The 288,358-nt window shown below is 33.7% G+C and overlaps 1 protein-coding gene across 2 annotated transcripts; it reads right to left on the bottom strand.

Moving 5' to 3' along the window:
* Positions 1–24,017: 24,017 nt before the first annotated feature.
* LOC118203883 (regulator of G protein signaling 6-like) lies at positions 24,018–232,219 on the bottom strand. Of its 2 annotated transcripts, none has more exons than XM_085813717.1 (16): positions 232,061–232,219; positions 188,423–188,893; positions 104,816–104,912; positions 83,684–83,734; positions 82,863–82,969; positions 79,741–79,789; positions 77,405–77,469; positions 77,245–77,321; positions 70,140–70,221; positions 59,876–59,959; positions 59,724–59,785; positions 36,686–36,799; positions 34,658–34,861; positions 32,361–32,579; positions 29,659–29,874; positions 24,018–27,189 (listed from the first exon to the last, which is right to left on the bottom strand). In XM_085813717.1, exons 2-16 carry the CDS (start codon positions 188,486–188,488, stop codon positions 27,018–27,020), a joined length of 1,665 nt encoding a protein of 554 aa, XP_085669843.1. In that variant the 5' UTR covers positions 188,489–188,893; positions 232,061–232,219; the 3' UTR covers positions 24,018–27,017. The 2 variants fall into 2 exon arrangements, with proteins under 2 accessions (XP_085669843.1, XP_085669842.1); XM_085813716.1 differs by having other exon boundaries at positions 82,863–82,990.
* Positions 232,220–288,358: the final 56,139 nt, after the last annotated feature.

Below are 288,358 nucleotides of genomic sequence, written 5' to 3' on the forward strand. Positions count from 1 at the left end.
ACATTCTTGGTAGACGTATGACATGGACATCAGACAAAAAATTCTACATGTAACACAGTACCAGAGTTAAGCTAGGGTTTTTCCTAATTTTGACACGCCGAACTCAAAATATTCGCCATCATTGGATTAAATAATCGAAGTTCAAATGTGAATAGTTGCGTTCACATCAAGATATAAAAGGAAATTAGATTAAATAGGTTTCCAGGTTAAGTACTCTACATCAGCTGTCATGAGAGTTTGCTTAAACTTTGAAAGTAGTCTTCACACTTACGTTAATTTATGTCATTTGTCTGCTGAAAAAGATAATTTAGCAAAACAATAACTGCATTTACTATTGCAGCGATCATGTGACGCGAGAGACTTCGGTGGCTTCGAGTGAGTATCGATAGTTGCTTGCTCGTGTCGCCACCTATTAGCATTCATTAGAAGTGTGGCAGTGCACGAGTTTCTCATGTCCTTCAAGATGGTAGTGACCTTGGGATTCAATCATCCTGGGTCTGTTTAATGCGAGTTGAATTCTCTACCACTAGCGCAAAAAAACACCTCTGCATTAGGTTCAAGAATTCCAACTCTTTCAAGTTTGCAAGCGTTTAGTTGTTCTCGAGATCGCTACACATTTCCCTCTCAACCATTTCTGATACGATATGAAGAAAAGCCCGGTTTGGGGGCGTGATTGTGAGCCCAGTGCGTTGACGTGATTAATCGTCGTGCAGAGGGCGGTGACTGCGTCTCCAGTGTGTTGTTATGCCCATTTGGATTCGTTGATGGATGACTGAGAGGTCTGTTGGCATTTGTGTCGCCGTTTGGTTGAGGTGGAGCGTGTGTGACGTAGTTTGTTATTTGTCCTCAGTTGAGAGAAATGTTTCGAGATCGCTACACTATTTTCGTCAGATTTCTTCACGTCATGCTTATATCATGAAACTTACAAGGATTTGTTCATGCTCATTTCCTACTTGTTCTCTGGCCCAACAGAGCAAATAAGACCACTGAATACTGTTAGTTTGACCGGAACTCATATCCAGGCAAGCAGAGCGGCTGCATGGGTTTGCTTCATAACAAAGCGAAAACCGGCCAATTTCCTTCAGAAAAAACTTCCATAAAAGCTTCACAGCCCTTAGGTAGATAGCACTCACATGCATTGCCTTAATATAAATAACTTATTCTCTTTTGATGATTTAAGTTAAATTTAAAAATTTATACATTTATCACTTAGCTAAGCATGTTTTCATAATATTTTTCTCATTATTATGGCTTATTTCCAACTTTCTGGTTTACATTTCCTACGGATAACTGAAAGAAATTGGCTTTGAGACAACTTTCGAAAAAACATCAAGTTGCACATCTGTCGCCATACAATGCAAACAAAATGTGAATGCAAACAAAGTGTCTGGCGGTGTTAAATTTTCACCCAAAATGTTAAATGAAATTTAATTTGATAAAAATTATTGCTAACATATTTTGAGAGACAGAATAATCCATATTAATAATTTATTCTTCAAAATATCAAGCATTTTGTCCCGCAATGTTTGTTCTCAATTTTCTTCTGCAAGGTATGTTAGTCGGATGTTGAAATATCAGAAAACACTCCTAATCATCTATGTTTCCATGCAATGCATGAAGATAAATTAAATTCAATTAAAAATGGAATTTCATTGAAGCGCAAAAAGGGAAACCAAATAGGAAGCAATAACTTAAATATGCAGAATGAATTTTATAAAACCCTAAATCAGGTAAAAAAATAAAATAAATAAAACTTAATAAAGAAATGATGACATGGTAACTTAATATGCCTTTTCTTCTCTAGGAAGTTCGGTAAAGCCTATGATTAAAACTCTCAAAGGAACGGTTCATAGTTTCATCCCAAAATTTAGGTCAATCAGCCGTAAGAAAAATGTATATGATGCTTCAGTTTGTAACTTCCTTGGAGATAATTACAATATGTTCCAGGGTATAACGCGCACTTTTAATGCAAGGAATAAGACCAAAATTTACGGGCGCCAGATATAAAAATAATAGATTTAAAAATAAGGAAAAGATAAGTATGAAAAATCAGATTTTCTATATGTACCTAAATATTGCTTATTTAAAAGAAATAGCATAACTTGTGAACTTAAAACTTTTCATTATCCAATATAAAGAAAACTTCTTGATATTCGTATTCTGTTACATCTTCGGACACATCATTGAACTGTGTTTCATCTTCACCATCACTCTTATTCTCATCCATAAATAAATAATCATTTTCCGTTCCATCTAAATTGTTAAATATACTATACATTTTAAAATTACTTTTGACTTACGTTGGCTTTAATTTCATTTCAAGCTTTTATTATCCATTGACACACTATTTCTAGACTCGCATGACACATTTGGCCTCCTTTTGCAAATCTTTTTTCACCTTCTAACATCCACGTATTCTACTGTCGTTTTAAAATTTCTTTGAATGGTTTATTGAGACGCATCTAAAGGCTGAACTAATGGCGTTAATCAACCTGGAATAACTGCCATGTCAGAATGGCATGTCTTTCAACTAACTGCTATGTCTTTCAACTATTTCTTCGTATTATCCGTTAGATGGGATCTGAAAATGTCCACAGCTAAAAGACTTTCCGGATTCTTTTAGTCAATAGGACATATTTGCCAAGCATTTCTTGTCCACAGTTTCGTACCGATTTCTTCCATCCATCTTTCTCCGTGAACATGAATGAAAACACCATTTCAGAAATTACATTTCGGGATCGCCTTTCTTTTAAAAATAACTATACATTTTAATATTGTACCGTCCACCAAGCAGGACTACGGTGAGGCGAGATTTTTCATGACCTGTTGTTGTGAATTGTTTTGTTCCCTTCGCAAAAATTTTTTTTATTTCTTATCATACCAAACATAACTGAAGTTTCATCCTTATTTGCAATATATAAGAGTTTTATTTGGGGGGGAGTGAAGGTCAATAACGTACTTCTGGAAACTTACCAATTTTTTCTCCAAATCTTTCGGAAGTTTCCGAAAATTTGTTTCTACTCGAACTAAATTATTCCATGCCATAATTACACCGCCTCAACTCAAAGTTGCTTTAAAAATTTCTTTTTCATTTGCATTCTATTTTGCCCACTTTAAGGCAGATTAAAGTACGCTGTTTCTTGCTACAATTGATACATTCTGGCGATTTTCTTTGACACAGTTAGTAAAACTTTCTTCTAGGATATGCCATTTCATTATTCCTTTACGCAAAGCACATTTATTCGTTGTTCATGTTAATTATTGTAATTTCATTTTTCTTCCACTCACGTATGGAGCTTTCACCAACAACAAACATGCTTGCTGTAGCACGATTTCTATTTTCTTTCGCAAATTGAATCACTTTGCATTTGAAACCAGCATTGTGTTTGTCTCATTTAGCAGGAGCCATGTTTACTATCAAAAGCAACATTAGATCATCTGCATTTTAATTAAAGCAATTGCGATTTACTGAGTCCTTCGATGTTCACTTCAAGATCACGGCTTCAAATGGCTATAGAAAAATAAAATATTTAACTCCTAAATTCCGTGAATTCATTCGGATCTGGAGTGCATTCTTAGCCCAAATTATGTTCCCCTTTTCTCGGAACACTATAACAACATTCTTGTGGACACCTGCCTTGAATATAACCCACCGTCTTTTCAGAATTATTTACTCCCACAAACATTTCTCCACACACATAGTGTTCCTTTTATCGCTTGTCAATTTAGTATAAAATTGATCGTTACTTTCATTAGTATTATTTATACTTCTTGTATATTAAAAAGTGTCGCTTGAAAGTATAGCTGGAATACGCAGTAAACAAAGAAAATTATTTTATTTGAGATAAGAATTTTAAAAGATGTATAGAAAGCTAAGAGTCAATGAAATATTGGAGATACATAGATTCGATGAAATCGGAACTTCTTCTACGATAAAATTATTGTTCTAGATATGATTGAAAATTATCTTTTAGACGTAAAAACAGCTCTAAGTCTTTAGATTATTTTACGTAAATTTAAATATTAGCTGGTGAAGAATTTACTACGTAATACTGTTAATATAAAAATACTAATTATTCTTATCAAAAGAAATATAACAGAATGACGGAATTTTCCTCAGAGATATTCGTACAAGTATTCAAAATATCACGCAATATAATCAGTAGTTATATTTTAAACAACTAAAAACGTTAAAATACAACACAGCGCAAAGCGTTATCTAAAGAGAAAGCTAAGTTTCCCATTTAATCTCAGTTTGCGGGGAACTACAACTTGCAACAGCAGCAACTAATTAAACAACTCACTAAACAACTAAACTGAGACTTGGATCGTAATTTTGCTACAAACCTCAAATACTAAGAGTTTCTACCTTTATACTGAAAATTATAATCATTACTGAACTGAGCCAATGCCAGTGAGGAAAAATTTCGAAGTCCCTATGGTAATCAAACCATCTACCTCCACATCAGAAGAGTAATGAGCAGCAGGACTGAAACCAGAAAATAGGGGAAGGAGGAGAGAAGGAAAGCCTACATGGCTGCTGAGTTCATAGTACAACATGAGATTCTCGTTCCGAGACGGTGAGTGTTGGGAGATCACAGCTGAGTAAAAAAGAGGATGAAGAATCATCGGCAATGGCAAATCTGAGAAGAATAAGAGTGGTAGGGTGAAAGAAAAGAGTGAGAAAGAGCAGGTAACGTACTTTTGGGAGCGGTGCTGGTGACAGGAAAAGAGAGGGTTCCAAGATCATCTCCTGTGGCCCCATCTATCCGCGTGAATGGAAGCTTACCGGAAAGTCGAGATTAGGGTTAGCTGATCAGTGATGGAGTCGCCATCTAGTGGTGGTGTCTGCAGAGATTAATCTTCTTCAGCACATCTGATTATTGTCATCGCTGCCTGGAAACCAAATCTGAGTTTATCGGAGGCACTGCACTGAGACTCTCTTTCTTCGGCCTTAAATAGCTTTTAACTGGCAGCGTGAGATCTTTCTAGTAATTTCTGCTTCTCCAGATTTCTGGAAAGCAAAACGAGTGGAATTACGATTACAGCTAACATAGTATTCAATTTAAATATAAATTACCGAGATAAACATTTTATTAAATGGTAAATGCACATGCTCCTGTATTTTTACTTTTCCGGCACAGCTTTCTGTTAATATTTGTCTCGTGCTGCATTATACGGGAAAATATAGCAATTTCAATTATAATTCTATTAAAAATATCAATCTAAATTCAAAATTCGTAACAATACAATATATTATTTAAACATTGTTTAAAATTATCAGTAATTGAGATCCTAACATTATTGGTGCAGGAAAATTACACAAGCGCAGAGCAACTGTGCTTGAGTAAGTTATAGGAATTGTTTTTGTGTCACCGTATTAAAACACTGGAAGAAACTTAGAGAATTCTGAAACAAAATTTGATTTTCCGTCACCAGTACACAAAGAATCATTATCTCAAATTGCTAAAATGGCACTAAACCAACTTTTCATTCAAAATATATTTACGTTTAGAAGTGGTTATGAGGAGACGAAATCAAAAACTTGAGAAATCTGCGAGTTCTGTGAAGTTGCCAAACATATTTATTAAATGCAGAGATTTAGTCTAATGGTAATCTTGCGCAATTTCAACTTCCTTTCAGGATTACGAATGCTATTCAGGACTGATTTCGAAAGAAACGCTGCGTTCTAGTGTTCGCGTACAGCAAAACAGTTTACACGCTTTGGTAAAAACAACTGAAATTAGAGTATTTTATTAAATGCACTAATTTCAATTGCGCTATTGTACCGACGTCTCTTATAGCAGAAAAATAATTTCTTGTAATCAATTAATTTATTAAACAATTGAATTTAAATATTAAAAATGATGCTTTATATTTTAAAAAAATCAAAAGGCGCAAAAGTATAACTTTTTCATCATAAATATTAAAATTTAAGCCTAAAATAAATATTCAAATAACTATTTTTATTTTTACACTATATACTAAGTTTTAAAAAAAAAAAAAAAAAGCATTATTACGTATTTTGTATTTACTTATCTATTTTTAGTGGAACTGTAATTCAAATTGTTTTTTATCCCCGTGCACAGAACATATTTTAAGAGAAAGCTACGCCGGAAAAGTAAAAATACAGGAGCACGCGCATTTAACATTTAGTAAATAGATGTCTCGTAATTCTACTCTATTGCTTTCCAGAAATCTCGAGAAGACGGAAATTACCAGAACTTCTCGTGCCCGATTAAAAGACTTTAAAGATAGAGACATCTCAGTTCAACTGTTTACTTAGTTGTTGTTTACTTAGCTGCGTAAATTTTGTTGATCTAATCAGCGTTCTCTGCGCTTTGGTTTGCGTTCTATTTAACGTTTCGAAGTTTAAAATATAACTACTGTTGTGATCTTGTACGAATATCTTTGAGGAAAAATTTCAGCATTTGGTTTTATTTCCTGTGATAAGAATAAATTCTATTAATTTCTTATAGGACTTGTGAATTCAATCCATTACGAACCCGTACGCAAGTAACACCTTTTGGTGTCAGAACTGAGATTTTAATGCCAATAACTAGAGTAATGGAGAAAGAGTTAAGGCAGTTGGTGGCAGTTTCTGCAGCATTTGAAGAATTAATGAAAGTGGGCCAAGAAGAGATGAAAGCTTGTGAGGAATCTGTTAAAGCAGAGATGTAAGTCTGCCAACATTCCGTTAGAGATGAAAGCTATTAAAAGGAAATGAAAGCCGGTCAAGATTCCGTTAAAGTAGTAATGAAAGCTGTTAAAGGAGAAATGAAAGTACATCAAGAGGAAATGAAAAGAGAAATTACCTGCATAATAGAAAACAAGTTCGAGGCTATGGAAGGAAGAATAGATACAATTGGAAACAAAGTTAGAGAAATTAAGGGAAGAGTTTCTGCAGCGAAGCAACAAATTAAAGAAAGAGATTTTGCCGTCGAACAACAAATTCATAAAAGGGTTTCGCCAAAGAAGTTGACACTTTAATTGGTAGCCTTGAGCTATATTAATTTAGCCTTAAGCTCTGAAAACTATAAAATTGCAGTGAACATACTAAAAAACGATTTCGCCGAAAATATATTATTATAGACGGGCACAAGTCAAATCATATGACATTGCATCGATGCGTAGACTTTATTCAGTATGCGAGGATTAGAAAATAACGGAATAAATCCTAACAGTTATAGTTGCCTATTGTATCCAGGGTTGTTAAAATCGATACCCAAAGATTTATCATTAGAATTTTCTCGCAGAACACATTCAAAAAATTAAAACGAAATATCTGATTTATTGTAATTTTTGAAGATAGAAATTTAGTGTCGTGAACGTAACAAACAGTTAAGTAGAGACTGTAATTTAAGCACTTCAGATATGCGATTGAAACTAAATTTAATTCTCCACAAAAGCCTAATCAAAAGTATGGAATGCTTAATAAAAACACTCGTAATTACAACGATGGAAAGAGCAAAAAATTAGATACGAAAGCTTCTTCTACTTCTGATTTAGCGTCTACGGGTATTAAAGAAAATTAATAAAGGCATGCGTTTTTTGTCCCATTGTACAGAAACTAACAAATGACGGAAAGATTGAAATAGTACGTAGAAATGGCACTTGTTTTAGGTGTTTACAAAATAAGGGTCCCATCAGTAAATTTTGCGATTATAACATTTTTTGCTCTCGTTGTCAATCTAAGCATTCTACGATTATGTGTAACAGAATTAATTCCAAGAGTGAAAAGAGAATGATCAAAACTGCTCAGGAAGTTGAAAATAAAGTGCTTTCGAATCAGAGCAACCGCTCCAATGTTTGTCTATAAACTTTGGTCGTAAGGGTAGCTGAGAAAACCGGAGTTGGAACTCCTATACCGCCAATGTTAAATTGGCCATTTTCGATGTACCTTTTCTCAAAATCTGCTGTAGATACAAACTTGAAATTTTTTGTCTAATTAAAGTACATCTATCTGATTATACTGAAATGAGATTTTGAATTTTTGAATAATTTATAGAATATTTTATTAGCACTTTTCTCATAAAAAATTTGTGAATTTTTTTTTCTTAGTTTATTACAAAAAGCTCATTTCAGTATATATTAGGAAACATAATAAATAAGCCACAAAACTTTTAGAGACCTGTTAGCAATAGTTCCTGAGAAAAGGTATATCTAGTATAAGAAAACCACCTTTGGAGAAAAACACGTTTTTATGTAAAAATCTTCATTTATAAAAGCATTCGAGGTGCTACTTTGGTAGACGGTAGCACGGATTTTAGCGATTTTTTTTAGGCGAGCGATACGACATATGGTAACCCCTTTGCTGGACAAGTTATTTATGGTAACCGATGTTTGTTGTCATTTTATTTAAAAAAAATAACGCGTTTTATTATGCATATATTCCATGTTTTAAATATTATTTATGGCTTCTAAGTATTACAAATCAATTTAATTTTGTGTTTTTATTTGAAATAAAATTTTATTGTTTATGATATTTTATATAATTCTGTGTTGTGGATGATGTAATCAATGACGTCACCTTACTTTAAAAATAATTGGTTTTAATATCTATAAATTTAATCTAATGTTTTAAACATTATAGCTATTAAATATTAAAATACAACTTAATTTTGCATTTTTTAAACTGATTTTATTATGTATGATTGTTTAAATAATTTTAATTCTATGCATGATGTAATCAGCTCCCTGATTGGTTAGTGAATATTTGTGAATTACCGCGCCATTTTAAAATTTTATTATTCATATCTTGAACTTCCATAGATTTCATAGCGAACGGATATGTCCTTTTCAAAGATTAATGTTGTTATTGGTAAGTACCAAGACTTATTGGTATCGGAATCAAAAAAATTGTTCTTTGAGACCTTATTTTGGCCAACCTGGCTTTCCTAATCAAAGATTTATTTATGAATTGTTAGAAGGGTCAGAGGAAATTTATTTTAAATATTTGGAGGAAACCTCGCTGATTCCTTCTTCAATGAAGTGCGAGAAATGTGGATCACAGATGAAGATCGTTAAAAGAGCCGATTCTGAGGACGGCCGTATATGCTATTGTGACCACAGCGGAAGAAGTAACAGCTGTAACGGTAAAAAAAATATCAGACATTTCTCCTTTTTTACCGGCAGTAAACTTCTAATTGCTGTCATTTTAGCTGTAGTGTACGAAGAGTTCTTATTTACATATATTTTAAAGTAATATTTTAATTCTTTTAAACTTTGGTGTGATGGTTTTTAATTCGATATTCAATTTAAGTAATATTTTAATCCAATTAAACGTTGGCGCAATGTTTTTATAGCGGTGTTTTTATTCTATTTCTTTGTTATATGAAAGTAATATTTTAACCTTACTTTAGTATTTTATACTCGTAGTAAATGTATTTATTTACATTTGCCTGCCATCTTAAAAAACAACAATTTCAACAAAAATTAATCCATTATTTTTAACGATATTTATTTATTATTATTATTATTATTATTATTATTATTATTATTTTTTTTTTTTTTTTTTTTTTTTTTTAAGTTTCGAATACTTTACTATGCATAAAATACGTAAAAACAGCGTTTTTCAAGATGGCTGGCGTTTGTAAAAACCGCGTCAACAATTGCGGCAACGTAAATCGCGAAAAATCCGTGCAACCGTCTACCAAAGTAGCACCGCATTCGATGATAAATTAAAACTAGAATTTTTACAATTCTAATTTTCATAGAGATTAAAGTAAGGTATTTTTAGAAAGCTAAACGTGTAGAGAATTTGAAAATGCAAAAATCCCAAATCACCATTTTTTGAAGATTTTTGGCTTCCAACACCCCTTAAAGGATTATTTAAAACTGCCAATAGATACGGGAAGTCAGAACACGTACATAAGTCAATATGCTGCTAAAACGTTAAGATTAGAGAAGATAGGGACGGACCTAATTAAGCATGGGTTATTTGGAGGTGTAGAAGTTTCTGAAGATCATAACCGTTATCAAATAGATTTAATTAGTTTAGATGGAAAGTACAAGTGTAAAATCGAAACACTAGACCCAAGAAAAATTTATTCGTCATTACCTAAGATCAAAGACGAAAAGTTGATTAAAGTATTAGAAAATCCTTATTAACGAGTTCAAATTGCCAATGCCCCATGGTATGTTCGAAATCGCAGACTACATACTGAACTGAAAACAGATCATATTAGAACTTTTTACTATCGACTAACCAAAACATTTTACGAAGACCTGGAGTCCATTGGTAACCCCGTGATTTAAATGTATGATTATGATGTCAATGATCAATGCAACATCAAGAGGCCTATGGCCATTTTTAGTGATGCTGTTGACTAACTTCTGTATGGCATGTTTTGTGTTGTGCATTAATGTTACTTCTTACCTGTGCTGTATTTGTAAATTATTCTATGGATGTATTCATGTTTTCTTTTAATATTGCACACTGTGTCTTGCACTTACCAATATTTTTGCATTATTTTTTGCTATGTAGTGTTGTTTCTGTTCCTGCTAGTGGCTTTCCTGGACGGCATTTTCTCTATGTGATCATGTACACTCTCGTAGTTCATTATTAATCATCCTAACTTCATTATTAAGCCCATATATATATAAAAAATTCTTATAAAAAATTCTAAAAAAAAATATGTAAAATTAAAAAAAAAAAAGAAAAAAAAAAGAAAGAAAGAAAAAGAAGAAGAAGAAGAAAAGAAAAAAAATGTGTATTAGAAATCTTGGGCATATTTTTAGTTTGCATTCTGTTCGAACTAGCGTATTTTCGATTGGAGGTAGGGTTCTTTGACCCAGGCACGCCGGTGGTACAGGAGACAGGAGACCACTGGGTGAGCAGCTGCGTCGCCATGAAGACTTTCAGCTTTATTGCTCACTCAGTGGAACCACGTTTATTTAAAATTTTATATTACAATAAAAATTTTGATTTTGATATATACATAATTTTGAACTTGACATACACTGACAGAATTCATATAAATATTAACAGAAATTTTGATAGTACGTACGTAGAATATAGAATGCATAATGTAGAATACAAATAAAGATTTAGATACAAAATTTTGGTTATATACATAATAAATAAAATAGGATTTTAATTATTTGTTTAAATGCAATAATAGTTCACAGTTGATAAAGAGTATAATTCATAAATAGTTCACTATTCATAAAAGTTCACAGTTCATAAGTCTGTTAAAGTTTATTTATTTGTTGGAGTTAATAGTTAGTCTGGAGTAAGTTCTGATAAATTTTATAGTTAGTGTGAAGTAAGTTTCATATTTGTTGATTGAAGTTGTGCTGCCTTGAAGTGATGCTAATTATGTAGAAAAAATGCTGATGTGGAATTGTGATGCCTTAATTCATGCTGCCTTTAGATTATCACAATTTTCTATGAGATATTCTATTAAATTACGAAGCTTTTTGCGGAGAGATTTACTTCTGAGTAGTTGTTTGAATGATCCTTGGGCATTTTCACTTGTGAAAGGACGAAAGCGGAGGTCTTTAGTGATTGCACATTCAAACAGGTAAAGATCTGTTGTTCCTCTTGATCCACATATGCAGGTGGTACACCATCACTCGTTGCGTACATGTTATCAACGAGTTTGCTTCAAGAAAATCCTGAAGGGATTCATATGCTTTTAGGAGTGGACACAGCAGTACAGTTATTCACTGAAAGAAATGAACATTTTCCAGAGGATTACGTAGCCTTTGAGACTAAGTTAGGTTGCACTTTAATGGGCAAAATACAAGAGAATGCACATACGTCAACTTCCCTGTCTGTTCTTTCTTTATCCTTACATGTTTCCGATACAAATTTGTCCAATCTTTGGCGTTTAGAGACCCTGGGGATTTCAAGTACGGAAAATTAAACGAAACGTGTATTGGAAGAAGAAACCCGAAAACATTTCTTAGAAGATGTAAAACGAGATAGCTCGGGGAGATATGAAGTAACCCTACCCTTTATTTTAGATAAATCTGTCTTATCCAGTAACCGAACTATGGTAGAAAGTCTTCAAAACTCGAAAGTAAATTAACATAGGCAAAAGAAAAGATTACGAAGAAATATTTGATCATGGGGAAGCGAAAGAAATTACCGAGGTAGTTACTGAAGAAAAAGAGGTGGTGGTGTTGGTGTATTTAATTATGGCAAAGCACACTAGGGCTATCTGCCTAAGGGGAGGGATGCCTTCGTGGAGGACTTTCTAAGGGAAACTGGCTCGTATACACGTTACACATGGGGAAAACCACGAAAACACCCATGCAGCCAGCCGGTTCGCGGGATTCGAACCTCGGACCGAACTACCAGTGTTCAGCGACTTACCGCTCGGCCGCTGGTGGGCCGAAGAAAAAGAGGAAGGAGTACATTAACTTGCTAACGCAGACCTGTAATAAAGAAGTCTAGTGAAACTACAAAAATACGACCTGTTTTTAATGCATCTCCACGTTCTAAGAATTCCCCATCTCTAAATGATATTTTGAGTAAAGAACCAAATTTAACAGAAATTATTCCACGTCTATTAAATCGCTTTCGAAAATATCGCATAGGAGTGTCATCTGACATCGAAAAGGCCTTTTTTCAAATCAAAATAGTAGAAAAGGATTGTAGCGAAGCGGTATCTTAATTTTAAATTAATAAACCTAAGAATACATCACTGCGAGTGGACTGTAAAATTTAACCTTTATTCGCGGTTTGAACTTTCGAACACAACACAGCACAAAGTAAAACGACAGAGTTACAATTAGCGGTTTTAAGAATGCAAGAACAAAATGCGAACTACGCATACAATCTGCGCATTGCGAAATAATATCTAACAGACAGGCAGAGAGCTCTGGTGGCCGAAACATTCCGCCCGGCGTTGAAACATCGTTTCAAACTAAATAGCTTTTACAAAATGAAATTATCATAACAATATTAAATTATGCAAAAATGTATCATTAAAATATTCACAAGAAAACATAATATGAAATTATGCAATGAAACTAAATTGTTCTCAAAACAGATGCACAGAAGCCTTGATACAATTCAGGAACTTATATAGCTAAAGCAAAGTACAAAGTTATAATGCTTTAGGAAAAAAACTTAATCATTGATAGGCAAAACACTAAGTTTGTGAATTGGCCTTTTGAAAACTCCGTTAGCGGTTTTGATCTTCACGATATGCACAATATTATCTGAGCTAGGAAAAAGTTCCAGCACTCTTCCTAATTTCCATCGTAGCGGGGGTAAATTGTCTTCCTTTATGATAACTAAATCATTAACCTTTAAATTAGGTTGCACTTTCAACCATTTTGAACGTCGTTGCAAATTAGAAATGTATTCATTGGACCATCTTTTCCAAAAGCTTTGAAACATTTTCTCAACAAGCTTCCAACGTTGCAATATAGGAATTTTTTGATCGTGTAAACTTTCTTCTGGTAAGGCAGTTAGCGGGGTACCAATTAAAAAATGGCCTGGCGTAAGTGCAGAAAATTCTGATGGATCTTCAGACAGTGGACACAAAGGTCGCGAATTTAAACAAGCTTCAATTTGAGCTAGCAATGTCATAAATTCTTCTTGCGTTAGAAGTTGTTCACCTATGGTTCGCTTGAGATGTAACTTTGTAGATTTGACTGCAGCTTCCCATAATCCTCCAAAATGTGGCGCTGCGGGAGGATTAAATATCCACTTAATACCTTCAGTAGAGCAATATTTATTAACCAATTCATTTTCCTTCAAGGAGTTTATTACTCTTTTCAATTCCTTATCTGCAGCAATAAAATTTGTGCCACAATCGCTATGCACTTCTATCGGTTTTCCTCTTCGAGATACAAAGCGCTTCAAAGCGGCAATAAATGATTCTGATGTAAGATTACCTACTAATTCAATATGTATAGCTCTTGTAGTAAAACACACGAATACACAAATGTAGCATTTCATTGGTTTTACTCCTCGACCTTGCCTGGGCTTCACTTGATATGGCCCGGCGTAGTCAATTCCAACTTTGGAGAAAACCTTTGACGGAACGACTCTAGACGATGATAAATCAGACATTATCTGGGTAGCTGTTTTAGCTCGTACACGATGACATTTCACACATTTCCAAATCTGTTGTCTTACAACTGACCTAGCGTGGATTATCCAATATTCTCTTCTAATTACTGATAGCAATAGCAGGGGGCCAGCATGAAGATGGGATATATGAAAATGATTCACTATAATCTGTGTTATGTGATGTTTCTTGGGCAACAAAATAGGATATTTTCTGTCCTGCGCGATGTTGGATTGTCTTAATCTTCCTCCAACGCATATAAGTCCATTCTTATCGATAACCGGGGTCAAAGAAAGGATCTTACTATTTGAGTTTAACGGTTGATTATTTTTCAGAAGATTATATTCATTAAAAAACTCATCCATTTGAACTACTCTAACAAATGCATTTCTAGCGTATTGCAATTCTTCGGTTTTAAGGTAACCCTTAAGTCTTGTTGCGGTAGATTTAGCTGAATTATTCGCAAACCGAAAACACCAAGCGATGATTCTTTTAAGTTTCAAAAATGATGAAACTTCATTAAGGACTGGAATTTGCGAAGCGACTGTTCCAATTGAACAAGAAATATTTTTCCGTTGTTCCCTTAAAGACTCTTCTGAAAATGGTAAGTTGAAAGAGAACGGAATGTTATTTGAATTAAGCCACTGAGGACCTGTCCACCACAAGTCATGAGTAGAAAGCTCTGAAGGCAAAAAACCTCTTGATGCGCAATCAGCTGGATTCTCCTTTCCTTTTATGTGATTCCAATGCGATGAAGGTAAGACTGATTGAATTTCTGAAACGCGGTTGGCTACAAATGTTTGCCAGCGTGTTGGTTCTGATTGTATCCAGGACAAAACTATCATTGAATCACTCCATGCGTAAATACTGTCAACATGAATTTGCAATGAATTCTGCACAGCTTGAACCAAATGCACTAATAGAACTGCAGAGCAGAGTTCTAAACGAGGAATAGAGATTACTTTCAGGGGAGCTACGCGAGTTTTTGATGTTAGTAGCTGCACCGAAATTGAAGAATGATTTGAAGACTTTAAATAAATCACTGCGGCGTAAGCTTTCTCTGATGCGTCACAGAAACAATGAAGTTCTATATTTGTAGATTTGGGCAATAATACTCTCCTAGGAATATGAATGCATTCAAGATTTGCGATATCTTCACAATAGATTTTCCATCTTTGATTGATTTCATCTGGCAAGGGATCATCCCACGAGATTTGTAATTTCCATATGTCTTGAAGCAAGATTTTTGCTGCAACTATAAAAGGTGCTAAACAACCAAGTGGATCAAAGATTTTCGAAATAGAAGATAAAATTATTCTTTTAGTAGAACATTCTCTGTTTTCGAGATTTCCAAAGTGGCAAGTAAACTCGTCTTGCGTTGGATACCACTCCAAACCCAATAATTTTATTGATTTAGTATCAACTACTGTACATGAAGAATTTGAGTTCCGAGCACTCAAAGCAGTTTCCAACATCGAGCGATCATTTGTACACCATTTATGCAATTGAAAGCCACCTTTTTGTAAAAGTTCTTTCAGTTGTGAAATTAACTCTACTGCGTCTTCTACTGTGTCTGAACCAAATAGGACATCATCAATATAACAATTGTGTAATATTATTTCAGCTGCCTTTGGGAATTTAGTTACTTCGTCAATTGTTAGTTGTTTGAGTACGCGAGTAGCCAGGTATGAAGCGGAAGTAGTGCCGTACGTAACTGTGCACAACCTGTAAGTTTTAATCGGCTTCGATGGATCATCTCTCCAAAATATTTTTTGGTAATCGCGATCTTCATCATGAATTTGAACTTGTCGATACATTTTCAATAAGTCACTAGTAATGGCTATGGGATAGCATCTAAACCTCAAAAGAATAGTAAATAAGTCGTCTTGTACTTTGGGACCATTCATTAGCGTGTCATTAAGCGATATCCCTGATGTAGTTTTGGCACTAGCATTGAAAACGACGCGTAGTTTTGTGGTAAGACTGGATTCTTTTAGCACGTGATGATGAGGTATATAATAATGAAAATTTACTTTATCTGGATTATCATCGGATAATTCTTCCATGTGTCCAAGTGATAAATATTCGGACATGAAGTCTTTATACTGTTGATATACTTCAGGAGTTTTTATTAATTTTTGTTCCAGACTAAGAAACTTGCGAAAGGCTGATGGTCTGGAATTACCCAACTCATTTCTTTTAGGCTTGAATGGCAGTTTTACTGAGTAACGACCCTTTTCACTACGCACGTGATTTTCCACGAAATGATTTTCACACAATCTTTCCTCTTTAGTTAAAGGTTTCGATGTGGGAATTTGTTCCAAATCCCAGAATGATTTAACTAATTCCTCCGTGTTTACGTTTAGCGTATTGACTGAAACCTGCTTACGGTTTGGGAATTCAAAATGTGTAGTTCCAGCAATTATCCATCCTAACTTAGAACAACATGCAAATGGAAGATTTTTGCCCCTTTTAATTACCTCGCCATTTATTAAAGTAAGGAATACGTTAACTCCAAGTAAAATATCAATTTCTCCCGATTCATGAAATGTAGGATCTGCTAAAGTTAAATCCTCGAAACTTTCATATAAATTCAAAGGTAATGTTACACTTGGAATGTTTCCTGTAATTTTGTCTATTATGTAAGCGGATGTTGAAATTCTGTAATTAGTATTAAAATGAGGTGTAAACAACAACTCAACTTCTCCAGTAGTAGTTGTATTGAAAGTACCTAAGCATGACACTAATATCTTCGAATCCTTTATGCTCAATCCTAAATTGATAGCTTTTTTCCGACGAATAAATGATTTTTCACTACCTGAATCTAGTAAACATCTACAATTTATGAATTCCTGGTTTGAGTTTTGAACCTTAATTAAAGCAGTACACAAAAGTACATGACTACGTTTACCATTAGCATGAGCACCAAAATGTTGATTTTCATAGTTGTTTGCACAAACAGTTGGAGAAACCTCACTCAAAGTGTTTTCTGGTTTAATTTGCGATTTCGGAACAAACACTTGTGCTTCCGGTGAAGGGAATCTAGATGCATGTTTTGGTTTGAAATTATTTTCTAAATGCAAAATGCTATGATGATGCTTAAAACAATGCTTGCAGGTGTTTGCACTCTTACACATTTTAACTTTATGGACATTAGACAAGCAATTAAAACAAAGTTTATTAGCCTTAACAAACTCTATTCGTTTTTGCACTGGTAAATTTAAAAAATTAGAACACCTGTATAAAAAATGATCTTCTTTACAAAATAAGCAGGTAGAATTAGAAATCTGAGAAGTATATACACTGGTTTATCTGATTTATGCGTTTTACTAACTAAAGGTTTACTGTTCTGTAATGTTCTAGCGTAATTCTTCAAAAATTCTATCAAGTCATTCAACTTTGGTATTTCATCTTTTTTTAATTGACGCTCCCACCACAACTTTGTCGAAACGTCAAGTTTTTGCAAAATAATATACAACAACAAAGTATCACTAAAATTATCTATCCTTTGATCTAATATTTCCAATGAGCGAGTTATTTCGTTTACGTTATCTACTAAACTTAATATCGAGGATGCAGATTCCTTTTGTATTTGTGAAACGTTAAGAATTCTTTTAATAAAAGCAAATATCTGTTCTCTCTTATTAGAAAATCTCTCTTCTAGTAAATTCCAAGCAATACTGAAATTTTGATCAGCTATGGGAATTGACTGAATAATGCGATAAGCATCATTTTTCAAAGAACTCTTTAAATATTGTAATTTTTGAGCTCCAGAAAGATTTGAATTGTTGCGAACACTAGCGTTAAATAAATCTTTTAAATGTTATCCATTCAGTTAAATTTCCGCTAAATGTGTGTAAAGATAATTTCGGTAACTTTAAACTTTCAGAGATTGATTCAGGTACGACAGGTTTGTCGCCATTTGCATTTACGACCTTGTAAATCTTTAACTTACGAATAATTTTTAAGTGAACCTCCTCAATTTTCTCTAAAATCGACTGTTCTTCCTCAACGAAAGTGTCTATTTTTTCATCATCACAACTTGTATAAATTTCTCTAAATAGAGATTTAAAATCTTCCTTAAAAATTTTACATTTTTCTAAGATTAATTCAGCTTCAGCATTATCTAAGTTATCATAATCTATTCTCTCAATAAATTTAGTTAACTGTGTTTTCAAAATTTTCTTTCGCTTTTTTTCTATATCTGACATTTTGAAAATATTCTAAATTCTCGATTTTACTAATACTTTAAACACAACAATAGTAGCAATAAGGAAATCTCAAATGCAATTAAAATGCGTTAACTATTTCACTCACCTCGAACATTGTATCCATTCCGTAAGTCTTGAGAATTCTAAACCGAAATTTCATTATCAACTCCATTACGGACACGTAGAATTCTTATTCACAAGCGCGGGTTTTTCTCGAAGCTCCGGCGTATGACGACCAAATAATGTAGCTTTGCGGTATCTTAACTTTAAATTAATAAACCTAAGAATACATCACTGCGAGTGGACTGTAAAATTGAACCTTTATTCGCGGTTTGAACTTTCGAACACAACCAAAGTAAAACGACAGAGTTACAATTAGCGGTTTTAAGAATGCAAGAACAAAATGCGAACTACGCATACAATCTGCGCATTGCGAAATAATATCTAACAGACAGGCAGAGAGCTCTGGTGGCCGAAACAAGGATAGAGATTGTTTAAGATTTCTATGGTTCGATAAGCAACATAATTTGAAAATTTAACTGGCATAACCGAGTTGTTTCTGGACTCACATCTATTGCATTTCTGCTAGCCGCAACACTTAATCACCTTTTGACTACAGTCTCAGCAAAGTTTGCAGAATCTTCTAATATTTTGAAGGATTCACTTAACCTAGGTAATTCGTTAATTAGCTTAAATCGTGTAGATGAAGCCGAAAATTTCGTTCAAGAAGCAAAATTGATTTTGGCTTCAGGGCATTTCAATTTAAGACATTGATGATCAAATTTTCGCATCGACATGATTGATGAGATAGAGATTAGGATTAATATAAGATTTAGAAAAGGACAGTTTGAATTGCTAGATCGAAGAAACATTTAATTTAAGAGAAACTATTACCAAAAGAAAAATTTTATCAGCTAACTCAGAAAATTTTTGATTCCATTTGGCTTTACCGGACAGATAACTAATTCCTAAGCTGATTTTGCAAGAAATAAGATCCAGAGGATAAAGTGGGATGAAGATCTTCCTCTACTTCTAAGTGAGCAGTTTGGGACTTAATTGAAAAAAATACCTCTGCTATCTCAGATTCAAATTCCTCGATGGTTAAATATTGATTACGAAAACGAAGATGCCGTAGTACTCCACGTTTTTTTTTTTTTTTTTTTTTTTTTCGGAAGCTAGTAAAACAGTGTATGCCATATGTGCATTTTTAAGAGCTGAAACCACTGAAGGTGTAAAGTTTCAGTTAGTATGTGCAAGAAGTCGAGTAGCCCCAATTAAAGAACTTAACGATTCCACATCTTGAACTTCTTTCGTGTCTGTTAGGTGCGAGGCTCGCAAAATCAATTCTATCAGATTTGAAACTTAAGATTTGTAGAACAACGTTCTGAAGTGATTCTTCTACAGCTTTAGGGTGTATAAGAGAAGATCAAGCATGGGATACGTTTGTTCATGATCGAGTACAGGAAATAAGATCGCTTACCGAATATCTGACTGGAGACATGTATCTGAAAGTTTAAATCCAGCGGATTTCCCATACAGGGGATATACTATTGAGCAATTACAGAAATCGGCATGGTGAGAGGGTCCGTCATGGCTTTACCTACCAGAAGACTAGTGGCCCCATGTAAAAGAAAAGACTAAACAAAGAAAAAAGGAAAACGATTTTGACTCTTCTGGAACATGAAGACGATTTGGACTGGTACTACAAATACTTCTCTTCATATAGAAAAACCGTGAGAATGATCGCTTGCATTTTCAGATTTTATCATAATTTGAAGAATGAAGAGAAAAACGTAACCCCTTATATCTCAGTTGATGAATTTGAGAATGCTGAAAAGATACTTTGTAGATTGGTACAGAAAGAATCATGTACAAGCATAAAAGAGCCCACTATTCTTGCGTTGAGACAAATCGTAGACCGAAATGGAATTTTCAGAGCCAAAACGAACGTCCTACAGCGACAAGATGAAGAAAATTTCCGATTAAATCCTATCATTTATTATCAATTTATTATCATCAAATTAAATCCTATCATTTTCCCTTAAAAACACCCTCTTGTTCAGAGACTAATTTATGAGAAACATCTAGAACTCCAGCATGCTGGTGTCAGCCCTTTAATGACAAATCTTAGAGAAAAATTTTGGATATTAAAATACAGGAAAAGTATTTGAAATATTATCAGGAAATGTGTAAAATGTAAAAGATTTGTTACAAAAAGAGTAGAAGTCCAGCCAGGATTTCCATCCGAAGACAGAGAAGGGGCCGTTTTTGAAGTCGTCGGTGTAGATCTAGCGGGTCCTCTCTATCTCCGTGATGGATCTAAAGCTTGGATATTCTTGTATACGTGTCCCATATAAAGAGCTATTCACCTCGAGCACAGAATCTTTCATCCAATCTTTACATAGATTCATTGCTAGAAGAGGTAGACCTTATGTGATTTATTCCGACAACGGAACTAATTTCGTAGGGACTAACAGTGTTCTTAAGGATGTGAAGCGGAACGTCATATGTTATGTTCAGCTGCTTCTATCCAAAGGATACGATGGAAATTTAACCTCCGAGTACCTTTGGTGGAGAAGCTTGTGCGAATTACGATGTGTTATATACTATATTATGAGACTGAACAAGTGATTAATTAGCGACCTACCACATACGTATCAGAGGGTAATCAAGATCCTTCACCATTGACCCCTATGATGTTCCTCCAGGAATTGCGGTTATCAGGAGTTTCTGATATTGACAGCGTAGATTCCAAAGGACTAAACTGCCGAGCCAAATATCGACAGAGAATAAGGCATGATCTAAGAAACAGATTTCGTAGTGAATATATTGGTTAGTTGAGACAACAGGCGATAAAGAAAGAAAACTTCCAAGAGTTGCAAGTAGGCGATGTCGTTCTGTTGGAAGACAGCCAGAAACGAAGCACTCTTTGGCTTTTAGCCAAGATAATCGAACTTTTCCCCAGTAAAGACGGAAAAGTTAGACCAGCGAGGGTCAAGACGAGAAATCGAAATCTGCTTCGTCCAGTGCCCCGGCTTTTTCCATTGGAGATCTCCATTCTCGAATCTGCTGGTCCTCTGTTCCCCGACAGAACATCTCGACATAGAAACAACCCTACGATTGGTCAGGCTGTTTGCGTTTCATAACCTGCCTCAAGTCCTCGCGTGGTGACCAGAGCTGGACGAGTTGTTGGCCCACCTCATTGTCTGAACCTGTGTGTGTATTGAGTTCCTCCGCACCGTCGGACCTCACTGATGGGAGATGTTACATCTAAACTCTGGACTATCAGCGCCGTTACACCTAAACTCTAGAATAATCAAAAACAAAAACATGATTTGATAGAGAAATAGAACTCTGATTTGCACTAAATAGAACCAGAACAAGAAATATAAAGACTGTATGAAGGAAAACGCGTAATGTTCATGTAAACGTAATCTAATAATTGTATATAAATATAATTTGTTTATATTTCACAGAAGTCTAAGAGTCAGTATTTTGAAGAATCTTTGAATTTAGATATTTCAGCGATCAGAATGGATGTATCCGGAAGATAGAACGTCAGGATATTAGGTCATCCGACTAAGAAAAACTTAGCTTCATTTTATTCCTATGTTTTCTGTGCACATCAAGTTTGCTCCTCCAAATCGGCTCATGATCAAGATCACAAAAGGAACACTCTTGTTTTAGGAGATTATAAGAATTCTATTGTCATTCCTTTCCTTCCATCAATTAGCACCAACTGCACGTATTTTACAGAAATTTAACTTTCGGGTCGTTTATTCTCCTATCAATAAAATTCCGAGTTCCATACTCAAGGACCCCATTCCGGATATGAATTCCTTGGGTATTTACAAGATTCCTTCCCAGCGTGGCTTAATTTACATTAATCCAACTAAGAGATCCTTAAAATTTCGCGTTAAGGAATATGAGGAATATGTTAAAAAAAGAAAACACAGAAGTCGTCTGTTACCCAGTATTGTTGGTCTGAAGATCACATTTTCAATTTTTTTGCAGCCAAAATTATTCAAAACATATCTTCCGTTGGTGAATTAGATTTTTCTAGAGGTGTTTCACATTCAGGAAAATCTTTCTATTCTAGTTAACGACCCTAATTCCAATCTTTCTTTGCCTTCAGCTTTTAAGGAAATTATGTTTTAGTTTTCGTTTCAATAGATGGCGCCAATAGCTTAACTCCTGTCCAGCCATTCTCATCTTATCTAATCACTATATCTTATCTCATTTGCGCTTTAGCAGCTGTCATTTAGTAAAACCATAGAAACTAGTCCTGTGAAAATTTTAAAATATAATGCTGATTTCTGTTATTTTACTTCTAAATTAGTTTTGAAGAAAGTTTCTAAGCGTTTCAAAAGAATCCTCTGAACGCTGAAAAAGTTTAGATCGTTATTTACGAGAATCTGGCAGAATCAGGCTCATAAAAAAATTAAGCATAAACTTCTAAGTTTTACTCTTCTATGCATAAAACTTTAAGAACTAGTTCTTGTACTTTCCTAATATAATTTTACAATGATAAGGCAATTATTTCACATGACAACAGCGAGGACATTATAACTGTTTATTTAAGAATACTGGACAATTTGTTTTCTTTGAAGCAAAAGGCAAAAAAAGTGCAAACAAAATGTTTATATTTCTTTTCCAAATTAAGAAATATTCAAACATAAGCAATAATGTAGCAATTACAAAATAATAAAGCTAAAGTAATTCGGCAGTGACAGTTCTGATGGAGATGTGCTAGCTAACGCTAATGTAAACCCAATGATTTCTTTGCATACATTCTTCCTTTCTGAAAAAAATCATCTTGACTCTTTATCCAAAGAGTATTTCTGTCAGTAATGCTTTTAACTTATTATAATTTTTAAATGTCAGCTGAGAAGAAATTGTCAGTGGTTTCACTTTCTTTCAGAATTAATTACCTATATGAATTCATATAGGTATACAATTTTATATAACTTTATTTTTATTAGATTTTTTTATATTTTCTGTACTAGGAAATTTATCTCATTGAGCTACAAATCTTTACTGATTATATGAGTCCTTTCCACTGCAATGCATCAAATTTCAATTCGTCTCTTAGCTTCTTCTAAAAAAATCGTTATACAGTGGTGAATTTATGTAAAGAACAGGTGAAGAGAAAAAAAAGTGTGCTTGGTGAGGACGAAATCAGCTGATCGAAGTTTATCGATGTCTAACAATGTTTAACGTTTTTACTCAAAACATTATGTAAAGTTTTGGATTCATTTCATCCTGTCCAGCCATTCCCATCTTATCTAATCACTATATCTTATCTCATTTGCGCTTTAGCAGCTGTCATTTAGTAAAACCATCGAAACTAGTCCCGTGAAAATTTGAAAATATAACGCTGATTTTTGTTGTTTTACTTCTAAATTAGTTCATCAGTTGATTAATTTTGTTAACGCTATTGCTCATAACTGTGGAAAGTTTCAGTTATGTTGTAAAATAAAACAATAAAATAATTGACCCACCTTCATTTAATATTATTTAATTTCTTATAATCATAGCGCCACATCTCAAAATGCATATACAGTTTTAAAGCTGGATTTATCATCTACTTTTTAATTCTCTTATTTTCATTAGAAAATTAGCTGTTTTGAAGAAATTATGTTTCAACAAATGGGCACCCTCTCAAATTCAGGGCTGGCTATTCTCTGGACAACTGTAATTTTCTAAAATTTTGGATATCACTATCAAGTGGAAAGTGTAGTGAAATGTCTGTGCAATAAAAAGACAATAAACAAAACACACTTTCAACATTATTATATTTAATATGCATTATACAGCAGAATAAAAACTTTTCTTTAGCATAACTTTGATGTCTGTTTTTTTATTATTATTATTATTTATTTATTGTGAGACTAGAACTCTTAATAACTTGGTTCTCTCATACTGCTCTAAAAATCGAGCGTATAACTTATTTATAGATTACTTATTTGTACCACAAACTAACACAGATAAGCGACAAGCTGCACTCAATAGATATATCTGCTTTTTGATATTTATTTATACACCAGATTATTCTACTAATTGTCAAATGACTGAGTAACTCCAGTTCACAAAGTGATTCATTTCTTAACTGAGAGATCTTGATTATAAAATAGGTCTATAAATATTGCAAATCATGTAGCACAAAGCATAAAAACAGCAGAAAAATTAATAAACTTCCTGCTATAAAAATTCTAGAAAATTATTATGAAATTAATACAAAAGTGTTTAATATCTGAGTACAAAATTTTAAGTTTCCAATCCCAAAAAATGGTTCTTTTTATTTTAATTTAAAATTGGAAACTTCAAAACAGTTTTAATATTTTTATTTTAGTTTTAATAACCACAAATATTCTATTTATATTTATAATCACAAAATTCAAATTATAGTTCATATCACTATCTAATAGTACTACAAAAAGGCTCCAAAATTATAAACTTTAGTTATTGCAATTAATTAATTTTTCACTTGAGAAATTTCTAAATAAAATACGGAATTTATAAGTTTCAAAATTTTCTGAGATTTCAATTATTTTAAATAAAAATAGCACCGGATGTAAATATTTTAAAAATGGCAGAATACAAGATTACATGAGAGATCTCTCTCCACACTTTTTATACAATTTCATATCTGTCTTTTAATCATACACTATTACATGTCTAAATTGCACAACAGCAACATATGTTCTACAGTTAATTTAAAATCTACGGCACAGTCATTGAAATTACAAAGAATATGGGGACAAACACGACACAAAAATTAAAAAATAAACTATTCGATTCCGAGGAAAATTCAACTGCAGTTTTCTCATCTCTGTCCTTGAATGTAGTTCACAGTGGATGTGAAAATCATAATTAATTTTTCCTATGGTGATTTGACATATAAGTATTTCTTACACTGTAATATAATGTCTGGTGTGCTACCAGCCAAGTAAAAGGAGACATTGAATATTAGCATTTAATTCATCCTGAGTACTAAGCAATGAATAGGATGGACTGCATGCAGGTTTTATGATTTTTCACATACATAATGCGAACATGAACCAGTTGCTTTAGAAAATCACCACAAAAGCATCTCTCTGAAGCCAGCTAATGTTCAAGTGTTTTCTTCTTAAAAAATAACCTGCCATAACTTAATCCAGTTTTTGCTTTTTTGCTTACTAAAATTCAACATCAAAAGTAAATATTAATTTTATTGTTTTGCATCTGAATATAGTTTACTCTCCTTTCTGGGGGAAAAATAACACTGTTTCTTAAAAACATTTAAAAATATATGAATATGATTATTCTTAAGAAATATAGTTATGTGTCCCATGTAATTTGCATTTCTGATGCATTCTATAAGTATTTCAGTAATATAAAATCAACTCCCTCTGTCCTAAGCTGCATTCATTATTTTGAATGTCAACAAGCTCTCTCTTCCTTAAGTTATTCAATGTGATAATTCTGCTGGCATTAGCACGTACTTGGGATTGACTAAAAATTACTTAATTTTATACTTAATTATTCTTGAATTATTTATTAATCATTTCTTACAAGTTTTCCACAGTGATTATCTCTGTAATTGCCTAAAGTATGAAAAAAATTCATACATTATGAAATCAATTTCTTATTCGTAAATCTACTTTGTTCTTGGTTATCTTAATTTCAGGGCAACAGTTTAGTTCCTTATATAGTTTTAGAAGATTTTTCTTTTCAGATTATTAAAGCTACAAGGGGAAAAATATATATACACTTATATAGTTAAATAAATTATCAATAATGCCTTTTCTAGAAATCCACAAAAACAAAATCGTACAATATATTCAAATGAATTTTCAGGACAGAGGTAAATTTGAAAATCTAGCAACATTTACAGATAAAATGTGTTTGCAAGAAGTTCTTTGATCTATTTCAATGAAAACATACACCAATATAATGAGATTTTAAACAAAATAATTTATGTAATAACCAACTCACATTATCAATATTTTTTTTAACTTAGATAATTCAATCACAGCTTCCTTAACTGCAATCAATGATTCACAAAGTAAATAATTGATGATTCATATAGTAAACAATTTAAAATTATTAAATCTTAATGAAGATTGCAGAACATGGACTAAACAATTACTTGCTTCTCTCTATAAATATAAATTTCACCTCTACTATTGCATTCCACTGTGAACTACACTGAACCAGGGTAATTTCATTATGTACAGGAAACTAATCTTGATACAGATAAATTGCAAAGATAGTACAGTCCTAACTTTTAATTTCTATTTTTGTGCAACATCCCGATATTTATTCTATATTTATCAACATTAAGGTATCACTGGTTAGGTTCTGCGAAGAAGGTGATTGCCCAATAATAAAATTGTTTCAAATTAAAATAAAATCACTTGTTTATACATAAAGCATAACAAATATATTTGCTATTGAACTATAAAGTAACATATGTAATTTACTATGTATTAATACTTGAAATCATATAATGAATAAATAAACTATTGAATTTCAAACTTAATTTACAACAAAAAAAGTGAATTTGGTACTTTTTACAATATACAAAACGGAACATGTAAAAAATATCACTCAGCTTAAAATTAAATTCGCGAAAATTCTCGCGCTTTGTTAATATAAATTGTAACCCAACTAGTCCTCAGAGTCATAGCCCAAAACTTAACCAATTCATGAATGTATGCCAGCACTAAATTTTAGGCACTGAGTTTACTCACTCAGAATGTTACATTTATATATGGCAACACAAAGAGATGAATCACTTTTCCGTTTCCCATGGGGCAACTATGCTGGTAGGGCGGCAGGGTACAGTGAGTGACACCCCTAATGTTGTTTCTGGTTCTCCTCCACCTGGAGACAGACGGGGTACCTGAAGAGTATTTGGATTGTCCTCCGGTACATTGTCGCGAGAACTCGATGGTGAAGACAACCTGCAACATCCACCAAACTTCATGATTTCAATTTTTAATATGCCTCAAACTAGCACCTTACATACATAAATTAACACATCATATTTTCAAAATAATTAAATTCAAAGATTTCAAACTACCACAATAAATATACAGCTTTTTTTTTTTTTTTTTTTTTTTTAATGTATTTAAATATTACACATTAAGCATAAAAAGAACTTCATTTATTATTCTGTCATAGTATGATACTAATATGTAATTCCCAATTAAACACGCATATATTAAAAAAAAATTATAGAAAAGCAAAATAAATAGCAGACAATGTTTTCTGAACTTAGATTCTCTGTCAAAACTTAGCTTCTATTCTACAATTCAGGGAAAAAATTCATAGTTCTATTGCTCCAGATATGCAGATTACAATCCTTAATACAAATTCTTTTCTTTGTAAATTAACTTAAAATTAAAAATAATTTGATTATTTGGTATACTTATTTTTATATGTATAATTTTTAATATATAATATTTTTGATATTATTTGCCTAAAATTTTCCATTTTATTATTACTATGATTTCTATATTTATATTTATATTTGACCCTTCCCATTCATTGCTTGCTTATTACTTTTTGTTACGTTGTTATCTATAAGTTGAAATTAAGAGTTTAAGTATGTACTTGTTTATTTTTATACTTGTTATTAACATAGAAGCTCATTTGTTACTTATGTGCAATGCTCTCTCTCAGTTAAAGAACTTCTGTAACATCTTGTCATTTTTAATATCTTTTTATATACACATTTATGCATATTAGTGCAAAAGAAAAGTTAAAATCTGAAAACATGGTTAAAAGTAAGAAACAACTAAAGCAATAATATATAAACATAGGAAATGGGGAAATGAATAATTAATACAACCTTAAATGCCCCATACATTTCTTATCTATGTTAAGGTGTGGTTGTGTATTTAATTATGGCAAAGCACACTAGGGCTATCTGTGTAAGGGGAGGGATGCCTTCGTGGAGGACTTTCTAAGGGAAACTGGCTCGTATGCACCTTATCTATATCAAATTAGCTTACATTCTGTTAAATCAATTTACTTTCCTTCTCATATAAAAATAACTTCTCATATAAAAATAAAACTAATTACTTTTGCAATTTCATGCACATTCTTTGGGTTTAGTTTGTTTTTACATTGCTTGTTTGTAGCCATAAAGTCTTTATTTTATGGTTTGCTTTAATAGCAGAAATCTGAATTTCTAAATTCATTTCCTCTTTTTTTATTTATATACTTTTGGAATATTTATATCAAATCCCTTTCTTACAGTTGTTAGCGTATTTTTTTAATATTTTGTGCATACAAGAAAAAGAGTAACTTTACTTTCAGTCATTTATTTTTTCATATATGTAAAATGAATTTTAGAAAATTTTTTTGTAAACTTAAGAGCGATATTTGTACAGATAGTTGCTCAGTTCATCAAGATTAAAGGTTCTAAAATATTTGTGTTTTGAAGAGCAATGACTGAAAAATAAAGTTTAATAAAAATTATCCTTCCAAACCAAATGCAATTTAAATTTAGATTTTTCTGCTTTCATCTTATTTGCAGTATTGTACTAATTTATACATATATATATATATATTAGTACAATACTGAAAATGCCTCAAACATTATATATATATATATATATATAGATGCAGATAGAAGAGGGCTGAACACCAGAAATTCACCATTGGTCATACAGGAATAGTTTCATCCCCCTAACTGTGCAGTTCCACTCTAATTATGAAGGAAAACACTCCAGAGAATGGCTGTAAGAGCCCCAACTCTTCTTTCCCTACCACCAAACTCTCAACTTGCCATGCATTTTCAGTGTCCATTTGCTGAACAGATACTATACACTTACAAACATCGATGCCTTTTCTAGGATTCGAACCCATGCCCATTGATATGATAACCTGCCTCACTATCCAATGTACTGGCTGGGCAACTTCTATAAGCATATTAAACTTGTTATTACATATACAGATACATATTTCAATAAATGCCCAGAAAATATATATTTCTAACTGAATTAAGCTGGAATTGCTCATATTAAAAAAAAAAAAAAATTGGTACAGATTAATATTTTAAGTAATCCCACTCTGTTAATCATAAGAAGCAACAAATGTAATTTTAAGTACTACTGCAAAAATTAAGTAAATAATTCTAAAGTAAATTCATAATCATTTTTTACTGTAAGTCATTGTTCAATAATATTTTACCATTTATTGTAGAACAAGCAAATCGCATCAATAGTTTCTGTCTTTTATTCCTTTCATTAATCTCTTGTTAAAAGAACTGTTACAACTCAATTTAATTTCAATCAGAACAAAGAGATTTTTGACTTTTACTCAGTGGGTATTCTTATAAGTGAATTTAATAATTTAAAAATAACGCGAAACAAATTACACACAAAATGTTACATAATCTTTTATAATCAGTAAGACAAAACAACCTGCTGGAGGCTAAATTTTCCCCGGGAATGCCAAGATCATGGAGATCACTAGTGGAATGGGAATGCCTACTGGACATAGAAGGTTCTTCCATCTCTAAACTATGGCTCATATGGGTCAAGTCAACGGAGCTACCTGACAGGTGGCTAGGATTAGTTCTCCTCTTACCACCAGCACTCACCATCCTTTTCCTGACTCCTGCACCAAAATTGAAGAACCTATGGATATTTGAAACATATTATCAAAATAATCATATATGTTAACCATACACAAATGAGAATCTGAATTAAAGTGGAAAAAACAAAAACTTAAAAAACAAAACAAAATATTCTCTACATGATGTTTTTAGTGTAAATTTTAAAATAATAAAGGTGTTCAGTTTCATAACTTAAGAAAACCCTGGTGTACAGCCCAGCAGTAAAATATTTTGGCAGGACATAGCCTGCCAAGCAGCTTAAACCACTTACATTAAGAGTTCATCCAAGTTCTATTCTCAGCAGTTGAACTGGCTGGCTGTTTGATTATTACACGATTTTCTTCAAGTGTAATGTTAAATAAAGATAATTTTCCTTCTGACAGCCTTCTAAGGCAGGATCCTTCTGCATGGTAGATAGGCCATAAGTTTTGTCTTAAGCAAATAATCCAAATCTAACAATATTCTGACACATAAACGGAGAAATATTCTCCCTCTATATTTTCAACTTCAATAGTTTACATGGTGAAAATATTAAGACTGGTGATTTATGTAATGGAAGAATGGGGAACTTTTTTTTTAATTCTTAAAAGATGAAAAGAAAAAACGTCATTTTAGAATATTGCACACACATTAAACTTTCAAATTCAAGTGTTAAGTTCATCAGATTTCTAGAAAAATTTATATGCTTCATAAAATTTGCATTTCTTTCCTGCACTTTATTAAAAAAAATTATAAACAGAAAAATTCAAGACTAAAAGAGAAATAACTCAATATAAAATTCTAAGCATTTGAAAAATTAAAAGAATAAATCCATTTTCTATATGGTTTCTTATAAATTTCACTATTGAACTTTTCATAGTTTTGAACACTACCCTGATTTAAAGCAAAGCTGCATGAAGAAAATTAGATGAAATCATTAACATAAAAGTTGATAAATTTCTCTAATTTTCTTGATGCAGCTATAAAATTTCAGTATTGATATTATAACAAGGGAGAGAATCAGAAGATAAAACAGCTTTTAAAAAAACATTGCTTCAAAGTTGATTAATTTATAAAGATTTGACAATTCTCAGACCTAAAAAAATAAACTATCTTGAAAATATAAAGAACATTGTTTTATTCAGCTAGTAATAATTGCCTATATCAGCACTGCACAATATAACAGACACTACAAACATGAGATTAATTTGAAATGCAGTTGCTGTGATAGAGAACATTTGTACTTCAGAAAATTATTCAGATTAATTTACACTAAAAATATTTTCAGCAAATTAACTCGAAATTTATGTCTCTTTCCCACCAAGATGATGTGTAACTAATTCAAAACTAAATTAATTTCCGGGGGGTAATAGCAAACACTCATAATGACCACCTTTGAAGGTAACTGTTATTTCTGAAAATATAATTAAACAATGATACCTTCACAGAAGACTAAAACTGAGTAGAATAAGGTTTGCAATATCAGAAAGATTTTGCTGTTGGATTATTTCAGCTATTTCCATTTTTATTAATACTTTTCATATAATTATTAGAAAATTTTGCTGTATTTGTCTGGCAAGCACAATACTTTTGCCAGACATTGCATGGGTCTCAATAACAGAACTAAGTTTTTCTGTCTTTTAATACATTTTTCTACATTTTCTCACATAATTTTGGTAAAACACATTTAAATATTGTATGGAATATTTATTTAGAAGACTGCAAAACATTAAACATTACGCAACTAATTAACCTTGTACTATTTACAGCAGCAACAATTATACTTTTCAAAATAATAACATAAAATTAAAAAGAGCACATTTTAAAATGCCTATATATGAAACCTTTTAGAAATTTCTTATAGTCAAAGGCCAGATATGTAAATTTCTTTCTGGGGAAAAGATTTCACAAATAAGTGAAGTAAATAGATTAATTAATTTTTATAGCATTTACATAAGTATCCTGAAAAAGGTTTAATAAAGAAATTTAACAAGGCATGAATTACAAAACTAATATCATCATTAGATGTTTTCTAAGGGCAAAAATTTGCAATGCTAAATATAGCATGTACAGTATTTTTTATAGAACATTAAAATATAAATAAATATAAACAAGAAAAGATATAAACTAATAAGTTATTGGAAAAGGCTGAGTCTTTTACAGGATCCCTAATTTGAAACAGATGTCAAGCACTGTTGAAAAAACACAAGAGATGTAAAATTTAAATAACACTAATAAAAACAATTAAAAACTAAAGAAGACAATGAAACTAAAGAAGACACAATATGTTTCATTGTGTCTTCTTTAGTGGTACAAATTAATTATGATAATTGTAGAAGGAAAAGGAGAAGCTACAAATTATTAAAAATTTTCATATATATAAAAATTTATATATATATATTATTATTATATATATATACAAATATACAAATATGTATATACATTGTACCACTATTCCTAGCTTAACAAATTACAATCTGATTTTGAATATTTAATACTGAGTAATTTACATGACTAAGAGGCAATTACTTTTTCTTCTGTGCTGGGTGTAGTGAGTTGAGAAGCAAATTCCTGTAATATGGAGAACGCAGAAACCTAGGATACGTATCTTGCTCCATAAGAGAGTATACATGAAGTAGCGCTGCATCAAATGTGTATCGTGATGGTTTCTTCATGGCTTCTTGAACGCACTCCACTGTGCAACTGTCAAGGTTAACTTCACATGGGGCATTTGGGGCTAGAAATTCACTACAATAAGGGGAAAGAAAAAAAAAAAAAAAAAAACAGAATGCTTAAGGCCTGCAAAGATTTAAACTTTAAAATTTCATCCCTTTAAATATTTATTTGAATCTACATACTTCACAAATGGAAAAAAATATTACTTGTACTTTTCACAACACAAATATTACTTGTACTTCTCAACAATTTTTAATTATTGTTTAAATTGAAAATTAGTGAAAAATAGTTTCAGCCAAAAGAAAATCTAATATTCTAAATACTTTCCATTACTACTGAATTGATTCAGCAGTGAAAATGAACCAGATATAAGTATTAATGCATACTATATGTGTATTAAATTCCAAATACAGTTTAAAAATTCATTTTGCACTCTCTTTAAATACGCTTTTAGTTAAATGAACGTCAATATTATATCCTGTTTTTCTCACTGTGAAGGAAACTAGAAGTATGTTAAAATTAAGATTTTGAATAAATATTAATCTGTGCCTTGTTTCTAAAACTTTCATTACAGCTGCAACCTCTAGAATGCGGGGAACCGTAATTACAATACAGAATATAAGTATTTCTCAAAATGGAGAAAGGCCTTGTAAATTCTTAGAAATAAACTATAAGTATATTAGAATCAAGCTTTAAAAAAATACATGTATTAATGTGTGCCTTGTTTTTCAAACCTTTATTACGACTGCAAACCCTTGGAAAGGAGAAAGAAAGCCATTATTACACTGCAGAATAAAAGTATTTTCCAAAATTTGGAAAATTCTGAAAACTGTTACTGAAATTATTTAGAAATATATATATTTCAGTAGGCATAACAGTACTGCAATATGAAAGATTAAACAGGGAACTGAATAAGTACTTCTTTAAAATATATCAATATCTGCTTTTCAGAATTTAAATGTGAATAGTATATATATAGAGAGAGAGAACCCATCTCAGACCTGCTACCATCCATCCCGTTAAAATTTGGATTCAAGTAAATTTTAGCATTTATAATTATTTTTTCCAATTACTTTCATTAAATCTACTAAAATGCAGCAAATTATACTTTAATTTTAATTAAGAATGAGAAATTCCACTGGAAAAAGCAATGAAGATTTACTCAGTAACAATAGATACAAATTATTTAGAAACATGTTAATTGAAAATCCCCCAGCCCAGTGTCAATTTTAGTGTGTCATCTTAAAGCAAAGGATATAAAGTCTAATAAAAAAATACTGCTTTAGAAACATGTTTTAAAATCATATAAAACAGATGATTTAATATTTCATATGATGCCAACCAAAAAGTTTCCTTCAGCGGAAACATCTGCAGGAGAATAAACTGAGATCACTGATCAAAGACAGTGCACATATGGAACTTACCGAGCAAGGAATAATTGGAATCTCCATGAATTAATACATTACATAAATTTTAATACATAAAAAACAGTGAATGAAAAATTAGTCTCTAGTGACTAAATCAAGAAAGCAGAAGAGATGTTGATTATTAGCCATGTATTAATAGCAAATATAACTACAGACTGAAAACTGAGAGTTTTCAAGCATTTTTATAGGTTATAGAAATTAAATATTTATATTTTTCTGTTATTTATCAATAAAATACTTATTGATTCTGTCATTTATGAATAAAATACTTTTTGACAACGAGTTTAAAAGATTTGGTCATTTTGATCATTTCAGTTTTCTTATTATTTACAAACTATTGCAATGACTTGAATTAAATCTGTTCTAAGATAAAGATAAAATGGTACCTTGGCACTCGTTATTAATCGATTCCAGATCACTCGATGCATACTACTTATCATAGATTTTCCAATAAAGATAAAATAATTAATCTGTTTTTAGAAAAAAGTCTGCTATTATTATAATACTGTTTAATATTGATGCAAATGCAGTGTGTGAAATATATACTATACATAAATGCTTCTCTGTTACGCAAATCAAAACAATTTCTCAGCATGTTCTAATGTCTCTGATCTCTATTTGGTAGCTCTTTGCTACATTAGCCAATTTAATGAAGTTGTTGTTAATCCTCCATTTCAACAAGGTGCATTAGTCATAATTCTACTAGAAGAAAAATACACTCACTTGTATATTGCATGAACTTTTTTCTCAATATCTGCTTTGCCTCCTCTTCTTAAAGACTGAACTGCCTTCCAAAACAGAATGTTTTCATGGCTATACTCTGTCCTCAAGTAACGTTCAAACTCTTTGATACCTGTAGGATCATTCAATAAAGCCTCGAGTGATATGGCCCATAACTTCACTCGCTGCTCCGTAGGGACATCTACCCTATGGAATCGGGATGTTACACCACTCGAATTAAGTACATCAGCCATATATCTATCTGTGAAACAATATTTATATTCAAACAAATTTTTAAGGATTTTGGCCTGCTTTTAAAGTAAAATATACGGGGATTATTTCTGCATTAAAAATGCACGTAACTGCAAAAGTGTAAGCAAATTTTCTATTTTAGATTTAATTTCAATAAATAATAATGATGATAATAAGGACACATTTTTTTAAAATAATAAATTCTTCGAGAAAATTACATTTAAATGGGAAAAAATTAGTATTAAATGTTGATGAATAAAACATAAGTATATAATGAATTATAATCTCAACTGGATAACTCAGAAAAGCCTCATAACTCAAAAAAGTAAATATTAAATCAAAAAATTCTCTCCATTTCTTGATATATTAAGTTTTGTTAATTAAAAATAAAGAGCTTTATATTATGAAAAGATTCATAAAACATACTTTAAACAAGCTATAGTTTTAATGGCATTGCTTATATCTGAAAACTTTAAGACCATAAAGTATCAAAATAAGCATAGTACACATATGCATGTGACTTAAAAATCATCCCTGAAATTATTTCCTTTTTCACTATTGCATTATTTCTGAAATTTCCATTAGCCTTTGCAGCAGATCACTTTAAAGAATAATTGAGTTGCAGTTACGTGAATTGCTTGAATAACTCCTATTTCATACCCAAAGCATTCATTTCAGTTGTGAATCTGAGCAAGTGCATATAACAGAATGCATTGTAATTTTTAATGGTCAATCCAAAAGAAATATTTTCTTATTTAGAAGCAACCACCCAAAATTTTAAAAAGTAATCATAAATACTCTAATGTGTTTAATATGATTAATTAAATTGCAGTTTGATCTGTAACACAAATTCCTTGCACATTTTCAAAACAAAATCCAATCAGTATTTTTGTTTTCAATAGTAAAGTATAAAATTCTTTGAAGCACAGGAATTGCTAAGACTCATTTAAACATATGCTCCATATCTGAATTTCGAGAATGACAGCAAAGAAAGTATCTCCTCTGTGTGTAATTTCCCTAAATTTGAAACAAATCATAAAAGTACTTCTTGATATATTCAACTAAATACATGCAACAGTTTTTTTTTCTTTTTTTTTTAAATTTTAAACACATTAAATTTTAAAACATTTCATTTTACAGATGTTTATCTCCTTTTATAAGACTAATTCAGTATCTTCCTTTTCTAAGATTTCTGATTGCTCGATGGCTTTATACGAGTATATTTTGAAAGGATACATAGATTTTGCTATCATCCACTACATGCCCTTTCTCCTTTTTTTCATATGATAATAATGTATAAACATATATTTGATACATTCTCTTAAAAAAATTAATATTCAACTATTGCTCATGCACTGTAATGAATAAATGCAGCTGGCAACACTTCACATAGCATAACTGATAGCTGTTACAGATCCTTACATATATTTCCTTATGTACCACCTTGAGTTAAAACATGGTGGAATGATTAAATCTAACTCAGTATTCCTGGTGTTTACCATGAAAAGAATTAGCTTTAATTCACAACTTACATTAAAGATGCTAAAAATTTTCAAACAAGAGTTCACTGAAGTTGCTTCAAAACAATTAAACAAATTGTAGCAAAAAATAATATAACATAAACCTCACTTAATCTACAATTTAATAATGTACATATTTATATAACAGAATCCATACATATATGAAATAATTTTAGCAACATCAATCAAATGTGTAACTTAAATAAATGAAAGTGGTATTTATGCAGCATCTCTTTCATTCCAATGAAAAATTCCTTACTCTCTGTTGTTAAGTGCCCATAATGTAGTATCATCACTTATCCAAGGATTTGAAGGCAAGACACCAGCAATAAAAGAATCAAATTCGATGTAATCTTGACAATAGCTTATAAGGCTGTAAATAAAGTTAAATATTTATTACAGAAAGCCCAAAGAAGAGGATTGCTGTAAACTTAAAGGAATTATGATGATTTCATCTAAACAATACATATCAAACATATATCACTCATGTCTCAAGAGTTAAATGATTTCACAAAATCAAAATAATAATGATGATAATGATTCATTATTTTTTTAATTCTGACAATAATATCATATTTATGCACCCCTTAGCGTTTCATTCTATCTGAAGATCAGTAATTCCCCTCCCTCCCTCCAAAAAAAAATTACAGCCATAGTTGTTTTTTTTTTTTTTTTTTTTTTTTTTTTTTTTGTGTGTGTGTGTGTGTGGTGGTGGTGGGACTAAAAATGTTCAATAAATTCTTTCAGTAAATCTGTTGTTAAAGGAGAATTCACGAGTTGAGATCCAAGTCGTTAATAATTAAACAGATTTATTATTTTTTAGCCATAACCTCTATTAAAAACTTATTTAATGGCAGATATTTAACAGAGATATCAGTATGTGGATAAAATAGGAGAAATAAACACTTAAATTTATGCAAATATTTATAAGTTTTGTCACCATAATTGATTATAAGGGAGTTTCTGAACCCATGCTCGTTTATTCTAAATCTTAAATATGAAAGTACATAATTTATACAATACATAAAAATCACTTTAATCTCAATAAGACAAATCTATCAAATATGAAACAATTGTACAGGCTGGAATATTTATACATAATACATACACAAAAATAACTATATTCCAATAAACTTTGATATAAAGAAATAAGAAAGAAATAAGAAAGAATAAATAAGAAATAAAGAAAAAAAACTTTCAATATCTGCAAACATTAGAGGCATTATATTAACCATTTGTATCAGCATTTCTTCTTTCCCCCAATGTGAAATAACGCAACATGCAGATATAACTGAACTGATGCTCCCGTCAAGAATAAGATCACTCTTTTACTACATTTCTTAAAGCTGAAGTATAAAATAAACCTGAAATTCACTTCAGACTGAGACATCTATGAAAAAAACTAACTACTGTGGGTAAAATGGCATCAGAAGTGCTAAGGAGGACAATGCATTCAAATAAAGAGCTTTTGTGGCAACAAATGAATTTCCTCAGATTCTTCTCTAACCTCTCTCTTCATAAATGCCTTTTCAACCTTTTTAAAACCTCTGGTATATATATTTTTATATGCAAACAGAAATGTATGAAATGAAGAACCACTATGACAAAGTGCATAACATAGTACCCATTATATTTTAGTAGAGGATAAAATTGTTTTAACATTGTTTCACACTGTTTTCACTGTGCGATTTTTACTACAAAAGCTTTCAAAACTTTACTGAGAAAGAGTCAATGTATTAATACTGCATGCACGCACACACACACACACACAAAAAAATCAAAAACTGCATACTAATTCTGTTATTTGGAAACATAAACATGGGTTCTTCTATGTATAACATGAATATGATTCAGTTTTGTTCAGAAAATCCTCCACAAAAGCTTTTCTCCCCTTACATAGCTCTCATATGATTTGCCGTATTCAAATAACCTAACCTAAACCATAACCTTGCTGGATTCAAAAACCTCTCCTGCAAGAAATGGATCAACCGACACAGGGACTTATTACCTGCCTCATTCCCAGCATGAAATTCATAAATTTTCAATATGAAACTAATAAATTCCCTTATTCCTAATTTCCAGTACGAGTTTATTTGTCTTGGGGGGACAATATACCCTATTAGTCTCCTTTTTACATTTATATTCACATAACTAATCTATAAAATATTACATAAATAAAATACATGCATAATAATATTTTACATAAATAAAATACAGATATAAATATAAAATTTTAAGGAAGGGATACAAAACAACCTCAAGATACGAGCATCTCTATATACGAGAAATTCGAAATACGAGGAATGTATGAGCGAAATATTTGTCTCTAAATATGAGCATTGACTCGAATAACAAGCAAGGAGCCAGGCTGAGGGTATACGTGTTGCGTTTCCCAATACACCTTGACTCAGGGAATCCCCTCATGAGATCACTCAATGTTCTTTGATCTACGTGTTTGTACGCTTGCGAGTTAATTGTTTTTTACATTTAACATGAAAATAATTATTTCACGATGCCTCCCAAGAAGATTGTTCCTAAGATAGTGCTGCAAAGAAAAAGAAGGAAGCCATGGCCATTGAAATTAAGAAAGAAATCATCGATAAACATAAGCATGGTGTAAGAGTGGCAGAATTGGCAGACTTACGGCCGTTCGACATTGACGATCTGCACTATTCTGAAGAAGAAGGAAGAAATTAAGAAACTCGATGTGGCCAAAGTTACTGTTATATCTAAACACCGTCCAAAACTCCCAGAAGATGTTGAAAAGCTGTTGTTGTTGTGGATTAATGAGAAGCAGTTAAAAGGTGATTCGGTGTCAGAAACTATCATTTGCGCTAAGGCTAAGAAACTGTACTTGGACATTCTCCAAATAGCACCAGGTACGTCGACTGAAGATGAGATGGTAATCAGATTTTTGGTGGTGTGGAATCGATTAACTGGGGATTAATTGGATTTATTTTCAATGGGGAAGCTTGTTTCTAGATAAGAGAAATTCGCTATACGTGCTCAGTGCTGGAACAAATTAAACTCGTATCTCAGGTTCCACTGTACAAGTATTCTTGGAACATTTTATTTTATTCTTTATAACAGGGTGGGGAAGACATTACTTTTGGAAATAATCATGCAAGAATTTTAATAAAGGAAAGGAAAATAAATTAATATACTTTTCTTCAAACATTAAATTACACAAATCAAATGAAAACATCAAAATTTGGTAATTTATAGGATATAAATAAAATAAATCTTATTGATTACTGTTTCTGGCAGTCTTAGGATTTAGTTAATTTATTGATCAGTAAATAAAGCAGAGATGATCAAACCTTAAAACTCTTATACGTTCTATTAAATTTATAAAAAAGTTCATATTAAAACTTTAAGATCAAAAGATGACCACTACTTATACATTCTAATATCCTAATTAAGAATACAGAATTTTACAGCATACATCTAAATACTTGTTATCTACTTTATTTATTGATAAAATAACTAAAACTGAACTGAATTACAAATCCTGAATTCAAAATATTTTACTATCAAAACGCTCAATAGCATAAATGTCTAAAGGTAGAAATATTTGTTATTGAAACATCTAAACCTTTTAAAAAAATAAGATACAATTCCCTTCCTATTTCTGTAAATTATACTGTTATATAAAATTTGCCACTATTAGAAGAATATCAGCTCAGTGATCCAGCAAATAAGGCTAAAGGATCAAACATTAGCTTGAACAAAGGTATACCAACATATTTTTCAATATAATAAAATTACATATTACATCTTACAAACTAATTCTGTATCTATGCAATTTCCATGACTGGCTTATCATCAACTTCTAATTCCAAGTGTGTCCATGACACTTAGCTGACAGGACACTTAACCGACACCAGTTAGCCGACATGGACACTTAGCCCACAGGACATTTAGCCGACACGAACACTTAGCCGACAGGTCATTTAACTTACACGGACATTTAGCCGACACAAACAGTTAGCCGACAAGGATACTTAGCTGACAGAATATTTAGCCGGCATGGACATTTGGCCGACACAGAGAGTTAGTCATCAGGACACTTAGCTATGGGACACTTAACTGTCAAGACATTTAGTCAACAGGTTACTAAGTCGACAGTGACATTTAACCGACATGTACCCAAAAATTATTTAAACTATCAATTACAAAATTTCTCGACTACTTCATAAGTTAATAATATTTAAGTCATTTTTTCACCTATCAGTAAAATTCATTTTTCGATTCTTAAAGATCTCATATGTGCTATTAATTATTGTGTTAGTTTAGCATTGTCTGAGATGGATTTTGCTGTTTGGTGTACATTGGCCAAATTGAAAAAGCGCTGAACTTTCTCGTCAGGGAATATGAATTAAATTTCGAGAGGAAAAAAGAATTTTTTTAGCTAAGTATGGTGATCACTTAATTACATTTTAATATGATCTTCAAAAATTATCCATAAAGCTACACCAAAAACAAGAAAGAGAAACAATGAAAGAGGAAAAAAAAATAAAATTAATGAAAAATGAAATGAAAATTTATATATTTTTAACACATATTGTGAAAAGTTATATTTTATAAGAAAACATTAATATAACATATTATATTGAAAATTACACATCGCGACTCTCAAAATATAGTATGCAATATTTTCTATTTACATGACTGATCTAGTTAAATCTAGCATCGATAGATGACACCACATTACGGTGACTTTTATGATGTGACGCTTTGCTCCGCCCTACTTGGTTTGTGGCCTACTCCTTCTGCAGCTTCAGTTATGAATAAAACAAAACCTTAAAGAATATTTTATTTCTAAATTAAACATTATGCACTAGGTTAGGGCTATAAACATTAACCTAAGTAAGTATTTTAAGTGAGAGGCGTGGTCAATAAAATGATACAGAATTTTTATCTCAAGAATGGTGGCATGAACTGCATATTATAGAGGTCACAAATAATTTATACCTTTGCTTGTCTTAAAAATTCACTTTTTTAATTGCTTTTAATAACAAAATAAAATTTATTTGCTAAACTAACCCTCACCATTTATGTTTCTATAAAAAGTATAATTCAAAAATAACAATAATTTTTATTGCATTATTCAGATGTTTCATGACAGGGAAAGGAAATTTCATTAGTGGGAGGAGCCACACGATTTTGTAAGGAAAAGAATGTAACATAATGTGATGAGTAAAATAGTAATGAAACGTAAATTATAGAAATTTGAAAGCATTTGGAAGAGCGAGATTGGAAAATTAATATCATTAAGTAAACAAGAAAAATTATTAATGATGTGAAAGTTGATTAAATGAAGAAGCTTTATGGATACTTTTTGAAGATTCCACATTAAAATGTAATTAAGTGACTGCCGTACTTAGCTAAAAAAATTCTTTTTTCCTTTCAAAATTTCATTCATATCCCCTGACGAGAAATTTCAGTGCTTTTTCAATTTGGCCAATATATACTAAACAGCACGATACATATCAAACGATGCTAAATTAACACAATAATTAAAATCACATATGAGATCTTTAAGAATCAAAAAAGGAATTTTACCGATAGTGAAAATATAACTTAAATATTGAACTTCGAGAAATTTTGTAATTGATAGTTTAAATAATTTTTAGGTACGTGTCGGTTAAATGTCACTGTCGGCTTAATAACCTGTTGACTAAATGTCTTGACAGTTAAGTGTCCCATAGCTAAATGTCCTGATGACTAACTCTCTGTGTCAGCAAAATGTCCTGTCATCTAAGAGTCCCTGTCAGCTAAATGTCCTGTCGGCTAAGTGTCCATGTAGGCTAAATGTCTTGTCAGTTAAGTGTCCCATCGGCTAAGTGTCGTGACCGATTCTAAGTATATGTAAATATGCTATTTTCAATTCATATTCTTAAAATGTTAAATCAAGTTAAAAGTGAAATTAATACCCACTTCAGAAAAAGCATAGTAAATATAAAATAAAGTGTTCTATAGTTCACTTAAAAAAAAAAAAAAAAAAATTTCTTTCTAAAAGCAATTTGTTTGTAAAACCCTTAAAATCTAATAATCAAGTTTAAAATAACTAATACCCACTTCACAAAAAGCATAGTAAATATAAAGTGTTATATATTTCACTTTATAGTGAAATCAAAAATTTCTCTTTCTGAAGAAATTTGCTTGTAAAATCCTTACAATCTAATACGAAGAAAAAAATCTTTAAAAAATCTTGATAGAATTGCCACAGTTTTCTTCAATTCCTTCATATTACATATATGCATCTTATATATAAATAAAACATGCACCTTAACTCTAAATATTCAGTTGCATTTGAAGAGTAAACATTATTCCTGTACAATATAATATGATATTTTTAAATGCAATACGAAAATTATACTGAACATGCAATAAAACACATGTAACTAACCGTAGCGTATTTAAAAATTCTAATGAATAAATTGGTGCTTTTCTTTAATTGATATGTGACTTAATAACTTCTCTTCTTTAAATTCATAATAAATTTGTAGCTAAAATAGCATCATTTATTACAGAGGAAAGTAAACACAACTTACACAACTTTCCTGTATAATACCTATGATTTCTATCTATGGTTTTATGATATTAGTAGCAAATGGAATATGCATACATAAGGGACCTCTTTTTTATTTTATTTATGAAATAAAAGAAACTTGTGTTAATTCTCATGACTAAATTATGAAGGAGAGAGATCAAAAAAGATGAAAGCTACTATTAATCATTTGCATCAAGTTTGCAAAATTTCAGTGACTGTTACGCATTAATGATAATGTAAAATATAGAATTTAAAAGCAAACAAAATATGAAAAGCTTTTATAAATACTTTTTTGCCAAAAAATCATCACATACAAAAAATTGCTATATATATTTATAGATGGCAAAAAAGCAAACTAAGTTTTGCATAGATTTTAAACACCATATCCACTCACATATTTCTTCACCTAGTTTTTTTCAGTATATAATTTGGAAACTTCTGATTTGTGGTAACAACGTAAAATATGTGCATAAATTAGGAAAGTAATCTATGTAAGTTAAAAGAAAAGTATTATTGAAGTTATTTGAAATACATAATATAACAACAATAGTGCATTTTTAAATAGAACATAGACCTAAAGCCGGATATCCAATATTCAAAATCATTTAATAAACAGAGCTTTGCACGACCAAGATTTTTTTTTATAGAAAATTTAGAAATGGAGAATACAATACACTGGGAAAAATAGATGTGTCATAAAAACCTTATTCCTCCCGACTAACTGAGATACCTGTAAATCACTTTCAAACACCTGTTGGCCAGGAAATCACATCACCGTAGCCAATGACAATACACTGATTGACATTAGCCATGACAATTTTGGCCCTTGAGTATTTGTGGAGGTTTAGGGGCACAGCAGGATTTACATGCAAGCTACACAAGCTATAGCTTATCGGCTCCCACTTTCTTGGGGGCCTCCCAAAATATTTAAATATAGTAGAACACACTTACAAAGGGCCCAATATCTCAAATAGCTTAGGGCCTTATCAAGTCTAAATCCAGCTAGTGCTGTTTGGGGGGGGGGGAATATTTTATTATCTGAACCTAAACTACAATAAGTGAAGCCTCAATATTAAATTCAGTTAAATAGCAAATTGTGCTTTTCCTTAACTAATTTTTGATCCATCCCTTTTTTTCCTTCTCTATTGCAGGCTATTATTATTATAGCTCTCTTATCAAATTAAAGTTTCAATTCTCAATTATGTCAAAAAACTTTATAATTCTAGAACTGTAGAAGCAAAAACTGTATAAAGCAAAAGTATATTTAATACTTGCCTTCTACAGCCCTCTAGGGGCAGAAAAGCGGTATTTGTAACAATTTGGGCTTAAAAAGTACAATTTCAAAATTACACTAAACAACCTTATTTTGTAGATTTTCAGTGCTACTGAAGGTGAAATTTTCCAGTTAATTTAATCTGTCAAAATTATAAGAAAGTGATAATAAATGAAAATGATAACAGAAGTTTCCCCATTGAGATGGCAATGTCCCAATCAGCTAACAGACTGTGAAATTTGTGGTATGGTTTTAAAATCCAGAAAATATCACTACTAATAGTGACCAAAGAGACAAAAATATTTTTGAGAATAAAAAGATTTTGATAGACAGTTTAGTGGGAATTCTCGACATGGCAGTTATATGACTAATTGAAGAAGAAATTATGCATAGCTAGATAATTAAAGAGAAAAATTTAGCACCAAAAAATTAATAAATAGAGACAGACATCTTAAAAAACTCCCATTGAAAGTATTGTTTAACAAAACAAATAAATAAATATTGAACTTTTTCTGTAAATTTTGATACTTTTAAAGTCACAAATGGTTATTTCATAAAAACTATTTCATGTTTTTAATTTTATAATGTTGTCTTACTACGTTTAAACTGACCATCTAAAATCTGGAATCATCGAAGTCCCAACAAGTCTGGATTTTGGATATTGTACTGTATGTACTTTTTAATGAGCTAAGTTTATCACTTAAACAGTTTTTTCAAAAATAGCATATGTAACACATTTTTCCCTTCCCAGTTTTCAAGTGGTAAAACTAGTAGAAAAAAGAGGGGAAACTATGTGAAGCAATAAGATAAAACTCTACTAGTTTTGAAGGCAATCAGACACAGGTCCCTTTCCAGGCAGAATTTTATTTTTGCAAAGATGGGAGGATCAATGAGCATTTTAAAGCAACAGATGCAATAAAGCAAAAATGAACATAGTGCTGTCTATAAAGCAAAATGGTAAAGAAAATTCAAAACCTAAAATATTAAAATTTTTAAAGCTTTAGAAAGAACGCAATTACAATTAATGTCATTAAAAATAACATAGATCATAAGTAAAGATTTAACTTTTGTGGACTCAAACAGAACTGACAAAATGTAAGTTCAAAATTATACACAAATAAAACATTTGTCAAAATTATCTAAAGGGATATATATTATTCCACATTTTGTCTCATTTAAAAATACATCTACAGGAAATACAGTACACCTCCAATCAAGGTTGTAGGAAAAAATGTCACCCGGAAAAAAGGGAAACGGAAAGAATATCCCCGGAAAATAAGGAACGAAAAAAATGTCACCCTTCGTTTGCAATGGGAAATATAAGGCATGTTTAGAAAGATCGCCAAGCTGGGTGATAAAAGTTTTATCTCAACAACCGTAACTTCGGATGACCGGAAACATGTGCGAGTAGAAGCAAGATGTGTTGGCTGCTTGTTTCTTCCATGGAGCCTACCTCCATGGTTTCTTCGTTAAGGTTAAAAATAGAGGGTTGTTTATAAAGAGGGAAGCTTTCGCGATGGAAACCAGGGGGGAAGGCGGGTTGTCCAGCGTCGGTCATTGTCAGGTCTTTAGTAATTACTCTCCTGGCACCGCATGTTGTTATAGCCTTAAGCTGCGGTTTAGTGAAACATTTATTGACGCACAACAGAAAACTAATTCATCCAGAGCTTTGGCATAAGAAACAGTTGTAGATGCAATTTCAAGTTACGGTTTGCGATAAGAATAGGACTAAATTTTTTACATAATTAATTTTTGCATAATTTTTTTTTCTCATTTGATTTTAATATTTTAATTAAAAGTAACGCATCTGCACAGGAAACAATTGTTTAATTTTGCACTTAAGTTTGAAAACAAGAATACCACAGTTATTAAAATTAAGAGGTTTACTTCAAAATTATTAGTCCCTGAGGGACTAATGTTTTCATTTTGCGATTTTGCGTCGAATCACTCTGAATGTCCGTTTCACTTTTCAAACTGTTGCCACCAAATATTGTGATAAAACAACGGTACCTAGAGCCATCGAGTTTCAAATGACGTAATCCTACTGCGAATATGGGCAACTGGAAGCCCAAATTTGAAATTTGGAATTTGTTTTATTATCGATTTTATATTTTGTAACGGATTTTTGATTAACAAACGCAAGAATTTCAAAGCGAGCCATGGCAATGCTGTACAGAAAAAACATTTTTATCTCCAGCGCGTGAGCCTGTGAATCGGAAATTCTAAAAATGTGCTCAATTTAAAATTATTTTGCGATACTGCTCTTGAACTGAATTTTATGGTTTAACCCGGCGGAAGGCGCACCGAGAAAAGTTACTAGAGTGGGCGCGTGGGGTATCACATACCCCGATATTTAAAATACGATAAAAATAGTTTTATTTAGTTTTAAAGCTGTTTTTCTTATTCTCGAGTATTATAAATACGAGAAAAATAATTGGGTTTCAAAAAATTAATTTCCAAAATAATCTTAGAGTTAAAATTAAGATAAATGAAAATAATAAAAAATAAACATCATGCCTCTAAGTTTCATTGCATCTCTAATATAGAATGCTTATTTTATTTCTTCACACTTTGAACGAAATAAGTTCACGTGTTCTTGGAACAGAATGTTTTCACATTTTAAAAATTGCATTCACGTTCTTCTGTCCTTGGCGCGAGGGCAAAGAATTTATCTTTCATACTTAGTTGTTTCGAATTTCATGTATTCGTTTTAATTCTTCGTCAAAACTTCTGCTTTTGTTTTGCATGCAGTACGTTAGTTTTTCGGTAAAGTATTAATCTCTGATCTTTGTTCAATACTTTTTTCATTAATTGTAATGCTAAGTCCTTCAAAAACAGACTTCTGTTTCTGGTTGGTGGATTAGCAGTTGAATGTAATATAATTCAAGCATTTATTACAGCAACATTCAGTGCAGGAAAGAAAATTACAATTGGCCACCTCCTTGTTATTCTGGCAATTGAATAATTTTGCTGACATTTCATCCCCCATATCCACTGCTCCTTTAGTCATAATTATAAAAACATATAATTCCTGACGTTTTATTTTCTCCGATAGTATCATCTATAGTATGATCGTTATATAATGTTGAAAGCATAAGAACGGTTTTTGCTTTTTTAGGAACATCAGAAATTAATGTTTTATCTTTTCGAAACCAAAACACTGTAGAAAATATTCCTAGTTTCATCTTCAGTTTACGAAATGAAATCTTCATCGCTTTCAAATCTTTCTAATAAATCTCACAGGCCTTGCATCTCCAATTTATAAGGAGTCATTCTTTTCACCATAATGCATTAGAAAATTACCATTGGAAATTTTTAAGAATTTAATGTCAAGTACTTTAAAATCCCTTGGAAGTAGAAATATTTACTGTTACACTCTAGGAATAAAATCAGAAAAACGCTTACGCGGACAGGCGCGTGGTGTGTGTCATATCCCAGTTCCAACAAAATACCGATAAATCTTTTTCTGAAACACACAGGCAAAGAAAAAGTGGTTCTGAAAGTCAACCACAACTAGAAACTCAGCTGCTGAAAGCAGCACAGAATTTCAGTTTCACAAGTTAGGAATATTCCACTTTTATGTAGGGTTGGGGTATGATACACCCCACGCGCCTTCCCGCGGGTTAAGTGCGAAGAATATGATATTTAATAAATAAAGGTAACACACAAAATGTTAAAAAAAAGGCCCCTTCGGACGTAATTTAAAATCTGAAACCTTTCAGATTTTTTATTTTACTAAAATTTTAAAATCTAAGTAAAATGGTTCCTATAACCACGCGATCTGGATTTAAACATTTAATATGCAATGAAACCTCTTATGGCAACCTCTTCCAAAATAATTTCTCAGAGTAGAAATTAACACTTGTACCGAGCATTATCTCTTTAAGACGACCACTTCCACCAAAGACCAAAATAATTAGAAACGTGGATGATCGTATTAGAGAGGATTTAATGCATTTTACAATGCACCAATGCGTAACCTACTCAGAGCTGCACCATCTAGTAGCCCATAAACGATTGGCGACCATCTCCTTAAGACGATCACTTTCAAAAGTGACAGGCATTTCTATGGGTATAAACAAACGCTTGCACTGAATATCATCTTTCTAGGGTGGTGATCTTCACAGAATACCAAAAATCAACTAGAAACATGGATGGATTAGGACTATTCAATTATGGCAAAGCGCACGAGGGCTATCTACCAAGAGGGATGCCTTCGTGGAGAACTTTCTAAGGGAAACTGGCTCGTATACATATTACACATGGGGAAAACCACGAGAGTGCCCATGCAGCCAGCCCATTCGCTTCGCGGTATTGGAATCTCGAACCAAACTACCAGTGTTCAGCGTCTTTACCGCTCGGCCGTTGATAGGCTGAAATCTGATGGATGGCTGATGGATATCTTAGAAAGGATTTTTACTTATAGTAGTTATATTAATTACAATTACGTGTAAAGCTTATGGAAACTTAAAAGCGGCCGAGCGGTTAAGGTGCTGAATACCCTGGTTGTTAGATCTGGGTTCGATTCCTAGCAAAGCAGCTTTTCGTGGTTTTTCCCCTATATAACGTGGTTACGAGCTAGTTTTCCTTAGGAAGCCCTCCACGAAGGCAACCATTCTCTTAGGCAGATACCTTTCGTGCGCTTTGTTATAGTCAAGTAAATCAAACCAAATTAAAGAAGCTTATTCATTCTACTCTCCAAATTGAGCTCCAAATAAGTCATACGTGGGAGCTTTTCGTATTCATAACGTAAAACGTATCAAAACGGAAAATTAAATAAATTTAATTATTTAAATTGGTTATCTAGAATTCCAGTTTTTAATTTATCTCTTGTTTCCAAAAATCTGAGCATGAATAATTGTGTAATAAAGCATAAACTGATAACTTTGAAATTCAGAGAATAACTTAAATGGCCTTTGACCACTAGCAGGCGAGAGGTAAAAATCGTTGAATATTGGTAGTTCGACTAGCGTTCAAACCATGGCGGATGTGCTGCTTACCAGGAAATTTTCGTGTTTTTCTCCATGTGTAACATAAATACGAGTCAGTTTCTATCCGACGTATGAAATAATTTTTGTCAACTACCCGCTATAAACAGTCCTCCATGAAGGCATCCATATTCACTTCGGCAGATAATCTTATGGTACTTTGCCATAACCTAAATAGTCTGATTTGATGATCATGCTAATTTTTTCTCATACTGAAGCCTGTGATGCTTTAATTAATGTTTTATTTATCATAAACTGTGTTAACTGCTTTAAATTAACCAAATCAGGATTTTTTTGTGTTAGATTTCCTTTTTGAAATTTTTGACATCATTTTAGAAGCCTAAATATGTCAGATCGTTTTAGTAAGACGTATTATTTGTAACTGTTTTACATATAAGTACAGAGAATCTCATGACGGCGAACTCTAAAAGTGTTTCCTACAACATAATAAACAGGCTTTTATACATTTGCCTCTCTAATGCAACCATCTATATAAGTGGCCTAAAAATCGCTTGAAGCGGCCGTTAGCAGTCGCATTAGAAAAGTCTCATTATATTTGCATTTTTGTGGCATTTAATAATTTCATTTACATGTCTGCCTTATAAATTATAATATTGATTTTTCAAGGTCGTGTAACAACTTTCAATATAAATTAGAATAGTAATAATCTTTTACATTCCATTCGGATTATTGTATTCGTATGAAAGCCTTGAATCAATTGTTGATCATTATTTTGTACGTATGCTATTGCAAAAATTTAAAAATTCTTAATTATGATATTTTCCAATATTCGGGCTTTAAATGCCCAAGTTATTTAATTTTATGCCAAGATTTAAACTTTGTGCATTTACAATAAGAAGATCTTAATTCTGGAACTTTTTAACATCTGAGGCTGGTTAAAACTGGTTGAAATGTGTTGCAGTCGCAGTTCGTATGCAAAACCATTCTCGCACTGATTTGTTTTATGCTCAATTTATAGCAATTTCCCTAAGTAATCAAATTTTAGATTTATATAATTTTTTTTTAAAATTGTAAAAATAAACAAAAAGAAAGGAGAACATTTTTCTTTCTTACATTATAATTATTTTCAGTTCATCTTTTATGATAAATAGTGTATTTTCCAATTTTCCTCAACTGTCAAATCTTGTTGTATTTCTAAATATCTTTAGATTATTTACAGTCCCTGCAATTTTAGAGTTTTTATGTTAAACTCTAAACTAGTTATTAAAAGAATTATTAGAAGCATTTGATGTAATTAATGACGCACGTCGCCCATAGATTCGCAAATTTTGAATTTTCAATATTGTTGCAAGCACTTGAGCAGAAAATTCGTCTTTTCTAGCAAATTGCAAATTTTAAAATTCAAAAAATTCAACTCCATCAATCCAATTAAGGCACTGAAGTTATTTAACATTTAAGAACTCTCGGTGATTTAGAACTCCCCGGAATTGGTACTCAAGAAATGATTTCAAAAATGCTCTTCTACATCTATTAATAATTGTTCTATCCCTTGAATAGCTAATATCTACTGCATTTTCTCCTCATTTCTTCTTTGGTGGTTATTTGAATCATGGCAAAGCATAATGTATGTCTAAGAGAAGGGATGCCTTCGTGGAGGACTTAACGAAGTATGAGAAAGTGAAACTTGATTGTATTTACCTTACACATGAAGAAATAACTAAATTATCTTGCAACCAGCTTGTTTGCTGGGATTTGAGCCCCTGTCGAACTATCAGTGTTAAGCGACCGCCAGAGTCGTAGCTAGGGTTTTCAGCGCCCAGGAACAACTGAAGATATCGCGCCCCTTACTGCTTGCCAAGGATGGAAAACATTTAATTCTACAATGTCGTAATATCAGTTTGGCGCCCCGTGGATTCTGCGCCCAGGGACAGATGCTCCTCCTTGCCCCCTTCTAGCTACGGCCCTGGCGACCGCTGGAGCGCTGATGAGCTGCATTATGTATTCTGCTTAAGAATATAGAACACAAATTACTGTCAATTTTATTATATCATCAGTGTTTGGTAACTTTCCCTATGAAAATAAAATTGTTAGAAATATGAGTGAAAAGACATGTAAATATTTTGAATTTGGATTCAATTTAATCCCCTTCATGTAACATATAATGCTGTAATTTACGTGATAGCATTTAAAATTTTTGAATATATTAACACAAAAGGATACGGCAATGCTGTTACGGCATTCGACAAAATAAGTTTCGTTTACGTATATACCAATCTTTGCAGAAGGAAGAAAATTATAGCCAATGCAGAAAATTTCTAAATTCAATTTCGCCAGATAAATTTTACATAAAATGAAAAAACAATTTTCAGTACACATAAATAATTAATTGAATGAATGTAAATTTTTACTGCAGAATACATAAACTTATTTTCAGCTGAATGTAAAACTGTTCCCTCGCAAAATTTATATTATAAGAAAAAGTTAAATGTCTGTTATGTCGAATATTTCTTCACTTAGATTGCAGAGACATTCGATATTTTATGGAAGCAGGAGACTTGAAAAATGAGCAACCACCTCTCCGGGAATCGAACCGCGGATCTCTGGAATATGCGCCCAGCGTGCAGACCACTACACCATGAAAGCACGTCAAGAAGGCTCAAGTCTAAAATTTATGCATATTTAGTATTAATTCTATATTTTGCATATTAACATTTAAAAAAATACCTGACTAAATTACTCCTGGACGGTTGTGTATAAGCCTATGGTTTGTTTGATCAAGTGCGACTCATTTGTAAAGTATTGAATGGTGTACTCGCTTGCAAAACCTTGTGAATTTTGTGTTTCTTGAAAAATCGGCAATACTAAGTATGATTGCTAAATATTACATTCTTTTTAAGGGAACAGTATAGTATAATAAGAAGAATATTTTCTCCTGGGATATACTTTTATCAATGATATGTTACTGCAGCGCAGTTTTGCTAAATTCCTATAAATCAGTTCTAACTAAGACACAATAACACGCCGAATAAATACTAATTCAGAAGTCAAACAACAAAAATCAGCGTTATATTTACAAAATTTTCACAGGACTAGTTTCGATGGTTTTACCGAACCACCATCCTCAGCTGCAAAACCGCAATATTTCTTACCATTTGCGGTTTTGCAGCTGAGGATGGTGGTTCGGTAAAACCATCGAAACTAGTCCTGTGAAAAATTTTGTAAATATAACGCTGATTTTTGTTGTTTGACTTCTGAATCAGTTCTAATTATTCTAAGCTGATTTACTAAGACTTGGAATGATGCTCAAGGCCGGCGCTAGACGTTTTGCCGCACGGTGCCTGCTTTACAACTTCAAAATTCTGCTGCCAAGCTCTTTCCAAAGTTCTAAAAATTTTGCGTTCTCTCAATTCTGCCGCCCGGTGCGGCCGCACCGATTGCATATGCTCTGGCACCGGCCCTGATGATACTAGGAATGACTAGGAAACGATAATACTTATTATCTGAATTGTCATTTCCTCATAAACATGATGCTTATTAAATTACAGACGTTTTAATTAATAACAACCTTTAAAACTGGTTGTTAGTAGCTTTAATTTTGACTCCATACACTTCAACAATTAAAAAAGCCAAAAGATAGGAAGTTTCCTTGTCAGCTCTTTTTGAGTCCTTTTCTAATACTGCTAAAATTCTGCATGATATTTGTTTTAGAACTGCTAACAAAATTTTAAATACAAAAGTTATACTGCAATTTTAAGTCTGAAAAGTAATTAATTCAGACTTGAAAGCTCTTGAAACATAGAACTTGAGCTCAAAACAGTAAGAATAGAATTTTGCATTCATTTTTTTAATTATACGATTGTTGCTTCATTGATAACAATGTTATAAATAGTTCATTTAAAATTACACTACAATTGCTGCATTAGAATCCATATTTCTTACTAATTATTTAAACATGAAAAATGAGAACTATAATGTTTATATGTACTTTTTAATCTCCAAAGTCATAATAAAGTTTTCTCATAAATAGGAAATTGACTGTTTTCAACAGTTTTCACCTCTTCGTCAAGAAACATTTCTTTTACGGTCCTAATTAAAAATTAGAGAACAGCAGAACATAATCTATCTCACGAAATTTGCTAAAACAAATTCTTTCGCATTAATTTTGAATTTTATTTAACTCAAATTTATTCAATACTTCGAGTTCTGGATAATCAAATTAGCGGTATCATTCTAAAGCTGCAAAATGTAATTAAGAAGCTCAGCTTCGTTTTTAATGATTCATTTTACCACGCCACTGGGGAAAAAAAAAAAATATCTGAGTTTTCAGATTTTCAATTACGTCCAAAGGGCGTTTTTTTAATGTTTTGTGTGTTACCTTTATTTATTAAATATCATGTTCTTTGCACTTAAACCATAAAATTCAATTCAATAGCAATGCCGCAGCATATCTTTAGAATTTCCGATACACAATTCCGCGCGCTGGAGACAAAAAGGTTTTTCCCACCCGTAGAGTGTTGCCATTGCTCCCTTTTAAATCGCTGAGATTGTTACTCAAAAATTCGTTAAAGTTTTGCAAAATATAAAATCGATAATAAATTAAATTCCAAATTTCAAATTTGGTCTTCCACATGCCCATATTCGTAGGAGGATTACGTCATTCAAAATTCGATGGCTCTATGTACCGTTGTTTTATCACAATGCGAGAAATATACATACATTTATGCAGATTTTTCATTATTTAAAGGAAAATCTGAAAGCTTTCATATTTCATATTGCGCCCAAAAGGATTTTTTTTAACGTTTTGTGTGGTACCTTTATTTATTAAATACAATGTTCTTCGCACTTTACCATAAAATTCAATTCCACAGCAATATCACAAAATATTTAAAAATCGCAAAATTTAAGAATTTCCAATACACAGTTTCGGGCGCTGGAGATACATTTCTTTTTTCGTACAGTGTTCCCGTTGCACGCTTTTAAATCGATGAGTTTGTTAATTAAAAAATTCGTTAAAGTTTTGCAAAATTGGGAATAGCTAATAAAACAAATTCCAAATTCGGAATTTCAAGTGCTCATGTTTGGTTGGAGTACTACGTTATTCAAAATTGGATGGCTCTAGGTACTGTTGTTTTTTAAAAATGCGAGAAACATTCATGCATTCATGCAGAATCTTCATTATTTAGTTTCTTTAAATATTGTTGCGTGCGTACGGGTTCGTTATGAAATGAATGCACAAGTCCGATGAAAAATGAACAAAAATTTATTATTATCACAACAGAAATGCTTAAATTTTCTCAAATTATCATGCAGTATCACAATATCTCACAGTAGTTATCTTTTAACTACTTAAATGTACAATAGAACGTAATTCAAAACAGCTAAAGAACGCTAATCCGCGAATTCGCTATAATCAACAACGGCAGTTTTCTAAACAACAAACAAACTAAGCAACTACTACAAACTGAGATGTTTTCCTCCTTTTATAAGATTTTAAAAATCACGCGCTAGAATTTTCCAGTACTTTCTGAAAATCAAAAAGAGATATTTATTTATTTAACGCACGCGCTCTTGTATTTTTAATTTTTCCGGCTTAGCTTTCTTTTAATATTCGTCACGCGCTGCACTGCGCGAGAAATAAAACCATTTAATTTATAATTGAACTAACATTAGCTTTTTAAATACCAAATTCGTAACACTGCCCCCTTCCCAAGGACAGCACGTCCCGGGCAGTACAATCCCTGGACAGGAAGCTAAACTTACAACTGTGGCATAAATGCAACTGAGGCATAAACATTACATTACAATATCAAACAATATAAACAATAAATGCAATAACTAACTTAAACAAATCAAATGCTATCAAATACTAAATACAAAACAAATACTAAATACAAATCAAATACTAAATGCAAATCAAATACTAAATAGAAATCAAATACTAAATGCAAATCAAATACTAAATACAAATCAAATCAAATACACATTTATAAACAAAAAGGACCATTGTCTGATACTATTTACAATTATTTACATTACGTACTATGGCCATAGTAATAAGCTAACCTGTCGTAAGAGTTCGAAGACTCACGGATCCGAACCACGACGTCATTCGTGTTCAGCACTGTATATGGACCATCCGAAGGTGACTGTAATTTAGGACTCAGTCCTTTTCATTGAATTGGGTTCCACAACCACACCTTGTCTCCTTTGCTGGATCTCTGTCTAGTAGCTCTTGTGTCGCATCTGATCTTCATTTTCTCCGTCGCCAAGTTGACTCGCTTTCGTGCAGAACGGTGCATCCCCTCAAACCGGGCCTGGGCATCTTGGATGTGTTCCTCAGGCGATGAAAGCGCATCCGTAGGGCGACTAAACAGGCGGTCACAAGGCAGACGAAGGTCTCGACCGAAGAGCTTCTGGGATGGAGAATAGCTGGTAGTCTTGAGTTTCTTTTCGACCCTGGTATGATTTCGGCAGCTTCCCGAGCTCGATCTTTCGGACAAGGCGTCGACATTTCCAGGCGAGGATCCCTTTTGAGGATGGATAATCATGACATCAGATGCTGAAAGCAGCTTATTGTTTTTGAAATCTAAGGAAAAATTGTATTTCCTTAAAAAGTCCAATCTGAGTATGCATGGATCTGTAATATCCGCCACATATGCCGTGTGATGGTAGGCGGCACTTCCAAACGTGATGTTTACGTTTAACTTCCCAGTTATGTCGATCTTGTCACCAGACGCAGTCTGAAGGGTAACACAGGATGGCGTCCAAATAAGTTTATCTTTAAACTGTTCAGCTAAATCTTTCCTAATGATGGTAACATTAGCTCCTGTGTCAATGATCATATTGCAAGGAACTCCATCGATATTCCCATTGATGGACAGTCCGTTATTGTTGCCACTCACTATAGAGATCTTAAGCGCTTTAAAACAGGGTTTTTCATTATATGGCAACCTCCGTTTCTTGATATGGTCATTAATTTGTTTCCTGCGTCGTTGCTCAGAAATTGTCTCAATTTTCGTACCCTGGGGTGTTCTGCAATTCTTTCGTACGTGGCCTTCAGCTCCACAGTTCCAGCACTTTGTTTTCTTGTCAGTCCTTTTCCTTGCCGTGGCATTTAATTGTCTGTTTAAATCGTATGCCTTATTTTCCGTGCTCTGGGGAGTTCTGCAGTTCCTTCGTAGGTGGCCTTCAACACCGCAATTCCAGCACTTTAGGGTCGGTTTTGTTTCACCACTATTCCGTCTTAAAGCATTCACTGGTCTTGTCAACTCATCCGTTTTATTATCCGTGCCCTGGGGTGTTCTGCAATGCCGTCGTAGGTGACCTTCAGAACCACATCTCCAACATCTTACAGCCACTTTGTTCTCACTGCTACTCCGTATCAAAGCATCGACTTGTCTGGATAAATCATCTAAACGAGCCATCAATTGGTCCCCTGGGTCGTGGACTCGCACAGCTCTGACTGGGTAGCTATCCCTAAGAGTTGCTTGCTGGGCTGCCTCAAATTTCATGGCATACACTAAAGCGCTTTTCAGATCTTTAACATCCGCCATTCGCAGTGCTTTCTGTATTTCAGGGTCCCGGATGCCATCGATGAAATATTGCAGGGACAGGATTTCCCTTGTTTCTGTCGGGCACTCCGAAAAGGCGTGATGTGACAGCCTTTCAACATCCGTGGCGAGCTCCTGAAGCGTTTCGGTGAGCTTCTGTTGACGAGATTTTAATTGGAGCCTGCTGTAGTCTTTTAAACATTTCTCGCCGAAGCGCAGCTCCAAAGCGCCGGATAGAGCTTCGAAATCTAGCCTTTGATTTTCGGGAAGCGTCTGCAGGATATCCGCTGCGTCTGCTCTCAGAGAAGCGGCGAGATGACAGGCCTTAGCTTGGGAATCCCATCCATTCGCATCCGCAACGATAGAAAATTGTGTCCTATACACCTGCCAGGAGGTCTTCCCATCATATGTAGATAGTTTCAGAACGGAACGAGCAGGCATCGATAAAAATTTGAAACCTTCAGAATTGTTTCCTACCGTCGCTATGCACTTCTTTAGGCTGTCAACTTCTTTAGCGACGGCCGCAGAAACCCTATCACCAATTTGTTGTTCGACGGCAGAAACTCTCTCTTCTATATGTTCTTTTACAGAAGAAATTCTTTCTTCTACTTGTTCTTTTACCGAAGAAACTCTTTCTTCTATTTGTCCAACTTTAATTTCAACCGCGTCTATTCTGCCTTCCATAGCCTCAAATTTATTTTTATTACGCAGGTAATTTCTCTTTTCATTTCGTCCTGACCTGCTTTCATCTCATTTTTAAGAGATTTCATCTCTTCCTTAACGGATTCCTGGCCCAATTTCATTTGTTCCTGTGCCGTTTTCATTTTTTCCTTGAGGGATTCCTGGCCCAATTTCATTTCTTCTTTAACGGACCTTTGACCAGCATCCATTTTCTCTTTAATTTCTTCTTTAAAAGATGTTTGGCCAGCTTCCATCTTTTCTTGGAAAACAGCAAAAGCAGTAATGAGCTGTCTCAATTGTTCTTCCATCCCTCTTGTTATTGGCATTCAAACCCCACTCCTGACACCAAAAATTGTTGCGTGCGTACGGGTTCATTATGAAATGAATGCACAAGTCCGATGAAATATGAACAAAAATTTATTATTATCACAACAGAAATGCTTAAATTTTCTCAAATTATCATGCAGTATCACAATATCTCACAGTAGTTATCTTTTAACTACTTAAATGTACAATAGAACGTGACTCAAAACAGCTAAAGAACGCTAATCCGCGAATTCGCTATAATCAACAACGTCAGTTTTCTAAACAACAAACAAACTAAGCAACTACTACAAACTGAGATGTTTTCCTCCTTTTATAAGATTTTAAAAATCACGCGCTAGAATTTTCCAGTACTTTCTGGAAATCAAAAAGAGATATTTATTTATTTAACGCACGCGCTCTTGTATTTTTAATTTTTCCGGCTTAGCTTTCTTTTAATATTCGTCACGCGCTGCACTGCGCGAGAAATAAAACCATTTAATTTATAATTGAACTAACATTAGCTTTTTAAATACCAAATTCGTAACAATATAATGCATGGCAATAATATTTTTAGCAACAGTTTGAAAAGTGAATCAACGCAGAAAGTGAAACCACGCAAAATGTCGTTTTGAGACTATGTACCGTTGTTTTATCACAATGCGAGAAATATGCATATATTTATGCAGATTTTGCATTATTTAATTTCTTCGAGTATAATGCAGGACTCTAACATTTGGTGGCAACAGTTTGAAAAGTGATTCGCCGTTTATAGTGATTCAACGCAAAATCGCAAAACGAAAAGAATAGTCCTCCAGGATCTCTTTGGACTTAATGATAAACCGTTAAAGTGGGAAAAAAAATGACACGATAAAATATCTGTCGTTTTATAAATTAACTGATGAAAAACCATTAGTGTTTAGAAAATTATATTTCATATTACGGATAGATTAAATAATAACGGAATGCATAATATAATATTATTGCTAGATTCGTTAAACCGTAATAAAAAATAACAGACTTATACTATGCCAATAGTTCTGTTTAGCAGCTTTCGTGTGCCGTCTTTACTAACAATTCGTCATTTATCAACACTTTAATGTGAACAAGCTGTTAGCTTCCAGTTAGGGATGGATGAAATTTAGTTTAAAGACCGGCAATCATTATTTAACAGAGGAGAAACATTTGCTCCCTGTGAATTCTTTCCTTCCGGGTGAGGTGGGTCGGTTTCTTTAAGGAAACGGGTGAAGCAAATCACGGGGGAGAACATACGATTTTCCCGCAGGCAAGTTGGAAAACCTGCTGTCGAAATGACCTTGCTCAGCTGCAGCCAGCTCAACGTCTTACCCTTAAAACCTCCCTCAAGAGAGCCCGCTATAACCCTGCCCGTTTGGCAGGTTTCCCCATCTCCAATCGGCGACATTATTTGGCGAGATTTTAGAGCTCCTTTTTTTCCGTTCCTTATTTTCCGAGTGACATTTTTTCCGTTCCTTATTTTCCGGGGACATTCTTTCCTTTTCCCTTTTTTCCGGGTGACATTTTTTCCGCACACCCCAATCAAAGCTGGAATTACAGTTTTTATTGTTAAAATCTGGATGTTCACTTTAATTGTATATATATATATATAATTTTGCACTTCACATTTATGAAAGAAAATATTGAAGCATAGGAATTTTATCCCAGAGAGTCACACAAATTTCAACACAGTTTTAAAAAAAAATGAAACCAACTAAAATTATTAGCAATTTAAATTACAGAAAATAAAGGAAAAAGGAACTGTAAAAGTACACACATATAAGATATATAGAGAGATAGATAGATATGTCATATATAATCAAACTACAAATAAAAAAACTGAGATTTGCTTTTACAAAATATTACTGTTGCAAGTAATATTTTAAGCAGAAAATAGCATGCTGAAAAATAGCTTGAGCAATAAAAACAAAAGATTGTAGTTTATATCAAGTTATCAGAAAAAGAAATACCTCTCAGTGATTTGAGAAACCTTGACCACTGGTTTACTAAGACTCTTCTGTAACAAAGCTCTCTAGAGGGGGGAAAAAAAAGTGTTACATTCACAAAAAATTCCTTTGTATAACAATGATTATGGAACATATTTAAATAATACTAGTCTTACTTGACGTTTCAGATCATCAATAGTTTTTTTCTTTACTTTGCGATTTGCTAAAGGTGTTTTTTCGAGGCAGCTTATAGCACCAGGCTAAACAGAGAAATAAACTGTAGTTTATAAAAATGCATGTTAAATAGGGTGACAGTACAGCTTGTTGGACACAGACAGAACATGTATACATAAAAGTAAAATATTGTATTTTTGACATTAGAAATATAACATATTATACCATTAATAATAGAAATTTTTTCCTCAAACTTTTAAACATAATGGAGTGACCACATATATTTCTGCCAGGTTTGACCAACTTTCCTATTTTTATAAATAATTTTATCTCGCATTCAGCTTTCATATTATTAAATATACTGCAAGTAGATGAAATTTTAGAATCTCTGTGACAGTCTGTGAACTACTGCAACTGTTGGGGATCACTATGCTGCTTATTTTAAAATAAAAAGCAAAAGATTGTTTTCAAATTTGGTAATGACAGTATAAATTCTAAAGATGTAACGGTCACCTGTGTTTTTATTATTATTATTCTACTAGCTTCAATTAGCGCCTGCTTTGTAGCTTGAATTCTTATAAAATAAATAATTCTTAGTTTTCTAGCTATTAGTAGCATTGTATTCCTCTTAATTTGTAACATTTGGTCTTCCCTCAAAACACAGAAGAAAGACTCTTACTATTTTGAACAAGCAGAAAGCTGCTTTAAACATAAGCTTACTTCTGTAGAAAATGTTATAAATGCTACAAAGAAAGGATCCACATTAGTTGTTAGCATAAATTTAGGTATTTTGCATAATGAAACTCGAAAGGCATACGAAATGAACGTGCACCAAGATATATATTGGAGAGAGAAAGTAAAGTTCGCCTGCAATGCAGTATATTTGACTTTCACCTTAGCTACGTGCAGTGTATTCGATTTTCACCCTAGCTACTTATATCACGGCCAAAGGTCTAATTCACTTAGTACTTTCTCTTTTCAGGTACGGTGTCAAAGTATGTTCCTGTTTTTTCTTATTGCCTAAATAGGTATGCTTGAAGATGGATGACTTACATTTGTATGTAAGTTATCTCCTTTTCAATAATTCAGTGTTTTAATGTCTGTGAAGATTATTAAATAAAGATTTCGTAGCTAATTTTTTTGACTATGATTCTTTAATGAAAACTGCGCCTGAGGAAACTTATTCATTACACCTTCAGTGCTAATGCACAAACCAAAAGTTGTTTACGATGCTGCTGAAGAATTTATGTGGATAACAGAACCACAGCAAAAACTGGATTTCTTTGTTGCAAATAACTTTTATTTGTGATTATATTTCCCATTTGTATTTTACAACATGTGTGGCAACACGCTTTTTATATTTTACGGTTTTTTTAGTTGTTGTCACTGTTTTACTTTAGCATGTAGAATTTACTGTACTTGTGCCATTTTGTGTTTCAATATATGTTAATTTAGATGAATCTCTGCTTATTTATTTATTTCCATTCCTAACGTTAGACTTCATCAGGTTATGGGCCCAGCATGATATAACTGTGCGAGGAAATTTATGAGTGAAGTGGAGATAAACATTACCGGCAGTTCGTAAGCCTAACACGGCAGTTCTTAAGCCTTACGTGAGTCGGCAAATTAGTTCGCAAAAATGGAAGCTGCAAAGATATTGGTTCAGCCGTTATGCGGAAAAAGTGATTGGCCTATTTGGAAATATAGAGTTAAGTTCGTATTAAATTATCACGAAAACGCTTTAGAAGTCGTGGAAGGAAAACTGAAGAAGCCAGAGGAACCTGATCATGCGGCCGCCGAAGAGATTCGAAAGAGATTTAGAGATGATATGAAGGTTTTTAATAAAGCAAATAATTGCGCTATGATGGTTCTTACGAACTCCATGATTGAAAACACTTTACAAAAGGTAACGAGATTTGACAGCGCAAGAGACATTTGGCTGGAACTTCACAAAGTATTCGAAGATTCGTCCGATAACCAACTTTATAACATATGTTTACAGTTCTTCAAATTCAGTTGGTCAAATGATGATATGGCAGCTCATTTGTCAAAATTGAAAAATCTATGGAATGAACTGAACAGTAGGCTTGAAAATAAGGAAGAAAACAGACTGCCAGAAACGCTGTTGATTTGTAAAATATTGGATACTCTTCCTCCCAGTTATAGTACTTTCAAATCGAGTTGGTTACTTCTTCTTCTTAGTGATGAAAAGAGAACTTTAGATGAATTAACCACACAATTGTGCACCCATGAAAGAGAATTAAGGAAAGATCCAAATTTTTTAGAAACTTTAGATCAGGAAGCATTGATAGCAAATTCGGAATTTAAGCGGAAATCATCTATTAACAAGAAAAACAATGGCAAGTGTAATTATTGCCACCAGAGAGGACATTGGGTCAGAACATGCAAGAAATGGACAGCTGATGGAAAACCGCCGAAACCCAGTCCACATATAGGGCTAAACAAGGGAAGTAAAAACAGTGTTGCTGCAAATATGACACTTCTAGCTGTAGATGATACAATATTTTCTGCAGAAACGAATTCTGATGATTGGTATATTGATAATGGGGCCCCGAAGCATGTCATCAATAACAGGCACTACTTTATAGACTTCAAAAGATTTAAGCTTCCTCATAGCATCACTGTGGCAAATGGAAAGTCATTACCAGCAATTGGAAAAGGCACCATCAAGATAATGACCATTGTAAATGGGATGAATCAAATCAAAAATCTTGAAAATGTCTGGTATGTTCCAGAAATAAGTAAAAATCTATTTTCTGTGTTAGCATCTCAAGATAGAAATCAAAACAGTGTGTTTGAATCAACATTTAAGGACTGCTATTTAAAAATAGATGGTGAAATAGTTCTGCATGGAACAAGAAATGCTGGTGGGGGTCTCTTCAAAGCCGTGATAAAGACCTTAGTTCCTGAATTGACATCAACATGACCGAGAATAATGAATCAACTCTCCAACTTTACCATGAACGATGGAGTCACCAAGATAAAAAGCATGTAAAGGCCATTGTAGAGAAAGAGTTGAATATTAAGATTAAGTCTGATATGAAATTATGTGAAGCTTGTGTATACGGAAAATCCCACCGTTTAAAGTTTGGAACCAGGAAGGGCCATTTGATCAGTCATTTAGGAAATACTGTTACTTTGCAATCTTCAAAGATGCCTACACCAAATTTCGATAGTGTTTTTTTCTTAAAGCACAAATCAGAAGTAAAAGATGTGCTTGAAAATTTCATAGCTCACGCTAAGAACTTAGGGCATACGGTTAAAGAAATACTCAATGACAATGGTGGAGAATTTGACAACCAAGCCGTTCGCAAGATCTTGAACAAGCATGGAATCTCCCAGAGCCTCACAGCTCCATATACACCAGAACAAAATGGCAGTGCTGAACGAGAGAACAGAACAGTCCTAGAAATAGCCAGAACTCTCAAATACTCGAATGAGGAAGTGGACTTTCCAGCTTTCCTATGGGCAGAGTTCGTCAGTACTTCAATCTATATATTGAATAGGACAGGCAAGTCTTCGGTTCCTAATTCAAGCCCTTATGAATTATGGATGGGAAAGAAACTCGGAATAAAGCACATGCGCATCATTGGATCGACTTGCTATACTCATATCCCAGTTCAGAAGAGGAGAAAGGTGGACAAAAGGGCAACTAAAGGGCTATCTCCTTGGGTATGATGGAGATGAAAGGTACCACATTTACATCAAAGAAACCAGTACAGTAATCTGTTCCCGAGATGTCATATTTGAAGAGAAACCTTCCATGACTGGAAACACTATAACATTGCACCCACAAAAAGTTTCTGGAAGAAATTCATCTCAAGATGATGAAGTGGAAAATAAAGTAATAGACGAAGGCCCTCAACAGGAAAAGAAGGAGGTGGAGGATATACCAGAAAAGGAGACTCGACCCAGAAGACAAATTTCAGCGCCTAAGTGGACAAAGGATTATATCGTGGAAAATTCAGAGATTTATGAAGAAAATCCTCCAGAAATAAATGGAATTACAAGTGGAATGCAGTGCAGCTGACAATCTGAGAAACAGAAATATGAAGGCTAAACACCCAAGAAAGCTTTCCAGAATGATCCTGAAACTTTAGAAGAGGCATTAACTAGTCCAGATGCAGAAAAATGGAAGTTAGCCATGGAAGAAGAGTTGGAAAATTTGAAACGAAATGAAACTTGGGACATAGTGCCTAGGCCAGAGGGAAGGAAAGTTGTGAAATGTAAGTGGGTCTTCAAGAGAAAACTTAACAAAGATGGACAAGTGGAAAGATATAAAGCTTTATATCTTTATTTATTATTTATTATACTTTTATTTATTATTCTTTTTAGTGGTTTAGTGGCTCGTGGCTACACCCAAGTCGAAGGAATTGACTACAAAGAGACATTTTCTCCTGTAATAAAAACAAAATCAATTAGAACTTTATTAGCATTCTCAGTTGAGCAAGACTGGCAGGTTCATCAACTCGATATTACTGCAGCCTATTTAAATGGAAGACTGAGTGAGACAATTTTCATGGAACAGCCACCCGTGAGTCTGCATGAGAAAACACACAGAGAAGTTTGCTTGCTAAAAAGAAGCCTTTATGGACTTCATCAGTCTGGGAGAGAATGGAATATGTGCCTCGATAAATTTCTGAAATCAACGAGCCTAACAAGATCCAGAGCAGATCCTTGTGTTTACTTCAATAAAGAAAAGGAATTAATTGTAGGTGTGTATGTGGATGATCTTGTAATGTCCAGCAAAGAATTCATCATTCAGGAATTTAAGGATAATATTGCAGCTACATTTAAAATCAAGGACTTGGGAGAAATACATCACCTTCTTTCAATTAGGATAAGCAGAAGGGAAGATAGCTGTGCGACTCTTGACCAAAGTGTCTATGCCAGTGAACTCTTGGAAACAACCAATATGCAAGATGATGCTAAAGGAGCATCTCACACCATTAGATCCAGGTATGAAATATACAACAGCCACTAAGGATAACATGTTGAATGCTGAAGGAGCATTAAAATATAGGCAGGCAAAAGAATAATTGTAGATAGAAATGCTCAACACGTTATAAACTATCTCAAACTTAGTTGGCTAAAGACTTTCAAGAAGTATTAGACCAGGGATGGCCAACCTGCGGCACGTGAGCCACATTGTGGCATGGCGGAGTTTCAACATTGGCACGCTAAGGCTTATTGAAAAATTAAAAGATCTGAAATAATAATAATACTGTCTGTATGAGCTTCATTGATAGATACTCATATAAACACATTAGAATAAATGTAATAATTAAATTTCTCTGAAAGATGTTAATTGTCGCCCAACTGAAATCCAAATCTTTATTATTGACTTACAGCAACATTCTACACTGGAAAGCAAATATAAGAAACTTATCTCCAGTAGAGTGGTGTATCATCCGAATATCTGGGCCCTACCTCATATCGAAAGATTAAACTTTCCTAGTTATACTGCAATTAACTAGGTATGAAGTTATAATAAGTTGGAAGAAACATGGTTAATGGACTAATTTCAACTGCAAGTGATCCAAATTATATTGAATTTTGGAAATTTGCACAAACAAACAATTTTCCAAATTTACACAATTTTGCTGTCAGACATTGTTGTAGGTTTGGATCAACATAGGTTTGAAAAGAAATGTTGCCTATTATGAACATAATAAATTCAAAATTAGCTGATATGCACCAGAAACACCTAATTTTGTTAGCATCTTCAAGAACTAATCTCAATATAGGTGACTTGGTAATCAAAACCATATATTCAAAAACTGCATTAATTAAGTAATGACTGTTTAATAGTTACTTGGAATTAATTTTTTTTCAAATTATTCATTTTTATTTAATACATAACCCAACTGACTGAACCTTTAAAAATGTTTATTAACAATAAATCCCTAGTTTACACCTTTGTTATTTATTGCATTATTTTTTTTAATGTCCACTACTCAAATTTGCATAAAAAATGTGTTGTTTGAGTACAAATGCCATAATCAGCATATAAATACTATCTTTTTCACCTTTTTATATTTTTTTAGTATGCTGGAAAAGTTGAAAGTAACATGCATAACTTTTTTTTTTTTTCAGATAGTTGCACACTTCCCAAAAGGTTTGGCCACCATGTAAAACAAAAAACACAAGCATTGGAATTATTACATTTTGATAAACATTTGGATATATTGTTAATAAACATTATCATTCAAAAACTTGATCCAAAGTCTAGAACACAATTTGAAATGACTTTCATGTCAAATAACTTACAGAATTTGATGTATTTTGCAGTTTATTGAAAAGAGAAATCAGATGTTAGAAAGCTTATCATGAAGTATGCCATTTAGGCCGACCAGTGGCCGAGTGGTAAAAGATGATGAACACTGGTAGTTCAGTCCCAGGTTCCAGTTCAGGCAAATGGGCTGGCTGCATGGGCATTTTTGGGGTTTTACCCATGTGTAACGTGTATACGAGACAGTTTCCTTTAAAAAGACCTCCCCGGATCATCTCTCTTTTTCTGTGTAGTGCAAAGGGCGAAGCACATAATAAGTAAAAAAAAATGTATGGTCATTTAAGGGCTTAAGCAAATTCAGCTTATCAATAAAAATATCTCTAGTTCATTCAAATAACCTTCAAATAGTGCATTCCATATGCAAAATTTGCATTCAAAGAAATGAATCATAATGAAAGATTTGATGTTATACCCCTCTCGATGCAAAAAGCAGAGACTCCACTTCAATTGCTTATACTCCTCTCAATATCTAAATGTAGGTGAAAGATCACTTGTTTGATTTGTAAACTTAAACTTCATAACTTCTTGCACAGAGAATTGAGTAAAGATTGCCTGCCCACTTTGACTAAATTGGAAACATAAAAGATACAAACACCAAGGTATTGGACTCCCACTCAATTGTTAATAACCACAGTTAAAATAAAAATAGTTTAGCTATGCACTGCTATCACTGATATTCAAGATTTATTTCAACGTAGACATCCCAAGGTTGCAATAACAGCTGAATGTGCTAATTTACTGGAATTAAAAAAGCAAAAGACTTTTTCTCCTATTTCAGGAATTAATGGTTCCATTCCAAATATTAAAACAAAAATAAAAAGGTGAATTATCAAAGGGCAATTATAAATGGAATTTAGATTTTTTCAGTCATACCAAAAATAACCAATATTAGTCCGTCTAAATTAATGAACATTTCAGAAATAAAAATTCTTAACATTGTTTTAGAAGACCTTGAATTTTATAAACCCAAGAAAACGGATGTATTGCTTCAAGCCAAGTTATTTTTTTCAAGTTTATTAAAAGTGGAAAGATTTGCACTGAAGACAACAAATTGTAGCTTCAAAAATCTGTATTTGGTTATGCAGCATCAGGCTCAAGTTAACCTTCCAGTTCAGTAGAAAATATTTTATTTATTGATCGTAGTTACTAAACTGTGAAAGTATACATGTTAAACCAAACTTTTAAGTCTTTTTGTGAGTAGAAAATGTAGAAAGTTCAGCATATTTTATATATATATATATATATATCCTTCTTTTTTCCTAGAAGATGTTCACACTTCTGAGGTAATTAACTGATCGATAGTTGTGTTCTTCACAGAGTTTCACTGACATATACTCCTTTGTCTGAGAATACATTAAGTGAATAGCTATTGTAAATGAGTTATGGTTATCTTCAAACCAATTTCCAAACTACATTCTACCACTTTGCTTTCTGCTTTGTACACTGCATATTCATTTCGTACATCATTTTATAATTTGGTCACTTAAAAAGCATAGCTTCATAGAATGTGAATTTTTTGCATTTTCTATAGTTAGACAAAATACCATATTTTTGAAGAAATGTGACACTTTCTTTTATCAGCTAGCAAATTCTGCAGTCCCATTATGATTCGTTACTACAAAATCAAATGTATTCAATGTAAAAGAAATACTAATCTGAAAAATAACTATGCAGTTTCAAAAGTGTATATCCACATGCGGTGGAAATGCAGATAATTAAAAAATAACAAATTTCTTATGGGTGAAAATAATTTATTTAAATATTTGATACTAATTTATTTTCCCCGTGATACTAAAAACTGGAGGAAATCCCATCAACCTTATGTCATTCATTCCAGTAGAAGTTTGAAACCCCAGATCATTCTTTAGTTAGTTAGATGATCCAAGACTACTTTATATTCAACAATATAATCAACAGATACAAGCTATAAAAAATTTAATTAAATATGAGCTGAAGCTTTGAGATAACAAATTCATTAAAATTTAGGTCATCCATTCTGGTAGCCAGAATTCTTAAACAGTATTTGAAATAGCAACAAATAGTCATCTTACTTGTGAACTAAGCACAATATAGTAAATTCCCTTAAGTATTCATTGACATGGTATCACAGGATCATGTGGGGTTTTCCCCATACTAAACCATTATATTGAAAGCCACTCTTAATGTAATGAAAATGTGCATTGGTATAACAGTCTAGTGATTTTTAAATATACACCAATGACTGTTGCACTATGGAAAGGTAAGTCCAAAGTTATAATTATTCTACCTCCAAAATGCAAAACAAAATAGGCAAATGGCAGTCAACTTAAATTTGTCTTTATAAAAATAAAGCTGCCTTACTGAGTATTATGGTTACATAAAGCCAAACCAAAACCTTATAAAGGTGTGATGTTACACTCATCTTTTGGTGTTAAATTTAAGTATCTGAGGAATTTTTTGTTTGCTAAAAACGATTGATGGGAAGACATGTAAGCGCCAAATCTTTTAATATAATAAAATAATTATTTCAACTGGTTTAGTATCAGTAGTGAAAGTGATCATAAAATATACATAACACAAAATCAGTATGCAAATAAAGATAAGAGTATATAATTTTAAAATCGTATTATTTTTAACAGTGTATTATGATAAATACTACAAAGTAATTATTAGTAAACAAAAGTTTTACACGTACTAAATTATAAAATTTAACTACAGTTTAAAAATAATAATCGCTATCTCAGTAAAACAGATTCTGATTCGGATAAAAACTGTGTATTAATATACAAATATGTGAAGCAGTAATTAGAACCAAGAATTTACATTGACAATGAATTCTTTCATTGGGCATGAAAAGTATTAATTTGTATTTATATGAAAATTTAGAAGTAAACTCGAGATATAAAAACTTAATATAATAAATGTATAAAAAATAAATTATATTTTTTAAATGATGATAGGACAATATTTTGAGAGATACCAATGATAATTTAATAATCTGACTGAAAATCTGGCAAAATTAAATCTTTCATGATATTAGTATGAATATCTATTATTTCCTGGGTACAATTTTATATTGATTAAGCAGTTTACATAAAAAGCTTGGAGCTTAGACAATGGTTTAGTTCCTAGTTAAACTCAGAAATACTTTGTAACTTTTATTTATGCCTAATGACTTTTATTTATTGATAGCACATGTAGTAATTAAATTCATCGCTTTTCCCCATTTCTAATTTTATGAGTCTTGAAAATCAATAATTTTCGGAGTATAATAGAGAAAACAGTACTGAATTCAGAGAAATATGAATACTCATTTAATTTATGCAACATAAAAATTTTCATACATCAATCCAAAGATCCTTCGCTATGTTAATATTTATTCTGAAATTTTATAAACATTTTTAACAGTTAAACTTTAAAATTAAATAGAAAAGTGATTACATAAGCTATTACAAAACTATTTTATAAATAGGCCATTAAAAAAAGTAACATTTAAATTAAATAGAAAAATATCATAGAGGAATTTTATACAATAATATCATACATAATTTCCAGTTTAGATAAAATAGATATAAAGAGAATGATAACACACCTAATTTCCAGTTTAAAGTATATCTAAGCTAGAATGACATTCATTAAAACATACTCAAAATACCTAATTTCTCACTGATGAAAATAATTTATTTAAGTATTTGGTATTGGGTATTTTCCCAAAGACATTAAAAAAGAGGAAGAGATCCAATCAACTTATTGTTCTATATAATCAAAAATTGCTCTTTATATTAACTATATAATCAACAAACACAAGTTACGGATATAGCATATAAAAAATATAATTAAATATGAGCTCAAGCTTTGAGATTACATTATAAAAAAATGTCTTACAATTTACACCAATCATTGAGAAAACTATGCATAAAATATACGGCACTATAGAAAAGAAAAAATTTATACATAAAGAAAGTAAAACATACTGGTGGTCTATGCACTCGCCAATAAGCCTTCTCTTGACTATCTAAAACAATTTTATCCCCCTTCTTCTTGTCTTTAGCTAAACTAAAGGAAAAAGGATTTTGAAAATATTAATTTCTTACAAAAATTTGTATCTGTACACTATTTCATATCTTACGGTACAAAGTAAAGTAAATTTTAATACCATGCATACAAAATTGTACAGTTATATGCAAATCACGCTCATAATTAAAATCAATATTGAGTATGGAGGTCTTGGATATTTTGAATCCAAACAATCTGAATAAATAATTCTTTGCTTGGGTAGTAATTTGTGCATGCTTTATCAGCAACATTGTTCTTACAAATACCTAGAAATGCTAGTAGAAATTTACAGAGAAAGCCATCACAGTCATATATGATGAAGATAAGATATTTCTAAGGAACAATCAAGGCTTGAAATGGAAACAATGGAGGATAAATTTCATAAAAGTTACTATAAATAAAAAATTGAGGTATAAATTAAGGAGAAAAGATACTAAACAAAAATATATTAGCATGACCACATGAAAAAATGGGAGGAGTCAACACAAAACAGCTTTTGCTAATAACAAAAACTGTAGAAAGAAATACAGTAAATATTAATTAAGTTTAAATGTTTTTTGCCATCATACACATAACCACGCTGAATTAGTAAATAAATAATGTGTATATAGTTTAGGGTCTGTTAAGAAACAATTCCACAATTTTTTACTTATTTATTTATTTCTATGACTACGAAAAAGCATATGATGGCTATCTATCCGAAGAATAACTTTCTGAGAAAAATTAGCATTTATTTATATTACACCCAACATATATCATATCCAAGGATTCAAATATGGGTAAAGATACTAGTATTTGGCAGTCTTATCCATTGTGAAATTCCATAAACTGAAGCTGTAAATACATAAAATAATCTAAAATTCATCTGTACAAGAGCTCTTGAAAATGTACCCTACTAAGCTTTTATTAATTGAATTTATGACTTACACATTGCAAAGAATTTTTGCTACATGAATTCATCAAATAAATTTAGAGTTTAGAATAACACCTATATACTCATTTCCCAAACAGATAACTTAAGTTCTGAATTGTTCAAATAGTCTTTAAAAAAATGAGGATTTTTCTTTTTTCTGCTATATTATGATAACTACATACCATCATAAAAACTGCAAGATTAGCAGATAATGTTAACAATGTAATAATGTAAGTTGAACAATGCATGTTGTATATTATGTACGTCGAATGTTCTGATCCATTACGACTGCCAAAAATCATTATAACAAAGTGCAAAACTCATAATTAATTTTAGAATATAGTTAATGCACACATACAACAACGTTAATTCTAGTGTTATGAATTCTGTACTTAGATAATTAATTTTAGTGCAATTATGTGTGAAATTGTTATATTTTGCTGTCTAATGTAACATGAAACAAATTTTAAAAGAAAGCTATGCCTGAAAAGCAAGAATACAGTGTCAAATTACATTTAACATTGAGTAAATGGATATCTCAGTAACATGGCGAGATATCAGCAAGCTGACAAGGATTTTATTGCCAAATCTGGTACGAAATCACTAAAAGTCACCAAATTTGGCAGCATTTTAGTCTGGTCCCTGAATTACTGCAATACGTATTGAAACTGAATAAATGTAATAACCATTATGTTAGCTGTAACCGTAATTCCATACTCTTATTGCTTTTTAGTAATTTCAAGAAGCAGAAGGTATTAGAACTATCTCAGTGGACAGTTAAAAACTATAAAAGCCTGGAGAGAGAACACCTGAGTGTAGTTGCTTAGCTATTATTGTTGTGAGTTGTAATTCTATGCGAACTGAGATATATCCGGGCTAGCTTTCTGTTTAGGTGTGCTTTGCATTGTGTTGTGTTTAATGTTCTTAGCAGTTTGAAGTCTAACTACTGATTATACTGTATGATACTGTGAACACTCGTATGAATATTTCTGTGGAAAATTCCAGAGTTCTGAAATATTTCTTTTGATAAAAATAAAATTTTACTAACTTATTGAACTGATAACTTATTGAATTTATTGAACTTGTGCACCCTATCTATTACTAACCTCTATGCATGCAACACTATCAATCATTCCTACAATAAATTGCACAGCAAATTTTAAGAAGAAATTAGTTCCAGTTTAATTAGGATAGTAAAATATCTACCAGTACAAGGGACTCTATTAAGTAGTTTTCATATGAACCTAGACAAATCACTTACATGCCTGCTATACCTAGTATTCTACTTATCACTTTAATCTTCTGAATCAGAGGAAGTAAATAGTTTGCTCATCTAAGTAGTCTAAATTAATTCATTTTTATAATAATGAGAAGAGTCAAAAAGTTTAAGAAATTGAATGAATAAAGAAAATGTTATTACAGATGCAATGATGCTATCAATTTATATTTAGACATACACTTATTAATGGGTAGTTAAATTAGTATAATCAAGCAATGCAGTAGCAGCATACAGCAAGTGTGAACAAGAAGGTAGATGACTGCTTTTAAGGTTAACATCAAGAGTAAGTATTAGGAGCCTAATTTCTATTAAATTATGATAAAATACATTAAATTACCAGTAGGGCAAGAAGTAACTCACTTATAATTACAAAATGTTCAAGTAAAAATAACATAAAATTTAAATATTTGTAGACCAAATTTTTACTAGAGACAAAATGTATTCTTTGTATGCTCTGACTTTTAATTCTAGTTTAATTACTTTTTTGTATGCCATCCAATCAGTGTTTTTATTAACCATTTAGCAGTTCAAGAAATTAAAAAAGGCTAGTCTCCAAAATATGTGTGTGTGTCTTGTTTTTAATTTATGAAATTGTAAGAAAATTGCACTTATGGATAAACATGTGTAAACAATATAAGAAAATTGCACTTATGGATAAATATGGCTAAACAATCATTTATTCCCAAAAATTATGTATATATATATATATATATATAATCATAAAAATTATCATTACTCCTGTAACTTTTTTCTTGGTATGAATAGTAAACTTATTTTCCATAACCTGACATTTCGTATGTATTACACATCTTGAAATTTCTACATACAAGTTAATATTCCAACTCGGTATGACATATATTAAAACAGGGTACAATACAAAGTCCTACATTATAATCCTGGCAATAATATCCTAATTTTTTTCACAGTGACTGGTACTATTGTCAGAATCATTCATTTTCAGTTCACACAAAAATTTAATAATGTAAATTACATAAAATAAAACTTGAAAGCTTAGTTACTAGTCTTTCATATTTAGCTCCTAAACAAAGCTTCCACAAACTGTAATATATAGAACTCAAACAAAAGTGTACATTTCACAATGAATCAAAACACAAAAAGAAAATAGCCGATGTGTACACCAATTGATTTCCTTGAACAGAATATTAAATCACACACATTTTTCCTGCATTTCATTTAAACTTATATCCTTGAATTTTATTAGAGATATATTTCTCATTCAATTAATTCAGTTCTTATTTTGCAACAAGACAAAAATGCATAAAAACTCAAAATATTTTCATCAAAAATTGAAAGATGTAGAAAAACATAAAACACCAAATACAGTTAAAACAATTTAAAAACATTTTTTACAATTAAAATTACAGTTTCTAAGCAAAAACAAGCAATTCGGCCAGCGGCCAAAAAAGGCAGATTTTTCGGTGCACAAAACTAAAAGTTTCCTTTTGATCTCACTCGGCATAAAGACACTGAAGGTGCAGGAATAATTAATTCACTATTTTGCTAAACTTCAAAGCAAATATGGCTGCTATAGTAAAAAATAAAAATAAAGAAATAGGCTTAGCCACACTTAAACAACTTTTAAATTGTTGATAATTCTACAAATATTGAATGCAGATTAAATAAAGATATAAAAACCTTAACCAAAATTAAAGAACAACATAATTCAATCACTTTTAAAGAAAAAAATGCACAATTCACCAACATATAAGAATTAAAAAAATTAAGCTCATTGAGCCGAGTAACAGAGCAGGTATATGCATATATATATATATATATATATGCATATACCCGCTCTGTTACTTATATATATATATATATATTGGTGTCGCCGATGGCAACCAAAAAGGGTCCTATATACGAAATTTCAATGCTCTGAGGGTACTCGTTTTTGAGTTACGTAGGATACATACATATAGACACCGCTAAAAATCTCTTCTGAATCCATTTTAAAACAGTTTTATAATTTGTTTGGAGAAAGAATTCTCTATTCTGTCCTTACGTAAAAGATGCATGCAAAAACATCATTAAATTGCATTCGATAGCAATCAAAATGGATATTTTTGTTGAAATATGGTACCTAGAATTTTTTGTGATTACAATACTTCCTTTACTTCACAAAAGGAAGTAGAAAAAATACGAAAAAGCTTGTTCTACAGATTACTAATGCCATTTATAAAACAAAAAAAAACTAGAATAAATTATGTAATAATAATAAAAGTGAGCTTTGATAATGTGATGGCCACGCCACATACGGCAAACCACTTAGGCACAAAAAGCGTTGCCCATGTAAGGTACGGCCAAAATTGCTAACTATTTAAAAGAAAGAAAATGAGCTTTGTTGAACAGAGACTATGATTGTCTTTAACATATTAAAAAAATTAGAAAAGTTAGAATAAAAGAGAAATTGGTATGTAGAATATTATTTTGGAATTAAAATTTACTACCTGATAATCTGTAACTGTCCCATCAGAGCCTAATCACATACAGAAATGTTTCTAAAATGCAATATTAATAAATGATGCCATTGCTGCATTATGTCCAACTGAATCAGCTAGTGCAATTTGAATAGCTTTATATTGCAGTGCAATGCTCCTACAATGATCATACTATTACAAATATATATTAATTTTATATAACTAATTCTTCGTTCAATAAGTCATGATGATTATATTTCTACCCTGTGCAGCTATAATTTAGTTATTATATAAGATTTATATAATTGGAATAATAAAAGATACTACAAAATAAGTGGATACTCATAACAACAACCACTCATTATAACAACCATTCCATCATAATGATTGGTAAAAAAGCTTCCAGTTGATTTTAGTACATTAAATCTATATTTGTTATAGTGGAAACTCATTACAGCTTCTTCTTCCTTTAGAATGCTAAAGGTCATTATTAAGAATCTCAAATTAGCAATAAAAGAGACTGCTTCAACATAAGGTACATAGAAACTATGTTTTTTTTTTTTTTTTTTTTTTTTTTTCCAAACTGTACATATTTGTACAGTTTGTATATTTTACATAACTTTACACCCCTATGTTTAGACAGATAATGGGATAGTACACATATTTAAATGATATTTTATATTTCAGAGTACATGGGAAAGAAATACTCTGCCACATATGAATCTTAAATATAAAACAAATAAACGCCTAAAATAAAAAAGGATGAAAATACCTCTGAAAACACTTCATAAACATTGTAAAGTTTCTTACAGCCTTTCATTGCCTCATATTATCACATTAATCGCTCATAAGTAATGGGTCATCCAGAAACTTATGGAATTTTTCAAAGCATATAAGATTTTCATTTTCTTATAATATTTTGTTACTGCTGATAAGGAACCTTAATTGAAGTAAATGTTTAAATAAGATCTTTCCTGCTGGTGCTGCATAATTCTGGCATGTTGTTTTGGCATAATGTTTTCTTCAGTGCAATGCCAAGAATGGAGAACCCAAAAGTTCATTTTCTTCCTATTATGCTTTTTTATTTAAAAAAGAAGAAAATGTGCTAGTCAGAAAATGTGCTTTTAAAAAAGAAGAAAATTTGCATTAAATTTATACTAATATAAAGAAAAAGTGCTGTTTATGATGACACAATTCAAAGATGGTTTCAGTTTTAAGTGAAGAAATTTCAGCCTTGGAGAAGATGCCTGCTATGGATAACCATCCTCTATAATAACAAGAATTATAGAGAATTATTTTAAACAAGAATGTATTAAAAGAAGGCATTGTTATAAATCTAAGTTATATAGTTTCGGCATGCCAATTTTTGCTGAAAAAAAATAATGAAGCTCCTTTCTTGAAATGATTCATTACTGGAGATGAGAAGTGAATGTTATACAATAATACTATTGAAAAAAGACCATGAAATAAGTCTAAAGAACCTCCTTTGGTAACATTGAGAAGACTGATGCATCCATAAAATATAATGTTTTACGTATAGTGAGAATACAAAGGGACTGTGAACTATGAATTGCTGCCAACAAATCAGATAATAAATTTTAAACAATACTGTTCTCAAATGGTAGTTTTAAAAGTATAAATTGAAGCTCAGAATGTTGAATCATCAGGATGATATCTGCCATCATGACAAGGATTGGCCCCACATTTTGACAAATGTCAGACAAAAACTTATTGAATAGAATTGGAATGTTTTAGGTCACACACCATATTCACTAGACTACAACCTCAGATTCTCATCTCTTCAGCTCACTTTGAAATTCTCTGCACATCCTGGTGTTTGCTTGTTTAGAGATTTTCAAACAGCACTTCAATGATTTCTTTACTACTAAACCTAACTAACTTAAAAAAAAAAAGGAATTTTTCAGTTGTCGGACAGATGGCAAAAAGCCATAAGACAAAATGATGCTTATGTGAAATATTTTTATATTTTTTAAATGTTTGATATGTATTAATCATCGAAAACCCATCTAACTTTCCGAAAGATCCAATTTATAGCTCAGATAACTAGCTGTCTAATTGAATTAAAAGGACATGGAGAGGATGATTGTGAATAGCAAACAGCAAATAGGATAGCTTTCTTGAAATCCAGTACATGTTATGTTACCAATATAGCATTAAATTAATCATACATTTCAAGAATTTACCTGTACTAAACTTGAATGTTTAATAACTGTACAGTAGAATAATAGTTCAAAAACATAAATGTAATTATGAAGTAAAATGGAAATTAAAAATTCGACTTCAGCTTCACATTATGTGTCTAACAATGTAAAAAACAAATTACTTTAAATATAAAAGCTACAAGCAAGGCATTTTTCTTAAATTAAAATACTTACTTTACTTGTTCTTCTGCTTGTAGTGTAATAAAATCCCATTTGTGACAGAGCAGTTTCTTCAGGCGAGCCAAGGCCTCCTGAAGTAAAAAGAAAAGTGAAATATAAAGAGATATTACCAAAATATAAAAGGAATATTTTATTACATAGAAACAGTACTAACTTGTTCATATTCTTCCAAACTATGTTTCTGCTTGTTCTTCATAGACCTTTTCAATAAATATATAGCTGCAAACAAATAACACATGGAAATCTGCATTATTGAAAAATAAAACTACACATAAATTAATTCACTGTTCTTAAAAAAAAAAAAAAAAATGCACAAGATTCCCCATAAATCAATATACTTAATGCATAAAATTCATATCTACACACTGTTATATTTAGCATATAAGTATGAATTATAATAATGCATTAACTGATTTAGAAGATTGAGATCAAGTTATTTGTTTAATTTTTCTTTAACTTAAAAAAAAAAAAAATGCTATAAGATCAAATTGATAGCAATTTTTTAGTGTATATCAATAGAAATAATGTATTATTATACAAAATTAAAGTAAAAAATAATGTTAAAATCTAGTCCTTTTTGTATAATTTAGCAAAAGTGTTATCATCAGCTCAATCTGCAAGTAATTTTAAAAGTCTGAATATCAATTTCAAAATAGTAATAAAAAAATCTTTTTTTTTTACAAATAATGTAATCTTTGCATACATTAATTGATTTTTATCCTTCATTAAAATAAATAAATTTCTTAAATAACCTTATGAATGCTTAAAAGGCATGTACAGGTTAGTTAACTAGTTCAAAAAAAAATTTTTTTTTTCAAATTTTACTGTTAAATTTCAAACATAATGCAATTCATCTAGAATTATTTATTTAAGTGTTACAAAAAGGCCTAATAAGAATATCAATATTCAACTGATAAATCAAAATTTCAAAAGAATGATAACAGGTTCTGTGAGAAATAGCATTATTGGAAAAACAATTCTATAAATCACCTTTTATACAAATTAGTTTCACTTTGATTTAAATAAGTAAACCAAAATATATTAGTTTTGACTGACATATTTTAAAATGAGAAAAATATTGAAGGAGAATGTTTCAGAAAAAGAAGCTAAGTATAATTACATATACCTCATTGACAATAAATAATGCAGAAAATTTGTGATAAGACTTTCTGAAGAAAGTAAACTATTTCTCCTTTCCAGACAAATAAGCTACATTAAAACTAGTATCTTCTGTACAAACTAAACATTCCTAAAAATGTATGTTTGAAGTTGGAGAAATATATGAAAAGGTACAATACTCTCTAATCAAAACAACTACAAACTGCTAAGGATTACTATAGCCAGATTCACAATAAAATGCCACAAATTTTAGAGGTTCCCTGAGAGTCGAATATTTTTTGAAGGATTTCTTTCCCATTAATAAGTTAAGAAAAATTGTGCTGAGTACAACCAGTTCTTGAAGAATGAATTGTTATACATAAAATGTTACAGTTTTACACAAAATGCTTCTAAATGTTAACTGATGAAACAAATAATAATGAACACATAATAAATATCAGACAAAAAATATTGAAAAATCATGTATCTAATAATAAAAAGTGTGACATGACATAAATACTTTGTATCAAGAAAAGCAGAGTTTAAAAAGGTACAGTTTCTGCATTTATAAGACTGCTCAAAGGATAAAGTACAAAATTATCAGCGCTTCTTAAGTGTATTTTAAACTGCACTTGAGATTCCAAATACAGTTTAAATAAAGACAATGTCCCTCTGCCATTGTTGCCGATTTATCATTACTTAGAAGAGCCTTTGAATTACTTTGCATCATACTGTTATAGAATGTATGACTTTTCATCCATAAACAACAGCAACTGCTACTATTGCAATTATTCAATCAGTTAATTGGAGATTATATTCCAAATTCCTCATTTTTTTAATATATCCATAATCTGAAAGTGTGAAACACATATAATAGGTCATTTACTATCCTTTACACATGTTTGCACTGAACCTCTTATATCTAGATAACTCCAAAATGCAATACTTTTACTAATAGGAATTAAATATATAAAACTAATAATAAATTATATACATCAGATTATCTCCCAGAAAAATGCTAATTATTCAAAAGAAACCAAATCAGCATTTGCTAGATTAGTTTTTCTTAACATACACCAACAATTTCAAGGCAAAAATACCAGTATCTATTTCTTAACTCCCATTTTAAGATCTAGATAACTAATATACTAAAGAAAGTTAAAATATTTAATTTAAAATATAAAGTTTTAAATTTTACTGTGATAAGGAAAATTTCACTTTTTTTTTAAAATTTATTTATTTATTTATTTTTTTAAGTGAGAGAATCTGATAAAACTTTCGGGGGGGAACTAAGTTCCATCCATAGCTTCAAAATTATGTTATGGAAATACCATCTTGAAATCAACTAAATATATTATATTATAAAAACTATATTATAAAAATTCTCCTTACCATAATCTGTGTTATCAGGCTGATGATGTGATGGCCAGAAATACGGTGCCTAAAGAATTAAATGAGAAGATCATTATATGCTACTTACATTACATTAAGCCAAAAACTATAACTGAGTCAATATAACAAAACAAATTTTAAAATACTCTAAACATGTTTTTCATAATTAAGATACAATATCATGCCGAACAAATATTAATACAGAAGTCAAACAACAAAAATCAGCCTTATATTTTCAAATTTTCACAGGACTAGTTTTGATGTGGTTTTACTGAACCATCATCCTCAGCTGCAAAAGCGCAAATGCTCAGTCCATTTGTGCTTTTGCAGCTGAAGATGATGGTTCAGTAAAACCATCGAATATAGTCCTGTGAAAATTTGAAAATATAACACTGATTTTTGTTGTTTGAGTTCTAAATTAGTAATTGTCGTTTGACTTCTAAATTAATGTTTTTCATAGTTAGATACAGAGTTAAGAAACTATACACAATGCTGGCCATTAAAAATGCTACACTGTAAAGGAAAGTAGTTAGCAGGATCACATTAGTTATACAAATATATAACAGAGAGATGAAATGATTAAAATTTCTGGTACTGTAAAGGTACACGATATGCAGAAATCTAATATCCATCAGTGGCAAAAACAGCAGCTTTTATACAATTGGCCATGGATTCGAACAGACTTTGGATGATATTTTAGGATACTAAAGTCCAGATGTTTTCACTTCTATGTCAAAATTCATCTGTTGTACTGACTAGCAAGTAATGCTTTGCCAGTCCCACTGTAATCATTAACCACATATTCTCAGTCACATATCTGTAGAATGTGCCATATAAAAGAGAAATTGAACATCCTATGACCTGAGAAAACACAAGATGAGAGCAACATGAAGTCTCAAACTACCATGTTAAAAGATGAGGCCTTCCTTAATTAAGAAGATAATAAATCAAAAGAGACTAAATGGGGAAAGCTTACTAAATGTTGCCCTGACATCTATTCAAAGAAAAAACATTTTAGTTGTTAGCCAAAAATTGTTTATATGTATGGAAAGATGAAAGCCGAAAATTCTCATTATCATAAATCAATAAAACTTTACATTTCATATGTATATACATTATCCAGATGTTGTCAAGAGGTGACAGCCAATCATTACATGATAAAAGAATATAGCCTTCTTCTGCTCATCAATGGGAACTTCTGTCGCATGAATTGCAACTAGAACCTGCATCAAAATTTTCAATGAATTATATAAGTTATAATTAAATGATTATGCAATTAAATGTGTAATAATAAGGGATTCATATTTCCTCCCAAATGGAACGGAGAGGGAAGCACTTATTAAGTTCGAAACTTTACATATTTTGTTAAGTTCACTGGTAGACAATTGCTAAGGACGGATGAACACTAGCAGCAATAGCAACCACAGAAGGAACCACAGACAGGAAAATATGAAAATTAGCATAATTGTAGGATACAATAAGACATGTTGTGTGTGTGCAAAATTTGGATTGCTGTTGTTTATCAAATGATAGTGCTGATAAGAGATTTGAAGGGTTTGGATGCCTACTGACTGTTGTTCAAAAGCAAAGCTTAACAGGAATGAATCAATTGACAAACTTGCAATTTTCAGTATGTCTTCCTGACATCACTTAGATGATTTTACACATGGATGATTGGCAAGATCAAAGAAAGACAAAAAATAACAGATGTTGCTAGGGAGTCCGATGTCAGCCACTTTGTTGTTTCAAGGCCTTGGAAATCATTTCAAACATATGGAATGTGTAGCAAACATCAAAGGGTAGGTCAAATTTTCAGTATGATACATGCAGAAAATAGGTATATAGTGCTATCGACAAAAAGGAACTTAAAAACAAATCTCCCGAAAAACTGCAGCCAGATGTTTGTCATGACTAGCACCCGTCCTCCTGTTGCCCACATTACATTGTCAAGACGTCACTATTCCTCCCCCCATTTGCAATAATGTCATCAACATCACAATAGAGAAGACACTGGGCTTCTGTACTATTTTCAGATGAGAGTAGGTTCAGTGTGTCACTGGATTGTAGACAACAGTTGATCTGGCATGAGAATGGTACTGTGCAATGGTCCAGCAAACATACAGGAAAGGGACCAATATGCTACATATAGTGTCATAGTGTGGACTGGGATCATAATCAACAGCTGTAATTTGCTCTATATGCTTCCAGCTGGGACTTTGACTGCCCAATGATACATTAATGATGTTGGCAGCAGAACACGTCCGTGGTGTTGTCAGTGATAAATTTGTTTTCATGGACAGCAATGTAACATGTCATCAAATAGTTGCTGTCCAAGAGTGTCTAGAGTGAGAGAAAGGATATTCAACGCCTTGTATGGCCAGCATGTTCTCCATATCTGAATCTCACTGAAAATGTTTGGGATGCTTTGGGAAGGAGTCTTGCTGGTTTTCCAATAAACAGACTCCCTCATCTATGCACTGACAGAGGAATGGGATAAATTATCCCAATAACTGCTGAATAATGTTGTGCAAAGCATGACACACTGTGTGGTACCTTGCATCATCCTTCATGGTAGCCATATCCCATACAGACATCTTTACTTCAACTGCTTGTGGATGGTAATTGCATTTTTTTCACTTTTCCATATTCATCACAAAATGATCATTTTGTCTGTTGAACACTTTATAATAAATAATTTCAAATTAACAATATAATAAATTACCTTTATGTCTTAATATTCTGGCATTATTTTATTTCACTTGGCATTCAGCCACACTTACTTTTTTACTCACTAAATAACCATTTGTGATTCATTCTTAACAACTGTCCATCTGTGTATTTATGTCGAGATCTATATATGTGCATGATTATTCCTGAATTTCAGTTACTTACACTGTATTATAACAGTTGCTAGATTGATGGCATAATGAAATTTACAATTAATCTAAGTTGAGATTTTTTTTTAGATTAATTTGGTATTCAAAATTATGTATAAAAAAGGTTCGCTCCCCTCCTTTCTGTTACACAGTACAGATATACATCATATTTTTAATATGCATTTCTTTTCAAAAAATTATTCCAAAATTATCAATTTTTCCAATCACACATAAAAAAGAACTTACTTGAAACCTATAGAGAGTACTGTCATCTCGGATGGCTAGAGACCTAGTATCGCCCACTGGGAAAAAGTAACCATGTTGGCACAACAGGTTGGCCAAATGAACCGCTTCTGCCAAAGGACACAAAGAGACTTTAAAGAAATAAATATGTTTGCTCAGTATTGGCAAAAGGAAAATATAAGCAAAAGAAATCTCTTGAGGAAAAATATAACTTAATTAAAACTTGGAAATGTACAAAGTAATAATTCAGATCAGAATGTAAAAATCCAGATGTCAAATTAAATTTTAAAATTTCACTAATCAATTCAAAGAGTATATTTTAAGAATTTATTAGATAAATTGATATTTAACTCATTGCAATTTCAACTATTTGAATATCAATATCTATTTCATTTTTCAAACAGATACTTAGCATACAAACTTTAAAGGGGAAAAGGAAAAGATTAAAAAAAAAAAAAAAAATTAAGCCTCGTGTTGTTAAGTTACTGTACATTAAATATGTTTAAGCTCACTTCTGTTTTTATAATTTTTTTGGAAAATGAATAAACATTAAAGAGTTTATGTAAACTTAATAAACTAACTAACTACTACTTTATGAACTAACACAAAATTAAAAAAAAAAAAAAAAAAAAAAAAGGGCTGTTGTTTTTTAAACAAATATGAAATTTTTAGTGATATGTGTGAAATGTTAACACATGCTCATATATAATGTAACTAATTTTAATTCATAGCTTTATCACAAAGTTCATCAGTAAAAAATCTATCTAATAAGCTTCCTATATACTATGCAAAAGACATGCAAGCAGGTTAAAAACAGTATTTACCCAATTCTTCAATATTCAGATGGTCCATCAGCCATTCTACCAGATCATAGCCTAATAAATAAATAAAATATATAAAAAACAATGAGAAAAATTATTATGATAATTAAAGATGACAAAATTCTATTAAAATTATTAAAAGCGGGAAGTTAACATACAAGCTCATTTAATAATGATGGAAGTTTAATTTTGATCATTCTCTGATGAAAAACATAAATATAAATAATTAGAACACTTTTAAAATGAAGAACATTAGTATTCTTGCATCACAATAGCGCATCTTAAAAGATAATACACAGTACTTTTTATAAAAAGAATTGTAACTAGTTAAAATCAGAATTTTTTATTTTAGAAGTGTTTGGATAATTTTCCTGAAAACCACTTTTATTAGGGAATTTAGTACTGCATTGTTATAGCTATTAAAAACCTTCATTTCATGTTTTTACTGAATGTTGCATTCAGTTTCGCTTCCAGTTTAGTTGATTACAGCAAAACACACTCAGGTTATCTGCCTAAGGGAAGGGATGCCTTCGTGGATGACTTTCTATGGGAAACTGGATCGTATACTCATTACACATGAGAAAAAACATGAAAACATCCATGCAGCTAACCCGTTCACCTGGAAGCAAACCCAGCTCAGAACTGCCACTGTTCAGTGATTTTACCACTCACAGGCTGGTGGGCCGAATGTTATATTTTAAAGCACATTTTTAATAATGCACTTATAGATACTGAAAGTTTCCCTGTTATGCTTTTATTCTTCAAAGTTATATCCAAAAGCATATTTTTAACAATGCAGAAATGAGTTTTTCTTCAGATAGCCACAGAATAGCTAAAATATATGTATAAACAAACGTAAGGCGGGACTTTTAAGTTACAATCAATCAAATGTAAGGACTATTAAGCAATCTTTTCAAATGTTCATTTTCAGGTAATTTTTTTGATGTGGCTATAATTATTATTAGAAAGTTTTGCATCATAGTTTTATGCATATCTACTACAGTCAAAAGTCGTTAATTCGGACACCCATAATCCAGAATGATCTATAATCCGGACCTCAAAGCTACAAACTTTCTGCGCATGCGTCGCATTCACGCATGCGCACAGGCGTTTACGAGAGCGCGTAAGTGTCTGTAAGACGCTTACGGCTGCGAATATGTTTGTGCGCATGCGCGTTTAATGTGTAACGGAGTTATACGCTAAGCTAAAGTTATCTAATTCAGTTAATGTTGCAGATTGCGTTGTTCCTTAATCTTCGAATTGGATCCGGCTTATTATTTTTTGCAGACTGTTAGAGCAATTTTATAAAAGTAAGCTTGAACTTTCGATTATGTCAAATAGAATTTCCGATATATATTTACTACAAAGCGAAAGTATGTTTTGAAATCCGAAATCTGTTTATCAATTTCACGCTGCTCTGCGGCAGAGGGGGGGGGGCAGAAACGTCATTATTAGATTATGATAGATTAGAAAGATTATGTCAAATAGAATTTCCGATATATATTTACTAATATGTAATTTGTATCTACAAAGCGAAAGTATGTTTTGAAATCCGAAATCTGTTTATCAATTTCACGCCGCGGATTGGAAGTTGATCTGTCAGCACTATCCTTATCTTCAGGGCAGATGTTTTTATTTTATTTGGTTTATAATTCCGTACTAAGTGTAGTATTTCATCTCGATGTACTTCGTCTTTGATATGATTTAAATCAAGTTCCTCGTTATTATAATTCGCTTCCGATAGTGAAGAAAGTGACCCAGAGGTTATTGAAAATGAAAACATTTCGATTGACAAATTAGTCGGTATTCTCAACACAGCAATTATAGGATTTGAACAGCGGAACTTTGTAACTAAACAAGAAATTATGTCTGTTTAATAGAATTAAAGAGAAAGTATTATCACATGAAACGAAGCAACTTACATTGAAGAAAATGTTTAATAAAGTAAACAAATAAATATTAAGCTTTTTCTTTTTGTAAATTTTGATACCCTTTAGATCATAATTGTTCTTTATTTCATAAATTACGGTTTCATATTTTTAATTTTGTAATTTCTGCATGCCATCTTACCAGATTTAAACTGATGATCTATAATCCGGAATCGCTGAAGTTCCGACGAGTGCGGATTAACGACTTTTGACTGTACTATTAGTCATTGCTAGTACAGCAAATGTTTTGCTACTTTTCCTTTTACTATTTCAAGTATTTTCAAAAAAAATTTCTGAAACTTTTTTAAGAACTTTTAATGTCTAATCTTTGGAATATGGTAACAGGTAGTTTGGCGACATTTTGGTAAGGCGATAAAGGTTACTAGCTAGGACTTTAGCAGTGTACATGGATATAGTCAAGAGTGTGCGCAATACCATTTTTGTGCACTTCTGTGATGTTTTTTTAAGTGAAAATAGGTCGACGTGTACATGAATGAGACCGTGTGTGTGCAATTCGTAAAAACGCGGCAAGCAGTGGGCGATTCTGCACTTTGTCCCAATTTCGCACCTAATCTTCGTCATGATTAAGCACTTTTGTTCCATAAAAGTTCTAGCATAAGCGTAATTCGGCTAGCAGATTGTTGAAAAGAAATGTTGAGTTTTTTTTTTTTTTTAGCCTTTACTTCGCGAAAACAAAATGGCGACCAAACAAAAACTAGCAGGTTGCTGTAGCAGGGTTGGTCGCCAAAATTTTCGCTAAGTTACCATAATCCAAAGATTAACCCTTTTAATTTAAATAAGATAAACACAACATTTATTTCTTGAAAAGCGTTACAGATACGTTATTTGAAACAAATGCTACGCACCAATTCTGAATCATAGTTAATGATTAGAATTATATTTAATGATAAATATTAGCAATCATTCTCTGCCTGTATTAGTGTTTGTTACACTCTTCTGATATGTAGTCGTATCAGATTCAGATTTCTGCTTTTGAAATACTCTTAACAAATACATTAATTCTGAATCAAATTTTTAAGTAACAAAATTGTTCCATAATAATAACACACAGCGACATTTCAAAGTTCCCGCGCGAAAACGGGGGGCAGTCAGTCCTCATTTACTTGCTACAAAACAAATCATATGTCGCCAACTCTTGAAATACTTTGCCCATATTTTTCAATGTTTTCAGTACAATAGCATATGCGCAATACAAACATTAAGTTCTAACTAAAATTTGCTTACCTGAAGCTGAATAGTTACAGGTTGACTAAATTTATAAATTAATACGGCATTTGGGTTTTCATCCGCAGAGAAACCGTTGGCGCTTCGTGAAAGAACCCGTTGGCGCCGTTGCATTTTTACTCGCCAAGCTTGAGCGGAGACGTAAACGTGATTTTTAGGGCATGTAAATCCAAGTTAGCAGACAAAATAATACATTAAGCATACGGTAGTAAAAATTCACAGATAATAGGCATGTAGATGTCAAACTAACCGGTTAAACGTGATATATGAAAATAAATTTGTATTAAATTCAACTTAGCACAGAAAAGAATATATTAAGCTTAAGACAATATATAAGCATTTATAACGGAAATAAAAATTCATTTAAAAAATATAAATTAGTATTAATATACTGAAATTAACCGCTTAAACGTAATATACGAAAAAGAATTTGTCTTAAATTCCAAGTTAGCACAGAAAACAATATATTCCTTACACCAGCATTGGTTTGCTAATTTTGATGATCATAGGGATGCATCAAACTATTCTGTCATCTTAGATAATCAATAATATTTTTTATTTCAATTTAATCATCTATTTAAGTCACACCTGCCATCCTCTGAAAGGTTTTTGTTAGAAAAGCATTAACAATATATTATCTTGTTAAAATTTTACGCCATAAAAATTTATTCATTCTCATAATTTTAGATGACAGTAACCAATAATAAAAATAAGTTGGGAACCTCATGGTTCTGCGTGCTTACAGCTGTTAATAATTAAAAACACAACGTGAACAGCCGTGTTACAAATTAGCATTCACCCCTCCCGCCATATTTTCTTCCTTTCATCCCGAACCGAAACCCGGCATCTATCTACGAAAACTTCTTTAATTATACGAAAATATTTCTATCTCTTCGTTGTTAAAAAATTCAGAAAGAATAATAATAAATAAGAGAAGAAGAATATAAATCTGCAAATGCGAACAACGACAGTGATAATTCAACAAAATGAACACAAGAGGAATGGTTACAACCTTCGAAGAACAAGCGAATAAGCGACCAGGTTTGAACTATTATCGCCAAAGTTGGCATATTTATATTTACCGGGTTTTCTGCGAAAGTACTTCCCAGCATTTATTTATAGTTTTGAATAAATGAAGCTTTGCTAGTGGCGCCATCTGTTGAAAAGAATATTGCCCGTAACCTATACCAAGGAGATTAGTAAGGATTCTGAAAAGAGCTCTAGTAGAATCATGGAGGTAGGAAGTGAGTCTTACCTCCATGGTTAGAATAGATGGAGGAGTACAAAACACGTAGGTCTCGGAAGGAGTAAGCATGACGTCACATCACGACTAAGCATGGCCGCCGTACAACGCACGGATAGGCTACGAAACGTACTGTTATATAAAACTGCACTGCCTTTGTGAGCAAACATCAAGGTGAAACCTTCAATGCTCTTCAAAGTTTTACCATGTATACATTTGTTTTATAATTATTATTTACACATTTTCAGGTGCCTAGATTTTACTATTTGCAAACCTTGTGATTTTTCTATATACTAAGTAGAAAATCATTTGTATTAAGTATTAAAATTAGAACGGGAAACCTTTAAACATTCAATAATGAACAGCTAATATCTAGACAACACCGATGTAAACAAAAACAACAGAAATCCGTCTGTGGCAGCGGTCATGTTTAAGTCGTGACGTCACAGCGCGATATTTCATGGCGTCATTTTCACTGCACTTTTATAAATGTGGACTAAATTTGAGCCTAGGAACTGTTGCCTGTTAAACGGTATTTAAACATCGGACTAAATGTGCAAAAATGATCAAAAAAGCCGGTATTAGGCTTTTGCCATTTAGCGGTCTGCACACTAGTGTTCTAATTACCGGCACTAGAACATATAAGGAAGATATGTTAGGTGTGAAATCTGCGTGTCCCACTGAAAAACATGTGAAACCTGAATTGCGGTGGCATAAGGGGCGTAGAGCGTATGATCGTTAGGTTTTGGAGTGTGTTTTGTTACAGAATGTGCAAGAATTGTTCATATCACATTCGCCGTCAACAAAGTCTATTACTTTATACCTTCAAAGCCATTTTCACTTCAAACCATGCCTTATAACTATGGTACCGACTGATGGAGAAAAAGGTCGAATATTCTAGGTCTCTAAGACCTTTTAGATTCCACTGTGCGGTGATGAAGATTGATGTTAAGATCGTAAATGAGAGGAGAGTTGCTGCGACCTTGAAGTGCGTATTTTAAAGGAATAGACTACGGCTACGCGTAGCTGAGTGACTAAAGCATCGTAAGAAGGTGCCTCTATCGAAAAGAAAAGCTGACCACGATTCGAAAAACGTATTTTAATGGCTACAGTCAAACTCGAAAACTGTTTACTGTTAACCTGCTAATAACCGGTAAACCTTTCATTACGAATTTCAAAGTAAAAGTTTTGTAAATTGATATCGTTTTACAAATACTAAATAAAATTATACTCATGTTAAAATATTACTTAAGTTTGTCTAAAACAGAGTTTCCTAACCAACGCGAAAGGCATCCTCCATTTTTTGTTTGAGAAGATCTCGTAGAATTTATTTATAGTTAAGATTCAACTTGACATTTATTCTGAACAATTTTCAAATATATTTACTTATATGCCAGTTTCCCAGCATTTTATACTATCGGTTCTTAACTTTTTTCTTCCACGTATATGCTTATCCCTGGGACTATGCAGTATCTTAAGTAATGCATGGCAAAGTAATCAGAACAGGTGGAAATAAAATAATGGAAATTTCAAAATAAATGCTGATAAAAAGCAAAACATTTAGAAAGTTTAAATTTGTCACTAAATACGAGGTAAAGTAATTGCAAGGATTTCCGATATGACCGTTACTAGCCAAAATGTATGCTATGTAGATCTTTCTTTACAGTTATGCTATTCACACAAGTTTGAGCGTGGAGTTTATTTCAAATTAGTTTGCTTTTCGAAGTTGTTAAAAGCAAATTGTTGTTTATATAAAAATAGGTATGTGGTTAAAAGTGGAATTTTGTAGAGAACAGAAATTACTTGTGGATAAAAATTCTTAATCAGCGTCTGCGGCATGAACGTTTTTAGAACTATTTCAGTTATATTTGAAATTCCACTACGATGAATGGCTTCAAGGATTTGCATTACTATGCAATACATTTTGTTTTAAAATAAATTAAGTCACTTTAAAATTACAAAACAATTTCTCATGTACTTTATCATACATGAATAACCAAATGACCGAAATGAACAGTTCAAAGCGTCTGAAAAAAAATAATTTTCAAATAAAAAATTTGAATTTAGAGAATCATTTAGTGAAAAAAACTGAAATATTTGAGACACCTCCAATAATATTTCTAACTTCCAATCATAAAATAAGCTTTTTCTTAACAAGTGAAAGGAAATATAAAATACGACTTAAAAATCGTTCAAACATCACTTTCCAAAACAAAGAAGGACAATAGGATTTCAGTCCTTCCAATGAAGCTTTTTTGAAAGTACCTTAAAAAATGATCATACTCTGAAAAAGAACAACTTAATGATTATATATTTCTGATTTTTTTCACTGCAGTTTACTACTTTTATGGTTTCAAAATAATATCACAGGAAGATAAATGACGAAAATGCTCAAGGATGCTCTGAGAGAGTCTAGGTTCTGGAGTGGAAGTTAGAGATATTCTATAATACAAAGTCTTACTAATGGATACGATAAGGAAAAAAGTTGGGAACTGACAGTATAAAATGCTGATAAACTGGCGTATAAATATATTTGAAAATTGTTAAGAATACACGTCAAGTTGAATCTACCTATAAGTAGATTCTACGAGATCTTCTCAAACAGAAAATGGATGACGCCATTTCCCATTTCGCACATTTTATCGCTTGTGCTTAATTTCAAGCATAAGGTACGCTTATTAGCTTTTGTCTTAGCTTATGAACTCTACTTTAAACAATGGTATTCTAATATTCTTCGTTTAAATGAAAATGTAACTGACATATATAAAATGAAGTATTGATAAAAAAGAACTTCTTTCAAACTAATGTAAGATCTTTATTTTTCTTCAGGTTATCAGCAGATCTTATATGATACTCTACAAACGAAATATACTTTCAATAGAAACACAGTTTGATCACAAAAGAATATACAGCTTCAGCAATCAAGGATCCTTAATAATATCGGCCAATTTGGCGGAAAAGTACGGTCATAACTCCTCCTATCATTAAGGAAAATAAGTTCCTAATGTCAAAAGATTAATCGTCTCCTGCTCCCCCAAAGACCGATCACGTCATGAAGAATTCTATTTAAAGAATATATCGATTCTAGTTACAGAATGCATCCACAGATCATTATCCCTTTCACTCACGTGAATCGTAACTAGGCTTCGAGAGATACATTTGCGTTTAAAAGTTGATCACCACATGAATATAAACCCACTCAGATTAACATTTTAATTAAATAATTCGTAGCCGTGACCTAAGCATTGTGGTGAGCAGCGTTCTATGACCCTCTTTTGCTACGTTTCCGTTCAAATAAAGGTATATATATATTTTTATCTCTCTAATTCAGGAAAAAGATTTCACGCCCCATTTCCTAAATGAGCAATCGCTTTTATTAAAAAACTTCTAATTAATTCCTTACGATACGCTGTAACGGATTTTATGCTGACCACTGCAACATCTTGCAAAGATGAGAATTAAAATCCTGTTCTTAATTATTTGTCTAGAAAAGGAGTTTTGATAATAATAATGTTCCGTTCTTTCTTTTTCTGACACCAGTTGTTGCGTTTTTCTCCTCCCTTCTCGTTCGTACGTACGGGGTTCGTATGGATTTGGAGTGAATAACGACGACACTTGATGAAGTATCGAAACACTCTTTATTTAGCCAATATTGTCAGGATAGCGCCAAAACACGTTTTTACAGTCGTCGATGAACTACTATAAACACGCTGACACGATCAGCGACACAGCTTTCAGGTTATCAGGTTATCAAGATGGAGAAAGCTTCACGGCAAAGCACTGGAGTACAGCTCCCGAATCTGATTGGTCGTTCTCGGAACTCCACGTACCCTCGAGACTCTCCACGCTACAACTCGCGATGCACTCGACGACACACAGAGCACAGCTCCCGAGTCTTCGGTTCAGTCGTTCCCGGAGCTCGACACCCTCTCTCGACGATGCTCTAACTGCGATACACTACGAGACTCTCGGTGCACTCGACGACCCACTCGGCACTTGCTGCCTGGCTGTCAACTCGATGGACTCCGCAGGGATTGACTCGCTAGACGAGACACCAACTCGATGCTAACTAACTCGCACTCCAGACGAGGCACATTGACTCGCCCTCTCGATGAGGCACACTCTCGATACTAACTAACTCGCAATGTATGCGAGGCACACACTCTCGCCCTCTCGACGAGGCACTCTCTCGATACTGACTGCGGACCGGCAGGGTTTATATAGCTTTCGGCTTGTGTTCGAGAACATTCTGGGCTAAACTGGTAAGAATTCGTTCCAAAAGGTTCTCCATCCGTCCATGGCACATCGCCAATTTTGTCGCCAAGTGGGCGATTTCACGCCAAATTTGGCGACCCTGCCGTATCTTGCCATTTTATGGCAACCCTAAAACTGCTTTGCGGGGAAGCCATCTTACCGCGCCTGTGCATTTCGTAACACTAATAATACAGTAATACCACAGAAATCCGCAAACTCGACTCTCGATTATGTGATATTAACAAATTAATTCATTTAATTGACGATTTTTTTTATTGCTACATGATTTCTGCTGGTCAAAAACTACATTATCTTTGAAATAATGTGGTGATTTACTAATAGTAGCCTATAATATTTTATAACGGTGCATAATATGCGGTGCAATTTTCATTGCAATACGTTTTGTGGTCGGTCGCTTAACTTATACCACAATTGGTTCGTCGAGCCGGAGACGAACCAACGTTATTGTACTATTGTAATTTCATTCATGAATGTTTGCAAGTTTTCTATTCTGCTCCAAGTATTTGTAGTGATATACTACTTTTGCAGTTTTATCTCCCCTTTGTCACACTAATTACTACAAATTTGGAGACAGACTTAATTCCTTTTGCGGAAATCTAATTTACCCCTTCCTTCTCAGTAACAATCTGTCTGAAAAAACTCAGGTAATCGCTGTTGATTTTCTTTCGCATTCCTTTCTGCCGTTTGCAGCCTTACTTGAAAGTTTACGGCTACTACAGTTACTACAGTATGTTCAATCATCAGTTTATTATGGGTAGCGTCTCTTAATATATAACCAGGCTCACATGGTGTTGTGTTATTCGTGCACGTGAAAATATCGAACAGGAAGAAAATAAATTAAAATAATAACGGAATTTGAAACTTGATTGCTTAAGAGACTGGATAAAAAGGAAATATCAGTAAATTGGCATGGATTAAGGTATTGAAAGAAATATTATGAGTTGTGAATCATCCTTGTTTCGTAAAACTCGAAATTTTCGGTAACTTGTCCTCCTCTGGTCCGCATTAAGTTGAGTTTGCGAGAATCTGCTTATCTTAGGTTACCTGCATTTATATCACCTGACCTAAACTGTATAAAAATAATACTTAATGATATTCAGGTTCCCGCTTGGAAAGAAACTTTCCTGTGTTGTTTCTATGCATAAAAATCGGTTTGGTGACCGTTTCTATGCACAAAGATTAATGTAGTCCCTATTCTAACCCGATTATAAATTAAATAGCCTTCTACTAAGGTTAGTTTTGGAATCACTAGTAATGCTGAAAGCTCAGCATTACTAGTGATTCCAAAACTAACCTTTAAAGGTCATATCAGCGAGTGATTTGATAAGCTAATTCTAGGCCATAAACTAAAATGTAGGTAAAAGTTACTTTTGTGTGTGTCTTCAAAAACTAGATATCATCGTTTTTTTTTTTTTTTTTTTTTTTTTTTCTTGAAACCTTCAACTAACGGATCAAGGCTTCAAAAGCGTATTGTACTTAATGTTTTCTCGCCAGTTTGAGCACAGATGTAAAGCAGAACGGGGAAATAAAAAAAAAAAAAAAAGAACTTTTAGAAAGACATCAAAATCTTGCACACAGTTATAATCACAAGTGATACGAAGGGTGAAATTAAGCAAAAGGTAATTAAAGATGCCTAGAAGAATATGCGCCTTATTTTCTTCACAGAGATTGAAGTTAATTTTCTTTACATTTTAATAGATGAAGCTGTTGTTATAGGAAGAGAACATAACTAGGAAATCGATTCTAAAATCTAATACTAAACCTATAATAAAAATCATGGCCGTTTCAACAAAAAACACATGGCTAAATCATGCATAAAACAGTACGAAGATTCTATATTGATTAGAAAGATCAGAAAATATAGGAACTGGTAAAAGAATAAAATGTATTTAAGGGAATAACGTAAATTCTCGCTTGTTATGAAGAGCTTTTAAGAGAAAGCAATAGGTATTCGTAGGTTCAGTGTGAGATATCTTTCAGAAATACAGACTTTCTCACCGAAACAGTTATATTGCATCCTTATGAAACTATAAATTTCTTGATCGAAGAGGTAACATTACAACAGGAATTTAGCACATTACGCCTTGGAAAATTCTGGCGTTTTCTGACAAACCGTTGTTTTAAAACGTCTTGGAGAATCTTTAATTCTATTTGAAACAATGCACTGTACGGAACGAATTTTCAATCCTTGTAATAATGATAAGAAAAAACAAATAGAAATTGAATAGTTATCTGACATTAAATACGTGCGTCTTTGTCAAATACCACAATATTCTTATTCATGATATATAAAATAAAATATAGACTTTCTGTTTTCAAGTGTATTCAACTACTATTTAATGGGTAGAAAAGAATGTAATTTTTTTCAACACGTAATGAATTATTACTAAATGGGGAGAAAGAAAGAAGAACCAATATTAACACCTCTAAAACGGGCTATTGTTTTAATATCTATATATCTTGTAAATTTCAAACAGACATCGGAAATGTAACATAATATTATTGCCAGTCGACGATGTGTATGATGTTTTACTTATTTTTGATATTATAAAACTGTCATACAAAGCAACATAAAGTGAATCCTTAAAAATTATTTTATAATCTCCCCCCATACATGTTAATAACATTTAGCACGAAATATTATTTTATATTCCTCAAGTATTATAAATTAAATAGCCTTTTACTCTACAAAGTTTTGTTGCGTTTTTTTCTTCACGGGTTCGTGCAGATTTGGAGAGAATAACGACGACACTTGATGAAGTATCGAAACACACTTTATTGTCCAGTATTGTCAGGACAGCTCCAAAGTCACTATTTACAGTCGTCGATGATTTACTAGAAACACGCTGGCACAATCAGCGACACAGCCTTCACACTATCAGGCTATAACGGTGGAAACAGCTTCACTGCAAAGCTCCCTCTCCCTACTCTGCTCGGTCGTTCTCGGAACTTCACGTACTCTCCAGACTCTCCACGCTACAACTCACGATGCACTCGACGAAACACGAGCACAGCTCCCGACTCATCGGTTCAGTCGTTCCAGGAGCTCAACAGGCTCTCTTGACGATGCACTAACCGCGATGTACTACGAGACTCTTGCGGTGCATTCGACGACACACTCGGCACTCGCTGCCCGGCTGTCAACTCGATCCACTTCGCAGGGACTGACTCGCTAGACGAGAAACACACTCGATGAGAGACGCACACTGACTGACTGTGAAGCAGCAGGGTTTATATAGCTTTCGGCTTGTGTTCGAGAACATTCTGGGCTAAACCTGTAAGAATTTGTTCAAGAAGGTTCTTCATCAGTCCATGGCACATAGGCAATTTTGTTGCCAAATGGGCGATTTCTCGCCAAGTGCAGCAACCCTGCCTCCCATTGCCATTTTATGGTAACCCTAAACTGCTTTGCGGGAAAGCCATCTTACCGCGATTGTACATTTCGCAACAATATCTACGGACTTCATTTTGCTCGATTCGATTTTTCTGTCTCTTTTTGCACAGGTGATAAAAAACAGGAAGTCTGATTTTATGCAATATATATAAAAACTATATGTTCACCGTTTCGAAATAAAATAATTTTGGCGACTTTTGACAATTTTGGAAAGTCGCCAAACTTGGCGACATTTGGGTCCGGTCTCTATACAGGGTGTTTCATAAGTCATGGGACAAACTTTGAGAGGTGGTGAAACGTACTAAAACATGCATTTTTTATAGGAATGTAGGATCTAAAGCGACGGGTTAAGGCAGAAACGCAAAAAAAAAAAAAAAAAAAAACGACACTAGAGGAAAATGTGTTTATGTACAAAATCAAACGCAAAGTGCTTCTTTATAGCAATACAGTATTCATAATAAATGTTCAAAATTGTGATCACCAGCAGTAATATATGCTTGGTAACGTCGCAGAAGGGATTGACGAACATTTTGAAAAACGACAGGCATTTCGCGCACACTTGCAGCTGCAATGGATAGTCGTGCAACGAAGTCCTCCTGTGAGTCAACGGGAGTCTCGTAAATGATGCTCTTCAGATGGCCCCATAAAAATTCTGGCGAACGGGATGGCCATCGAACGGGTCCACCACGGCCAATCCATCGGCCCGGAAATGTCCCATTCAAGTAATTGCGGACCCGCACGTGGTTATGGGCTGGTGTACGATCATGCTGGAACCACATGCGATTACCAACGACAGCCGGAACATCCTGCAGCAATTAGGTCTTGCAGAAAAATATGATAACATAAGCCATTTGTACGTGCAGGTAAGAGGTATGGGCCTATGAGATAGTCGTTAACAATACCCGCCCACACACTCACGGAGAAGCGGATTTGGAATGCATGTGGACGTGTGCCGTGTGGATTATGAGTTGCCCACACGTGTATGTTGTGGCTATTGAAGATGCCGTCCTTTGAGAAAGTTGCCTCGTCCGTGAATAGCAGATCCGATGGGAAATCCGCCTGCGCCGCACACTGCTGCAAGAACCAATGACAGAAATGAACTCGAAGAGGGTAATCTATCTATTGTAAGGCTTGGACTTTCTGCAAATAGTATGGGTGCAAACCATTTTCATGCAATACTCTCCAAACGGTGGAATGACTCAGCTGCAGACGACGTGCTCTTGTACTTGTCTGAGGTAATTCATGCACAAAGTTCAAGATGGATTCTTCAATGCGAGGTTGTCATGCACTTCTTCTGCCATTCCTAGTGTCAGAGGTGGCTTCAAATGACCCGTTTTCACACAGAGACCGATGCAACCACTCGAACATTGTGTGCTTCGGCATACGCCTGTTTGGAAACCGTTCCTGGTACAACCGTAGCGATGCTCTGCCGTTCCCATTAGCAGCACCATACATGAGATGCATGTCAGCTTTTTTCCTGTGCGTAAACTCACCCATCACGCTCGACATCACAGTTGCGAATGATCCTCTGAGGCTCACTACTGCCCTCTACCGCTGCATTGCCAGCCAATCACAGCTGTAGTTCCTATTACTGTTAGTGTTCCCTTTTTTGAACATTTATTGTGAATACTTTAATGCTGCAAAGAAGCACTTTGCGTTGATTTTGTACACAAACACATTTTCCTCTCGTGTCGTTTTTTTTTCGTTCCTGCCTTAACCCGTCACTTTAGACCCTACATTCCCATACCAAAAATGCATGTTTTAGTTCGCTCCACCACCCCTCCAAGTTTGTCCCATGATCTATGAAACACCCTGTATAACTGTAATGCGTATTGCAACTTTATAACTGTAATTGATCTGTATGTAGTATAACCATATCCGGCCTTCATATGTCTTTTTAGCAATTTCGTGAAATGGAAAGTGCTAGAAATATCTCGACGGCCGAGTGAAACTATATAAGCACTACCACACAAGTTTCTCAGTAGTTGTTAGTTGCTAATTCAGCGTGAGTCGGAGGACTGAGATATCTTCATGTTAGCATTGCTCTTTAGATGCACTTTGCATTGCGTAGTGTTTAACGTTTTTAGTAATTTGACGTGTACTATTGATTGTACTTTGTGAGATTGTGAAAAGCCGTACCGGTATATTTGTGGAAAGTTCCAGAACTGTGAAGTGCTTCTTTGGATAAAATAAATTTTATCATGCTATCATCGGTTCTTCAATCTATTACGAACCCGTACGCACGCAACAATATGTTGAACTGCAATGCGAAGCCGTCAGATTTCAGTTTCTTGAAACAATACATCATACGCTTCCTTCATAGAGTTAAGTACAATTTAATATAGACTGAGTTCCATCAAAATTTCATTTTATGTATTAAATTTATTATTCATTATCCTAGAAAGAAGTGGGCGATGTTCATACGGTCTGTAAAACAGTCTGCAGAACAAAAGTAATTAACAGCCCCTAACTTGATGCACGATATGACTAAAGGATTTCTTCCTTTTAATCGGTTAAAGACTTAAATGACAGAATTCAGAGAAAAAACATTTAGTTTATAATCTCTTAAAAGTTACAATAAAGAAAGAAATCTTTATAATCTCTTAAAAGTTACAATAAAGAAAGAAATCTGGAATTCTATCCCTAAAAATATGTTGACATGTTCCATGCATAAGATGAAGCGTGGAAGCATTTTATAAAATAAAATCCACCTAACGTGCTGGCTTTAATTCTTAATCACAAAGGGTTGTACTCAGAGAACGGCCAATATCCAACAGAGAAGATGTTGGCAACATTCAAGAAGTCAATGACCGCCGAGGTCTTTTACTTATTCGTAAAGGGGTTTCTTTGCTTGTTGAATAGAGTATTTTCTTTTTATTTTTATTTTATTTTTTTTTAATTTTTTTTTACGCGTTATGAAAGAAACGATAAGCACCACAGATTTATTTCATCAAAACACATAAATAAGTGCTCGGTTTTTTACCTTCAAGAAAACAGAAGAAAGTTCATTAAAATAGCTTCTCCATAAACCATACGTCAAAACAGTCCTGAAGAGGGAAAGATAAAATAACAACTAAACAACTAAGCAATATACCCAGTACTTACATATGATTTGTGGATTCATTGTTTCCTCAGTTCGTAGCTGCGTATCGCGTATTTCAGTTTGATTCTACTATATTTTTGTATACGAAATTTTGCTTATAATTATTCAAGCAAAATTAAATAATTATAAGCTTATATGCTTATAAATATTTAATTTTTTTGCTATTAAATTAATGAAATTTTTCTATTCAATGTAAATTGTTCTATTATATTAATAAAAACTTTTGAACGATCAAACAGCTCCTGAAAATAAATTTGTTAACACTAACTACATTTATATCACGATAGCTAATATCCGATTTCTGATTGAAGTTAAATCATTTAACTACCAAAAAAATCGATGAAAATTAATAATTAACATAGTGTTCCGTTTGTAAATTTTTTTATATCTTATTAACAAGAATGCAAGTTACCTATAATACGCTTTTATCCAGCTTATTTAACACAAATTTCTTTTTTAGTCCAAAGGGGCTTTGTCCCTGAAAGGCTATGGTTTTCGTTTTGCGATTTTGCATTGGTTCACTATAAATGTCCATTTCACTTTTCAAACTATTGCCACCAAATGTTAGAGTCCTGCATTATATTTGAAGAAATTAAATAATGAAAATTCTGCATATATGCATGTATATTTCTCGCATTGTGATAAAACAACGGTACCTAGAGCCATCGAATTTTGAATGACGTAATCCTACTGTGAATATGCGCACGTGGAAGCCCAAATTTGAAATTTGGAATTTGTTTTATGATCGATTTCATATTTTGTGAAACTTTAACGAATTTTTGATTAACAGAGTATTTTCCCTCAAGGATTTCAAAGCGAGCAACAGCAGCGTTGTACAGAAAAAAACATTTTTATCTCCAGCGCGCGAGACTCTGTATCGGAAATTCTAAAGATATACTCAATTTTAAAACTATTTTGCAATATTGCTCTTGAGCTGAATTTTATGGTTTTAAGTAAAAGAACGTGATATTTAATAAATAAAGGTTACAGACAAAATGTTAAAAAAAACGCCCCTTTGGACGTAATTTAAAATCTAAAAGCTTTCAGCTTTTCTTTTCTTTTTTTAAAATTTTTTATATTTCGTTTCTTGCACATTAATGAACAAACAAGATGAAAGTTACCGCTTTAGTCTATCATAGTTTGTTTCAAAAGTAATTAAATCCCGTTTTTTTTTTTTTTTTGGTATCATATCTGTTTAAGTACGTATAATAATTAAAGATGATTGTTTATATTTGTCTGTTCATTTCCGCTACGCTGCATTATTTTCATCTGGTGAAGAGGATGGGAAGCAAAGGATTAAATACTTCGCACAACGAAAGCATTTTCGTTTTTAACTGAAGTGATCTCAAGGTAAGTTTTTATTCCAGTTATTAATGTCTACTATTGACACGATCGCCGAATATGATATTACAGATTTATGAGACTTGCATATCGAAAACGTGAAGCTTATCTTAGAAGCTAATGGAGTTACGAATGAAAATAAAAAAGTGTGTTATGTTGCTTGCCATTTGTAATAACTAAAACATCAGTGTGCTTGTGTCGCCTCAGAAACCGTCGGAGAAAAATTTGGAAGAAAATAGTGATTATATTTGACCATTTTTCACCAAAACCATCTTAATTTTACTGTAGATTTCAATTTCATTAAAGAATGCAAAGAAAAGGACCAAAATATAAAGAATTATGTAACTGAATGGCGCCATATAGGAGAAGATGGAAAAAGTGCAGGATCATCCACTGCTTGGCGCGTTTTTAAGAATTGCACATAGTCGGTATCCATGACCTATTTTCACTTAAAAAAATATCCCAGAATTGCACACAAATGGCATTGCGCACTCCCTTGACTTTATACATGTACACATTGACCTATTTTCACTTAAAAATCAAAGAAAATTGACAAAAATCCAATTCTTCTTATTCCTGTAAAAAGCGCCAAACAAATAAGTGGGCGATTCTGCACTTTACCCGGGGAAGATTGTTGTTGCTGTGATATTTATTAAATGGGGGTTTTATAAGATCAGTTCATTTGTGGAATATTAAATGATTAATTCAAAGACTTCTTTTGGAATCGAAACTGAATTTAAAAGGTGTAGTATCAAAGGCTTAATTTGTTGAAAAGAGCAGCAAACCAAGCAAAAAATATTCATTTACAGTAGGGGTCTTAAACCCGTGGCCTCTGAAGTCATTTTAATGGCCCTACATTTAAACTTAAAGAAAACTGAAGAATTTTAAGAAATTTTGATTTCAGAAAAATTTGCCTAGTCAGCTTTTTTTTTTTTTTTTTCTTTTAATCATCTTATCTAGTATCCAGGAATTCGTAAACATGCACTCTTTGTGTCTTTTATCTTTGGCAGTACCTACATGTGTGAACAGCTTTTTAGTTAAATGAAAATCCTAAAATCAAAAACAAGAACACGCCAGACAGACAGACATTTGGATCAAACTTACTTTACGAATTGCAACAACTCAGATTTGAATTTTAATCAAGCATAAAACAATGTAAAATTTCACATTAAAACTAGAGTAATTAATATCTCCTGCCATAGAGTAACTAATATCGCCACAGTTTTTTTCCTTTCCTTTCCTTTTTTTTTTAATTGTAAATGCATTTTGTAACATCGTTCTTTACAATCATCTATATACTTTTTTTTCATAGTTAAAAAAGTTCCAAAACATTTTAATTCGATTTCCATTTGACTGTTTGGAACATATATATATGTAACTCTTTTAAGCTTGCAGGTCCTCTCATAAGTACATGTATATTTTGACTAATAAAATATCGCTATTTATTTTTTTTTCTGTACATCGGCATTTCCATTCCATTAATTATTTATTCTCTTTTTTACACCTTAATGTGTTAATACTAGCGGACGCGTCGAGAAATTGGAACAGAGAATTGAGACTAAAGTTTTTGACATGGTTTATTTAATTAATTGAAAATTGTTCGCGTGCAGTTTCAATTGTCTGTTTCGGCGAAACGCGTGATGAAGTTAGCTTAGTTCGAAGTTCATTAAAAATATTTCCCCTGACGTGCCATAGTGAACTTCGAATTGGGCTAACCGACCATTTACCGCTTCTTAATTTTAATTTTATTTTTAACTCGATTAATTAGTTAATACTTTTACTATGTTTTAAATATACTTAATTAGTTTAGCATATAGCTTACTATTATTGTTGATTTTTACTTGTAAATAATCAAATGTTGTATTTTTCTCTTTTAACACATTTCATTGCAACCAATTTTACTTATGTTGAAGTTTTCACGGAACCACAGTATTTAAGCAGCTTTTTAGCGTGCGTACTAGAATTTTTCTTTTAATTTCCTTAATTTTGCAGCACAATGCGCAAAATTTTTGACCACATAGGTCTTTAATCGTATTTTCTTTCTACTTTACTTTAAATTATATATATATACAAATCTGTAACGCTATTTCTTCGCTTAGAATCAATTGTAGTCTTGCAAAACAAACCTCTCTTTTTTATGTAATTTTCTGACTGCACTATTATTTTGATAGACATGTGGCCCGCGGATCTTTGTGAATTTACTGATAAGGCCCTCGGGCGTGAAAGGATGATGAGCCCTATTTTACAGGGTAATTCATGTCCTTTTACAAAAAAAAAAAAAAAAAAAAAAATCTGAAATGTTTCAGATTTTAAATTACGTCCAAAGGGGCGTTTTTTAACATTTTGTGTGTTACCTTTCTTTATTAAATATCATGTTCCTCGCACTTAAACCATAAGATCCAGTGCAACAGCAATATCGCAAAATAGTTCTAAAACGAGCATATCTTTAGAATTTCCGATACAGAGACTCACGCGCTGGAGATAAAAATGTTTTTTCTGCACAACGTTGCCATTGCTCGCTTTGAAATCCTTGAGTTTGTTAATCAAAAATTCGTCAAAGTTTTAAAAAATAGGAAATCGATCATAAAACAAATTTCAAATTTCAAATTTGGTCTTCCATATGCTCATATTCGTTGGAGGATTACGTTATTCAAAATTCGATGACTCTATGTACCGTTGTTTTATCACAATACGAGAAATATACATACATTTATGCAGATTTTTCATTATTTAATTTTTTCAAATATAATGCAGGAGTCTGACATTTTGTGGCAATAGTTTGAAAAGTTAACCGACATTTATGAGTCCGACGCAAAATGCCAAAACGAAACTAATAGTCCTTCGGGATTCAAATCCCTTTGGACTAGGAAAAAAAAAAAAAAAAAAAAAAAAAAACTCAAAATAGTTAAAATACTCCAACTTAGCATTCTAAGGTCAAAACGAAAATTACTGCTAAAGCGAAAATGTGAAATTACTATAATTGGGGGAGGGGTCAGTAGAAGTGTTCAGAGTGTAAATTTCGTAATACTATTTGTCATATGTGTAAACCGAGGGATCACATCATGAAGGTTTGTCGTTCTAAGATAAACACTGACAGATAATCGATTCCTCATAATTGAAAGCACTAAGATCCATATAAAAATTGCAGATTTTAGTGATTTTAGTGATAATGCAGAATATTCTATAATTTCTATCGGTAAATAAAATGTTTTCGTAAAGGCAACAATTTTTATTAAAAGAAACGAGTATTGTCAAATGGTTAATATAAATCACAAGTGTGTATTATTCAGTGCTGCACCAGACAGATGCTAACACAGAGGGGTTGCTGTACCAGAACAGCAAAGCATTTATTCAAGGAAGGTGTGAGAAAGAAAATGCATGAACTTAAGAGAACTTTGAGTGAAATCACCACTGTAAACACTTCGCAGATATTCGTAATTCAGTTTCTAAAAAGGATCAAGAAAAAACACAGCCCCTACTAATTTTATAAACAATTATCACATGCTAACCACTATCCCAAGTGCCCACCTGCGATAGTGGTTAGCGATTCTCGACTCGTACCAGAGGGCTCGGATTCGAACCTCGGTGAAAGCGTGGATGTTTGTAAATGTATAGTGTCAGTGCGGCATGGGAGCACTCAAAATATGTGGCGAGCCAAAAATCATCTCGAGAGGTTGATGGTAGGGGAAGAGGTTTAGGAGACCCTCTGACCCCATCCCCCGCCGGAATGCTTTCTTTCAAAACTGGGGGCATAACTAAGAACCGCATGGAACCCAAGGCAACGACAGACGCAATCTTGCCTCCTTGCCACGGTGAATTTCGTGGGGTTGCTGTGATATGAGACAAGCGAGTTTGTCACAACATATACATCCATGGGTCGTCTCGTGGGGTAACTATACGGGACATAACAACTGGAAAATTCTGTGGTTCGACTCCAGGTTAGCGTATGTTGTGTTTCATTTTGTAAACATATGTAATATTTTAACAAACGCAAATTCAGACAAGCTGCAGTTACACATTTTAATTCGGTAATCAAGAATTAACTAATAACGTAAAAAAAATAACATCTACTTTTCTCAATAAACAGTATGCAAAAAGATAATAAAGGGTAAAATGATTCTAAACACACTGCATAAAACGAAAAGTCAAAAATACGAACGATTTTTTTTAAATTTACGTTTCGATTTTTTCTTATTTGCCATTAAGAAAGTTTTTTTAAAATTTTTTGGATTATTTTAACTTTCAATTCTTATATAATAAGTTAAATATCATTTATTTTATATTATTAAACATCTGGGATACTTTTAAATATTCTTTTATAGACACACGAGACTTTTACAGATGTTTTAGTTATTTTCGTTATAAAATTGATTTTTAAAAATGAGAAAATCGTATTAGTTGTAGAGGAAGCATGCAAGATGAAAAATTAGCAATGCCTTCGCCGGGAATCGAAGCACGGACCTCTGAAATAGCGGCTCAGTGTGCTGATCACTACACCACGAAGGTACGCTAGGAAGGCGGGAGAAATATCTTATATAGTAAAGTAAGGAAAAGCTGACCATAAAATAATTACACAAAATATGCGGGAAAAAATAGAGTTACAAACCCAAGAAAGCGCAGGGAATGGTAGTAAGGAACAGTTTTTGACTTCTTACAGGAACTCCTGTCTCGGGATGTTGCATTTCACAAATCAACTGCTCCATCTACAAAAGAAGGAGGAAAATATTACTATATATTACCGATTATATAATATATACAAGAATTTATCATTACTATTATTACTATTAAGACATTCAACTCACATTAAGTGAAACCATTATTAAACAATAAGTGAAAACTTAATATCTGGCAATTACTATGTTATACCTAACATAGTTTTCTACAATTCTGCCCGAATTTCCCTCTCCTTTTGTATTACTGGGTTTTTGTTACAACTTTGAAAACGAAATAAACAAAAATGAGATTTAATGCTGCATATTACAGTGCAAATAAATGAAGATTTCAATAGGTTAATTAATTATGATAGAACGCTTAAAAGCTATGTTTTTAACGAGAGGCATGCTTTTGTGGAAGACGTTCAGAAGGCAATATTTACAAGTGCAGAAAAATACGAAAGCATTCATTTAGCTATCCCTTTTAACCCTCTCTGACTGCTCAATTTGTGGACCGAAATCGCTTCCATATTTTTTTCATATTTTAAATCTATATATATTGGAGAATTAAAAATGCACTTTTTCTTTCTAGAAAATATTTTTTATATACATTTTTATCATGAAAACTAAGTTGCCAGAAAAACCAATTTCAGATGTTATCAGTAAACCCCCCCTTTTTTTAAAATAAATTTCAGTCGAATCACAGTTAATTTCTATTTATTGCATAACATAAAAAAGTAAAATGTATAAAATTTAAGAAAATAGAAAGCGCTGAGGGAAAAATACCTTACAAATGCAGTTTAGTATGATAGAGTTCAAAACAGGGTTAACGGCAAAGTCAACTTCACAGTTTTTGCACCAGATTCAATAAATCTAATTAATAATCAATCTAATTATTAATATAATTAATAATTCAATAACTAATTAAATAAAATAAACAAGATAATCGCTTTAGCAGCCATTTCTGTTAAAAAAGAAATCTGATGTGTACACCACATGACTTCCTTGTATTGGAAAATTAAATTGGAATATTAAATTATACGCATTGTTTCTTGCGATTCATTTAAACTTATTGGATTGAATTAAATCTACTTCGCCGACAGCACATAAACCACAATAGAATAAATGCATTCTTTAAAATTCACTCTAGTATTTGTTTACCATAGCGACACTCTGGCGCTAGATTCACTTAACATTATTAATAATTATATAACAGTTAACTTATATAATAATTTTATAACGGAAACAAAATTAACTGTTATATAATCCAATAATTATATAACAGTTAGTATATATTTCGTTCATATTATAACTCATAATGCACAAAATTTATATCATTTAAAGAATAGAATTATCTAATCGTTGCCACATGTTCTATTCAAATACTATAATAAAGCTAGAATGATGTATAAAAGAAATTAAGCAAACAAAACAAAAAAGAAACAGTTTTTCACAGACGATTGAGAGACTCATTTAATTAATTCAGTTCTCACTTCGCGAGAAGGCAAAAATACATAAAAACTCAAAATATCTATATTAAAAATTACGAAGTAAATCTCAAACACTTATTTCCTCGAAAAAATTCCAGAAAAAGAATTAAGCATGATTTAATTGGCAATAATAAATGAAGGCGTTATCTTTGTTGTTGCGAAGCTAAGTTTCTCTAGATTGGCAACAAATCCACTAGTCTCCTGTTTCAAATGTAAACATCAATGGCCGCCATTAAAGAAAGCTTAGCGGCAAATAAACAACTTTAAAATTGTTGATAATTTTAAAAATATTGCACACAGATTTACTAAAGGCATAAAATCCTTAACCGGAAGATAAAAACAACATAATACAATCATTTTTAAAGCAAAAAATGTACAATTTACCAATATATAAGAGTAAAGAAACTGAGATCACTGAGCCGGGAGCCGGGTAACAGAGTGGATATATACTCGTACGTTTGGTGCGGCCGATTGCAACCAAAATACGAGGTGCACATCTACATGTTATAGAAGTCCTATATACAAAATTTCAACGTTCTGAGGCTACTCATTTTTGAGTTTTGCGAGATACGTACGTACGCACGTACGTACATACGTTCGTACAGACGCCATGAAAAATTCTCTTCAGAATTAATTTTAAAGCAGTTTTATAATTTTTTTGAAGGAAAAGAGTATTTTATTCTGGCCTTACGTACAGATATCACGCAAAAACATCGTTAAATTGCATTCGATAGCGGTCAAAATGGATATTTTCGTTGAAGTATGCTGCCTGAAACTTTTCGCGATTACAATACTTCCTTTTTACTTCGTACAAGGAAGTAAAAAGCGGCAAAAAGTGAAGTTTGAGCGCTAATACCACGTGATTTCAAATGCCGCAATTTATTAGACAACTAACAATAACTATTGGCCAAAACGTAAACTAAACGCATAATACTGTATGTTTAGTATTTTTTGTTACCAAACGATTTACTACTGTGTCTTTGCAACAATAGATGGCGTTGCTGCCTGATGATTCAATTCTGGTTGCTATGGTAACGAACTTTCAACTCATAATTTATGTGATTTGTATTCTATTCTTTTTTGTTTTATTAATTGCTACTGTGCTTGGAGTGATGTGAGCTGTGTCGTCACGTGGACAGCATTCCTTCTATTTCAAAGAGTTATGTAAAATAAACAAGTGATAATTACACTCCGCTTACCTTTTTTTTGTGAACTTATTTATAACATTCCTGGTCCTAGCGACCGGAGAGAAGAGTTAGCGATCTTTGGATATGATGTGATTTATTCAAATATTAGCAAGTTAAATCACTTTCGATTTTGGTATTAATAAACAGCTTAGTGTTCTTTCGATTCGATTTGTGGAATATTTCCGTGGCATGGTGTAGCGTAGAAACTTCAACATTGGGGTGAGTACGTTCCAATATTTCATCTTTCTTTGCTAGAGTTGTTAGTATAATATTTATTGTTATTCATAATGGCTTATTTGAAACCAGTTTTAACTAAAAAGAAGGTTCTAAAAAGCAATATAACAACGTTTAAAGCCAAGGTAAATTCGAATTTAGAACAAGCAGAAATTTTAGAGGTAAAGTTGTTCGAAACGAAACTAAATGCTTTTAACAGTGAGCTTCGTTCTATTTATGAGGAACTATTTTTTTTGTGTGTCCTCAAAAAGATTGTGATACATTCATGACGGAACAACAAACAATACAAGAAACTTTAGATGCATTATGGATAACTATAAATAAAAGTTACAGAAACTTTCCAGTGACTCTGTTATCGAAACAAGTAGTGTAGCAAAAGTAAATTCGTCTGACGTTCGATTACCAAAATTAGAACTTTCTGCCTTTATAGGGGAAAATATAGAAGAGTGGATTAGTTTCTATGATCTTTTTAAGGCTAGTGTAGATAACAATCCGAATATTTCTAAATGTCAGAAGTTTCAATATTTAAAGGCTTCTTGTAAAAAAAAGGCTCTGTCTATTATTGAGTCAATTCCTATTTCTGATGCTAATTATGATATAGCGTTGCAACTTTTACAGGAACGTTATTCTAATAAAAGAGAATTAACTAATGCATTAATCCGTAAAATGTTTAATTTGCCAAATGTTTCTGATTCAGCTCAAGCTATTTTACATTGTGTTGATGTAGTGAATGAATGTATACGCTCTTTGAGAACTCTTAAGCTAGAAGTTTCTGATCTTTCTGATGTTCTTTTTGTTTATCTGATAACTGAGAAATTAGATAAAAACATAAAATTTTGGTGGGAAAGAACTTTGAAAAAAGATGAATTAGGGTACTTTAGATAATTTACTCGAGTTTCTCAAAGACCACGCTAGAACCCTTCAGAATAGTAGAAACCAATCTAAAGATTTTAGGAAATTTTCTAATTTCAAATTAACTTCTTTAGTGTCGAGTAAAAACAGTTGTATAATGTGCAAGGAAGATCATTGTCTTCACAAATGTAGTAAGTTGTTAAACTTAAGTGTCCAAAAAAGAATCGAATTTGTTAAGAAACACAAACTTTGTTTTAATTGTTTATCTTCTCAGCCTCATTTAGTGAAAAACTGTCGTAGTTTACATAAATGTATGACGTGTAAGTTACCTCATCATACTGTTCTTCATTTTGATCGAAATATCAAAACTAGTGAAAATGAGAAACCAAAACATACGTCCTCACTCTCCCCCAAAGCCGAAGTGTTCTTACCAAAGAATGAAGTCGTTACAAATGCCACAACATGTACAGGACAATTTAGTTATTTTAAAGGTGAATCAAAACGTGTATTACTGTGTACTGCTCTCATTAAAGTTAGTGATTCCAATGGTAAAGCCATCTCTTGCAGGGCTTTACTAGACTGTGGCAGTGAAGCCAGCTTTATAAGTGAAGAGTGTGTCAGTAAACTAAAGTTAGGTAGATTTTAAAAAAAAAAATTGAAGTATCGTGCCTTGGTTCGTTCAACACCGTAACAAGTGGAGAAGTGGAATTAATTTTTACCCCGCACTTTGAGTCAAATTCCAAATTTCGAACATATGCATTCGCGATTCCAAGGATAACTTCCGATGTGCCTAACGTGTCGCTTCCTTCTAAAATTGCGAATCATTTTGACGATCTAGTCTTAGCTGATCCTAAGTTCTATGAAAGAAAACCTATAGATATTTTGTTAGGTGTAAATGTATTTTTTACTATGCTTAAGGGAGACATCATAAAGAGAGGAGAATCATTACTCTTTGCAATTTGTTCTCAATTGGGTTGGATCATTTCTGGGAACACTATTACTGATAATTCGAATCTAACTAACACTTTTACAGTGAATAATCTTCAGTTGAATACAAACGAATTAGTTGAAAGATTTTGGTCTTTAGACTCCATTCCGGAAGTCAAACGTATTTCAAGTGGAGATAAAAAATGTGAAGAGTTCTTTAAAACAACACACTTCCGTGATCAAAATGGTCGTTATGTAGTGAAACTTCCATTTAAAGATATGCATTCAATGTTGGGTAATTCTAAAGATCTTGCTTTACAAAGATTTAAATCTTTAGAGAGAAATCTCTTAAGATCTCCCGATACATATGATATGTATAAACATTTCATGAAGGAATACTTGGATCTCGGGCACATGGAACCAGTCCGTAGTTCAGAGTCCCCAAGTCAGGCATACTATATGCCACATCATGCAGTAATTAAGGAATCTAGCTCTACGAGTAAAATACGTGTGGTATTTAATGCTACTATAAGTCTTCATCAGGACTATCTATTAACGACATATTGATGCAGGTCCCAGAATACAACAAGAGCTGTTTCTAGTTTTGGTCAAATTCAAATCTTACCCAGTAGTTGTCACAGCTGATATCATGAAAATGTTTGACAAATTCTAGTTAATGAAGAGGATAGAAACTTTCAAAGGATATTTTGGCAGGACAGTGATCCTATTCAAGAATTTCGACTTAATACTGTCACATACGGCACTGCCTCGGCTCCATATTTGGCGACTCGTGTTTTATACCAACTTGCCTACGATGAGCACAATAACTATCCTTTAGCTTCGAAGGCTGTACTTCAAAATTTTTTTGTAGATGATTGTTTGGTAGGTGCTCAAAACACTGAAGAGTGCAAAAATCTAGTAAATCAACTCTTGCAAATGTTAGAACGTGGAGGATTTCTTCTGCGTAAATGGTCATCCAATGACTTGTCAGTGTTAGAGAATATACCCCAGGAGTTGAGAAATGATTCTGAGGCTACGAAAATTCAAGGCGATAACTCAATCAAAGTTTTAGGAATTAACTGGAACCCCCGTGAAGACTATTTTAACTTTTCCGTATCTATTTCTGGTGAAAAGCTTAAATACTCAAAAAGAGATATCCTTCCTGATTTAGCGAAAATATTTGACCCATTGGGTTGGCTTGCTCCTTGTATTATTTATGTCAAAATCTTGATACAAGACATGTGATTATTGTGAGATGAACCTGTTAGTGATGAGATTGCTAACAAATGGAAGATTTTCCGAAATGATTTACATCTTATTCAACAATTAAAAATACCGAGATTTGTTTTGATTCCTGATGTGAACTATATTGATATCTGTGTTTTTTGTGATGCCTCCGAGAAAGGCTACTGTGCAGCAATTTATTTACGTTCAGTGTCACGTAATTTGGACATCAAAGTAACACTCTTAACATCAAAAACAAGAGTTGCCCCTCTGAAAGTGCAATCATTACCTCGATTAGAGTTATGCGCCGTAGTTTTGTTAGTAAATTTGCTTAAATAAGTGTTAGAACATTTAGAGTTTCCTATACGTAAAGGTTTGGCCTGGACAGATTCAACTGTTGTACTGTCCTGGATTTCTGCAGAACCATACCGTTGGGTTCCCTTTGTTGCAAACCGCGTTGCTAAAATACAGAATACAATTCCTAATGTAATGTGGAACCATATCAATGGAAAGTGGAACCCAGCTGATTCAGGTACAAGAGGAATGTTTCGAGCAGAATTTCTGAAGTGTGAGCGATGGTTCATTGGACCTACTTGGTTATATTCACAAGATTACGAACCATGTCCTGACAGTGAACATCTTGCTGATGTAGATTATGAAGGAGTTCGTAGAGAAGAAAGAAAAACTTGCATTTCAGTATTTTGTGCGGTAAAGGAAAATGACATTTTTAAACGGTGTTCATCTTGGACAAAATTACGTCGTATAGTTTCATTATGCCTAAGATTTATTTACAACTGTCGAAACTTCTCCGAAAATCGTTTGAGAGGTTTTCTGACAACCGATGAGCTTCGGTTAGCTACAAAAACAGTGATAAAAAACGTCCAAGAATCATATTTTCCTCAAGAGCTCTCTTATTTAAAAACTTCGAGAGAATTAAAAGGTGTGAGCAGCCGAGTAATACAATTAACTCCCTTCCTTGATGAAGAAGGCGTCATTCGAGTAGGTGGTCGCTTAAAAAATGCAAACATTCCTGAAAATAGCAAACATCCTATTTTTCTTCCAAAGGAAGTACATGTCACTAATCTCATCGTAACTCATTACCATGTCAATTATTTGCATGCTAGTCAAGAGTTATTAATAAGCACTTTAAGAATGCAGTTTTGGATTCTTTCAGTGAGAAGCGTAGTGAGAAGGATTATTTACAGATGTATTCCTTGTATTAGAAATCGAGGCAAGACTGTGACCCAGATAATGGGTGATTTACCCTCGCCCAGAGTTCAACCATCAAGACCTTTTGCAGTCACCGGTGTTGATTATGCTGGTCCATATTCTATTAAGTCCCAAGTTGGAAGAAGAACAAAAACTTTCAAGTGTTACATATCCATTTTTGTGTGTTTCTCAACAAAAGCTATACACTTGGAGTTAGTCAGTGATCTATCAACTTCTACGTTTGTAGCAGCTCTAAAAAGATTTATCGCCCGACGAGGCAAACCATCTAAAATTTCGAGTGACTGTGCTACTAACTTCAAAGGTGCTAGTAAGGAACTGAAGGAGATTTATAAAAATGCAGCTCGCATTGAGAAAAGCAGTGAATTATGCGACTACAGTACCTCAGAAGGTATAACTTGGTTATTTAATCCTCCGACATCTCCTCACTACGGTGGCTTGTGGGAATCTAATGAGAAATCCATGAAATTTCATCTTAAACGAGTATTAGGATTCACACTTCTAACTTACGAGGAATTTTTAACAGTGCTTACACAAATGGAAGCGTGTATGAATTCCCGTCCTCTTTGTGCGATGTCTAGTGATCCAAACGACTTTAGTGCATTGACTCCAGGTCATTTTCTGATTGGAGCCCCTTTGCTTGCCATTCCGGAATTTGAGTTGAGTGATGTGAAATCTTCACGACTTAAACGTTGGTCTCTAGTTCAACAGACTGTGAAACATTTTTGGAAACGATGGTGTGCAGAATATTTAACAATACTTCAACAACGTGCTAAGTGGTTTCGTGCGTCTCCCAATCTAAAATGTGGTGATTTATAATTCATCCAGGTAGTGATAAAAAAGTTCGAGTGGCTACAATCCATACAGCCGCTGGTAATTTCAAACGAGCTGTTACTAAATTGTGTCTTATCCCCAATCATGACTAATATGAACTTATGAACTATTGACTTTTTTCATATTATTGAACTTTAATTTTAGTTATATTTTCAATTAATTTCTTTTGTTAATGTTATTGTGTATGCTTTAACTATTTGTCTTTTTTGAACCCTTAGAAGGCTTCAAGGCCGGGGGCTATGTTTAGTATTTTTTGTTACCAAACGATTTACTAGTGTGTCTTTGCAACAATAGATGGCGTTGCTGCCTGATGATTCAGTTCTGGTTGCTATGGTAACGAACTTTCAACTCATAATTTATGTGATTTGTATTCTATTCTTTTTTGTTTTATTAATTGCTACTGTGCTTGGTGTGATGTGAGCTGTGTCGTCACTTGGACGGCATTCCTTCTATTTCAAAGAGTTATGTAAAATAAACAAGTGATAATTACAGTCCGTTTACCTTTTTTTGTGAACTTATTCATAACACTGTATATAATTTATTTCAAAGATTAAACGGAGAAAAAACGGGATTAGCTCCTCAATAAAGAAAGATAGGCATATGCCCGCCTTCCGCGGGCATATGTTTTTCATCGCCTGTCTTCGTTCTTTCCATTTTTTCAATATCTTGTCTGGTCATTTTGGTAGAAACTACAATTATATCCCGTTTTAACAAGAGTTATAAATACGCTTTCACTTATATTTCTAAATTGCTGTTCATATATATATATATTGCATACAGTATGTATATTGTAATTGCATACCAGTCTCAAGAATGATATGATAATTGTGGATTTCCCTTGTTCGAATTGTTTACTCCTTGCACCATTCAAAGAATTTTAAAAATTGTGAGATGCTTCAATGGGTGGAATAAAAAATATATTCCTGATAAGAAGAGTACAGATGTTTTTCTGAAATGAGGAAAGATTTTAAAGTTTTTTTGCAATATTGTAGAGTTTATTCTTTTCAGAAATCGGGAAAACACAGCATCTGAAGGAATATTTTCTGTAATGAATAATTTGTTATTAAAAAACAAATCTACGTTAAGGCTTTAAATATAGCTAGAAAGAAAGTGTCTCCATAGACCGGCGTTTCTTGAACTTAAAATTATAAAATTGAGATTAAAGAACAATAAAATATTGTTTTACGTATTTAACGCAATTTAAAACGACTCATAAAAGAAATTTAAAGAGAAAATATAAAACAAAGAGGTTAAAATCACGCATGTAATAAATTTAGTTGATGTAGCATGTTTCCATATGGCTTATAGTGGGAATTAAAAAGATGTAGTATATACATTTTTCATAGTATTTGCGTTACATTTTTTTTTCAGTGTCACATTAGTATTTTGTTTCGGGGGGGGCTTTTTATTTAGTATTTTTATTATCTCTCTCTCTCTCTCTTTTTTTTTTTTTTTTTTTTTTTTTTTTAATTTTTAAGTATATACGAATTTTTTTTTTTTTTTTTTTTTTTATTAATTAGCGTAATATTTTTAGTCCAAAGGGGCAATTTTCCCAGAAAGACTATTTATTTCGTTTTGGAATTTTGCGTTGATTCACGATAAGCGTTGTTTCCCTTTTCAAATTGTTGCCACCAAATATTATCGCTCTGTATTATATTTAAAGAGATTAAATAATGAAGAATATGCATGAATGTATGTATGTATGTTTCTCGCATTGTGATAAAACAACGGTACCTAGAACCATCAAAATTTGAATAACGTAATCTTCATAGAATATGGGCATGTGGAAGCCCTAATTTGAATTTGAAATCTGTTTTATTATTGATTTCATATTTTGTAACACTTCAAAGAATTTTTTATTAATAAACTAAACGATTTCAAAACGAGCGTTGGCAACCCTGTACCCCCTCCCCCCAAAAAAAAATTATCTCCAGCGTGCGACCATGAAACGTCCCGGTTTGACGTCACGACTTATCATGGCCGCTGCCACATGCGGATTTCTGGCTGGTTTTGTTTACATTCTAATCGGTGTTGTCTACATGTTAGGCATTCATCACTGAACGTTTGTCAGTCTACCGTTCTAATTTCAATACTTAATATAAATAATTTTTTATTTAGCATACAGAAAAATCACACGGATTGCAAATAACTGTTTCAAATTTCATAAAATCTAGGTACATGAAAATGTGTAAATGGTAAAGTCTACAAAATTAGTGGTAGTTTAAGCACATTACACCTAAAGACATTTTTCTGAGCCTATAGACGTTGATATTTTCTCTCAAAGTCAGTGTAATTTTTTTTTAGTAGTATGTTTCGTATAGTCTCATCCGTATGCTGCATGGCGGTTATGATAAGTCCTAACGTTACGCTGTTGAATTTACTTGGCTTAATTTTTGTGAAGTCAAGCTTACTCCATCTATTCTAACCTCCCCAGTTTGTTGATTAAAACTGAAAGATAAATATCTTACATTTTTCTCAGTGGCAACAATCTGGGGTGCTGAAAATAAATTTATTCCGAAGTGTTGCCGATTCTCGCTTTCAAATCTTTGAGTTTGTTAATTAAAAATTTATTAAATTTGAACAAAATATTAAATAAAAAGAATCTGAAAAGTTTCAGATTTTAAATTACGTCCAAGGGGACGTTTTTTTTTTAACGTTTTGTGTGTTACCTTTATTTATTAAATATCACGTTCTTTGCACTTAAACCATAAAATTCAGTTTAATAGCAATGTCGCAAAATATTTTTAAAATGAGCGTATCTTTAGAATTTCCAATACACAGTTCCGCGCGCTGGAGATAAAAAGGTTTTTTTTCCCCCGTTGAGTGTTGCTATTGCTCGCTTTTAAATCGTTAAGTTTGTTACTCAAAAATTCGTTAATGTTTACAAAAATATAAAATCGATCATAAAACAAATTCCACATTTCAAATTTGATATTCCGCATGCCCATATTTGTAGAAGGATTACGTCATTCAAAATTCGATGGCTCTATGTACCGTTGTTTTATCACAATGCGAGAAATATACATACATTTATGCAGATTTTTATTATTTATTTTCTTCAAATATAACGCAGGATTCTAACATTTGGTGGCAACAGTTTGAAAAGTGAAACGGACATTTATAGTGATTCAAAGCAAAATCGCAAAACGAAAGCAGTAGTCCTTCACGGACAAAGCCCCTTTGGACTAATAAAAACCAAATTCATAATTCAAAATCCGGATTTCGAATTGCACATGATCGGGCGGAGGACTACGCGTATTAGAAATCCTGTGGTTCTAGGTGTCGTCCTTTTTTCCACAATGCGAGGAACATACATCATACACATAGTATTTAATTTTTTTTTACTTCTTATATACAGATTCTGCATTATATGATTTTTTACTTCCTTGAATGACGTAAAGGAAGTATTGTAATCGCGAAATATTTCGGTTTTCAGATTTTAATGGAAATATTCATTTTGACTTTTTTTTTTTTTTTTTTTTTTTTGCATGACCTTTGTTTGTAAGGACTATAAAGGACTCTATTCCAAGATGGATTGTAAAACGGTTTCAAAATGGATTTTTCGTGACGTCTGTACATACGTATGTATGTAACGTATGTACGTCCGCATGTATCTAGCATAACTCAGAAACGATTAGCCGTAGAATGTTGAAATTTTGCATATGAGACTGTTATAACACCTAGTTATGCACCTTTGATTTTTTTTCCTTGTATGACATAAAGAAAGTACTGTCGTCGCGAAAAATTTCAGTTTTCAGATTTCAGCGGGCATATTAATTTTGTCCGTTCCCGAATACATTTTCACTAACTCCCTTGTGATGTCTACACTTACGTATGTCGAGTAACTCAAAAACGGTTCTCTGTAAAATATTAAAATTTTGTATTTGGGACTCTTATGGACCTCCCTTTTAGAGTGCAATCGGCAGCGCGGTAAGGGCACATTACTCGAAGTGTTTTTAAACCCAATAAAAGCATGTTACAAATGTAATTCAAAAATTTAGTAATCTTCCAGTGTTTGTTTTTATTTTGTTAGTGGTTACATTTTAATAATTTAAAAATATAGTACTAGATAGATAAAAGACTTAAATTTATTTAAAAAGTAATAAATGAGAATTTTACTCTATCCTAATATTTCAGGTAAGATTGTTCGATTAATTATTGTATTGTTACGTGCTCATGAATTCGTAATGTATTGAATGCACAAAGAACCGATGATAGCTTGATAAAATTTATTTATTTCCAAAACCACTTTATCGGTTTTGAAACTTTTCACACAAAGATATTTGTACAGCTCTTCTCCGTATGTCAACCATTAGTTATAACTTCAAACAACTAAGAACGCTGACGACAAGCAATGCAAAACGCATCTAAAAGTGCAGCTCGCACGCTGATCTTCCAGTATTCCGGACTCAACTGAAAACTGATGCCCTCTCCGGTCTTATATAGTTTTGCCCCGTCCGCAAAAACCTCCAATTTTTCGAAATTGCTGGAAGGCATACACAATTACAGTTACATGTGGCCGAATACAGTTGAAGTTACATAGAGATCGGACAAGTTACGGTTACACAGGTTACAGACCAAAATGTAGCCAAATGGTCTTCAAGCTTCGCGACTTTTGGCGATCTCTCGCCAAATTTGCAACAAAATTAGTCGCGAAAACCGAAAAGCGTGGCACTACCTCGCCAAATTGGTAAGATAGCTATTTACCACAATATTGAATGGACTTCACCTTGTAACCCTATTTTTAAGGCGATGCTTGGCATTCGGATGCCTTTCATGTTACTTATACAATAAATACTAGAATTTACACATGATTTCACTAAAATTATTTACATGTATAAAGTTCGAACAGTATATATATTAATAAAAACTAATATTTTACCAACTGTGTTACAAACCACTTTATTAAAGAACTGGAGGATCGGATCTTTTCAAATGAAATAAGTTTAAATGTTGTGCAGCCAAAAAAAAAAAAAGTTTATAATTTAATAGGTGTACATTGAAGTCATGTTGTGTCGACATCAGATTTTTTTTAATAATAAAGTCATTTTGCTAAGAAAACTGAACACTGATATGATAGAGATATTAGGTATTTTTTGGAAGCAAGAGAGATATATGGTCACTTTACTTAACCTGTTCCGCCAAACTAAGTTAATGGCACTACAGGGTTAGGAAGTCATCCTAGTCATTGCTAGCAATCTGACGGTTAGGCCGCCTTTCTACATTTTACATTAATCTGTAGTTTCTTGGATATAATTATTTTCATTCACTTGCTTCATTATCTCTAAGATGCCCTTGTTACAGTAATAGTCCGTGAACAGTCTATTCACAGGATATGTGATGTAGTCGGAAGGAAAGAACTGCTGTCGAAGGTGCTCTGTCAGAGGGCAGGAGAGCAGGTAATGAAGTGCGTCCGCGTCTTCCCCGCGAAAACCGCAAGAACAGTTGACGTCCCGTCTGAGGAATCGTCTGTAATACGCTGGGAATTTCCCGTGGTTGGTACAGGCTTGGAGGAAGAGTCGGTTGTATTTGAGCCTCTTGAGACAAGGTGCTGGGAAGATGTTGTAAGTAAATCTTCCTGTCTCTTCTTCCTGCCATCGTGATGACCATGTCTCTTGAAATGCTGTCTTGGGGAGCCTTTTTGCAACTTCTGCGGAAAGCGGAACTTCCTTGTCAATTTCTGGTTTGAGAGCTGCAGTCTTAGATAGTTCATCCGCTCGTTCGTCGCCTTTCTGCCCGGTATGTCCTTTTATCCAGTTGATCTTTAAAGGTATGGAAGAGCCTAACGTCAAGAAGATCTCTAAGTGCTGCCGTGTGCGGATGTTTTGGAGGAAAGGAATTCAGCGCATTCAGAACGCTCATGCTATCTGTGAAGAATGAAGCGTGAGCTGCTGGTTGCGTACCTAATCATAGTGCGGCTTCTTTGAGTGCTAGGGACTCGGCTTGGAAGACTGAAGCATGATTGCTTAGACGGAATTGTGCTTGATAAATTTCTTCATTGTTCGAAAAGACCGTGAACGCTGCCCCTACTCGTCCTGAAATTTTTGAACCGTCAGAAAAAAATCTCTCTTTTTTGTCTTGAGGGTGACGATTTGCACCAGGAAAGGATGGGTAAATCTACTGAGTGTAAGTCAGGGGGATCTTGGAAGCTTTCTATGCTGATATAGGATAGATGTAAATCTTCTTTAGTGTGAAGGTCCTCTTTGTAATGTAGAAGTCGATAGATTGATCTTTCTAATTCTGCTTTTAGGTCGAGTGGGAGCGTGCCAGCTAAAACCTGAAGTGCTGCGGTTGACGTGGTGCTATACGCACTGGTGATTTTTAACAGGATTACTCGCTGTATTTGATGTAGTTTTTGACATATTCTTGCTGTGCCATTGATCCAGACTGGGCAGCCGTAGAGGATCATGCGTTCAATTGCATTAAGGTATAGATGTTTTAACAGGCGCCCCTTTTGGCTCCACTTGTCTGTGATTATCCTGTTTAGTTTATTGATGATTCGATGCGTCTTATCTCGGACTTCCGTAAGATGTGATACCCACGTGAGCTTCTTATCAAGCGTTAATCCGAGGTATGTAATGGTATCCTGGCGTCGCAGTGGATGCCCTTCCCACTTTATGCGTGGTGGATTCGCGTTTATTTTTGAACCTTTTGGAAAGACTATCATCTGTGTCTTTTCAATACTGAAACACAGTTTGTTGTCTTGACTCCATTTTGTAAGCAATTTGAGTGCTGCGTCTGCTTTACGCTCTATTGTTTACCTATTGCCTCCGTCTATTATGAGTATAATATCGTCGGCGTAAGCTTGTATCTTGGCATTGTCTCCAAAGTTGATGTTCAGCGCTGAGTCTGCAATTATGTTCCACAGGATATTAGACCCATGTGGGGCTCCTTTGTGGTAATTTCATCGTTATATTTAAGCCGTCTCTTTTGTAGGTCACTTGACGTTCTGTGAGGTAGTTTGTGATCAGTTGGTAAAGATTCTTTGGACATCGCAGGTGTTTTAGTTTTGTTTTGAGTGCAGGCCACCATAGTTTATTGAATGCGGAAGCTACGTCAAGCGATATTATACACATATGAAGGTTATTTTGTCTGTTATTTAAGATGATGTCTTGAACACGGTTGAGGGCGTCGGTGGTGCTCCGCCCTTTAGTAAACCCGAATTGGGCGGGGTTTAGTAGTTTGTTTTTGACCAGGTAATACGTTAATCTCTGCCTAAGCATCTTGTCAATGACCTTGCCCCACGCTGAGAGTAAGCAGATAGGTCTGTAAGAACTGGGCATGGACTTTGGTTTTTCCTCTTCCTGGAACAATACTAGCTCTGCGTTTTTCCATTCCTTTGGAAAATAACCTGATTCAAGGCACTTGTTAAAGAGTGCTAGAATTTGTTTGTCGTCCGGGAGCCTAAGCTCTTCAATGGTTTCAATCGTGAGGCCATCCAGCCCAGGAGCTTTACCTCGGCGTGTTGAGTTTATCGTACGTTGCATTTCTTCGAGTGTGAATGGCTGATCGTCTTCCGAGTTTGGAATCTCGGTTGATTGGGATATCTGCGTGATATGTAGAGTCCTCGTTGGGGTCGTCTTCTGGAAAATGGAACCTCATGATTTCTCTAATTGTATCCTCAGTTGTGCTCGTAATTGTGCAATCTTCTTTTTGAACTGAACCTATCTGTAGTGGATCCATGCTCTTCCCTTTAGCTAGATCGAAGTATGTTCCGAACGGAGAGCTGACAGTGATTTTGTTCCATGTCATGTTCCATGTTTTTTTCTTTTCTTTATACATCTTTTGCCGGTACTGTGCACGTACCCTTTGGTAAAGCAGCCTGTTATGGGTCCTTTCCTCTCCAGTTGTTTTTTTTTTTGGAATCTTTTCCTTGTTACTCTAACCTTTTTCCTCAGAATAGTGAGATCTTTTGTCCACCATGCAGGTGCGCGATCTTGTTTCGAGTTATGTGAGAGAACTGTTCTTTGATAGATCTCGTGAAGACTAGTGGTAACTTCTCTTACGTATTTATCGATTTCTTCGATAGTTGTCAGATTTCTAGGGTCAACTAGAGATTTTGAGACATACCTTTTGAAACTTAGCCAGTCGGTATGTCGTACATTGATTTTCGATCTTCTCCATGTTGGGTAATGAATGCTGGAGACGTCAAAATAGATATTATTATGATCGCTATTGTTTGCTTCATCCGTTACCTTCCAATTATCGATCCGTATTCTGTCTCTACTTATGATAAGTGTGAGGTCAATCCAGCTGTTGCCACTTACTCCTGCGAAGGTTGGCGTATCCCCTATTTCGTTGACAATCGATAGTCCAGTGCTGGCAATGAGTTCGCATAATTTGAGGCCTCGTGTGTCCGTATAATGTGAGCCCCATAGGGGACTTTTGGCATTGAAATCTCCGGTAATTATTGTAGTCATGTTGTTATTGTCTTGCATAAACCTTTCTAGGGTTGTCAGGATTGGTGCAATGTCTTGCGACAGAGGACAGTATACCGTGATTAGTATAAATCTTGAGTCACTGCCTATTGCAAGCGCTATAATCTCCGGAGAGCTGAAAAGATCCAGAACTGGGAGATTTGAGTACGCTATAATCACTGCAGTTTTTGCGTCTGTTCGAGAGTAGAACTTCCTATATTTTGTGGGGAATCCGTACGGTTCAATATACAATACAAATGCATATAACTGTGTACGGTTCCTGGATACATGCTACTTTGAGTTTGTCGTTCTGTTCAAAATTTATCTTTAAGTTGTCTGTTGCACTCCTGGAGTGCTTAAGATTAATCTGGATTATTTGGATACTATCCATAATATGTTCGTTGTTTTAGTCGTTCGAGCTCTTTTAGGTAGCATGGGCATTTCTTATCTCGGCTATCATGTTGGGCATCGAGGGCTGTATTATATCGTTTATTCACCTTTGTGCAGTTGACACAGCTGACTGTTTTTTTGGTTAAAATTGGTCTTCTCGTGGTCTGTGGAGCCGCAACCGGCATAGACTTTATCTTCCTTGCAATATTTCGCTGGGTGGTAATACCCAAGGCATTTGACACATTGCGAAACTTTTATAAACTCCCTTACGTTGTTTCTTGACCATTGTATGTTCAACGTCCTCGTTTTCATAAGGATCTTGAAAGCTACTGGGTCTATAGATAGAACCCAGTGCTGTCCAAAGCGGCCTTCATGGCGAATAGAACCTCTAATTCACTTTCTGCTAGGTCGGTGTTCTGTGTTTTAATGAAGTTTACTATCTCGTCTTTATTAATGGTCTCGTTGACATTGTAGACTATTATTCTGGGGTTACTTTTTCGTGGATGTTTCGTCTCCACTACGTCCTTCAGCTTCCGATTTTCATTTATGGCCTCTTCAAGTATTGCCAGTTCTTCCTTTTTCGTAACTTCTACTAGGAGCCCTCCTTTGTTGACTCTCTTTATATTCTTGACGCCTACCTTGAGTTTCCCTGGATCTATGTACTTCACCAGCTTCTCCTTTACCTCGTCGGATGTACTACCCTCAGTCTTAGGATAGACTAGTAAAACATGCTCTGTCTCTTGCCGTGATCTTGATTGTGATCGTCTAGATCTAGAACTACTTCTGGATGGCCGTCGAGATCTTGCAACTCCTGCATACGACAGCTTTTGAGTGGCGACTATTCCTTGGATGCATGTCTCTATATTCTTAGTTTGTTCAATTTGTCCTTCCAAATTGGCAATTTTGTAACTCTGCCTCGAGACTATTCTTAACATATGGTCAAAGAAACCTCGCATCTTTTTTTTTGCCTTTGTGGAAATGTCGTCTCTATTTAAATATCCAATTAGATTAGTATAGCACTCTGAAGCCTCCTGATACTCTGTACTGGCATCTACCAAAGTTATATCAACGTCTAGATGTCGTGTACTGCTCTGTTTCTGTGTCTTATCTAGTATAGGAGCACTGGCCGACTGCGTCTCATTGTCGGGGCATTGCCCCTTAGGCTCTTTATTTTTTGGACGAACCATCTCACTTTGTGTTTTAAATAGTTCCAAAATAAATTTTTAAGAAAAAATTAAAATTTTCTGACGAAACAATTGAATTAAACAAATTGACCAACGGGCGGGAAGATTTCAATTTTGGTGAACGGGGAAATGACGGTTCCCTCGGCGGACAGAAAGACTTTAGTGGTTGGTGCACCAAATTTCTGGTGTCAGCAGATATCCGCCACACTAAGCCTAACGCTTACTGAGAATTACAAATGCATATAACATTTTTCATACATGTACCAAAGTCACGATTTTCAATAAATAGATTGAGAAACATATATAAATTCCTATTTTATACTCAAAAGTTATTAGCACAGTATATAAAAACCTTGAGAGACAATGCTTACTCAGAATATGCAAATGAAGGCGGCGGACAGCAACAATTTTAAAAGTCTTCCTATCCTCGGAGATTTCTCTTCTTTGCAGAGAAACACCACAAATATCGCAACCGGAACTAGTAATCCATGGAAGAATTACATTTTCATAAACACAAATGGTATAATTACCAAGATTTTAGCACTTTTAACGGAGCACACAAAAACCACAACCAATATAACCGCTGACATGCGCAGAACCCAAGCAAGAGAGATGAAAAATTAGCAACGCCTTCGCCGGGAATCGAATCACGAACCTCTGGATACCGGCCCAGCGTGCAGAACCACTACACGACGAAGGCACGCTAGGAAGGCGGGAGAAATACCTTATATACTCCACCTTTTAAAGGGCGACTGGAGTTTTTACAGGACCCAATCGCAAAATCCTGAGTCAGGAGAATCATCATCCAACACCCTTTTAGTTCGGGCGCCACTGTTGAAACATTAGGATTTTTTGGAAAAGCCGGAGAGATGAAAAATAGCAAACGCCTTCGACGAGAATCGATCCACGGACCTCTGGAATACCGGCCCAGTGTGCTGACCACTATACCAAGAAGGCACTCTAGGCGGGAGAAATTCCTTATAAACTGAAAAAAGACTGAATAAAATGATAAAAAATGTATGGCAAGATTTAACACTGTACAGTTAAAACTCGAGATACGAGTTTAATTTGTTTCAGCATTGAGCTCGCATAGCGAATTTCTCGTATCTAGAAACAAACTTACCCGTTAAAAATAATGGAAATCCAGTTAATCCGTTCCGCACCCCTAAAAATATCAACATAAAAATCAATTTTTCTAATAAATAACACTGGTAAATCATATAACCGTAGTTTACCATTATGATAGCTTCCGACACCGACCTTTTAAGTGCTTCTCGTTAATACACACCAACAACAGCTTCTATAAGTTTTGGACGGTGCTTGCAAGTAACGGTAACTCCTTTGGCTACATCAAGTTTTTTTAATTTCTTCCTTCTTCTTCAAAATAGTGCAGATCGTCGATGTCGAAAGGCGTAAGTCTTCGCCAGTTCCGTCACTCTCACACCACGCTTATGTTTACCTATGATTTCTTTATTTCAACGGCCATAGCTTCCTTATTTTTCTTTGCAGCACTATCTGAGGCAACAATCGGCATCGTGAAATAGTTATTTTCAAGTTAAATGTAATAAACAATTACTCACAAGCGCTTACACACGTAGACCAAAGCACACTGAGTGATCAGATGAGGGGATTCCCCAGGTAGAGCTGGATCGCGAAATGGCGCCACGCATACTAACAGCCTGGCTCGTTGTTCGTTACTCGACTCAATGCTCGTATTTAGAGACAAAATTTTCGCTCATACTTTCCTCGTATCTCGAATAAAGACGTGCTCGTATCTCGAGGTTCCACTGTATTGTGAATTCTAAAAATATTCCGCTTTTAAAAATTTTGCGATTTTGCTGTTGGATTTTCGTGGCATAATTGTGAAAAAAAGTAAGGATTAATAATAAAGTTAGAAAGACAAAAAAAAAAAAAAAAAAAGTATCAACAGGAGTGAGTCCAAGAGCTGCTCGATAAACTGAGAAACTTTAATAAACCCTTTGGTGTGACTTGAAATTTGATATTTGATTCCTTTCAGATTCTTTTCTTTTTTGCTATTTTTAATAGAAAAATAATAATATACGCATAGTTAAAAAAAAAAAAATGCGAGATTACACTAGGACATCACAGGCTTAGTTCCACCCATCTATGCCGTCATTAAGTTCCACTTTCGCTGTGTTGCCTGTGACAGGAATGCTCAACCTGCGGCCCGCTCGGTAAAATTTTGCGGTCTGCTACGGAATTCAGACAATTTATAATTTCATACCTTCTGTTAACATAGCAAAAATTAAGAAATCCATTTTGACGCTTTTAAGTAAAACCAATACGGACGATCATGTTAGCTATAAACAGAAGCACGTTGGAACTACGACGTCAAGACTTCTTCTGACTGGTCAGAAAAGCAGTATCGACAACGCTATAGCGATCACGTGACGATCATGTGTAACATATGTTTATGGGTACGGACAGACTGACTGTTGGGTGCAAAGCTAAAATTGCGCCGGAGCCCGGCTCCGATACTTCTTAACTTTTGAAATATATCGTAATTCTAGCCGGAGCACAATGGAGCCCTCAGTAAGACAACTTCAGCAGCAGCATTTGATTTATACAACTGGAACCACAGTTTCAGCAGAAAATTGCTTTATCTCAAAAATTTTATTTTAATATTAAAATTAAATTAAAAATCTGTTCTAGCTTCTGAATGCATGGCTGTCTTTCCCCGCGGAAATAATATTTAGGCCGATGATGAGGTTTTTAAGAGAAAAAAAAAAGCCCTCACTCACACGTCAAAGGCTTATATCTTCAGGAAGTGCAATGAATTTAACAACAGCAGGTAAATTTTTTGTTTCAACGCCAGTGTCTTTCCGTCGAAAACAGCACCTGCACACTTTTTGAAACGATGTTGTTAAATACAGAGGACAAAAACTGCCACTTATTACTTTTTGTTAACACCTAGCTCTTTGGGAGAGCCGCCCAGTCGGTATAGTGGTCAGGGAAGCTAACTGCGATGCCGAAGGGCCTGGGTTCGAATCCCGGAGAAGCCATGGTTGTAACTGTTCGTCCCTTCATAGGAAAGGCGATGGTGGCCCACCTATTGGGTGACTCCATAATAAAGAGACCTCCACATCTGGCCTTGTATAGATTAATGGACTGGGTTACATTTGTAATTGTTCACAATCTGCCATTGGAAAAAAAAAAAAAAAAAAAAAAAAAAAAGCCCTTTGGGAGAAAATTTTTTCATTCGCACAATTTTTCAATTTTTTCATTCTGCTTGACAGCTAGAATTAATACTGGCAAGTGTCGTGGTTAGAATCTTGGACCCTTCTTTCTTTGTTTCCATGCTCACACATCCTCTGTTAAAAACATCATTTATTCTGTTTCTTTTTTATAGCATCCTCTCTATTCTCATTAGTGAAGCTTAATTGTTTTAATTTTTTTCATTAATGCACTGGAAAGATATTTTTTTTACCCGAGGCAAAGAAGTAAATACGCACCCCTGTATAAACTCAAATAAATTGTATTTCTGTGCTTTTATATTCAATAAAATTCAGTATACTAAATCATACCGCAACCCTTACATTTGTAATTATAACTTTCTAAATTCAGAAAATTAGTAGGTATAATAATTTATAATTTTTTAATCAAAACACTAAAATAGACCTCTTTGATAAACAGAAAATTACACGGAAACAATATAAAAACATATTGCATTAATATCCAAGTGTTCCTTGTAATTTAATTTTCCTCCCTTTTAACGAAGCAAAATCAGCGATAATAGTTTTTAAATTTACTTGATTTTTTAATTTAGTTAGGCCAAAAGAATATTTTGTCTATTTTTAGAAATACTTTTTAAATTTTCAAAGCATTTTTTACCCTGACAATAGTGATGTGAAACGTTAAAAATATTTTGAAAACAATTTCCGAATTCAGATTGAAGTAAACCGTATTCCTGAATTATTAAAAAAAAATCTGATTTTGCTTCAGTCACCAGAATTATTGAAACAGCGTATTTTTTAAAAATAAATAACGCTGATGGAATATATGAGGTATTTATGTTATTTGTATATTTAAAAGCTAAGTCAGAAGCTGGTTCTTATTAAAATAGCTAAGCTCCACTTAGCCCTCGAGTGTTTGCCGGACTCAGCTTAAACAAAGCTAACCTTTAAAATACCTAAATCCAATGGCATTAATTTTTCACCAGTTAGAAACTGAAAATCAGAAGCTATCTCATATAATTATCTATCTTTATTTTAGCTGTGAGATTAACTTATCTATCATTTGCACTGAAAAAAAATATTTTCCTGAAAAATTAATTCTTTTACCAATTGATTTTGATAGTCTGATTTCTTAACCCTTTGTTTCTAACTTTGTAGAGCAATTCGTATTTTTTGAAAGCCGAGAAGATGAAGATACAACGTTGTCCTCTCTCTGGGACTCGAACTCTGGATCTTCCTGGTGCTAGCCGGACGTGCTTCAAATTATACAATGAATGTACGCAATATGAAAGGAGAAAATTCGTTAAACTTCCCTTCATATGCCGTTGATACATTCATCTTTAAAACTAAATTTTCGAACTTCTCAAGAATATTTTTTCTCACTTTTCGTAAAGAGATGACCTCTGTATAATGTTTGTTTATTTCACTATAGCAAACATACAAGAGCCATTTACCTAAGGAGAAAAATGTCTTTATGGAGAACTTCTTAAGAGAAACAGGAGTAATCACCTAATAAATGTTTATCATTAAAAATTTGTAACACCAACTTTTCCCTACCACATTATTTATCATATTTCCTGGAATTTAAATTTAATTTTTCTCCTAGAAACAGGCAATTTTACATTTTTAAGTTATGTTTGGCAGGGCAAAATAAAAGTCTGCAACTTCCGTGTTCTCAACTGCGAAATCATTCAAGTTAACAGAATTTTTACAGTTGTTCCTTTAATTTCTCCAAACGATGTACTTAAAATATACTTCTCTGCCTTTGTATATGTTTTACATTATTATGAGGCAGTTCTGCATCTCCCGTTCTATTGGGCCAATTGATGAAATTCAACTTGCATTTTTCATGTCTCGAAAGCGCGACTTAGGATATATATTAAATTTATGTATAGCATTTTGTTCTAATATAGGTATTTTGATACAAAATCGGACTTTCTTTGAAATGACATGGCACTTGTTTTCCATATTTCGATTCTACGACTGAAATTATGCCTAAATATTAAATTTTGCGAAAATTACGAAGAAATTAAAAAATTTATCTTGGTCCTTTTTTTGCGCCAAGAATAATTTACTTTGCGAAATATTTAACTCATAGTAACCTTTTTTTTTTTTTTTTCGTCTTTTCCATTGACACACGAGCCAAAAAAAAAAAAAAAAAAAAAAAGAGGTCCATCGTTTGTTCTTTCAAATGATTTTTACAAAGTGCGTAAACCACATTTTCGTTATTATCACTTATAATAAATACGCCAAATTTCAAAACGCGCCAAAATGTAAATTCATGTATGCCTTAGGAAATTTTGAATAAAAAACTCTAATATTTTTTGCATGTTTGCTTAGAAATGCATCTAATTTAAGATGGTGGTAAAAATTTTATAGGTTATAATTCAAAATTGTTTTCGAAAAATTTATAAATTTGTTTTTAAAATAACTCATAAAAAACAAGCGAATTTTATTTGAAATGAATCTAAATTTCGAAATGTGAAAGGAAGAATCAAATAAGTTTAATAAAAAAAAGACACATTAATAAATATATTCCAAATTCAATGTGTCAAAATACCTATATTAGAACAATGCTCGACATTGAAAATGCAACACCAAGAAGGAGTGGTCAGAAATTTATGCAAATTTTAGAGTAGACGCACGTCACTGAGTTAAATGAATGATGTGAAATGCGCAGCTCTCCGACACACGTGAAGTAATATATACGGAAAGGAACGTGCAGAATGGGCAATATTAGTGTCTTTATTTCTGCCAGACGAATTATCGAAGAAAGTTGGTTTTTGTCCCGGACGATACGTGTAATAGGAGAGAATGCCAGGCCACCGTCAACGAAGGCACTTCCAGCAGATAGACGATTTTACGAGGGGCATGGTGATCGGACTGAGAAGGGCGGGTTGGTCCTTACGTTAAATCGCAGCTGATACCTACATGGATGCAAGCACGGTGCATCGGCTATGACGATCATGGTTGGAATAAGGAAATGTGGGAAGAAGGAGGGGTGCAGCCAGAGTGACGTCAGCAGGCGTGGATCGACGCATCCGCCGACAAGCTGTGGCGGTCCCCCAAGTCACTTGTACCGGGATTCTGCAGCATGTGCAAGATATCCTGGATGTCCCCGTGTCGACCAGACCCACTTCCCGTCGATTGGTTGAACGTGGCCTGCACTCACGGCGTCCGTTAAGAAGATGCCATTGACCCCACAGTATAGACGCCAACGTTTAGAATGGTGCCGGACTGGAGCGATGTGGATGACAGAATGGCGAAACGTCGTGTTCTCAGATGAGTCGCGCTTCTGTTTATTCAGTGACAGTCGCCGCATACGTGTGTGGCGTCAACGTGGAGACAGATCTAATCCGGAAGTAACTGTGGAACAACGCGCGACAACGTAGCATAATGGTTTGGGGCGCTATAATTCGTATTCAGGGCACTATGACGGAATGTACTGCGGCCGGTGGCAATCCCCTACCTTCAGGGGCTGCCTAATGAAATTTTTCAGCAGGATAACACCCGACCACACAGTGCTCGCGTCTGCCAACATGCTCTGCAAGGCATACAGATGCTTCCCTGGCCACCGTACTCTCTTAATCTGTCACCAATCGAACATGTGTGGGATGTGATTGGACGCCGTTTGCAGACTCTGCCCCTGCCTCGTTCAGAAGACGAACTGTGGCAAATGGTTGAAAGGGAATGAATATAGCCATCCCTCAGGACACCATCCGTACTCTTACTGACTCTATGCCTAGACATGTTACTTCGTGCATCGCTGTCCGCGGTGGTCCTACATCCTACTGAGCCGAGCGACACCAGACCAACAAAATTACTCATATAATTGATAAGCTAATGGACATGGGTCCAGACTTATACCATGTGTAAATATAACTGGTCAGTATGTCAGCGAATTTCAATGTAAATCAGTATCATTCAAGCATAATTAATTTAGGTATGTCTGCGATGTGTGTATATAGTGTGGGCAAGCGTGTCCTAATGTATGTTATTATTATTATTATTATTATTATTATTATTATTATTATTATTATTATCTTTATTGTGCTAGGTGTATACACTAGCTCTGTCTTATTATTCCAAAGCAAATTAAGATAATGTCATGTAGGTATTTAGAAAGTATATGTATGTAACAGTGCTGGATTGCATGTCAGCAAATATGTATTAACAGAAGCATGTAAATAACTACTAATGTATATCTGCCCTTGTTTAGCCATGTACAATGTTATTCTTGAAGATTCAAAATCACTGGACCCGGGCACTTTGGACGGGTGTCTACCCGGTGGCATTTGGTTCGCGGAACTGCCAACCGGATGGTCCAGGCGTTGGGTTTGGGCGCCTTGTGCAAGCCTCCCATGTGGCATCTCTGGCTTTACTCAGTATAAGGGCGGACGTGGCCCTATATGCTAATTAACTTAATAGTAAAGGGGTGGTGGCCACGTCCTCCGTCACTATCACTATCACTACTATCCTACTGAGCCGACGCCGTTCTCGCTCTGTATTCTGACTATCATGTTGAAATAAAGATCACTTATTGCTGCTTGCTGTCCCTGTCTTTTTTCCAAATTTCATCACTTTCTGACTACTCCTTCTTGGTGTTGCATTTTCAATGTCGAGCAGTGTATAAATGTAATAGACATACCAAATCGCGCTTTCGAGGCATGAAAAAAGCAAGATGAATTTCGTCAATCGGCCCAGAAGATCGGGAGATACAGAACTGTCCCATTTTTTTCCACAGTGTACCTAAAGTAAACATCTTCTTATATTAAACTGAAATGCAGTAGTAATTAGTATCTGATGCTAGATGGTACTCTAATTTGTATTAATAATGACTATACATGCCACCTTTCGTCTGACTGTCATATGACGTCTGCTTGCTGTCTTGTGTTGCTAGGAAGACACATCTGTTTTCCAAAAGGTGACAGATTTTCATTGAACAGTATTATATTGTTGGTTTCTTTACTAAACAGTATAATAACAGAGAGCAGTGCAATGTACCAAAACGATACTTAGTTTATTACGCTTTTTGAAATCTATAAGCTGTTCCCACATTGCTTAGTGTCCACACAACCTTGCGGTTCTTGCGCGGATTTTTCGCCAACCGCATCATTTTAAAAGAATTATGGCTCCCATATTAACCCGATTTATTGACTACAGATTTTTTTTTCCTACACAGACTTTAAAAGAAATTTCTAAGCAAATAATCCGCATACACTGAAGAATTTAAAGACAGGCAGTGTTGCGGCGTACATCAATGTACAGAAGTTTCACAAGGAGTCCTCAGACACGGTAAAAAGGGTACGAGCACATCCCCCTGAAGAGATCTGCCTTTTCGAACAAATATTGCAAAAACATGGTTTGGGTGTGATGTTGCATTTGTACGAAGTAAGGCAATGAATATTAGTAATAAGTATTTAATACCTATTAATTTAGCGTTTTAAAGCAGCAAACTATGCTTGCTCACCATGATGTGCACAATATTTTGATCACCTTGTATTCTATTAAATTTCATTACGGATCACACTGTATTATATTTAATTTCATTATATGGGAAGGAATAGCGTGGCATAAAATTGAGGATATTTTTTGTGTCCATAGTTTTTAATTCGAAACAGCAAAGGGAGTTTCATATTTTAACTGAGCTTTTAGCTATCCGAAGAATTATTAGCCTATATTTTCTCAGCTTTACACAGCAATTTCCAAATTTTTATCTAAATAATTTCCATATTAAATATTTTTCGGCAATGCATTTCATATATCAAAAGCACAGAAAGCAAACTATAACTGCGATAAGGAAATTAAATATGCTAATTCAATGCTCTGCAAAACGAAGTACAGCAATTATAACATGCCCTCATGTCTTTCACCTTAAATGCTTAAGCAGCGCAGTTTCTACCTGCATCGATGAAGGTAAATTCCCTCCGACCTTGAGAAACGGACAGGACACTCGGAGCTGTGGGTCGATATCGAGCAGAAACTCCCGTCGTTCATTTTTAAAAGCAACTTTTCTGCGCTTTCTTTCCTTTTCTTTTGCTGTTTCCAAAAAAAGAAGATGCCAAGCCGATTTTCTCCAAACAATCGATTGGTCGAGTCAGATGTAGTTTTAGGGTTCTGAGATTAGTGAAAAAAATGCAATATTTGCTATTTCCAAAGCTCTTCAAGAACAAAGAAGCCTTCAGAAACGGTTCTTTTCCCCGTGATTTACTGTGCATTAAAAAATTCAGTTTCGAGTTTGTTCTTAATGAAAGAATATTAATTTGAAATTACGTCCAGAATAACAACACATGCAAGGCAATTACTCTGAAATACCATTGGGGTACACAAACTATGCTTCTTCAAAATCAAAATATTTGTAGAAAGAAAAATGTACATCAGAAACTGGATAAAATTTAATTAATGAAATGTCACGCAAAAAGCTATGAAATTAATTAATTAAAAAAGAGATAAAATATAAAGAATTTATATCAACCTAAAACGGTGAATTTTTTGACAGGAAGGGATAAAAATAATTAAAACAAAATTGAAATCAAAATAAATTAATAAAAAATTCGCATAATATTAAATAATAATTGAAAATTCTTTGGTCTTTGTCAAGGAGAACCGAAACAATTATTAACAGAGCCATATATCTGGATGAACTACAAATTAATCAAAGAGTTCTTTAAAATTAAAATAATTAAATGAGAATATACAAAATTTAAAGTTTTGAAGAAATTTAATTCTTTTTAAAAACCTTTAATTTAATTTAAATTTAATCCTTTTCAAATTTCAGTGTCTTTAGCGTTATGTAATGATCTGCGTCTTTAGAGTTTTACAAGAATCGTATGACCTGAATTAATTTTGAACTGACGCAATTTATAGCAACTTACTATTTTTTTGCACAGGAAAGGAAAACAACCAAATTAAAACAGATTTTTTTTTTACTTTTAAATCTTATTGTACTTACGTATTTATTTATTGTTTATCTATTATAAATTCTGTAGATACCTGATGATTTTGACATTCACACATAGATGTGACCAAAAGAACACATTAATTTATTCTTGGACATTATCGATACATATCATCAATCGCACATCATCTTCGATGCGATAAGCACACAGTTTTTCGTAGCCTATCACATTTTTTAGACAATGGACGGCACAAGGAACGGAGCGATGCAACAGCAATCTTAGCACAGCTAGACGAAGGCACAAAAGTGATTATATTCAGCAACGGGGTATTTATAGAGCTGATTTCTTTGTTTAAACTTTAAACAGTGACTGAACAAGAATTATCCACAACGCTATTCGTATACATAATTATACAATACGGATAAATTTTAGATGAGATAGAGACTTAGAGGCCGTACCCAAATTAAAATGAAGAATTAAAAGGGTTATTGCTAAATTAAAACACGTAGTCTTCTTTCATATTTTATATCTCATTCATATATGATGTTAGGACAATACGTTAAACTAACTACCGCAGTATGGTTGTATTAATCAACTGATAAATAAGACAATAGTTTAGGGTCCGGTTACGTTACAGAAGTAAATAAATAAATATTTAAAATATTTTGCTATTATTTTAATAAGTACAAATAAATGTCAACATAATACCCAATAAAATATTAAAATCAGCTTAAGTATCTTTGTACCAAATCCGATTTCAATATTTGCATAGTGCGTGAGTTATATATCTATGAAAAAGTCCAAATATGCTTATTGTATATGTACGTACACAGTTCACTGCTCATTCGTTTGCAATTACAATTATTGTAACAAGTAGCATCTATCCTTTTTCATTTATTATACAACTTATTTTATTTTTTCATCAGAATTCCACAAAATGTATTGTGCCTATCAGTATGTAACATGGCTATCATTATACGTCAGTATTTCAAAAAATGAAAAGAAATGCAAGTAAAAAAGAGAGCGAAGATAACACAGCAAAGATCTATTGTTTGAGTATTTGACAACACATGAAGGGGGAAATTACTAAAGATGTAAATAGATATATAATACAGCAGAAAGCAGAAAAAGAAAAGGAAAATAAAGACGGAAACCTAGATCAGCACATACCCCTTCCCCCCCAAAAAAAAAAATACAAAAAGCGAAGGTGAATAATAAAAAATCAAAAATTTTCTTTTAAAATTGTGATTCATATCCATAAGAACAATCTTACATTATACAAGATTCTACATTTAAAAGCAAACCGTTGCGAAACGTCTTTTTAATAAATATAATGAAAGTAATTACTACAGAATCTGAAGAGAAATTTAAAAGTTTGTCAAGAAAAGTAATGCTCTATTGTGTAAAAGCAAATACAATTAAAAGAGAATAGTAAGTGTCAGAGTAAGTATAGATAATGTGCAGTAAATTATTTAAAAATTAGGTACTAAATCTGAAACGTAAAATGCAAAATTTACGTTAATAAATTTAATAACATTTAGGGAAAAAAATAAATGTTTGTAGTTTAACGTCTTTAGGGCATTTTATGATGCTACGCATTTTGCCGCCCGTTGCTATCTCTGCGCGGCCTAAAGTTTGCTGCCCGACACCTCCCTAAATTCTGAAAATTTTGCGCCACTAAATTCCGCTGCTCTGCGCCTTCTCTAAATTCTAAAAATGTTGTCATCCCTAAATTTTAGTGCACGTTACTTCTCTAAATTCTCAAATTTTTTCATCCTGGTGCGACCCTACTTGTTGCACCGTGCCTGGCGCTGGCCCTGTTATTCTCTTGTTATAGATAAAACTAAAGCACATTTCTAACAAAAACAAAACAAAAAAAACAAAAAAAAACAAAAAAAAAAAAAAAAAAAACATCGCTTTACTGTAGTCATATGTAAAGTTAAAATGTTTAAGTATTTATTTTTTTAAATTTAAATGTAGGCATTTTAGTTATTTGTATAATTTGCATATAGTTTTTTTTTTTTTTTTTTTCTTTATTTAACATGCTAACATATGCTCTAACACACAAGAAAAATGGTTGAAGTATTTATTCAATTTTACTAACATGTTAAATTAATTAATTTTTAAATTAGTCGAAATAATAACCTTGTGTTTGGCATAGATTTTAATTAGTACTATCGATTTCCAGTGCGAACAGGTAGAGGTACCTCTACATCAGGAACAAAAGAAATTCTGGAAAGAAGGACTTGACTTCACAATAATAAATTATAGATAGATAGATGATTTTAATGCAATTATATGTGAATTCCTTGTATTTTTCTGTGTAATGTTACTTAAAAAAATCTAGAGAGACAACCTATGCAGGAAAAGTAAGAATACAGAAGCAACTCCATTTAACATTGAGCAAAAAGGTATGTTGGTAATTTGGCGAGAAATCGCCAAAAGATGCCAAACTGGGCGACCATTTGGCAAAATTTTGGTCCGCTCCCTGTGTCATCGTAGTAAGTACTGAAATTTGAATAACTACACACACTGGCCAGTGAATTAGAAACCTTTGAGATTTTCATTTGAATGCGTTCTAGGGATAAAGTATGCAAATTTTTTTTTTTCCGTGGGTTTCAGGTTGTTAGAATTCTAGTATAAGCAAAGACGACAAATAAGTAGTATAAGCAAAGACGATCTTTCACCATTTGAAAAAGAGCTTATTGCTGGAGCCCGTTTAGCAGGGGCCTCAATTCCAAAGACAGCAAATCTCACTTAGTTCTCAAAAGCAGCCATATCAAAAGTTTCCAAAAGTTGGAATCAGAACCCACACTCCTTCTGTAGAAGACGTAACTGCGGTTCGAGCCCAGTTTTCCAAGACAGTGATCGGCGTCGTCTCCCACGAATTGTACCGAAGAACAGGAACTCGACTGTACTTCATCTGACACACATCGTCAACCAAGGATCTTCCCCAACAGATTTCAGCTCGAACCATGTACAGAGAATTACAGACGATAGGAATGCCTATTATCAGATGCCTGTGAGAAAACCACCCATTTCTGCCCGACATGCAAGAATTCGTTTGCAGCGATGTCGGAAAAAAGACACTGGACATCTGAGGCTTGGAAACGGGTACTATGATCGGATGAATCACGCTACATCTTATTTTGCACTGATGGAAGACGTCGAATTTGACGATAATCCCATGAAGCTATGAATTCATATTGCCTTATTCGCATTGTACAAGGGTCTGAGTATCAATATTTGGGACATGTTCTGCTGGCATGGAAGTGCTGCCGTAGTGTTCCTCGAGAATAAACAGTCATGAGATACCTGGCAGATCAAGTGCATCCTGCAATGTTGCATTTTTACTCTGATGATGACGGATACTTCACGATAATGCAACTATACATCGTGCCAGAAGTGTTCAACATTGGTCTGACTTCCAACACCTTCCCTGGCCACAGCATACCTCGTATCTTAACCCCATGTAAAATGTATGGGATATAGTGGAAAGGCGCATCCGGCAGCACTCTCCTCTTCCATCTAATTTATAAGATCTGAAAAGCTGCATAGACAATGCATGATATTTTCTGGGAGTAAATGTACTCCAGAAGCATGTAGACTCGATGCCCAAACGAATCTCAGCAGTTATCCGTGCAAAAGGTGGTCCAATAAAATATTGATCTTGGATTTTTAATTCATTGACCAGTGTGTGTATAATTGATCACTATATTAGTTGCAACAGTAATTCGACCTCATATTGCCTTCAAGTAATTTCGAGAAGCTAAAAGTACTAGAAATAATTCGGCGGCCCGTGAAAACTATGTAAGGGCGGAGAGAATATCTGCTAAACTGTTGTTAGCGGTTAGCTCTGCGTGAATTCCGAGTACTTTCTCAGGTTTAGCTTCGCCTTTTAGCTGCGGTTTCCATTGCGTTGTGTTATAACGCTCTTAGTAACTTGAAGTGTAATTATTGATTGTAATCTGTGGTACTGTAAACACATGTGCGAGTATTTCTGTAGAAAATTACAGAGCTCTGATATATATATATATATATATATTGTGGATAAAATGAGTTATACCAACCTATCGCTGGACCTGAGTGCATTTAGTCTATTGCGAACTCGTACGAATGCAACAATATTTAGAGAAACAGGGGTGCAACCGTCTTTGCTTCGTATAAAGTCTGGTTTAATTTTGGAAATAATCAGTAAAATGCCAAATAAAAAAATAACGGCGTTGGGCTCGTTTTCACTTTGCTCCGCCCTTTGCTTATGGTACACCCTGTTTCCTGACGCATTCCCCCCTTAGCCTTTTAGCGCTAGGTTCTGAAAGTTTCAAAAATATTTGCATTGTTTTCCGTTTCCTCTATTGTACATAGTTTTTACCTCTGAGAGCTAGCTCATTGGTAAATAGTATTCTCTTATTCAGTGTATTCAATTTGTGTTTGCATTCCCTCCATTTTATTTTTCCTTACAATTATTATTTGAAATGCATTTTGTACAGATTCCTTTTAAAGCTACCCGGATGTAGCAGGTATTCTCAAACTTAAGAAACTTTCCAAACATTTGATTTCACCTTGTTTCTGTTACTTACGTTCCACCAGACCGTTCCCTTATCTATTGTTGATATATTCGATCTTTCGAAGTCTGGGTCTTTTGTTTGTCCCTCTTCTCCTTTGTTCCTCTGATGTCACTCTTAGAAACTGGGGTCATGACTCATTCGTGTGGGGTGTCCCTGAAACTTTACAAGGTAATTGAGCCAGTGCGACGTATCCAGCTTTATTATCATTAGATATTGCAAGGTTAATATTACTACGTTTTCTTATTGAAATGTAAATTTCTTTAAAGAAGTAATATTGTGATATTTACGAGTAGTTTAGCCATAACTATTTTTTTATTTGTTATGCTGTTACTGTAACCGCGTTCATCGGAAATTAAATAACTCGCAAAATTTTCCCCTTTCAATTTTCGGACAATAAAATTAGTTAACAAAAGGCGGGGGAAATACGCAAGGAATATGGTAAATGCCATCGTGGTTCCTCCATTCTCTGCAGAATTTTTTGCTACTGACAAAGTGGAATACCTGTTTGCCCTCGAAATCTATAGTTTTAATTAAAATCTATGCCAAACAGAAGGTTGCTGTTTTGCCAGTTCTTTGGCGTGTTCCTCTTCATTAATGCTCATAAAATTGTAAAATTTATCCGTAATGATTAATTTAATGTTTCACTTTTGGTAAAGAGTTATATTTCAAGGGATTTTGTAACTGATTTATCATTTTATTCGTATTTATTATCACAGCTGGAAATAATATTTCATTTGCTGTTGGCGAATAAAGGAGGTACAATGCAACTTAATAAACATTGTTAAAGTACGAAAACATTTGTTCTACATCTTTGATTTCAAAACTTTTATTTTAAAAATTCGCGAATTCTTTACTTTTTTCAGCGCATCTATGATTTTCATTACATATCCTTCTATATCAATCTCTTAATAGTTATTTTTTTCAATAAGCTTCGGAAAATGCAAAACATATGGTAATATTATAATGTAATAAGAGTTTAAATACTTTCAGAGCCAGCGATGTTAAGCGTTTTAATAGATCATTGAAATTTATTTGTTTGAAAACTTGATTTAAGAACTCTGATGGCTGACTATTTCTCCTTAATGTGTCTTAATGTCTCTTCTCTGGAACTTTGCACTCATCTAAACTCGCTAATAGATACGTGATTTCAACTTCGTATTGATGAAATTAGAAGACGGAAGTGGGTATCGCATCAAAAACATCGATCTACATCTAGATTTACTACTTTTGGTAAGGCTTTATTTGGGAATTTAATAGTAGATTTAAAAGTGATTTGGAAATAGAATTTAGTAATGTCAACTTCTCTCATGTTATTTTAACTGATGTTACTCAGAAGGAAAAAAGTATTATATATGATGATGAATGTCCTATGCTAGAACACAAAAAATTATAAAAATACTAAATCTAGCGTGAAAGTATTAGCAATGGCCACCCTAGTCAGTGTACAGCAACGACAGTGTATTAATTCATATTAATGTGTGTGAGTAATCAATTAGGAATGTTAATTGCGTAAAAAGAAGCCAATCTTAGTAGGTTTAAATTATATTCCTTACATTGTAATTAAACATTTGCGGCCACAGATAACTTGGCACGTTAATCGTGCCTGTTCCAGTACATTTATTAACATTTTTGATACTATGGCATCAGAACAGAGCATCGCAGCAGCAATCTAGACAGGGCTAAAGGAATAAGCAAAGTGCTTTGTGTTTCTTATGAAATCTTAATTCAGAAAGGATTAGTTTCAGTTTCAATACATTTTGATTGGGTAATTAATTAATGCTCTAAAATTATTACTGTCTGGCTGAGTTTTAGTTCCATTTACGTCACCAACGTTATGTAAAAGTCATATGATATGGACATACAGAAATGTCACATCACAGAAATGTTATTATAAGCAACTGCTATTTTTAGAACAGAAATGGGGAATACCAAAATTAAAATGAATTAATGGGCTACTTATGAACGGCTTACGACATTAGAAGCACTTTCTGTTAATGCTACAACAAAGCTACGAAAGTTCATAAGCATCATCAGTTGAATATATTACCCGTTATGTAAATTTTTATTAATATTGCTTAAAAAGTGCAACAAAGATTTAAATTATTGAGGGCGTTCATTGTTTTTAATATGTGCACGCTGTTGATGAATTATAAACTGATTTAATCTTCAAATTAAAAATCGTACTTTTTGTCCAAATGGCAGCACTCTAGTTTGGCTTGGTTTATTTAGCTATGGCAAAGCAATCGAGGGCTATATGTCTAAAGGATGCCTTCGTGGAGGGAGAACTTTCTACGAGAAACAGACTCGTAAATACGTTACACATGGTTAAAACCACGAAAATGCCCATGCAGCCAACCCGTTCGCCAGGATTCGAACCCCGGACCACAGCACTCTTAAGAATCAGCTACACGCTATGATTTTGCTGGATTTGATTTTTCTGTCTTACATGAAAATGACGCACTCCACAGGTGATAAAAAAGCAGGAAGTCTGATTTTATGCAATATATGAAAACTATATGTTCGCCGTTTCGAAATAAAATAAATGAATAAAATATTTTCTCCTCTTTTATTTTATTTTCGTAAGTATCGGTACACTAGATTTTGTGATTTTTGCACGATGCAATTTCTGAATTATCATCGATAAAACTCAACCAACAAAAATACGAATATTGCTGTTGGTAAGAGCGGATAATTCAAAAACAAACGCAGTGGAGTTAAAAATCACGTATTTTAACCGAAAACATCAGTATTCAAATTATGGAAAATGAAACGATATTTCTTCAGTGAACATAAGACAAAATCCCAGAAATCTTAGCTAAAACTACTGGAGACGCACTAACAGTAAAATTTATTTCTCCTAAATTCATTACAGGAAAATATTAGGCATCACATCATTACTTTTTCTTTATATATTTCACTATTTTAGCAGCAAAATCTACTATAATGATTTCGTTAAGTACGAATATTCATTAGTGCAACGGATAACAACGGGCGAGAATATATAAAGCTTCGAAATGAATTCCCAATCATTCCTCCATGCACAATAAATTATTTCCCGTCACAGTACATTTACTCAAGAATCATCACGAACACTGCAAGCGAATATAATGATGAAAGCTGATTTAAAATAAACACATTTAAGCAAATTTAAAGGCCCTTTAAAATGCTATCAAAGATTAAATAATTCTATAGAAGTTAAGTATCTTACAGATCTCTGTCGAAAGAGTTCTTTGAAAGATACAATTGGCTACTGAAACAGAAGTGATGCTTATGATTTTTAAGTGGAGGATTTTTTTTTTTTTAAAAATGAGGGGAAGAGGAATTAAAATAACGGTAATATTAATACAAACCCTACAGAAGAACAATTTGTAATTTATATCTAAAACCTTCATCCCATTTAGCATTATTTTTACTTCCTTATACGAAGTAAAGGAAGTATTGTAATCACAAAAAATTCCGTGTATCATATTTTTCATAAATTCCGTGTATCATATATTTCAATGAAAATATCCATTTTGACCGCTATGGAATGCAATTTAACGATGTTCTTGCTTGACATCTGTACGTAAGAACAGAATAAAGGACTCTTTGTCCCCAAATGAATAATAAAACTTATTTATAATGGATTCAGAAGAGATTTTTTTGGTGGCGTCTGTACGTACGTACGTATGTATCTCGCATAACTCAGAAACGAGTAGTCTCAGAACGCTAAAATTTAGCACACAGGACTGCTATAACATGTAGTTATGCACTTCCTATTTTAGTTGCAATCGGCCGCACCAAAATTATATATATATATATATATAAGATAAAATTATATGGATCAGAATAACTAAAAACATTAATTCTTCCTCTTTATTCTAAAATCGTAATAACTTCTCTGCATTGCGTCATTTCTAGATCACTCTATGGCCCGCGCAACTCTGATGACGTAATAATTAAGAACTGAAACTGACCTTGTAAACCAAAACTTTTCTCTTCGCGTGCTTCCATCTTTCATAACTACGCACTTCAGCTTTTGCACTCTACTCTGCTAAGATGTAATTACGCTGGCTTGCTTTCTATCTTAACAATATATAAAAATGTAAATTTGTGTGAAAAGGCATGACTAGTGCCAAGTGATTGTGGCCACAAATATCAATTGGAAATAAAAATGGAATTAAAACTGCCTCGACTGCCAATCTTTAAATACTACGCAATCAAAATTCTTCTTCAATATGGGTCTAATCACGCATCTACAGTGTTCCGTCATTTCCTTTGCTTTTATTATGACAATTAAGCCGGTAAGGATAGTTTCCTGCAGCCTGAAACCTCAATGGAAAATTTAATTCAGCTCTTCAAATCATCGTTTTGTGATAAATCCAAGATAATGTGAAAGAAGTGAATCATCAAGTTTGTTTTTTCAGTGTTTAAAAAATAACAGATCATTCTTCTGCTGTGGTGTTTTGCAAGTACTTCAAAAAAAATAATCACGTTTACAGATTGAAAGTGATCTCTCGATAAATTGAGAAGTTCGAATGCCTAGTGAAAAGGAAATCATCAGTGAATTACCGTTTAGGAATTAAGCATTACAGCGGGTTCAAGGTCGATCTGAGTTAGTGTTTGCAAGTATGTGCGACAGAAAATTATTTGCACTTCTGCTTTTTCAACAGCTCAAAAATTATTACATTCGTGTGAACCTAGCTCAGGAACTAAATTATTTAATGTGCTGCGAATTCTATAGTTTTCATTTCAACATTGGTTAAAATTTCTGCAATTTGTTTTGAGAAAATCTGAAATTCTTGTTCATTAATTTTTCTAATTTTTCATAATTATGTGTGAGCAAATTAAGTAATTCATAGGGAAGGATGTTAAGATAAGTTTTTATGTTTTTGAAATTTTGTTGAGAATTTTGAATACAAATTTTATAATTATTCTAAAAATGAAGTAGGTGTAAAAAATGAGTGAAATTAGTGCAGATAAGTAATATGAAATTATGGTAAATGCATGTTAAGATTTATGGGTTATTGTGTGTTAAGTATAGTATGCTGAGGGTGTACTGGTTCCTTCAACAGAGGCCTGTAATTACCTCTGTACAGTTGTTCCTTTTACCCTCTTCATGCAAGATAATGTTGGAGGCTCTCATTTTATGAATGCATGTAAATTTTTTATATTATTATATTTTTTTATTATGGAATGTGTTAGTGCAGTTCTCAAAGGCCAGTTACCTTAATGGAAGGAACGGAGGCCTTTTCAAGTAACTGTCTAGGCACCCTGGGCCACCAGTGCATAGAACACACTGGTTAGCTCAAGAGGACAGCCCTATTGATGGATATGTTTGTTTAGAAGTATTGCGAGGCTTCCAGTATGGTAAAATCAGGAATTGTAAATGAAAGATGATAACGGTGAAACCATAAATTCTGAAAATATTATTCCTATTATTTATGATGTTAAATTATAATTTATCAGTATAGAAATAAGTATCATAAATATTTATGTGCATTACATTTAACTATAAGTAATGATTGTGTAAAAGTTTATTTTGTGATATTCTGTAATAACAAGAACCTTCCCCGAAGAATTATGATTATGTGAATTCTCAAACAAAAAGACTTTTGGACTGAAATGCTGAAAAATTCAATAGGACTCTAAAAATTAATAATTTATTTTAAAAAATTGATATTTATAAATTATACTTTATAGGAAAAAAAAGTTTATGATTTTTTTTTTTTTTACATTTGCTAGTGCTTTAACTCTTTCTCTTTCAAAAGGCTTCTCTGTCGCTACACCTTTTTCTTTTTGAAGGGGGGAATATGTAAGATAAAATTATATAAATCAGAATAACTAAAAACATTAATTCTTCCTCTTTATTCTAAAATCGTAATAACTTCTGTGCATTGCGTCATTTCTAGATCACTCTATGGCCCGCGCAACTCTGATGACGTAATAATTAAGAACTGAAACTGACCTTGTAAACCAAAACTTTTCTCTTCGCGTACTTCCATCTTTCATAACTACGCACTTCAGCTTCTGCCCTCTACTCTCCTAAGATGTAATTTCGCTGGCTTGCTTTCTATCTTAACAATATATAAAAATGTAAATCTTGTGTGGAAAGGCACGACTAGTGCCAAGTGATTGTGGCCACAAATATCAATTGGAAATAAAAATGGAATTAAAACTGCCTCGACTGCCAAGTTCTTTAAATACTACGCAATCAAAATTCTTCTTCAATATGGATCTAAGCAGGCATCTACAGTGCTCCGTCTTTTCCTGTGCTTTTATTATGACATATATATAGTATATACCACTCTTTTACTCAGCTCATTCAGCTCATTTTTTAAAACTTCTTATATGTTAATAAGTTGTGCACTTTTTGCTTTAAAAATGATTCATTTATGTTATTCGTATATTCCAGTTAAGGTTTTTATGCCTTTCGTTAATATGCATGTAATATTTGTAGAATTATCGACAATTTAAATGCTGTTTAAGTGCGGCTAAGCCTATTTTTTTTACCATAGCAGCCATATTTGTTTACATTTGAAACTTAGCAAAATAGGGAATTAAGACGAATGGGATCAAAAGGAAAATTTAGTTTTGTGCACCGAAAAATCTGACAGCAATTCGGCCAGCAGGCAAGAAAGCAGATTTTTCGGTGCACAAAACTAAATTTTCCTTTTGATCCCATTCGCCTAACAGACACTGAAGGTAAAGAAAGACGTAATTCTCTATTTTGCTAAGAAACTGCAATTTTAATTGTAAATATTGTTTTTTTTAATTGTTTTTATTGCATTTGGTGTTTTTAATGAAGATATTTTGAGGTTTTATGTATTTTGGCCATGCCGCTAAACAAGACCTGAATTAATTGAACGAGAAATTAATATATCTCTAAGGAAATTCGAAGAATAATAAGTTTAAATGAAATGCAGGAAAAAATACGTATAATTTAACATTCAGTACAAGGAATTTAACATTCAGTACAGATTTTTTAAATAATAGTTTTCATAAAATGATCTTGCTCTCTAAAGATTAATGGAGGAAGCAGAAATATCTGCAGTCTGAAAATTTCAGATTACAGTCTAGATGAAATAGAAGTAGCTGCAATTTGAAAATGTCAGATTAAAGTCTAACATTTCGAAAAATTTACAATTAAATTTCAGAAAGTTAATTTTTTTATTACAACTTATTATAATTATAAAATTAAGAAAAAACTGCCCTCTGATTCTGATATGAAGATTTTAATTCAATACCTTGAAAAATAATAAGATAAATAGACAATATAAACTGATTTTCTAGTTTGATTGATGTCTAATAATCCACACATTTAAAAAAATGCTAAAAACGTTTAATATTAATATCTTTTAGATAAATAAAGAAGAGGGGGATCTGCATTCTACAGCAAGTAAAATAGTACAATTTAAATCCCAAATCCGTATATCATTTTTAAAATCAATAAAATTGAGCAATTTTTGATCATTTATTAAAACGATTTTTACTTACAAAGCGGAAAATTTTAAATCATGATCATTCATTAAAATGAAAGAAGTTAAGGAATTAACGAATTAAATTTCTAACACAGCTTTTTTTCCATAAATTTAACAAATTATTTTTAAATTAAGTATCGTAAAATTAACTTTATTAATTCTGTATTTAAAACAATAAATTCTGGTGATTTACTTTGCTTAGAATGCGAAATCAAATAAAATACTTTTATGCAGAGGCGCAAGTTTATGTAACTGTCCTAACTATAATCATTCGAATCTCTTACTTTTAGATGAATACACGCAAAGCCTCGTAAGAAAACTCTCTTCGACAGAACGATTTACGGATGGCGAGTTGCCAAAGAAAGTCATAATTTATACTGACAGATGTATGGCGTAAGAAAAATTTCGAATATTGAAAAACGCGTGCATGAAAGAGAGAAAACATTTGCTTACTAAGGTTGCACGCCAGATGCATTACAAAAACAAGCGAAGTTTGAACTAAAAAAGCACGGATATTTTTTCAGATTTAGCTATGATTGAATGTCCAGTATTTTTCCTCAAATACCCTTGGATATGTAAAAGAATGATGAAACAAATCGATAAATAGCCAATGAGAATGCTTCTGGCACCATTCAAAATTTATAAGAGACTGTAATTCTACTGCAATTTGTAATGCGTATTTTACACTTGCAGATACTGCACTGTCAGACTGTATACCAATGTGCAAGTAGTTTAAATATCTAAAAATGGAACATATAAACTTTATATTACGTAATACTTACAAAATTCAAAAAACAGAACAAGTTTTCCCAAACACATTATTCTGAAATGTAATAATAAACTTATATTAAGAACTGACCCGCATGAACCAAGAATTCTGGTTACTTTAAAAATGCTTCCAATCATGGAGAACTTTTGTACAATCGAACAGAAATATGTTCAATACGCAATTTTTCTATCTATCATGCGTTTTAAATACTACTATTTTAAGTTAGATTCTAAAAGAGTTCATGTACTATTTTCAGCCAAGATAAAAGGTTTTAAGGAACTCGCGCCATCTGTAGAAAGCATCGTTTGTAACAGAATTTTGAAATTTCTATTTTAATTACGTTTCCTACTTGGGAATATGGAGAACGCAAATAATTATCTGCAGAATTTTAAATGGATCAATTTGAAACATTTTAAAATACAAAAACATAGTAAGTTTAAGAAGAATACTTTTATTTGAACGGCACAGAGTTATCTGATAGCAAATTATTCAATGAAATCATACATTTAGAAAATAGCGTAACAACTGAAAAATTTTAAAAATATCCCTTAATAAAACCAAAACTGAGAAAAAAAGATCAAGACTTCTTGTGAAGATGTGGGTACAAAAGCAACAGGAATACTTGTATTTAGGCAACTGAAATCACCCAACCAAACATGGTCACACTGAAATCAATAATTACGAAATGTAAAACAATTGAATTGTGCGTTGAGTTCAACCAGCTGATAAAGGAATATGAATAATTAATTCTTCAGTAAAATATTCAGAGCGGATCACCGCCAGGTAAAACGGCGGGACGGCGGGGAGTTGAGCTTCGAAATAGATACCCCCTCCCCCCGGTTTTCAAAAATTCGTGAGAAGCCATTTCGACCATTCTCATCTTCGTACGACTTTTATTAGCCGAGATATTAATTAAAAGCTCGGAAAAACGGTAATTCTCGCTCTCAATAAAAAATTTCGAAGTTTTACAAAATATGTTTTAAAAAGAGCATTTCCAAACATTAACTATATTATTCCCGATTCCAAAAATTCGTGGAGACAAACTTCGGCCATTGTCATCTTCGAACGACTTTAATCAGCCTAGATATTAATTAAAAACTCCGAAAACTCTAATTTTCGCACTTACTTTTTCGAATAGCAACAGTCTTGCGCGCTAGAAATAAAAATCCTTTATTTCGAAAAGTGTTGCCACTGCTGGCTTTCGAAACATAGACTTTGTTAATAAAAAATTTAAAGTTTTACAAAATATGAAATAAAAATAGCTCTGCCAAACTTCAAACATATTATTTTTTATATATATAAGCGGCTAAAGTGTGTGTCGCCGATAGGTTATTATTGCCACTCGGAAAAATGAGCGCGGAAATGAACGTTTCCGCAGTTTTAAATTAATATCTCGGCCGATTAAAGTCGTACGAAGATGAGAACGGTATCGATGGATTCGGAGAATTTTTTGGAATCCGAGGATACGCGCCTCGAATTTCAACTCGGCGCCGTTCCGTAGATACTAGAGAAAAAAAAAAGAATTTGGCACGTAGCCAAATCCCTGTAATAGGGAAAAACCCAAGAAAGAAAGTGGAAAATGTAGGGAAAAATTAGTTTTTAATTAATATCTCGGCTAATTAAAGTCCCAAGAAGACGCGAATGGTCAAAATGGCGTGCCATGAACTTGCGGAATCCAACGGTGTGCTCCGCTAAGCCCGGGAGCCAGTCGTTTCGGAGGACATGATATTACTTCACCCCATATATATATGCATATATATGCGGCTTAAGTGTCTGTTTGTCGCCGATAGTTTATTGGTTGCTTGCGTAACTGCACTAGCCAATGGGGTGAAATTCCCACGGCGCAGATTTGCCGTTTCAAATGAGACGTAGACAATTTCATGTAAAACTTGCCTTTGGCCAAACGCTTAAGCGTGTTGGCATTTTTTTACCTGAGCCTGCATTTGGACACGGTCAACTTTATGTTGCCTGTTCATGAGTTCGTGAAAGAACGGATGTAAAATTAAAAATAATGGATGGTCCTCTGCAAGGCGAGCTGAAAAATGATGGAAAGATCTACACAAGAAATGTTGTGTACAAAGAGATCTTTGACATGTGAATTAACATTTCATTATTTGAATCACCTTTATTGATTGAGCTAGCGGTGAGCTCTTAAGAAATGTACTGCCAGTGGTTTCCTTCATTGCACTCTACTTTAAGAAATTAACCCATTAACCGCCAAAACTAGAAGGAATGTTCCTTTTCTCATGAAAATAATAACAAATATTAAATTAAGCATTTATAACATAAATTTACATTGAAAATTAAAAAAATGCTCTTACCTGTGGAAAAAGCAAGTGTTGCGTTCGCGCAACGTCAGCGGAATAAGACTACGGATGTTTAGTGAGTAGGATTGTACTCGTGTGACGTTTCTTTTGAGTGGAGCGCAGGATTACTTTTTAGCTGTATAACGTTTTATAAATCTACAAATCACTTTACTTATAATTAATTTAATATTAAAATATACATTGTATTTCTTTTACAAATGCAGATTATTTCATTTGAAAGATTCAAGCATGAAAATCTTGATTACAATCATGATGTAAAGCTACATTATATTCTTTGCATCTATAAACAGTCTGGCTATGGTACTCTTTACAACAAAGTCTTTTGTTATCAACGGACTTTACGATAAAATGTCTACCATCTCTATGCAATGGTTTTTGAATGCTGAATTGATTAGGTCTTCCTGTTGCTGATCTATTTCTTGCTAATTCTACACTCTCAATAGGCGTTTACAAAAGAAATAATGCATTCTCGCGTCTGAAATCTAAAACAGACTTTATATTTCCAGTAGTAAAAAGTGGTGATATTTAGTAAATTTAGATACGGTCTCACCTCATATAATTTATCAGTATTGTCAATTTGACTATTGTCAAACACAAATTCTGCTTCATATTCCTGTACTGCAAACGTGATATCAATTCTCATACAACAGGAACAGAAATGCCCTTATCAAAAGACCAATACATTTTTTCTTGAGGTAAAGAATGATATCCTGTAAGCAATAATATTCCAATAAATTTTCTCATATAGGCTTCAGATGTAATAAATTCTGGGCATATTTTTCCTGAGCGTATATATTTGTCTGTTCAACGAGGAGAGTAAATGTCTAAACCAAAAAGAAAATCGAAAATATGTGCACTAGTTCTACCTTATGTTTTGTCTTTTATAATTTCTCTTCTATCTCTTTCTTTATGTTCTTCCTGAGACATAACTAACAGTTCCTTTTTTATCAATTTCAAGATTTCAGTCTTCTGCTTTTTAAACTTTTTAGTATGACTATAACTGCTTTTAGAAGGCTGAAACTTACTTTTTACGTGAATTTCAACTTCCCCAGCAGTATCATTTGGTAAAATATCATTATCATTATTTAAAACATTGCCTTTCCTTTCTTCTTCGTCAGTAGCCTCTGCAATTTCTGGGGGAACAACAACAATATCAGTTTCATTCTGGTCATTATTAACATTATCATCATTTGTTTCTTCATCAAAAAATCTTTGAACGGCTTCTTATAATGTAAGATACCTCGTTCTAGGCATTTTTAAACAACCAGAACATCGAACACCTGTTTTCCCTTTCTTCCCAACACAAATATAAACATCTGACTGATTTAATGTTCTGATAAACAGTGACCTTGACTAAAATTAGATCACTCATAAGGACGGCGATTCTTTCGTTAAATATTTTCGCAAAAATACCCGGTCGAAAATTTTGCTTAAAGTATGAGATTAATTATTATAAACAAAATGATTGTTGAAGGCAAATATTTTTTTTACAGAAATAATCTTCATAATATTCCCTACACAAAATCATCTGCTGGTATAAAATATCGTAGGTAGTTATATTTATATACGCATTTAGTTTGACCGTTGCGTCAACGCAACACCAGCGGCTAATGGGTTAAGCAAGTAGAAGGGAGAAACCCCGAGGGGCAGTAAGCAAAGGGGCGTCCTCGCCGTCTGCCCTGGGTAATTCAGTTTAAATTAGCAGACTCCTTTGCGAAAATCATTTTAATTACAATTTATAATACCTAGAACAGCGGTCATTTCGTATGACCGCCGGGCTTTCTAGTTATTATATAAGGCTATATTCTGATGTTGAAGAAAGAACATGATTGCATGTGACGTCATTGTAGGTCGAAAACGTTTCATTAATGTCAGCATTTTAAATAAATATCTGCTGTTGGCAACTTTTTTGTTTCAGGTTAGTATAATTGACACGATATATTAATGGCACGTTTATTCTTTTATTGATATTGAGAAAATGTTGTTATATTACATTAAATTTAATTTATGACGTCATAAGTATTAACCTAAAATTTCAAAAGTTTTTGTTTCCTAGTTTGGCAGCAAAACAATTTTGGTCGTTGCTTGGAAGGAATGAACTGATTTCATATAGAAATGTTTCTATATATTTGCTTTTCAGGGTATATAGAATTTATAAATTTTGCTTTGGCTTGCGCGCTAGTATAACAATAAATTTTAAATATATTTTAAAATATAATGGTTTTTAAGACATGCTTATTTTGTGTTTTTGTGAAATTAAATATCAATAATGTAAAAAAAAAGTTAAGTCATTTGTTTGAAATAGCAGTAATATGCATCAAAATTAGAAATTACTTTTTATTTACTTTAAGTAGCTAGAACTGCTTCAGAAAAATCTAGTCACGTTAAATATGCTGCAACAAATTAAAAAACGCATAACTTTTCTCCCCTCACTCTCAGGGTGAAAAAAAATATTTACGTACCTGTTCTAAAAGTGGTAGCCCCCCCCCCCGAAAAAAAAACAGACCATTGGTCCAGAAAACCTGATGAATGTCGGGAAAAAAAACATTTATTGGTAAAGCCCATATGGATTTCCGAAACAAAAGCGATTACGACGGCTTGCCCATGGATACGTACAAGATACGTAACTTTTATGTTTGATGATTTGTAGTCAAGTAAATTCGGAACAAGAGAGAAAATTAAGAATTCTGGTCGGCCTGACCTAACTTCGTTTTCTTTGATCATCAGGATCAAGTAAACATAAAAAGAATTCTGGTCACACTGGCTTAATTTTGTTTCCGCTCATCTTCCGAATCATATAGAGTCTATCTCTCTTGTTCCACATAAACTAGAATAGACCCTATAATGACCTGGCGAATTCTCGCACAGGCGTGAATAAAAACTACTCACTCATACGAAGGGTAAAAGTAACCCTTTATTAATTCAAACTAGTTAACAGAAAGGAAGGGACTTCGAGCGTTACAGAGACACCGTCAACTTGTGTAGAATATAATACAAGTCACACCTGAAATAAATAGTGCAAGATCGCACTGAAGTTACGCTTATGAGGTGGACTCACAGGAATCTAACCGGCGTGATACATATCTGATAAGGCCAAGAGGCTTACTAGCGTGACCACGAAATAACAACGAAACGTGCGCTTGGCTAGCGAAACACGCTCTGAATAAACTGAGATATTCACACGCTGAAATAAGCACTTCATCTAACTTTACATTTACATCCTGGCGAGAGAATGCGAGGGGAAGTTGAGAAGTCTAGAACAGGTATCAAACTTAAAATAAATTTGTTATGCAAAATAAGGAAAACCCTACAATATGTTCTGTAAAATTTGGATTCATTTATATAAAGTGTGATCACTATAATTATATCGTATTAGTTCTGTTGCATACCAGTTCCTCTAGTATCAAAAGATAAATTTTAAAGTATTATTGTGTTCATATCTATCATACATACTAAATGAAATGTTATTATCGTAACTCAGTTAAGCAAATATTGTTAAAATTAAAATGCGGAATTTTGTGGTAGAATCCGCTACTTTGGCAATTTAAATAAATAGTATTTGAATGAATATGTTGTTTTTAGTACAAGTATTTTGTTCTATGCAAGTTTTGATTTGAAGCAGTGAAAATAAATATCAAATATAATGACGAGATAATAAACAACCCCTAATTTTGTTTGAATATGCTGAAACAGGACAAGAGAAGAGCTATATAAATATATTGCTACATTTTTTTCACTAAGGAAAATTACTGAAAATAAGTTAGGGCAGTTTATATTCTGAGAAAGTTTTTGTGTATTTTGTATATTGTCATTAATAAACGGCAGGATTTCAGAAAAATGCAAAGTTTGCGAACTGTTGGTTGCTGTAACAAATGGCAACATACTACGAAGTAAGCGGCGTGAAACTGCGGAGCACCATGAATGGTGAACGGCGGCTACGGTTGTGTGTTTGAGACGATCGACATACTATAGTGGAGCAACTTACCGCCCAAATGAACCCAGGTGGGTTCTTCTGCAGGCTGAGTGGGAAACGACATTTCAGCGAACTTTGCTGCGTTGAACTACACAGTAGATGGATGGTGACAGCACTTAACGCTAACAATTGCTCATCGGCGGAACAGACATCTGCACAGCAGTACCAACATTAGACCTCCACTGACTCGCAAAAAGTTGTCTTTTCCAAAAAATTACATTTTTTGCTTTATCGGATGATTGGGATGTTAGCGCACACGGTAAGAATTATGGCAGAAGAAATACTCTTTAACCATTTGGGAACGAATACAAGCTAAGGAAGGAAATGCCATAGTCTGAGGAATGTGTATGTCGCGTTGAGTCCACTTATCACTGTGAATAGCACTACGGATCACATTGATTATTGCACTGATCTTTTTAAATCACGTATATGTAGATTTTTTATGCTGGCAAAGATCATGTATTCGAGCACGACAATCCGACATGTCACACAGCCAGGATATAGACGTGAATGATTACAAACTAACGAAGACCTTTACCGTACTTCTCTGGTCTCCATATTCCCCAGGATTAAACTTAGTCGACTACGGATTCTCCGCGATTGCACCCTCCAATAGCATCCATCGCTTGCTCTGAGCACTTTTCAGCACCTTGCTGAGTACCTCTCAGCCCGTCTAGCCGCTACCCACGCTGTAGATGGTGGCTATTCTGGATTAACATGTTGTTACATTACTGTGATATGACCTTCGTCGCTGCAAACTTTTGCATTAAAATACGTTCAAGAGATATAATATACTTTTGTTTATTGAAGTGTTTTAAATAAAATTCAAATGCAATTTACTTAGCTTACAGTTAAAAAGATTGTTGCACATTCGGTTTAGAAGTTAAGTACGCTGATTTTTTTTTAAATAATTATTTACTTATATACTTTATCAAACGATACGGAATAATGTTTTTATTAAAATATAGTTTTTAACTTAAATATTGATAACTTAAATTTTTATTAAAATATAGATCTAATAAACGGGCTTTTTTAACGTAAAGTTTCCCTGCGGACAATATAGTGGTTAGCGGAAAGCTGACTGCTAGTTCGAACCTCTCGCGAAAAGCTTCGTTGTTATGTTTGTTCTCCTTCCTTCTCGAGTATATAACATCAGTCTATTCCCTTTGGTGCACCCTGGGAAACGATCTCAGTGATAAAACGGATAAATAGTTGATAAATTTGCCCATTTTTGATAAATGGTTCAAAACCAAGTGTCCGGGAATTTTTGGTGATGCACGAAAGAAATTTGTTAACTTAGAAGGTTTCCCTTCCCTTTAAGTCACTAGCTGGACTTGGTATTTGAGACTTTACTTGATATTCCAAATATCTCGTATTTGGACTCGCATAGCTCTGACTGGGTAGCGGTCTCGACGGGTGGCTTGCTGGGCTGCCTCAAATTTCATGGCGTACACTAAAGCGCTTTTCAAATCTTTAACATCCGCCATTCGCAGTGCTTTCTGTATTTCAGGGTCCTAGATGCGATTGATGAAATATTGAAGCGACATGATTTCTCTTGTTTCTGTCGGGCACTCCGAAAAGGCGTGATGTGACAGCCTTTCAACATCCGTGGCGAGCTTCTGAAGTGTTTCGGTGGTCTTCTGCTGACGTGATTTTAATTGAAGCCTGCTGTAGTCTTTTAAACACTTCTCCCCAAAGCGCAGCTCCAATGCGCCGGATAGAGCTTCAAAGTGTAATCTCTGGTTTTCAGGAAGAGTCTGCAGGATATCCGCTGCGTCTGCTCTCAGAAAAGCGGCGAGATGACAGCCCTTATTAGCTTGGCAATCCCATCCATTCGCATCCGCAACTATAGAAAGCTGTGTCTTATACTCTTGCCAAGAGGTCTTCCCATCATATGTAGATAACTTCAGAGAGGGACGAGCAGGCATGGGTAAAAATTTAAAACCATCACTATTGTTCCCTGCCGTCGATCCACTTCTTTGGCTACTGCAGAAACCCTATCATCAATTTGTTGTTCGATTTGGTGTTGGACGGGTCAAACTCTTCCTTCAATTCGTTCTTCCACAGCTGAAACTCTCCTTTCTATATGTTCTGTTACAGAAGAAACTCTTTCTTCTATTTTTTCTTTCACCGAAGAAACTCTTTCTTCAATTTGATCTTTTACGGAAGAAACTTTTTCTTCAATTTGTCCAACTTTATTTTCAACTGTGTCAATTCTGCCTTCCATAGCTTCAAATTTATTTTCTATTATGCAGGTAATTTCTCTTTTCTCTTATTATGCAGGTAATTTCTCTTTTCTCTTATTATGCAGGTAATTTCTCTTCTTGACCTGTTTCAATCTTTTGTTGTCCTGCTTCAATCTTTTCCTGACTAGATTTAATTTCTTCTTTAACAGAGTTGACGGGCCCTTCCATCATTTCTTGGAAAGCAGCAAATGCAGTCATCATTTTCCTGAATTGTTCTTCCATCGCTCTTATAATTGGCATTCAAAATCCCACTCCTGACACCAAAAATTGTTGCGTGCGTACGGGTTCGTTACGAAATGAATGCACAAGTCCGATGAAAAATGAACAAAAATTTATTATTATCACAAAATGCTTAAATTCCCTCAGATATTCTTTCAGTATTACAAATATCTCACAGTAGTTATCTTTTAACTACTCAACCGTTCAACAGAAGTTAATTAAAAACAGCTGTTTAGTATTTTTTGTTACCAAACGAATTACTAGTGTGTCTTTGCAACAATAGATAGCACTGCTGGCTGATGATTCAATTCTGGTTGCTATGGTAACGAACTTTCAACTTATAACTTATGTGATTTGTATTCTATTCCTCTTCTTTTTTTTTTTTTAATTGCTACTGTGCTAAGAGTGAAGTGTGCTGTGTCGTCAGGTAGACGGCATTCCTTCTATTTGAAAGTGTTATGTAAAATAAACAAGTGATATTACAGCCCGCTTAACCTATTTTTGTGAACTTATTCTTAACATTCCTGGCCCGTAGCGACCTGAGAGAAGAATTAGCGAGCTTTGGATATGATGTGATTTATTCAAATATTAGCAAGTTAAATCACTTTCGATTTTTTTTTTAATTTAAAGAAAAAGAAATCCTCGTGCACCACAAAGTATCGCACGAGACTTACAAATCGTAAGTGAAAAAGGCAGAATAGTAAGTAATATCATCAGTTTTCAACAATACAATGAAATCATAACAAGGAAAAAAAACACAAGTAAATACAAAAGTATAAAAATGTATAAAGAAATCATTAACAGTGTTTAAAATAAAAGTCAACAAAATCATTGAAAGCTCGGTAGGCCAAAATCGAGGATACAAAATCATAACATTTCGGTGGCCAATGAATTCCAATGAATTTCAATCTACATTTCAAAAGATTTCTTGCTTTATCAAGTAGTGGGCAATCAAAAAGCAGGTGGAAAACACTCTGCTCAACGCTAAGATTGCAATTACACAAATTGGAAGATATCAGCTTAAATTGTTCAAGATAAACATTAAACTTACCATGTCCAGACAAAAATTGCGTAACTTTAAAATTGAGCAACAAGTCCTACTTTTCAGTCTTTCAAAAATAGTTGGGAAGAATGCTTTTGTAACAGATCCCTTATCAGAAGAGATATAATAACACTTCCACCGCTCAATCGTTTTAGCTTTGAATGTTTTTTTTAAATAAGATTTTGGAATATTTACATCAACGTTAATATCATTTTTAGTTGCATTCTTAGCAGCTCTCTCGTTTCCATAATTACCCGAATGACCACGGACAAATGTAAAAAACACTGAAATACCCCTCTTCTCCAGATCTCCGAGAGACTGCTGTATATTGACAATAATATCATTACTTAAAGAGGTATTTTTAAGAGATTCCAGGGAAGAGAGTGAATCCGTACAGATTAAGTAGCTGGAACCACTTCCATTCTGGCTAATTATTCACTTGATTGCAAAATTAATACACAGAAGTTCAGAAATATATACAGTACATTCATTTCTAATGCGAAATTGGTGACACTCAATTTCAATATCATCTTCAAAAATAACATAAGCAAAACCAACTTTATCATCAATCCTACTACCATCCGTATACAGCACAAATGAGAATGAATTAACATCAGTGTCCGTACTATCCAGAATCTGTACTGGTTGTCTTACAGAAGGATGTGGTAGAACAGACAAGGGCAATAAACGATCAAAGTGAGAATTGGAGTAATTTGCAAGACTATTCTTATAATCTATAAAAGTCAGAATAAACAAATCCAGTGGTGGAAATCCGGCAAGAGAGAAAACAGCATTGTAACTAATAGTTCAGTAACCGCTTATAACTCGCAGCAAAATTCGTCTTTGAACTCGAAGCAGGCGTTTAGAGTTAATTTTCTTTTTTAGAGATAATCCCCAAGCTCTACATCCATATGAAATAAGGGGTACGATGCCTTGTTTATAAATAATTGCGCTAACATTCGATTTAACACCAAAACTATTACAAGCAATTCGATTCAGCCCACGCTGAAGTCTCTCACATTTATTAGAAATGTAGGAAATATGCTTTTTTCCAGTTAAATTTGCTGTCCAAAAAACACCTAGATATTTAATTTCATTCACCCTCTCAAGGGGATTGTCATTTAAAAGCAATTGATATCCTTCATAAGTAGTATTTTTTCTATCAATAAACATGGCCTTGGATTTTGCATGGTTAAACTTTAACTTAAAATCTATTGACCAATGATAAATGAAATCTATAACATCTTGGGCGAGACGAAAAGCTTTTTGCATTTCTTTTCCTTGAATACAGATCAACAAATCATCTGCAAAGGCAATGACTTCACAACTGAAGAGATCAGAAAGTTTCTGTAAGAGATCATTCATAATAATAATCCAAAGCTTGGGACCGGAAACAGAACCTTGTGGACAACCTCTTTGAGGTCGGCGAACACTTGAGGTGCCACCCAAAGAAAGCTCGACCGTCCTGTCTTTCAGCAAATCAGAAACAACATTAAACACATTTTGAGGTATCTTCATTTCTTTTAGTAAATTGAGAATAGCAGACCACCATGCATTATCAAAAGCTCCTTCAATATCAAGAAAAATTAAAATAGTGTACAAACCTCTCATCTTACCCCTCTGTACAATGTTGCTAAGACGCAGAAGTGCATCCTCAGCACATTTTTGAGCAATGAAACCATATTGGTCAGCACTAAGAATATTTTCTTTATGTAGATGCCAAGTAATTCTGTTAGTAATTAGTTTTTCAAAACATTTACCTAAAGAAGAAAGAAGACAGATACACCTAAGATTATTCACATGTGGAACAGTGATACTGTGGTATCACTGTTCCACATGTGTGGTGTGAACAGTGGGTATCACAATAACAAGGGCGTTCTTCCAAGTTCGTGGAAAAGCACCAAGATTCAAACATATATTAAATAATCTATGAAAAACTGCAGGAAAAAGACGATGGAAGTATCTTATGGTTTCATTGGGAATAGAGTCCGGGCCAGGAGACCTGCCAAGCCCTAAATTACGAATTACATCATCAACCTCGGCCTGCGAAAAAGGAGGATCAATCTGAGACGCATAACTACTGCGAGCAGATGAGCGCCACTGAATATGAAAGTCATTATCAAGTCTCACACAATCAGGAGGAAAAGCTTTATCAAGAATAGCATCGATAGTTTCCTCCAAGGAAGACGTAAAGTTACCGCTTGAAAGCCGAAGGCCCGAGATCTCAATCTTCCTCATAAAATTTTCTTTAATACCATAAGTGTAAATTTTTTTCCACACATTCTCATTATTGATATCGGAAAGAAACTTCCTCCAAGACTAATTTGGCCTCAATAAGCATTTCATTGTATTTTTTCCTTAAATCAAGGTATTTCCGCTTATACAAGTCCCTTATATCATTGCTAGTAGTCCTCTGGAACCTCCGTCTAGCCGCGTTGACTCTCTTTCTCATAATGGAAATTTCCAATGACCACCAAGGTACTTTTCGCCTACCAGTCCTTCTAGTAGGCATAGATTTAATACATGCCCGAAAAATAACTGAAGTCACAAAATCTACAATCACATTAAGTGAGTCAGTGCTCGAGCAAGAATCCAAACCATTAATGATCAAAGAAATATACTGTGAACAATATTTTTCAAAATATCCCCAATTTGCTTTTTTTGTATTAAACAAAATTCTACTGACAGCAATTAAAGAAGCATCAGAAACAGATAAGTCGAATTCAATCATTGCATGATCTGACAATGATTCACAGTCCGAGAGACACCAGCGGGTAACATTTGCTAGCAAATCAGCTCCCATAATTGTGACATCTATATAGCTTGATCCCTGTTCCGAACAAAAGGTAGGACCACAGTCCTCATTGATCACATATAAGTTATAGGAGCTGACAAAATCTCCAAGCTTGTTTCATCGAGCATCACTGTAGGGACTAAACCACAGTTCAGACTTACTATTGGAATCCATACCCCAAATAAGCTTTTCAAGATCCTTAGCCTGGAAGACCCGACTTATTTTATGCAAATCAAATTCAATACATCGGGAGGGCTCAAAGTAGTATGAAAATAGAAAATATTTAGTATCTTTAAAAATAATATCAAGAGTCACCATATTATAATCCAAGAATCTCAAATCCAAAAAAGTAGGTAGAAATCCGGCTCGAACAACAATAGCAGCCTTTATGACCTCCGAGTTAAAATCATAGTATAACCTAAAGGAACTCGGAAAGCCAGGCATAAGACCATGATAAGAGTAAGGTTCTTGAATAAAAGCAACAGAAACAGTGTTTACCTCCATATTCGAAACAAGTTGCTGAGTAGCAGCCTTACATCTATGTAAATTAATTTGAACAAATTTTAAAATAAAATTATGATTATCCATAATTTGTTCTTGCTATATTTTGACTTCTTATAAATTCATGACAAGAGCAACTTTCAGAAAAAGGCAAATGGCTTACATTTAATTTTTTTTCTCATCTTTTATTTTTTGATTGCGTCTAATGCAATTGATACAGACTTTCAAATTCTTATGTGGGCAATTTTTACTTTCATGTTCACGTGCACAGAAATAACAAGCACGTAGATTTTTACAATGTTCAGCACAGTGATTATATCCTAAACAATTAAAACACCGATTAATCACGACAAAATCATCCACCGTACAGATGCTCCAAGAAATTTTTAATCTACATTCCTGTAAAATACCTCTACGCATGTCTGGATGCACCTCAACAACTAAATGTCTAGTATTTTGAAATTTCCTTAACGTAAATCGAATTCGAGATTCACTCCATTTATTTTCAGAGACGATAACATCTGGATTTTGATTTTTTAAAACATCGAGAACATCCTCATCTCTTATCTCATTAGGGACATTTTTTATTAAGATCGTAGGATTCCTTCGTTTGGAAGGAAAGGTAGTTAATTCCGGTGATTTTACTTGAATTTCAGTTTGTATCCTTTTTAAATCATTTTCAGAGGGGCATTCTATCAATACCTTACCATTTCCAATATTTTTTAGATTCAGAATACCCACTTTTTTCTCTACAGGATTAATTTGTAATTTAAGAATCTTCTTAATATCCTCTGACGAACGATTTTCCGAAGAAATGACAAGACCACAACTTAAAGAATTTTGTTTTGCATTCTCCACAGGAGATGGCAGCACAGCACTAGCATACGTTGGTTTTACGAAAATGTCTTTAAGACTTTCCCTACAAGCTTCACGGTAACCCAACGACTTAATACGTTCAAAATTCTTAGTAATCAAACACTTTAACTCACACATTGCATGCCCTGCCTCTTCACGAATATTCTGGTTCATATTACACTTTGACTCAATAGCCGTTTCAAGTTTATCATAGCAACATTTAAGCGCACTATAAAACACATCATCGTCTTCGTCCATCTTGGCATTCTTCTACTTTGTAGCACTACTCAAAGAAGTAAACAAATCGTTAAGCTAGGGTTAACTATACCGAAATCTTGCAAGAGCCATAATATTAACAATACTTCTTTTAACTTGAAACAAATTGCACAAATATAAAGCAGAGCACTTGCACAAATAAAATTGTACACAATAAATAGTTTACACACATTAATTATCGCAAAATAAAGATGAAAATCAGAGCTCAAGATAACACACACAGCAATGGCGCGAGCATTCGCAGTTCTCCCTTCCATCACTTTCGATTTGTGGATTAATAATCAGCTTAGTGTACTTTAGATTCGATTTGTGGCATCTGTGGTGAAATCAGTTTCGATTTGTGGAATATTCCCGTGGCATGGTGTAGCGTAGTAACCTCAACATTGGGGTGAGTACGTTCCAATATTTCATCTTCTTTTGCTAGAGTTGTTAGTACTCGTATAATATTTATTGTTATTCATAATGGCTGATTTGAAACCAGTTTTAACTAAAAAGAAGGTTCTAAAAAGCAAAATAACAACGTTTAAAGGCAAGGTAAATTCGAATTTAGAACAAGCAGAAATTTTAGAGGTAAAGTTGTTCGAAACGAAACTAAATGCTTTAACAGTGAGCTTCGTTCTATTTATGAGCAAATATTTTTGTTGTGTCCTGAAAAAGATTGTGATACATTCATTACGGAACAAAAAACAATACAAGGAACTTTAGATGAATTATGGATAACTATAAATAAAAAGTTACAGAAACTTTCCAGTGACTCTGTTTTCGAAACAAGTAGTGTAGCAAAAGTAAATTCGTCTGACGTTCGATTACCAAAATTAGAACTTTCTACTTTACAGAGGAAAATATAGATGAGTGGATTAGTTTCTATGATCTTTTTAAGGATAGTGTAGATAACAACCCGAATATTTCTAAATGTCAGAAGTTTCAATATTTAAAGGTTTCTTGTAAAAAAAAAGGCTCTGTCTATTATTGAGTCAATTCCTATTTCTGATGCTAATTATGGTATAGCATAGCAACTTTTACAGGAACGTTATTCTAATAAAAGAGAATTAACTAATGCATTAATCCGTAAAATGTTTAATTTGCCAAATGTTTCTGATTCAGCTCAAGCTATTTTACATGGTGTTGATGTAATGAATGAATGTGTACGCTCTTTGAGAACTCTTAAGCTAGAAGTTTCTGATCTTTCTGATGTTCTTTTTGTTTATCTGATAACTGAGAAATTAGATAAAAACATAAAATTTTGGTGGGAAAGAACTTTGAAAAAAGATGAATTAGGTACTTTAGATAATTTACTCGAGTTTCTAAAAGACCACGCTAGAACCCTTCAAAATAGTAGAAACCAATCTAAAGATTTTAGGAAATTTTCTAATTCCAAAGTAACTTCTTTAGTGTCGAGTAAAAACAGTTGTATAATGTGCAAGGAAGATCATTCTCTTCACAAATGTGGTAAGTTTTTAAACTTAAGTGTCCAAAAAAGAATCGAATTTGTTAAGAAACACAAACTTTGTTTTAATTGTTTATCTTCTCAGCCTCATTTAGTGAAAAAATTTAGTGAAAAGCCGTGATCAAAATGGTCGTTATGTAGTGAAACTTCCATTTAAAGATAACCACTCAGTGTTGGGTAATTCTAAAGATATTGCTTTACAAAGATTTAAATCTTTAGAGAGAAATCTCTTAAGATCTCCTGATACATATGATATGTATAAACATTTCATGAAGGAATACTTGGATCTCGGGCACATGGAACCAGTCCGTAGTTCAGAGTCCCCAAGTCAGGCATACTATATGCCACATCATGCAGTAATTAAGGAATCTAGCTCTAGGAGTAAACTACGTGTGGTATTTAATGCTACTAGTAAGTCTTCATCAGGACTATCTATTAACGACATATTGATGACAGGTCCCAGAATACAACAAGAACTGTTTGCAGTTTTGGTCAAATTCAAATCTTACCCAGTAGTTGTCACAGCTGATATCATGAAAATGTTTAGACAAATTCTAGTTAATGAAGAGGAGAGAAACTTTAATAGGATATTTTGGCGGGACAGTGATCCTATTCAAGAATTTCGACTTAATACTGTCACATACGGCACAGCCTCGGCTCCATATTTGGCTATTCGTGCTTTATACCAATTTGCCTACGATGAGCAGAATAACTATCCTTTAGCTTCGAAGGCTGTACTTCAAAATTTTTTTGTAGATGATTGTTTGGTAGGTTCTCAAACCACTAAAGAGTGCAAAAATCTAGTAAATCAACTCTTGCAAATGTTTGAACGTGGAGGATTTCTTCTGCGTCAATGGTCATCCAATGATTTGTCAGTGTTAGAGAATATAGCCTAGGAGCTGAGAAATGATTCTGAGGCTATGAAAATTCAAGGCGATAACTCAATCAAAGTTTTAAGAATTAATTGGAACCCCCGTGAAGACTACTTTAACTTTTCCGTATTCACTTCTGGTGAAAAGTTTAAATACTCTAAAAGAGATATCCTTTCTGATTTTGCAAAAATATTTGACCCATTGGGTTGGCTTGCTCCTTGTATTATTTATGTCAAAATCTTGATACAAGACATGCGGAAACTCCATTTATCGTGGGATGAACCTGTTAGTGATGAGATTGGTAACAAATGGAAGATTTTCTGAAATGATTTACATCTTATTCAACAATTAAAAATACCGAGATTTGTTTTGATTCCTGACGTGAACTATATTGATATCTGTGCTTTTTGTGATGCCTCCGAGAAAGGCTACTGTGCAGCAATTTATTTGCGTTCAGTGTCACGTAATTTGGACATCAAAGTAACACTCTTAACATCAAAAACAAGAGTTGCCCCTCTGAAAGTGCAATCATTACCTCGATTAGAGTTATGCGCCGCAGTTTTGTTAGTAAATTTGCTTAAATAAGTGTTAGAACATTTAGAGTTTCCTATACGTAAAGTTTTGGCCTGGGCAGATTCAACTGTTGTACTGTCCTGGATTTCTGCAGAACCATACCGTTGGGTTCCCTTTGTTGCAAACCGCGTTGCTAAAATACAGAATACAATTCCTAATGTAATGTGGAACCATATCAATGGAAAGTGGAACCCAGCTGATTCAGGTACAAGAGGAATGTTTCGAGCAGAATTTCTGAAGTGTGAGCGATGGTTCATTGGACTAACTTCGTTATATTCACAAGATTTTGAACCATGTCCTGACAGTGAACATCTTGCTGATGTAGATTATAAAGGAGTTCGTAAAGAAGAAAGAAAAACTTGCATTTCAGTATCTTGTGCGGTAAAGGAAAATGACATTTTTAAACGGTATTCATCTTGGACAAAATTACGTCGTATAGTTGCATTATGCCTAAGATTTATTTAGAACTGTCGAAACTTCTCCGAAAATCGTTTGAGAGGTTTTCTGACAACCGATGAGCTTCGATTCGCTACAAACAATGATAAAAAATGTCCAAGAATCATATTTTCCTCAAGAGCTCTTTTACTTAAAAACATCGAGAGAATTAAAAGGTGTGAGCAGCCGAGTAATACAATTAACCCCCTTCCTTGATGAAGAAGGCGTCATTCGAGTAGGTGGTCGCTTAAAAATGCAAACATTCCTGAAAATAGCAAACATCCTATTTTGCTTCCAAAGGAAGGACATGTCACTAATCTCATCGTAACTCATTACCATGTCAATTATTTGCATACTAGTCAAGAGTTATTAATAAGCACTTTACGAATGCAGTTTTTGATTCTTGCGGTGAGAAGCGTAGTGAGAAAGATTATTCACTGATATATTCCTTATATTAGAAATCGAGGCAAGACTGTGAACCAGATAATGGGTGATTTACCCTCGCGCAGAGTTCAACCATCAAGACCTTTTGCAGTCACCGGTGTTGATTATGCTGGTCCATATTCTATTAAGTTCCAAGTTGGGAGAAGAACAAAAACTTTCAAGTGTTACGTATCCATTTTTGTGTGTTTCTCAACAAAAGCTGTACACTTGGAGTTAGTCAGTGATCTATCAACTTCTACGTTTGTAGCAGCTCTAAAAAGATTTATCGCCCGACGAGGCAAACCATCTAAAATTTCGAGTGACTGTGCTACTAACTTCAAAGGTGCTAGTAAGGAACTGAAGGAGATTTATAAAAATGCAGCTCGCATTGAGAAAAGCAGTGAATTACGCGACTACAGTACCTCAGAAGGTATAACTTGGTTATTTAATCCTCCGACATCTCCTCACTACGGTGGCTTGTGGGAATCTAATGAGAAATCCATGAAATTTCATCTTAAACGAGTATTAGGATTCACACTTCTAACTTACGAGGAATTTTTAACAGTGCTTACACAAGTGGAAGCGTGTATGAATTCCCGTCCTCTTTGTGCGATGTCTAGTGATCCAAACGACTTTAGTGCATTGACTCCAGGTCATTTTCTGATTGGAGCCCCTTTGCTTGCCATTCCGGAATCTGAGTTGAGTGATGTGAAATCTTCACGACTTAAACGTTGGTCTCTAGTTCAACAGAGTGTGCAACATTTTTGGGAACGATGGTGTGCAGAATATTTAACAACACTTCAACAACGTGCTAAGTGGTTTCGTGCGTCTCCCAATCTAAAATGTGGTGATTTAGTTCTGATCAATAACGAACAACTGCCTCCAAATCAATGGAAAATTGGAAGAATTGCCTTAATTCATCTAGGTAGTGATAAAAAAGTTCGAGTGGCTACAATCCATACAGCCGCTGGTGATTTCAAACCAGCTGTTACTAAATTGTGTCTTATCCCCAATCATGACTAATATGAACTATGAACTATTGACTTTTTTCATATTATTGAACTTTAATTTTAGTTATACTTTCAATTAATTTTTTTTGTTAATGTTATTATGTATGCTTTAACTATTTGTCTTTTTTGAACCCTTAGAAGGCTTCAAGGCCGGGGGCTATGTTTAGTGTTTTTTGTTACCAAACGAATTACTAGTGTGTCTTTGCAACAATAGATGGCGCTGCTGCCTGATGATTCAATGGTTGCTATGTTAACGAACTTTTAACTCATGTGATTTGTATTCTATTCCTTTTTTTTTTTTTTTTGATTGCTACTTGTGTGAAGTGTGCTGTGTCGTCAGGTAGACGGCATTCCTTCTATTTGAACGTGTTATGTAAAATAAACAAGTGATATTACAGTCCGCATACCTTTTTTTTTGTGAACTTATTCTTAACAAAAGCTAGAGAAAGCTAATCCGCGAATTCGCTACAATCAACAAAAGCAGTTTTCTAAAACTCTTAAAACAAAATCAAACTAACTAATAATCACTGACTGACTGAATTGAGAGGTTTTCCTCCTCATTTTTATAAGATTTTTAAATCGCGTGCGAGGACTTTATGGAACTTTCTCGAAATCAAGAAGAGATATTTATTAAATGTTAAAATGTACGCGCTCTTGCATTTTCAATTTTGCAGCTTAGCTTTCTTTTAATATTCGTCACGCGCTGCACTGCGCGGGAAATAAAACCATTTAATTTACAATTCAACTAACATTAGCTATTTAAATACCAAATCCGTTACAATACGTAAGTACCAAATTATTAAAATAAGTTGACTATTATTAATCATATGATTATGGAGATTAGGGAAAAAGTAATCCTCGAGTTTTCATTCCTTCTGAGGTTTTTTTTATTGCTTCATCAGCAAATGATCGCAATATACTTTAACGAATCATTTCGAAAGCCGCCAAGGATTGTACAAATTCACTAATAAAGGCAATAGACACAGTTGATTTCCTATTTTAGATAAATGATTTTTAATTTACAGTTATAAGGTATTTTCTTCCTCCTTTCTGGATGCCTTCGTAGTAAAACGGAGCATAATCGACACGTATTCCAGCGATCTATGTTCGAGTGCCAGCAAGGGCAGTGCTCATTTTTCATGTTTACTACTTCAAAAATCCTAATGAGTCTACACAGTTGAGAAATGCAAACGGCTTGCCGTACACCGTTGAGTAACTCTTCATGACAGCATTATGAATACAGTCAATTTGAAATAATATGGCATCTCTTTCTAAATTGGCTGCAGTAACGCATTACTCTCATACTCCACAATGGATAACATGTCAGATATAAATAGAGGAAGTATTTGAAAATCAGCACAGAAAGACATAAATCGCAGACCCCTGTGCTAAAGTTTCATCACTGAAATCCGGAACTTTATGAACTGCTCCCTAACTTCCATATTAGAACTTTAAAAAAAACTGACCGTTATCATAACTAATAGCTCTCAACGTCAAATGTGTATAAACGTTTTCTTATTTGATTTATAATGAGTTTATATTCCAAGATTTATACAAACGAAACAGAGTCTCGAATAATAGACTATTCAACTGATCAAGCTTCTATAGTTGATTTCAAAAGATTTACGGAGTGATTAAAAAAGAAACGGGATTGCAACCCTGCCGATCCAGGATACTACATTGTCTAATGCGTCATGTTGATACCATACTTACAAAAGACTACTAAATGCATGCTACTAAATCCTTTATGAACTTGCTTTTGATTTAACTTGCTTTTGATGATGCGATTATTAATCGCATTTTTAATAAATGACTCGATCTAGAATTATAAATGAAATTTCAGCAGAATCTGCTGATAAGTAAGTCCAAAAAGGGGTCATACTGCTGTAATATTTGTTTTTATAATTGCTAATACCGTCTGTGAAAGATCTAATTACACACACTGGCTAATGAATTAGAAACCCAAGATCAATATTTTATTGGATCAATATTTTATTGTGCGTATAACTGCTGCGATTCGTTAGGGCATCGAGTCTATATGCTTCTGGAGTGCATTTACGTCCAGAGAATACCATGCATTGACTATGTAGCTTTCTAGATTAGATGAAAGAGGACAGTGCTGTCGGATGCGTCTTTCCACCATATCCCACATATTTTCTAAGGGGTTAAGATCCGGACTACCCGGTGGCCAGGGAAGGTGTTGGAAGTCAGACCGATGTTCAGTGAACCAATGTTGAACACTTCTGGCACGATGTATAGTTGTATTATCGTCCATGAAGTATCTGTCATCATCAGAGTAAAAATGCAAAATTGCAGGGTGCACTTGATCTGCCAGTATATCTAGGTATCTCATGACTGTTTGTTTACCCTCGAGGAACACACTTCCATACCAGCAGAACATGTCCCATATCATGATACTCCCACCAGACCCTTGTACAATGCGAATAAGGCAAGATGAATTCATAGCTTCATGGGATTATCGTCAAATTCGACGTCTTCCATCAGCGCAAAATACGATGTAGCGTGATTCATCCGATCATAGTACCCGTTTCCAAGCCTCAGATGTCCAGTGTCTTCTTTCTCGACACCACTGCAGACGAATTCTTGCATGTCGGGCAGAAATGAGTGGATCTCTCATAGGCATCCGACTATGCATTCCTATAGTCTGCAATTCTGTGTACAAGGTTCAAGCTAAAATCTGTTTGGGAAGAGCCTTGGTTGACGATCTGTGTCAGTTGAAGCACAGTAGAGTCTCTGTTCTGCCGTACAATTCGTCGAAGATGACGTCGATCACTCTCTTGGGAAACTGAGCGCGAACCCGAGTTACGTCTTCTAGAGAAGAGCTGTGGGTTCTAATTCCAACTTTTGAAAACCTTTGATATGGCTGCTTTAGAGAAACCAGTGAGATTTGCTGTCTTCGAAATCGAGGCCCCTGCTAAACGGGCACCAGCAAGTCCTTTTCAAATGGTGAAAGATCTGTCGTTTTTCCCATTTTACTTCATTCATCATTAAAAACAATCTTACACATTGCTTATATTAGCATTCTAAAGACCTGTAACCCCACGCCATAAAAATTAATTGCATACTTCATATCCCTAGCACGCATTTCAAATGAAAATCTCAAAGGTTTCTAATTCACTGGCCAGTGTGTGTAGCTTTTTTATACTAACAGTAATAAAACCTCTCTAAGACAATCACCCATTAATTACACCCATTTTATTTTTCTGTACAATTAATCACATGAAAACATATGTCAGTTGTTAATTCTTTTCTCAAAAACAGCAGTCATATTCAGAGGTGTTGTCTTTGGAAGGTAATTGCCGTGAAATACAACACAGATTTTAATACATTAAAAATCTGCTGGGCTACACATAAATTTTTCGTAAAATTACTTAACTAACTATTTATAAAAATTGCGTGGGTAAGGTACATCTGGACATTAAATCCATCAACTTTTCTGAAGACTTTTTATTACAGATATTAATATTTACGAAACATTTCAATTTACCTTTACTTACATAAGACTATTAATTCAATTTTAGGAAATACATACATTTTTGCTACAGTTTATTTTATTTATTTACTTACTTACTTATTTTTGGACTTAAAATACCCAGTTTTCTAGTGCAACTACACCACATTTATTAAACGTCATTTAATCATTTCTAAAACATTCATTCATTCGTTTGATGAAAAGCATTTACACAAACACCTAGGTTAATAAAAAGGCACAACTCTGAACTTTCTTTCAAACTAAGCATATTGACTGAACTAAGTGCAAGTATTTGATTAAAGTCGATGAATTTTTTGGGAACTCTTCTCAAATTTTAGAATTACGAAAACCGATAATCCTATTTATAGCTCTCATTCGGACGGTTATCTTCAAAAAATGAAAGAGCACTTTAGTTTCACTTTCTTATATCTTCATGCCTTATCTCTTCCGACATCAACAGCCGGCAGGGATTCCATTTTTCGCTTTAAGATATGTGCTAGAGATAAAAAAAAATATAGCACATCCACTTTTAACAAGACATAAATATGATTTATCTAACACTATCTTCAGTACACAATTGCTCGAGATACAAAGAGGGTAAAAGATTGAATATGCGATATATAGCCTTCTATCCTTTTTTTTCCCCTCTGTTTAGAGGCACATGACGTTTCGACAGCATCTGGGTTAACGCCACTCAGGCTACAAATATTTAAAAACTGCATTATCTTTAGAATTTCCGATAGACAGTTTCGCGCGCTGGAGATAAAAATGTTTTATTTCCTACAGTGTTGCCACTGCTCGCTTTGAAAATTCTCAGTTTTTTAATCAAAAATTCGTTATTAAAGTTTTACAAAATATGAAATGGACAATAAAACAAATTCCAAATTCGGGCTTCCAGGTGCCCATGTTCAGGTGAGGACTATGTTATTCAAAATTTGATGTTTCTAGGTACTGTTGTTTTTTCATAATGAGAGAAACATACAAACATTCATGCAGATTCTTCATTATTTGGTTTCATTAAATATAACACAGAGTCATAATATTTGGTGGCAACAATTTGAAAAGTGATACATCGCATTTAACTTATTCAACTCAAAATGCCGTTTCGAGAGGGCTAAAAAACCTCATCATCATCCTCATAATAATAATAATAAATTAAAAATGTCAAAAATGCCTCACTTTTCTGACGATCAACAGAAGGACTTAAGCTCTATGACTGCTTCTTTAAGAAAACACATTAGATAATCCATTTCTTCAGCATGAATTACTGTTAACATTTATTAGAAAGATGAAGAAAATTTGTATTTAATTAAGTTTCCAGTTTGCTTGTTATATTCAATTTATAAATGACCTGTTCTTTTGTTAAGAATATAAAAAGGTCAATTAAAAAAATTCCTGTAGAAATCCAACTTGGACAGAATTGTACCAAACAGAATATTATTTTGAGTAAAATAATTAAATAATTTGTAGAGCTATTAGTTTTTTTTTTAAAGCAAAAGACATGAAAAACGAACAATGACACCCAAAAAATCTCTGACTCCGCAGAAATTTCTCCAGCTTGTAGAGTTGCGCGCCTCCAACTTGCACGCAACCCAGAGGTGACTGTTGAAACTGGAAAATAGACAGAGTCTTGCTAAGGGTTTAAGTCCCTTTTTATTCAACTTAAGAAGTTACAATTGCGTGCTCTTGACGCTCACAAACTACGCCGACCCGGCGGTAAAATAAAAATAAGAACCTGAAAAGAAATAATAACAAGACTCTAACTACGAGGCTCTCTAAAAGTAACTAACCTCACCGCGTTTTACAATACCGCTGCTAATTCAACAAACTTTGAATATCACGTTGAACAATTAAAAATTCTCCGAGGCAAGCACACAGGCCGAAACGCGGGGTTCTTCAATTTCTGTCTACCTCCGCGCTCGTGAAGTACGAACAGCACACCTCGAACTCGTTTCCTTTCTATTTAACTCGGAATAATTCCGCTGATAATTTGAATCTTTGCGCGTTCTACTAAAATTTACATACTCTGGCATTGGCAGTTCCAGGGGAAAGTAAGGCTTGACAGAAAAGATAGTTTAAACTTAAAATAAATGTTAGTTAAAATAAATATAAACCCTACATTTGCCGCTGCCAGAATTTTGAAAACTTGGAAGCAGGTCCTACAAACGACCTGTTGTAAGTTTCTATAATTCTGAACTAACTCTTAAGAGCCTCGTTTACACAAAAAAAATCTTATGTAACAAATTGTATACTAAATTTCTGTCGATACTTATAAATCTCTCTTCTTACAGCAACTTTTCCTGGAATTCATCAATCAATCTTGTTCTTTTCCTTCCAGCATCTGGAAGGAATAAGTATCAGTATCTTTCTAAATACATTATAATTTACACTTTCTTGACACTGAATAAATTTTTGTTTTTAAACGATTCGTTTTCCTTAGTTATTGCTTAATTCACATTCATTCAATTTTTCAAGCATTAATTTAACTTTACCCTGGCTCTCCACCATGTGTGGTGTCAAACGGGAATATTCGTGTTTTAGTCTTACAACACCTTCCCTAACCACTATGATTTGTTAGAATTCAACGACCAAATAGAAACACCTTACTCGACATTCTACAACTCTATGAGCTACTTTAACATTCTTAGAAATTCAAGTGTAGGTGGAGAACCCTACAAAACACATTCATTCTAACTTCCCCCTCATTCATCTTTAGACATGCAGGCTTTCGCTCTAAAGCATGATTTTATCTACAGTTTAATACTTAAATTTTGAATTCATTGCTTTTCAGCATTTTACTTTTAGCATCTAAAATTTTATGCTTCTAGACTAAATTCTACTTTTATATAACATTCAAGTATTTACGTACATTTACAAAAGGTACTTACGTATTAACGCAACCAGGCCAAAATTCGCATAAATTGCGAAATTTGGCGACCCTACTTACGGCAACCCTACGTGTTATACGTAGTTTTGTAAAAAGAGCATGTGGAGATTCACAAAATTTTCCTGTATTTTCGTGCAAATTTTTGTAATTTATGAGAAAATAGCAGTGTACATGGATAAAGTGAAGAGTGTGCCCAGTGCCATTTATGTGCAATTCTGGGATGTTTTTTTAAGTAAAAATAAGTCGACGTGTACATGGTTATGGCGAATACGGTTTTTAATCAGTGCTAAAAGCAATAGCCAAAAGATTTCCGACGAAAAAATAATTCTGCAACTTATTCAAATTCGAAACCGGAAGGGTTTAACTGCTATTTTATATTTTAAAACAAAAAAATATAAAAAACTGTATTAAAAATTATCTGTAATTAATAAATGTACATTTTCTTTCTATTCATAGTTTTTTACTCAAACTTACAAATAGCGTCAACCTGGTTGCGATAATACGTAAGTACCTTACAAAATTTTAATACATATGATTTTTACAATTTACCATAAAATGAATAAGAGAAAATAAATTTTTACTTTACTCATTCTTCGCCAAGCTGGCGGCACTGAAACTAAAATTCTTATTAATACAAAAATACGAAGTTATTTTTATCTTCGGCCAAATTTTGGCTTTAACATAACAGAATTAGTCTTTCGACCAACAGAAAATGCTTGTTCTTAGCTTTTATACTTAAAGAAAATAATACTTTTGCCTTAGCTAAATAAAGTAAAACAAAACTAAGTCTCAACCGAGACATATTGACTTTCGTCAAAACATAGAACTTCGTACTTATGAATAACATTTCGGAACAAAAGAAAAAAAAATTATAGAAGATTTTAACTTATCTTTGAGTTTTCGATGATTGAAACTCCGTCATTCTTTTCTGGCAAAATTGTTCCCATGTTATAGGTGTCATGGACGTCAATCTTCTCCTTACTGACCTCCGAGTGTCGTCCACATTAGTTTTTCTTTTGCGTCCTCTGCATGCTGGCCTCTTGGCGGAGTAATCGTCGGGTTGTTGTCGTTTTCGTTTTTCCATTGGACGGCTGGTCTTGACGTCCTCCGGTCTGGAGTCCTTCTTGAATTTCGTCTGTTGTTCCTGGTATTTTCGTTCCTCCTGCTGCCGTTTCAGTTTCCGGAACGGCGGCCTTGCTTGCAACTGACTCTCTGGCCCTGGGAGCGTTCTCCTTGATGTATAATTTCTACTGCGATACGTTGTAGGTGGTGTTTTCCTCTTTACCAAGGTTTCTTTACGCGGTGGATCTGCATTCTTGTTTTTCTTAAATGCTGGAGTTTGAAAGTTTTCATTTTTTCTTTTTGGTACCGTCGTCTGGGTTGTAGAAGGGCTAGGTCTCTCTTCAGTTCTCTGCTTCTTGGGTTGTGGAACAGTTGTTATTTCTGGACCTTCTACTTCTTTTAGACTTGAGTCCTGCAAGAAACTTTTAAGGATTTCAAAATCATTTGGATTATAGTATTTTTTCACCTGGTCGGGACTTGCTTTACAGATCTCCCCTCTCTCGTTCTTAAGGTACAATACGACTCCTTTGATTTCCTGAATTACATAGGGGCCTTCAAATTTTGGAGCTAGATTTGCAGTAAAATTGTCTGGGGCACTTGATAAAGAAAATTTCCGCTTCAATACATTATCTCCAACTTTAAAATCTGCTTCACGGCGTTTTCTATCGTAATACACGTTTTGCTTATTTCTTGCCGTATCCGAGCTTTTAAGCGCCTGATCAATAAGTTTTTGCACATCTTTCTGTTTAAACTCATGCTCTCTTTGTTGCACAAAGAATAATTTATCTAAAGGCGTAATTAACTTTCTGCCTAAAAATAATTCTGCTGGGGTTTTTCCCGTAGTATCGTGATTTGCCGTTCTTAAAGCATAAGCTAATTCATTTATGTAGCCACCCCAGCGCTTGTGATGTGTGCTAACGTAACTGCGAATTATTTTTACGATGTTTTTATTCACTCTTTCTGCTGTGTTTGCCTGCGGTCTATACGGAACCATTTTGATATGGCGTATGCCAAGTCCAGTGCATATGTTTTCAAATATTTGACTAATGAATTGTTTTCCGTTATCGCTAATGACTTTTATCGGTGCACCGTATTTTAAAATGTATCTGTGTAAGAATGAATCTGCGACTGTTTTGGCTGACGCGCGTTTAAGTGGAACAATTTCTGTCCATTTTGAAAAATGATCTACTATTACTAAAAGAAAACGATTTTCATTTAACTCGCTCTGACCAAGAAGACCAAGAAGATCTATGCCTAAAATTTCATTCGGAAATGTAGCGCTTAATTATTAAAAGAGGCCGGTCTTACAATTAACGCCTCAAAATGCAAGTTCGCAACTAAAGAACTTAAATATCTCGGTTATAAAATTTCGCAAAAGGATATAGAAACGCAAGATTCAAAAATAAAAGCAATCAAGAATTTTCCACCGCCCAACACCGCCAAGAAACTTTCTTCTTTCCTTGGGTTATGTTCTTACTATCGGTCTTTCATAAAAGATTTCGCTAATATTGTTGAACCACTCTTAGTAATTAAAAGAAAGAGAAGTAAATTTACGTGGACAGCGGAAGCAAATACAGCATTTGAAAGATTAAAAGAAGCGCTCATCAATGCCCCTGTTTTGAAATTCCCGGAGGGGAACGAAAACCTGGAAATTGCAGCAGATGCGTCGGACTATGCGGTGGGTGCGGTTCTTATGCAAAATAGCCATCCTCTGGCATTTTTTAGTAAAACGTTGAATCAGACACAAAGGAATTATACAGCTACAGAGAGAGAAACATTAGCCGTTTAATGGCTGTACACAAATTTCGAGTTTATTTCGCAAAGCGCCAGTAACAGTCTTTTCGGATCATGCGGCTGTGGGTAGACTTTACTCGGGGAAAAACCTAACGCCCAGGTTAATAAGATGGGCTTTAAAACTCCAAGAATATAATCTCAGAATAAAATATAAACCGGGTAAGGAAAACAATGTAGCTGACGCACTTTCTCGTATAAAACTGGACAATGAAGGAAATGAACTTAAATGCGCTGTGTTGACTTAAAAAATTTTAGATTCTAGAGATACGATTATCACAACTGAAAGCTGATCCTGAATTTGGAAATATCTATGCATATTTGAAAGACCCCGAAAGCTTTGAGCACACAGATATCGATGCGATAAGAAATAGAGCAGAAAACTATGAAATAATAGATAATTTATTATTAGAGATTATATTCTTGGAGTTTTACATTTCCGAATGCTATTTAAGTACCCGGCCGGGCTGTAATTAATATCATTTATTAACTGACATTGATTGCAGGACCTGACATACGCAGTTACTGTTTTGTATAATTGCGGGAAATATACCGCCTCGCGTACCCTTTTTAAAGTCTTTCTGACCCCTAAATGACCCGCTGTTTTCGCGTCGTGTAATTCCTTCAAAATGCTTAATCGAAGCGAGGCTGGGATGACTGGTTTGTACTCGAGATTTTCGTTTGTTGTTTTCGTATAAAATAATAAATTATCTATTATTTCATAGTTTTCTGCTCTATTTCTTATCGCATCGATATCTGTGTGCTCAAAGCTTTCGGGGTCTTTCAAATATGCATAGATATTTCCAAATTCAGGATCAGCTTTCAGTTGTGATAATCGTATCTCTAGAATCTAAAATTTTTTAAGTCAACACAGCGCATTTAAGTTCATTTCCTTCATCGTCCAGTTTTATACGAGAAAGTGCGTCAGCTACATTGTTTTCCTTACCCGGTTTATATTTTATTCTGAGATTATATTCTTGGAGTTTTAAAGCCCATCTTATTAACCTGGGCGTTAGGTTTTTCCCCGAGTAAAGTCTACCCACAGCCGCATGATCCGAAAAGACTGTTACTGGCGCTTTGCGAAATAAACTCGAAATTTGTGTACAGCCATTAAACGGCTAATGTTTCTCTCTCTGTAGCTGTATAATTCCTTTGTGTCTGATTCAACGTTTTACTAAAAAATGCCAGAGGATGGCTATTTTGCATAAGAACCGCACCCACCGCATAGTCCGACGCATCTGCTGCAATTTCCAGGTTTTCGTTCCCCTCCGGGAATTTCAAAACAGGGGCATTGATGAGCGCTTCTTTTAATCTTTCAAATGCTGTATTTGCTTCCGCTGTCCACGTAAATTTACTTCTCTTTCTTTTAATTACTAAGAGTGGTTCAACAATATTAGCGAAATCTTTTATGAAAGACCGATAGTAAGAACATAACCCAAGGAAAGAAGGAAGTTTCTTGGCGGTGTTGGGCGGTGGAAAATTCTTGATTGCTTTTATTTTTGAATCTTGCGTTTCTATATCCTTTTGCGAAATTTTATAACCGAGATATTTAAGTTCTTTAGTTGCGAACTTGCATTTTGTGGCGTTAATTGTAAGACCGGCCTCTTTTAATAATTTAAAAACTTCTTCTAGATCTTTAATGTGTTGTTCCAACGTACTACTCGTTATAATTATATCATCTAGATAGATTAAAGTTGATTTTCCTAGGACAGGCTTTAGAACAATGTCCATAGCTCTCTGGAATGTTGATGGGGCCCCACACAACCCAAAGGGCATGCGCAAAAATGCATAAGTGCCCGATTTTGTTATAAACGCGGTTTTATGTATGTCTTCGGGTCTCATAGCTATTTGATAGTAGCCAGACGTTAAGTCCAAAGTAGACATGTATCTTGTAGATTTGATCTTTCTAATAATTTCCTCTATAACCGGCAAAGGGTAAACTGGGAATTTAGTAATACTATTTAGTTTTCTGTAATCGACAGCAAACCTCTAAGCCCTTTTATCCGAAGGAGGAAACTCGTTCTTTTTCCTACATAGTACGACTGGACTCGCGTACTCACTATTTATGGGCGTTATTATTTTATTCTTTAACATCTCCTGAATATGTTCTTCGATGATTACGTCTTTTTGTTTGTCATAACGATAAGGTTTAGTCCTACAAGGTTTTTCGGCATTTAATTGTATCTGATGCGTAACTATTTGGCAGCTACCAGGCTTTTCTGAAAACAAGTTAGAAAAATTACTTACCACTTGCTGGATGGCTTGACTTTCATGGTCATTCAGATGGCTAAGGTCCACTTGCGGTTTCTCCACAGGTTCCACCACCCTCTGGTCCATCTCCAGCACCACGGAACTGTCTTGAAAATTCAGCTTGGCCCTCGCGGCCCTTAAAAACTCCATACCTAAAATAAGAGGATTTTGCAGATTCTTCACTACAAAAATTAATACTTTGAGGCTTTCCTCTTTTACCTGTATGTTTAATGATAATTTCCCGATGCAGTGACAGGTTTTTCCTTGCGCCGCTATAATTTCCGTATTTTTGGTTTTAAATAATCGTACCCTATAAAAATTCTTTTTGAAGAATGTTTCGCTCATAAAATTTCCTTCTGCTCCTGTATCGATGAGGGCTTCTACTGGTACATCGCCAACCAGGACTTGTATAATTGGTAGATGTGAGTTTTTTACGATGACCGTATTTAAATGTCTTTTTGAGGGTTTTTTATAAACTTCCGGGGTCTGGACCCTCGCTTTCACAGGCCCCTCTACTCGTTTAAAGGTTTTCTTTCAAGTTCTGCCTTCTGGGTACGCGGATGTTTGTTTTCGAATTTTCTTTTTGGGCCTTGACCTTCGAGGTTCGATGAGTTAGCTTGATAGCTCTTTCCCCCATAAGAGCGGTTTGCATTTCTGGTTTGCTCATTTGAAGATTTCCCTCGGGCACTTTGAAAATACTATGCCCCTCTAGCTTTTTCCGCTATTCTGCGATTTTGAAACTTCACCGCCAATTCGAAGAGTTCCTGCAATGTGCTTGGGTTTCTAATTTCGAAGTAGTCTTGAACAGCGGGTAACAATCTTGGTAAGATTATTTCAATAATCTCCGCGTCGGGTTTCTTCCCATACAGCATATCCGTCGCTTAATTTTTCGTAGAATAAAGTCCGTCAACTCTTCTATATCCCGTTGATAGAAACTATATAGTTCGGCTTCCAGCCTTGCTCGATCTTTCACTATGGGTAAGGCCTTTACTAACGATTTTTTGAAATTTTCAAATGTATATGTCTGGCTTCCAAATTCCCCTAATAAAAATTTGCCTATATTCTTCCACCATAGCGCGGCCTGTCCTCTTAGTGCAGATGTGGCGATGGCAACTTTTTGTCTTTCAGGCACAGGGTAGAGCTGAAAGTGATTTTCTAGGCCTTCTAGAAATATCGCCGCCGAATTTTTTCCATCGAAATTGACGTTTGGCTTGATTGACGCTCTCAAAGTCTGGACCAGGTATCCAAATCCTTCCAATTGCCTTGCCATTTCTTGGTGTTGTCCCGCGGCTTACATCCGATTTTCGGCCATTTCAGTTCGATAAGTGTTCGGGCGCCAATGTAGAGTTGCGCGCCTCCAACTTGCACGCAACCCAGAGGTGACTGTTGAAACTGAAAAATAGACAGAGTCTTGCTAAGGGTTTAAGTCCCTTTTTATTCAACTTAAGAAGTTACAATTGCGTGCTCTTGACGCTCACAAACTACGCCGACCCGGCGGTAAAATAAAAATAAGAACCTGAAAAGAAATAATAACAAGACTCTAACTACGAGGCTCTCTAAAAGTAACTAACCTCACCGCGTTTTACAATACCGCTGCTAATTCAGCAAACTTTGAATATCACGTTGAACAATTAACAATTCTCCGAGGCAAGCACACAGGCCGAAACGCGGGGTTCTTCAATTTCTGTCTAACTACCTCCGCGCTCGTGAAGTACGAACAGCACACCTCGAACTCGTTTCCTTTCTATTTAACTCGGAATACTTCCGCTGATAATTTGAATCTTTGCGCGTTCTACTAAAATTTACATAATCTGGCATTGGCAGTTCCAGGGGAAAGTAAGGCTTGACAGGAAAGATAGTTTAAACTTAAAATAAATGTTAGTTAAAATAAATATAAACCCTACAAGCTTTAAAAATTATTAAATAAATTTTGTGAAGTCGGGAAAAAACAAATAAGCAATTAAATTCATAAACAATAAAATTTGTATATGCAATCGTGCCCTTTATTGTCTATTTCAGGCACTATTACTACCCCAAAATGTGAAAAATAAAAATAATATTTACAGAAAATTAAAAATGTAAAATTTGCAATGCCATAGAATGTTTACTTCAGATTTGCGAAAACCATTAAAAGAAACGAAAAAAGAAACAAAAGAAAAGAAAAACTTATAAAACATTTTAGCTAATAAAAACACTATACAATTTTCTTCTGAAATATCAAAAAAATTGTTATTTGTCATATAAATCTCATACAGCTCTGAGTTACTGTCTTTAAATGTGCAGTCATACTAAAGATAACAGGGTATATTTTATCCAATGGTTAAAGTTTTACTGGTCAAATATGGTTACTAATTTTTATTAGATCATAACACAGTAATTACTACACTTCCACAAAATTGCCACTTACTGTACTCATGTTTGTCGCCATTCTTAAATGCATTCGAAATATTTTCTGGAAGACCTGGTGTGATCTTCCATTAAACGTCACTTTCCGAATAAAACTCTTCTCTTTACTCAGCTGTATATGAAGTGTTAGGTTGTGGAAAACCCAACTTTATTACGAGCTTTCCACTGATAATTTACTTTTCATAAATGAATACATAAAACAACGAGTCTGAACAAATACATTGTTTTAATAGGGGGATCAAGCTAGATCTTTTTCGTCTGAAACGTAGTAACACGCTGATGTTTTTGTCAAAAGTAAGAAAAACATAAGCGTGTTACAATGCATCGCTTATGTTTTTGTTACTTTGTTACTTTTGACAAAAAGATAAATTAATAAAACAAAAAGCGTAAGTAAGCACATTACTTAAACTTTTTGTTACTTTTTAAAACTTTTAAACATTACTTTGATAAAAAACATTACTTTGATAAAAATTAAGTGCAAATCATTTTCTTCAAACACTTAATAATGCATCTGTGTTTATTTATTATTAAATGGATAATTTCCTTCAGCAAGTAAATGATTAAATGCAGTTGCCAGTTTTATTTTTGTTTGTTTGTTTGTTCTCATTTTAAGTACGATTACATTTAATTTTTAATATCATCTGTGAAATACATTATACAGTCAAAAGTCGTTAATTCGGATACCCATAATCCGGAATGATCTATAATCCGGACCTCAAAGCTAAAAACTTTCTGCGCATGCGCCGCGTTGGCACATGCGCACAGGCGTTTTACGCGTGCGCGTAAGACCTTGACTACTGCGCATATGCGTGTGCGCAAGTGCAGAATACGTTTTCGCCTGCGCGTTTAATGTATAACGGACGGTGTAAGCTAAAATTATCTAATTATCTATTTCAGTTAATGTTAATGATTGCGTTGTTCCTTAATCTTCGAATTGGATCCCGCTTATTATTTTTTGCAGACTGTAAGAGCAATTTTATAAAAGTAAACTTGAACTTTCGATTATGTCAAATAGAATTTCCGATGCTGGAACTTCCAAAGGATCTACAAAACGAAAGTATGTTTCGATGTCCAACAAACAAAAAGTGAATTGCTGCAAAAAATGGATAAAGACATGAAGAATGTGACAGAGAGGTTAGTGAAAACGAAAAAATTTCGATTGACAAGTTAGTCGGTATTCTCGGCACAGCAATTAACAGGACTTGAACAGCGGAACTTTGTAACTGAACAAGAAATTATGTCTGTTTATAGAATTAAAGAGAAAGTATTATCACATAAAACGAAGTAACTTAAACAACTAACATTCAAAGAAATGTTTAATAAAGTAAACAAATAAATATTAAGCTTTTTTTTTTTTTTTTTTTTGTAAATTTTGATACCCTTTAGATCATAATTGTTCTTTATTTCAAAAATTACGGTTTCACATTTTTAATTTTAGAATTTCTGCATGCCATCTTACGAGATTTAAACTGATGATCTATAATCCGGAAAAATCGATAATCCGGAATCGCCGAACTCCCGACCAGTCCGGATTAACGACTTTTGACTGTATAACAAGTAAATCATCAATAATATAACAATTTTAATATTCGATTATTGTGCTTATTCTAAAAGTTAAACACTTTAGCTGTCTCTTAATACAGGATGTCCAGCAAAGAAGCCCCTGACTTCAAAATTTCAAATCTCGAAAACAAAGATCGATATAGAAATACAATAAGCGGTATATTTATAGTGAAAGCTGTAAGAATATTTCGAAATAATATTTTCAAAAGCTGCCAGAAGATAGCGCTGTAATCGTAATATCTATTGCAGCGCTCCGAAAGACGATCAGTCCACCCTCCACCTACAAGCTCTCCTCCTGGACTCAATGTTAGGCATTCATTCTACTAGTAGCTCTTACAGAAGCACTATTACTTTATGAAAGCCAGAAAACAACTTACACAATGCAAGGTAGGCGCGGCATGTATTTGGAGCTTTGAGCTGGAGATCAGTCTACCGCTGAAACGTGAATGGAGGTATAGCGTATCGAAAGAAAAGGTTGAAATCATGTATTCCATTGAACAACGTGTGTTTCTGGTACTGGAATATCACAGGTTAGAACAAGGCGTCGTTTTCAACCACGATTTAATTTTCCCAAAGAGCCAGATATGAAAACCCTTCGAAAGCTCTTTTCATAATTCTAAAGGACAGGCCACGTGGCCAATGATCTGGTAGGCACTATTGGTCGCAGTCAAACTATAATTACTTTTGAAAATGTCGCCACTGTTTCTGGAATACCCAAATTCAAAGGAATCCGTCCAAAGAATTGCACAGACTTGCTTGATAAAATATTGAAAAATAGCCTATATTTGTTTCCATTCAAAATCTAAAGTCACCAGGCCACATTAGTACGAGCTGTGAGACAAAGGGCTAACTTTGGGAATCAGATTCTCACCACGATTAATAATGAAGGATTTAATGTTGGCTGTATCTGCTTCACAAATGAAGCATACTTACACCTGAATGGATTCGTAAATATCTATTGGCAGCTTTTAAAACTAATATTTCGAAACTTCTGTATAACAGTTTTACAGCTTTCACAATAAATAAACCGCTTGTTGTATTCCTCTATCGATCTTTGTTCTCGAGATTTTTAATTTGGAAATCAGAGACTCCCATTTGCTGAACCCACTGCATGTTACTACTTTCTAATGTTATTTTTATATTCTTTAGTTCAAGACATTTGATTAGTGGATTAAGGTAAAGCATATGAGGGAGAAATGTCTTCATGAAAGACTATTCCCTCTAGCATACGCACAAATACCATGAAATAGTATGGGGCTATTTTTACTTAATTAACTCTTATCCTACTTCATCACTTGCAGGAGATAAAATATTCACGAAAGCAAAATTATCAGTTTCCTAGACAAATTATCCTTTAATGGTCTTCGATTTTACAATTATTTCTAAGCAAGGCTACAAACTACTAGTCGGATACTAGCTGAAACTAGCTGAAATCTTAACTTACCATCTAAGCTAACTTCTTGAAATTTTGAAGTCCTCCTCGAACAGTGGCTTTCACTACTAGCTGGCGTAATGCGCGTCACAGCCAAACGTTCATCAAACATTAATATGGTCGGTTAAAAACTCTTTACGTAATTTTATACCAAAGTGCTATCTTGTCAAGTCATATACAAGTCCTATCTTATCCGGCGGTTTAGCATGTTACAGCGTCTTATTAATTTTCTTGCTTACATGTATTGCAAGTATATCATGAACAGTTATCAAATACGATGAATATGTAGTAAGCAGAAATCTCACCTTTCTTACAGATCATCCTTGGTGTCCTCTCAACAAAAATATTTTCATCTCCATGTTGCTCGGAATTTCCGAGTACCATTCCTGTTTAGTTTGTCTACTCTAGAGACAAGTGAGAAATGATTGCAGCAAGATGGCGTGTTGATGAATGGATGCTCATAGTATGCGCACTGAAAATCTAGAATTTCTATCATTCCCTGCTCGCGCCGTATACACAAAATACCGAACTCACTACCGAAACTACCTTAGGTTGTTCTTCTTCCACTTGAAGAAATGCGATTCTAAGCATTTGCACCTTAAACTATTTATTCATCTCGAAATAAATTACATTGCTGTAACTTGAGATTTAAATGCTTTTGCAATTTTTATGAACACAATTACATACGACTTCTATGTAGTAAAAACAATATTTCGATAACATGTATTGCAATATATCGTACGTATGATGAATTGTCACCCGTATTCTAATACTACAAAATCTGAAAAATGAAGTTAAATAATTCAACCAAACATGCCTAAACTTATTAACTACATACAATAATTCATAATTTTAACAAAATAATTTACAATAGTAATTCGAAGTTAAACATTCATAAGAAACACAAGATGATATGATATTTTTACCAAATCTTCTTAGCTATAAAAAATGAAAATACTATAGTCTCATTTCAAACGTTTATAATGTACGTAAAAATTTACTAATTTCTTATGCAGATATTTTATAAATTTTAATAACCATTAGGCAAAAGAGCAGCCTTAATTCGACGCAGATTTTAAATCAAACTCTGTTGATTTCAACGAAAATCAAAGGCGTCTCTCTTCATTTGATTTTAGTTAAAAAATCAGAGTTTCAAGTATTTCCTAAAATTTAAGACAAATATAAATAATTATACAGCTCAAATATATTTAAAAAAATTAAATAACTGACTATTCTGAATCCACCAAACAGCCACCATTTCGAAAAACTAAAAGCGGCAGAACAGTGATCTAAGCCTAAGAAATTAAATAAAAATGACAAAATGGAAGGTACCAGTAAGAAGATTAAAAAATTGTTTTCAGAAGTTGAATTTTTAGAAACATACTTGAAAATCCGGCCGATGTTATAATTTTTAGAAACATAAATATCACGCATGAAGTTTGGAGAGTTTCGAATCCAATTTGCTGCTTTTGTCCAAAACGCTGTAATCGATTATTGGCAGACGTGTTAAAACATGTCAGTCAGGATGCTTGGAATTCAAAGAAATCACAATATTTCCATCAATCTCTATCTGGTACCCATTAACTACTTTTAAAGCGGTGGACTCAAAATAATAAAAGGCGAGAAATATTGCCCAGACGGAAGCGGGAAATATGAAGAAATAATAACGCAGATAAAAGGGGGGATTTTTCTCATAAACGCCAAAGAATAAAATGTAGGCAATATATCTCTCTCCAAGAGTCTGCTAATCTGGATGACGTCATATATGACGTAGAATCGGCACGAGTCAAACTAAAGAAGCAATTCAGCAAAATGAAGCGGCATGGAATAATGAGATACCTCAAATTGGGAGGTTCAAGATAGATAGGAAAGAAATTTCTCTCCCCTCTCTCAAAATCACACTGCAGATCGATTTTTTTTTTCACGTGAAGCAGTTATACTTGCTGCAAAAAAATTCAATCCTTAGTTTGAAATATTCAGGGATAAGCAAGGAAAAAACTGAAATTTTATGTATTTTCTAATCGAACAAAATGGCTTGTTAGTAAGAATCCATATCAAATGTAACAAAATGTGAAACAATTTTGAAACTTTTACAGAAATATGAAAATAATTATTTACGCTAGACATAAAAAAGAAGAGTTTAACGTGCTAAAAACTCAGTTTAAATCACACAGCATACTTTCAGTTACTACAATCAGTATCGTAGTTTAAATATATGAAAACGCATTTACTCGCATTTTACAGTCATTTACATCGGGTTTTGACAAAAGTTTTCCGCCAACGCAAATATCGTCTGCGCAAACAATTAGCATTGGCGTCTTTAATCATATTTTGTCAAACTATTTTGACATTTCAAAGAAAGAGACTTGCTTTAGAACACTGTGTTGTGAGATTTGTAAAAAAATATCATTATCATATGTACAAGGTGTCTGAAATGGAACTATCACGCTACCAAATTAGAAACATCATTTACTTCCAGTTCTGTCGCAAAAAGTCAGCTACAGAATGTCACCAAATCATATGTATAACTTTAGTTACTAATGTTATACCATATAACATTGTGAAGGTTTGGTACCGGAAGTTCAAAATTAAGGACTATGACATTCAAGAAGCAGAGTGCTCTCTGGCCAGCCTACGGATGTTAACTAGGCCCGTCTGCGAGAATTTGCGGAAAAAGATCAGTATGCAACCATTTGAGAGCTTGCTAAGGAGTTATACATTAGTGACATGCCTATGAGAGCGTTATGCATCGCATAAACGTGACGTACACATTAAGTCGCTAGGTGCCGCATAAGCTGACTCAGGCAGATGCGGACAGACGTGTTCGAGCCTCACTAATCTGCTCGAATACCAACGAAGGACAAAATTCTGGACCGGATCATCACTTGTGATGAAACGTGGATTTACTTCAACAAGATAGACCGAAAAGGGTGTTGGTCTGCGCCCGGTGAGCTCGTCAGCAATCCTCGACAGTAAGGTGTTGTACAGCGAGATGCTAGTCGTTCTGACGCTACTATGAAGGAAAAACTTCGAACTGATTTCCAGCTTTAAAAGGTAATGTTCCATCACGTAATGCAAGACACCTGTGTCTGCATTCACCGGCTGGACTCTGTACGGACTTGAATGGGATCTTTTGCCACACCATATAGCCTCGACATCGCTCCTTTGGAATTCTACCTTTTTTCACACCTGCAGCTATATCTTGCTAGTGCTCTCTACTATTCTGCACAGGACGTCCGAAATGAGGTAGATATGTTTTTGGACTGGCGGCCATTAAGTTTCTGGGCTGAACGCTTTGAAAAACTATAAAAACGTTGGCAGAAAATCTAGATTTGGATGGCGATTACTACCCTCACTAAAGGTAGTGCTTTCATGTTTTTATATTTTTAAACTTTATTAAGAACGTGTTTTGGCGGAAAACTTTCGTTTAAAACAGATATATGCTAATCAATCGTGTTGATATTAATTCACCACGTAGTCAAAATAAAAAATGACACAAACAACCAATATTACAATCAAATACACTTTTCAGTTATATTATCATTTAAAAATTGAATATGTTATTTGTTTATACCGAGGGGACACTAAACAGAAACTTCGTAAATGACCATTGAAAAGAAATTAATCTAGGAAAAGCTAGAAACAAATCTTGTAAACGAGCACTCAAACGAAATAAAGTGGAAAAGCTAAATTCTTTAGAAAATAAATCTAAGACACTGTTCTGAAGACAGGATATCAGGTACAGATTAAGGTAAAGCAGCTAACTTGACCATCCATGTAAGCTTATTAAGTATCGCCGGGCCTCGCTAAGTACTAGCTTTCCTCTTCAATTAGAATTTCGAAGGAAAATGCCCGGGAGGAGAGAATCGTAGGTTTCCCACCCCTCTTCCTACAACAACCCTCTCCATAGGATGTTGGCTCAGAGTGTATTGCACAGACATGACACGCTTATAAACATCCACGCCGTATCCGAATCGTGGATGAAACCATTCAGTACGAACCCAAACCATTGAGTACGGAACCCAAACCATTCAGTACGGAAGTTAGCGTCATTATCCACCATCCCATCCGAACAACGAGACACATAGCAGCAGTTTTTTGACATTTGAATCACGAAGTCTTAAAATTTTCAGATTTGATCACCAGACATTCGATTAAATTGATAATCACTTCACCTTGTAGAGTCAATAGGTTATTTTTGAAGTAGGAATCACCAAAAATGTGCAACGCCTTCTCCGGGACTCGAACCTGGACCTCTCGAATATCCACCGATTGTGCTACTGTTACACCACGAAGGCATGCATTATATTTCTTCATGAACACATTATATTTCTTCATGTACACATTGTTATTTTGTATATCTTGTCGTGTACGTTGAATAAATTTCAGGTGGCATTATGTATTTTGAAGGGGTGCTATAGATAGTGGTGGACGTGGTGCTATACTAATTAACCGTTTGATAAGGGGATAGTGCCCACGTCCTCCGCTCTCTCTCTCTCTTCATGTACACATTTTTACAGCGATGTTTTTAAAGGTTCTTATAACATTTTCTTTATTTTAAAACAACATTACGTTTTCCAGGTTTCAAAATTTTACATGTATCAAATTTTCATTCATGTTTTTAAAATTTTACATCGATTTTAATCAATCTTTTTTATTGGATTAAAGACCTAATAAGACTTACAACATTCGATTCCCGAGTTTTACACCTTTTATTCCTGCACAAGTCTGAAATTAATTTTTAAAGCAAGTTTGAGTTAGAATCTGTGCCAGAAATATAATGAAAAACCTTTTTAAGACAATTATCTACTCTCCAGTGGATTTTGATCTTCTGTGCAGGTGGTTGCTTTGCAAAACATGACTACTGATTATGCTCTGATTGTTTAACTGTGCTCATAAAAATGCCAGTAATTTTCCGAGATGGTCGTCCTTGAGAAGTAATCGCTATGAAAAGATTGAACCCATAAACTATAATATAATTCAAACTGCACTTAAAAAAATTAAATAAGTGGTATTGCTAGTAGCAACATATATATTTAACATAGTGAAAAAATTAATAATTTTGGCAAAAGTTGCAAACAGAACGTGGGTACTAAAAGTTGCTTTCTTAAAAGAAGACAATATATATATATATATATATATATATGTCATAATAAAATCACAAGAAAAAGACGGAGCACTGTTGATGTAGTTATCCTATATTGAAGAGGAAGTAATCTGATTGCGTCGTAAGCTAATGTGTTGACTTCGTAAATAAAACTTGGCAGTAGAAGCGATTTTAATTCCATTTTTATTTCCAATTGATATTTGTGGCCACAATCACTTTGGCACTCTAGTTATGCCTATTCAAGAATATTACATTTTTGATATAATTGAGAAGGAAAGCAAGCCAGCGAAATTACATCTTAGCAGAGTAGAGGGCAAAAGCTGAAGTGCTTAGTTATGAAAGATGGAAGCACGCGAAGAGAAAAGTTTTGGTTTACAATTCGGTGATTGGTTGTTAAGAGGCATCTGGTATTAACGGTTACGTAAGATCGCATGATTAATTTGAATGACGCAATGCAGATAAGTTATTACGATTTTAGAATAGAGAGGAAGAATTAATGTTTATAGTTATATTATAATTCTGATTCATACCTTTTTGTCTTACATATATATATATAAAATTTAAAAAAAAAAAAAAAAAAAGATCTTAAAGCTTTCAGATTTTATATTACGCCCAAACGGGCGTTTTTTAACGTTTTGTGTGTTACCTTTATTTATCAAACATCATAAAATTCAGTTCAACAGCAATATCACAAAATAATTTAAAAACGGCATATCTTTAGAATTTCCGATACACAGTCTCGCGCACTGGAGATAAAAATGTTTTTCCCCCGTTACAATGTTGCCATCGTTCGCTTTGAAATCGTTGAATTTATGAATAAAAAATTCGTTAAAAGTTTTACAAAATATGAAATGGATAATAAAGCAAATTCCAAATTTGGGTTTCCAGATGCCCATTATTCGAGTGGAGGACTACGTTATTCAAAATTTGGTGTCTCTAGGTACCGTTATTGACCGCCCGGTGGGGAAGTGGCTAGCGTGTCGCGCAGCTGCACCACAGGTCCGGGGTTCGATACTCGTGCCGGGCAAGGTTGACTCATCCTTTCTTCCATTGAGTGGACCGATAAAATGAGTACCAAGTTCGCTTGAGGACTAAACACCGGGAGGTCTTGCGACAAGATGGCCACTTGCCCAAGGCATATGCTGATACACTCCGTTGCCCAAGGTGAAGAAAGCAGATTCCGAGGCACTGCAAGCGGTGGCTCATTAGGGCTGTTGCGCCATTTAGTTTAGGTACCGTCATTTTTTCACAGTGCGAGACACATACATACCATGCAGATTCTTCATTATTTAATTTCCTTAGATATAATAAACGGGTGTGCCAACAATTTGAAGAAAAGTGAAACGCCATTTATAGTGAACCAATGCAAAATGCCAAAACGAAATCAATAGCCCTTCTGCGCAAATTGCCCCTTTGGGCTAATAAAAAAATACTTGTCATGAACTTTTCCGAGATACATGTAGTCTTGCCTTCAGATAATAAACACGGCGATTACAAATTAAAATTTTATATTACCTTAATAATGAGCATGATGAAAACAACGGCGTTAAATTTACGAACACTTCAAATTAATTACTTTCTTTTTGGTCCCAATTAATTTAAAAAAGACACCCTTCTAGATCTAGTATATAATTTTGTTACTTTTTTTGCTTTCGGAAATCAACTAAAGAAGAAAATATTATATTCATTGTGAAATTAGTCATACATAAAAAATAACTCACCCTCGTGAAAACAGATTCTCGGGAACAGTCTCTGACTTCGTCCATGATGTTGAATCCTATGGTCATCTTTATCAAAGTCTACTCAGAAGAATCTTGAACATTTGCCCTCGTTCAGTTCAAGCAGAGAAGAGGCGTGATCCATTAATGCTACAGATTCAAGTTCTTTTATTTGTCACGTACTTGCAAAATTTAATACTGTCTATGATTTTAAACGTACACTTTAGATAAATTAAAATCATTTCTACAAATTCTTAATCATTGCATAAATATCTATGTTTATTAAAAGTAATTTAAAAGTAAATTTCGTTCTATTTATAAATAAATTAATAATAAAAGAATTCAAATATTTTTTATTATAATCATAAAAATGTCTTTGAAGCAGGATAATCTATATTCGATGCTGGATTGGTAATGGCCGCCTCGAGTTAAACTTCCAAATTCATCTGGACTTCGTCATCACCGCAGTGCCATCTATAAAAGAAAAAATACTAGTGTTAACCATACTTAAACCACCACAAACAATTCTAACAACACACTGTTTATATGTAGAGTTTTCTGAATAATAAATATTCTTAGGAACAGAAAAGTGCAAGACTTAAATTTAGCCTCATTACCCAATTTATTACATTTAAAATAGAAGCTATGTGCAGTTTAAGAGATGGTAGATCTTACTATGCTAAGAATAAAATTAATTTGCTTTTGATGAGCTGTCACTTGCTGTCACTTCAGACGCATCTGGCCGCATTTTGTAATCAAATAAAACGGAATACAAAGATTGAATGTATCTTATTGGATGTATCTTATTCACAACGACTATTATTTAATTTATTCATCTGTAACTTTTAATGTTAATAATAGGTATAATCAGGTCTTAAACTTAAAAATCGATGCTTTATTCTTGTAAGATTCTAACTGAATTTGTCAAAAATCAAAGAAATGCGAGTATTAAGATAATAAAATACCGATTCATTGTAACCCTTCAGGTTATTCTCAACTCAATAAAAGAATGTATACTTGAATTCTCTTAATACACAGGTGCTATTAAACGAATAATATTCCAGGCTAATTGTACCTTGTGTCATTTTCTCGATATAAAGAGCGATAATATGCCACGAACATTAAGCCGAATATCAGCGCGTAATAAGTTTCACGAAAGTGAAGGGTTGACGATTAAATAAAATTATAAAATGAAAGCGCTACGAGATTTTCAACTAAAATGGTAGCAGCATTAATACGCCATACATGAATAACTGCGAAACAAACGCAAAATAAAACGTAAACAACAACATGCATGTTTGAAACATCCATAGTTTCAAAGATGCAGCGTCACAACAGCACTAGAAGCTCACTGGTCCATTTGAAACCCCTCCTTCAGTGGCGATACTGATGTACACTTGTTAATTATGCCGACGGCATTTCCATTTTACTTTTAAAATGCAATAAGCTTGTATTTCAAAGCTTTAAATAAATTAAAGAAAATAAAGAATCATTTAATTTTAAACTAACGAGTTTTGTTTAGTTACTTATCTTTTCTTTGTTCAGTTACTTATTTTTTCTGTCTTTCCTTATTTCCATTTTCTGACAGAATGATATTTCAGTTTCCCATGATATGCAAAGCAGGGTTTAAAGATACTATTTAAGCTGGTGTCTGAGTTACTTCAGACAAAGCGTGTTCAGCCGTTCGGCCATGTTGTTTCGCTGACTAAATCTTGCTGTTTTACGGCCGCGCATATGAATTGCCGATTTGTGTGCGTTGGTGGTAGAGCTAGAGCCAACTCGCGTTATTTATCTCTCAGCAGCTTCAGCTGATTATCTAACTTAGTTTAAATTTTATATTTTCATTTCGCGTTGCAGCCAAAAGTATTGGCTCAGTTTTGTAACCACCATATGTGCCAACTTATAAATTCCTTCCTGAGTTGAATAAAAGGGTCCTTTACGTCTTATCCTTAATAGCCAATAATTCCTTCACTGTTCAAATAAAGATGTAACCAGCAAGGTAAAGTTAATTCAGTTAGAATCTTGCAAGAATAAAGCATCGATTTGCCTTTTACCTGATCTGTTCTTGCACCTATTGAAGAGCTTAGAGCAGTGGTATTCAAACTATGGGTCAAGATCCCAATTTATAGAACGGTCTCAAGGTGAATAAAAATTCGAAAAAACTTAATTGATTACATATAACTAAAGGACGAGTTTTGATTGGGGACGTGAAATTGTTCCTTTTTGGGTTGTTTGCATTTTTATGGGGTAGCAGAGCCATAATGTTTGAATACTATTGGCTTAAAGGGAGGATTCACTTTGCCAATATTTGTCTAAAAAATGTCATTTCATTTTGTCAATACCTACCATAATTCTTCAAAGTCTATTCGATTTGGGAAGAACTGATTTTTAAAACCAATAACCTTGCTTTTAATTGTTTGAAAAACATTATTTGTTATCTTAAATAACAGAAGGATAAAGACCCACATAGCACAAAAACATCCTTGGGATATCCTGAGGATGTTGCTCGCGGGATATGCGCACATCCTCAGGACATCCCGGAATATCCCGCGAACCTACTAAACACCTCCTCCCGAGTGCTTAATGTTACATCCCAGTACATCCTCACGACATCCTAACTAAGTCCCATCGACAGCGTACGGGATGTTATTAGGATATGAACTCCCACTTACTACATCCTCAGGACATCCCGGGATATCCCACTAACCTCCCAAACACATCCCATTATATCCTAAGAACATCCTATCTATGTCCCATCGACAGCGTATGGGATGTTATTAGGATTTAAAGTCCTACTTACTACATCCTCAGGACATCCCGTAATATCCCAGTTTCCTCCTAAACTCATCCTCCTGAGTGCTTAATGTCACATCCCAGTATACCCTTAGGACATCCTGTCTAGGTCCCACCGACAGCGTATGGGATGTTATCAGGATTTGAAATACTAGTTACAATATCCCTTTAACCTTTTAAATACATTCTCTCAACTGCTTAATGTTACATCCCAGTATATCCCCAGGAATCTTCTTTATATTCCAGTGAAAGTGTGTGAATGTGCTGGTGCTGTGATAACCTAAAACCTGCTTATTTTCGACAGATAGTCTCAGGTGCTCCCTCTGTGGTTACTATGGAAAAATAAGAAATGTTAAGAATATTTATACAATTTATTTTTAATAATTTGAATTTCAACTTATTTAATAATTTGTGAATATATCTAAAACTGAGCAAGTGACTTGAATTATTAATACAAAATATTATAAGAGAAAATTTTGCTTTAAAATACTAAAAATCTTTCGGTCATTTTTAACCATTCAATAGCCCAAAACTGAATTCTTCAATATATTCATAATTAAATTATTCTACAAATTCAGTTCTGACTTCAGTTAATTTGTAATTCAATAATAAAATTAAGCATTTAATTACCTTTAAGCAGTGGACCAGACGTGTGTAAGTTTTGAAATTCTGAACTTAAGTCGGTTACGCTGATTGAATCATTATTGATGGCTACAATATGATCGAACCGTTCATGAGTTCCTCTTGCTATTTGCTGTAATGGAGCGGAAGTTTTTCAAATCAATTTTTTTATAGAAGATGTATAGCTTTAAATGCACTGTAATTATCTAACGGCCCAAACATTTTTACATCTTCGCAAATATGCAGTAGGCTGTGAACATTATGAGAAATATACTGTTTTCCATAATAAAGCCCAAAATTTACTACGAAGAGATTTAATAGAAAACTGTGCGTATTCATCAATTGCCGTTTGATTCTGTATTTTGCATAAGAGTCTAATCGAAATACGAAGTAGTAAAAAATGATCATACAGCTTTTTGTTAAAATTAAAAAAAAAAAAAAAAATAAGCGGGCTAGGGTACAGTAAAAATTGACGGTATTCTGTAGCTTTCCAGTGTTTCAATTCCTTGGTTTTTCTTGCAAATTCAATTGGTACATAAGTCAAAACTGGTCAATTTTTTAAAAAATTAGTTCAACATTTTTATGTGGCAATCTTTCTTGTAAGATACCGCCTCCGCCTATCCTAATAGTAATCATTTTTCGTACTACTCCTAAGCACACAAGGCGCATAAAGTCTAAAGGAATATTTATTAGTCCAATATTTGGAATATTCCTTAAAATGGGATAATCGTTGTGGTAATCGTCATCAGTTAGTTCTTCTTGAGACATAAAAATTCATATTTCGAATCACAGTTTGAAATGGAACTTAAAAAGAATATTTGCTAGCGCGAAAATTCGGCACAGGCTTTTTTCATAATTAAATGCTATTTCATCTTCTGACGAATCCGATAAGATACGTTGATTTATTCTCCTATAAATCCGTCTTTTAGATATCTGAGATATTTTTTTTAGTTCTGATCATTTTTGTATTTTAAAGGAAAAATTTTAAAACTTACTTTTCGCACTTTCTCAATGTAACGTTTGTTTGAGAAGTCAGTTCTTAACTGGAACAGAATTTGGAATGACGGCAATTCTTCAGCAGAATAGCTGAATTCTAGAAATCAGAAAAGTAAGTACGTGTACTTTTCCACTTTGTGCGGTTCTTCAATGGTGTATCACTATTGCGGAGCAATTAACACCGCTGGTGGCATTCTGCGTCCTTTGTCGTTTGTGTTTCTCTTGTAGGGGATACAAAGAAGGGAAAGTCTGCCCCATAAATCTGCCACGTTAAGAAAAGAGAAATCTTCTTGGGGCATCGGCTACAGAAAAAGTGCTTAGAAGCGTTACATTCTGAGCAGAGCTCGGTTTCTCAAAAGCAAAGAAAAGTTGCGCCGCGGTTTTAAGAAAATTGATAGTAATGGAAACAAAGATTTAAGATTTTCCACTTCAATTGTTATTTATAGTATAAAATAAAGTAATAAAATTGCTGAGTTTAAAGAATGCGTTTAATTTAAAAATTAAATCTTTTTTATTTAAAGTTTGAACATCTATTTAATCCGTTATCTAATTTTGAGTTTTCATAACACCACTTGACATTGTGTTATTTCCTTTGAAGAAACATGTTTACTGCATTTTCTGGATGTTACAAATAAATTAATAAAGTAGTAATTATTGTTAAATTATGAGGAGTTGCCGGCATACCGTATAAGATTGGAGAGTGCTGGATATATTTTTTACGCGCTTTGTTTAGCAAAGACCGGATATTTGTATGGTTAAAGAGCTCTCTGAGGTAGCAAAGTGAGGTTTGAGGAGGGTAAGAACTTAATGTTATTTCTTCCCATTCTTAAACCTCATTTTCCTATTACAGAGAGGTAAAAAATAAGTTACTTCTTACCTCAGTCGCTTTGAAAGACTAATTCTCATTAGAACTTGCCAGAAAATGAATGAAAAAACTGCAATGAATTTTTTAGCCCAATAAAATTATTCTTCTACTTGTAAATTCAAATTAAAGCAAAATAAACATCGTACAGACTAGTTTTTAACTGCGTCTGTAAACTAAAATTTCTTGGGTTAAATAAAATTCTTGTTACTTATTACTGCACAGCAATAAACATTATTCATTACTAATATAATAGTGTAAGAGATCAAAAAGTACTTTTTTATTTTGCAGTTTCAAAGTATAGTTATTTCTATGTCAAGAACTAGCTAATGGGACCATTTTTGGTGCTAAATCCTTTCAGTAATAAGTTTTGCTCTAAAATCTTCGATGACTTTAATAGAATACTTTTATAACTTGATTAAATAAGTGAATGGTTCAGCCATGCCTTAATACTCCACACTGCTCCATATTTCCAAGCAACTTAATGTGACATTATTTCTAATTAGTGCCACAGAGACGAGAAAGTGGTTAGTGACCGATTGCCGTACCGAAGGCCCAAGTTCGAATGCCGGAGAAGAGATGGATGTAAATTGTCTGCACCCTCATAGGAGGTAATGACGGCCCATCTATTACCCTCTAATAAAGTGATCACCGCTTCCGGCTTAAGTAATGGCCTTTGCCTCTAACGGCTAGTACCGGTCATTGGATTTTTTTTTTTAAATTTATTAGCCTGATTTAAGGATCTGTGGCAAAACACTAGAGGGCAGTCTAACAAAGGAAAGGAATGTCTTTACTAACGACTTTGCGTTTTTAAGAGAGATTGGCTCGTCTATATGCTATACATGAAAAATGGCAAAAATATGAAAAATCTCATGCAGCCTCTTCGTTCCCCAGGATCTGAACCCTGTCGAACTACCAGAGTTTAGCGGTTTCATTCTCTGCAGCCTGAAGGATTATTTACTTAAAGCATATTACATCATGCCCATCTGTTCATAGGATAAATGTTTTCGTGAAAGATTTTCTGAGCGAACCTATAACGTAAATAATATTTGGGTTCAAAGATATTAGCAAAATATCTAAAATAATGTTTACAAAATATATTATGTAGCAATTAGAACTTAATCTTAAATACATTTTCAATATGAAACTCAAAACGGCTGAAAATACCTGCCTATAATTTGTAAGAAAACGCTCTGATCACTAGGCACTGTGAAACAACAACAGATATTTGAAAATATTATTACTTACAGCCAACATATACAAGACAAAAACAAGTGTAAGCATAACAATTAAATTTTCATATGCAGAATAGTAATCGATAGAGTAAAATTTCGATTCTTATAATATGACTTGAGTGTGGTACAAGGTTACTTTACTTTAATATTTTCAGATATCAGCTTCCATAAAAAGTAAGTACTGAAGATATCTGAAAAACAACATCCTCAGGAGATCTTCATATATCCCGGGACATTACGACTTGAACAGGACATCCTTAAGATGTTGATTTACGATGTCCTCAGGATATCTAAAGATCAACATCCTGAGGAGATCTTCATATATCCCGGGACATTGAGACTTAAATAGGATATCCTCAGGATGTTGACTTAAGAAGTCCTCAGGATATCTGAGAATGAACATCCTCAGTATATTCCAACTTTTTCCTGGGACATTGCGACTTAAATGGGATATCCTGAGGATGTCTTGTGTTATGGGGGGAATGAAAGACGATTAAGATTCAGGGATATGTTCATATTTACTTCCCTGTACGCATTAAAAATTAAGTATTGTAATCGCAAAAAAATTCGGATATTTATTTTATTTCAACGAAAATATCCATTTTGATCGCTATCGAATGCAATTTAACGATGTTTTTGAGTGACATCTGTACGTAAGTACAGAATAAAGAACTCTTTTCCCTAAAAGAATTATAAAACTGATATAAAATGGATTCTTTTCCTGGCCGTCTGTAGGTAGGTTCGTGTGTATGTATCTCGCATAACTCAAAAACGAGTAGCCTCAGAAAGTTGAAATTTTGTATATAAGACTACTATAACATGTAGATGTGCAACTCCTAATGTGGTTGTAATCGGCCGCACCAAAAGTATATAAATATATGTATATATGTAATAATAAAATCACAAGAAAAAGGAAAAGACAGAACACTGTAGATGCGTGATTAGATCCATATTGAAGAAGAATTTTGATTGCGTAGTATTTAAAGAACTTGGCAGTCGAGGCAGTTTTAATTCCATTTTAATTTCCAATTGATATTTGTGGCCACAATCACTTGGCCCTCTAGTCGTGCCTTTCCACAGAAGATTTACATTTTTGCTATTGTTGGGATAGAAAGCAAACCAGCGAAATTACATCTTAGCACAGTAGAGAGCAAAAGCTGAAGTGCGTAGTTATGAAAGCTGGAAGCACGCGAAGAGAAAAGTTTTGGTTTACAATTCGGTGATTGGTTGTTAAGAGGCATCTGGTATTAACGGTTACATAAGATCGCATGATTAATTTGAATGACGCAATGCAGATAAGTTATTACGATTTTAGAATAGAGAGGAAGAATTAATGTTTATAGTTATATTATAATTCTGATTCATACATTTTTATCTTACATATTTCCCCCCTTCAAAAAGAAAAAGGTGTAGCGACAGAGAAGCCTTTTGAAAGAGAAAGAGTTAAAGCACTAGCAAATGTAAAAAAAAAAACATAAATCATAAAATTTTTTGTCCTGTAAAGTATAATTTATAAATATCAATTTTTTAAAATAAATTATTAATTTTTAGAGTCCTATTGAATTTTTCAGCATTTCAGTCCAAAAGTCTTTTTGTTTGAGAATTCACATAATCATAATTCTTCGGGGAAGGTTCTTGTTATTACAGAATATCACAAAATAAACTTTTACACAATCATTACTTATAGTTAAATGTAATGCACATAAATATTTATGATACTTATTTCTATACTGATAAATTATAATTTAACATCATAAATAATAGGAATAATATTTTCAGAATTTATGGTTTCACCGTTATCATCTTTCATTTACAATTCCTGATTTTACCATACTGGAAGCCTCGCAATACTTCTAAACAAACATATCCATCAATAGGGCTGTCCTCTTGAGCTAACCAGTGTGTTCTATGCACTGGTGGCCCAGGGTGCCTAGACAGTTACTTGAAAAGGCCTCCGTTCCTTCCATTAAGGTAACTGGCCTTTGAGAACTGCACTAATACATTCCATAATAAAAAAATATAATAATAATAATAATATAACAAAATTACATGCATTCATAAAATGAGAGCCTGCAACATTATCTTGCATGAAGAGGGTAAAAGGAACAAGTGTACAGAGGTAATTACAGGCCTCTGTTGAAGGAACCAGTACACCCTCATCATACTATACTTAACACACAATAACCCACAAATTTTAACATGCATTTACCATAATTTCATATTACTTATCTGTACTAATTTCACTTATTTTTAACATCTTTATTTTTAGAATAATTATAAAATTTGTATTCAAAATTCTCAACAAAATTTCAAAAACATAAAAACTTATCTTTATATCCTTCCCTATGAATAATTTAAATAGCTTAAAATTAATTACTTAATTTGCTCACACATAATTATGAAAAATTAGAAAAATTAATGAACAAGAATTTCAGATTTTCTCAAAACAAGTTGCAGAAATTTTAACCAATGGTGAAATGAAAACTATAGAATCCGCAGCACATTAAATTATTTAGTTCCTGAGCTAGATTCACACGAATGTAATAATTTTTGAGCTGTTGAAAAAGCGGAAGTGCATATAATTTTCTGTCGCACATACTTGCAAACACCAACTCAGATCGACCTTGAACTCGCTGTAATGCTGAATTCCTAAACGGTAATTCACTGATGATTTAAAGCACTTTTTTTTTCTAAATATTGTAGAGATCGGCGAAGCAAATTCAATATTCCTTTTTACTATCATTCGAACTTCTCAATTTATCGAGATATTACTTTCAATCTGTAAACACTACGCGTGATTATTTATTGAAGCACTTGCAAAACACCACAGCAGAAGAATGATCTGTTATTTTTTAAACACTGAAAAAACAAACTTTATGATTCACTTCTTTCACATTATCTTGGATTTATCCCAAAGGATGATTTGAAAAGCCGAATTAAATTTTCCATTGAGGTTTCAGGCTGCAGGAAACTATCCTTACCGGCTTAATTGTAATAATAAAATCACAAGAAAAAGGAAAAGACAGAACACTGTAGATGCGTGATTAGATCCATATTGAAGAAGAATTTTGATTGCGTAGTATTTAAAGAACTTGGCAGTCGAGGCAGTTTTAATTCCATTTTTATTTCCAGTTGATATTTGTGGCCACAATAACTTGGCACTCTAGTCGTGCCTTTCCACAGAAGATTTACATTTTTGATATTTTTGAGATAGAAAGCAAGCCAGCGAAATTACAGCTTAGCACAGCACAGAGCAAAAGCTGAAGTGCGTAGTTATGAAAGCTGGAAGCACGCGAAGAGAAAAGTTTTGGTTTACAATTCGGTGATTGGTTGTTAAGAGGCATCTGGTATTAACGGTTACATAAGATCGCATGATTAATTTGAATGACGCAATGCAGATAAGTTATTACGATTTTAGAATAGAGAGGAAGAATTAATGTTTATAGTTATATTATAATTCTGATTCATACATTTTTATCTTACATATATATATCCACTCTGTTACTCAGCTTAGTGATCTCAGTTTCTTTATTCTTAAATATTTGTAAATTGTGCCTTTTTTGCTTTAAAAATGATTGAATTATGTTGTTCTTATCCTCCGGTTAGGTTTTTATGCCTTTTGCTTGTTATGGTTGTATAATTATCAACTAGAAGTTGTTTAAGTGCGGCTGCGCCTAATTTTTTTACCATAGCAGCCATATTTGTTTACATTCGAAAACTAGCAGAAAAGTTGTTTGTTGTCATCTAGAGAAACTAAGCTTCGCAAAAGCAAAGTTCTTTTATTATTGCGAATTAAATTCTGCTTAATACATTCTAGAATTATCATTTAAGTTATTAAATTATCCCATTTATTGACTCAGCATAGCGTCCACATCAAATTTAGTCAGTTTTTACGCCTTTAGTGTCTTTTTGGCGAGTGAGATCAAAAGTTTCAGTTTTGTGCACCGAAAAATTTCTTGCCGGCAGGCCGAATTGATTGTTTTTGCGTAGAAACTGTAATTTTGATTGTAATTTTTTTTAAAAACGTTTTAACTGTATTTAGTGTTTTTTATTTTTCTATATCTTTCAATTTTTAATATAGATATTTTGAGTTTTTACGTATTTTTGCATTGTCGCGAAGTGAGAACTGAGTTAATCTAATGAGAAATATATCTCTAATAGAATTCGAGGAAACAAGTTTAAATGAAAGGCAGGATAAAATGCGTATAATTTAATATTCCGTACAAGGAAGTCATGTTGTGTGTACATGGCTTCCTTGTTCAGATTTTTTTTCATTAAAAAAAACTATACATTATAGCCTCGTTTATCCAAACATCAATTATCTGAATGATTGTGAACATAACGGAAACCGAACATAATGAAAACATAGCGTAAATAAACGGAAAGTGAAACATGTTCAGATAGATGCCGGGGAATATATCGAAACAAATCTGTAGAGATCAATATACAGATGTGATGCTTGAAAGTTTCTGATATTTTATGTCTTTTCCTAGAACTCCGTAAGTTAATCTACAAATATTTAAGCCTTCGCAATGATCACTATCTGTGTTGTTATCCTACCGAAATTTCATCTTCTTTTTCTATCGTTCTTATTCCGTTTACTGCCTTTATCTGCAGAGAATAACGCAGAAAAATTAACACGACAGGCATATTAACATCTAAGAATAGAGTTACCAGATATCGGGGATTGGTCTGAACAATCATGGATTCATAACTATATCCGGAGCAGTTTTCTGGACAGAAAAATGTTAGAGATATTAAAATGAGTAGTCATAAATGTTGAAGAAGACATTAAGTTACAAAAGATCCATGAAACATTCGAATGCTCAGCAGAGGCACGTATTTTCGGGTACAATCCAGTAATTGTTCAAGATGATGGTGACTATTTCGCTAACCGGTTTTCGTATAATCTAATTTCCCCAATAAATTTACTTCAGAATGAGATCAAACTAATTTTCAATATTTTGTTGATATAGCTGCTCGTACTTTAATTTCATCTAATTTCGTCTTTTTTTTTTTTTTTTTTTATTTTGTTTAACATTTTATTTATTTTATAAGAGTTGTAATACCGAAGCTAACTATTCATAAAATGTTCATTATCTTTCCTAAAGTACGATAATCCAAAATGGTACGTCATATTCAAATTTTTCAAAAGAAAATTTATTTTCTGGCTTTATTTACAGGTCTCTTCCAGGTGCTTCTCACAAGAAATCTGTCGTCTTTGATGACAACCAGTTATTCCGGGTCGTTTTCACTTTCCCTTTAGTATTCCTATCTTTCTTGAATAATCTCACCCCTTTTTGCATTTGAGCAGTCACGGCACAATTCACTGGCGATGAGTTTACGGCAACTCTCAGGTTTCTTACAATTCAGAACCGGTTGACTGTCCATATTTCACAGTCGCGAGTGACTCGATTTTTTTTTTTTTTTTTTTCTTTTAATTTTAAACTATGTACCGAATCAATACCGAATCAAAAAATTCTTCTGTTTCACAAAAGTAAGCATATTTTCTTAATGTAGAAAATCGTTCAATTATAATTTCGCATAATTAATACTTTTATATTTTTTATAATTTTTGTTTTAAAAATGCGAGAAGAGTTTGTATTGTTGCGCGCACAAAATTCAAAATTTTGTAACATATTTCTTTTTTTTTTAGTTGTTCAAATTTTTAAATTACAAATGTCAAATAATATAAAAAAACCGAGCGATTTTCGAAAATTCGCTAAAAAATCGGGAATACTAAACATTTGGTATAAACACCATTTAAAAGATTTTTTCTGCTCTTTCTCATAGTGCAAAAAAAATTTTTTTTTTTTTTTTTTTTTTTTTTTTTTTTTTGAGTTTTTAGTGTGTTCGTCAAAAAGATAAGTACGAAAAATCGTTTAAACATGAAATTTCAAAAAAATCTAATGCGAATTTTGAAAATCTATCTTCACCACATTGCAATGACATCCACAATTAGTGTATGCAAAAATTCTGAACTCGATATACCTTATTAGGAAGTAGGTTAAAAATTTGATAAACTTACGACCATAGTGATAAACACCGTGAGTGAGCTAAATAAAGGCTTGAATATAATAATAAAAACACAGCTTACGTTGAATTTTGACATAGTCACTCGACAAGTCACCAGCCATAGTAAATTCAAATTGAGCTTTACTGTGTACTCTGAGCAATAACGGTAATCTACGATATTTTTCGTGTGTTATGGAGAATTTGCCTTATCTTTATAATCTTCTTTGAGCTTATTTATAGACATTTATTCTGGTAGCTGCTTTTATTTTTTGCAATTAGTTCTCTGTTTCTTCCCGCTCATTTATCGTAATTATAGAATAAAACTTCAAGAACCCGTTGATCAAAATTATCTAATTTGTAAACTTTTTATTCCATTCCTTTTATTTTCAATTATTTTTATTCTACGGTCTCTAAACTTCTATCATTGGGCATTCCTATATAACAATACCCGTCTTTTAATAACGGTAATTTTAAACTTACGCAGTCATCTACTGATAATAGAATCATCTATAGTGGAGTATTTCTACTCATTCTCACATTCGTTACCCTTCATTAGCATGAATCAACCACTTTCCTGGAACAATGCCAGTTCTTACAACCAAATGCAAAGATTCTTGGAAATTTTGGAACAGAAGGTTTATTTGGTTAACATTTAAATTATAAAAATACATTTATATACTGCTTTATAACTCGTAGATTTTAAATCAATGTGCGTAATTTTTAATTATTATTATTTTTAGGAAATTTCAAGCGACACTTTTTGAAAGGCAGTAGTTACCATAGTAGCCATCTTTTCTATTGAACGTCTTACTCACTCGTCTGAGTGGTTTTCAAGACTAACCGTTTCTGAAGTTCCCTTGTAACTCAGTAGATGGCAATCATGAAATATAAACCAGTAGTTGATGCAGAAATCCGTCTTCAAGAAAATAAGCATCAGCCATCGAAGACAACATCACGACAATGTGCGCTCTGGCAGCACCAAGAAAAAGCCTGTAAGAACAGTGTGAGAATGCGGCACATGCAAAATTGCCGTCTGCTTGAAAAAGAAAAACTGTTTCCATGAGTACTATAGAGACTGATTTGTAGGGGATGTGTTCTGTGGGCGGTGGTCACTGATACTAACCACCAGAAGTGGTCATTTTCTTCCACGTGTCTAGGAAAAAATATGTGTAATTGTCACAAATAATTTCATTGTAACATCTGATATAGTAAATAAAACAAGAGTTTTGCTGAAAAACTTAATTACTTTTTCCTGCCTCTCAAAGAGTTAAGATAATTAACGAATGATTCATTTGTTAAAATTTATTTGCGTGCATACGTATTTTCTTAAAGAGATATCAGTTACTATGCATACCAGAAACAGTGTATAGAAAAGCCTGCTATACTATTTGAAGTCAATTAAATAAGATTAAAAAATTCAGATAATTTCACAAACTTGGCATTGCGCACCACATTGGCTTTGCCCATGTGCACATCGATCTATTTTTACTTAGAAAACATTAGAGAATTGCACAAACTCGGCATTGCACACTACATTAGCTTTGCCCATGTGCACATCGATCTATTTTCACTTCAAAAAAATCCCAGAATTGCACAAACTCGGCATTGCGCACCACATTGGCTTTGCCCATGTGTACATCGATCTATTTTCACTTAAAAAAACATCCCAGAATTGCACAAACTCGGCATCGCGCACAACGTCGGCATTTCGCACCACATTGGCTTTCCCCATGTGCACATCGATCTATTTTCACTTAAAAAAACATCCCAGAATTACACAAACTCGGCATCGCGCACAAGCTCGGCATTGCGCACCACATTGGCTTTGCACAGGTGCACATCGATCTATTTTCACTTAAAAAAACATCCCAGAATTGCACAAACTCGGCATCGCGCACAACCTCGGCATTGCGCACCACATTGGCTTTGCCCATGTGCACATCGATCTATTTTCACTTAAAAAACATTCCAGAATTGCACAAACTCGGCATTGCACACTACATCGGCTTTGCCCATGTGCTCATCGATCTATTTTCACTTAAAAAACATCCCAGAATTGCACAAACTCGGCATCCCACACAACCTCGGCATTGCGCACCACATTGACTTTGCCCATGTGCACATTGATCTATTTTCACTTAAAAAAACATCCCAGAATTGCACAAACTCGGCATTGCACACTACATTGGCTTTGCCCATGTGCTCATCGATCTATTTTCACTTAAAAAAAAATCCCAGAATTGCGCAAACTGGGCATCGCGCACCACATTGGCTTTGCCCATGTGCACATCGATCTATTTTCACTTAAAAAACATCCCAGAATTGCACAAACTCGGCATCGCGCAAAACCTCGGCATTGCGCACTACACTGGCTTTGCCCATGTGCACATCGATCTATTTTCACTTAAAAAACATCCCAGAATTACAAAAACTCGGCATCGCACACAAGCTCGGCATTGCGGACCACATTGGCTTTGCCCATGTGCACATCGATCTATTTTCACTTAAAAAAAATCCCAGAATTGCACAAAATCGGCATCGCACACAACCTCGGCATTGCGCACCACATTGGCTTTGCCGATGTGCACATCGATCTATTTTCATTTAAAAAAACATCCCAGAATTACACAAACTCGGCATCGCGCACAACCTCGACATTGCGCACCACATTGGCTTTGCCCATGTGCACATCGATCTATTTTCACTTAAAAAAAATCCCAGAATTGCACAAACTCGGCATTGCACACTACATTAGCTTTGCCCATGTGCACATCGATCTATTTTCACTTCAAAAAAATCCCAGAATTGCACAAACTCGGCATTGCGCACCACATTGGCTTTGCCCATGTGCACATCGATCTATTTTCACTTAAAAAAACATCCCAGAATTGCACAAACTCGGCATCCCACACAACCTCGGCATTGCGCACCAGATTGGCTTTGCCCATGTGCACATCGATCTATTTTCACTAAAAAACATCCCAGAATTACACAAACTCGGCATCGCGCACAACCTCGGCATTGCGCACCACGTTGGCTTTGCCCATGTGGTACCCATCATTAGCTGGGTACCAGCGCACACAGGTGTAGTCGGCAACGAGCTGGCGGATGAACAGGCAAAACAAGCGGCTTCGGGTATCTTCCTTCCAGAACATGGTCTACCTCTGCCTTTCTCTTATCTCAAAAAGATTACACGCGGCGACCTTTACGCAGAATGGCAGCAGAGATGGGATACTTCCCGGACAGGTCGAAGGACGTATAAATTTATCCCAAAAGTTACAGGCCTTGTCTTCTCCAACTCATCTTCATTGGCTACGTTCCTCTCTGGGCACGGCCCGTTTCCTGATTACCTACACAGATTTGGACTTAGAGACTATGATCTCTGTGAATGTGGACTAATCGGAACGCCAGACCATTATGCATTTACATGCACATTGACAGAGGCGCACCACATGCGTCCTCCTTCAGATAGATATTGGAGGGAATGGACAAAAGTGCTACTAGAACGGAGGGGTGCGTGCTTTAAGCTTCACAAGATCATCAAGTTCTGCAGGGTACACTTTTCATTTGTCACCTAATACCTCTTAGCGCATAACCCTGCTACCAGATAAGTAAGATCTGTTTACTACTGTTATGTCCATATTATTTTCATCATACTCTTATCCTATTCGTTAGATGCATTTATCGTATTACCTTAAATACTACACTTTATGTGACTTTTAATTGACTGTAATAATCATCCTCGATGTGTTTATAGTATTAACTTAATTATTATAATTGATATCATATGCTTTCATTTTAATCTGAATTTTGTAACTACAATATATGCTGTCAACACCTTAACGTGTCTAATATATTAATTTAATCATTATAATCGTAATCTTATGCCTTCCACTTAAATTGAATGTAGTAAATACATAATCCAACGTATATATATGTAAGTGGATTCCCATCAGCATTAAGTAATGAACTGACACTCTTATAAGTATGTTTCATAAGCAAATTATCTTAAGAATGTATTATATTATGTACATTTAAGCATTGCCATAAGTAATGTAAGCAAGATCCTGTATGCGTATCAATAATATGTGTTGCCAGTTGTACAAAATTTCATGCTTGTTTAATCATTGTACCATGGTATTCTGTGCTTTGCTTACTGTACTCAGAAACTTCATTCTTAGTACTCATTCATCTCAGTTTGTTGCCATTTTTATCTCTTATGTTTTTATTGCATATTACCAAGAAGTGTCATGTAATCAAAATGCGCACTAAGTCATGTCAGCCATAGCACTTCCCTATATTCTTTATTATTTTACTGCTATGTAATTATGCCTTATTGCAAATCGTGTAACCTACTAAGCAAGTATATCTAATCTAGAATTTATCATGCGCTTACTTAGTATTAATAGTTATAAGATAGTTGCATCATTTCGATTTCCGCACAAAATTCCTGAAACACAGCTGTATGTTTTGCATTAAATTAAGAAATTTTGAAACTTATAGTACTATTTGCGAACTTTCTTATGCACTTATGAGCTTTAGTATTAAATACTATTCTTTAGTTACTCACTATTAATCGTTATTAATGTATCTCAGTATCATTCATTTTCTTACCTATTCAAATTTGCAATGTTCTGCATTCGAGTATTTAATTATTTATCTTATAATCCTATATATTATGTAAGCGCATATTATGAAACGCATATATTATGTAATATGTAAATAACGTGTGGCTGCTAGGACCTATTTAATGTTTATAATATTCTGTGTGCACAGCTACTAATGAGTATATTTGTGCGGATTGTAAGTTATATAATTTGTTCATTGAGCAAAACAGTAATAATGTTGATGCTACGTATATTTTTTTAATGCTATGTGTAATTTTTAGTGCTATGTATAATCTTCATGCTATGTATATCATCATGCTATGTATGTATGTATGTATGTACAGTATGTCTTTAGTATGTGACACGGACAGATACGCAGCATAGATTAAGCCAAGTTCACCAATAACGATTTGTAGTGAAGTCCGGACACATTACTAACTCAATGTACTAAATTTCATGCAGTGCTCTTAACCCATTACTGCCGATGGAACATTACACAATCAGAGCAATTGTAATTACACGCGCGTATGAATAATACTCAGCTCAGTACAGCACTCACATCTTTTCATGTAGCAGACAACGTCTGCAAAGGTGCCATTGTAACAACCATTACTGTGAATCGGTAACTTCTGACTTAGACTCAATAAATGCCGCTGGTTTGCGGGGCTCGTCCTGGCAGTGGCGGAAGTAGATAGTAGATAATTTCTACAGGTCAGGCACTATTCCGATTGGTTATGCCTGAGGCCGGAAGCCTGGTCTGTAGTGCTCTGCTCTGCTCTGCCCATGTGCACATCGATCTATTTTCACTTAAAAAAAACATCCCAGAATTGCACAAACTCGGCATCGCGCAAAAACTCGGCATTGCGCACTACATTAGCTTTGCCCATGTTCACATCGATCAATTTTCACTTCAAAAAAATCCCAGAATTACACAAACTCGGCATTGCACACCACATTGGCTTTGCCCATGTGCACATCGATCTATTTTCACTTAAAAAACATCCCAGAATTGCACAAACTCGGCATTGCACACTACATTGGCTTTGCCCATGTGCTCATCGATCTATTTTCACTTAAAAACATCCCAGAATTGCACAAACTCGGCATCCCACACAACCTCGGCATTGCGCACCACATTGACTTTCCCCATGTGCACATTGATCTATTTTCACTTAAAAAACATCCCAGAATTGCACAAACTCGGCATTGCACACTACATTGGCTTTGCCCATGTGCTCATCGATCTATTTTCACTGAAAAAAAATCCCTGAATTGCACAAACTCGGCATCGCGCACCACATTGGCTTTGCCCATGTGCACATCGATCTATTTTCACTTAAAAAACATCCCAGAATTGCACAAACTCGGCATCGCACACAACCTCGGCATTGCGCACCACATTGGCTTTGCCCATGTGCACAAAAAGAGCCCATGCCTCCGCCGAGGAGGAAAGACGTGTGTGTTGAAGTTCCTGGATTATCTTTCGTAATTACGGAAATCCTAATTAAAAGTGGAAACAAAGTTGATAATCAGTTGTCTAAGTGTTAGCGGAGCAATTCGATATAAGTTTTGTGTTTGTGCGTGCAGTAGTTTTCAAGTAATAAGTGTTCTTGTGATTCGTCTATTGTTGTGTCATTGTTAGCGTTCATTGCGTGTTTACAGCATTGTGAAGCATAGGATAAGTGTATGGGATTTTTTTTCTAAGTCTCAAAATTAGTGCATTAATTGTGTAAAATTCATTTCTTTTGATTACCTCGTTGTAACAAGTTCATCTCATCATTACCAAAGTAGGCAAATTTTTAACTTGCTATTAAGCTGTGTATTTTCCTAACATCTTTGATAATTCATGTAAAAGCATTGTTAGTTAAATCGTAATATCTTATGTAATTTTGTACTGTTGACTCTGATTTTTTACGTCAGCCATCTTGCCAAGAGGACGCAACAACAACTCGTCCTTGGCAAAGGTCACATACACAGCTCAATAGAGCCTAGTAACAGGCACTTCCTTTATATCAGTTTCTATGATTGAACAATTTTAACTCAATAGTTTATATTAATTGTAATACAGCTATTAGCATTTAATACGCCTATTCTACTCTTAACTGAAAGTTTCTCTTGTACATCACATCTAAATGTTTGATAACTATGTTTTTGTAATATCTTGTATGGAACAGCAATCTTAATAGTAAGATGTTCACTGGTTCCCGTCTGCGTGTCAACTCTTCAATGTACCTCTTGTAATATAAAGTGTCATATTTTTCTAATATACTTACAACAACCAAAATTTTTATATCAATATAGTAGATCGAGTTTGGCAAACTTGTCGAGGCAGAATTTTGATCATTCTTTTTGTTTAATTAAAAAAATTAATATGTATAAAAGTTATGAACACTGGTTCTATTCAGCATAACCAGGTCTTAGAGTATTTACTGAAGTAAATTCGGCTGCTACAGTCACTTTTAAGTAATTTTTAACTGATTTGAAATGTTCTTATACATTTACTAAGCTCTTAATCTTAATCTGCATATACTTTAGTGTGGTTTATAATGATCTCTTGCTAAAATGTGTTTTTGTTAATTAGTAATTAATCTTCAAACCTAGCCGCTTAGGCAGTTTAGAAACTTAAGGGGAGTTTTCTATTTAATATCCCAGCTTTTTACAGATGTTTTAATCGTATTTAAAATGCTTGCATTCATGATTTTCATTACTAACGACTGTTCATATATCTAATTGTTTACTCTAAAATGTTGCATTTATACCTTAAGTACATCACTTATTCATTGTTAAATTAATCTCGTTAGGCTATTTTCGTTGTTGAGCCAGAGTGCTAATTTATGTTATCTCTATATTTGGTACTGCATTATCTCTTTAATTGCCTACATTAATAAGCGTATATGTGATATTACCTGTTGACAGTATCTAAGAGTTGACAGAGTTACAGTTGACAGATTCTAAGTCTTAAACAACTGCTTTATTTTTGTAAATCAATTTCTCAGTAATGAATTGTGGTATTTTACCATCTAAAGAAGTATTTATTATCTTGGAATTTATTACTGCATCATTCTATATTATTAATTTTGTTTAATTGCATTGATTAGTGTTTTGATTTTGTATTAGCATATGTATGTTTAATTTTTTTTCTAAATCCTGTATGTCGGCCATTTTGTCACCTACACCAAATCCTTGTTAATTATTTTGCAAAGCTGCATTTAAGACCTGTTACTTTCCACCAATAAGTGTATAGTACCTTTATTATTAATTCGCCATTTTATCAGTCATAATACTGTTGTCAATCACTGTGTATGCCATTTCATCATATGACCATTTTCTAATGGCCGCTAAAGACTCCTCACTCCCTCCCTCTGCACCCCCCTCCGTTACATCAGAAGGCTTACCGTGTCCACCCGTTATCGACTCATCCCTTTCAAGAACGCAGAACATTTTGGCTCAGATCGCCTTCATTTCCCGGTTCCTGGCAGCCAACAACGCCAAACGCAAACTGAACAAAGAGGATCTCAAAATAATCCTGGACTTTGTGGACCTGGCTCAGAAATTGGTGCTTGAACAGGAATTAATAATAAACTCCCATCAAGCACAACTGGAAGTCTACAACGGACAAGCAGATTCCCTGCAGAAATTGTTAACATTATTCGAACCTTCCTCAGCATCAGTTTCTGTTCCAACCTCCTCTCATCTCCCCACCACTGCAGAGGCACGGCAGGAAGTTCAAGAAGACGAGGGAGGTCCATTCACCTTGATTCAACGGAAAAAGAAACGGCCACAGAAAAAGCTGTCGGACAACGTCCTACTTCTAGCCCCCATAGATTCCACCACTTCCCCGATTGCCATCCAAAAGCAGCTTACTTCTCAGCTAAACCCCTCTATATTGGGCATCCCTATAGAGCAGATTCGCACCACAAGATCCAAAGAGCTTTTAGTCAGGTGTAACACCCGCGAGCAATTACTCAAGCTAAAAAGTTCAATAGAACAAGTACCATCTTTAAAAGATTCACTCACCCTTCGAGAGCCAAAGCCAAGAAGTGAGTCGATAATCCTCTTTGGTGCACCGGAAGAATTCACTACAAAAGACATCGTTACGGCATATGAGTTACATCTCCCGTCCAACAAAGTAGGGGCTATCCACACAAGAACTCCCCTACACCAATCCAACTCCAAGAATAACTGGATTATCCAATTGGATAGGGACTACTTCAACAGGCTTGGATCTAGCGGCCGCATCTACTTAGGCTTCTTCTCCTGCCCTTTTAGAAGATACCTCCGTGTCCCTCGTTGCTTCAACTGTCAAGGTCTAGGCCACATCAGCAGGAATTGCCAAGAACAACCCTCTTGTGTGCAGTGCGCAGGCTCACATTCCATGCCCATAGTATCCTGCAAGGAGCATCCTATATGCAAAAACTGCACATTGGCAAATCAGCAACAAGGTACAGATCACGACTGCCACCACGCGGCTAGTTCAAGACAATGTCCTGTATACAGGACTGCGGTCCAAAAACTCCTGCGGACAGCAGGACAACAATAGATAACACTCAAAGATCAAGAATTCCAGTTCTCAAAGTCATCCAATGTAACTTACAAAGATCCTCAGTAGCCACAAGTCACATGCTGCATGCCCAATTCCAACAGCAGGCGGACTTAGGTATCTTTCAAGAGGTTTACTAAAGAAGGTCTTCCAGTTGGCTCAACTTCACACAACAAAATTTTTCTTTCCCATAACAAGCTAGCTATGATCGTCTATAACGGTGCAATGAATCCCATGGTCTGGAGAACGACAAACCACACAATTGCCATCATTCTGGACTCAATAGAGGGAAGCCTCATGGACACGGATGGTTCCAAAACAAAGGATGGCACTGGATGCGGCTTATGCACAATGATCGATGGAGAAATCAAATACCGCTGGAAACGTAGACTCAATCCGAACAACACAGTCTACCAAGCTGAATTGTCAGCTATTAAAAAAGCAATCGATCTCTCATATAGTCACCAAGAAACTGTCTATATCTATAGTGACTCACTGTCGAGCATAGCCGCCATAGAAGGACCAGCCAGCCGAGACCCCTTCGTACTCAACATACAAAGGGCATTAGTCAACCTCCCACTCAATTATCGTCCCATCATTAGCTGGGTACCAGCGCACACAGGTGTAGTCGGCAACGAGCTGGCGGATGAACAGGCAAAACAAGCGGCTTCGGGTATCTTCCTGCCAGAACATGCTCTACCTCTGCCTTCCTCTTATCTCAAAAAGATTACACGCGGCGACCTTTACACAGAATGGCAGCAGAGATGGGATACTTCCCGGACAGGTCGAAGGACGTATAAATTTATCCCAAAAGTTACAGACCTTGTCTTCTCCAACTCATCTTCATTGACTACGTTCCTCTCTGGGCACGGCCCGTTTCCTGATTACCTACACAGATTTGGACTTAGAGACTATGATCTCTGTGAATGTGGACTAATCGGAACGCCAGACCATTATGCATTTACATGCAGATTGACAGAGGCGCACCACATGCGTCCTCCTTCAGATAGATATTGGAGGGAATTGACAAAAGTGCTACTAGAACGGAGGGGTGCGTGCTTTAAGCTTCACAAGATCATCAAGTTCTGCAGGGTACACTTTTCATTTGTCACCTAATACCTCAAAGCGCATAACCCTGCTACCAGATAAGTAAGATCTGTTTACTACTGTTATGTCCATATTATTTTCATCATACTCTTATCCTATTCGTTAGATGCATTTAACGTATTACCTTAAATACTACACTTTATGTGACTTTTACTTGACTGTAATAATCATCCTCGATGTGTTTATAGTATTAACTTAATTATTATAATTGATATCATACGCTTTCATTTTAATCTGAATTTTGTAGCTACAGTATATGTTGTCAACACCTTAACTTGTCTAATATATTAATTTAATCATTATAATCGTAATTATTATGCCTTCCACTTAAATTGAATGTAGTAAATACATAATCCAACGTATATATATGGAAGTGGATTCCCATCAGCATTAAGTAATGAACTGACACTCTTATAAGTATGTTTCATAAGCAAATTATCTTAAGAATGTATTATATTATGTACATTTAAGCATTGCCATAAGTAATGTAAGCAAGATCCTGTATGCGTATCAATAATATGTGTTGCCAGTTGTACAAAATTTCATGCTTGTTTAATCATTGTACCATGGTATTCTGTGCTTTGCTTACTGTACTCAGAAACTTCATTCTTAGTACTCATTCATCTCAGTATGTTGCCATTTTTATCTCTTATGTTTTTATTGCATATTACCAAGAAGTGTCATGTAATCAAAATGCGCACTAAGTCATGTCAGCCATAGCACTTCCCTATATTCTTTATTATTTTACTGCTATGTAATTATGCCTTATTGCAAATCGTGTAACCTACTAAGCAAGTATATCTAATCTAGAATTTATCATGCGCTTACTTAGTATTAATAGTTATAAGATAGTTGCATCATTTCGATTTCCGCACAAAATTCCTGAAACACAGCTGTATGTTTTGCATTAAATTAAGAAATTTTGAAACTTATAGTACTATTTGCGAACTTTCTTATGCACTTATGAGCTTTAGTATTAAATACTATTCTTTAGTTACTCACTATTAATCGTTATTAATGTATCTCAGTATCATTCATTTTCTTACCTATTCAAATTTGCAATGTTCTGCATTCGAGTATTTAATTATTTATCTTATAATCCTATATATTATGTAAGCGCATATTATGAAACGCATATATTATGTAATATGTAAATAACGTGTGGCTGCTAGGACCTATTTAATGTTTATAATATTCTGTGTGCACAGCTACTAATGAGTATATTTGTGCGGATTGTAAGTTATATAATTTGTTCATTGAGCAAAACAGTAATAATGTTGATGCTACGTATATTTTTTTAATGCTATGTGTAATTTTTAGTGCTATGTATAATCTTCATGCTATGTATATCATCATGCTATGTATGTATGTATGTATGTACAGTATGTCTTTAGTATGTGACACGGACAGATACGCAGCATAGATTAAGCCAAGTTCACCAATAACGATTTGTAGTGAAGTCCGGACACATTACTAACTCAATGTACTAAATTTCATGCAGTGCTCTTAACCCATTACTGCCGATGGAACATTACACAATCAGAGCAATTGTAATTACACGCGCGTATGAATAATACTCAGCTCAGTACAGCACTTACATCTTTTCATGTAGCAGACAACGTCTGCAAAGGTGCCATTGTAACAACCATTACTGTGAATCGGTAACTTCTGACTTAAATAAATGCCGCTGGTTTGCGGGGCTCGTCCTGGCAGTGGCGGAAGTAGATAGTAAATAATTTCTACAGGTCAGGCACTATTCCGATTGGTTATACCTGAGGCCTGCTCTGCTCTGCCCATGTGCATATCGATCTATTTTCACTTAAAAACATCCCAGAATTGCACAAACTCGGCATCCCACACAACCTCGGTATCCCACACAACCTCGGCATTGCGCACCACATTGACTTTGCCCATGTGCACATTGATCTATTTTCACTTAAAAAGAACATCCTAGAATTGCACAAACTCGGCATTGCACACTACATTGGCTTTGCCCATGTGCTCATCGATCTATTTTCACTTAAAAAAAAATCCCAGAATTGCACAAACACGGCATCGCGCACCACATTGGCTTTGCCCATGTGCACATCGATCTATTTTCACTTAAAAAACATCCCAGAATTGCACAAACTCGGCATTGCGCACTACATTGGCTTTGCCCATGTGCACATCGATCTATTTTCACTTCAAAAAAACATCCCAGAATTGCACATACTCGGCATAGCGCACAACGTCGGCATTGCGCACTGCATTGGCTTTGCCCATGTACATATCGATCTATTTTCATTAAAAAAAACATCAGAGAATAGCACAACGTCAGCTTTTCCAATCTTTTAGGATTGAGCCAAAAAGAAATAAAAAATATTAAAAATAAGCAACTTTAAAACGAACCATACAAGAAAAATTTTTTTACTTACCCTTTTCAAGAAAAATGTAAAGTCTTTTAGAGGGTTTTTATATATGAATTTATCTCAGAGGGAAACCCTTTTGGATTCCTCGTCATCTTTAAATAAATTTACTAACGTTTTATACACCGTTTCCGTAATATATGCAGAAAAAAGGCTAAAACCCACAGGGGGGAGGAAACACTCGATTAAAAAAAGAACCACCACATAAGAATATTCAAAACGGCAACAGAATTAACAAGTAAAAATAAAAATAAATAAATAAATAAATTTTAAAAAATGAAAGCTTTTAGATTTTACATTACGCTCAAAGGGGGGTTTTATTTAACGTTTTGTGTGTTACCTTTCTTTATCAAATATAATGCTCTTTACACTTAAACCATAAAATTCAGTTCAACAGCAATATCACAATATAATTTTAAAATGAGCATATCTTTAGAATTTCCGATACACAGTTTTGCACTCTGCACGTAAAAATGTTTTTTTTTTTTTTTTTTTTTTTTTTTTTTTTTCACGCACTGTATTGCCGTTGCTCGCTTTGAAATCTTTGAGTTTGCTAATCAAAAATTCGTTCAAGTTTTACAAAATATCAATCAGATAATAAAAAAAAATTCCAAGTTTGGGCTTCCAGATACCCATATTAGGTTGGAAACGTATGTTATTCAAAATTTGATGGCTCTAGGTACCGTTGTTTTATCACAATGCGAGAAACATTTATGCAGATTTTTCAATATTTAATTTCTTTAAATATAACACAAGGCAACAGAATAACAACACAGCTTCAAAACATCGGGTTAGCCATGTTGGCGCGTTTATTGTCCATTGAAAAACAATCCCCAAGCAGTGGGCTAAACCGCATTTTAAACCAATGTTAGAAAGAACAAGAAAGAGTACAATAATTATTACAATGCGTGCACTTTTTTACTGTACACTAAAATAAGGTGGCACTGCCAAGACTGTTTGAACTTCGTAGTGAGTATTGCTTTTCTTTTCATCAAATAATTTGGGGAAAAATTTTATGAAATATTTAACAAATCCTACATGATTAATGAGTGTTGTTTAATTAGCAAATTCATTTTCACTAAATGCAACGAAATAAATATATTGTTACAAGGAAGAAAAATTCCCGTTTTTTAGAGTAGCGGATAAAACGAAACTTCATCTTTCAAACGAAAATTCGTACATTTGAATTTCTTTGCTAAAACGAAGTAAATCTGACTGTTTTCCTCTCTTAGATGACTTTTTAATGAAGAAATTTTAACAGACAATAAAGTTTACAATGAAATATATTAAAACGTCATTGAAAATCAAAAATGTTTTTATTTTTTTACATTATTTTCGTTTAATTCGTTTTAGATAGCATTTTTTGTAAATTTAAGAATTGAAAAATGCATTTTTTTCCCCCAAGGTATGAAATAAAAAGTATGAGTAAATGTTTATTTTGTTTATCTAATATATGTTTTGCTTAGCTAATACGTCTGTGTTTTCATTTATCGTAACTAAAATTCCAAAGTTACTTCAGCAGCCCACCAGCGGCCGAGCGGTAACGCCGCTGAACACTGGTAGTTCGGTCCGCGAATCCCGCGAAAGGGCTGGCTGCATGGGTGTTTTCGTGGTTTTCCCCCATGTGTAACGTGTATACGATACAGTTTCCCTTAAAAGGTTCTCCACGAAGGCATCCCTCCCTTAAGATAGATACTCCTCGAGTGCTTTGCCGTAATCTAATAAACCAAAACCAAACCAAACCAAACTTACTTCAATTTTTCCTAAAAAGGTTTCGAACTTAATAAATGTTCCGCGATAAGAAAAGTTTGGGAAACAGTGCCTTAAATAGTCGTATAATTTTCCCTTTTCCATGTAACGTGACATTACATTATCACGGCATTTATCATCCATGCAGCGTGGTAACCACTGCATTTCATACGGAATATTGTCTTATCGGTGTTATCATTCCACCCGACATTATTTTTCATTAAATTGGAATTCGGCCAACAAAATGAATGATTTAAATGCAATATATATGTCATAATAAAAACAAAAGGAAAAGACAGAACACTGTAGATGCGTGATTAGATCCATATTGAAGAAGAATTTTGATTGCGTAGTATTTAAAGAATTTAAAGAACTTGGCAGTCGAGGCGATTTTAATTCCATTTTTATTTCCAATTGACATATGTGGCCACAGATCACTTGGCACTCTAGTCGTGCCTTTCCACAGAAGATTTACATTTTAGATATTGTTGAGATAGAAAGCAAGCCAGCGAAATTACATCTTAGCTAAGTAGAGAGCAAAAGCTGAAGTGCGTAGTTATGCAAGATGGAGGCACGCGAAGAGAAAAGTTTTGGTTTACAAGGACAGTTTCAGTTCCCAATGATTACGTCATCAGAGCTGCGCCGATCATAGAGTGATCTAGAAATGACGCAATGCAAAGAAGTTATTACGATTTTAGAATAGAGAGGAAGAATTAATGTTTATAGTTTAATCTATAATTTTGATTCATATATTTTTATCTTACATATATATACTACTAAATTATAACTAAGAACTTTTTATTTTAATAATTATCGTAATATAAATTTTATTTTAATAATATGTGCAACTCATAGCAGAAATTATAAATTTTTATCAAAATTTACAGCAAACATACTTTTAATCTAATTGACTTAATAATCTAAACGATTATTTTTACAACTTATACATTATTAGTATAATAATTCTAAAAAAATTATTTAATGTGCACAGCGGCTTACCAATACAGCGGCTACAAAAGAACTGTTTAGACTCCGCTTTATATTATTATTTTATTAAACGTATAATTTGCAGTTAATCATGTTAAATATTTAATTTTGAAACTGCTTTTCTAAGAATTCAAATATATTTACGCTATATATATAAAAGTGCAATGCTGGACTGGAAAAGAGCTATCAAAGCCATATAAACGGCTCAGCTTATTTGCGATACATGGGTGAAAATATTAAAAGTACAGCTCGTTAAGACTTGCAAAATGTAATAAAATCAGTATCTCAGGTTGCCACCATGAATAACAAAAGAATAACAAAAATCCTCGAAACATGAGCCAGCATTAAGAAGAAGAGATCTTGGATGATGTTTTTACTTCCTTGTACGAAGTAAAAAGAAAGTATTGTTAATCGCGAAAAGTTTCAGGCAGCATACTTCAACGAAAATATCCATTTTGACCGCTATCGCAATGTAATTTAACGATGTTTTTGCGTGATATCTGTACGTAAGGCCAGAATAAAATACTCTTTTCCTTCAAAAAAATTATAAAACTGCTTTAAAATTAATTCTGAAGAGAATTTTTCTTGGCGTCTGTACGAACGTATGTACGTACGTATCTCGCATAACTCAAAAACGAGTAGCCTCAGAACGTTGAAATTTTGTATATAGGACTTCTATAACATGTAGATGTGCACCTCGTATTTTGGTTGCAATCGGCCGCACCAAACGTATATATCTACTCTGTTACCCGGCTCAGTGATCTCAGTTTCTTTACTCTTATATGTTGGTAAATTGTACATTTTTTTGCTTTAAAAATGATTGAATTATGTTGTTTTTATCTTCCGGTTAAGGATTTTATGCCTTTAGTAAATCTGTGTGCAATATTTTTAGAATTATCAGCAATTTTAAAGTTGTTTAATTGCCGCTAAGCCTTTTTTAATGGAGGCCATTGATGTTTACATTTGAAACAGGAGACTAGTGGGTTTGTTGCCAATCTAGAGAAACTTAGCTTCGCAACAACAAAGATAACGCATTCATTTATTATTGCCAATTAAATCATGCTTAATCCTTTCTGGAATTTTTTCGAGGAAATATGTGTTTGAGATTTACTTCGTAATTTTTCATATAGATATTTTGAGTTTTTATGTATTTTTGCCTTCTTGCGAAGTGAGAACTGAATTAATTAAATGAGAAATACTCAATCGTCTGTGAAAAACTGTTTCTTTTTTGTTTTGTTTGCTTAATTTCTTTTATACATCATTCTAGCTTTATTATATTATTTGAATAGAACATGTGGCAACGATTAGATAATTCTATTCTTTAAATGATATAAATTTTGTGCATTATGAGTTATAATATGAACGAAATATATACGTTAACTATTATATAATTATTGGATTATATAACAGTTATCCATCATCATCATCATCAGATTTTCAGACATCAGATTTTTTAATATATTATCCGATTTTTTAATATAACAATCATCAGATTTTTTAATATAACAATCAATACGATTTCGACATGTTAGCAAAGCTTTTTGTTAAAACCTAACCGTAATGTGAGATGTGCCAGTGGTTGCATTATCTTAGATCACACGTGTTCAATAAGTAACAATGTTTAGTCAAGAAAAACGTGAAAAATGCTGGCCATCAAGAAATTGCGTGAAACATGTCGTTCCACATTCCTCTGTTGGTAACTGGCGGAAGATATGTTCTGAAAATCTGGAACAACTGCAGGCTCTAAGCTCCCAGATATGTAGGAAAAACTGTTCAGAACATCGCATCGAGTGCAAGCGAAACTGAAGTCCATTACAAACCCGTATTATTACGTCAAATTCCAGCAACGTATACGATGTGGAATCATATAGGCGGAGATTCAATCAATTTTTCGGTGTGACGCTCCAGACATGAATGCGAGTATAAAAGCTCAGCACATAGAAACAGGATTTGACCCAAAGGATCATGCAATGTCATTCATTCATCCATTCATGATATTATAAGCATGAACTGCAACACCAGGCGGCTTTAATTTACAAAGGAAAGGCTGATTTCCCCCCCCCCCACCAACCTCAAAAAAAATCTCTGATCTTTTAGAAGACACTGAATCGTAGGTGCGGGGATTAGTGGCTATATAATGGACAATAATTCTTGAACTAATAATCGCAAATGTCGTTGTAACAGCATGAACTAATAATTGTAAATGCCGTTACAATAGTCGTGTGCAGAAGACATCTGTCCTCTCTTTCTGACGCATGATGTGGCCATTGGAATCTTCATGTCAGTGAGCTTGTCCCTCCTTGACGCAATGATTATAAATTCGCATTAATGGGGCCTTATTTCGCCAAATTCGAGCTCATTCCTTGGAAGGATAATCTACAATCTTGATACGGAAAAATTTACCAGCAATCTTGTTTTGGCTTTCGTAATCTTTGATCAAGCATAACGTTAAGTCCTGTATCCCATAAATAACAAAAAAACACAATTATAATAAGTCTCTGTATTCCTGTCGTAAGTAGCCGTGTTGTACATGATTTAGGTACCTGATTGTTAACTTTTTTCATGGCGTCCCATGATCTGCATATCTTATAAATATCGCATCATTCGGATGCGTCCTTCAAGGCACTGCAATTTTAATGACTCGTATACACTGACTACCAATAAGTATTTGGACACCTATACAAATGACGATATCTGCGGTCCCAAGGTACGCCACGGACTCCGCCGGTATATATCGTGTAGGAAACAGCATCGGCTAGTCGCATGCAAGATGCCTCGCAGTTCGGAGCTTTCTGATTTCGAGAAAGGTATAATTATCGGGTATCACAAATGTGGCCGATCCTTAAGGGACATATCTAGCGATCTGAAGTACCCAATATCGACAGTGGCCTATGTGATTAAAAAGTGGAAAGTGAGGGGTGATTGTCGGATGTGCCCCGAGTCGGCAGACCAACGAAACTGAGGGTAGAGACCGACGAGTGCTGTTCAGAGAAATTCGGAAGAACCGCACCCAACCGATAGCCCTCATCCGCGAGCAGTTTCAACAGGCATCCAGGAGTATTGTTTCAATGAATACCATCCGTAAGGAAGCACATCTGCTTGGTTTTCATGGTCGTGCTGCTGCCCATAAGCCTTTGATCACAAAGTCTAACCGCGCTGCTCGGTTAATGTGGTGCAAAGCACATCGAAATTGGACCGTATATCAGTGAAAACGGATTCTTTGGAGTGACGAATCAAGGTTCACCCTTTACCGTTCGGATGGCAGGTCTGGGTCTGGCGTCTACCTGGAGAACGTCTCCTGCCAGAATGCATTGTGCCAACAGTCAAGTTCAGCGAAGATAGAATTATGGTCTGGGGTTGTTTCTCCTGGTATGGGCTGGGACCCTTGGTCCCCATTAATGGTAAGCTCAACTCCGATGCCTACTGCACTATTTTGGATGACAATGCGCTTCCTACGTTGTGGCAGTTTTACGGGTTGGACCCCTGTTACTTTCAGGACGACAATGCCAGTTGTCATGTTTCGACGTTAACCAAGGCTTGGTATGGTGTCAATGGAGTTCATAGAATGGACTGGCCTGCCCAGAGTCCAGACCTGAACCCTATCGAGAGCCTCTGGGACGAGTTGCATCGCCGAATTCAGGGGTGCACTACCCTTGCAAAATCGGTGAAGAAACTTCTGTGTCTTCTCCAAGCCGAGTGGAAGAAAATACCACTAGCTGTCATACAAAGACTTGTGGAAAGTATGCCCCGGAAGGTCCACGCTGTAAATACTTCTCGTGGAGGCTCTACCAACTATTGATTTTGAATAAAGTTAGTTTTTCGTTTCTATCACAGGTGTCCAAATACTTATCGGTAGTCAGTGTATTAGCTGTAATTTTTGCTGCACTCCATGTACCACTAAGTCAATCACTAAGGCAGCAGTTCTCAAATATAAATTCTGAAAATTGATATGCACGCACAAGCCATCGATTAAAGACCAAAGCTGTTTATTAATTAATTAGTAATATATAACATCTTGAGATAAGACATAAATGAGTTTCTGAGATCGGAAAATGTTATAACAAATAAGTTCCTAAATACCTGTAAAATAATAATAATTACCTGAGAGAAACATGGCCTTCTACAGAATGCGGGGCTAATGGGTGCTGCGTAGCGTATGTAATGCTTGAGTATTTAGATTTCAACAACTGCGGTATTGAACGTTAATAATATTTAAACAATCTCTGAAATCTTAATAACCATTGATAATATTAGGAAAGATATTAAAGGCATAAATCAAAAATCAGCATTATTTGCACAGAAACAATTATAAATTAGGTCCGTTGACTTTCAAACTAATTAATAGTTTAGGTTTAACATGACAATGTTATTAATTCTTGCTAGCAGCAAATTTTCAAGCGTTCTTTCTAAGAGTTTCAAAATTGTCAGCGTATTTGCTGTGTTAGGCACATTTCGAACACACCTTCTGTAGTTTTTCTTCAGTTTTAATTTCTCTGATACGTTATGGTTGAAGACGATATCAGCGGAGTTGCGGAATCACTGATCGAAGATCCCCTGAAATCGAGCAGGTGACAGATACATTAGAGGCAGTTGAGATCTTATAGCATTGTCTTGAACTTACAACTTTTGTAATGTCAAGTAGGTACACAAACGGTTAATAAATTATTTCGGTGCTGTTAAAGCATGTTATCTCTCATGTCTCAATGGCCTAACTGTTTGGCAATAGCCTTTACATTACGATTTTGTTGGAGAAACGTATCTAGTGAAGATTGTTTTCTTCGTATGGACGCCTGCAAGTGCTGTACCAGCTGGCAGATTACTATCCAAGTTCTCTTTATCCCCCCCCCCCCAAAAAAAAAAAAAACGGAAGAGGAATTTTTCAATTTATAGCAATATTACATCACATGATTTCCCAGTGCAATAGCTCGTATTTAAGGTAAAATTAATTCCACGACAAATACATATTAAGTGCGTCATTTCTTCTTTATTTAACAAAATATTAGATGTTAGAAGTAATTCTGTCTTTTCAGGCTTTCCCGAAATTTCTCTCTAATATATTCAGGGTGCTCGATGGCCTATATTTTAATCCAATCCCTTCACTATCTACAAGGAAAATTTTGAATTCGATCCATTTTACTGATATTTGTGCCATTCAGTAACACGCATCCACATATAACGCTTCACTTTTATTTATTAACATAAACTTTGTTGAAAAGGGTAACATACAAATAAGTACTTTATCCTGGTTGCAAATATTTAGAGGAAACGTTTTGTTGTTAAGCAATATTTCAAAGTAATTTATTAAATAAATTCGGTTTGAAAATGTAAACAACACGTATTTTTTGAGATTTCAAAACTTTACCCTTAATGCAATTTGAATGAAATGTGTCGCATTTTCTTTTTCAAATCTGCAAAATAAGAGATAGTGATGAATTTTCTTCAGCAGTACCTATTCTATATAAAGAATGAAAAGACAAATTAATGTTTGGCATGTGAAAAGAAATCGTCATGGTAACCAACTTCGATCTTAACATTAAACACTTGCCAAAGAGAAAAGAGAGAAAAATCGAAATCCTCTTTTTTTCCCCCTTACTTTTATTCTTATTCTATTGATGCTCAGTAGAGGATGTTAATTCGTTAATTCTATTAAAAACATTAGGGGTTAACAACGCGAAACGCCTTAACGACGGTTACACCCACTATACTGCATGCATAGATTTCCTTCGATTAAAAAAATCAGACCAGGGAAGCACTGCAACTCCCAAGGGGGTACGAACAAAGCCTAAAATGATTTTACTTGTGAAGCTACATGTCATTTCATCTCTTCCACTTTCTTTAAGTAAATATGATTAAGCTTTTCGACAGATCCTATTTATTTCAGCATAACATGAGCCATCATTGTATTCTTTTCCCACCCCTTTTAATTTTACTAAGTAGGCCTTCAACTTTCTGTAAAATTGGCGGGAATTCAATAATTTTTTATCAGTCAGAAAGGCATGAAAATTATTCAGGTAATGTTGGAAAACCTAGTTATTGATTACTTTTAATAACTATATAAAAGAGAAAGACATAATGTACAAACGTAATTGTTATTAAACTGTACCAGACACCATTTAAAAATAATCTTGTAGAAAACTGAAAAACATTTTAGCTAATTACATTACGTCAAGCAATGAAACGTGGTTTGTTCATCTAGTTACAAATATTTATTGTGAAATACAAACGTTCTCCATTTGTTGTAAAGAGATAATTTTTTTGAAATTTGTATATGCGTTTATATATACATTGTGTTTACAAATGTCATTACGCGGTTTCTATTTTCACAATCGTTCATATACCTCCAGCCACAAAAATGTTTTGAATGACGTACAGATTCGTGTTTTGGCAATAAATTAAGAAAAAACTTTGTAAAAAAATAAGAAATACAAAATGTTACGAGTTTCTATGATTCCTATATTTATACTCAGGAAACGTTTGTACGTTTTATAAAAAATAATCGCAAAACGTATGATTCCCGTACTGCAAATCTAACAGAGATTTGATATTAAATTCGGAGATCATACAGGGATTGGACAAAAATATGGAAACACAGAAATAAATATATACTGCTGCGATTAATACGATGTAGGAAAACCGTTGGCATTCAAAACAACTCGCAGTCTTCTCGGAATGGATAAATACAGGTTTCGTATGCTCTGGAAGGAAATCTTGTACCATTCTACCTGTAAAACATTGGCAGTTGACGATGATGGCGGTGGATAGCGCTCACGCAGATTTCTCTCCAAAATAGTCCACAAAGGCTCAATAATACTTATATCTAGTGACTGTGGTTGCCATGGTAAACGTGAAAGTTCACCCTCATGCTCAGAAAATCAGTCCTGGATGATGTAAGCTAAGTGAACAGGAGCTCATTCGTCTTGGAATACGACATCACCATTGGGGAACAAAATTTGTACCATGGGATGAAGGAGATCAGCCAAAATGGTTACATAATCCTTGGCAGTAATGTGACCTTGTACAGTAATGATGAATCCCATGGAACACAACAATATGGCTTCCCAAACCATGACCGAACCCTTGCCATGTTTCACTCTCGGCAGCAAACAGTCTCTGTCATACGCTCAGAGCGATGTTCTCCACACGTAAACTCGCCTAGAAGTCGAAAACAGTGTGAAGCAAGACTCATCCGACCAAATGACAGCCTTCCATTGCTCTACAGTCCAGGTTTGATGACTTTGGCACTACTTCCTCCTCTTACAGACATTTTGATCACTGATGAGTGGCTTTTGAATTGCAACTCGCCCTAAAATACCCTGTTTCTGCAGCTTCCTTCGTAATGTTTTGATACTGACAGGGTTTGCGAGTGCGACATTCAGTTCAGTAGTCACTTTAAGGCTGTAGTCCTCTTATTTTTCTTTACAGTCCTCTTCAGTGATCGTCTGTCATGATCACTCAACACACATTTTCTTCCGCGCTGTGATTTAGCGGATTCGGTTTTTCTGTACGAGTTAAATCCTAGATACTGCGTCTCTTGAAATACCAAACGCTTCAGCTGCCTTGGTTACGGAAGCATTCATCATACGAGCCCCAACAATTTGCCCATCCTTAAATTCATTTAGCTCCAACATGATGCACTCATAATAGCACAGAACACTGCTTCGATAAGCAATGACACTTGCAACGTATTGAAGATGCCGTACAGGTAGAGTTAGTCAAGAAAAATGTCAGCGACATCAACAGCTTTTGCAAGAATGAGTATTTCAGCTCAAACCTGCATTTTACGAGGTGTTTCTATATTTTTGTCCAACCCCTGTATTCAGGGGCTATACATTGTTCACATTTGCATGTAACTAAAATTAAAATAACTGTTTAGGAAAAGGTTTCCGATGTTAAGAGAATAAGCGAAAAGCATTTCAATACAGATTATTCGGAAAAAACATTGATCAACTTTTTTTTTTTTTTTTTTCTTTTTTTCAAAATGGTTATTTTATCCACAGAATCTTGCAAAATTCGTATTCCAGAAAGCACTCGCAGGCTTCAGTGCTAACACGTAGCCAATTCGCAATATCATTTGCTTTAATTAAAAATGAAACATATTTGTATTTTTGTACGATTACCAGAGTATGAGTGTAAAGCACTGAAATTTTATAATATTAAGAACCCGTTTTAAGACTTTGAAAAATTATAAATTACTGGTGTAAGAATTCTTTCGGAATACCAAATGTAACAAAATTAAAATTAAAAAAAAAAAAACAATTAACGGGTGGCTGTCCGTTAAATTTGTTCTAAACGGCAGCTAGTTCCTAAGATTTTTTTAATGTTTCGAATTTTTGTTTTATTGATTATGTGTTCTTTTTGTTTATTTTACATGTTATTCTGCTTAGAGAAATTTGGAGAAAAATAAAATGAAACTAATTGTGATGTATTAATTATTTATTTCTTAAGATTATCCTGAACACAACGTGCATTTGTTAAAACTTTATGTCAAATTGGTCGAGGATATCAAAAATACCAAGCATAATTCAATAACTCAGCACTGATGTTTTCTGTAAAAGTAAGATCTATACACGAATTACCTAAAGTGCTTGGATAACTGCTTGGTACCATGTTAAGGTTAAAGAGCTGTTTCATAAAACTTAACACTTTCTCATTTCTTTTTACATTAATATTAATATCTGTCATAATAATCATTGGCATATCATTGTTAACGTGATAAATTAAGTCATGATTTCACCGGTAGTCTCCCGATAAATCAGCAAAATTGCCAGCTATGATATATATATATTTATGTTACTAAATAAAGAATAGGAATGGCATTTTTTGAAAGAATTTTGATTCTTAACTCATTATCTTCCATGGATTAGTATAGCAGATTCGAAGATATCTCCAGAACACATTCATAATACAAAATATTTTGATTCCTTAACAGATCGACGCGTGAACAGCTGTCTCATACGTTTAAACTTCAATATTATGCCGAATAATAATTAATAATAAAAATATATTGAAATAATACAATATATTGAATAATAAAATAATATAATAATAAAAATATATTGAATAATAAAAATATATTGAAATAGTATGTAATTATGTATGACCAAGAATGGTCAATAGATGTTCACTCCCGGTTTGACGACATATTTGTTTGTTGAAAGCTATGCCTTGAATGATTTGGAAGTTCAAAGGATTTCGTAACACGTTTCTTCGTCTTGCTGTGAATTCAAATTCCCAAAGTTCTTAAGAAATCTAGCAAGAATAGCGTTAATGATGATAGTAGCTGCTCGCGAACCATACAGATTCGAATATGTCATCCATGCAGTGTCCGAAACTAGATGCCTCAGAAACCTCTAATAGGGTTAAATCAGACACTGTGCACTAAAACACCCCAAAAAAGTAAATATCACAAAGCTTTCCTCTTTTTTTAAAAAAAATTAAAAACTACCTTCATCTTTGTTTTGCTTTGGCGTTCATCACGAAACAAATCATACAAATATTATATAAAAACTAGGCGTTCTCGAATCATTGGGATATTTTTATGACGTTTTGATTACTCTCTGCGAATCGACCATCTAGAATCGAAAAACGCTCCTGAACTCTCGACTACAGAGACCTACATGCTCTTGAACTCTCAACCAGAGAGACCTTCGTTAGCAGACTCCTCAATCCTCACACTACGAGGACTATAATTTATTTAAATACTTATTTGTGCTATCTATGAATTATATATATAATGGTAAAGAGTTTCTCGTAATTGTATTAAATACGTTTTGAGTTTAAAATGCAGTAAGAGTTACGCAACCTAACAAACCTACTCAATAATTATAAGGAATCAGATACGCTACCTGTCGCCATTCAACAGGGTAACTTGACAGTCATTCCCACAATAGTGACTAAAACCCTGCAGAATTTTAAAGGCAAGTTTTTAATACGACAATTCAGCCCAAAATAAACTTTTTTTTTCTATTTCACATTAAAAAGAAAACAAATTAAATCAGACTGAATTGCATTCACAGTTAAAGCACAGCCCTGTGTCGCTGAATAATATCTGAAGGAATTACGTCCAAAATTAGTGGAAAACACTCCAACTAAAATAGAAAGAAGCAAAGTAGGTGAATAAAAAAAAAAGCTATCTTAGAGTACAGTAAAATTTGAACGAAACACCTTCGATTCTGAGGGTGATCAGACATATATCCCTGTTTCCTAAAAGTAAAATGTTTTGAAAACATGAGAAGAATAAGAAATTGTTTCATAAGAATAAATTGAATTTAATTAAATAAATTTAATTAAAATTAAATTTAATTAAATGCATTTAATTAAAATACAAATTTAATTAAATAATTCTTTGCGCCATTGCTTCAAGGAATGAAATTTAAATTTAAACAAATTTAAAAGAAGAATAAGAAATATATATATATATACACACACACGGAAATCAACTGAAAGGAAAGACAAATGTAACGCCATCAATTAAGGAAAGTGTACAAACATTACAAAAGAATGATAAAAAATGTTTCAAAAATGAAAGGAAAGAGAAAGGAACTATTGTTTAACAGACCAGTGTTAAAACGCGGAGTTTGGATTGCAGTATGATGTTCAATTTCTTTCGGAATTCTAGTCAAAATACGCCATTAGAATTGAGATTGCGTTTTACTGTAAACACAATTTTTATTTCTAAATAACATTCTCATTATTTTTATTTTTAGGTTTTAGCAACATTCTTTCCCTAATTTTTAAAGAGTTCAGTTTTACACATTTTTGCAATTCTTCTGCAGACAGCTCTTCGAAAGCGAATCAGGACCCTATCAGAATTAGGATCTTTTAATTTTCTATTGCTGGTTCATATCATTAGCTAAAAATTAATGTATCAGAATTAAAAATTGAAACTGATACAATACAGACGATTTATGAAACCTATTTAGGTCATAAGCTATTTACCTTCAAAAACCTATTCAATTACTTATATCCTCATTGTTGTGATCATATAACAACGCTTCTGTGCTCTTAAAGTTACAAAGAATATGTTCTGCACATTCATAATTATATATTACTTGTTTAGTTATACCATGTTACCATTATATTATATTATTCAAATCAATACATTTTGTATTAATTAACGTTAATTAATAAATTATTACATATATCCATAGCTGAATTCGAAATGCAAGTTAAGTGTTCGTGAGACGTTATTTGCTTAGACTCATCTTTGTTTATAGGCTCATCAGGTAATAAATAGGCCGATTTTGATGGCCATTTCGGAGATGAAAGGAGAGATAGTGGATCTTCTGAGTTACCAAAATTTACGACGTCTTTTCGTCCCTTTGATTTTACCGCTTTACATTATGTTCCATTCAGAATTTATAATTCAGCATTAATTAATATTTCATTTAAACGCTTCCTAACATACTTCACTCCTAGTCACTGCCAGTTCTCCATGCACACATAGCAACTGCCTCCAATCCAGCTCCTCCTACAAAAGAAATTTCTTCCACAACTAAGCACTACCCATAGTTATGTGAGGATCACTTTCAAGGTCAGATATTTAATCTAAGATTCGCCAAGCGGAAATTTATTTTAAGCTTTATCTAGACAGGTGATTAAAACTCTGTTCCAGGCAGTTTCAATAAACTTTACAGTAGTATTTCAGATATTAAAAATCATCAGTACAAAAGCATGTCTAAACTATTAAAAGGATATAATTTAAATGCAGTAACTGAAGTCGACTATGATCACATTTTAAGTCTGTATTTCACTCAAAAAATACAACCTTTATTTCTCAGTAGTTTCAATTTTTTTAATACATTTTGCCTCATTTCGCCTTGAGTTTTTAATGGGGGTTAAACCTGAATCTTTATAAACTTAACCGTCGGATAATGGAGTTCCATTATACATTATTTCAACAATTACTTGAATAAATGGACAAATGCATGCATGAAATTAATTAAGATACCATGACTAGTATCTGCATATTTACCAGTAATGCAATTTTCAATGTTCTTCAGTTTCTTTTAAATAGAAGGCTTAATTTCATACGTGAGTAATAACTGTAAGTTTAATTCAAGAAAAAATACAAGTTAACACTTAACAAAGTTAAAAAAGTATTGATATAAAAAAAAAGCAGTTTGAAATTATGAAGGAAAAAAAGCATATTTAGCGCTGGGGTTTGATTTGGTTTGGTTTATTTAATTACGGCAAAGCCTCGAGGGCTGTCTGCCTAAGGGAAATGATGCCTTCGTGGAGGATTTTTTAAGGGAAACTGGCTCGTATAAACGTTACATATGGAGAAAATCACGAAAACGCCCATGCAATCAGCTCGTTCGCGGGATTCGAATCTCGGACCAAACTACCATTGTTTAGTGACTTTACCGCTCGGCTGCTGGTAGGCTCTATTTGGTGCTGGAGAAAGCAAAACATTTCAGATTGCAGTTGTTTAGGGTTCACTTGTTTAGGGGCTGTAAATACATACTTCCGTAAAGAATTTCCCTAGATTAGAAGATATTAAATATATTGCTAAACGGTACTGTAAACCCTCACAATCAATAAATAGATTGTTATCATCATATCTAGATGTGTCAGTAGTAAAATCAATTAGCCCCAAAATCCTTTCTTTTGACTGGTCGGAAAAGAGCCGGCTCCAGCATTTTCGACGCCTTAGGCGATCAGTACGACTGTCGTCCATGTAAGCGTACTAATAATTCAAAGCGATATATGCCTTTATTTAACCGTCGCTTGTGAGAAGAACTTGCGGCAGGCCCCACCAAAAATAAGAAATTCATGTGTGAGCTCGCCCACAGGTCGCAGTGTTTCAGCTGTAACGCGGTATGAGACGACTAGTTCTGATAACGCAGAATAATTCGTTATGTCATAACTGGTATAAGTTGGGCTTCGTTGCTAGGTAACCAGACCTTGCTACGTCACAAAAACTGGTTTAGGTGTTTTAGCATAAAATTTAAAGTTTTCAACTTTATACAGACTTGGTATAAGAATCGACCAATCAGAGCCAAAACGCGAAACCTATTGATAGGAAAAACAAAGCGGAAAGCTGTAAACACATCCACGCATGCGTAAATTTGGCTTTTCTAATTTTTTAATATATTAATTGACCACGGCTTAGGCCCTGTCTCGCAGGTGTGAACGGAAATCCTGCATTTTATGCCTTTTGTGACATTTATACCACAGTCTGAACAGAACCTTGACATTCCAAGAATCCACTTGACATACAAGAATCATAACTTCACGGCCAGTGCCAAGGTATTATAGCGATCTGCACTGTGTCTGCACCAAAACCTTTCGATTTCAGGAAGGCTGATGGATTAATGACCCTGTTTTTCCTCCGACATCGTTTCAACTATAACAAACTAGAATACGTTAAATACAGCGAAAAAATTAAAAAGGCGCGACCCATTCAGTCTGCAAACTGTTTTTGACCAGGCAAGGACTCTTGAATGGTCTTAAACTCTCGACTAGAGATTCTCGCCTCTAATAATATCCTCAAATAATAAGGACAATTCCTTAATCAGCCTTCAATATTGTTATGTATTGTTAATATAACATTCTAATAGATTTATTTATGTTAAATCTATTTTAGTTATATGCAGTAAGTCATACGCGACCAACACCAGTTACCCCATACAGTTCGCCATAGAAGTTTACGAAGCGCAATAACAAAGCGGATAGAATATTGATTTTATTGTGCATTAAATAAAAGGTGTCAGTTTCTTCAGAATTCCTCAGATTAAATGGTTTAAGCATAGAAATAAATTATACGCATATATATTTTCATCGATGTCACTTTCTTGTATTCTAAAAACAGCAGCTTTACATGATGAAATACACAAAATACAATATTAAAATGTTCCAGGAAAACTAGTATTGTTTCAGAACACAATAATTTAAAATTGCGCTGATCCACACTGTAGTGAAAACGCAGTTTTTAACGTGATAGAACAAACATATCATCAAGTTTGAATATTTATATATATATATGACAGGTGAAGACAACTAGGTACAAATTAACCAAACGTCAGCCTTAAATCGGCATTGATTTCAAATAAAAGCTCTCTGCTATTCAATAAAATGTGTGATTGTATTCTGAAAGACCAGATACACTGAAGAAGAGAGACTCGTGCCACATTCCCTTGAAACACTTCTGGGAGGATTTGCTTGTTTTATAATGCAACTCATTCTCATGCTCTGAAATTATAAAGGGTTAATTTTCACCCATTCCTTAGAAATAGTTAAAGAATACAGTTAAAGGGTTAATTTTCACCCATTCCTTAGAAATAGTTAAAGAATACAGTTTAAGGGTTAATTTTCACCCATTCCTTAGAAATAGTTAAAGAATACAGTTACAACGATTTCTGATTCAACAATATTTGCCTTACAAACTAGTTAAAAAGACACTTTATCAGTTTATATATTCGATTATAATGTCATTTATTTTAATCATAGGAAATTAGATAAGTATTTTGTGGTTTGTAGTTTGTCAAGGAGTAACATATTCAAAACTGAATAAAATACGATTGATTTAATGAGCAAGTATTTCATATTTATACCTTACAGCAGTAGTATTCAAACTATGGGTCCCGACTTCAATTTATAGATGGGTCAAGAGGTGGATAAAAATCGTAAAAAAATTTGACTGGATGGTATTTGACTTTCGGTTAACTCTCTGACTGGTGTCGCGAAATTATTTTTGTAGTCGTGTACATACTTCGCGCTGCCATTAAGTTTAAATTCTACTGTCTTATAGTATTTTAATTATGACTACTAAAATTATATCACCTTGTTGACCCGCTAGCTTCCATATTTGGAAGCGTTTTACAATAATAACGCACGCATATAAGGTGGCCTTGCAAAAACATTCGGGCCAATACGGTATACTGAATATATACATTCAAAAATTTGAAAACTATTGCTAAAATCAAACATATATAAACAACAAAATAATATGAAATTTTAAAATGACGTACACAGATAGAAACATATTTTATGAAACAAGAAATTACGGAAACGTAAAACTGCAATATTCACTCATCAGAAAACTGGAAACTGCAGCATACACTTAATAAGCACTGCTTTCTAAACATTTGAAAATTAACAATAAATTAAATCAGGATATTGTATACTCTTCTACCGTCACTATGCATTTATTATGCGTTGCAGAACTTCAGTGTAGTTAAAATTAAAGTAACACGCAAAATGCATGCAGTATTTTTAATAAGTCTAAAAAATTAATGATTTAAATAATGAAATTATTAATCATTAAACAGTCATTTAAATCTATTACTTTAGATAAATTTTATGCATTTAAATCTATAAGGTTTAATATAATAAATATTGCGTGCATATGAAAGTAAAGTTTAAAAAAAAAAATTATCCCGTACAGTATCTTAGTGAGAAATTGTTTTAAGTTTAAACGACTAGAAATAGTGTCACTAAAAGCGTTTCTTTCAGGTAGCTGCAACAGTTTAAACAAAAATGATACAGCTAGTTACAATGCTGAAAAAAAATTTACTGGGATCTCGATCGCTCAGCTGCAGTGCAACGAATGCCTGAATCTTTCGCCATACGTTCTAACAACGGCGATAACCTTTCGTTTTGCTAGGGTTTCCTTGTACCCACTAACCTTCACTTGATGAAAGTCGCAGTTGCGCCTCAAATTTAAACGCTATTTAATATAACGACATTTATGAAAACATACAGAGAAATGATAACTCGCCTGGGAGTATTGGGATGAAAGAATCCCCTCATCCAGTTCCATGGAAAACAGGGTTTTAGCTCCAACAGCGACGATCTAGACCTGTTTTCGCTCCAGGGTTTCGAGTATTGCCGTTGCGTTCAGAACAGCGGCTGCTGGGGAGGGCTGTGTGATTGACGGAAGAGCCAGTGGGAGAGATGCGCAGCGATCTTCTGCGCATGTACGTAGTGATCTTCGCGATTCTGAAAGATTTCGGAGAGAATAGGCGAAATCTCTTTTTCCTTGTTAAATGGCTCTCCTTTCAAAAAACGTCAGAATTTTCAAAAACTTTTAGCCTTTATCATATGATATGATCGACAAGCCCGCAACCATATTAATACAAAATTCTACTGACTAGAATGATAATAATTTAATATCTCTAGTTTAATTCATTTCAAATTCTTTTAGTTGCTTTGCTTCATAAATCGTAATAATATTTTGTAAATGAATTTTAAATTGAATTTAAGCAAGTTTTTATAGTACAATAAAATAATGTAGTTCATTATCCTTAAGTCATTAGGGGCTTTTTAAAACATGAATTAATCTGTATTGTTAATCTGGTAAAAATTCTTACATATTGAAATCTTTAATCCTATTTATGTAAAATTAGCCATTAATATTTTATAAGCTTTTATTTGGATCACGCTTGTGAGTGGAATTTTGTTATCGATTTTCAACCTATTTCTTGATAAACAAACTATCGAAGTTCAAATTTTGTACACACATTGTTGATTGATGACAGTGCAATGTGGTGAAGGAATTTCTTCAAAATTCGATTTAGATTTTTTAAATTTAATTTTCAATAGATTTTTCTTACATATCTTTGTTTAATAAACAAACTAAACATATCATAATTTTACCGTCTGCGCCATCGAATGCAGCGAGAAAGGGGCTTTTCAGTGAAACTTTCATAAAAACTTTAGCTTAATTTTTGAATTAGTGGCAACTTTTTTAAACTCGCTCGTTTTTTACGCTATTTGGCATTTATAATTTTAAAATTTCAATTCTTAAAAATGTATTGGGTATAAAGTTTTGAAATTTTCACAGATTTTGCCCTCTTTTAAAACAAGAATGATTAAAGAAATATTAATTTAGCGATTTTTTGTACTTTTTAAAAAATGTGCTTCATTTCCTTGTGAAAAAAAAAATTCTTTTGAGTGTGCAATCTTGACGCACTTAATGATGAAGTTTGCCATCTTGGCGCTAGTAATGACAAATTGGCTAATTGTTCTTAATTTTTTTTTTGTTTGTTTGTTTGATAACATGATGTTTTTGAGACTAAAAAAAGAAAGTAGAATATAATTAAAAAACAGGTTTTAAAGCAATAAGTTTTTCTTTAAAGTGGATGTGACAAATAATGCACTAAATGGATAAAAATAACTTATCATAATAACTTATCATATTGTTTATATCATTCTCTTTACAGAATTCATCTTCAGTTTTATTCAGCGAATAATAAAAGCGTAGATCACATATGATAATATATTAAAAAAGATAATGGGTTGTTGATTGGACAATTCAATTAAATTAGTATATTTCGTTTATTAGGTGCTCTGCATTATCAAAACTAGAAAACGGACCTCAGGCAAAAAAAATTCGTTCAGTTTTAAAAGCGAAGCTAAGAAGGTAAACATTGTTACAAGGAGCGGAATTTTTTGCTATGGAAATTTAATATTTGTTTACAAAAGGGTATGTTTCAGATATGTTCACTAAATACAAAGATCTTGCTAATCGCAAACTAGCGTCTATTACTAAAATTATTGCAAAGTAGTATTAGAGCTGTCAAGAAATTTTAATGCATATGAAGAAGCTGATTAAAATTCCAGTGATGATAAAAGTGAAAGATAATATTGTATATACAATGGATTAAGATAATATAATGATGACAATTTTATAAAGGCATACATTTATTGCTATATAGCAAATGCATTAAGATAATGTAGATTATTCATGTTAACACTTTAATTACTATTTAAATAATTTAAAACTAATAAAGTTTTAAGGATAACATAAAATTCTAATTCTCGCGAATGTTCCAACTCAACCGAGTGCCGTTTGATGCCTGAATGGTTTGGTTTAGTGTATTTGATTATGGCAAAGCCCTCAAGGGCTATGTGCCTAAGAGGCAGAATAGCCGTCAGGGAGGACTTTCTAAGGAAAACTGGATCGTATACACATTTCATATGAGAAAACCGAGAAAACGTCCATGCCAGACCATTCACCGGTATTCGAACCTCGGACTGAACTATCAGTGTTTAGAGACTCTGCCGTTGGGAGGCCTTAATGGCTGAATGAGACCGTCCTTGATGCTGCTTGTTTTCTACTTATTCTTGCATTTACTTTTTTATGTTAATTTAGGCAAAAGATGTTTTTATACAATATAATTAATATCAGTGAGTCAACTCAAGAGCCTCTTTTCAGTGTTACCATTTTATGAGGTTCTGTTTTCTAATTAAAGAGAAAAGGGCTTCTTACTACACCAGGGATACCCCCAAAATAGGTAGAAGCGAAATTTGTAGAATACATCTCATTGCCTGTTATGCATGTCGTCGTTTGCACATGCACTACTGTCAAAAAATTAAGCACCAAGAGTAAACCCGATATAACTGGAACATTTATGCTTTGTTTGGTGCAAACTTTTACATGAAGGTAAGCAATCTGATCATGTATTCTCTTATGAACAAAGTGTACTTACATATGTTTGTATCAATAGTTATGCGGATCACACTCTGCATATTAAATATAAATAAATAAAGTTAGGAACGTAGAGATATTAGGTGCTTATTTGGAATAGATAACTAGAGAAATCAGCCGTACTTTAAGTCAAGATTTGAAATCCGGATATTTTGATTGCTAGCCGGGCGTAATACCGACGAGAAAATTTCTTATATTGTCTACCATTTAATAATTTTTGAATAAATTTTAGAAAAGGTAATTCATTATAATGCATATAATTTGCCATTTTTAACAGAGCACTTTTTAACTGATGTCTAAAATAAAATAATATTTCTCAGTATTCTCCAAGTGCTTAAATATTTAATCTGGTTAGCAAGAACATTCCTTTTCACGAAATTGAAAGTAAAAACTATAATAATGCTTCTGTTAACGTTTAATGTATTCAGTAAATTCTATTAGACCTCCCACCTTATTAATTTGGTTGGAATTCAAATGTCAAAGAAATATTAATCGACATATTTCTGGCAAGACATGCTGTCTTGTTAGTATAGCATTTTATTTATACAAAATTTAAGCAAAAATTATTTACTCTTCTAAAATTAAAATATTTTATTTCTTTCTTTTAGAGCATATTACTTAAGTTTTTAGAGTTATTATTTTAATCCTTAAAAATGACGACAGCTGTTAGTTTGAAATAGCATTACATTCTGTTGTTTTTCTTTCAAGTTAATTTACATTTTCGCGCTGAATAAGAAACCTGTTTAGAAACTGAGTTTTAAATTTAGTCTTAGAGAAGGTGCTGCTGAAATAATAATTTAAGCTGCGCAGACATCTCCTGCTTATTCCACAAAATTGATATTATCGAACTGTCAAAAATCGTTCAAATTCTACTCTACTCATTTTTTGACTTGCAAATGCTTTAAAGATTAGCTCCGATAATGGAAAGAAAGAAGATATTCTTTAAAGTCATCGATAAATGTAAATAAGCACGATGTATAGTAAATGTGTATCGTTTTCGAACGTGTGCGAAATTTAAATAACACACTTTACATATGACTATAGGAAAAACAACGATAATCGACGCAGATTTTTATTTTTGCAGAAGCGCTTTCAGCAATTCCAGATTATTGCCTTTTCAGTTGCATCTGAATGATAAACAAGTGAACAGATGAATAGAACTGAAGAGTTTTCCAGAATATACAAGTAGAGATAACCTGTTTCGCCCACCCATCTATATAAACCCATAATCAGCTGAACAGTAAGATCGCTGCATACTGGTAGTTCGACCTGGGTTCAAATCCCAGTAAATGGATTTGAGACCCTGCAAGTGGTGGGTTTGAGAACAGGGGAATATGGTAAAAGAACCGAGAGCTATCTGCCTAAGGAAAGGGATGCCTTAGTGGAGGACTTTCTAGGAAAATTGGCTCATATTCACATTTCACATTATGTACGAGAAAAACTTGGCCGCATGGGAAATTTCGCAGTTTTCCGATATGTGACATGAATACGAGCCAGTTTTCCACAAATGTATCCCTTTTCTTAGGCATATAAGCCTTCATCTAGTTTACCATATTCAAGTAATTAAACCAAATCATATGTAATTTGAATATGAACACGTTCCTCTTGAAAGGTCATCTACGAAGGCCGTCGTTTAAAAGCAGGCAGACAATTACTGAGGTGGCAAGATGGCCGAATGTTTCAAAATAGATAATTTTTACCTTGTGGAAATAATTAAATGTTTCTGAAATTGTTCTGAAAGACGACTCTAAAAGAAAAAGAAGCACTTCTGAAAATAGATTTCTGTCTGTAAGTGCTGCCGGCAGCAAGAACTTGACTGTTAGATAGATGAACTTGGAATATTTTTATTGCTGAAAAACACATGTAGAAAGAATAATGAGAAAGCAGTTATATTAGGAAGCCAATGCTTTGTGTTTCATCTTATTTTTAGCAGAACATCAAAACACTGAAAAACTGGTTGTGCACGAGGCACGTAGAATTATCAGTTAAAAATTGTACGCTTCGTGCCCCAGCAACACTTACCAACACTAGTGGAAGATATATCCATAGTAACGTAACATTAAGTAATGATCCAAATTCTTAAGAAAAGAACTCCGTTAGGAGCATTTACTGTCAGCCCCGATGCCCGCCAGTGCTACTATCACTTTTGACTTGCCTCTTGATGTCACTTGGAGTCAACCTATATGTCCTTTGTGTAAAGTGGCCTCACTTCTTGTGTATTGTAAAATTAAAGTGGAATTAAAGCGCATTAAGGCCTTTAAAGATGGCTCGCCTCCGATGACCTGCAGACTGAGGGTCACTTGATTTTAATTTCGTACAATGGGAGAATGCTTTAAATTTAGACTAACATTTAAATTTAAACTAAATTGGTAACATTAAATTTAAATTCAATTGAGTTTAAATTTAAATTCAATTGAAGTACACCGATGCCCACCAAGTCCCTTGGTCTCCATTGCCTGCCAGTAGTCTGTCAAAGTCACAAGACTACAGATTGATGGTCAGTTGAGGTCAGCTTGTTGGTTATCAATACAGGGTAAATTTATATATATATTAAAATTAAAACTAAATCAAAATACTAAGTTGCTCATTAAGGCGCATGTTGCTTGTGGCCTACAATTGATGGTCACTTTCCGGTAACATTTATAGGAAGATACTTATTGTCTCACACCAGTGGAGGAATTGGATCTTTAGTATGCGGCATAAAATTTAGATCTTTCAATAAAACTTGATATAAAGCATATCAAAGCTGTTGGTCACCTAAAGTTGACAGTCACCGGAGATCATCCTATTGTTCCCCAGAATGAAATAGAGGAGTAAATTTGAATACGTTTGAAAAATTTGATTGAAAGGAAGAACCCAACGCTTTCAAAGATTTTGATCAAAGGTGACCTATAGGTTGGTCATTGATCACTTGGTTTATGATTGTTGGCGGTCAATCCATAAGATCACTAAGATATTGAATTGCAGCAAATTTGGGAAAATGATTAAAATTTAACAAAATTGAATCAAACCGCTGACCATAATTAATGAACAACGGTGATAATCGTGAAGGTTCTTGATCCCTGTAAACATTTGGGTTTCAATCGCTAGTGTAAGACAATGTTATGTTGTTACAACACTTGCTAAGTATTGGATGACAGGTACGTAGAAGCGTAGAGAACATGAAGAAACGTGTTACGTGGTAGAGTAGTACGCTGTAGCGTAGAGTAACATAACAAGCTTCGCTAAAAACATTTCTAACGTCAAAATAGGAAACCATTCGTGTTGTTTATTCTTTTCATTAGAAATGAAATATGATATTAAATTATTAAATTCATCCTTTTGAAGCGTTTCTCTGGGCAAAGTTAATCATCAGGATTGGAAGTGTATGGGGAAATCCAAGGAAATCACTACTGTCATCATTTTTATCTTCCTTCTCTTAGAAATATCATTTCTAGAAATCGCGTTATTTCTTACTCCAAAAGGACATAAAAAATTCAAGGTATTTTATTCGGTGTTTTGGGTTCGTTATAAAGCAACAGTATAAGACAGTTTCATTCAATATACCAAATAAATTTTTTTGAATTGCTCTTGTATGATTTTTATGTTGTGTATAAATATTTTGTATATATATGTAAGAAGCATGTCTCAATTCATTACTTCTGCAGCTTATTCATTACGGAAAGATCATTTGTATAAGTCATCTGACTTTCTTCATTGCATCCTGCCATACTTTTTTTCTAATGTTTTCATCTTAAAGGAAGTCGTTAAAGAAGAAACTTTAATTAATGATTTACAAATTAAGTATGCTCAAGCTCGTTTAATTGCTTTCTTAAGGAACTGTAGAACACATTTCTTTACACATTAATTGAAACGTTCGTTAGGTACCAACTTTGGAAGCAACTGGAATATAAAGCAGTATGCATCCAAACAGATGCCTTATATTTATAAAAATATCATAATTGCCTTCTTATTATAAACATTTTTTAAAGCAACTGTAAAATAAAGAAAAGCAAAATGCTTCCAAAAGCCTTCTTAGCTTCCGTTTTTATGAAACATATAAATGCAACAGCTGTTCGTAAAATACTGGAAAAAAGAAATAAGATAATTTGATTTCCCTTAATTCCCTTAGCTTCCGTTTTTATGAAACATATAAATGCAACAGCTGTTCGTAAAATACTGGAAAAAAGAAATAAGATAATTTGATTTCCCTTAATTCCCTTTCGGTGCAGAATTCAGACACAGAGTTCAAAACAGATTGATATGAAATTCGTAAATGAAAAGTGTGTTGTTCAGTATTTTTTTAAATCCACGTGATCTTTCGATAAAATATAAAATGAAACAATTCTTTTATATAACGTATCCTGATATTTTTCTTATTAATTCACTCATTTGTCTATTTACATCCTTACAGCTATCTATGATATATTACATTTATTTAATTGTTTATTCGTTATACATATACTATTTGATTGTTTATTTATCATTATCCTATTGCAGTTTATCTAGATATAAAATTATAGAAATGTAAATTCTGAGTCATCAAATTTTGCTATCTTTTAGAGTAGGGGGTCTTCAACCTGTGGCTCGCGGGTCACGAGTGGCCCTACATTTGAACTTAAAGAAAAACTGAAGAATTTTAAGAAATTTTTTATTTCAAAAAAAATTGCCTTGTCAGCTTTTTGTTATTATTTTTTTTATCTTATCTTATCTAGTATCCAGGAATTCGTAAACATGCACTCTTCGTGTCTTCTATCTTTGGCAGTACCTACATGTGTGAACAGCTTTTTTAGTTAAATGAAAATCCTAAAATCAAAAACAAGAACACGGCAGACAGACAGACATTTGGAGGAAACTTTATGAATAGCAACAGCACAGATTAAACCTGATATTGAAGTTTTAATCAAGCAAAAAACAATGTCAAATTTCACATTAAAACTAAAGTAACTATCATCTCCAGCCAGTTTCTTTTCTTTTCTTTCTTTCTTTCTTTTTAATACTGTAAATGCATTTTGTAACATCGTTCTGTTCAATCATTTTTATACTTTTTTTCATAGTTAAAAAAGTTCCAAAACATTTTAATTCGATTTCCATTTCACTGTTTGGAACCAATGTATATATACTATATATACAAACCTGTAACACTATCTCTTTGCCTAGAATTAAGTGTAGCATTGCAAAATAAACCTCTCTTTTTTATGTAATTTTCTGACTACACTATTATTTTGATAACCATGTGGCCCGCGGATCTTTGTGAATTTACCGATATGGCTCTTGGGCGTGAAATAATGAAGACCCCCCTATTGTAGAGTCATTAGGATTTTTTTGGAAGCAGGAGATGTGAAAAATGAGCAACGCATTCGCTGGGAATCGAACCACGGTCCTCTGGAATACGCGAATAGTGTGCTGACCACTACACTACGAAGGCATGCTAAGAAGGCGAGAGAAATACCTTATATACTCCCCCTTTAAAGGGCGACTGGGGTTTTTAGAGAACTCAGTTTCCAAATCCTGGGTGGGGAGAATCATCATCCACGACCCTTTTAGTTCCGGCGCCACTGTAGAGACATTAGGTTAATTCGAAGCAGGAGAGATGAAAAATGAGCAACGCCTTCTCCGGGAATCGAATACGCGTCAAGCGTGCTGACTACACCACGAAGGCATGCTAAAATGGCGGGGAAAAGACCTTATAATGTAACTGTTTTTTTTTTTTTTTTTTCGCTTTAATATACTTCTGTTTCCCGTTCCAGGATTGATTTCCAAGTTTATGGATCATGATGCTCGATTAGTGCTTTTTCATGTTAGACAGCTTGGCACTTCTGATATATTTATACTTTATTTTGTATCTACACTATATGTAATTATTTAAATAGATAGATAGAGAAAAATAGACAGATAGATGTGCGTATATAATACAGATAGAAAAATTAATTAATTAATGATTGTATAGAAAAAATGCATCACAAATACGGATATTGACATTAAAACATCAATATTTTTCCTGAACGGGATGATTCAGATGTGCCTGTACAATATAATCAATTAAAGCTTCAAAAAGTCAATTAAATATCTATTTATATAAGAAAAGTCCATGACCATGATGTCACAAAACACTTCCATATTTTTCATATGGGACCTTAAAATGAATGTATGTGTGAAGACTGAGCCCATACCTCTCAAATATCTCGTCTTATTAGCGAATACTGATAGTTTAGATCAGCGGTTCCCAGGCTCTGCTCCGCGGAGCCCTGAAGGTTCCATGTTCACTCTCCAGGGACTCTATATCCGCTCCAGCAAAATAAAATTAATAAAAAATTCATAAAAATAAAATTAATAAAAAATTAATGAAATTAAAGCATAAGAAACAAAAAGTGGAATTAAAATTTAAAAAAAACTATAAATTACATTCTTAGTGGGAATTTGACAAATTCAATTTCGCATCCGGCTGTAGGAGATGACACGTCATCTGTTAGAGGAGGCGCAACGTGATCGCATTTTTTATAGTACGAAATTTATAGCTAGAAACGCATCTTCAGTTTGTGTGCACTCCATTATGGCCGAAGTACCCGTATGTCGTTTTCTGTCGTCAAACAGTGGCTGATTTGCATAAGCTTTCTCCATCCTTATACCGGAGTACTCCTTTGAAATGGTCCTCCTCCTCACGCCTTAAACAACAAAAACAGCTAATGGTGAACCACCACTAATGATGTTTGATCTCGTTTATAAGCCTTTATTTTGATTAATATGACTATTTCTCATGATAGGTCAAGCATACAAATGTATGTTTTACCTTTTTTGTCTGCATGATAAGAAAAAATATCACAAAAAAGAGGACGTTGCAGTTTCTTGATTACATTTCTCAAAGTTTTATTATTGTACAGAAAATGTTGCAAATTCGCTTAGGCAAGAAGAAGTGGGAAAACATTCTTTAATTATTAAGTGGAAATTCGATGGCTCTTCAAGACTTAGTTCTTACAACAAGTACTCTATGTATTTGTAAGCCAGTGATTCAGCTGTATTTATAACATCTGTTGGTATCCCTTTGACTATAGTAGTAGTAAATCTAAAATGATCTGATGCAAGGAATTTGAAGCTTTTCGTAAGTTCATTAAATAATTATCATAAATTACTGTGAAAAGGGGTAAAACAGTAATTAAACAAATCAGTAATAAAAATAATACACTATCTATTTAAAATTTTGCAATTAAAAGTCATTTGTGCGACCAGTTACCTAAAACAGTTTTAAAAAATTAAAATCTGAAAGCGTACAGATCGTAACTTTCGCCCAAAAGAGCTCTTTCAAAATTTAATATGGGTTATCAGTTAAAGATTGTCAATAGAAATGACCCAGGTAAAATAGCGAAAAATGTTTTGTCATATTAAATAAATATGTCTTTAAATTAACATTGGAACTATCTTCTGTGTGTTTAAAAAGCGAAAAAAATATGCAATGTAATTCTATAAAAATATTTAACGTTTTTGATTAGATATAGGATGAATTAAATGCATTTTTATTATATACAGTCAGATTAAAAAGTAAAAAAATACATAAATATTTAATGATTTTAATTAGATATATTATGAACTAATTGCATTTTTATTTAAATCAATCAGATTAAAAAGTAAAACAAAATAATATTTTCAAGAACTGCACCTATTGCTTTAAAACAGTTTAGTTTGTTTTTAGTAATAAACAGATTAAATATAAAAAAAATGGTATTATACGTTTCCTGACAACAGACTCGAATGAAAACTGAAATAACGCAAAATCCTGTTTGGAGGCTATGTGGTGTGGTGCATTTAATTATGGCAAAGCACACGAGGGCTATCTGCCTAAGGGGAGGGATGCCTTCGTGGAGGACTTTCTAAGAGAAACTGGCTCGTATACACGTTACACATGGGGAAAACCACGAAAACGCCCATGCAGCCAGCTCGTTCGCAGGATTCGAACTTCGGACCGAACTACCAGTGTTCAGCGACTTTACCGCTCGGCCTCTAGTGGGACTGTTTCAAGGCTAATAGCCCGTTTTGGGCTAAAAATTTACGGTAACAGTGTTTTACATTACAACAGATCAATTTTATCAGTCATAATTAATTTTTTTGGGATTGATGATAAAGTATTTAACTCTGTCACTGATGCTTTATCTATATAGCAACGCTATATTTAATTATTTAAAAAATAAATGTATTTAATTATTTTATTATGATAAACACAGAAATAAATACTGTAAGCAATAATATACTGTAAGCAATGTACAATTAGGAAGATCTACTTTACGTGGATGAATGTGTAGAGTCAATAGGTTATACCATTGCAACGCAAAGCTTTACCGATGACAGGTGCTACAGACACTTTAATCAGGACCCTTGGCGATAGCCGCATCCTGAGTAGAACGTAATAGCAATTACCAATTACATAACTTTTTTCTGGCAATGGTTGTCTTGAAAAAAGCGTTGATGTTTTTGACAGAACTGCGTGCAGAGATAGTAGTCTTTTTAATTGGATCATATCTTTCTTTCGGAGAAGATTTTAAATGCTGAAGCGTGAATATTGTGCTATATTTGGCTCACATGCTTTACAAAAATAAACAAAGTGAATTTATTATTGTAATGAAAAGAATGCCACAGTTAATGCAAACGCCAAAGTATTTTCCTTTAAGGAAAAGAAAATACTCACTCCGTCAGCTCAAAAACTTTCCGTCGAAGCAGATTCCACAATTACACCTTGTCACCTTTGTTGAATCGATGTCCTGTAGCTCTCGTGCTGTATCGGGTCTTCATCTCTGTCGCCAAGCTGATTCGCTCTCGTGCAAATTCCTGCATCACGTCGTGCCTGGAGATCTTGGATGTAGGCCTCAGGAGGGCCATCCGGAAGGCGACTAAAGAAGAGATCACAAGGTCATGATCGAAGAGGATCTGGGATGGGGAATATTCGGTTAGTCTCGTAGACAGCGCTGCGAAAGCGAGTTAAAACCAAGGAGGTTAGGTAAAAACAGAGGTAACTTCTTGTCCTAGTCTTTGCTGGTTTCTGGATGGCCTCGATTATACTATCTCTCTACCATATGCCGTCTGACTGAGGATGTCAAGGTTCGTTTGGGTTTTGTCAATACCGAGTAGCTTGCAAAGTTCTTTAATTGCGGCCGATGCAAAATTTCTTGATGATGTATGATGGTAAATAATGGATTCGTAATAGATTGAATGCACACGATACCAAAGCCACTTAAATGCAGAACCAGACATTTTCCTCCAGCTTATTATCAACTGAATGTGAAATAAGGAAACTGAGTCAAAATTTGTAACGACACGTACCTCATTAAATGTTTATCATTGTTCTACAGTCTAGTAATTAAAATTAAATTTAAATTATTTTCTGTGAGGGATCATAAAAATTTTGAATGGCAAATAATGAATGAATATCTATTTTATGTAGATATAGTTATTAACTAAAGGATCTACGTTTATTGCATGAATCCTTTTCATCACTGGTCTCTAATCAATCTTTTGCAACGCAAATGATTTCGTTTATTGAAATTTGTTTTTGTATGGCAACGTTTGACAATACCATGGGTATTGGTGATAGTGAGAATAAACCGAGATATTAATGGTAAAACTTCAGAATGTTTCAAATAATGGGTATTATGCAGTTGTGCAGATATCATTTTACTCTACTATCTATTCCTTCTTCTAACACTTCTCTTAAACATTATTAAATTATATGACATAGAGTAGGCTTAAGGGGGGGCTCCGCGATAGAAATTTATCGTAAAAATAGCTCCATGGTTGTTGCGCTACGTTCTAAATGTGAATATTCATAAAAATAAGACGGGCTTATCCGTAATCAGTCGAGTTTACATCCAGGGACAGCGCAGATGTTGTTACTTCATGCTTATCAATAATTGGCGCTAAATCCCGTTGCTTGGCGATAGTTTCACGATCGACGGAATAATCTGTAAGCATCCAATTTTTTTCGGTGGTTGGCAAATATAAGTTTGCTGTTTCTTTTTCACTAATTTTCATAGCAGTGTCATACTAAAACTATATCGAAATTTGTAAGTATTCTGTGATAGCTACTAAAATGTGAAGCCCCTACTACAGGTGTCTACCGACAATAAATGTCAAGGAGTGAATGTTGTTATTGCCTGCTATTCCAAAACGAAGAGTAAAATAAGATTTAGCGTATAGTGTTTCGTTATACATGCTCATGGAATAGAAATTTACTAATATAATAAACAAGCATAGTAACTTAATTAGCTGAATAAAATAGTTAACGCATACTTCAAAGAAATGTCTTAAAAAGCAGCAAATTCTCCATTTGACTAAATATGTGTTGGATTGCGATATTTAAGGGATGATAATCTAGGACGCTTTCAAGAAACTTTGCTTAAACTAAGTGCTCAGAAACTCATAAGTTATTAACTTATATTTTGGCTTATACAACACTGTATGATAAACAAAGTTCTGTATGAACAACAGCAACAAAATAATAATAATAATAATAACAAAGTACTGAAATCGACTGTTTAAAATACTGAAAAGCAAGTTGTGTATATTCTGTAACACGTTTGCTGTAAAAATAATACATTATGCGAACTAACCAGAGTTCTAAAAATTCATGATTTCGTTCCAAGTACATGTACATTAAATGAAAGTGTTCCTATGGTTTCGTAGGCTTTGTTTTACTATCTACTACTACTTTCTACTTTCTAATTTCTTCTATTTTAACAATTTTGTTATTCAAAATTTCCGTATTCTCACCCTCAAACAAAAATACTAATCTGTAGAACTATTCAGATCAATCCTGGACGTCAAGCAGCCCTAAAAATATGTTATGATAAATTTTTAAAACTGTGTTTCTAGTGCTAAAAACTTAATAGTTATTTAACTTAAATTACATTTTGGTTTTGTTTAGAACAAAATTTACATTAATATGAAAAAATTATATTAAATAATTGGGGATGATATTTTACAGATAGCATACTTGTGAATATACGTAGAAGATGTATCAAATTTAATATTTCAACAGTTTTATTTACAGTGGGTACAAAAAGTATTTGCACACATACATTTTTGTTCACAATTTATAAGAAAATGCATTAATAAATACAAAAATTGGCATTTAAAAAATAGAATAAGCCTATTCATTTAAATTAATTACAAAAAATACAATAATATTAATAAAAACATTTTTTGCAACAATATTAAAATAGCTTATGTCAAAAAAAGTATTTGCACACTCAACTCAACTCTAGCAAATTTGCATTTTATGCTATTATTTGACAGTCATCCCGGAGTAAATAATATATGTAAGACGACTATAAAAGAGGTGTTGTCGAAACGTTATCAGTTGATTGCCGATTCAAATTGTAATGGCACCTAAGAAATCTGAATTGTCGATTTCATTGCGAGAAAATTTTTTTCTCTACGTGAAAATGGCCTAAGTTATCAAGAAATAGGTAAAATAGTAAATGTTTGCTTCTCTACTATTTGGTATGTTATAAAGAAAGAGGATCTACATCAAATAACTTGCGCTCTGGACGTTCAAAAAAACTTTCACTGCGAATGAAGCGAAAAATCATAAGAGAAGCATCAAAAAATCCATTTGTTAGTGCAATTACTTTAGCCAATGATGTCGCTTCAACATATGGAGTTCAAATCTGTGCTCAAAGTGTTCGAAATGTCCTGCACGATGCACACATTTATGGGATATCACCAAGGAAAAAACCTCTCCTAACTGAACGAAACAGACTGAAGAGACTTGAATTCGCTAAGGAATATATCAATAAGCCAATGGATTTCTGGAAAAAATGTCATATTCTCCGACGAGAGTGAGTTCAATATCTTTAAATCAGATGGCAGAAAATTAGTTTGGAGAAAACCTTGTGCTGCTTTTCATACCCAAAATGTGTTACCTACAGTTAAACATGGAGGAGGTTCTGTTATGATTTGGGGGTGCATGGCTAGCAAAGGAATTGGTAATTTGTGTTTCATTGATGGGAATATGACAGCTCGAACCTATATTGATGTGTTGCGAGATAACTTGCCACAAAGTGCAATAAAATTCGGTATCAGTAATTCGTACTATTTTCAGCAAGACAATGATCCCAAGCACACTGCCGGTATAACTCGTATGTGGTTGCTTTATAATGTACCTAGAAAACTTGCCGCTCCACCACAATCACCAGACTTAAATCCTTTGGAAAATCTGTGGAATTCTTTGGATTTAAAAATAAGAAAAAGGAAGATTTCAAGCAAATTTGCCCTTAAACAAGCCCTTATTGAAGGGTGACCGAATACTGAGCCTACTGTTACAGAAAATTTAATTAAATCAATGCCAGCAAGATTACAAGCAGTAATAGATGCTAAAGGCATGCATACTAAATATTAGTTATTTGAAATTTGCTTATATATTTTATTTATTTTGTATTCATGCAGTTGTGCAAATACTTTTTTGATACGATATATTTTAATTTTGTTACAAAAAAGCATTGTTATTTATATTATTGTAATTTTCTGTTTGTTTTGGATGATTAAACTTATTCTGATTTGGCAATACCAATTTTTTTATTTCTTAATGCTTCTTTTTATGAATTGCAAACAAAAATGTAGGTGTGCAAATACTTTTTTTACCCACTGTAAATGCCGATTCGAAAAACAAGGCAGAGACCAGAGAAGGAAACTTTACTTCAATATGAAAAATATATTTTATTTTTGGACAACTTGCATGTAAAATATTTTTGTTTGTCCCCTTCCTGTTTTTAACGTGAAAACAAGATATCTGACTGTTTTTCTCACACTTTTGCCACGTGACGCAAGACTGAAAATTTATGAAACGTTGATGGCTTTTTGGCATCACATGTTTAACGTACAGTTTGCAGCGCAAATTTCTCATATTCACTTTAAAAAAAAATCTTGTCCCTCTTAAATATATTCTTGCTACTAAAATAGAGCATTTAAGGTACTTTTGCATTCCAACGAAAAGAAGATAAATATGGCATATTTAGGAGGAAATTTTTTTTTAATATAAATTTCATTTTGAACCTAACGAAAAGTGAAATATTTCACCTAAACATCAGTTGGCACTACGTTACTCTTCAAGCTTGTTTTATTTATGGTTTATACTTATTTTTTATTACTTTAGTGCGTGTCACTTTCAGTACATCTGTCTCCAAAGCGTTAATTTTAAATCGGAAGAATTTTTGCATTTTGCATAAATACAATGGCATTTTGAATAAATACCATTTTCAGAGACGCATCAACGGCCGAGTGGTAAAATCGCTGAACATTAGTAGTTCAAATCCCAGAAACGGGCCAGCTGCATGGACGTTTTCGCGATTTTCCTCATGTGTAACGTCTAAACGAGCCATTTTCTCTCAGAAAGTCCTCACGAAGTTATCTCTCCCCTTAGGAAAATAGCCCTCGAATGCTTTGCCATAATCAAATAAAACAAAAAACTATCTTCACGGGAAAGCGGATGATGCCAGTTTGTAACAGAATGACAATGTGTCTCGTTTATTTATTAGTGTCTAATGATGGCAAATCCTGATAAAGGTCAAAATAAAGGTAAAAAAGGCCAAATATTGCTAAAGGATATTTATTTATGAGAACTGATTTTATTCTAAATGTAAGTTTTAAAATTTATCAAAAGGCTGCACTCTAATAATTACTTGCGAATATTCATCCGCAAAAAATGCAGACTTAATGAAACTGAAACTGAAATAAAAATAATGCTTAAAATATACTTAAGTGCACTGAATATGCTGTAAAGAACGCTCCTGAACTCTCTAGAAAGACCTATGATGCTCTCGACTAGAGAGAACTCCGTTAGCGATCTCCTCACACTACGAGGACTGTAATTCATTGTAACACCTATTTTAAAGAACTGTGAATGGCAACGACTTAACTGAGGAACACGCATGCGTAAAGAGATGAGACTTCTGTTCGGACGCCTGTCAGAGAAGAGTTTGGGAAGCTCCGCCAGCGAGCTGAGGTGTGGAGACTAAATTTGTCCAGTGATGACGAGTGCTATCTTCGTTAACGTCTCTGATCGTGTCACCAACTCGGATATGTACTCAAGTTTTTCTAAATGTATTAATTAAATGTTGTATCTGTGTTATGTTGTGTAATTAAAGTGATGCATCACCAATACCAGTGTTGATTCCGTTCCCACTGAAGCATCCATGACGTCACAATGCTTCCTAGTAGACTTGCAAGTCAAACAAAATAGGAGTCAGCAGTCTAGTGCGACTTACTAGACCAAATTAAGTTACTTTAAGCATTATAACACAAGTAATAACTTAGTTTAGGCAAGATCACCCTAGTAGCTACTAATTTCACGAACATAGCAGTAGGAATGAAATCTTACCAAATCCAGTGTTTTCGATGGGAAAAGATTAATCTCAATTTCCTCACTGAGCCAGGGGATAGTATATAATTCCAAGATAAATCGTGAAATTTATGTTCACATTCTTTAAAAATATCTGCCAGATAGGAAGCAGCAGTACAAAAGTAGTACTTAATAAATACCCCATTGCTGTCTTTTCAAATTGATAATTGCATTTCTAGATTAGTTGAATTTTTACAATATATGAAAGCAAGACGAGATTAAGATTTCGGATTATTACAAGATATTCAGCACATTCGGATTTTCTCCTTTAATACAGCTTTTGCTAGCTCCTGTATTGCAAAAGAGAATGAAAGTTTTTTATACATGGAAGAGATCGCTTGCCATGTAACTTGAAGCAATAGATTCCAATCTCTTCCTTTTTCATTTAAACTTCATGATTTATTTCTAAACTATTTTCTATGAGATGCTTTTAGTGTTAAAACTACTAATAAAGCTGATGGCGTGATATAACAAATCGCTAGCTTGGCTTTGCCATTCAATAATAATGGGAACTGAAAATCAGTAAAATGTATACGGTCAGCTAATTAAATGCAAAGTAAAATCTTTAGGGTCATCTCTAACAAGGGAAGGTTTTTCAACCTTAAACTCTCAATTTTTCTGAAAAAAGTATCTAATAATTATTAAAAAAATACCGCCTAAACAGTATAGTGGTTAGGGGAGCCGACTGCAATACCAAAGGGCCCGGGTTCGAGTCCTGGAGAAGGCATGATTGTAATTATCCGTCCCTTCAGAGGAGGCAAAGTTGGTTCACCTATTAGGTGCCTCCATAATAAAGTGACCACCATTTCTGGCCTTAGAAGTGGCCCCGCCGAAGTGGGCTGAGGGCCGCCATTGGTAAAATAAATAAAAATTGTAAGAAAATAACGAGGTTGGGCGACACAGCGCTGTTTGGCGAATTCCGAAATGTTGGCTTTCGCCAAGCTGGACAATTTAAAAAAAATGAAATGCGAAAACAAGCATATGACTGTCGATACACAGAACTTTAAAAAAGTTTAACATAAGTTAGGTCAGAACACAAGAAATCCTGAAATCATTTTATCATTGAATTATGTATCATAATTTAGCTATTTCAACGTGACATAAAAACTCCTTACTACTTTACGTAATAATAAAGCCACTGATTTCGAATTGAATGAATATAACACACATGAAGTGTAATAAAAAATTATCAAAATAGTAATATATTTTATAAGAATTGCAATTAGCTAACTGATTTGTACTGCAAGTTTCAAAAGTATAAGGCAGCCGATCGGCAAATCCGCTGAACACAGCTAGCTTGATGTAAACTTACGATGACTCAAACAATTGAGAATGCACCTTACTTAATAAATCTAGATTCCATTATAATAACACATAACCAAGAAGACCAAACACGTTTTTGTTTTTACACGTAACAAGTAGTTTAATTTAAACTAAAAATAAAGAACAATCAACCAAAAAATTGTAAAATAAAAAGATTCAGAAGCATTTTTAATAAACATATGCAGATTTTTGCCTCAGAAAATTAAGAATACACTAATGAAATTTTTGTGATATCTCACATACAAAGAAAGTGTCAATATTTTGTTTGATGTCCTTTGGCTTTTATGATCTCTTACAAACGTCGTGGTACCGATTCGACGAATTGTTTGATCGTATTTGAAAATATTTAATCCCATTTTTGCATATTCTCATTGCAACACTTGTTTTAAATGAGATTTGGTTTAAATTTTACATTTTTGGTCTGCTGTTTTGATTGTGGTCCTCAGATTTTCTGTGACATTGATGTCTGAGGACTGTGGTGGTTTGGTAATTGTGGGTAATTGCTGTTTTCAATGAAAAATCTCCACATTTTGACGTCATGTGCCGTGTGTTTGGGGTCGTTGTCGCGATGAGATATGAAATTTCTATCTAAATCTAACTTTTTAGCACTTACTCTTAGATTATTGTGGAGTATATCCAAGTAAACCATATGATTTCACAATGCTACCTATAAAAACTAAATTTTCTACCCTAATTGAAGTCATACAATCCCAAACCATGACGGAGCCATCACCATGTTTAACTGCAGGATGTAAATTTTTTAGATCAAAAACGGTAATGGGCTTTCTCTATATGATGCTACGGCCGTCCGTGCCGAAAATGTTGAATTGACTTTCAGTGAATACAACTGACATCAGTGAATACTTCTTCCAAAAGTTATTCATCTTCAGTGATGAGTCTTTACAAACTCCAAACGCTTTTTCTGATTTTGCAAACTGATGAATTGTTTCTTTCTAGCAACTCCACTTTTGTCTAATTACATTTCACACGTCTTGTCTAATTTCATTTCACACAATTTTAGCTCCTACACTTCTGCCAATGATTTGAGAAATTTCTGCAGCAAATCTGACTGCACTTATTTTAAGATCAATCTTGATATCTTTCAAAATTTTCTTTTTGGTGACATTATTCAAGATACTTTTTCTTCCTCTTCCACTTTTATTTTCAATCAAGCCATCACTTTTAAATTTTCCAATGATTTTTTTGGACACACGTGTGACTTTTGGACACGTGAAAGGAAAATCTTGTTGTGAAATAGCTAAAATTGTGATTCCGACAATTTTAGCTATTTCACAACTAGATTTTCCTTTCTGATATAATTTTAGTATGAATTTCCTTATGTCAAAACTCGTTTTTCCTCGAGGAACCATTTTCTATTTAAAAGCGTGACTTTAACTTCATATGACAAACTTTATCACAAAAGTGAAAACGTTGAATATAAAATTACTCAACATTAGATTAAAATAGAACCCACGTACAAAAAAATGTAGTGGTAGGCTAAACATATTTTTCATTGGTGTATTCTCAATTTTTTGAGACAAAAATCTGCATATGTTTATTTAAATGCTTCTGAAATTTTTCATTTTGAGATTTTTTTCGTTGCTTGTTCTTTATTTTTACTTTAAATCAAATCAATTGTTATGTGTAAAAATACCTGTGTACATGTTTCGCTTCCTGGTAATGTGTTATTTATATTGAAAGTTAGATTTATCAAGGAAAAATAAGGTGTATTCTCAATTGTTTGAGCCACTGTAAATCTTGGTGAACGAAGTGGTTGATGAGAGGTTTTGTGTTTTCTCTCATAGATAATATAAAAATAAGTGTACTCTCCCTTTCCTTTAAAATTGAAAAGCTATAAATTTTTCACCTTCTTAATTTTATTTTGAACACACTGCAAACTGCATTTCAAGTTTCTTAATGGTTTCTTATATATAGTCATTTCTATCTTATAACCCTGTGAAACAAGATTGAAATTTTGTGTTTTATGTTTTCTTCAAACGTATTACTTGACAGGAAAATGTTTTATTAAGCCTTCAAAGGTGAATCATTTTCACAACCATTCTCTTCACCTGATTAGGGGATAATTCCTTCTGTTACTTCATCAACCGTGATTTTACTTGAAATATTACTTCTTTTAAAATCTCAGAAAGCAGATTGTTCAAGTTAATATCCTCTTGAATATCCACCTGCTAATTGCAATAACATAATGTATCCACCTTCTAATTTCAAATGTCTACTTTATAATTCTAAAAAAATATGCAGGTCATATTGTATGTATTTATGCCACCAAATAAAGTCATAGTTAAGAATGGAAAGTCTAAAACTAATGTGCCTGTAATTTTTAGACACTGGCAACTAAGTTAACCGCAAGTTACAATAAAGTATAAAGTTATTTGCAGCTTGCAAGAATAAAATGGTTGGAAAAAAAAAAGCATTTTACACGTAAGTGAAGGCTTACTTGTGGTCGAGCGGTAAAGTTCCTGAACACTGTTAGTTCGGTCCGAGGTTCAAATTCCGCGAACGGGCTGGCTACATGGGCGTTTCCATGATTTTCCCCATTTGGAACGTGTTAATACGAGCCAGTTTCTCTCGAAGTCTGAAGTCCACGAAGACTTCTCTCCCTCCCGTGTAGTGCCTTAGGACGGAACACATGAATAATAATAATAGTAATAAACACTTAAGGTAACATAAGTAAAGTGAAGAAAGTAGAATTTGATTATAATGAACTTCGAAAAACAGATTGCAAGGTTTTTTTAGTTATGAGCGCTGTGCGATTTTCTCTTGACATAATAAGGTTATAAAAAGAGGTTCGGTTATTTGAATATGGCAGAGTACACAAGTGATATATGCCTAAACTGGAGGGAATGCCTTTGTGGAGGATTTTCGAAGTGTTTGGTTTCTTTGCTTATGGCCTTAATAAAACATGCGAGGACTATCTGTATAATGTGTAAGCGTGCATTTTATTAATAGAGAATAAAATTTTTCTTTTAACACAATAAATTAATTTAGAATTAAATATTAAAATTAACAAAAATATAAAACTCTGAAACTAAATCAAAATTTGCCAATAAATAGGCGTAATGAATCTGTCGAATTAAATGTAAAATAAAATACCTTATTAATAAGCTTTAATAACGAAATCTTGCTTACAGTTTATTTTGTGAATGTCTAAAAGAGTAGCATTATACGGAAATAAATTCTTTTGAATAATACAAAATATATATTCTGTTTTATATTTTTTGCATCGAATCCTGAGAGAAAGTTTTCCTTTGGTCACATTACTTTGCTTTTATTTCTTTATTTTTGTTGCTTCTGTAGAAAATATACAGTAACTTTATAATGATTCTTTTGAGGGTGTAAAATCGAAATCACCTCATATGCGGTCAGGTCGTAAATTTACCATCCCTTTTTTCAGGGGAAGAGCTGACGAGGAGGGGATAATCTTGCTCGGGGTCTTGAGAAAATGTCGGGGGGGGGCGTTTAAACATGTTACTTCTCTACATTCAGTTTTATACAGAGGAAAATACAAATTGAATTTTTCTAATGAATGGAATTTTGTACAATGAAAATTTATTATTGAACTGTAAGGCAAATAACATCTTTTTTTAAAGCCATAGGAGTAGAAAGACAGATATTTGTTACATAAATGAATTTGTAGTAAATATTGAGTTTTTCATTTCGAATGCTATGTTCCATGTATGCGAAGTAGCTGAGTATGTGAGATAATAGTCTTCATTAAAATGGCCTTCAACCTTTTCACGTCTAAGGACTGTTTTTCAATTACATTGTGGTCGCTGCTGCTTTTTTGGTTAATTTTCTAATGACATATAAACAATAATTTTTTTTTATTTGAGACTTATGAATAAAAGAACGCAAACTAGACTTCAAAAAATTCTTCAGAATGAAGATAAATAATACCTAAAAATACATTATTGGTGCACTTTTAGGTTTTATACGTAGTAGTTAATATGGAATCCTTAAATTATATATATATATATATATATATGTATAGGTATATATAAACGAAACAAAATATGAAGTTAAATAATACCTAAAAATACATTATTGGTGCACTTTTGGGTTTTATATGTAGTAGTTCATATGGAATCCTTAAATTATATATATCTATGTATAGGTATATATAAACGTAGAACAAGGTATAAAATATCAAAGAAAAATATCTTTATTATACAATGTTCATTACCATACGTATGTTTACGTAATATCAATATAAATGGTTAGTTAGGTTTCGTAAACATATCATTTATTTTTATATTTTGTATTTTTTGTATTATACATATGTGAAGTTTAATTTTACTTGTTCTCCTTTTGGGTTACGACTTTAAGTGGGAAAGAAATGTTAGGGCATTTATAGGGATTACATTATATGCAATCAGTTAAGATCCGACTTTTCCTTTCTTTTAATCATTATATATATTTAAATACTACTTATAAGTATACATAAAATATAGCAGTTTTTTAAGCTACTTATTTATATATCTATTGTTTGGTCTGGTTTGTTTGATTATTGCAAAGCATTCAACTGCTATTTGCCTAAGGGTAAGGGTGCCTCGCGGAGAACTAAGCAAAACTGACTCTTACGCACGTTACACGTGGGGAAAACCACGAAAACGCCAATACAGTCATCCCGTTCACCGGGATTCGAACCCCGGATCGACCTGCCAGAGTTCAACGACTTTACCGCTCAGCCGCTAGTAAGCCACACACGCACATCCACACATATACATTAAATTATATTTATATGTCGTTTATTAAGTATAATTGAATGCAATTTAATCATAAAGAGTTAGAAAATATTCTACGGAATTACTTTTTGTAAGCTTCACCATATTTCTTAAAGAGAATCTCAGTGCTAGTTCCATTTCCAAGCCGTTTATGTACCTTATTTTTTATGCTTTGAATTATATTTAGAGAATTATTTCACCTGGTTATAGCTGAAAATGCAATTTTTTTATTGAAGAATTTAAGGGTAAGAAGAGAATTATGTCCTTTTCTAATTATTCTTGAAGCATTTAATTTCTTTTAAAAAGGACACATTAATACGGATCACTGAACTCAGGTACTCGATACAAGACAGATTAATCAGCTACTAAATTTTGATTTTCATTTTGATTTCAATTTTGATTGAGTAAAAATGAATTCATCTGCATTCTATAAGAAAGCAGATATTCAAAAAATGTTTTTTCTATTCTCGCAGTCATAATATTTTTCTTAAATATTCAGCTAATTCATATTCAAATACTCCAATCCATTACAATTAGTAATAAATCGATACAGTAAATAAATAATTAAAATCAATTAAATGGAATTTTAATTGCCGTTTTCCCTCTGATAAACCCCTCTTTAGAGTTCAATAACAGTCGATCAGCTTTTGTTGGGGTTAATTTTTCTTCATGGTATGCTTACGTTATATATGTATGTATTATGCATTGCTCATACTCGTCAATTGCAACTTTTAAAATCTCTTGGAAAAAAAATCAGTATGGGAATACAGAAAATGATTCTTAGTGACTCTAAAACTATTATTACTAGGCATTGTCATTGCACAGTGTTAAAAAAAATCCCATCGTTTAAAGATAGATCCTATGCTCATATCCTAGTCTACAATTAAAAGCTGCGAGTCAAAATTAAGGCGGTTGCTCTTAGGAAGCCTTAATTAGAAGTAGTTATAGGAAATGTTAACCAATACTTATTATCTTATGGATTAAACACTTACTCCCTATTTGATCACGTGTATGGCAAACGGATATTCGTCAATCATAAAGAAAAGAAAGGTGAATCAAAATGAGTTATATTCTTGTTTTTCCAACTGCAAAACCATCTTAAGCTACTATCGGATTTAATCTTTAAATTATTCCAATAATAATCAGAACAATGGGGGCCACTATTCTTAACTATAATTTATTAATGCAAATCCTATTTTGGTTTCAAATGCCTTTCATTAATTACATTAATTACATTAATGATATGGATATTTACCAATTATTACTATTACTAAAATAGTTGTAAATACTTTATTACTGATATGTTTATGTACTATTTTATTAAAAAACGTATTTATTAATAAATTTATTATAATTTATTAATATTAATTATTTATTTATTAATAAACAAAAAAGTGCATACTAATATTATTAAGCTGTTTAATAAATACGTAAAAGAGCACTTCAAAACTTTTCGTATGTCTCAATTCCGGTACCGTGTGCATCCTTGTATGCGCTACTGACTTACAGTGAAAAACAGAGGAGAGCTCCATTCAAGATTTTATTCCTGATCTACTGATACTGAATGAGACCTAAAAACACTTTTTTTTAAATATATCTCCCCTTATGATACTTGACACAGCCGTTTACTTTCCCCTTCCGTAATTAACGTCAGTCTCCTGCTCTTGACCACATTTGCCAAGCCACCGTAAAATCAACTAAATTCAATTAGAGTTCAAATCACTGCAGACTACAAGTTTGGAAAACTGACTGTTCGCGTAAAACATCGAAATTATAGTAAAACAGCAATATACAAGAAAAAAAAAACGGAAAATACTTTTGCTCATTGAGAAGTATATAATATTATAAAAATTCATTCATGTGCCAGTGTAAATAGGAAATTGAAAATGATAAAAATCTACTATATTTGCTGATGCAGCCCTGTTTTGGAGATTTCAAAAAATTTTTAAATTTCATCCTGAAAAGAAAGTTAGCCACTGGTGATGAAATCACTCGGAATATTCGCCGCCGGTGAACAAAACCTCAGTTTTTCTGATTATCTATAGAATATCTGTAGTTAATCTTTTCTTATTCTTCTGTATTTTTAAGTGAGTTGATGTCAAGTTATTTGCATTAAGACAAAGCAAATAAGAGCTATTTGTCTAAGGAGAGAGTGCTTTCGTAAAGGACTTGCTAAGAGAAATTGCCGCATATTCAGGATAGATACCAAGAAATTAGTGAAAACTCGCGGCAGCCAGGGCTGGAACCCAAGTTGATCCGCCGGTGTTCAGTAATTTTAGTTCTTGGCTGCTGATGAACCTGGACGGTAGTGAAGATGAAGGAAAGGGCTAAAAAAATCAAGTAACAGATAGAAAGCGTTGGCTATATCATCAACTCCAGATTAACCGGGTCTCACAAAGTCCTTCACGAAAGTATAAAGAAAAGGTTGGATCAAGTTTTGAAATACTCAGTATACACTGGTGTTCAAAAATTAAGGACGAAGTCGAAAAATTAGCATATCAGCTGAACGAAGAGGCAGAGCGGACAGAAAGACCAGTCAGGAGATTAAGTAAGGTGATGTACGGTAGCACATGCGCAGGTATGCAGGTAGACGTAATGGGGGAGTGTCTGAGTAGTATAAAGCATGTTGTCGGTGTAAGATCAGTATTTGTGGCAAAGAGATTGCACGCCGTATAGCAGTTAAAATCACACCGAGTTGCTGCCCCAGCGAGAAATGGCGAATAATCAATCTGTTAGACGACATCTGGATGCTTTTACCCGAGGTTGAATCATTGGGAAGTTGGAGGAAGGCCGCAGTGTGACAAGTGTAGCTTCAGAGTTCGGAATTGCTCACAGCATCGTTTTACGCCTTTGGAGACAATTTTAAACTATAGGAACAGCTATCCGGGGGTCATCTACGAGGGACCACACCCGTAGATGACCGGTATATTGCCTTACAGGCCAGAAGAAACAGGCGGCAGACAGCGGGAGAAATCGCTAGACACACGACACAGGCGACTGGACGACCGATATCGCGTGTTACCGTGGCCAGAAGACTGCACGGTGGTGGTCTGTTTGCACGAAGCCCTGTACGGTGTGTACCTCTAACGCCTGCCCATCGGAGAAAGCGTTCTCTGTGGTGCCGGGAACACCGGAATTCGAGAGACAATGAATAGGGACGAGTACTCTTTACAGATGAGAGCAGATTCAGTCTGAGTAGCGATTCTCATCGCATACTCATCTGGAGAGAGCGGGGAAGCCGCAATCATCCCTCGAACATCATCGAAAGGGACAGGTATGGAGGTGGCGGTGTTCTCGTTTGGGAAGGCATCATGCTTGGTAGTCGTACAGACCTTCACATCTTCGACGCAGGTTCAGTCAACGGGACCCGTTATTGTAACGAGATTCTTCTTCAATATGTGCGTCCTTTTAGAGGCGCTATGGGTCCGCAGTTCCTTTTCATGGACGACAATGCACCATGTCATCGCACAGTAGCTGCCGAACAGCTCTTAGAGAGTGAGGATATTGAACGTATGGATTGGCCGGCACGATCTCCGGATCTCAATGCCATCGAGCATGTATGGGATTTTCTAGGCAGACGCTTGGCAGCTCGTACCTTACCACCAGTAACGATTCCGGAGCTTCGACTGCTGCTGCAAGACGGATGGGCAGCAATGCCTCAACAACTCATTGACACCCTCATTCTCAGCATTGGCAGACGCTGTGAAACCTGCCTAGCTGTCAGGGGATATCATATCCCCTATTAAAGACCGGATGTTTCTTGCTGGACACCCATCACAAGGATGTTTCGGCCTTCAGTCGCATTGCGCTCCATGCTACTTTTTCAATAAAGCTTCTTTTTATCCCTCTGATTTCTCTTTTAGTAAGTGTTGCTTACATTACTCATGTCCTTACGTATTGGGGATCTTACGGTATTAAATGTGTTGATTTGGAAAGCTTTTGTACAAAGTTATATTGAAAAAAACCGTCTCGTCCTTAATTTTTGCACACCAGTGTAATACTTACGTTTATTGAAAGAAACAATTTTTTCTAGGTTAATGGAAATCATAATTCTGTTATCGTAATTTAAATGTATTTCGAATGTGTGAAATTAAGACTTCGCTCTATCAATGGGATACATGAAAAGCATTTTAATTTAATAAACCTAAAACATAACTTTTCCTTCTACGAAAACAATGGTTACGAAGTCCGCAGGTCGCAAAAGTGAGCATTTTGCTTTGGGTCATCGTCCTGATGAAGTTTTAAAGCAATAATATGTCCATTGTTTGGGCTGTATTTCAGATTTTGTTATAAAATATTTAAATCCGTAAAATTATCAGTTTAACTGTGAATGAAATGCAGAATTAAATCCTGGAAGCACTTATACAGCCCCAAGACAATCTGACTTACTCCATCATTTTTTACTAAAGGTATACGATTCATTAACTGAAATTCAGTATTAGACTTTCTCTACACCCTTTCATTCTCAGATTATTAGATTTCTACCACTTACAAATCCCAATTCTAAAAATTTTGAGTCTTTTTAATACAGGTCTTAGAGAATTGTAATCATACCTTTCAATTCGTTTGATTGAGAATATTTTTCTAACTGATCGACTATAAAACTTATAAATTTTCTTTTAATATTTCTATGGAATTTTGCATTACTATATTTTTCTAAATGTAGGAAATGGCCTCTGGCGACCGATTGCCACACAGAATCAGAGTTTGGATTGGAACTATACAGTACTGTAGTCGCAGTTATCTCTTTCCAAATAAAATGTCAAAAGGTGCACTATGAAGAAGTGCACTTTGGTCTTTCAGGGCTAAGCATTTCTTAGTTAATCTTAAGTTAATTTTGTTTAATCTTATAAATAATAATGCTATATCTTATTACATCAGAATAAATTTATAGTTTTTTTTTAATATACAATTTTATTTTAAGTGTCTCCTCCTTACGTGAATTACAAGATATGAATTGTAAGATAGATATCTCGAATAAAGATAACTCCCACAAATAACTGAAAAAAACCATTAAGATTTCATAAAAAATACGTTATACATTTCATTCAACATATTTTATTCAAATAACCTTGTTACAGGTTATATTATCTATAAGCCAGCATTAGATTGCATTAACAGTCTTTGAGTTCCTCCAGTGTTTGCCTGAAATATAATTAAATTATTTCAACAAGATTTCACTTTCAAATAATCTAACTTTTGATTTCATTTTTTTAAACAATGAACTGAATGGAAATAGAGTAGTACCTCGGTATACGTCATGAATCCCTTCAAATTCTTGGACTTCTTTCAAACTGGATGTATAACCAAATAAACTTTTGCAATAAAAAGTGAACAGAAAATAATTAATCCGTTCTTATTAAAACCTTTTACTACTATCTCACAGCTTTTTACTAAAATACAGATGCAATGGTTCAAACATATACGATATATAAATAAAGCACTGCACAGGATAGTGCACATGAATGCTTTTCTGCTAAGGGTAATCTTTGTTTGGTAACGATACTTTTTAATATATTCCTTTTTCATGTCCATGGTGTTCCTTAACAAATTCTTTTCTTGCTTTATAACTTTGCTAAACCCCGTTGTTAATGAATTTACGAAACATTTACACGAGAAAGCGTAAAAATTACTTAAAAATTCAGAGTTATAGCGCGGATTGTTTACTAAATAATACTGACACTCACGGGTAGTCGCAGTATTCTCTCGAAAGAGGTGTACAAGTGTATTGAGCGCCCTCGCAACTCATTGAGTCGTATACTACCCAAAACTTCCAACGTACATACATAACGTTCACTATGTTGGAAGTATTTCAAAGCGGACGTATACAGAGGCACTACTCTATTAAAATATGAGAATTAATCCTTTGGCTATTAATGAGACATACATATCCCAATAAAAGTTTAAAATTTACTTAGAATCTCCTTAATGTTGGAGATCATCTTCCAATAGTCAGAATATCACGACGCCGCTATGCTCCTTTGCACAAATGAGCATAGAGAAAGAATAAATACCAGTTACCCAATGTGTAATGTTCGTTTATGCAAAGAATGCTTTACCCTGTAGCGTACGATGTAAAATCTATTTCACATAATAAAGTTTTCCAGAATAATAAGTGTGCTTAAGTAAGTCAATCTCTACGCGTGGGGCACATGTATTACCATTAACTACGGCTGGGGACATACGTCTCCCAGCCTTTGGTTTGAAAACCGCTTGTCCAAAAAAAATTCCAAATGCTAAATTTACCTTATTTATGACATATTTTGTTCACACGGATAGAAAAGGGGGTAATTTGTTTTTAAATTCGTAGTGGAAGGGTTAAAAATAAGATAACAGTATACGTAAGAATAGATAGATATAAGACGGTAAAAACCTTAGCGCCGGCCCAATCTGATTAAGCTTCACGGGGGAGTAAAAAAGAACTATATACTTTAAATTAATAAATTATAAAAAAAAAAAAAAAAAAAAACACTTTTAAGCAAATACTCACCTTTATCGTTAAGATTCAGTTATATCTTATATTACAATTATCCGTTACTTAAAATACAGCTTGAGGCAATAAATATAAAGCAGCGATCTTTTTAAATGCATTACACTTACGGTAAAGTTAACCTGAAAGCTCTAGAAAAGATACAGTGATATTCTATAAGTAAAATTTGCCGTACTAACTTAACACATTGCAAACCATACATATTTTTATATTTAATTCTTGAAAGCTTAAAGAAAATGTTGATTTAAATATAACTTACTCTTTTCTTCTTTTACGGGAGATCCTAGTGTTTCCATCTGAAGAATATAGACAATTATTACATAACTGAGACAAAAATATTCCTTTTCTAGTCTATTATACACATGCGACTTTACACTCTCGGAGGAAGAGAGGCAGATACGCTCTCATCTACATATTTAAAATAGTTTAAGCATATTGTTAATGAAAATATTGAAAATGGAACCGAAATTCAGGTTTTGGCACTACATTCCAATTCTAATAAATTTTTTGCTGTATAAACAGTTTTGATACAAGTTTTTAATAGTTCTGTTATTTAAATAATTACTGATAATATAATCTTAGCCGAAATAGGTTGTAATAAATTGCCTGTTGCATGACAGCGCCTTGCGGGTTAGGGTCGAGAGAAAAATATTTTGTTTAAATTCATATTACCTGAATCATTATATAGTTTCAAATGAGCTAGAACAAATAGTGTGCAAATTTCAGCCCAAAATATTGACATTTTTAGTTTTCACACCTCAAGTAAACATCTGTACGGACTTTAACGGGTTTTTCACGAATTTCTTTATAAAAACACCACTATTAGCGCGAGTATGCCATCCTGATTTGAAATAAAGGAAATCCCGAGAACAATACATGGAACATATCAAGAGAAGTACGTACATTCTTGCTAGAAAATGTTAAGGCAAACTTTCACGAAGTTATTCAGAGGAACTGTTTAATCTGAGAATATCCTGATGGCGATGCTAGAAATTTGAAAGAGCGCATATTCGTTTACATCGCCTGAAAAGAATACTGAAAGCAAGAAGAAATGACCGAAAGGGGAAAATAAAGACACTTTGTTAATTTCAAAGATGTTATCTGTAGGTAATGAAGAAAGGAGAAATTTTGGGGCTAAAAAAAAAAAAAAAGGAGCTAAAATTGAGAAGAAAGCCTTAATAATCTGTCAGTGATATCTGACAAACGAAAACTGGTACTTCGAGCATTTAAAAATTCTTATCAAGTATTTTGTAGTAACTAAATATGGGGGAATAAAATGTAATGAATGATGAGTTACATGAACTAGTCTAAATTGTTTTGTAATTTTTTTGCAATAGCCGAGAAAATAACATTTTCAGATGATTTATTTTTATGTATAGCTCATACTTAATGTGCTAATACAGAGGTATAGCTTATATTTAATTTGCTAAATGAATAGAATATTCTAGAAGTTACCATATTTGCGGGCGTAACTTTTTTTCTTTGAAAATAGGTCTGAAAAACGGGGTGCGTCTTATACTTCGGTACTCAGTTTTTGATTACATTCATTTCTAGAAATTTTTTTCCACTGTTCAGATTTCTTAAATTTGTTAGCAAGTTATGGCTCAAAAACAACGTCGTCATTGTTATAACATCGCATATAAGCCACGTGTGATTGTGTATGCCAACATGGAAACAGGGCTGCAAAGAAGCATTTCGGGCCATCTGCAACTTAGAAAATGACTCTTCATTTAGCGCTGCAGATGAGTATCTGGGTTTTGGCGAAGAAGATTAAAAGTTATTGTTTCCCAGATAGAGTAGGTATTTGTAGAAAGTATTACTTTGCAATTGCAATATTTCTAAAAACTCTTGGCGTAGTGTTTATAAGCTGTTATGCGTACATGACCTTCTTTCAGCAATGTTTACTGAAATTCGAACTTCAAATTTGTGGTGCCACTCAAATATGTTTATCAAACTATGTTAGGAAAATCAATCTCAAGATTAAACTACTAATCGTGTACCTCCTTTTTATAAATTTCATTCAATTTTTTAAATAAATCTGCGGATTCTTAAAAGATTTTACTTTATATTTGGTTTTCGTTAAACATATATTTCAAATTTTACTGTACTTAAAAGTTTTAATATTAAGACCTTTTGCTTATATAAAGCCTTCCAGAGCTTTGGTATTCCGAAAATTTGAAACACTCTTAGGTTTCGACCTACCTTTAACCCCGCCCCCTTTTTTTTAACTAAAAAGGAACTAGTAGTCTAATGAAACGAAATTCAAATCAAGTTTGTAGAAGCGCAGTTTTGTACACTAAATTTAAACTATAAGTCGAAAAAGGAATATGTTTAGATACATGACTTCGCCAAATAATGGCTTGCACACCTTTGTAAAGGCCAGCTATACTGGCCTCATTGTCATGCTTTTGGCCTCGAACTTGGATATAGGGACCAACTTATAAATAATAGCGTTTTTTAAATTACTATTACTTCTGTCTTATTTCTGCAAAACTTTCGAACACAAATACTATTTATATTCAAATGCAATTCCAAGCAACACACGCTTACTAAAGTATTTCATTTAAAAGTTTTCTTCTTAAAAGTTAATTAAGCAAGGAAGAAACCTGAAATACGTGAATCATACATTAAAAAGAAGAGTCGTAATACGATGCCAATTATTCCGAAAATAGGATTTAAAATTAGTAAATTTTATGCCACTATTTAAATTTGTACATTATCAATAGTACGCGATTTTGAAAGCGCCTTTTGACCAATATAGTGTAGCGGAGGCACTTTCCTCGCTGGTAGGCTCAGATTCGAGCAAAGAAATGTTGGTGTATTTAATTATGGCAAAGAACACAAGGGCTATCTGCCTAAGGGAAGGGATGCCTTCGTGGAGGACTTTCTAAGGGAAACTGGCTCGTATACACGTTACACATGAGGAAAACCACGAAAACACCTATGCAGCCAGCCAGTTCGCGGGATTCGAACCTCAGACCGAACTACCAGCGTTCAGCGACTTTAACGCTCGGCCGTTGGTGGGGCTCGAGCAAAGAGAAAAAAAGTTTGTGCCTTTGAAAAGTGTTGCTGTCCACTGCTGGTGCTTTGCATTTGTCACCCCAGTTACAAAACGAAGTTACCCGTGTCTATGACACCAGATCTGGATATGGGTATCAACAAGAAAGTGAGTAGAAGTAGAAGTGCTTAAGTAGAAGTGCTTAAGCTAAAATTGCACCGCAATTATTAATTAAAAATGGAAAACAGATATGAGCCAACAGAATGATTATATGCTTAAAAACGAAAAATTATGCAAAATATAAATTATGCTTAAGCTGAAGTGATGCCTAATTATTTCAAATGAAGAATCTTAAAAATATGTAAGATAAAAGCATTATGACAATAATTTGAAATATAACATTGATTTAAATGCTTCATTACTATTAAAACGAACCTGAATAAAGCACCAGAAAATCTACAAATTGAAGTAATTAATTTGACATTTTTGATACAAGTGTTATATATGGATTTAAAAATACATTAAATTAATTTTCCATCGTATTTCGTCAAAATACAAGTACCCTCAATTAGAATTTTTGAAATAAGAAAAATCGCTTTGTACACTTTTTTCACACAAAAATTTATTTATTAACTGTCATATAGTCTGCAATTAAAACTTAATAAATTCTTACTGCTGAAACAAGAACTGCAGCTGATTAAAAGAAGATTGTAAAGAATGTAAAAGCATGTAAATAGGATATAAAACAAAACATTTAGTAAAATTTACTTATTCCCATGGCTTCTTAAAAACTTTTTTTAATATCCAAAATGGGCTTTCTCGTCTTGCAAAATATTTGCTTTTAAGAAATTAGTAATCCTAGAGAAAAATCTAATTTTCAAGCTAAAATCGTACACTTTTACTTAAGTGTTCAACAAACTACGCGAATCGCGCCAGTCCAGTAACAAACTATAATTAGGTATTTGTTAAATAATACTTTAAGGAACTCGATCAGTAATTTTACGCATGCGCCGTTTAAGACTAAAACATTTACTTGATATGAACGGAATTTTTCAAATATTTGATGGATGTGTTAAAATTCTAAACGTAGTTCAGAAATGTTTTAATATTTTTTAAATATATGTATGTAATATTAAAAGCACAAGGAAAAGCCGGAGCAGTGTCGATGCGTGCTTAGATCCATATTGAAGAAGAATAGTTGCCTTGAACTAAAAAACATCAGCTTTGTATAATAAACTTTATTGCTATTCCAAAATCAGAAATTTTGATTGCGTAGTATTTAAAGAACTTGGCAATCGAGGCAGTTTTAATTCCATTTTTATTTCCAATTGATATTTGTGGCCACAATCACTTGGCCCTCTAGTCGTGCCTTTCCACAGAAGATTTAAATTTTTGATATTGTTGGGATAGAAAGCAAGCCAGCGAAATTACATCTTAGCACAGTAGAGAGCAAAAGCTGAAGTGCGTAGTTATGAAAGATGGAAGCACGCGAAGAGAAAAGTTTTGGTTTACAATTCGGTATTGGTCGTCAAGAGGCATCTGGTATTAACGGTTACGTAAGATCGCATGATTAATTTGAATGACGCAATGCAGATAAGTTATTACGATTTTAGAATAGAGAGGAAGAATTAATGTTTTTAGTTATATTATAATTCTGATTCATATAATTTTATCTTACATGTATGTCAATTTTTTAAATTATTAAATTTGAGATTTCATATCTCAAAGTATCTAGTTTTCATATCATACAGATAATAAACCTTGAAGCTGGGTAAGGATAACCACATACGCCCTCAAATTTAATTTTAAAAAACTGGGGTGTATGACATCTCATTCTAATGTTGCACTTATTAGTCCATAAAATTCTTACTTATTTTATACTGCGTATATCGGGGAAAAAATTGTTTTTCATGTGTATTTAGTGTTATGTCTTCTTGGGGGAGCTTTTTGGCGATCTAAGAAACACCCGGTTCGAAGTGATGCTCAGCAGACAAGTGTCGGATCAAAATTACTGGAAACGTTTCGTTACCTGTTCTATTTAAACCATTAATCTTCGCCAATTATTACACTCAAAATGTGCTTTATGTCAGATGGCGCAACTAGTGTTTGTTTCAGATTAAGTTATATTTTTTGCACTGAACTATTTTCCTACATATGTTTATTACTTTCTTTTCTTATTCAAATTTTCAGGAGTCGTTTTTCGTTGCCTTTTATTCAAACTGTTGCGTATTAATTCGGTGCGTAATGAATTTAATATTTGTGTACTAATTAATTAATTAAATTAATTATCGTTTAAACATAATTTTCTCTTGAATTCGCCACATTTTCTAATACGCTACCGAAAGCATAGTCAGCTGAACAGAGGGGAATTTTCTTTCCCACGCAACCGCAGCATGGAGACCTCCATGAACCGCAGCCACCGTTCGTGGCAAAAGTTCCTGGAATACCTGTTTCGCTCGGGGAAGGCGCGAAATTTCGGCTTCGTCTGAAAGACTGGGTTTTTGATTTGTTTATTACTGTCGTTGTCACAGCTCTGACGGCTAAAAACATTCCTTGAAATTTTGCGTGAGAACAAGACAGACTTTTAAAAGGTGGTTAGACTTTTCTTTGGCTGTAAATTATTACACTTTTCTCTTTGGTTGGAGAAAGATTAAGAAAAGGATTTGAATGGGTAGATATTAATTTGTAGTTAGTTCGAGCTAATGGTGTATTTAGAGGCGGTCCTGATTTTACAGAAGCTGAGGTTTAAACAGTTGTTGCACGGGAGGCAGAAGCGATTTTTCACCTTTGAATTGAGGGAAGGAAGAAGAGAGAGGAAAGGTCGACCTCGCCTTTTCCGGGCTTGCCGACATATGCAGATTTTCGGCCTCTTTTTTGTTTCCCAAAAGTTAAGCCAGGAAGAAATTTTGCAAAGAGGTCCGGGTATTTCTTCGGCTCAGGCAAACTGAATGGTTGGCTAGCGGGGGTCCGCGTATAATCGCTAAACTCGGGTTAATAACAATGCCGATTTTCGATCGCTTGTGACTTTCTAATATTTAGTAGATGGATGATCATAAAATCACAGTTCTTGCGAAAAATGAGCAACACGGGTAGCATAGTAGGATCACGTCGAAACATTTAAAGAGTCCGAAAGAGTAACACCTGTAGCTGTCAGCCGTTCAAGTTGAAGAGAAAGTGCGTAATTTTGCAGCAATTATTGATGGAATAAAAAGAATTGCCAGTATTTGCAAAAAACATTTTCTGATGGAAAGTCTGTGTAGATAATCGTACAATATATAATACATAGCAAACATTATACAGATACAAAGCAAAAAGACAGCAAGAACATAGACAGAAATATTTACATAATAGTTACAATGAGATTTGACATAACATTATTGATTTAGGTGGCGAAGAGTCGCAAGTGGTCTGCTGCGATTGTCAATACTTTCATAGTCAATACTTTCATAGTCATAGCTTAATACAAGAATCTGCTGTTTTGCTCGTCAGGGAGTTCATTAAAAATTGTTTGGCAAGCGGGACGATATAAATTTGAGTTTCAGTAATTTTAGGTTCACGGTGAATTGCTGTGTTCCTAATTCCACCGCCTCTCTGAGCACAACATTTTGTATAACTTGCAATTTTTCCGTACTGATATTACTGCCATAACTCCAGACAAGACAGGCATAGGTGAGTATGGGACGCAAAAGGGTCTTATAAATGAGTATTTAATTATCAATAGAAAGAACGTTGTTCCGAGAAATTAAAGGGACTAGTGTACGTTTACGCGCTGGGAACTTGGCTAAGAGCTGTGTAACGTGTGGGGACCATGTGAGCCAGTGATCTAATGGCCCTATCACTTCTATGGACGCGCGCGCTTACCCAGTACCTCCTACATACGAAGCCACGGCACGCCGAACACTACGTCACTAAAGTCGTCCTTATCTACAGAAAGCATGGTTGCCACATGAAACCACTTATCGCTGTTATTCCTTTAAGAGGAGCGAAAATGAAAAGTAGTTTTTATTTCCTTGCATAAGGCTTACTATATTTGGTTTTAAATATATATATATGTGTGTGTGTGTGTGCATATGTATATATTCCGATTTGATTTCATCGACTGCATTTTCTAATTTCAAATACCTAACCTTACTTTTCTTATATATTTTTACGCTTAAAATAATAACAGTATAGTAAAGAAATTAATTAAACATACTTCAGATTAGTAGTAATAAATATATACTGAATATCTGGCTGATGCTGGTTTGCTTTCTGAAGAATATATATTTTATTAAATATTTTCTTCCTTAACAAAGAGGATAACGCATAATTAAGCAAGTTTACAGTTGATTAAAACTAAAAATCCTTAAATTAATTTTAATCAAATTTTAACGGCATTTTCTCTTTCTCGTAAATACAAATTTACACATAATTGTTTAGTCATTTTCCGCTTTTTTTCACTTCAGTGTAGGACTGAATTTCTTAACAGATGAGAAATCTGGAGAATGATTTGAAAAATACTATTTTTTAGCATCTATCAATATTTATTCATTGATAGTTTTAAAATACGGTAGCAAAACATTTCATGTATTTAGACTTTTTAAATTAGATCATTATTTTAGAATACAAAACTGCATCTTCCCCAATAACAAAAAAAGAAAAATTGTAAAAATTCAACAAACTTGACACTTGCTAGGAATTCAAAATTCTTATGTTTCATTCTTATTGTTAAATGTTTGTAACATCCCTTTTGTCTAATTATGTGCATATAATTTTTTTGTAACTTGTAAATTTTTGTTCCTGAAAGCATTTCATTGTAACTTATTTGAGAATTTTTTAGCAAATGATAAATATGAAGTTTATATATGTACTTACTGGAATTTTTATCAGGGTAATCTGTAGAAACTTTTAAAACATCTAAATAGATCAAATGTCCTTAATTCTTAGAATTGTAAGGAATAACAAGTTTTATGTATTTTCCTATTAGAAATGAAAATAAATATAGCTTGATTGTTAAGATGTTGTAGAGTAAGATTTAAAATTTTCAAAATAATTCAGATTTTTATTAAAGGAAAGCAGCACAATTAGGGTGCAAAACATATAAAAAGGATTTTTTTTTTTTTTTTTGGCCTGAATGTTTTGTACTAGTAAATTTATAACTGGAAGTAATAGGAAATGACATTACATACTACAGTGGGAAAAAGGGTGGGATGACTATTTATTTATGTAACTTGATGCTACTTATTTTTTATTACAGTTAAGTCTCTTTAATATCAAAATAGTTTAGTATAACTGCATGAAGCCTTACAGCTGGGAAGGATTAAAAATATTTTCCTTTGCATGTTGCAACACAGCATTTATGTGGCATAATAAAAAATAAATAAAGTAATTTAAATGAAAAATGTTCTATTACAGCACACTACACTTTCAAACAACAGTCAGTTCACTACGCTACGACACCGAAGAATATTCTTTTGCCACGAGGAAGGTGGTAGGAATGACGACTTAGATGACATCAGACCGTTCAAGCAACCCTAGAGGCTTGGCTTCGTATGTAGGAGGTACTGGCTTACCCGGGACAATTCCGAGAAACGAGATTCTAGTAGCACGGGTTTAAGCGGCAGGCTTCCGAGAAATGTTTCGTCTAGCTAGGAGGAACATGTCCCGGCTACGAGCAACATTTTAAAACTTGACCGAAAATGTTCCGGCTGGAGACGTGTTCCTCGAATGTTCAACCAATCAGAGGAAAATTCTGCTTCTGAGGGATCACGGGTAACTTTCCAATATGGCGATGGCTCTCACTGTGAAGTCATGGACGGTGGAAATAGAGGCTGATTTAATTATTCCTGTTTTGTTGTAATACAACTGCCTGAGTCATTTTTTAAATCTGTGTATATTCATTAAACATATAATCGTGGAAATTTCAGAGTTGACAGTATTTTACGACGTTCTTGCAGTTCGGATTTGTTTACAAATTGTTCGTCGCCAAAAGTTCGCCAAATTTGTGTATTTCGTGCTGATCGTGTATTATCACTGTTATATAACAGAATTTTATTTCTTAAATTTAAGTTGAATAATTTTTTAAAATCCGTTTTTATGTGCGCGGTTTTTCTCCTAATTACTTATCTTTTAAATTGTTAATTGCATAATCATTGACACATTTTTAAACAGCATAAAAGATGCATAAAAAAAGAAAAGCATAGCTTATGTAATAATGAGAATAAATTTGTCTATTATTTTCATGTTATTTATGAAATACTTTTTGGATTATAAATACATTAGAAACTATACTTTTATTGTAAATGCTACATATTGAAACATTGGAAGTTTATGGATTTATTATTATGCATGATGAAAAACATTTGTATATACATTCATTAATATAAATCTTATTCATTACATTAATATTAATAAATATAGTATATTAACAACTTCTAAACCATCGCATCTCTCTATCTGTATGTAAATATATGACTTATTAGATGTGTATCTATGAATACAAAAATGAACATTGCCAAGAAGTTTATTTGAAGTTACTTTTAATTCAGACAACGATTATGTAATTGGCAGCAACTATAGTTATCAGTTCTTTGCAAGTTATTATGGGTATGTAATAATCAGTTGGAAAAATAATTGATGAGTATTTGAGTACTAAAGAGTGTACACATTTTGTTATTGGGTTAATTCATAATTATATCATATGTAGGCTCTACGTAATAAAAACATGACTAATAAATAATAAGAAATGTAACAGCTGTGCATTTATAACATTTGATTACTTAAAACAGTGCACAACTGATTATCACCTTCATGTCTGTTTACATAATGAATTGCACTTTCCAATGAGTGCACGGGCCTACTAGTGGCCGAATTGTCGTTGAACACTGGAAGTTCTGTCTCAGGTTAGAATGCCGCGAACGGGATAGCTACATGATGTTTCCTTGGTTTGCCCCATTTGTAACTAGTATACGAGCCAGTTTTAAAAAATCTTCTACAAAGGGATCCCTCTCGCTAGGCAGATATCGCTCGAGGCCTTGCCGTAATCACATAAAACAAACTCTGATGTGCACCACCTAATTTCTAGAGTTGGTATAATTAATGTGCTTTAGGTGTATTACCGAGTGTTGTATGGGACAGTAAACAACTCGCACATGTTTGATTGCTCATGTATTCATATGCTTTATTTGATCTTCATTTTGCTGAATAGTATCTGCTGGCTGTGAGGATGTAAATATCAGCGATATAGACTTTTGTCATAAAAGGTCTTCTTTCTTTCTTTTCTTTTTTTTTGGGGGGGGGTCTCTTTGTTTGTTTGAATGGACAGAACAGTAATTATGAGCCATAAAGTTAGTCAAGGTCAGAAGGTGGTCACCAGGTCACAAATTTTCCAGTGAGCCATCAAATTTTCATTGCAATGCAGACAACAGAAAATACACATAAATAATGTCTGATAAATAGACTTATCCAGCACACGTTTTAAACTATTTTTAGTGTATACAGAATTTGGCTATAACTGATGTAATTGATTACTATAACCAGAAGTGTGTTTATCTGTTACTTGAAGTGCCAGAGTGGAGATCAAAGTGATTAACTTGATAGCAATCACCTTTCTATTATCTTCCATTACTAACAATAAAGTTTAAAACGAAAAGCGTGTGAGCGATACAAAACAACACGAAGAAGCGAATGTCACTTGAAAGGAAACGTGACTTTCGCCAATTTGAGCGATAACTGATTCTTGTTTGGCTTTCAGCCTGTTTACCAAGTGAAGATGGTAACCCTATTTCGCCAAAGGGCGTTTCTTAGAGCTGTTGCTGCAAATGTTTTGTTCCGGTAACAAATATCGTATGTGATAAGGGTTTAAAGTAATTCCGAGGTAACGGGCCTGCTTGGTCCACGGGATAGAGATGTCATACATGGGGAAAAATAATGAAGCATCCATTTTCCTATTCTTGGTGAATAATACGGCGTCAGATTTTTCAACATTTATTTTAATTTTCCAGGCTGTCAGCCAGGACTCTAATGCGTGTGGTTTTGTAGTGATTGAATGACTGAGCCATGAGATGCACGTTTTTGATGGAATTGCGTCACCGGCGTGGGTTTTTCTTCGGCCACAAGACAAGTCGGTTTGAAGCAAGATTCAGGGTGTCCAGAAGAAAAATATATCTGTAATAATTTGAAATGTGATTATATTTAAGAGAAAAATTTTGTAGTGACTTTGATCCAGTTATCTTAGTTATCTAAGTTTATATTAATTAAGAATTAATAAATGTGTTTTAATTGTAAATGTTTGTTTTTGTTTATTTTAATAGTGGTCTCTCATGTCCCCCGTGTGATACTTAGGGAAAATATTGATCTTCTAAAGGCGAACCTGAGTAACTTATTAGTTGTGGAATCCAGTTGTGGAATTAATTATTTATGTGTATATTAGAATTATGCGATCGGATTTATTACTTCATTTGTACTGGGGATTCAATTCTTACTTTTGTGGATTAACCTTCTCTAGTGTTATGAGGTGTTATGTATACGTATTTCAGTGGAAAGAGTTTGTGGCTACCTCTAGACTCATGTGCTAAACTTAGTTGCTATGACGCTACATTGACATCGCAATAGTACATTTTCGTCACATTACGTTTGCGACCACGGTACAAAGTCACATTGTGATGTGGATGTGAATGCCGCTCGTATGTCACATACACGTCACAGAAAACATTTAAGGTGACCTCAAGAATCTTCTCTAATGAGAGGTATTCTTACGCGCTGACCTTATCTTCCCCCGATTCGTGTCGTAAACCTTTCGAAATAAATTATTTTTTATGCTAATAGCTTGCGATTTTAGTTATTTCGTTTTTGTTAAAAATATTGGTAATTTATAACGTGTTTTTACATTGTGTGATACCAAGAAATCGTGGAACTGTATTCTGTGATTAATGTATACACATTCTACCGTATCTAGTGTTATCTTGATAGGCTGACCAAAGAGTTAGTATAACGTTTTTTCGTCTCGAGGATTTTCGTGACTTTTTTTTTAATTTTAGCTCTCCTTATCGTCACTGGTAAATTTTCAGGTAAGCACTCTCAATTGTACATTGATGTTAATGATATCAGTAATAATTAATACATAATAATAAAAGTGTAATTTAAATGCTATGAACAAAAAGAAATGATGAATTGACAAACAATTAACTTCATTTGTATTATACAAGAGTGCGGAAGAAAGGTCATCGTCAAAAGTTTACTCTCATTCTTGCATATTGTCTCATTGCTTAAAAATTTTAATTTAGGAGTCAGTTTTATTTAGTAGATATAATTCACTTCTAAACTAAAACTAAACTCAGTGGCGCAAACAGCCCTAGTGTTGTATAGCAAATTAACGTAATTAATCAAATTACAGCTAGCAAAATTTAATGTATTTAATTATTCTAAATTCTATGCTACACAACATGTATTTGTTCAATTAATTATTGGTATTTTTTGGTCAATTATTTATCTGAACTTGCACGAAAAGTTTTTTAGCTAGCGTCCTTGCTTGTATTCGCGATTACTCACACAATAGATCTTAGTAAATTTTCATGTAATAAACTAGAATTTTCATGACTTAAATTAAGTTAAGCCCTTAGAATTTAATATGAATAGATGCATAAAAATTAGCACTTTAATTTGAGACTGCTTTCATAATCCTAGCTTTAACCAATTTTAAGTTATAACCATTTAATTAACATAAAACTTGCAAAACCAATTGTTTGGCTTAAAAGGGGGAGGAATTCACTTTTAGTGACAAAATATCGTGCAGGTTACAAGTGCAGGTGTTTAGGCGTGGCCTTTGCTTGGCGCGTATTTGGCGAGAATTGAGTTTCACCTTTAGTTCAACGTCGCGGACAAAGTAGTAATTTTGCATGGCTTAAGGCGGGTGTTTTCGGCAACTGTTTTTTTTTTTCACCTTTTCGGGTGGGGGTTTAGTCAAGGTGCCTGTCCCGTCATATCTAAAAAGGGTTGTTTTCGCGGGAGTTCGTTCTTCTTGCCTTTCGCTCCTTCGTGTGACTTGCACTTTTGGAAGAGCATTTTGCTTGGCCTCTGTTCACTGAGGTTCACAATATGAATGACGAAGACGCAGATTCTCGTGGCCTCGGCCCGAGATCTTGCTACGTTGCCAAACTGCAGTAATTTCTTCAAAATGATATTCTAATTCATATTCAACGTTTTCCTTCATAGCCAGCATCTGTTTGATTTGTTAAAAATGTATCATCGGATTCAGTTTTCGTATCCGGTGAAGTTCTTCAAAAATTCAGTCACCTCATCGACTTTGCCAGCTGCTCAATGATTAACGAAAAATAATTTAGTTTTCCTCCTGCTGGTTGCATGACCTGCCTGCCTCCCCGAAAGATCCTGCGTTTCAGAGAACTTTTGGCTCCGTTCGCCGTCTCTCGGCGTGAGTTCTTCTGGATGATGTCTTGGTGTTTGGTCTCATACTCCATCTTTGAGTGTCTTAGTCATCGGACATTTCTGCATCCTCTTATATCTGGGTCCGTCTCTGATGCCAAGTTCCTGTTCGTCGCCTGCCTGAGCCGTTGGTTCTACATGAAGGAAGAGATCCTGGTAACCTGTTGGTATTAATCCCGTGTGACTGCATCGTCGTTCCTTATTTATAAAGATAAGTCATAATTCACTCCACTCTTAGTTTTGTTCAACCTTGTTAAGTTAAATAATCCGATTGGTTAGGTAATTTGTGAGGGAGTAATAGTTAACCATGCTAAGCTTACTAGAGGTACCGTGTTAGAAATAAAAGGAAAATTTTTAATAGATATTAAATTTGGTTAAGGGTAATTACTTTTGTAAAGGTTAATTAAATTTGTTAAGGTTAATTCATTTTGTTAACTTTAATTGATTTTTAGTGTATCAGATGGCTCGAGAAAGCCATTCCTTGACTCCGTTGGCAAGAATTAGTTACTCAAATTTTAATTTTGGTTTACTCCTAGAAATTTGTTAAAGTTGTTCTGTCTTTTGGTTAATTAATTTTAGATATGCAAAATTGATATAACATTTGTTATGCTATAACGTTATCAAGTAATCTTTGTTAAAACAAAATCTATGTAATTTACGAATAGAGTATAATAGATATGAAAACGTAAACTGAATAGGAGTGCAATATCAAATTTTATATTATATCATATGTTGGTTTTTTCTCCTTGTTTTGATTTTACTCGGGTAAAGTAAAGTAAATATAATTTTTTATTAATGTTTTTTTATCCCTTTGAAAATTTTGAAGTTAGCTAATGTCTTTCTAAATAAAAAATGACATTTTTTTGGAAAGATCTTATGGTGTGATTTTATTTTATCTTTCTCCATACATTCATTAGTCTACAGATTAGGGTATTTACGGTTAATACACAACGCAATTTTTTGTTTAGGTTAGGAAAATTTAATTATTGTGTTTTTGTCTTTCCAAAAAACAAAACACTAGTGGGCCAAGATCTGCAGTGCCTCGAAATATGCTTTCTTGACCGTGAGCCCCGGGATGCGTAAGCATATGCCCTGAACAAGTGGTCAGCTTGTCGCAGAACCCCCAGTGTTTAGTCCCCAAGCGAACTCGGTCAGTACCTCCTACATACGAAGCCAAGCCTCTAGGGTAGCTTGAACGGTCTGACGTCATCTAAGTCGTCATTCCTACCACCTTCCTCGTGGCAAAAGAATATTCTTCGGTGTCGTAGCGTAGTGAACTGACTGTTGTTTGAAAGTGTAGTGTGCTGTAATAGAACATTTTTCATTTAAATTACTTTATTAATTTTTTATTATGCCACATAAATGCTGTATTGCAACATGCAAAGGAAAATATTTTTAATCCTTCTCAGCTGTAAGGCTTCATGCAGTTATACTAAACTATTTTGATATTAAAGAGACTTAACTGTAATAAAAAATAAGTAACATCAAGTTACATAAATAAATAGTCATCCCACCCTTTTTCCCACTGTAGTATGTAATGTCATTTCTTATTACTTCCAGTTATAAATTTACTAGTACAAAACATTCAGGCCAAAAAAAAAAAAAAAAATCCTTTTTATATGTTTTGCACCCTAATTGTGCTGCTTTCCTTTAATAAAAATCTGAATTATTTTGAAAATTTTAAATCTTACTCTACAACATCTTAACAATCAGGCTATATTTATTTTCATTTCTAATAGGAAAATACATAAAACTTGTTATTCCTTACAATTCTAAGAATTGAGGACATTTGATCTATTTAGATGTTTTAAAAGCTTCTACTGATTACCCTAATAAAAATTCCAGTAAGTACATATATAAACTTCATATTTATCATTTGCTAAAAAATTCTCAAATAAGTTACAATGAAATGCTTTCAGGAACAAAAATTTACAAGTTACAAAAAAATTATATGCACATAATTAGACAAAAGGGATGTTACAAACATTTAACAATAAGAATGAAACATAAGAATTTTGAATTCCTAGCAAGTGTCAAGTTTGTTGAATTTTTACAATTTTTCTTTTTTTGTTATTGGGGAAGATGCAGTTTTGCATTCTAAAATAATGATCTAATTTAAAAAGTCTAAATATATGAAATGTTTTGCTACCGTATTTTAAAACTACCAATGAATAAATATTGATAGATGCTAAAAAATAGTATTTTTCAAATCATTCTCCAGGTTTCTCATCTGTTAAGAAATTCAGTCCTACACTGAATTGAAAAAAAGCGGAAAATGACTAAACAATTATGTGTAAATTTGTATTTACGAGAAACAGAAAATGCCGTTAAAATTTGATTAAAATTAATTTAAGGATTTTTAGTTTTAATCAACTGTAAACTTGCTTAATTATGCGTTATCCTCTTTGTTAAGGAAGAAAATATTTAATAAAATATATATTCTTCAGAAAGCAAACCAGCATCAGCCAGATATTCAGTATATATTTATTACTACTAATCTGAAGTATGTTTAATTAATTTCTTTACTATACTGTTATTATTTTAAGCGTAAAAATATATAAGAAAAGTAAGGTTAGGTATTTGAAATTAGAAAATGCAGTCGATGAAATCAAATCGGAATATATACATATGCACACACACACACACATATATATATATTTAAAACCAAATATAGTAAGCCTTATGCAAGGAAATAAAAACTACTTTTCATTTTCGCTCCTCTTAAAGGAATAACAGCGATAAGTGGTTTCATGTGGCAACCATGCTTTCTGTAGATAAGGACGACTTTAGTGACGTAGTGTGCGGCGTGCCGTGGCTTCGTATGTAGGAGGTACTGACTCGGTACTCATTTTATCGACCCAAGGGATGGAAATCAAGGGATGAAATGCTGAGTCGACCTTGTCAAGCCCGGAGCTCGAACCCCGGACCTGTGGTACTGCTGCGCGATGCGCTAGCCATAATTCACTTCTTGTTCTTTTTAATATTAAAAGATAATTATGCAAACTGTAAGTTGTATTTAAAATTAGGAGTATATTCTTAGTATGTCCTCCTGTAACCAAGTGTGAAAAGTAGTAGGTGCTATTTATTAACATTGTTAAGAGTAGTTATATTTATTTAGGTAGGATCATTTTACGTAATTTTTTCGGTTAATGCATATTGTTATGGTTGTTAACTATAGGTAGCACAATAGCGAACTAGGGCTCACAGATTCAATGAATAGTTTCTGCATGGCTATTTAAAACATAGGTCTTGCGGCGCATACTTAGGCTACATTAAAGTGCATGTAACTGTCTCTTTACATAATCTGGAATTGTAAAACAGCAGCATGTTTAACAATATGTGGTAATACTGAATATGTATTAACGCAACTAACGGCAGTTATTTGCATGTAGGTAGGATATTTTTATGTTAAGACACAATAACACGCCGAATAAATACTAATTCAGAAGTCAAACAACAAAAATCAGCGTTATATTTACAAATTTGTAAATATAACGCTGATTTTTGTTGTTTGACTTCTGGATTAATATTTTTATGTATTTGATATGCCATTGTATTTTGTTATGTATGTATCTGTAGGTAACACCAATGTGTACTAGGGCACTTAGTCTCATGGAATAATAGCTCCATGGCTCATTACACCACTGGGAAATCTACCTATACCCAGACCACATTGTGCAAAACTGAGTTTCCAGAGACTCTCAGCACATCCTTTCTCTTTTTTTAAGCAATTCGTACATTTCTCTTCCCAGCAATTTTGTTTTTAATTACATTTTATCTTCGATTTCACATTTAGAAGCTGTAGTGCGCACAAGACGGTGATTTCTTTAGTTATGAATTTAATTTTTTTTTTTTTTTTTTTTTTTTTTTTCCATAGCTTCAGTGCTGTTTGTTCTGTAGGGACTGCGGAGGCGGCGCAACAGTAATAGGTGGCAACTGAAGAAAGGATAATAATACTCTAAGGCTAATTATAGCTACAGAGACTGCAGTGTAACTGCAACTGTGGCACTGCTATGTGATATAATTAGGGCTAGTTCTACAACACTGCAAAGTTCTTCATAACCTTAACAAGATTTTGAAGAACCAATGATGTCCTCATAAAAGTGATCAAGTCGCATTGCACCATAGTTAACAAAAGCGTCTTTCCAAACCCTTACTTCTGAATAATAACTCCTTAAACTGAACTTTTGATTTCCGTCAAATGTGGAATTTATCAATTCACTTTCATGCAGTATGCTCAGTAACTTCTCCAACCTTTTCTCTTCATTAGGTGTAATGAGCTTAGGATCTAGTGAAGAAATGTACACTGGTGTGCAAAAATTGGACGAGACGGTTTTTTCAATATAATTTTGTACAAAAGCTATCCAAATCAACACATTTAATACCGTAAGATCCCCAATACGTAAGGACATGAGTAATGTAAGCAACACTTACTAAAAGAGAAATCAGAGGGATAAAAAGAAGCTTTATTGAAAACGTAGCATGGAGCGCAATGCGACTGAAGGCCGAAACATCCCTGTGATGGGTGTCCAGCAAGAAACATCCGGTCTTTAATAGGGGATATGATATCCCCTGACTGCTAGGCAGGTTTCACAGCATCTGCCAATGCTGAGAATGAGGGTGTCAATGAGTTGTTGAGGCATTGCTGCCCATCCGTCTTGCAGCAGCAGTCGAAGCTCCGGAATCGTTACTGGTAAGGTACGAGCTGCCAAGCGTCTGCCTAGAAAATCCCATACATGCTCGATGGCATTGAGATCCGGAGATCGTGCCGGTCAATCCATACGTTCAATATCCTCACTCTCTAAGAGCTGTTCGGCAGCTACTGTGCGATGACATGGTGCATTGTCGTCCATGAAAAGGAACTGCGGACCCATAGCGCCTCTAAAAAGACGCACATATTGAAGAAGAATCTCGTTACAATAACGGGTCCCGTTGACTGAACCTGCGTCGAAGATGTGAAGGTCTGTACGACTACCAAGCATGATGCCTCCCCAAACGAGAACACCGCCACCTCCATACCTGTCCCTTTCAATGATGTTCGAGGGATGATTGCGGCTTTCCCGCTCTCTCCAGATGAGTATGCGATGAGAATCGCTACTCAGACTGAATCTGCTCTCATCTGTAAAGAGTACTCGTCCCTATTCATTGTCTCTCAAATTCCGGTGTTCCCGGCACCACAGAGAACTTCTCCGATGGGCAGGTGTTAGAGGTACACACCGTACAGGGCGTCGTGCAAACAGACCTCCACCGTGCAGTCTTCTGGCCACGGTAACACGCGATATCGGTCGTCCAGTCGCCTGTGTCGTGTGTCTAGCGATTTCTCCCGCTGTCTGCCGCCTGTTTCTTCTGGCCTGTAAGGCAATATACCGGTCATCTACGGGTGTGGTTCCTCGTGGACGACCACTACTAAACCCCCGGATAGTTGTTCCTATAGTTTGAAATTGTCTCCAAAGGCGTGAAACGATGCTGTGAGCAATTCCGAACTCTGAAGCTACACTTGTCACACTGCGGCCTTCCTCCAACCTCCCAATGATTCAACCTCGGGTAAAAGCATCCAGATGTCGTCTAACAGATTGATTATTCGCCATTTCTCGCTGGGGCAGCAACTCGGTGTGATTTTAACTGCTATACGGCGTGCAATCTCTTTGCCAGAAATACTGATCTTACACCGACAACATGCTTTATACTATTCAGACACTCCCCTATTACGTCTACATGCTCATAAGCTACCGTACATCACCTTACTTAATCTCCTTATTGGTCTTTCTGTCCGCTCTGCTTCTTCGTTCAGCTGATATGCTAATTTTTCGACTTCGTCCTTAATTTTAGCACACCAGTGTATTTCACCATGCTACACTTAAATGGACTTCAACTATTTCCGATGCACGTTTAATCCAAAAGGTTCTGCACTGAGTTTTGAATTCTCTGTTCTTTAGATCAGACATTTCATTTTTAGCTAAACTCGCACCAGCAGCAATACCCACATCTATACCTGCAACGTTACAATAAATTATCTATTTTTATCAATTTTTCAGGAGTTTTTACCTATCGCAATAAATCTCTTTTGACAAATTTTGAGAGAAGCTGATTTAGCATTCCAGGGAAAGTTGTGTAAAGAAAGGGGCGCATAAGACTAATTGTCTGAAATGATTTTAAAAATGGATATAGAGCTCCTGAACTTATATTTAACAGCTTCTCTGTTTTTAACTAAGACAAGCTTTGGCAGTTAGGATGATTCAACGTATTTTTTCACATGAGAAAAAAATACCAATAGCTCTCTTAGCAACAGATGTTTTCACACCATTGTAGTATAAAAATGGGGATTCTGCGGCACGCGGTGTGGGCGTGGTCAATGACGTCACACCTGGCCAAAGGCAACACCATCTCACTAGGAGGCATGGTCACCAGTTGAGTTGAGTTGTTGGTAGACTGCTGGTTGAGTTGTAGACTTCCTGCTTTTCATTTAAAGTTAGTTTTTTTTAAATTGGCAACAAGAAATATTTTCTGCATCTTAATTTTGATGATATGGCTATGCTGCCCTCTATTAATGAAAAAGTGAATTACATGTTTTAGAAATATATTTTTTAAGTCTGGTGTTAAAATTATTCAATGTGCGACTCTGAAAACAATGCAAAAGAAACAAATATAAACAAGACTTTCCTTTAATGATAGCTCATCATGTCATAAAAATGAAACTACAAGATAATTTGTTTTTATTACTCAATTTTATTCTGATACTTTTATCCTTTCTAGTTTTTCATGAAACTTTAACTTATTTCTCAGGTGTTCTGTTCATAATAACATATTCATTTACTGTCATATTTTTTAATACTTAACGTTTCTAATTTGAAATATTTTATTTAATTTCCACATACTATTTTTTTTCAAAACTTTCATAAATTTCAGCATACCCTGATTTTTAACTTATATGTTATATTTCACAAACGTTCCCGCACATGCTGTTTATTTGTTACATTACTTAATTTTAGATGCAATTTCACACTTTTTTTAACGTTATAATGTTCAATATATTCTAAATATTAACTTCATTTACTTTTTTTTAAAAACCATTCTAGTATTCTATACACACTTAGTGGTTTGAAATTCTATTTAAAAAGAAACGTTTATTTTTCGTAATCTTAGTTCTTTTACTAAATTTTCTACAGAATTTCTAATTTTTTTTCACATGTTCAACAATATCTTCCTTACATTACCGAATATTTTTTAAAAACTTAAGTCTATAACTGTTAATTGCTTTTCTTACGTTCATGATTTCCGTTCTGTGTTTATATTTCTTAATTCTAGTTTAACTTATTTATTATAAGGTTTTTATTTCTGTCTCATCACTCGTAATTCCAACATTTTATCCCTTTTTATTCATTTTAACGATACCGATTGTTTTCATTTACTCCATATTCAAATATTTCCTTACAATTTTTAAAATACTTGTTATGTTCTGCGATCATAATAGATCATATACAGGTTTTTCTCAGAAATTTCCATTCACAACTTTACAGTTTAATACCATTTATATCTAAATGTATTTCTTTCTCATATAGTTTTAAGATCTTCAAAGTGTCTAACATCATGTTTAGTTTTAAATCCCAATTACCTTTAAGTGTGTTGATAATTTTCATTTCTAATTTTACAACCACATTCAGTGTTCCATCGACACATACCAAAATATTTCTTACGTCTTCTGATATTTAGTCTATGTCATATTTCAGTACTTCAAATGAATTTACACTGTCCACACTATTATTTTTTCATGTTTTAGAGACACTGACTATACTCATTTAACCTTTTCCCTACGCTAACTGCATCTACAGTGGATGGACAAAAATATGGAAACACCTTGTGAAATGCATGTTTGAAAAGAAAGATTGATTTTAATGAAATATGTAGGTGGCGCTGGCGTTTTTGACTACTGACGCCACCTATACAACTTCGTAAATGTGCTAAACAGTTCAGTTGTTGTCGGAGTACTGTTATGTGAGGTTGTATTTGCATTATGTCAGAGTTAACAGACTTCGAACGTGTGCAAATTGTTGGAGCACGTATGGTAGGTGCTTCCATAAGCAAGGTAGCCGAGGTGTTTAGTGTTTCAAGAGGTACTGTATCGAAGATTTATTCCGCATATTTGAAAAGCGGAAAAACATCATCTGCTAAATCACAGCGCGGACGAAAGTGTGTCCTGAGTGATCGTGACAGACGATCATTAAGGGCAATTGTGACGAAAAATAAGAAGACCACAGCTGCAAAAGTTACTGCTGAAATGAATGTTGTGTTACCGAACCCTGTGAGTACCAAAACAATTAGAAGGGAGCTTCATAAACAAGGAATTGCTGGCTAAAATTTCAATATATTTCGATTAAAAAAAACATAAGAAAAAAAAATAGCCATAACATCAACCAAACACAGAAATTTAAATAGAATAGCTGTACTTATATTAATGCATTTTTATAATCTTCATAACATTTCGATTCAAAAAACCTATCACAAAATAAATGAACAATTTTTTTCTGCCTTAAAGAATCTCTTATATTTTTAAAAGTAATACATAAAAATATATCTTCACCAATATATTTAATTCTGTCATCAGTATTTATTATAATGCAATCATGTCTTGTTTGTGAAGGATGATTTACAATGCAACCTTCGCATTTAAATAGTTTTTTAATCACTGAATTTAATTCAATTTTGATAGAGTTTATGAGTTCTTTAAAAAGTTCATCATCATCACTTGCCACATCCGAACAATTGTTTTTACATTTGATTTGCAACGGTAAAATAATTTCAAAAATACTTTTATATAAAGTATTAGATACATCAGGAGTAATTTCTTTCAATTTCTTTAAAATATCACAGTTTACTTTTAGGTATGTAGGTTTAAGTTTAAAAGAATTTTCATCTTGTTTAAAAACTTGTTGAAAAATACACTCACCTTCTTTGTTGAAAACTACCAACTCATTATTGCAAATGATGCTGGCACTCGTATAGAGAAGATTAAATTCATATATTTTTGAGGAAAATTCTTGCCATGTTGCAGGAGTTATAACAACACCGCGTGTAGTAGGGTATAATATTTTATTTTGTTCCACACATTCACGTAGATGAATGTTCATTCTGTTTTCAAACTGATTTATGGACACAAAATATCCCCAACCAAGAGTCCACTGTGCAATCAACTTCGAACTTTCTTTTTTCTGTTCTCGATTATTCGGCATGAAGATATTTTCAGGAACAGATTTCATATAGTGGGCAAACCAATCATCCTCTGGAAGTTCATCCTCATTATCTTCCAAGCGTCGTTTTTTAATTTTCGAAATTTTTATGTTACGGAATGTGATACTAATTCTAGGATCTTTAACGTCAGGTTGAGAGGGTAATCCGTGCATCCAAAATTGATTCGTTGGTGGTTTCATTACAAGGAGAGTTCCATGAGTTAAGTCCACGCTTCGAGATGTGAAATTTCGCCTGGTAAATACCACTTGACGTTTTGTACCTAAACTGATGATAGGTATATCACTTTCAGGTTCGAGACAAGTTTCATTGTCTTTATGCATTGAAATTTTAGCAACTGCATCAGGATAATAGTTCAATAAAGCAAAATCATATTTTTTGCCAGTTATCGTTTCAATATCATCTTTTACATTTAGAAGAGTTTGAGTCCATGGTTCTGCACAAATGCTCGTTCCAGAGAATTCTTAGCAAGTCCTTCATCACCAAAACCGAGTACTTTTCTTCGTGGAACATACTGAGTCCCATTAATTTCAATACAATAATACCATTAATTTCAATTCAATACCATTAATTTCAATTCAATACAATCCCATTAATTTCAATAATATTTTTAAAATCATAATTTAATAGTTCGTCTAACAAACGATTAGCTTCATCTCGCGAATAAAATTCGTCTTGTATTTCCACATTTAACTCTGTATCACATATATTCCTCATATTCGCTTTAGAATCTAATGACAATTCTGAATGATTTAGGAACAAGAAGCTTTCTTAAATAGCAAAAATTATCTAAAAAATACATTAGCGAAATGATTTCTTTAATCAGATAGTGTCATTTCTTCCTTCATAAACTCCTGTTATCATAAAAGACTAAGCGCTGCATCGGAAAAGTGCATATTGCGTTATCATGGTAAGATAGGTTAATGGAAAACTCTGATAATCACTGAAAACCTATTTGAAAGCGTTGTTATTCTTAAGTTTGACATTACTTACACACGTACACATAAGGTAAAGGGATAAATCTTAAAAGGCATGGCGATAATTCATGGCTTTCAGACATGGCGATAATTTGCTTGCGTCTGTTAGGAGTTTTGGATTCAGGTACATTGTTGAGAGGTTAAAAAGTTAGGAGATAAAACAAGCAGAAGCTAGTGAGAATATTGGTTTGTAAATAAATAAATGAAAATTAATTAAATTTTAAAAAAAGCCTGAAAGCTTTCAGATTTTACATTGCGTCCAACCTTTATTTATTAAATATCATGTTCTTCGCACTTAAACCATAAAAATCAGTTCAATAGCAATATCCCAAAATAATTTTAAAATGAGCATATCTTTTGAAGTCCCGATACAGTCTCGCGCGCTGGAGATAAAAATGTCCCCCCCGTCCGTATAGGGCCATTGCTCGCTTTGAAATCGCTGAGTTTCTTAATCAAAAATTCATTAGTGTTACAGAACATGAAATCGATAATAAAACAAATTCCAGATTTGGGCTTTCAGATGGAGAATTACGTTATTCAAAATTTGAAGGCTCTAGGTACCGTTGTTTTATCAAAGTGCGAGAAATATACATAAATTTATGCAGATTCTTCATTATTTAGTTTCTTTAAATATAACACAGGGCGATATTTGGTGGCAACAGTTTGAAAAATGATACAGACATTTACAGTGAATCGACGCAAAGTGCCAAAACAAATTAATAGCCCTTCTGAACTAACGCTCCTTTGGGCTAAAAAAAAAGAATGGTAGGCAGTCTAATCAGGCCTAGATGAGTACACAGGTAAAATTTTGTAAAGACAGTACTTACCGTTTCATTCTGTGAGAGTGCCCGAAGCGGGCTCACTGAATGAATAGAGCTTTGAAAACAGTGCTGAAGCGAGCATTGCTGGGAAGCGCATAATAGAGTAAAAGATTGTGCCTACGATTAGAAAACACTATATTCTGAATACCGTAGCAGATTTAACATTGCCCAGAGGGCACCACGGGAAGGCCTGCTACTCTACACCCCCACCCCCAAAAAAGCGCTCTTCTTGGTTATGTATTGACTATATGTGTATAAATGAGGGGAAAAAAAGTAAGTTGGCTATTTGATATTTACATTTCATAGTTACACTTTCGCCTATATTTTTCATTATGATACTTTTCAAAGAAGTGGCACCACGTTTAAAAAAGTACAACCTAACATTGCATGTTTTGCACGTGTACCAGGAATCGTATCGGATTCACTATCTGAAGAAAATTCATGTAGCACTTTCAGTGCTTCAGGAATGGTCAGCACTCTCCGATCCATTTGCAAAATAATTAAAAATCAGGAAAAATAAACTAATATTATACCTACAATTAGAAAAAGTAAACTATAAAATTGAGTTAAATAAACATCTACAACTCAAAACTATCAAAACGTAGAGCTAACAAAACTAACGAAAAAGAAAGAAAAAAAGAGAACTGCTCTAGTGAAAAACCAAAGAGCTAACTGATAAAACTACCCCTGACCTTCAGAAAACACACCAACAATTTCTCAGTTGATAACCAAGCCTCCCCCCTCCCCGAAAAAAAAAAAAAAAGGAATGACACACAGATGTGGACCCACCTTTGTATTGTGAAAGAGCTCATCGGAGAACTGCAGTGAAACAGATACAGTTGTTGGTCTGGTCCTAGAGTGTTTCAGTGATCCCACTCTGGGCACATCAGATGTATAAAGGTGTCGGTATCGGTGCTTAAAACTATTTGTTTTAAAAAAATACCCCGGAAAATATGACTACAGGAAACAAGAGATTAAGCTATACAATTCAGTATAAACTAGGACTGTTAAACTACGCCAAAGTGCACGGAAACAGAGCAGCAGCAAGGCATTTCGGTCCACCACCTACCGAAAAAATTATACGTACTTAGCGACTGTAGGAAGATCAACTGAAAACTGCTAAAAAACAAAAACATAACCTTAGATGCCCAGCTCCATCTTGGCCTGAACTTGAAAATGTGGGTGATAGATAAGAGGAAATCTGGTTTCAACTAAAATCATAATCAATGAGGCCAAAGGATTTTCAGAAAAAGATGGGAATCAGAACTTTTCAGGGTCTGAGGGCTGGTACTACAGGTTCATGAAAAGGCAAGGCTTATCAATGCGCAATAAACAACTATTGCACAGAAAATGCCAGTAGATTATGAAGAAAAAATACTAGCATTTCATAATTTTGTTATAAATGCACGCAAGAAAACTTCTTTTGAACTCCGTCAAATAGGAAATATGGATGAAATTCCACTCACATTTGATGTACCATAACAAGACTGTGAGTATTAAAGGGTCTAAATCAATAACCATAACAACCACAGGTCATGAAAAAACTCGATATACGGTAGTTCTAACATGTTGTGCTGATGGCACAAAACTACCGCCGTTTTTCATATTCAAAAGAAAAATTCATCCAAAAGAAAAACTTCCAACGGGTGTAATTGTTCATGTTCCTCCAAAAGGCAGGATGGACGAAGCTGGAATGAAACTGTGGTTACAGAACGTATGGGCGAGGCGACCTGGTGGACTCTTAAGAAAACCCCCTCTTTTGGTTTTGGATCAGTTTAGCGCCCATAGAACTGAAACCATAAAGAATAAAGCGAGAGAATTAGAAACCCAGATAGCTGTCATTCCTGGTGAACTGACCAGCCAATTGCATTCTTTAGATGTATCGGTGAATAAGCCATTTAAGGAAAAAGTGCGAGAACGATGAAACCAAGTGGATAGAAGAGACACATCACGCCCTCACACCCTCAGGTAGAATGAAGTGGCCCTCTATTTCACAAGTGTGCGAGTGAGTAAAAAGATCTTGGGAGGACGTAAAGGCTGAAGTAATTGTTAAGTCCTTTAAGAAGTGCGGAATCAGTAATGCTCTTGACGGAACAGAAGACGACGCATTATTCGAAGAAGGTGACACTAGCGATGACAGAAACAGTAGTGATGACGATATTCTTGCTTTCGATGACGATGATAGTGAAAAGAATTTTTATGGTTTTG

The sequence above is a fragment of the Stegodyphus dumicola genome, chromosome 3 (genome assembly GCF_044657685.1).
Source record: "Stegodyphus dumicola isolate Sdum_Otavi_A_Nest chromosome 3, ASM4465768v1".
In the NCBI taxonomy this organism is placed as follows: domain Eukaryota; kingdom Metazoa; phylum Arthropoda; class Arachnida; order Araneae; family Eresidae; genus Stegodyphus; species Stegodyphus dumicola.

What these genes read in the sequence shown, in the direction of transcription:
- LOC118203883 (XM_085813716.1), bottom strand. Translation starts at nt 188,488, where the DNA reads ATGACCATAGGATTCAACATCATGGACGAAGTCAGAGACTGTTCCCGA. An exon ending in GTACTCTCTATAGGTTTCAA is followed by an intron (nt 79,790 to 82,862) that starts GTAAGTTCTTTT and finishes TTAATTCTTTAG; the next exon opens with GCACCGTATTTCTGGCCATC. An exon ending in GAAAATTTAGCCTCCAGCAG is followed by an intron (nt 27,190 to 29,658) that starts GTTGTTTTGTCT and finishes TGGATGTTGCAG; the next exon opens with GTTGTCTTCACCATCGAGTT.